The sequence below is a fragment of the Pseudonaja textilis genome, chromosome 1 (assembly GCF_049901715.1).
Source record: "Pseudonaja textilis isolate UNSWEBS1 chromosome 1, rPseTex1.2, whole genome shotgun sequence".
Lineage (NCBI taxonomy): Eukaryota > Metazoa > Chordata > Lepidosauria > Squamata > Elapidae > Pseudonaja > Pseudonaja textilis.
Window position 1 is genome coordinate 50,181,763 of NC_141990.1, and position 288,358 is coordinate 50,470,120.

The 288,358-nt window shown below is 38.2% G+C and overlaps 6 protein-coding genes, 1 long non-coding RNA gene and 1 pseudogene across 17 annotated transcripts; 6 read left to right on the forward strand and 2 right to left on the reverse strand.

Moving 5' to 3' along the window:
- The first annotated feature begins 7,901 nt into the window (after positions 1-7,901).
- On the forward strand, positions 7,902-66,641 carry MARK1 (microtubule affinity regulating kinase 1). Of its 9 annotated transcripts, none has more exons than XM_026695732.2 (18): positions 7,902-8,257; positions 35,033-35,236; positions 35,655-35,708; positions 37,499-37,547; positions 39,146-39,211; positions 39,779-39,849; positions 43,762-43,818; positions 47,038-47,274; positions 47,363-47,482; positions 49,227-49,326; positions 50,071-50,183; positions 53,296-53,470; positions 54,451-54,644; positions 56,173-56,273; positions 58,127-58,288; positions 58,959-59,213; positions 62,074-62,118; positions 64,683-66,641. In XM_026695732.2, exons 1-18 carry the CDS (start codon positions 8,207-8,209, stop codon positions 65,035-65,037), a joined length of 2,409 nt encoding a protein of 802 aa, XP_026551517.1. In that variant the 5' UTR covers positions 7,902-8,206; the 3' UTR covers positions 65,038-66,641. The 9 variants fall into 9 exon arrangements, with proteins under 9 accessions (XP_026551517.1, XP_026551518.1, XP_087789845.1 ...); XM_026695733.2 differs by having other exon boundaries at positions 53,296-53,449; XM_087933719.1 differs by having other exon boundaries at positions 8,089-8,257; positions 58,962-59,213.
- A 4,728-nt stretch (positions 66,642-71,369) lies between these two features.
- Positions 71,370-85,600, forward strand: C1H1orf115 (chromosome 1 C1orf115 homolog). The gene is made up of 2 exons (XM_026695731.2): positions 71,370-71,973; positions 83,614-85,600. Exons 1-2 carry the CDS (start codon positions 71,680-71,682, stop codon positions 83,731-83,733), a joined length of 414 nt encoding a protein of 137 aa, XP_026551516.1. The 5' UTR covers positions 71,370-71,679; the 3' UTR covers positions 83,734-85,600.
- Positions 85,601-94,418: 8,818 nt separating this feature from the next.
- On the reverse strand, positions 94,419-96,382 carry PFN3 (profilin 3). The gene is made up of 2 exons (XM_026695730.2): positions 95,961-96,382; positions 94,419-94,917 (listed from the first exon to the last, which is right to left on the reverse strand). The coding sequence occupies exon 2, from the start codon at positions 94,831-94,833 to the stop codon at positions 94,420-94,422; it is 414 nt and encodes a 137-aa protein (XP_026551515.1). The 5' UTR covers positions 94,834-94,917; positions 95,961-96,382; the 3' UTR covers position 94,419.
- Positions 96,383-101,193: 4,811 nt separating this feature from the next.
- On the forward strand, positions 101,194-112,073 carry MTARC2 (mitochondrial amidoxime reducing component 2). Its single transcript, XM_026695729.2, has 7 exons — positions 101,194-101,570; positions 103,673-103,846; positions 107,248-107,410; positions 108,493-108,633; positions 110,605-110,666; positions 110,748-110,819; positions 111,782-112,073. The coding sequence occupies exons 1-7, from the start codon at positions 101,308-101,310 to the stop codon at positions 111,906-111,908; spliced, it is 1,002 nt and encodes a 333-aa protein (XP_026551514.1). The 5' UTR covers positions 101,194-101,307; the 3' UTR covers positions 111,909-112,073.
- Positions 112,074-117,664: 5,591 nt separating this feature from the next.
- LOC113433254 (mitochondrial amidoxime reducing component 2-like) lies at positions 117,665-139,451 on the forward strand. 2 transcript variants are annotated; one of them, XM_087933794.1, is made up of 7 exons: positions 117,665-118,036; positions 119,918-120,091; positions 122,388-122,550; positions 131,265-131,405; positions 131,917-131,978; positions 132,097-132,168; positions 136,817-139,451. In XM_087933794.1, exons 1-7 carry the CDS (start codon positions 117,765-117,767, stop codon positions 136,941-136,943), a joined length of 1,011 nt encoding a protein of 336 aa, XP_087789920.1. In that variant the 5' UTR covers positions 117,665-117,764; the 3' UTR covers positions 136,944-139,451. The 2 variants fall into 2 exon arrangements, 1 of the variants encoding a protein (XP_087789920.1); XR_015743664.1 differs by lacking the exon at positions 136,817-139,451 and having other exon boundaries at positions 131,265-131,978; positions 132,097-132,123.
- Positions 139,452-155,437: 15,986 nt separating this feature from the next.
- On the reverse strand, positions 155,438-155,556 carry LOC113433452 (5S ribosomal RNA; annotated as a pseudogene).
- Positions 155,557-177,860: 22,304 nt separating this feature from the next.
- HLX (H2.0 like homeobox) lies at positions 177,861-186,946 on the forward strand. Of its 2 annotated transcripts, XM_026695725.2 has the most exons (4): positions 177,861-178,835; positions 180,837-181,016; positions 181,903-182,087; positions 186,033-186,946. In XM_026695725.2, the coding sequence occupies exons 1-4, from the start codon at positions 178,286-178,288 to the stop codon at positions 186,444-186,446; spliced, it is 1,329 nt and encodes a 442-aa protein (XP_026551510.1). In that variant the 5' UTR covers positions 177,861-178,285; the 3' UTR covers positions 186,447-186,946. The 2 variants fall into 2 exon arrangements, with proteins under 2 accessions (XP_026551510.1, XP_026551512.1); XM_026695727.2 differs by lacking the exon at positions 180,837-181,016 and having other exon boundaries at positions 177,875-178,835.
- A 33,676-nt stretch (positions 186,947-220,622) lies between these two features.
- Positions 220,623-261,337, forward strand: LOC148127612 (uncharacterized). The gene is made up of 3 exons (XR_015740972.1): positions 220,623-220,828; positions 254,827-254,900; positions 261,270-261,337. It is a non-coding gene; the product is annotated as an uncharacterized LOC148127612 (long non-coding RNA).
- Positions 261,338-288,358: the final 27,021 nt, after the last annotated feature.

A 288,358-nucleotide genomic window follows, 5' to 3' on the forward strand; every position in this document is an offset into this window, starting at 1 on the left:
GAAATAGACTGGACTTCACCAGATGAACAGTACAGTGTAGGAGATCAAGTATTAGTTGACAAGCTATGCGTCAAATGAGCTGCTGAAATGTGCTTGGAAAATGACAGCTCAAAGTTGGGTGTACAGTATTTACTGCTTTTTGTCTATGAGCAAAATAGAAAAAACATCAACCTCAATTAAGTGAACATAGTTTGAGTTTGGGAACATAGCTTAAGGCACTAGGCTAAAAACTGAATTCTAGTCTCCATTAGGCTCAGAGGCAACTGGATGACTCTGGGTCATTCATTCTCTCTCTCTTTCTGCCATAATTTTAAAAAATCTTGCCAATAAAACTTCAGAGGCTAGTCCAAATAGTTGCCAGGGATCAATACTGACTGAAAGGCACAAAAAGGTGTTTTGAATTTTTCCTTGTTTTTTCCCCTTGTTTGGGGACTATAAATTTGTTATTTTGTTAACTGGATGGTCTCATTCTCCTTTTCTCAGAACCAGTTCTCTCAACTTTATGTAAACTCCATCACTGTTTAAAGCAAATTAATAAAGTTTTTGTTGTTCAACACATATTAGTTCAGTTTCTACTGTTTAAAATTGGCTGTCTTATAGTTAATAGCCCATACTGTTATTTTATGATTAATAAATTTAAATAATGATAATTGAAAATGAAATAATTTATTCTCATATATTCCCAGAGCCCTTTTTTAAAAAGTTGTATAACTGTATTTCTTTGCTCTTTAGATTAACTTTTAAGTTATTTAAATTTTTTAATAATCAATGAGTATATTTTCTTGCCCATGTATTTTTAAAGTTTTAGTGATTTTGCAGTTTCGGCTTAATAGTGTTTGTAGTAAGTGAATTGGCTTTTACCTTTCAGATATTTACTAATAGTTAATTTTCATTGTATATAGAATAGCTTAACTTATTCAATTATTTTGTGCTTCATTGAAATTGTACTCAATTCAATGACCGCAATAAAGATTTAAAAACTCACGGCATATACAACCATTACATGGATTCTGGAAGAATGCAGCGATTGTATACAAAAGTGCTCGTTATAGACAAGCGAAGCACTTGAAAAATGCTGTGGGACCAGATCTCAGACTGCATCACAGACTTTATTGATATTGCCACTTATCTTCTTTCATATGCATTATGTGAATTTGCATAATACATTCAAGAGGTTGTGGGAATAAAAGAATCTTTTCTAGAAAAGAGGCTTGCACAAGGAAATAAGACATGATAACTTTGATGTAGTTGTATTTGATGTATTTATGATAACTGCATCATAAATAATTTAAACAGAAGAACATGATTTTTTAAAACAATTTCAATATTCAGAAATAAAGAAAGGATACATAAAAGAGAAAACAGAAAAAAGGAGAAAAGAAAGCACAAAGAGAAAAAGGACAAAAATATAAGATAGATAAGCAGATATTTTTAAATACCTTGACCACACAGAGCAATACTGATTGGAGGGAGAAAGTAAATCCCAAATCACGTGACTCAATGCATGTAGGCTTTCAGAATTCACTGAGGAGTCAAGAAAGTCAAGATGTGCTTTATCACAAGCACAACCATGTGATAAAAAACATGCTCCCTTTTAATATGCGTTGCAGGATTTGATCATACTGTTGTACTGCCATCTTGACTTTCTTTCTTCACCCTTCCCTATGTAGGGTTTATTTACAAAACAGAAAAATTGCATTTCCAGACTGGGACACAGTGAAATATACTAAGTTCTAATAGTCTAGACACAGAGGTAAACAGGAATAGTAGTATTTGTTAAAGCTTATGAGGAAACTAAGTTTATAGCCTAATAGTTTAAATAATAATTTAAATAATTGTATAATTGTATGGTTCTTGCCTCTCATTATATACATACATACACATATACATATATGCATGTATATAATTGAATCAGTAGACTGGCTCCCTCTAAAAATGTCTTTGCTTAGAGAGTTGCAAATATCATGAGGAATTCTGAAGCATGTAGTTTCAGTTCTTGTCTGTCATACAGAAAATCTCACCATACTGTTATCTATGGAGATACTCAATCATCCAGCTCTTGATTGTCCCAAAGGTACTTTTCAAAAGGCAACTGAACTTTCTTGAGGTTTTCCCCCTTGAAAATGTTTTCCTTTCATCCAAGGAGCTTCTTCAGTTCTGACTGAATGTTGGGAATAGAAAGAATAGCTTGAGATCTCAAAATATTCCTGTCCTAAAAGCAAGCAATGTTATAGAATATGTTTTTTAAAATAGCAGTTGATCCTAACTATATTAAAAAAAAACAGATCCGAACTATATGCTTATTATGAATAGCAGTTTCAAAGTTAAGTCTGGTTTATACATGTTAAACCATAACAGAGATCCAGCATGGTATAAAGTTAAAATGTTCATCTAGGATGGGGAAGTTCAACTACCCTTCTATTCTCAACTGAAGAAGCCTACTAGGTCAGGGGTTGCCAATCTTTCGGACCTTAGCGACCACCAAACTCATAATTTTAAATCCAGGGGGCCACTAATATAAATGGTGGCTTGCTGATGTTGGTGGAGAGAGATCTAACCTCTCTCTCTCCCTCCCCCCCCCCTCACACACACACAGAGGTGGGGTGGGATTCAAATTTCTTAACCAGTTCTGTGGGCATGGTCTAATTTGTGGGTGTGGCTTGGCAGTTGTGTGACTGGCTGGGCATGTCTTGTATGTAAATATTATATTTATATAAATATTGATTTTTTTATAAAAAAAGAGAGCAACTTTTTTACCTAAAATCAGGCAAAGCAGGCAGGCAGATTGAGTTGCTCACAGAATCACAGATTCATTCAGACATCTGTGAGATTGGCTACCTAAGCCTGTCACGTAAAATTTGCTTTCAAGCAAACCCATAAAATTTGCTAGCAAGAAAACTCACAAAATTAACTCACAACATACCATGTATGTAAATATTGAATTTTTTTTTTTATTAAAAAAGAGCAACTTTTACCCAAAATCAGGCAAAGCAGGCAGGCAGATTGAGTTGCTCACAGAATCAGATTCACTTAGAGATGCGTGTTTCTGCCATCGGCTAGCTGAGTCTGCACTGCTTCAGTCTTAAGGAAGATTCAGCTGTTTAAAAACAGAGCCAAAGATCTAAAGATTAGCTAGAAGTCAAGAAATCTAACGATTTCCTGCTTTCTAGCTAATCTCTTGCCTGGTAAGGAGTGAGTGGGTGGGGAGAGAGGGCCCTTGTGTTCCTGTGCAGCCTGGATTAATTGCTCTAGGGGTGACATTTCTCTGCGGACCACCAAAATTTTCTCCTGGAACACCAGTGGGCCGCAGCTCACTTGTTGGTGACCGCTTCACTAGGTGACTATGGGATAGTCAATCTCAGCTCACTTTTCTTGCAGGGGCTTTCACTGTAGGGAAGAAAAGGGAGGAGGTTCTGTGTATGCCATCTTGAACAAATGGCAGGCTATAAACCCGTGATCGCGAACCTATGCCACGCATACCGGAAGTGGCATGCAGAGTCATTTCCCCAGCATGCGAGAGCTCGCCTGGAAGAGCCGCACTGCACATGTGCACGTACGGCCGCTCAACAGCTGATTGTCGGGTATATGGTGCGCATGTGCGGGGGGATCGGGGGTGCACGGGACACACACACACACATGTGCAGAGATATGCAACGTACGCTGGGGGTCACAGGTGTATGCACAGATGGCACACTGAGAGATCATGCATGCATGCACAAATGGATGGCTCATGGGAGTGATTGCATGCATGCGCAGACGCACGCATGTGCAGAGGCATGTGGCGTGATCACACATGCATGCGGAGGTGCATGGCGTGCAGGAGGAATCGCAGGTGCATGACGCATGTGCAGACGAGCAGCACTGCGAGGGGATCACACGCGCAGGCGCAGGGCATGTGGGGGGGCCCAGCATGCATTGCCTTCTGGATGCTGGCACACAAGCGCATGAGCGTGCACGCAATTATCGGCACAAGAGCTGAAAAAGGTTTGCCACCATTGATGTAAACAAACAAATAAAATGATTAAGATTGTATGAACTCAATCTTTAAATCTGCCCTGTGTATTTCAAATCTATGCAATGAAAATTTTGTTTATTACATTGAATTTGTACAAACTTCAGAAAATTGAAAATTGACTAAACCACAACTTGTAAACCTATCAAGTAATCACAAAGCCTTATTAGCTAAGCTTATTCAGTTAGGCAGGGAGATAATGGAGTCCAGCAAATGAGAAGCTGTGACCATGATCATTTCTTATGGACTGTTGCATTCCAATTAAATCTTTTTGCTCTCACATACAGCCCTATTTCCCTTCTTAAGACCAACCTATAATTAGTACTGTACTATTGACATAAAAATGAGCTATTAGGAAAAGAACTGCCTGAATTACTAGAAGTATATTCTAGCATTATGTACAATGATAATCCAAGACAGCATATGGTTACCTCAACATCAAATACAGTTATAAAGCATCAAGTTTTTCCAGGCTTATTGGTGACACTGACAACATTTGTACAGCTCTTAATTTAAGCTGCTTGCTCCTATGGTCACAAATGGAGAAATCCATGTGGTGCTTCTGAAAATCAAAAAATATCAATGGAACTGGGATGACAATAAAGATTTAACCATCTGCACCTGCTTGTTTATATATCTTGTTTATATATTAAGAGTATTTAAAGCTGGTTACATATTTTTTAGAATAGTGCTGTAAACTTAGTTACTGTATATATAATGCAGATGGTACTTGAAGAATCCCATATGGAACTCCTTGATAAAAAGAACAACAAACTGAATTATCATTACTAACACAAATCGTTTTCTACTATTTTAGTTCTGCATAGTTTTCACACAACTAACATCTTGTTTTTCTGTTTTTTCTTCTTATGTCTTCTGCAGGTGCTGAGGAAAGAGGCTTTGATTTGATCTGCAAAAGCTGTGTATCAGTACTGACACCTTGGTGCCCAGAACAGTACTTTTTTCAAAAAAAGCATTTGGGGCACAGAAGACTGAAATTGAATTATTTGCAGCACCTTAGCTTTACCAGAACCTGTTCTTTTTTAAAAATAAAAAATTATTATAATTTTGATACAGAATAAAAACTAACATGAACTAATATTAGGAATGAACAAAGAATGAAAGAAGGAAGAAAAAAGCAAAGATACAAGTGCAGAAATTAAAGAAAAGGAAAAAAAAAGTGAGTCCATTTTTCTTTTACAGTTGAATCTTTCCACTTTTGGGCATATAATAGTTCTGCTGCAGTCATATATAAAAACAAAATTCTGTATTTTTTCCAGTTGCTTATCTATCAGTCCCAAAAGAAAAAAATATTATTTCAATTGTGTTATGTATCTTTAAAATATTCTATATTGTATCAAAATTTCCTGGTTTTTTATATATTTACCAAGCATTATAAATGTCCCTTCTTATTGATTGTATTTCTTGCATTACTTTGAAAAACATTTATACAAAAAGTTATAACTTCAGATGACATGTATCAACATTTTATAAAAATTCTCTTTAAAACTATGATATAGTGTAAAATTCAATCCATTCAATCACATATTCTGCCACTGACTGTATATAACATAAGTTTTTAGCCTATTTTGCCATACTTTCATTTGTTAATCTTTTATCTACTTTTAAATTTTTCTAATAATTATACATACAAAATGCATAGACATGAATATCCTTACCCCATCAGTGTTTGTCTTGTTCCTATTCAACAGTTTCCTTTATAAAATTATAATGTATCAGAGCAAGTCAACCATTTCTGTTTAGTAATCATTTTCTTCTATAAAATGCTTTCTGTGCTGACAGCCACAAAGGCATTTTGGGGCACAGCCTAAGTATTCCATATGCTTAGTGTGGCACATCTAACAATTTTTTTAAAAAAATCTACATTAACTTTTGCTTTATCATACTGTAGATATCTATGCCATCCAATTCTCAAATCATAGCCTTCTAACTCCAAAAGCCTCCTGTTTCTTAACAACTTTTATTCTTTCCATCCAGACCAAACAGCTGCAAAATATAATTTCAAATCAGGTAAGCTCAATTCTCCTTTCTTTTGCATCTTGTGACACCTTATATTCAACTCGAAGATTTTCCCCCTGCTATGCAAATTTAGATATGTCTTTCTGGGATTGTTCAAATGGCATATTCTGTATGTCAAAACTAGCATTGTCTGAAATTAACATTATAGGCAAGAAAAATTAATCCTAATCACATAAATTCTCCCCAAAGATTACAATTTTCTCCCACCAACCCCAGTACTTCTCTGTGATGGCCTTCTCAAAATCTCTGGTTAAGTGCTATACTGCAGGCCACTTCTGCTGACTATCAGCTGCCTGCAATTTGGCAGTTCGAAACTCACCAGGCTCAAGGTTGACTCAGCCTTCCATCCTTCTGAGGTGGGTGAAATGAGGACCCAGATTGTTGGGGACAATATGTAAAACGGCTTAGAGAGGGCTGTAAAGCACTATAAAGAGGTATATAAGTCTAAGTGCTATTGGCATTGCTATATCCTGCATTAGGTAGATTTGACTGCTCCTTCAACAAATAGATTGGGCTTAATTCAAACTTTTAACCCTTACCACCTTTGCTCCAGGTTTACATAAATCAAACTGAAGTTCGCAAGTCTTAAAGTTGCCAAGTTTGGAGACCTCTGACATAAATGCATGTTGAAAATCTTTTCTGTGTACTATCCTCTTTTTTGAAAATAAATTTTATTAATTTTCTATTAATTACAATTCTTACTGCATAATAAACATGTTATCTGGGTATTTAATTTGCTTAACAATATAGATTCCTTTCTTACTCTTCACCCCTTTTTTCTGGAGAATAAGTTCCATGTTTGATAATATTCTATCTTCTTTCTGCTTGATTTTCAATGTAAGTCTATTTATTTCTGCACGATCTAGTATCTTAATTATCTCTTCATCTTGCAGTGTTTCTTCATCTTTCCAATATTGTGTGAAGATAATCGTCGGTGCTGTTAAAACAAGTACTATACCCTTAACTGGCAATTAACATAGGAATTCTTTGCTTATATATACTGTACATCATATTATGGGTATAATGTCTCAACTATTACTTTTGGCATCCCCTTTTGAAGATTGTCACAGCAGTTTTCACTACATTCTTTTACGTCCAGCTCACCTCAACTTTTCCAGCAATTCAACAGTGGAAATTCAATCTGAACTTCTGAAAAGGCAGAATTAAGACTATGCCATTTGGTCTAATTCTGCCTGTTCCTGGTCGCCATTGCAAAACTCTGCTTTAAGTAACTTTTTAATCAAAGCAGACAGAGTCGGGTGCGAGTCTCACAGTCTGGATGCAAAATGTTATCAAAGATCTTTCCCTGCAATGTAATGAGGTAGCCGCCAGGCAAAAGCGTAGAAACTAAAGCGGGGTGAGGGAGGGACTGGTTTTCGCTGGGACCCTTGTTGGACACGAATCTCCCCGTTTCCACCGGCTTGGAAAACATACAGGTCAAACTCCACGTGGGTTTCCCGCGTCGTTCGCGCCCGGAAAATCTCCTCCGTCGGAATTCTACAGCGTGAAGAGAAGGAGGAGGAGCAGCCCGAAAGGGCGGGAGGTGTGGATTTGCGTTCGTGCTCGGCGGGAGGGAGGCTCAGCAATGAATGAAGGCGCGAGCCTCTCCGCAGAGCCGCGCGGCTGAAGCGCCCCTAGCGTTTTCTCCGCACTGCCCGCGACCGGCTGCTTTTTGCGACTCCGCGTCCTTCGCGGGCAGCTCAGCGCCAGCCGTGGTCCCCAGTCGGCTCAGGAAGGAGGGGAACGGGGAGGAGCAGCCGCCGCCGCCGCCGCCGCCGCCGCCGCCGGATGCGGGGAGGGAAGAGCTCCGGCTCTCCTGCGCAGCGCGGCCGGCTACTCACCTGAGCGCGCAGTGGCGGCAGCGGGAGGAGGAGTCGCCGCCGCCGCCGCCGCCGCCGCCGTGATCCCGGCCCAGGGGGCGGCGGCGAGGGCAGCCGACCCAGAAGCCATGGCAGGGACTCCGGGAGTCTAAGAGGGGGCTGCCTTCGCCTCGCTAAAGAGCTCCAGCGGAGAAGCCGCCCCGCAGAGGCCTGCCAGCCCGGAGCGGGAAAGGCGGGCGGGGAGCGTGGCCAGGCCGGTAGGCGGTCGTGGGGCCGGCCCTTCCCAGTCTTGGCCCGGGCCGGCTTTGCAGGGCGGCGCAACCGCACGCGCAAGATGTCCACCCGCACGCCGCTGCCCACCGTCAACGAGCGGGACACGGAGAACGTGAGTGCAGCCGGGGGTTGAGTTTGCGGCCGGGGCTTCCTTCGCGCGGCCAGTCGAGGGGCTCCGAGGGCGAAGCCCCGGCTTTGCTTTCGTGAGGAAACCGAGAGAGGACCGAGGTGTTCTTCGGGGTGACGCCCGGCGCCTCTTTCGTCTCAGGCGAAGGGTCAACACCCCCACTTTCCCCCTCCCCTCCGGGAGGCCTTCTCTGGATCCCCTTCCGCCCCCGACCTCGTACTGCAGCCACGCCTCGGTGGGATGCTTCCCTCCCCTCCCTTCGCCACACCCGGGGCCGGCTTCTTTTCCCCGGGCGACTTTCTGTCCTTCCTTCGTGCTGCGAGACTCCGGTTCCCCCTCCTCCCCCCGCAGTGCAGCCGCTGGGAAATATTTCTGGTGTGTCTAGTTCTGCTGTTGGCCTGCCAGTCTCGATTTACGTGGAAGCTTTCCAGATTATTTGGATAGTCGGTCGTCCATGGGCAAGCAGAAAGGTGGGGAAGGAACGGGCAATCTGGGCAGAAGGTAACCTTGCAGGTAAACTTTCTGCTCGGATCTCTCGATGCCTCTGCTAGTACTGATTACCCACTGGAATGGGCATCCATTTTTTTCCCTTGGGATCCTCTTGGGATCCAGTAGTTATTCTGTGTCTGCCAGCCCGGATCTTCTAGGCCAAGCAGAGATACCTATATTGTGACCTCCAAAAGTAGGGCTGCTCTGTCAATCCATCATCCATAGCAAGGAGTAAGATTCCTCCCACACACACACAATTTTTCTGGGTCTTAGTTTTGTTTTTGTCTTGTGCAGCATTCCTATATAGGTTCATCTAAACAATTACTGTTGGATGCTGCCCTCACATAACAGCCTCAGAAATAAAAAGGAATGGTTAGTTTTCACTGGATGGTTGTTATAGGAACAGTACAATAGGGGAAAACAAGAATGAAAAAGTCTTAATACATGCGAGTATTTTTAAATGGTGGTGTATAAACACAGACACACTCAAGGATGCAAGATGTTAGACTTGGGGTAGCAGAAATATGACTGGAATGCCCATTTCACATTGTTAATAGTGGCTTGACTTAAGGAAGATAAGTTGAATATCTAGGTTGTATAAAATCTGGCATTATATACTGTTTCTGGTAATATGTCAGAATTTATTACAAGTGAGAGGGAAAGGACATTTGAGATGCAATAATGCAGTAAAAGTTGAATCGACCCATAGTTTTACTGTGTTCATATGAAATATGCCATCACTGTTGATGGTGCTTATTTTTCTAAGCAAACATAAGCTCTGTTCATTCTTTTCTGGAATCACTGACAGTATGTTAGGCACCATTTATCAGTTCTGATTTGAATAGTTGCAGTTAGTGGGAAAGTGTGTGGCAGCAATGATGGGAAGGAAAGGAAATGCTGACTGTAAAATTAGCTTTGCTTTCACTGGCTCAGTGTAATTAAAGAATTCAAGACTCAGAATGATGTATGAAGTAATTGTACGAACACCTACCATATCTTATTGCCGATACCTCAATAATTCTGATCTCGTTTGGCTTAGCTAATACTTTCACGTGTAAAGTAAAAACAATAGTTTTTAATGCAGTGTAAGGATCCTGTCCCATTTCCATTATAGGTAAAAGAAGTTATGGCAGGAAAGATGCGTAGATGTTTTTTGTGCATAGAAGTATACATTTATCGTCACTCAGCATAACTAAAAAAAATATTGTTGAAAGGAGTCAATACTTTATATCTGTTCATAATATTCCTCCCAAAAAGTACATAAAATAGCAAAAACTGGCCTTAAATTAACTTTTACACGAAGCAAGAACTATTGTTGCTTACCAACTTGGCTAAAACTATTAAGAGTCTTTCTAATTAATGGTAAGTTTCTTACTTTTGAAAATGTGATGCTTCTGTGCATTGAAACTTGAGGGCATGGTTGCAATGAGAAACAGGTGATAGACTTTAGAAATAAATAAGGTCTCTGAAGTTCCTTCACTGTAGATTGAATAGAGTTAGTGGGTAATTGGATTTGGGTAAGTGCAGGACAAACAAGTCATGAATGTGGTTCTCAGGGTAAAATTGATTAGGGAAAAACATGAATTAGCAACTCTAGAATATTTGAAAAGATTATTTAATTTCTCTAACAAGCTTCAACCAAGGGTATCTGTTTTAGCAACCCTAGCATTTATTGTACACTGTGTATTAGAATTTTTATTTAATTTCCTTATTTGTGGCTAAATTGTTCTAATAAATTAAAATCTGAAGTAAGTATGGTTGCTATTGTTTCTTTTCCCATATATAATTTTCCTAGAGTGAGTCAGCAATTGATAAAATAATTGAAATACTGTAGATAAACAGTTCCTTTTAAAATATTTTTTATTTTAATTTGTAGTCCTTTCTCCGGTTGAATATTCTTATACTCAAGTTTTTACGATTATTATTACACTAAATATTATCCAGAAAGGTATTGATATTTTTAAATAGGATTTCAAAGAATTGATTTCTCTTTGTCTGCACTCACTGCAACCTCTGCAAAGAAAAATGAAGGATAATAGTTTCTCTAGACACAATGCTCTTGGCTATCAGAAACACTTCCAGAGGCAAAATCTATTTAACTTCAAAAGGAATGTGATTTGTAGATAAAGTGCCAACATTCTAGATTTTCAGCCAACCCGTGATTTGAAAGATAGGGGAGAAAATATGTTTTACATTGATTGCTTGTATTTGACATTTTGCATGCTGGATTTTAAAGTTTTGAGTTGATTGTTTTGTTTCTTTTATTCCATGTGTGGATGACAGTCCTTTACTGTTTGGTTGTTCCTCTTATAATAGTTAAAATGAGCTCATTAAATAAAACAATATTTAGTGTTCATATGAATGTTCTTTGGATTCTGGTAGTCTACTCCAAATATTTTATTTCAACATTTATTTTAACAGTAATGCATAGAAATTCTAGGGAGAAAGCTAGAACTTCTGTGTAAGATTTCAATAATAAAAAGATGGCAGGTTTTGTTTTTTTACCTGGGATTACAAAAAGATAGAGGTTGAGAAGGTACAGGAGAGTAATGTGTAGATATAATACAGTACTACTATCACTGTCATATTCCCAAACTGGATAGAGCTAGGATCCATTTTGGGAGACAGTTTAAGGAATTTTAAGGGCTATCGGAGGTGCTTTAAGCAAGGCTTATTGCCCCCTTAAGCCCAAATCAGATTGTCTGAAATATAAAAAAGGCCTTAGATTTTTTGCATGATCATCCAGTTGGCTTCTGGAGACCACAAAAAGAATACTTGATGGGCTGTGCTTTTTATGTGCCTGGCATGGGATATGAGAATGCTTACATTTGACATTTACTCATATTAAATGGAACTTTCATTTGTATTAAATGAACTTGTTAGTTTCACTTTTAAATGTTCAACAACTCTTTGTTGACTTCTGTAGATTGGGCCCATTTTCATATGAGTAGCTTGTATTGTTGCTGTAGGAAATCAAATTTGATTAACTGATTATATAGCCACTTTTTAACTTATATTACATTCTAATTTTAGAATAATAAGGTTTTCTCAGCTTGTAACCCATCTCACTTCCTATGTATGGATGAGAATGTAGATAGAATTCAGACTGTTTTGATAATTTAAAAATTAGTTCCACTGTATCTACTTTTCTGGAAATGGATTTTGTTTTCTGGACTTGGAAGCACCAGAGAAGTTTGCAGGAGGCTCTAGAGATCTAGCCGTTAAGTAAAGTCCATTACCAGAAGTAAAGTCCAAGGTTGATTTCCAAGTTTGTTTCAGATAAAGACTGCCTGAAGTCAGACTCAACTCCTGTTGACTATCTTATTTCCCCTGTAGTTTGCTTGGGAATAGTACAAAAGTCATTCACTGTTGTCTGGTTCAAATGTTTTAAATAGTGAATATCATTTTTGTTAGCTCTTCATAGCCTAAATTTGATGAGTCTTGCTTTCCTTTAAGAAAAATGAGGTAACTCAGTTACTGTGCACAACAATCACCCTATTATAGTTTGGAAATAAGGAATGCGCCATCTGCTATAAAGCACCAGAAATGAAGGTGCCAAACAAGAGTTTTTTTAGAAACTCTAACAGATATAGGATATAGGACCAAGGAATGTTAATGCTTGTCTCACAGTTGATTCGCTTGTCAGATAATATACTATTTCCGGGGGTTTTCTAAACTAATGTACAGATGAAATTACTTTCAAATTAGTAGTCTCATGTTATCAATTATCAACAGGTACATTGAGGGAAAAGATTGATTGAAAATCTAACATTAAAGTGTATGCATGGAAAGATTGCCCGAGAAATCCAGTTAAGAAAAGCAATGACGCAGTCCTAACCATATTGTATTGCAACATCTGACACTACTGGATTCATTGGAGCAGTCTGAGATGATGATGATGATGATGACAATGACCACATAATTATAGTAATTTCTCCACTGAACAATATATGGTTCTGCAGCGTATGCAGGAATCTATTGCATTCCAAGTAGCTCAAGTGATCAGGTGATCTGCAGTATCAAAAATATTTTTTTAATGTACACATACTTTTTAAGGAGAATGTATTTTCCTTTTGATGAAAGCTTCTATATAAAGTTTCATGTGAATTTTTAAAAATATTTTCCCCAAATATGGGTTATAAAAGATTTCTAAAAATCACATCATTTTTTTTAACTTTCAGAACCAGGAGATTGCTTTCCAAGTTGGACATTTAATTACCTATAATAGATATTATGTTAACCATCTCACACATTAAAATACCACAATTTTTCCTCTGTAATTGCCACAACTACCATTGTGTGTCAGGCACAGTTACATGACATTACGCTTTACCAACTGCCTAGTGATGGAGTTGCCTGTCCCAATTACTGTAGTTAAGTGAGGATTACCTGTATACTATTCATAAGTCAGTTCCACTAAGTTTAATGAAACTTCTACCAAGGTCTGTATTCTCAACTTAAATGACTTTTAAAAACATGAAAGAAACAAAAAGTTGGTGAGCTATTAAAATCATGTATACCTCTGACTAGTAGGTATGGATTGTGAATTTACACATTAATTTACAGCAAATCAGTATTCAGTTGTTACTTTTCATATAATAAATAAAGGTATTTCTTATGTCTCTTATTTAATATGGGACACTGAATTAATTTCTCAATAAGAGATGTGTGGATTGTGTGAACCAGTCTCTCTATCACCTAGATGTACAGCTGGAGAAAAAGTGTGATAGGACAACTTCAGAGTCATTGAGAGTTGGGTGGCGTATAGATTTAATAAATTATGGCTGGTTACATAGCCCGATATTTAGACTGGATTTGGCAGTTATCAAGTCCTTCCCAAGGACTCCACCACCACTCTCTTAACATTGTTTGACTCCCCCATTCCCGTTTACAGCCATAATTTATTATACTTGTAGGCAACATTCAAGGCTAGCTCTAATTATGAAGTAGAGGGATTGCCTTAGTGAGTAGTTCAATTTTTGTTTTATTATAAATAAAAAATATTTCATAAATTTGGGAGAGGTGGCTTATGAGCAAACTGTACGTTTTTCGTTGTTTGCTTCATTACATGTAAACCTCAAGCTCTTGAACAGTGGTGGTATTCTACTGGTTCCGGCAGTTTGGGCGAACCAGTAATAAAAAAACAGCTACCAGTATTTCTTTTTTTTCTCTCCTCCCGACAATCAGCTGTGCCGACGATCAGCTGTGCCGGGATCCCCCTCGCTATCTTACTGCTTTGCCCAGGAGGCTTCCCTGAGGCCCAGGAGGCAAAAAACCGGAGCGCGGGGGGTGCTGCTGCTGCTGCAAAAAAAGAAGCCACACCCAACCAGCCACACCCACCTGGCCACGCCCCCAGAACCAGTAGTAAAAATATTTGTATCCCACCCCTGCTCTTAAGGATTGGGATAGAATATGGTAGCAATATCTTGCTATTGTTTGTAACTGCTGAGCTCTGATTCATTGATAAAATAATGTATCTAATAAATAACATTGTGTTATATCCCTTATGACTGCATGATGTCTATGCAACCTTTCAGTTCCTTTTCAGTGATCAGCAAGGTATCTGACCATCTGAATTGATGAATCAATACTGCTGACCACATGTTGAGAAAGAAGACTGAGTTGAACGGTTTACATTTCTGCCTTAAGAATTACTAACTTACCTCTGAATTGAGGCAGCATTGGACATTTTCAGTTAATAGATTTCAGGACACGTTGTATTTTTTAATCAGAAAATATAGATGGTTAGTTGCAGTTTGGCTGAAAATCACAAGAATATTATTTGTTAATTAAGATTGACCTGTATTAATTTCTGCTGTATCATCTGGAGGTAGAAAATTACTTTTTGTGAGGGCAGGGCATGTCTTCCTTAACTCTGTTCTTGGGCTCTTAGGTTTAGACAAAGCAGTAATGGAGAATCACCTATCTTTAGAGCACTATTATAATAACATATGCCATTGGCTCTTTTTATGCTTCTGCAGCAAACATTGCCTAAACTATATTATCTGTTACACCTTGATTATTGTCTTGCTACTGATTATTACTATGTTTCTATTTTTAGTCAATGCTTTTAGCTACAGCAGGTGGTCAGAAACAGGAACTTCAACATACTGTGACTTCTGCAGGGTTAGTAGATGATCAGCTTTAATAGCTTCTTCTTATGCTACCATAATAAAATGTAAAAAGGAGACTGCTACAGTGATGAGATAAAATTTGAGAACCCTTTAGAATTATCCATAATCCTGCAGTACCATGACCTACAATGTGATCAGAGCTTTATCTAAGTTCTATTAATAGATAAAGAGATTCTGGTTAAACAAACAACATGCAATTGTGTCATGTCTTTATTGAACCCATTACCAGGCTACTGAGATCCAACTCAACCTAAAGCAGGATTTTCACTGCATTGTTTAGTAAGATTTACTGAAAAAGCAAATGATAAAGTTCCAGACATCCCAGTGTCTAGAACAGGGGTGGGCAAACTTTTTAGCTGGGGGGCCACATTGACTTTTAAAATTTGACAGATGGACCAGCACAAGATTTTTTGGGAATTGCCCCTCCCACCCTTCTTCTCCTCCTTCCCCTCCCCTCGGAGGCCCCCTGAGTCAGGAGTTGCTATCGCTGGCGCAGCTCCGCGCGGCTCCAGTCCCGCGTTGCCTTGGGAAGGGAACGGCAAAAAGGAAGAGCCGCGGTGGTGCTTTGCAACGGCAGCAGTGGCACCGGGGGCTCAGGCTCAGCGGCTCCTGGTTTTGCCTTTCCCTTCCCAAGGCAACGCAGGACTGGAGCTGCGCGGAGCTGCGCCTGCGGTAGCAACTCCTGACAGCCCCAGCCGGACACCTGAGCGGAGCCCGGGCGGAGGGAAAGCAGTGGGCGTTCCCTGGGCGGCGATCTCGGCCCCACCACCAGGGAAGCGGCTGCCCAGCTCCGTGTTGTGTGTGCGATTTTATGGAGCGTGGCGCGGGGTCTCTTTTGGCCGGCCCCAATTTTTTTTTCAGAGGCGGGCCGTATTAAAATGACCAATGGGCCGGATGTGGCCCGCGGGCTGTAGTTTGCCCACCCCTGGTCTAGAATGCTTTCACTTTAGAACCCAGTTTATTTTTCAGTTTATCAGCAGACAGGTTTTCTCAACTTTTTCTTTTGTTCTTCTTAAGAACCAATGAGATGATTGTTTTCTTCTCAGAGAACTGAATATGTTTATCTGAACTGTTTATCTTTGTTTTCAAAACTATATTCTTAATCTTCATAGGCTTTGCAGAAATGAATGAATCTGCTAGTTACTTTTGCATTATCTATATTGGGGTTCATAAGGGCTTTGCATCAAGGAGGAAACAATTAGTTCACATTCCAGTTTGCCCAGGACTATATGAATGATCCATCAGGCTTGTGGAATAATGCTTTGCCCGCAACTGAGCTGAAAGTGGGGGGTGGTGTTTGTTTGTTTGTATTAATGAAAAATGTCATTGCAGTAAGTGGGAAAGCAAGCTCCCACTCCAAATTCAGTTATAGTCAAATGTGAATTTCAGCAGAGTTGCTTCTATATTAGCAGCATCTTGTGATCTGCTTAGAGCCTTATCATATCGTGCTTATTTTTGCTTTGAGGGTTCTTTTCAGATGCTGTTTGTGGTTTGAACAGCTTTGTAGTTTTATGTCCTTGGCCGTTGAACCCTGTGTTTCGTGGTTAGAATTAGGTTATCTTGTTAAAATGCAGTATTTCATTCTGGCTAAATATGAGAAACCTACTATCCCAGTTTGAGACCTCAAGTTTTCAGTCTGTGGCCTCAATTAGATTAGAGAAATATTCTGCAGGATTGGGAGTATCATGTGGGACCCCCTTTGTTCTCTAAGGATCTAGACAGGTCGCAGTCCCTGAGGAAATGGTGGATTTTGGATTATACCAGCAAACATTCCATAGGAAAATGTTAAGTTACTTGTCTGTAACTTGAACTTTAAATGAGTATAGGATACGCAACAGATAGTTCATGTTTTGGAGTCTGTTTTTAATAAAAGATTGTATGATGTCAAACAAGGAATCAATGTAAGTATAACAGTGAGTTGAAGCAATTCTATAAAGAGAAATACCATCAGCCAAAATACCATCAAACTCAACAGGTATACAAAATACCACTGTTTCTAAAGGAGAAGCTAGCAGTTATCAAGTAAAGTTTCCATACAGGTAGTCCTTGACTTACAAGCATTTGTTTAGTGATGCTCAAAGTTACAACAGCACTGAAAAAAAGTGACTTATGAGTGACATGAATTCTCACACTTATGACCAATACAGTAGCCCCACAGTCACGTGATCAGACTTTGGGTGCTTGGCAACTTCTGACAGGCAAAATCAATGGGGGAAGCCAGATTTGCTTAATAATAAAATACGTGTGTATATAAAATAATAGATACTTAAAACCATGATAAATATTAAAAACATTAAAATCTATAAAAGCTATTCTTGTCCCTTGGCTCCTGTAAAAGACTAAGGTTTCCATCTTTTCTTAGCAATAGGTGTGTCTTCTGACTCTTGTCTGCAACTTGTCATGCTCTGGTTCATTTTCAAAGCTTGGTTCTTGTCATTCAAAGTGCAGAAAATCTGCTTTACACAAATGTATTATAGGGAAGGGAAATAAAACTTTAATGAACCTCATTTTTTAGAGTTGGGTGTTTTTTTCCTTTTTACTTTGTTCCAAAGTGCACTCAGTGTTTCTAGTCAGGGTTTTTTTTCTTTCTTTTTTACATAGCACAATGTGACATTGTTTTGAATCTCGATAAGCTGTTCTTGTAGGTTAGTAGTGCTCGAAATGTCATCAACCATATCTTCAGTGTCAAGAACAAATGGGCTGTATACTCTTTATGTCAGACAATTCAGCATTTTCAAAAGCATGTTTTATATTGGGGGGAAAAAGCAGTTTTATTTTCCTTTGTTTTCTTAGTCCATATTTTCTGCTTTCCTTTCAAAGTGGTCACTTTCTCTGTTACAGTAGACCAATCACTGCTTATGATCTTGTATTGAAATATTCAATTTACTGAGTTCCATAAGCTGTATGACTGAAAAGTATTTTTTTTTTCATTATCTACATACTGTAAATATATATACTCAAAGTGTTATTTGACAGTGGTAACTATTCCATTTCTCCAACATGCCTTTGGGATAATCCACACATATGGATTGATTCTGCCTTTCTGCCCAGAGCCTGAGTCATCAATCTTTGCCACGCCTCTTCCTGTCAGGACAGGAAGCCGCCTAGCCCCAGTCATGACTTAGTCTTGGCCCTATAGAGATGTGGCAAAGGTTGGCTCTAACGATTTCTACAGAAAGCTGCAGTTTAAGTGTGGATTCTCCCAAAAGTTTGCAAACTCCCTAAAAAGAAACAAAACATCGCTAACAGGCAGCAATTGGGTCTTCTGCCTGCTCCATTTTTTCGCAGCCCCCTGAACTACCAATTGGCCCAACAGCCCAGGCAGACAAGGAGGAGCCCTAAAACGATCCCCCACCCCCGGGGGGATGCTGAAGCCACGATTGCCCCCAGGGCAACATTGTGCACCCAGGCTTAACCAGGTAGCTCCAGAGCAGCCACTTTCGCTTTTGTGCTTAACCGTTGATTTTTAGGGCTGGCGGTGGCCATTTTGACCATGTGGCGAATTGTGCAGGCTATCCAGGAGACTGGTAGGGCCGCCACTGCCACAGCCCAGGAAAGGCTTCCAGGGCTTGAATTCCCATCCAGGCAAGAGGATTGGAGGATCAAGAAAGCTCTCCTCCTAGCAAGGCAGCATGGAGCCCACGAGTGCAAAACGATCCAAGCAGAATCCCAGGAAGGCCAGATTTACAAGTAAAGAGGCTGCTAACAAGATAAAGGCAAAGGCTCTTTATTCTAGAAAGCCCACAAGAGCAAAAGAAAAAAGGGAAAAAGCATTGGGAAAGCAATTCTCCAGGGCTCAGAAGCAAGCAGAGAGTATTCCTTCTCCCCCCAGCCAGAGCCTGGCAGTTCCTTCCCTCAGCAGCCATTAGCACAGGAATTGCCTGCAGCTTCCAGGCCTTGGTCACCAGAAGGAGATAGGGAGCAAGGATTTATCCCATCTGCTGAGGAAATCCAAACCCAAAACTTTCTTTTTGATTGCATGATTCCTAGCCCTGCAGATTTACAGGTCAGGGACAGGGCTGGAATACCACTTTTACTCCAACTGCAGCAGGGATGCGCTTAGCAGATAGATTGGCCCCAGAATCATCAGAGGACTTTAAGGCCCCTATTGCTCAGGCCATTTTTCACAGTGTAGCCTCCACCCTGAAGGGGAGGAAACTTTCATCTTTCCCAAGATCTGATCCTCAGCCATTTCAGCCAGTGCAATACCAGGCCTTCATGGGATTCCCTAGACACCAGAGGGACACTTCTCCAGCCCACGCTATCAGAAGCAGGGCATCTGGGATGGAGGAGGAAGTTCAGGGAGAGCAGGGGTTCTCAGAAGATGAGGACCTGTCACCTGATCCAACCCCATTCATGAGGCTGTTTAAATCTCCCCTCCACAAGGCTAGGACCACTGTCCAAATTGATCCTCCACTCACTATACCACCCAACTGTTTCACCTGATACTCAGGCCCAACAGCAGTTTTTTTTTCTGAACCCACAGTTCTCCAACAGGAGATTCCTTGTCACAATTATTTCTGGATGTAGTTCAGAGACAAGGGGTACAGCCAGGATCCTTCCCCACCTCAGGGGGTAATGATCTTTTTTTTTTCATTATGGCTCCTCTCCTTACTGAGTCACTTCAACTTCTGGATGAACCGTTGGCGTTCTTGATCTCTCCCTCTGCGCTATTGGGTGACATAGCAGAGGCCCTTAAGGCAGAGGATAAGAAGGCAGAATAAAATTTCCGCAGGACACACCAGGCCAACGCTTGCATGGTCAAAGCAGCTGCGGCCACCTCCTTTTTCACTAGGACATCCCTTCTCTGGCTCCGCCAATTACAGGCTAGGATTCCCTGAGGAAATCAGAATGCATCAGGACATCAACATATTGGTGGCGGCCACTGAATTTGCAGCAGACTCCTTCCTGCATGCAGCCCGATTTTCCTCCAGGGCTCTGGCCTCCACCATTACCTTGTTGTTTGCTGTGGCTAAGACAGTGGCAAGCAGATGCTAGAACCAAATGGAAAGTGGCCTCAGCTCCCTACATGCGTTCTTCCTTATTTGGAGAGGCCTTAAATCCCTTCCTAGTCGAGAACAAAGATAAGAGGAAGGTATTCTCCTCTCTTAAGAGGAGGGCTGATAGGAGGGCTTCTTCCAAGATCCGCAGGCAGCCGTTTCGTACTTCAGATTCAGGTCAGGAATTCTCGCAATTCCAAAGATCCTACCAGCCCAGATCAGATTGACCCACTGATAGATCAGGATTTCAAGATAGAAACAAAGAGCAGTTTTAACCTAAATGGCCCTTTCATGGCACAGGAGGTCGGTCGTCCCTACCGTTGATCCAAATGACTGCCGGACCCTTCCCCTCATCGATGGCTGGCTGGCCCTATTTGCAGACTGATGAGAAACCATCACATCTGATTCCTGGGTCCTGAAAACAGTGTGATTTGATCTCACCCTGGATTTTCTGTCCATTCCTCCAAGGACTTTTACCTGTTGCCCAACCTCCAAGACCGCTTAAGGAAAGAGCTTATGGACACAGTGGTCCAGCATCTGTTGGACATCCAGGCCATCAAGCCAGTACCGGAGGTCAAGAGGGGGCATGGGTTTTACTCCATTCTATTCGTAGTTCCCAAGTCCTCTGGGGATGGGGTGGAGAGTGATCCTGGATCTCAAAAAGCTCAACACTCATTTAGAGTACAAGAGATCTCTGCAGTCAATCTTGGAAGGCATCGGGGGTGGGGGGGCGATCTAACGTCCATCAGTCTGACGGAGGCTTACCTCCACATTCCTATCTATCTCTCCCATCAGGGGTTTCTCAGGTTCTGTTATGCAGGGGACCATTATCAATACAAGGCCCTACCATTTGGATTGTCATCAGCCCCCAGAACCTTTGCAAAAGTGCTGGCAGCACTGGCCGTGCGCCTCAGAACAATCCCAGTGCATGTCCAATATTGTCTGGATGACATCCTTGTCCAGTCCAGTTCCAGCCAACAAGCCAGGCCAGACCTGAATTACACAATCCGGGTTCTATAGGACCATGGATTTTCCATCAATTTTCAGAAAAGGCAGCTAATACCATTCACCCACCTCCTTCATTTGGGCACGGTGATAGATACCATTCTATGCGAGGTCTATTTATCCTAGGAGCGTCAGGACAGCATCAAGTCCTTGGTCACTCAGATCACAGCGGAGCGAGCAGCTAGCGGTGCTTTCCCAACTTCTGGGGAAATTAATCTTGTGCATAGCCATAGTACCATGGGCCCGATTGCACACCAGACCTCTCCAATGGTTCCTTCTACCATTCCAGAGAGCAGGTACCAGCACCTCCAACATCAGGGTCCTACTACAGTTGGATGTTCTCAGATCCCTCAAATGGTGAGTTTTCCCAGCGATCACCAAGCGGGTCTCTATTCAAGGAACCCAATCGCATAATAGTCACTTCAGATGCGAGCCTGTTAGGATGGGGGACCCATCTACAGTCCCAGCTTGTACAGGGACAATGGTCCTCAGCAGACCTTCAACACAACATAAACTGGTTAGAACTGAGAGCCATTCACTTGGCTCTCAGACACTTTCAAAGCACAGTGATTGTTCAACACGTACTGATCCTAACGGACAATGTAGCAGCCAAAGCACATGTCAATTGCCAGGGAGGGGCCTACTCCAGATCCCTCATGTCCGAAACAGAGCAACTAGGAATCAGGGCAGAAGCTCACCTATTATCAATCAAGGCAGAGCACATATTGGGCATGGCAAATGTACAGGCAGATTACCTGAGCAGAACCAGGGTAGACAACATCTAGTGCCATCTCCACCCAGATCTGTTTCAGGAAATATCTCAGAAATTCAGTCATGCACTCCTTCTTCAAAATATCTGTTAATCTCAAACCACCAACAGTCCACAGATATCCTTCTTGGAACCTATCTACAGTGTTACAAGCTCTTACTTAGGCACTGTTTGAACCTCTTCAATCTGTAAGCCTGCGCTTCTCAAAGTTGCCTTCTTAGTGGCCATCACATCGGCCAGGCGCATATCGGAATTGGCAGTCTTTCAGTCAGGGAAGACCTCTGCACATTCCACAACAACAGGGTTGTCCTGTGGCTCAACTCCTCCTTCATCCCAAAGGTAAACTCTCGTTTCCACAGGGCTCAGGAAGTCATTCTACCTGACTTTTGCTCCGCTCCATCGCATGACAGAGAACACAGATGGCACAAATTGGATTTTCAGGGGGCTCTTTGCAGATGCATCAAATATACATCAACATATCGCAAAACTGAAGCCCTGTTCGTTTCGTTTCAGCCATCTTCTATGACCTAGGCTCTTCCAGCACATGGACGGGTAACAGCCCACTTGACCAGAAGTGCAGCTACCATAGCTGCCTGGGCAACGCAAGCCTCACTTGAGGACATTTGTGGGGCGGCGACGTGGTCCTCCCCATCTCCATTCGTAAGGCACTACAGACTGGACACATACTCCTCAGCAGAGGTGGCCTTCAGTAGAAGAGTGCTACAGCGAGTGCATACAGATGGGAGTGCACAGGACCAGACTTCTTCCTGCCCATAGGGACTGCCAGCTTTGGTATGTCCCATATGTCTGGATTATCCCAAAGGCATGTTGGAGAATAGGCATTGGCTTACCTGAACGCAGTTTCGCAACATGTTTTGGGATAATCCACTCCCTCCTGGTCCTGTGTCCAGGTGGGAGGCAGAGCCAACGCCATAAAAGAAGATCATCAGGTGGCTACGCCTTTGTCATGACTGGGGCTAGGGGGCTTCCTGCTCCAACAGGAAGAGGCGTGGCAAAGATTGATGACTCAGTCTCTGGGCAGAAAGGCTGAATCAACCCATATGTGTGGATTATCCCAAAGCATGCTGAGAAACTGCATTCAAGTGTAAGCCAATGCCTATTCCTTGCTGAATTCATTCCAAGAATTTATATTCATCATGGTTGTAAACCATGGGAGATTTAAAAATTTTGTTTCGCAGTTTGCCAGGCAATGTAAGAACAAGAGCATCCTGTGCAGAATATATAGTTTTATCTATATAGTCTAGATTGTCAACTCACTGTCATTTAAGTTATTTTTTAAAAGCTCTGTTTTTGCCATCAAAGTTCTGTGTTCAGCTTCAAGGTGCCTTTTTAGATCTTTCTAGTTTAGTTATTCATTACTTAGTACTTCACCCCAGATTTCACACTATGGCTTGACAATTCCATGATCAATAAGAAATGTGAAACTTGTCTAAAAAGATTCACTTTGTACTGTTACTTTACCATATTTTGAGGTTATATAAGTCCAAATTGGTTTTTAAAAAGTTAGTGCTATATTCACAACTTAGATTACTCACCTTTTCTGCTTTTTTTACACACAGCAACCAGAGATTTCATACAACACACCCATCGTATCACATAATGACTTAAGTGTACAGCAAGACATAATAATTAAGTGTACAGGGAAACAAACCTATTTATATTGCAGTACAGAATTTTTAGTCAAGGCCACTGTGAGTCAATAAGAAGGGAAGGCCTATAAATGCTGAAAATTTGGAGTTTGCGGAAGAAGAGATGACTCTCAAAGGTAGCAGAAAGGTTGTGTATACTCAAATTCACCTCTTTTTGTTGAAAAACTATGTAGTGCTATTGAGTCAGCTTTCAGCTCATCATGAACCCTGTGCAGAAGGAACTTTCAGTTTATCAACAGGTCTGTGGTGTTCCACCCTAAAAGGCTTAGGAACTCACTTTAAATTCTTGACTCACAAGTGAAAAACCACTGAATTAGACCTAGCAAATCAGATATAAGAGTTGGACATAGTTTTCCAGTATGCCGCCTACTCTTTGGAACATCATTCCTTCTGAGGTTAAAATGTCCCTGTTGTTTTTTTCCTAAGACCTTAAAAGCTTGGAGCCCTCAGCATGGGATAGAGCCCAGCTCTTGGTTGTATGGATAACAGGTTAGATCATGCCTAGCGCTATGTCTTTTTAATGTTATTTTGTTACATATTTTGTGTTTTTATTTGTTTTATTGGAAGTTTTATATATATATTCGTAGATTCGTAGATTTTCATGGGTACAGGTATGCAGGTCTTCGCATGTTCAGGTCTTTTCCCGTGTAAGATTGAGAGTATCTTGGTGACGTTTCGACGAGGTCCCACTCGCCATCTTCAGGCTGATGCTTTCAGCTCCGTGCTTGAGCAAAGCGTGATCTGAGCTGCCGTCTCTCTATGAATATTGGTGGGAACATTGGATGTGTTGTCATTTCTTGATTGGTTGATGGAGTTGATGTTTGCAGATTGGCTGGCTTTTTCGTAAGAACATGTGTGGCTGAGGTATTGGATGTGTGTCTATCAGCCTCCTGTGTTGTCACGACCTGGGTAATGGGCTGTGTGATGACCATCTGAGTTCTGTTGTTTTGACATCCTGGATCTTGTGCTGTAATCTCCTGGGTTGTAATGACCTGGGTCATGGGCTGTGTGATGACCTTCTGAGTTCTATTGTGACATCCTGGGTCTTGTGCTGTAATCTCCTGGGTCGTTGGCCGTGTTGTAACATCCTGAGGTTTTTGTGGTGTAACCTTGTGGAGTTCCGTGATATGATATCCTAAGCTGGTGGCTGTGATGTGATGTTCCGGGTTTTGGTTTGGCTCTGAGTTGGAGGCCTGGCTATGTGTTCAATGGCATGTGTCCGTTTGCTTGGTTTGGGGGTCAGGGTATGTGGCAGCTGGTGATGCAGCCATGGTCTGGTTTCTGGACAGTGGTTGCCTTATGTCTATGGGGTGGGTTTGGGTTTGAGTCTGGTGAGGGAGATTGGTGGTGGCGTCATGTGTTGTTTTGGGTCCGGTGTTGGTTTTCGTGGCTGGGACTTGTTTGTTGATAAGGGCTAGTTTCCAGATGTCTGGTAGGTGGGAGGTATCATCCCATTTATTCATGTTATGGGGGCGTTTCTCTATTTCGATGGCTTCCCTGGAGAAGTTATTTGGCCCCATGGAAAAGAAAACGTAAACAATTTCCTAACACACCTAAACAGCACACACCCCAAAATCAAATTCACCATGGAAATGGAAACAAATAAAAAACTACAATTCCTAGATGTACTAATCTACAAAAAAACAGATGGCACACTAGGACACACCATATACCAGAAGAAAACACACACCAACCGCTACCTCAACACCCAATCCCACCACCACCCAGCACAGATAAACTCCATGGTCAAAACACTAATCGCCAGAACCAAACGCCTGGCAGACAAGACACACATAAAGACTGAACTATGCACCCTGACTAAAGTACTGACAGCCAACGGCTTCCACAAAAGCAAAATCACAGGCCTGATCCACAAAAACACAGAGACATAAGGGAGACCTAGAAAATGAACAGACCTATGGAACAGCTGTCCTGCCCTACATAAGAAGTACTACACACAAAATCAGTAAGATACTACACAGGCATCACATTAAGACTGCCTTCAAAATAGACAGAAAAATAGCAGCCATCCTAAGAAACCCCAAAGATAAAATTGACCTGGAAAACCAAGGCATAAAACCCCTGTGCATCATGCCCTGCTACAAAGCTGAATACCATACATACATACATACATACATACACATATATTTACATATATGCATGTATACATACATACATACACACACACACACATATATATATTTGTTTTCTTAAGTTTTCGCGGGTACTTACATGTATGTTATTCAGCTTTGTTCGGGTATTTTCCCACGTCATTATAGTTGTGCTTTTAACGTTGTAGCAACGTTTCGGCAGAATCTCATCTGCCATCATCAGGCTTCTGTATTGTGTTCGTCTGTGAGTCAGACTTTTACAGTTGTTTCAGTTTTAAATTAGGGGCTAGCCTACTGCTGTGCCAGAATGGTTTTTTCTTCATCCTGATTGGTTGGGAGTCTTGCTCTGTGTTTATTGGTCTTGGAGTTTGCTGTGTTCTGATTGATTGGTGTTTCTAATATCTTCTGTCTGTTTTGTGGCTTTTTTGTGTCTTGATTGGCTGGCAACATTGTGTTCCTGTATTGGAGGCTTTTAGTGCAGCTTGGCTCCGAGTAAATGGACGGCTATCATTTGTTAGGAAGCTAGGTTTCATCTGGGTGCCTGGTTGGGGTGTGTTTGAGCTGGAGGTATCAGGGGGGATCTGTTTGTGCACAGGTGTTTGCATGGCTTGTGGTGTGGAGATTTTTTTGTTTGTGAGTGCAGGCTTCCAAATAATTGACAGTCTGGTGGAATCATCTCTTCTATTCATGCTTTCAGGTCTTTTTTCAATCTCTATGGCTTCTCTGATAATTCTGTGGCTGGGGTTTTCTATAGTGGCTAGGGTTTTGGTGCCATTGAAGTTGATATGTATACACACACACACACACACACACACACACACACACACACACACACATCCATCCATCCCCCACCTCCTTTCCAGCTTATAGTTGTAACATAAAACATAATGTTCTTTATAGAGCTAAAATATTCTGAAGTAATTGTTTGTTGAATGTGTAAGTGCTTCATCAATTATGTAAGTCCATCTATTAAAATCCAGAAGAAAGGATGGTCCTATGTTCTGACTGGAAAGGCTATTATATTCAGTTGTGTGCCATTATCACCCTGTTAGCATGGTATATCAATTTCTAGTGGCTTAGGAGTAGACAGGATGAGTTACAGAGACTTCACTCATTGTTGTGCAGACATATAAAATAATTTTACCCTTTCTTATGAGATAAGAAAATAAAGTAGGGAGGCTTCAAGAATTAGTGCAAGGATTCAAGCTGAAAGATTCAGTTTGGAAATATGAGTACTGGAAACTTGTTTAAAAGTTTGGAAACAAATTTTTCAAATCATTTTGATAGTTTGCTTCAAAAATGATTCGATTTGTGTACTGCATTTTTTAATAGTACTGAAGATGCTCCTGCTTCCTTCCCTTTTTTTTTCAATTTGAAGGAAGTGTATGGGTGACAGTTGCTATTACATATAAAAAATAGTTTGATCAGAGGACATATCTATAAAAAAGTGGAAACTGGTAGAATATCTGCTTCAAAGCCAGATGGTAATATTTGAATATTTGGACAAGAACTGCTTACTTTACTTATTGTCTACCAGTGATGGTGGCGTTGAAAATAACCATGGCGAATCATTTTGTCTTTATGATGGCTTTCTTCAAACAGCTGAATGGAGATGCAAACAGCTGCACTATAGCAGATTCCATAGTGTTGTTGGTAATTTATGAATTTAGCCTGAATAGAAGATTAAGCACCATTCCAGTTCAGCTGCCTTAAAGTCTCTGCACATGAGATAAAATTATTTGTCCTGAGGGGCTGTCTAGAAACTTTGTAGGGTCTACTGTTCCACTAGAATATAAACAGTGAATATTAGTGAATCTATCAGAGTTCTAGAAGGCTCCGGAAAAGTAGTATGTGAAAGAACTGACCTATTGTCCAGCATATGAAACTGAAATATATGCTATCAAAAGCTAATGCTCAGCTATGACAAAAGTTTTATTGTAAAAGGCTTAAATTGTTATCCATTTTTAGTGTGCTACAGTAGTTTAGATTAAATTAAATTCATCGAATTTGTATGTCACCTAACACCCAGTGACTCTGGATCTAAATGTAGCTTATCCTGCCATTCTTGCTAAAAAAAAATCCCAAAGTCATCACTGCCACAACAATAATGTGATCATGCATTCCTAAGGTAGACTTATTTCTAGTTCCAAAGTGCTCACATCCCAGTTTAGGAGGTAGGAACACCAGCTATTTTTATGAAACCTGAGAATTGATGGGAATGCTAATGAAATTAATTTATGAAACAAATTTGGGAAACAAATTAATAGATTGTTAGTTAAATAAAATAGCTTATGGTGGGAATTTGGGAATTTAGACAGTTATAGCAATGTGTGTTTAAGGGAATATTGGTGGTATGTCTTATTGCAGTGCCATTATAGCACTAGAAAACCTCTACTAAACATTTGTAGTTAAAGGCACTATTCTTGTGTATGTGTACGTGAGAGTATGTGTGTGTTTATTATGTATTATATATACACAAATACACAGATTCTTTGACTACAAATGATACTTTGCATGATGTAATACCATTGCTAAATGGAATAACTATATTTTATTTGTCTTTTACAACAGGTGTTCTGTTTCTTTCATTATTCAAAAACTTTAAAGTGTATTCTAATTACAACATATTACATAAATCAGAAGCCAGATTTAATTTGGTTTAATTTTATATTTTTCCCCAGGAAATTATTACCTATATAACCCTTTAAAAAAATCATAGCATTTCCCCCGCAAGCATGGGGTCTCATGGAATTTCTTTGAGATATTCATCATCTAGGTTAATCTTAATTAACATTTCATATACAGGTAGACAGGGGATATCTCCAGAACATAAATGATATCCAATTCAAATTGTTCCTGCGAAAACGAAACTTTTTTTTAATCAAGTTTAAATCTTTCAAAAATTCTATAATAATTAAACCAATCACAAACAAATCTTTCATTTACTAATTCTTTTGTTTTTTTTATCTTAAATCACTCTTCAAACATCTTCAAATGTCAAATATCTCTTATTATGTATTAAGTAATGAATATTTCGTACCAAGTGATGATCTATTGGTTGCAACAAGAATTGACCGATACATTTGTTGCCTGAGCCTAACCATCATCGGCTGAGAAATAGTGAGTGGCTAGAATAGAATACAATAGAATACAATAGAATACAATAGAATACAATAGAATGAAAAAACTGTTCTTGTGTCTAGTTCTGGTGTGCAGTGTGCTCTATAGTGTCATTTTGAGGGAAGGAGTTGAAACAGTTTATGTCTGGGATATGAGGGATCTGTAAATATTTTCACAGCCCTCTTTTTGACTTGTGCAGTATACAGGTCCTCAATTGAAGGCAGGTTGGTAGTAATTGTTTTTTTTTCTGCAATCCTAATTATCCTCTGAAGTCTGTCCCTGTCCTGTTGGGTTGCAGAACCAAAACAGTTAATTATAGAGGTGCAGGTGATAGACTCAGTAATTCCTCTGTAGAACTGTATCAGCAGCCCCTTGGGTAGTTTGAGCTTTCTGAATTGGCGCAGAAAGAACATTCTTTGTTGTGCTTTTTTAGTGACTTTTTGATGTTAGGTGTCCATTTTTGGTCATGTGATATAATAGAATCTAGAAATTTGAAGATCTCTACTGTTGATACTGTGTTGTCTAGTATTGTAAGAAGTGGTAGTATGGGTGGGTTTAAAGTCATTCAATTGGCTTTTATACTTAAGGCAGGAATAGAACGCACTGTCTCTTGGTTTCTAGTCTGGTGTGTTAACCACTAAGACTAACTGGTTCTCAAATTATTGTAATCACTTTTGTTTATGGTCAACATTTGCAAGTGAATGGTTTTAGATTAGGGATTTATTGGATTCCCTAGGATTTTTTTCACTATTTCTAGATGTAGCAGTTTGTGTGTGAAATGTTTCTGTGACTATATTGATGAGAGTATGTGTAGAAGCATCATGCAAATAGGATGAATTGCTTTTTAAGTGTCGTGTAGTCATTATTCATTTCTGCCTTGGAAAGTACTCATGAGCAGCATGCGCATGGAGGAAATATGACACAAGAAGGAAAGGCTGGCATAACTGAATAAGGGTGGGAAGAAACATGCTGGTGTATCTTTAAAGATAAGTGTATTTGCGTATGCTGACTAAAATTCCTTAGTTAGGAAGTTTGTTTGTTTACCAGGCTTTTTACGACATGTTTTCAAAACTGTTCTCTGAAGGCAACATACTAATTAAGACAATAAAACAAAAAATGAATGCAAAGAGTAGCATAATTGGAAGGAAAGTTGAATACTCAGAAACAAATATGCCTTACAAAACCCATACAAAAAATAATTGGGAGCTAACAAGCAGAATATTCTTTATGTATGTCAGTATGCTGCATTTATCTCTTGGTGGGTTTGAGCAAATTTTTTTTTACTTGTAACCCTCTATTAGAATTACCTGCTTGCATAGTGTGAATGCTTTTGATAAACTCTGCATTGTTTGTGCTTATGGCATGAAGGCCAAAATATACTAAACGGTTGAAACCCTTATTTATATTTTTGCTATCTTATTAAATAAGATAATTAGATAATCAAAACCATGATGAATGAGTAAGGTCAATATCTGTGGTCCATCTGGTGGCAATCAGCTTATGGAAGATTATGATTTGAAATTTAAGACGAATAAAAGATACATAACATGAATTAACAAATGAAATGAAAACAAGTAAAAGATACATTGTGTGTTTCTGAAATCAAGAAAAGAAAGGAAAAATACAATATCTGTAGGTCTGCAAAGTTTTTCCATGCATAACACAGGGAAGTGAAATAAGGGTATAATTATGAATGAAAAGGCTAAAAGGCTTGTTAGATAATAAAAATTGAAATCACATGATTTATAATAAAAGCATAGGAAAAGAAGAATCTATTGGTTGCCACTAAATGCATGTTATATTCCAAGGAAAGGTGATAATGGAAAAACAAAGATGCATTTTAGGAAAATGTATTAAATGATCTGAATTAATATGATATATGGGAAAAAGTTGTTCTATTAGATGATATGAGGAATAAATAAACTAGAAATCAAGAATTTTTGACCACTTAGGAAGTTTCTGCCTAGAAAAAGAACTGTTTCAAACACATAGTTTAAGACTATCAATATTTTGTACATGGTGTTGTTTTTTTCTTCTTCTTTGAGTGCTTTTTACCATACGATTTCAATCAAGAGTCATTTCAGGTTCCCAGATAAATGAAGCTCTTTTGTCCCTCTGCTGTGGCTCTCTGTTGGATGATCCCACCACTGGCTGGCCCTGCCCCTCACCCTCCCGTCCCACTCACTCCTCGCCTGCTGAGAAGAGAAGGGAAACAGCAGCAGATGGAGACTTGCTCCATATTCCAGAGTGGGAGCGAAGCGCCTCTCTACTTGCCTCTTTTTCCAGCCCTTGTTGGTGCTGTGCGAACCTTGTACTAAGTTTAAGTGTGCTGCCCGAGGTGCTATAAGAGCAGCAAGCAGCCATGGAGGCGGCAAGAGGAATAAGGGGGACACACTACTTTCTCTCTGCCCCAAGACACTGGCTGGGCCAGCTGTGGCTAATGCCGCTGCTCTCGCTGCCTCCATGGCTGCTCCTTGGTCTTGCAGTGCCTCGTGCAGCGCATTTAAACTTAGCGCGCTTCATAATGGGGGAGACTGTGTCCCCTCCTCCTCCTCCTGGAGCCTGTTGAGGTAATTCCCCATTAGGAGAATGAGCGCATACAGGGAGACGTAGTGAGAGAAGTGTTTTGAATAATACACACACAGCACACAGATACACTGTACAGTTAATGTTGGTTTTTACTTTCAATAAAGGTTTAAGCAAAGTTCAAAACAAGCAGTCCAAAGTCATTCACAGGTAAATCAGTCAGTTTTCAGTCCAAGGATAATCCAATAACAAAGTCCAGTGTCAAAAACAGTTCAGTATCAGACTTACATCAAATCCAAGAATAGCAGTCAATACAGGAACAGCAAAACTCTCCAACAGAAGGAAAAAGGCTCACTCACACTCTCTTCTGAAACTAAGACTAAACAACCCAGGTTTCTTTCTCCATCTTATGGCCGTTTGAGAAACCACACCCAATTACATTTTTGCATTTTCTTAAAGATACAGTTTTAAAATGTATATCCTGGTTTGTATATTTTTAACCCAAATACCTGTTGGGTGACTTACATTCCTAACGGAGCCCATTACGACATGGAGCATTGGCTGTAGGTGGCCCAGCCAGTGTCTTGGAGCAGAGAAAAGTCACTCATCTCCCCAGCAGCTATTCTGACCTACACTTCCCAAGATCATGAAACAGACTCCTTGTCCCGATAAAACCCCTTTTATTTAGATTTAAGGAAATTCCTCTCCAACAGAGTCCTGGCAAACAGACTTTCATGAGATTTCACAACTACTGACCTTTATCAGGCTTGGAGAGTAGCCAGGCTGATACCTTCCAAACACCACGCTGTAACAGCAATTACTTGGCAAGAATCTTCACCCTAATGAAATTGGACTAATTGTCTCCTGCAAACACCACTCCCCTTTCAGTCCTTTTTATTCCGTATGGGAGGGGCTATTCACCATCTACCATCTATTCGCCTTTACTCCCGAGTCGACCCTTGTTCCTTAACTGTTCCCTTCTCCTGGCAGCGTTACACCTGCACACACTGGGAACAGGCTCCAGCTGTTCTTCTGCCCCACTGATCTCCGACTCCAAAGGCAGCTGATAGCTGTCAGACAGCCCTGGCCTCATCTCTGCCTCCTATGCAGAGCACTCATCAGAGCCTTCCCCAGACTCCAGGACTGGCCCATGTTCCTCCCCAACCTCCTTACTGTCCAAGTCTGCTGCCAGCTCTGCTGGCGGGCCACAACAACAGCCAGCACCAGCAAGTGTCAGAAAAAGGCAAGTCGAGCACTTTACTCCTGGAATAAGGAATAAATCTTCATCTGCTGTCGTTGCCCTTCTGAGGGCAGGTGAAAAGTGAGTAGTGGAAGGGGAGGGCAAAGGCAGGGGCAGCCAGTGGTGTGATCATCCAACACGGAGCCACAGGAGAGGGCCCAAAGAGTCGCATGTGGCTCTAGAGCTGCACATTGCTGACCCCCAATTTAGAAGAAGCATGATCAAAAGTAATGAATGAGAATAAAACATTTAGAAGGAAAGGTTAATCCAGTATGAAAATGTTATAAAAGATACATTAATCTCCCAACAAAATGCAAAGAAAATGTATAGAGGGAAAGAGCAGGTGAAAGTAACTGCTTGCAACAGATTGAAAAGGCTTATGCTGCAGAATGCCAGGGATATCTGTATAGCAACATAATGGGAAACACGAAAAAGAATGCTTAATAAAACAATGAAGTAAATGAAGATGTGGATGGAAATGTTTGTTGATTTTCAAAAAGTGACTGATAAAGTAAGTAGCCCTGAATTATAGACTGATTTGCATGAATCTGGAGTGGAAGATTGGTTAAAATTAATAATAAATGGATATTTAGGGAACATTGAGCATGGAGTAAAACAAGTTTGTATGAAATCCCCTTGGCTACTGAAACCGGTCCCTTGTGCCCAAAAGGTTGGGGGCTGCTGCTGTAGAGCAGGGGTCCCCAACCACCGGGCCGCAGACCGCTACCGGTCCGTGGATCATTTGGTACCGGGCCGCAAAGAAAATCAAAATAAAATAAAAATGGCAGCTTTCTTCGCCTTCGGTGAATGCTGCTGGGATCAGGGATCAAGGACACAAATGAAAGAAGGGGAGGGAGGAAGCAACCAAAGCCTGTCCTGCTCTCTGGCTCAGCGGCTTTGGTTTCCTCCCGCCTCATTCCTCTTTCAGTCACTCTCGCTCCTCCACCAGCCCAGGAAGAAACTGCTTCAAAGAAGCCGGCAGGATGGCTTTTCCTGTCGGCGCAGCTCCTCCGAAGCGCCCGTTCACCCCCACCCCGCCGCCCACGGTTCAATCCAGTGCTCCGTTCTGCCTGCCTGCCTTCGTTTCTGGTTGTTTCGGAGCAGCTTTGGCTGAGAATAATAACTATTCGCCTCTTTTACTCGGCCGAAGCTGCTCCGAAACAACCAGAAACGAAGGCAGGCAGGCAGAACGGGGCACTGGATTGAACCGCGGGCAGCGGGGTGGGGGTGAACGGGCGCTTTGGAGGAGCTGCGCCGACAGGAAAAGCCACCCTGCCAGCTTCTTTGAAGCAGTTTCTTCCTGGGCTGGTGGAGGAGCGAGAGAGCGACTGAGAGAGGAACGAGGCAGACACCTGAGGGATAAGGCTGAGGGAGGGAGGGCTGAGAGGCGGGGCTTCTCAGCCATCCTGCAGGGACTTGTCCTGAGCCTCCCTGAACTTGGTGGTTTGCTGGCAGATGTTTTATTACCCGACTAGGTAACAACATCAGATGTTATCTAGTCAGGTAATGAAGCGTCTGCAAGCAAACCACCAAACTTGGAGTCCTCCCCCTCCCCCCTCCTTGAAAAAGTCTCTCCCCCCCACCCACCCCGCCGGTCCTTGAAAAAGTGTTTCTGCGTGAAACTGGTCCCTGGTACAAAAAAGGTTGGGGACCACTGCTGTAGAGCACCATGAAGTGAGTATATAAGTCTAAGTGTTTTTTCTAGTACTAGTGCTATGTTCCATTTTGGTGTGCCAATTTGTGAGTCAAATATTTTATATCAAATATTGCTTCTATGTCATATCAAGAGCAGCCTAATATATAAGAAAACATAATAAATCAGCATTGAACAAATAATGCAAAGATTTTCATTCTCTATGTACTGTATATCCAATACAGGCTGACCTAATAATAACACTAGTTATTTTTGCAGTCATTTTTCCTATGTAGGCAAGAGGAGTTTGAGAGAAGAAGGTAGCACATGACCCTGAGTTTTGTCTTTCCATACAAACGTCCAGGAATAAAATAATAGTTAAAATTTGTTTGCCTTGCTGTACCTACAAATTATCAATACGTTTGTATTATGTGGTAGAATCCAAATGCTTGGATACACATACAACCCCAACACTCAAAAAGGTAGTAATAGCCACCTCCTCTGAATTGAACTAGCCTTCTAAACAAAGTTTGTAGTTTTTCGCATGTCTATAGTGTATTATATTGTCCTATATAGAGTTGAGATATTTTAACTAATAAACAAATTAAGTGGTGAGTTGTGCTGTATTCAATGTAGGTTCAAGATGAAATGAATCTATATCACAAATTACATTTTTTTAAAAAACTTAACCTATAAAAATGCAGAATATTAACAAGATATATAGCATTTGATAAGAAGCCAAATGCATTATTTTCCATCATGGTACACATTTCCATTAAAACTTAAACATTAATATTTAATAAATAATCAGACTATTGTAATAGAAAGTCTAATATCTGTATGTGATTTTCAGTTATTAATCCTTTCCATTATATTTGAATTGAAAATTAGTTCAATTCTGAACTAAAATGTCCAAGTTTCAATTTAATAAAGAAACATATTAAGAAAGGAAAGCATAGCATTTGCTTATTTTTAAAACATTTTTTAGTTTCTTTAATTATTTTAGAAATCATAAATCCTATACAGTTTAAAGTAGTGATTCTTGTTGTTTTTAATCTTGTAGCACACTTCTGCTGATGGATATTCTGAATCTCATATCCAACCTACAAAATCAAGTAGTCGACAGAATATACCCCGTTGCAGAAACTCAATCACCTCTGTAAATGAAGAGCATCCTCACATTGGGAACTATCGCTTATTAAAAACAATAGGAAAAGGAAATTTTGCTAAAGTGAAGCTGGCTAGACATGTTCTTACAGGTAGAGAGGTAAGTTTTTTTAGGCTAGGCTTGATAACTATTATTTTATTTGCAAAATGTGTGTCCAATATTTTCATTGTTCAAAATGAAATCCAGCATATAAAGGTGTTTTGTTTTGTTTTTGGCTGTCTGTAGTTTACATACTTGAACTTTGTTCTTGAGGTGTGGCAGCTTTGTTAGTACCATAAGACATATAACGCCAGCAGCTCTGTGGGCAGATTTTGGTCTATCACTATATTTTTGTAAAACAGTGTATATAAAATTTTAAAGTACAGTGTGGGTGGAAGAGAAAGTATTCTCTTCTTGGCTTACTTATCCCTCTTTTTTCTGATGAGATTTTTAAATTCTAAATTAAAATAAACAATTCTTACATACTGTAAAAAGTTTAACTGGTTGAAGAAGTTATTTTTTGCCTTTTCATCCTTAGGTTGCTGTCAAAATTATAGATAAAACCCAGTTAAATCCTACCAGTCTACAAAAGGTAATGTTTCTGTCATAATACATTAGCATTTTGGATTCAAGAGCCCAACCTCTTATTTTTCTTTCTTTCTTTCTTTTGTTTCTTTGCTCATACAAGATAACTGAAAAACACTGAGAATAGTAGTCTGCTTGAGTTGCTTGTAGTTTACGTTGAGAATGACAGCTACAGTACATCCTGATTTAATATGGGAATAGGTAATAATAACTAGTTGACTTACTGTAGAAGAAGGAGAAGGCAGTGCTGGAGGAGGGAAGTCAAAAGAGGACTCAGCCTAGAATTACTATGTGTCCACAAACACTCCAGTTCCCCTGGAGTTCCATTAACACTTATCTAGCCCCAGTTTACTACTGACTTTTACTTAATTAGAGTCTTGGTTTGAACAATAAATCCTCTGACCTGGAATTTAATACTTGATACTCACCTTCTAAAACTGAACTATTTTGGAGAATTCTTTGTGCTTCTATTGAGTAACTTAACAGGCTGAGCTGATGGTCAAGACATAACTTCAACCTTGTGAGTTGGGTTGGACTGAGCGAATGTAACTGGCCCTAGCTGACTTTTATGGCTAAGGCTGGACTGGAACTCACAGTCTCATACTTTCTAGCCTGGTGCCTAGACCAAAGTGGTTCTCTGATTTTTTAAAAATATAATAAGATATTATTTCAAAAGTGTTTAATGGCATGCTTGCTAAGGTGCATTTGACAAGAAATATAAATGAAAGTTATGCTTTGCTGATGTAGGCTGTGAGTAATATGTGAGAAAAATGTTGATCTGGTGTACAACTTCTCTTAAAATTAAAATACTTCCTTTAAAAATGCAGTTATTATCAGAAATATTATCTTCTCATCCTAGCATTTAGCTAGGCCACTATTCAGTTGGAAGTGAGCTATCAAATCCAAACATAACCATGGCAGGTACTTCTCAAAATGTGGCTTGAAATAGCTTCTGGCTAGTGAGCTGCTATATTGTGCACTGCAACCATTTGGATACACTTGTTTGACAATTTTTGTGAGCAGGTCTGCTATGTCTGGTGATCTTATGAAGAGCAATACAATTTTCATGTTAATTTAGTTTATTTATTTGTCATCTCACAAATCCCTTGCTTTATCTAAATTAACATTTTATTAAACTAGCATAAATAAATGCTTTACCTGGTCCTTGAACTGGTTGAGAGAATATCAGTTTACTTTAAAAAAAAACCTTAAAAAATCAATGTTTCAATTGTTTATTGACACCAAACTGTTTCCATGTTAATTTATGTTTGCACAATATCTGTCTTGCTTTGTTGATTTGATATACTGCTGCTATACTGTTGTATTGAAATGCTTCTGCAAGAGATGATAATTTTGTATAGCCTAAAAAAAGTATTTCTTCGGATCGTTCTCGTGATTTTCTTATTATTGTGTTTTTCATATGAATGGCCAATCTGAAAAACTGATAAGATCAGTTCCTGTTAAACCTCAGATAGTAGCTGAATGTGGAAAGAAATTTTAGAAAGTCATGTACATTTATATTATAACTCAGGCCTGAAAGGATATTGGCAATAAAGCTAAGAGACCATTGAAATCAATTTGAAAAGTTAGAGATCATTAAAGGTAAATCCAATTGATTGCACTGAGAATAATACAACTCATTTAAGAACTTATCCTTTACTTGTATAGATAGATATACAGCTATTGCAGTAGCATGCTAAGTTTTAAAGCAAACTCCTAAATATATATTCTTTTAATATTTATATAATGTATTAAAGTTGTATAAAAATTATTCAGATACATGGGTTTTTTTAACAGTTGTTTCGAGAAGTACGAATAATGAAAATACTGAATCATCCGAATATAGGTAGGAATCTTAGATTTTTCTTCTACATTCAATTTATTTTTTATAAATTATATTGAACTTTGGAAAACCTTTGAAACAAAATAGTTAATACTTTGTTTTGTGAACATCATTATACACAGTTTCTAGATTTTTAATACATATTGCTTTTGGTTTTTAAAGAATTCATGCTTTCCCATATAAAGCAAACAATAATTCTTCTGAAAAATAATTATTCAATTGTAAGTATATAGTAATATGGATGCAGATTGTTTCATTTATTTCTGCACAGGCAGCAAATTTTCTAATTGGTTTTCCAGCTTTGCCATGGCAGAATCATAGTCTAAAAATCCAGTTTTGGAATTCCCTTACATAATCAACCTTTTATGTCATTACATAGTAAAATCTATTCTAGATTATTTCCTTGAAAGAAACTCTACTTTAAAACAAAAAACAGGCACTTTTGTTATATGTATTTGATTCAAATGCTTTTTGCCTTCAAAAATGTCTTCTTGCCAATGTAGTTGGCAAAGTCTTAATATCCAGCATACCAATTTAGAAACAGATAAAGTCTAAAAACCTGGCCCTAGTCTATGCTCTGCCCCTTTTGGCCTTGAAAATTTCTCTCTGCTTAGCAATGAAAAGAAACTGATTACAGTACTGTAATTCAAATTCTCATTGTGAAAACATCTTTAATCAGGATTGTAATTCTGGGCTGATTAGCATCGTAGTTAAAATAAGGCAGTAAGCTGTGTATCAGGAATTCCTGTTTCAAATTTTGCTGCTGTGAATTCACTAGCAATTTTAGGAAGCCATTTTCTCAGATTCAGTTTTCCTCACCCAGCATGGCAAAGATAATACATTCCTATAGTTCATCTTCTGGGATTGCTACAAGGATTACAATGAAATAATGCATGCAATGTGCTATGAATCTTTATAAGCACTATATGCTATTATTTATTATTAATTTATGAAAATGTGATAATAGTTTTATCAAAATAGACTTTAAAGATTTAGTGAAAATTGGTACCACTTCATAATGAAAGTGTGTAACTTTCCCTTTCTGGTTTAGTTTCTCCCATCTTTAAAGACCTACTATGTGATGACAATTCTTCTGGCTGGTGAGGGGTAGAACAATATTGTTGGAGAGACAAGTTATTGTTTCTGAATTGACCAGAGGGCTTGTTTCATACAAGGTACACACATTGTTGCATAGAGAATACGGACTTGCAGCTCCTGCTTTCATCAGAATAAGCAGGTTTCCAGGATGCTAAAATCTTGTCAACTTAAACTCTTCCATCTTCATAGACATGTTGCTAATATATTCTAGGGCATTGTCCTTTTGGTTCTTAACGGTTCTGCTGCCTCCTTTGGGAAATTCTTGTCTTCTTCAGGGGAATCAAAACAGGCACTATTCTAATCCAATCTAATTCTAAGAGAATAGTGAATGGTTTTGATTTCAAGAGCCACATATGTAGAACCAAACTATGATTTCAGCATGCATTTCTTCATATATGTGATGTAGATGAGATACATCAATTTAGAAATGAAGTATTTAGTTTTGTTTTCAAATATTCTTGGTTGCTTATGGTTAGTCAATTTATTACCATTTTATCTTTCAGTTAAACTATTTGAAGTTATTGAAACAGAGAAAACATTATATTTAATAATGGAGTATGCTAGTGGAGGTAAGTTAATGTTCTGTTCTACTTCTAATGTGTGGAATATGTAATGCAGATGTTAGAAAGTGGGGTGGAGAATTGTGAAAAAAATGTTGAATTTATTTCCACCTCATGGGAACCATAGTTGAGCTGGAAGTTAGGATTAGCTGGAAGTTACTATTTTTTTGGCTATTGTTGATGGAGGTTGATTTATGCTTTGTTTCTCTGAAAAACACAAGCTGAGCTACAACCTAGTTTTCAATAGATAATGTAATGAATCCCATTTCAGACTTTAACTGAGGCCTCCTCTGATATCAGATTTTCACAAAAAACTTCATTCCTACTGATATTTAGTTTATGAAGGGGAAGAATACTTCTTACCTTTACCCTTAATTATGATACTAAAATATAATCTGAATACTAATTTTATTTTAATATAGGAAGCAGACACATAGTTTTCTCTATGAATTAATATAAAATGAAAAAAATATTATGTTTTAAAGATAATTTAATTATTTGTAAAATTTCATAAATACAGAAGATATATTTCAGACATTAGTATTATACAGTGTAATAATATTAAATTTATTTTAGGAGAAGTATTTGACTACTTGGTTGCACATGGAAGAATGAAAGAGAAAGAGGCCCGTGCAAAATTTAGGCAGGTATGAACTAAATAAAAACATATATATACTTCCAAATAAAATTAAGTTTGGTTCTTAGTTCTCAAATGGAATTTCAGATAGTAAAACTAATTTTTTTTTTTTTAACAAAATAGAAATTTTGGATCAGCTATCTTTAAAGTAAATATAAATGTGTTGCAGATTTCTTTTTTTTTTTTTAATAAAGTTTTATTTGGGTTTTCATACATACAAAATACAAGTAAAACATCTTTTTTGAAAATAGCATGGTCCCGGGTTGAACTTCTTTATACAGACACAAAACTCAATTTCATGCTCCTTTTTGTATTCTATTCCATATCTTATACTATTCTACATTTTCTATATAGTTTTTCCCCTCTTTTAATTTTCTCAATTTTATTTTGATTATTGCATCTCAATTCAAATCATTATATTTATACTTTTGCCTGTTCTGTTTCAATTTCATATTGTCTGTTCTCATTAAACAAATTTTCTCCTGTAGTTACTAATTGGAGAATGACACCTTTATATCTTTTAATTACATCCATTGAACTCTTATTTAAACTTCAATATATACCTTAAGGTTATGACCTTCAATATATAATACATAATACATAACTTCCAATCGAATTCTGCTTGGCACATTCTTATAATACACCCTATATTCTTAAAAAAAGGTTTATAAATATACGTAATTATAAACCCTCATTCCATTCCAATTCAGTTCTATCATTAATAATCATTAAAATCTTAACATCTTTAACACTTCTTTTCAATTAAATATCATACTTCCTTAAAGAGACATATAATCTCCATAATTAATTTTTCCCTTATTTCTCTTCACATATGTTTTGTAAAACATTGAATATTCATTTTGTTACATTTATTTATTGACAAGCATTCCACTGAATTATGATAGCTTTTATCAAACATTTTAATCATTTTAATCATACATCGTTTCATATTTTCTAAAATTATTTTTGTTTCTAATATAACAATACTATCTTATGTACCTTTGCAGAATCCCTTTTTCCATTAAATTTTCACCCATTATCTCTAAATAGGCGCTGTTTCTCTATATTTTGTTTCTGTCCTTTATAACTTCTTTTCCTTTCTTTCTTCCCTCTCTTCTTCTCCCTCCCCTTTTTAATCACCTTGTCTCTCTACTTCTAATTCTCTCTTCTGCATTTCCCTCTTCTGTTGCTTTCTGATTTTATACTTATTTTTCACTCTATTTTTGGGGGGTTGTTTTTCCCAATTGTTTTTCCCAATTTTCCATTCTCTTTCCCCTCTTTCTTTTTTCCCCCCACCTAAAATTACTTGTTCATTAAAGATGGCTTCTTCTTTGTCGCAATCTTCTTGTTCTGCAGGCATTTCTTGTTGTTTCTCATAATTCCAAATCTCCATTTCTAAAAACTGAAATACGAAGCCAAAAGAACCTCTCCCTTCTTGTGCATCTTCTTTTGTACTTTTTAAGTTCCATTTTCAGTTCTTCTAAAAGTGGAGCCATTTTAAACAGTTTTAAACAACCACCTGATTGATTTTAGTCAATACAATAACCAAAAATCCAGAAATCATCAAGTAATCCAAATAGTCCCAAATTATTTCTTCTTATTTCTTTTTCTACTTTCTCTTCCTGGAGTTTTTGTTGTGATATTTCAGTTAAAATGTATCTTTTAGAAGTCTTGTTGAAATTTTGCTGTAAATTCTTTTTAATTCCAGGCAGTCTCCTCCCTTCCAGATTTTGCCCTTTTATTCTTTTTCTCTCCTGTTTTCAAAAGCTTTTGATTATCTAGAAATCTTTATTATCCCTTTGACTTTTTATTTTCAGCATTAAATGCCTATTAATGTCAAAGTGGATTTTTTCCAATTTCTTGCTTAAGTCTCTTAGCTGTCAGTATAGGAAAAGGAGAAAAAAAAACCCAAATCTTTTCCCTTTTCTCTCCTTCGCAGCTTAAAAATCTTCTTAGGGAACAATGTTATAGGTTTTTTTTAATAGTTTCAATTCCAGGGTACCTTATTTGTTGCTTTTGCTGTTTGACCTGGTCAACCAAAACTTTCTCTTCTTATCTTCCTCCTGCACATTCTTTTCCGGTTGAGTTCTTCTTTGTGGTGGCCATTTCTGACCACCGCTACAACCGCCTTCGGGAAAGGGAGTAATGGCCAGCTGGGGAGGAGAGATGTGGCTCTCCTCAACCCTGCAGGCAGTCTCACGCCTCTTCACCACCTCTACGGGGTGGCTTAGCCCCAAAACCAGCCGGCTTGGGGCGCTCCAGCAGCGAGCCTGAATCGAAGCCTCGCAGAAACGAGGTTTTGGTCTGTCACCGAAGAAGCTCAAACTGGAAGTCCCCAAATGCGTTGCAGATTTCAAAACAATCTAATAAACAAGAAATTAATTTATCTTTTTAAAAAATTGTGCCATTTACTATTATGCTGTGAATCTTGAAAATCTTTGAAAATGAACAGATAATTCTAATTTAATAAATTATATTTATAAAAGAAGTAGAAACAAAAAGGAATGAAAACATGTTTGTTAGCATGCTTACATGCTATGGTATCAGTTCGTTTTTCTACCCTCCGGTCCCCACCCAACATCTGAACCCTAGGGCTAACCCTCTTGAGTGGTAGATCCACTGTTAATGTATTATTGCCATTGACTCTTTCTCAATTTTGTACCCACTACTTTTGTACCCGCTCCTTCCAACCTCAATCTTCTGAGAATGTGTGACTTTTCCATATGGATAAATGGTTCATCCTCAAAAATGCAATAAAAACAAATATTTTATGAAAGATACAGTACACATGGCAGCAGAATGGGGACTTTCTCAAGCAGCCAGTTTGGCACAGGAAAAGTCAAGTCAGGAATGGCTTCTAGGGGTCAGTGAATCTTTGGCAGCTTCCTGCAGTTGGCTCTCCATATGCCTTTCCTCATCAACATTTTAACATAGTTCATAGTGACTTGGTAATTGTATATATGGCTAGCACATAATGTGGATGATATTAAGTGCCAAGCAAGAATGGATGTGGATGCGGATGTAGATCTATTTATGTAGATAACAATAAATAATATTAACATTTGAATGGGAGGAGTATATTTTTGGCCTTTAGTTTTTTGGGGAAATCTACTGCATCTTTAAATCCCTTTGTCCTGACTTGAGGTTGGTTGAAATACTTGCTTAAAATACTGTACTAATTATGGTTGTCTAGTTTTCAGTATATCATGTCACCTTCTTTAGGGAAGCTACAGTTTTACAAAAAGATCATTTTCCTCCTTCAGTGGCAATTCATTGCATTCCTAATATGCTTGAGTCTAGAGCAAAGAAGAGGTCTCAGCCCCTCTGTTGTTTAATTGCATTAAAGTATGAGCATAATGATTGAAATATTAAAATTATAGTTTTAATATTGAAAATATATTAATTGACAAGATTTAAATTTCAAAAACTAATAAGGCATAATAATTTTGGTTAAAGTAATGCATTCCAAAACATGGGAACTAGCGAGAGCTAAGATAATTGAATCTCAATCATTATGATATAAAAAGCCACTGACTGAAACCTCTTCTCTGCCTAGAATTCGTTAACCATGATGGGTATCTGGATGAGGAATCATTGTACTGACCTGCAGCTTCTGTGTTGCCCAAGCCAGCTCTAAGGTTAATGTTAATTGTGATTTGATAAAGCAATCCAATATTAAAAAACCACAATTGCAAAAATTGATCACTGAATGTAACCATTAAATGATTAATAAGTCATTTTTATTTTACCTAACAGCCTCCTATCACAGTTAACATCATATTACAATACATACAGACATATTGTAAACATTATATGAAGTTGCTATTGCAGATTGATTTTAATGCCTTACAACTATACAGATACAATTATTGTTAGGATTGTCTTTATGTGTTATTTTACTAATAAAGTAATTATATTTTAGATTGTGTCTGCTGTACAGTACTGTCATCAAAAGTGCATTGTTCATCGTGATCTCAAGGTATATTAATTTTTTTCTTTAAGAATTGAAACTTTATAGAACAAAATAAATTTGTGAACAACATTTTAGAGATAGATTTAGATTTTCTAAATGGTCTTCATCTTACATCTCTGAGAAGATAATACTTATTATGAATGTATGCTTCTCTACAGAAAAGCATATGTTATATGTAACAGATTCAATGCTAACTTTAAGGAAATGCTTTTTTCCTGTATTTTTTCTGTAATGTGTCCCAACCTTGTCTAGTTTCTCCATGTGAACTTTTGTTATATTAATTTTTATGCCTCCCAAGTCCCTCTTTCACTGTCACTGAAATAGCTTCTTTTAGTTAAAGGTCTTTCTAATGCCTGTTGTTTCTTTAGGTCATTATTTAGTATTATGTGTATGGAAACGCAATCATGTACAACAAAAACACAAAAACATGATCTGACTAAGCTACTATTGTATATTAGTTTAGTTTCAATTTCTCATGTATCTTTTTTACATGCCTTGACTTGAGCAATAACTTGTAGATGTTTCTTGCCATGTTTCCCAGAAAATAAGACCCAGTCTTATATTATTTTGGGCGCCAGAATAAGCAGTAGGGCTTATTTTCAGGGTAAGTCTTATCGCTCCCCCCCCCCCATGTACAGGAGGCCCATTTCTTTCATTTGCTTCTGGCTGCAACGAGGCAGGAGGACATGTAGCACATGTGTGCCGCTACTATGAGGCAGGGGTCAAGCTGCCTCCAGTGCCCCATACCAGCTTACCTCAGGGCTTCGGCAGCCAGGCCACCCCCACCCTGAAACCTGCCTCACCTCACAGCGGTGGCTCCAACAGAACTGCATGTAGCTGCCAGCCCACTTCTTCTATTTGCTCATGGCCGCAACGGAGCAGGAGGCTAAGTGACACGCCGTTGCCATGACCATGATGCTAGGTGGGAGGGTGGAGTTGCTCCACACACCCCACACTGATTTACCTCAGAGCTCCTGTAGCCAGGCAATCAATGTCCAGACATGTGCCTTGCTTTTTGTCCGGGGCACCAGTGAATCACTCGTCCTCCTGCTGCATTGCGTCCATTAGCAGGTAGAAGAAGTAAGCCAGCGGCCAGGTGGAGTCCTGTTGGACATGGCTCCTGGTGCTGCTGCTGTTAGGTAGTCGTCAGGGCATCAATGGCCTAAATGTGGGGGCCCTGAGGGAGCTTGTGTGGGACAGATAGGGGAGCTCCATCCCCCACATCTGCCTTACCTCACCTTGTGTTGGCAGCCCCACAAGCAACCAGACAGAATGGGCGGCGGCTGTGTAAGTAGGGCTTATTTGGGGGGTAGGGATTATATTAGGTACATGTATAAAACATTTTAGAGTTTATTTTTGGTATAGGTTTTATTTTGGGGGGTAGGTCTTATTTTCAGGGAAACACGGTATCAGCAGTATCACAGTCAGAGCTCTGTCCTAGCATATTGCAGCTTATGTGCAACAAAAATTCTGACTCCGACTTATTTAAAGCCTTAGGTCTGTGCTGGCAAACCTATACAACATGTGCTGGAATTGGCATGCAGACCCATCTCTCCAGGCGTGCCAGCCATTGCCCATTGCTCTTCTGGATTCTTGCGCACACATGCGCAATGGCCAGCTGGTCTTTGCACATGCGAGAGCGCCAGAAACTGGAAGAGCAGGTTCCCAGCATACATACGCCAGCCAGCTGGCCTTCATGTGCTCATCCATGTTAGAAACCGGAAAACCAGGTGGCCGGTACGAATGCACACGCTGGTAAGCTAAGCTTCCGGTTTCCGGCACTCCTGCGCATGTGCGCATCAGGGAGCTGCTCTTCCGGTTTTGGGGACATGCGCTCCCATTTCAGCACTCAGTGCTGGAAAGGTTAGCCACCACTGCCTTAGATTAAATGAAAAGTATACAAGTAAAGAGGCACTTGGTAGAGTTGATGGGCAGTAAAATTAATTTTGACAGTTAGCAGTATCATTCTACAGTATTTTGAAAGACAAATATGTGTACTACACACATTGCAAGAATTTAGATGCAAGGTTATATGTCAAAGTTCTTCTTTGAGATGATATTCTTCCTCTGTAGTTTATTCATTTTTCAGAGTAACATTTTATAATATCTGGTAGCTCAGTCTTCTGTCCTTTTGTGTGTATCTTCTTCAAATAATTCTAAAACATTGTTCTCAGATTCATTTCTCCTTAAACTGAAAATAATCTAAAGCCTTTGTACATATCAGCTACAAGCTTCTTTTTACCACTAATCTAAAGGTAGTCCTTGACTTACGACCACAATTTACCAAAATTTCTGTTACTAAGCAAAACATTTGTTAAGTGAATTGTGCCACATTTTATGATTTGTCTTCCCAGTCTTGTCAAGTGAATCACTGCAGTTTTTAAGTTAGTAACATGGTTGTTAAGTGAATCTGGTTTCTCCATTGACTTTGCTTGTAAGACTTGCAGCAATGATTATGTGTGAAAAATGAACATAAATCATTTTTTCCAGTGCCCTTGTAACTTCAAACAGTCACTGAAAAAACTTTAGAAAGCCAAGGACTACCTATATTCTTAGTTTTTAAACAAAAAAAATCTAATAAGTATCATGAACTAATTGAATAATTCAAATAATTAATTTAGAAAATATCACATTAGAAGAGTGCATATTTTTAATAGTAAAAAAAAGCAAACCTTTGGAACTAATAGTTCTTACCTGGTATAAATCTTTAAAAGAAGATTCAGATACATCTGCTTTTGTTATGTGTATATAAGTGTCATTCAATCAGAAATAGGAAGAACAAAAATACTGATCTTTATTTTTGTTTCTAAATACAGCACTATTTTTGTTTATGTTTTTATTCAACTATATGCTGACTCTGTAAACTGTTTAGGGAGTGCTGCAAAGCACTATGAAGCTGTATAGAAGTTTTGCTATTGCTATTTCTCTAGAATCCACAATAATAATTTTGAAAAAGGAAAGGCTATTAAGTGTTACACTTTTCACAAATCTCACTGATGACAATTTGATATAAAGTTGCAATCAAATTGGTAGCTTAGAAATAGAAGAAAAGAGGAAAAACAGCATATAATTGAATTTATTATTTGAAGCGCAGACATTTGACATTCTAAATGTTTTACATTTTCATAGAACACACAGTTCTTTAGATTAAATAGCTGTTCTACTGTTAATGGTATAAAAACATTTTAAATGTACCCATGTATTTGATATTTTTTCCTTTTATAGGCAGAAAACCTTCTTCTTGATGGAGACATGAACATTAAAATTGCAGATTTTGGTTTTAGCAATGAATTTACTGTTGGCAACAAACTGGACACTTTTTGTGGAAGCCCTCCATATGCTGCCCCAGAACTCTTTCAGGGAAAGAAATACGACGGCCCAGAAGTAGATGTTTGGAGTCTTGGAGTCATTCTTTACACTCTTGTCAGTGGATCATTGCCGTTTGACGGTCAGAACCTAAAGGTAGAAATAATATCTAGAATTACTAAAGTCTGGTTTTTGAATTTTTGCTTTAGTATTTGATTTATTTTCTTTGTTTGGCTTTCAAAAGGAATTGCGAGAACGAGTATTGCGTGGAAAGTACCGCATACCATTCTATATGTCCACAGACTGTGAAAATCTACTGAAAAAACTACTTGTGTTGAATCCAATTAAGAGAGGGAGTTTAGAAGTAAGTTCTCTGAATATTTTCTTGTTTATTAACCCAATTCAGTGAAATAAGTTAAACCCAAGGGGGATTTAAAACTGGTCCTATAATTCTTCCTGAGAACCTAAGCTTTTGGCCGAAAAGCCATGTATTAGACTTTTGTATAAGACTTTTGGCCTAAAAGCCATGCCTGGCCTTTAAGTAATATAGGGGAGGTTGTATTCCAAAACATGGATGGAATCAGCATAGTAATTAAATTGGATTTAATTAACTTAAACATAATTACAGCTTGCATTAATTAAATACTTCTAAAATAATTATTCTTTATATCGTTAATAATTTCTTTGACTCACTATAAAATACTATATAATCATCAGACTTAAAATGTTTTGGATAAGTATATTCATCCTGGAGAACAGTTGTCTCTGATAGAATTGTTTAAGTTGTGAAATAGATTTATCAAGAAAGGTCCACTGACTTCTAATGGTCTTGTAAATGAGTAGGATTGCAATATGTTAGCAAATTTGTTAGACAATTTAAAAAAACTTACAGTAAATAACTCAAAAACATTTTACAAAAAATATTAGTTACTAGAATACAGGCACAAGAGAGGATTATTTATTTCTAATTATCAAATACAAAATACTCTGAAATGAATGAATGAAATTAATGAAAACACACTGAAATGAAAAATAAAAGTAGTACATACTGCTCCATCCTTTTATTTATCAAATTTATTGCCTTTTCCAGGATAAATTACATATTTTCAAAACAAATTAAGCTATTGCTTAATATCTTGAAGTTTTCTAATTTTTCAATATAATTTTGGAATTTTAAGAAACTGTATTCTTGGTCCACCAATACATTGTTAATATTTCTGTTACAATTAAAAACTATTTTCAATTCGGAATAGCCTAAACAAGCAGTGGGTTGCAATTATATATTTTGCTAGTTAATTGGGAAATTTAAAAACTGACTAATTTTAAGTAAAACAATGGGCCTGTTTTCCCCAAAGGTGCTTTTTCAAGAGGCAATTTTTGCTTTCTTTGAACGGTGGGGAATGGAAAGATTTATATTCTTTGCAATGAGGTCCTCTGGTTGTTAGCACTCTTTCTGAGAGTCATTGAGCACCTCAATGACTCTCAGGAAGAATGCTAATGACAAAGGACCTCAATGACTCTCAGAGAGAATGCTAAAGACCAGAGCACCTCATTACAAGGAATCATTCCCCACCATTCAATCAGAATTGAAGGAGCTTCTTGAATGAGGAGCGAAACTTCTTCAAGGAAAAACAAAAAAAGTACAGTTGCGTCTTGAAAAAGCACCTTTGGAACAACCATGACCAGGATGACTGAGAATCTTCATAGACAATGAGCCTGTTTAGTTTAGTATAATCCATAGAATCTTACAGTGGCTTTCTAGATTTCAGTATCGGTTCTTTTCCTGCCTATTGAGGAAGTTAATAATTGATCCCAAGTTTTTTTGGATGGAAAGTATTCCTTCATCACTGAGGTTCATATTTTGCTCAGTTTTGTCTGTACATATTATATGACTGACATAATTTTTGAACTGAGTGATTTTCTCTTTTGAACAATTGTTGAAAATAATGCCTTTATCTTTTTAAGTGGATATAGAATTAATCATTTTATTGCTACTTTTAAAGTATATATTTAAATAACATGAATATTGTTTCATTTATGAAGTTTTAATACCTCCCCCTCTAAATAATTCAATATAATTCCATTTTTCAATTATGTTTATTTTCAAGCAAATTATGAAGGACCGATGGATGAATGTTGGTCATGAAGAAGAAGAATTAAAGCCATACACTGAACCTGAACCAGATTTTAATGACACTAAACGAATAGGTAACAGTTTTAATCTAACAATTGATTGCTTTTTAGGTTTTCCAAGTATTACCTACATTCTGTGCTATCTGATTATATATCAGATGTGATTGAAGCTAATTCATGTCTTGCTCGAGTCTCCAGAATACTTTTTTTCACTCCAAATTCTTCATTCTCCACTCACTTATCATAGAAAACATGGTTTGCATTTTCCTTTTTTATTACAGTGGCAGACATATTTGAAATATGATCTTGAATTCAGGGGAGAAATACTTCTGTTCAGCTATACTTTGTTCTAAAAAAGAAATGTAAATTGGCTTTAGCAGCTAGGATCCATGATACAGAGGACATTAAATAATCAGTATCCTTTCATTTTCTTTTCTATCTTTTATAGTTCTTAATTCTATGAAGTTTTAGGTTTAGCAATAACATTTCATAAAACATGGGAGGCATTATGAATTGGCTGTCTGGTTAGATATTTTTTAAAAAGATTTGTGATCTATGAAGTTCTGAAATGTTGCCAGACAACTGAATATAAAGTACAAATACTTTAAATAAATAAAATAGGAAATTATATTGAGGACCTCAGTGACTCTCAGGAAGAGTGCTAATGACAAAGGACCTCAATGACTCTCAGAGAGAGTCTGAGATATTCCCAGAATTATTACTGGTTTGGACAAAAACAGTACATTAGAAAATGCCTTTAGGTTAGCCTAAATATTTCAGATAGTCTTATCAAAAATAAATTCTGTTTTTTCCCCTTAGATATAATGGTCACTATGGGTTTTGCAAGAGATGAAATTCATGACTCCTTAGTAAACCAAAAATATGATGAAGTAATGGCTACATATTTGCTTCTAGGGAGAAAACCACTTGAGGTAATTTACCATTTTTTTAACCTTTATTTTAAATTGTTTTGCATTTCTAATTCGAGGAGATAGAACATGTTATCTAGGTTTGTGCAAACTTTTGAAAGGGGCACTTTGGTAAAATGTTTTAATACAAATAAAGTACCTCCTCTTGACGTATTAAGGGAACTGTCTCACATAGCTGCTTCAAAGGCTGTTCCTGGCCCCGTACATGTCTGGGTATGTGAATACATAGACAAGCATTTTGCTTCATTTTCAGGAAAATGAAGGGTTTGTGCATGTAAATGTGCAGACAGCCAGGGATAGCCTTGGAAGTAGTTACACAAGCCTTTCAAAGGATGTGGTTGCTTGAGTGCTTTGTGTTACCCTAATCTCCCCATAGCATTTACTAACAAGTGAAACAACTCTTTGAAACTCACAGGGTGAGAATTTATACATTAGCCATTTTTAAAAACCTTTGCCTAATCTATGCATGCAGTAGATTTTGGGGGGACAACGACTCTTTGATAAACAGTTGAATGCTTTTGGGGTTTCAATGAAGCACAGTCATTAGGACTTTACATGTTTTTCTTACTTTAATAATTAGTGTAAACTTTTGGACTCTGATCTTGATATCTGATTATCAGAAGCATAAACATGATTGTGATACCTCGAGTTCAGTCTAACACCATTAACATGCTACCATGGTGGGAAAATACTAGAAAGCATTTGCAGAGTTTCATCTTATTTTCTTTCTAAAAAGTAGTGCAAGAAAGGAGTGTGCTTTTCTGCAGTTTCTGAAGGCTACAAAGATTATAATAATAATGGGGTGTGCTTTCATGTAGCCTTCAGAACCTCTTCAAGGTTTTCAGTCTTCAAGCAGTTTCAGAGAATGTTCTTCTACAGTCTCTGAAAACTGTGTGAAAGGACATCCCATCCTTGTGCAATTTTCAGAGGCTCTGGAGGCCATAAGAGAGCACAGCCTTGGGTAAGCAGCTGGGGCTGTCAACAGAAACAGAACACTGCCTGAAGATAAGCAGGTCCTGGGGATCAGGCACATGGTTGGACTGTATTTTTTAAAAAAATGAAAACGTACAGAATTATTTTTCTTTTGTTTGGACAGGGGTGGTGGTGGTGATGATAATGCCAGCCGAGTCAAATTGGGCATTTTCTGAATTTTTGATGTGTCAGCCCCAAAATGGCCTCCATCGTTGTTCTTAAATCTTCCTGTTTGTGTTGAACTGCAGTTTGTACAGTTATGGGAGTAATCCTCCACTTCTTTTGGAGGCTGCCATGCTGTGCTTAACCTGCTTAATATCTGAACATTTCTTGGATTTTACCTGGTTTAGATAAACACTAAGAGTCTTGCGAGCATTTCATTTGTACCCAAATAATAAACTTCTACTCTGTTTGGAAGTTTTCTTCTATAGCGCAAAATGATTAAAAATTAAGGTGTTGGCGTTATTTAATTTCTTAAGGTGTTTTCTAGCACGCACACACACAATCCTTTATGTGAATTGAGAAATAAAAGCAAGATATGCTTTTCTTTGTCACAAGCCAGCAATCTTAGGAAACAAGCTGGCAGAGGCTGGAAGTCTATAAGCTGGATCAGTGGATGCAAGCTTGTGCTTCATAAATCAGGAGCTTGTTTATTAAAGAGTGATCATTCACTACAAGCAAACACCTGTCTTTCTGTGATTGATCTTTGTTTCTTTTTCTCTGTTTTTTGGGGAAAACCATCCTTGGAGTATAATTAGGAATGGAAAAGCTTTAAAGAATGTTATCATCCTTTCTGTAACTGGTGTTTATTTATATACATCATCTTTGTAAACTGCCTGAAATGTGAGACTCTGAATAGTTTACAGCAAGGCAAGAAACAAGAAAATAATAAAAACAGTAACATTAAAACAACCCATATATTAAGGTGACCACCCATAGTCACAGATAATTAGAGGCATTATAACACTAAAATGTTTTAATTGCTTTTTGAAAAACAATTTATACATTTCTTTTTTATTGCATTTTGGAAAAGGTATTAAGAAACAAAAAAGGGGGAAGGGAAAATGCAAAATTGAGGGTGCAGTTGATAAGAGAAAGAGCTACCAAAAAAAGGAACTTTCAACTTCCTTCAGTACAGATACAAACAGAAAACACAGTGACCTTTTGAACTAAATTAAATCATAATGTACAGTGCTTCTAGAATCAATAAACATATCTAGTCATCAAATCCCAAAGCTAAAATTTCATTATTATTTTTTTCATTTCACATAAAAAGTCAAAGAATTGTTTCCAGGTAGCAATGAAGATAAAGTTTTTTTCTCTAATGGAAGTAATCAATTTTGCGATCTTCACCATCCATTCTTTCATTGTGGGTACCTGTGGGTCTTTCCATCGCCTCGCACAAATAAAAATTGCTGTTGTTATCACTTATAAAAACAAAATTCCATGCTCCCTTTTCAATCTGTTTATGCATCAATCCTAGGAGAAAAGCCTCTGGCTTCATTTTTATGTTCGGTGTAAGAATTATTTGAATTAAAATATATACCTGATTCCAATAATTCCTAGCTTTCTACATTTCCACAAAAGTTGATAAAAAGTACCTTCAGATTGTTTACATTTTCAACATTTAACACTACTATATACATCATTGACAATTTATTAGGTGTTAAATGCCAACAATTCATCATCTTGTAAAAATTATTTTTCAAATTATAATCCACTGTAAATTTCAATCCTTTACTTCACCTCTTCTCCGATTGATCCAATATTATATTATAACCAAAGTTTTTTCCCCCATTTAATCATAGCAATTTACACATTCAAATTATTCCTTCCATAACAGAATTTTAAGGGTGATTGAATCCTCTCTAGAGATAAACAAAAGCCTCATTGCCTTCCTTTGCAGTAGCAGGCTCTTGATGCTGCATTTTACTTTTTTTAAAAAAAAAAAAATCTTATTATGGAAAAAAATCTGCAATCTTCTGCCCAAATTAAAGTCATTTGGTAATAAATGTTGTTCTAATGCGACTTTAGAAGTACTCCTTAATTGTACTATTTAAGTTAACTAAACTTAAGAAAGAAATAGCGTAGTTGAGAAAAGAGAGATGATCTTGGTTTCCAAATACGTTTTTTATCCTTACAGTGTGATGGGACTGAGTCTCTATCCAGTACTACCCTGAGTCAAAGATCTCGACCTGGAAGTGACCTCAACAACAGCTCTATGCAATCTCCTGCTCACCTGAAGGTTCAGCGGAGTATATCAGCCAATCAAAAACAGCGTCGGTTCAGTGAACATGGTGGGGATGGCATTCAACCAAGTAAAGTAGTAGAATATAATTTTAAGTTGTGTTCTCTTTCCTGGGGGCTTGGCAACAACACCTTCCTGAACATTGCTTAACACATCATTGTGCTTTTATCATGTGAGCTGTCTGTATAAATATAATTTGGGTTACTGGAGAGATGTAGTTTTCATTTGCATTTCTTTTTATGTCTGTAGCTATTTTAACTCTGAAGAAAGCAAACTGTTCTATGTTCATAATTTCTCCTGGCATGTACTTCTTGTTTGAGCTTTTTTCCACAGATTTTCAATAATACTCAAGCCAGGGGCATTACTAAAGTTTTATCTTTCTTTCTATAAGTGCTTTATAATTGGAATTAACATTTTGGTTGCTGAAATATCCACCTTTTTTCAGCCATGAGTTCTGTAGTGATATGGACTAAAGTTTCACTTTCCTAGTCTTCAGACTTGAATATTATTGAAAATTTCTAAGGGGATCAAAGAGACTTAGGCAATCATTGAGCTAGAAGAGTTCGACAAGGAAGGAAAAAAAATTCCAAAAATAGTTTCTCTTCTGGTTATAGGAAACCATTATTTCTGCCAAAGAAAATGTATCCAAATATTGCCATATTCACTGTTTCTTTATTTTGAATCTGTAAGGTTACTACTTTCTTACAGAAAAAAGTAAGTACTTGTTCACATTTGCAGGAAGATTCCATGTTTAACTTTGTATCTCAGGAGATAGTTTAAACATAAAATTTAACACGTGGTATCAAACTTTGGGTGTGCAAATGTTTTATTTCTCAAACTTACTTGCCATGGGAACTGCAGAAAAGAAAAAAGAATGAAGATGGGTTAAGGATACAAGCATAGGGGCACTTATAAATTTGTGAACCTGTTTGAATTTTTAATATTTCTACATAAATATGTCCTAAAATATTAACTGTTTTTCAGCAAATGTGAATATCAAACTGACTGAAAGTAATACATGATCTTATTGATGTTTTCTTGGTTTCATAGTTGGCCCATCCATCCCTCCTGCTGTCTCATATTCAAAAAGAGCTCAAGCAAACAGTGTAGAGAGTGAATATAAAGAAGAATGGGATAAAGAAATTTCACGAAAATTGAGCAGCACAACAGTTGGGTCCAAAAGTGAGGTGACAGCAAGTCCATTAGTAGGCCCTGAAAGGAAAAAATCAACCGTTGTTCCAAGTGTAAGTGATTTTTTTTATTCACTTGTTCTGTCAGATCTCTGTAGCACATAACAGATCTTCATAATTATTGTTGAGTTTAATATTTTATGTGAATGCTTTGATGGTAACATAAAATTAAGAAAGCAAGACTTCTAAAGCAAGGTAGTAACAATATCCAAGTAACAAAAATAATTGTGTCATTTGGATTATTGAAGGATTTGCAAGTGAAGTTATATTTTGGCATCTCTCAACTAATCCTGAAAAGAAGACCATACCCATGGAAGAAAAGTTCTGATTACCAATTGGAACCTGGTCTTTCATTGTCCTTGTTGCTCAAGATCTCACCTTCACATCCTTCCAATTTACCTTCCAGACAACTCTGCAGACTCCTTTATTTTGAATCAAATAAGCAATGCCTTTATTGCTTTGTATTTGGCAGATAGCATAATTAGAATATGGAAAAAAAACCTATTCATATAGCATAATTTTATACTATCATTTCTTGATATTAAAATACTTGTATTGTGATTTATAGCATCATCAGCCATTGTGGTGGCAATTTAAGCTTACTTGTATTGGAACGACAATAGTGAGATGCTATTTCTTTTCAGAAATACTTACATGTTTTGTTTGTAGTAATGCAGAACAGTTGATAGCTGTAGCAGGATATTGTGTGCTGAAATGCTACAATTATGACTTAGACATATGACTTAGAAGTGAGCAGTCTTTACCTTATGGGCTCCTTGGTGCTCTCTGAGCTTAGTTTTTTTTCCCCAGACATTTCATTATCAAACTAGGCAACGTCATCAATGTTAGAAGAGAATGGGTTTTGTTTTCATTTATATACTAGTGGTTTGCCCTGTCAGTGTTGGTGAGAGTGGACTTTGTGGTTCCTTGATTAGGTTTTGTTTACTGTTAGCTTGTTTTTCTGCATTGGTGGTTCCTTGATTAGGGTATTGTTTATTTCTTGATTGTTGGTCTAGTGTTAATCTAGGTGTTAACATAACATTACAGTTCTCATGCATATCCCCACTAACATAATAGATATGCACTCAGGCCCTTGTACCCAAGGAAAGATATCGAGCCTTTTGGACCTTGTTCAGACCCATTTTTGAATTGGAGAATTACCTCCTCTTCCTCATAACTACCTAAACCCTGGCCACCAGATCAACTGTTTGCTGTGGTTTGCACCATCATTTGTGCTGATGTTGCATTCTACTCTGAATTTAAATTATACCTTATATGTAGAGGCTAATAAAACTGTGAATAGTTATTGAGGCCTATTATTAGGAGATAATTTCAGTAGTTATTGCCAAAGACTATGAGGAATTTATTTCCCTTCAGGACACTGTTCATCATTACTATCACTTTGCATTTGAAATCTTAATAATGAGAGCTTGTTCTTTTTATATAATGCGGAAGCCTTTGATTTCTTAAACAGAAGTAAGAGGGCATTTCTCTTGTCTATGAGCATGATAATGTACTATAAACTTGGGCTTTTTCATCCTACCATTAGTTAAGTGTAAATCTGTGTCCACTTCTCCTCTAGAACAATATGTTTTCTGGAACTAGCATGACACGGAGGAACACCTATGTCTGTGAACGTTCTACAGACCGCTATTCTGCCATTCAGAATGGGAAAGACAACAGGTACCAAACCTCATCTCCCCAGAATCAAAGATCTCCTAATTATTCACTTTCAACTTAATGTGGGATGCTTGGAAACAAATCATTTAAGCAGGTTCTGTAGGAAAATGGAAACTAAGAGAAGCCTAATTAACCTCAAACAGCCTTGTTCTGATGTTACTTCCATTATTCCTGAGCAGAACTAACAGTGGAACTCATTTGGTCTATGAATGTCTATGTATAACTGCTGCTACATGAGCATTATAAATACATAAGCCATACATCAATGATTAACACTGTAACTGTGGGCTGTAATTGCTGTTGGTTCCTTTGTTGTCCTTGCTGAAAGCTGTCAACTGAATGCACAGGTCAGCTTGGAAAATGCCAGCAAAAATTAAATTGCTGCTTTTTCAAAACATTCTCCCCTAACTTAGCTGGAATGCTAAACCTGCAAAGATTATATACACGCTTCTTGTCATTCCTCCGTAGAGGCGTTGTATCCTCCCTTGTTCATTTCTTCTACACATGCATTCCTTAATTATGTTTCTACTAATTGCCTCTATCTCTCTCCTCCACCCTTGAGTGTTCTAAACAGACCAAAGTGCAAAACCTCTTGCTTTTCCTATTTAAAGCTAGTCTAATAGCTCCATGGGATTGACACATTTTTTTCATTTAGTGGCTTGTGGAAATTGCAACTACCAGAAAGAACTTCAAATAAGGAGACAGGGGAAAAAAATAAAATAATGAGAGCAAACACGGCAAGGAAGATAAGTGGGTCCTACACTTTCTGAATGAGCCATGAATTCAGGCAGAGGTATTATAACTTCTTGAAACTGGTGCAATCTTCCTGATTAAATAAAAACTTAATAAAATATTAACCTTTCCTCCTTATACTATGACAATTAACCACACACTCCTTCCTTCAGTCCTAGGAAGGATTATATGTTGGCTTTTGAGAATAGTTAATTTCAAAAGCAAAACAAAACAAAGATTTTTATAGGTGCTATATAGGGCATCCTTCCTCAACTTGGTTCTCTTTCAGAGATTTTGGGTTTACAACTTCCAGAATTACTAACCATCACTGTTAAAATCCTATATTAGCTGGGAATTCTGGATGTTATACAAACTCATCAGGATTGAGCTAGAAGAAAAACATAATTTTCTTAAATACTGAAATTATAAAAACATAGGTAGAAAAAAGATCCCCCTGAATAAACAATTATTTTTGGGTGCTCAGAAATCAGTTGATTACATTTGCAATGAAGTCTAGGTGTGGCTTTTTTCAGAATGACTAACAGTTTAATTTGAAACACTGCTAATAGTTTAGTAATGGTCAGGGTCTGTGAATGACATGATAGACCGAAGCTGTGCCAAAGAGTGCAAAGAATTTATTCTGGTTGATCAAGGAAGTCAACCGTAATTGTTTTTCCTAATTAGACAGCAGATAACATTACTTTGGGTAGGAAATGATTCTCCTTTATTGGTGTACTTTTCTAAATCTGCTAAGTGGATCTTAATTAATATGCTTCTACCTCTCCCATCACCAAATCTAAAAATACTATGTTTTTCCCTTGATAGATAGATAAATGGATGTCACTGGTGAAAAGATTCCTTTCTTTTTTTCTTTTTTTGAGGGGAAGAGAAAGATGAAGGTTACACAGCCATATTTGCTGTAAGGTAGCTGCCTTATTTCTTGAGCCAGTATAAACATTTGCTGCATTTTTTGTTAAAAGCTGGTGTTTATGCTAGGCTTTAACCTTGTTTTTGGGGGAGAAAAAGATACAACCTTTCTTTGGAAATTTTACATGCAACTACTTTGCTAGAGAATACCTTATTTCAAGATACTCCTCTAAACCTCTTCCTCCCTATAATAAAAGCCTAACAGAAATGTCTGCAAGTAGTACTCCTTCTGCTGGCTCCGCGGTCCCCTCTGCCATATCTGCACGACCTCGACATCAGAAGTCAATGTCAGCCTCTGGTCATCCTATAAAAGTTGCACTTCCAACTATCAAAGATGGCACTGAAACTTATCGACCAAGGTATTTCAAAAATGTAGTAATTATTTTCCTGATCAGAAGTCATTATTAAATTATTAGAAATGATGCCATAGGTAACACAGTGTTGCTCCGAAATTTCTGTTGCAAATCTACTTGGGGTTGAAGTGCCTAATATGTCATGTGATGAGGGTGAGATTAGAATGGAAAGTAGTTCATGAAATAAATGTGAAACCAGTTATTGAAGGAAGAATGCAGAATGCTGGAAAATGAAAATCTAAAGGGAGGATAAAAGAAGTAGGGTTTTTTTTCTGTGTGTATTTTTAACATTATAGCACTTTTGCTGCTGGTTTTACCACTGTTTTAATTACAAGCAGTTCTAAGAGACAAAACAAGCCAGGAAATGCTATATTTTAAAGGATACGTAGGAATTTGAATAATTTTCTATTTTCAAATGGACTTCCATGCTTGTGAAACCAATACCTTGTAAATATGACCATGTACTTTTTCAAAAGTATTTCTAAACTTACTTTTTCAGTAAGTGTTGTTTTTAAATAAGCAATCCAGCATAAGCTTTGTAATAAATTGAGAACACATATCAATTTCAGCCTCAGCTTTAGTCCAGGATAAGTTTGAGAGAGGTGCCAATCATAATGTAAGCCTCCCTTGGCTTGCTTCTTTCTCTTGCTTTTCAAACTTTCTTCTCCCTCTCCAGTAGTGCAACTCAGAGAGCTCCTGCTGCTTCCCCATCTGCTCACAGTATAAGCACTACCACTCCAGATAGAACCCGATTTCCTCGGGGGAGTTCAAGCCGAAGCACTTTCCATGGCGAGCAGCTACGGGAGAGGCGCAATGCCACTTACAATGGGCCCCCTGCTTCACCCTCGCACGAAACAGGGACATTTGCTCAAACCAGAAGGGGAACATCAACTGGCATTATAAGCAAGATAACTTCCAAATTTGTCCGCAGGTTAGTAAGAACCACTGTTTTCATTTCCAGATTATTAGAAACTGTGCAATAAGAGGCTAATTACTGTTAAAACTAAGCAGGTTTTATTCAGGTGCTGGTTTTACAACTCCTTAGAAGCCCCATTGAAGCCCAAATGTTCACAAGATTTGGAATGCAATAATTATGATTTTATTGTTGATGCCATTACTAAAGAAACTTGGATATCTTGCATGACATGTAAAGTTTAGTATGGTATTGGCCAATGTTTGTGAAAATGCTAATAGGCATGCTAGCATTTTAGACATTAAAAGCCAATTCTACCACAAGATTCCTACATGGATGTCATTTCAACAACAGGAATTGTGGTGAGCATCTCTGTTTCGGCATGTCCACACTGCATGAATCTGGTATTCATGATTACTTATTTCAAAAATTTTAAATTGATTTTCCAGATTCTTTGTATTTTAAGTAAAATTCTAGACATTGAAAATGTAGCCATCATCTTTGTAAGCCTTATCTCTTATACACAGGACAAAATGCTTTACTGTCTACTGTAAGCACTAGCTAAATGGAATCTTTTCTCCTGAAAAGCAGACAATGTAAATTTAAATTAATGAATGTAGTCACTGTAAAACTTTGTGAGTAGATTTTAAATCCAAAATCAATTATTATCTAATTAAACATTCTGAAAGTTAAAAGTAATTTCACTTTTTATTAATTTGTATTTTTAAAACAAGGTGTCATCTTGAAACACTACTTTCCAAATGCATACATTATGAATCTTGTTTAAATGCCTTAAGTTGTAGAGGGAGTTCTACACTGATTGTTTTTTTGTACCATATATATTCTATTTTTAATACAGCACTTTTCACTTCTGAAATACATTCTTTGATCACTTCAGTATAGAACGTGGTCCATAGCACTTCATGTTTATATTTCATACTTCACATTTAAGCTTCCTGAGGTATCTAGATATTTGTAAAATAGCTTCAAAGTCTTTGTTTGGAATTGTTATGATTGCAATATTTGTTAACCTAGCCTTTTGATTTCTCATGTATAATAGATTGAGAAACACATTTCACTAACAAGTGTTCTTTAGTGTTCAAATGATTGGTGGCATCCGGGGTATCTGTTAGACATAGCATTAGATCACATAGTATATTAATGATTTGATATCATAGAGAATAATTTATCAAAAATGTGCCCTAACTTATATATGGAACTTTCTGCATATATCAAGCATGCAAAGTTTGTAACCTATTAAGCTGAAAGCGATCCAGTGGTTATCTATAGAAGCCCCCTGAATCATGTTAAAAATGGTGCCTGTCAAAATGTAATAATCTACAACCAATAGAAGAGAGCCAAGATAGGCTAACCAAAATTAAACTTCTCATTAATTTGCAAACAAACCAACTGTTTATTGATTTGGATAACTTTGGAACCAATAATCTTGAAGCTATGTATTGTTTTCTGGAAAGTACCAAGCATATGCTACATTTCATTTGATTGGTCACATGCTATGCAACTGTAACACAGACGGGGTTATAAATACAGATAGTCCTTGATTTACAACAGTTCGTGTAGTGACCATTCAAAGTTACAAAAGCATTGAAAAATATGATTTATTATCATTTTTCACGCTTATGACCATTGAGCATCCCCATGGTCATGTGATTTACATTCGGATATTTGACAACTGGTTCATATTTAGGACGGCTGCACTGTCTTGGGTTCTTGTGATCCCCTTTTGCAACTTTCTGACAAGCAAAGTCAATGGGTATTCAGCCATGTTACTAACCTAACAACTGCAGTGATTCACTTAAAAATGTGACAAGGAAAGCCGTAACAAATTTCTCACTTAGCAACATAAATTTTGGGCTCAATTGTTATAAATCGAGGATTACCTGTACTCAGTGATAATATTGATTGAAATAATAATGTGTACATTAACACATTTACATAAATGGGTGCTCTGTTCAGTATAACTGACTCGAGATAAAAATAGTTGAATATAAAATTAAAATTCACAATATATAACAATATAGAAAGTTCCTAAATAGGAGCTATTGAAGCTGGAAGATATACATTTAATATGGAAATTTTCAGATATTAATACCCTAAATTTGCAGGCAAATATATTCCTAATATCATTATCAAATGAACTGCAGTGTTGTGGTATGAAGTCATGACATAGCAAATGTTAGAGGCATAATTAAAAATAATCATTCCTGGGTCTTGAATGCCGTAGTGCTCTAAACAATGCTATGCTTTGTGAGAAATGGGTAGAATAAAACAAGAGCATAGTCAAAACTTTGGCTTATGAATATGTCAGCAGATGGTTATTTTTAGCCATAATGTAAGGCAGTATTTTTTAACCTTGACAATTTTAAAATGTTTAGATGTCAATTTCTAGAATTCCCATGCTGGCTGGGGAATTTTAGGAATTGAAGTCCAGACATCTTAAAGTTGTTAAATTGAGAAACACTGATACAGTGCTTCCCAAAAAATTTTATTACCCAAAACCACTTCTCAGAAAGCCCTTCTTTCAATGTGCCTGTTATGATTGGTAATGAGTTTGTATATCGTTATCCAAAGAAAAAACACCCAATTTGGGGTAATTTACCTAAGTTTGGGAAACTTTGATGTAAGGGATAGGAATGGGAATGAAGGAACTAAAGTTGACCACTCTAGTAAAAATAAATTGGAGTTGCATATGAAAAGCTGCAGCTGTGGAAAAGTTTAATAAAATCTTAGTAAATGATAATTTTATGCTGAATATTTGTTAATCAGTAATTTAAATGTTGTTCTGGATGCAGGTTTTCTTGACTCATTTATTTTTAACCTTCATTTATTAAAATCTTAACATTAACTTTGTTTTGAGGGATCCAAGTGAAGGCGAAACCAGTGGCAGAACTGACACCTCAAGGTGAGGAGCCACTATTAATACTTCACTGCTGGGTCCCTTTGTGCTCAAAATCTCATGATTCTGAAAGCTTTTAAACTAATATGTAAAATGGCAAAATCTCCAAGTAACTTGTATCTTTCAAATATTACATCTGAGTTCAGTTTCTTACTTCTTCTTTAATTCCTATTATTTTAAAAAAAATATTATAAAAGCAGCGATTGTCTGCAGTTTCTTATACAGCAGCTCCTAGTGTGGGCTGCTGAATTCCTTCTAAGGCTTTCCAAGGTCAGTGTGTTGCTCTACATTGTCTTTGCAAGAACAAGCTGAGGGCCTAATCATCTAAATCAATCAGCACTCTGGCCATACTTGCTGCTTTTCTGCAAATACTAAGCAAAATTATTAATGTTCAGCAAGTCACTTTTGGCTTAACACAGGCATATACAGAAACATAATCTGGACCAATATTATTTTTAATCATTAAATGAATATCTTTGAATTAGTTTCCATAGATCCTACTTGGACTTCTAGGTTTGGCCAGGGATGCACAATTGAAGATCCCCAAGGTTGCATGTTACCTCCAAAATCCATGGTAGTTTGGTGTTCAAATGTCATCACATTGTAGAATTGTTAATAAACCATAAAGTAATATTAAATACACAAGGAATAATCATATTAACTATTGATTAACACAGTCACTATAATGGTAATTCATTTTGAATTAAAATAAAGATATTCCATCTGCTCCTTTCGGTAGCCACCATATTTTGGACTGCAATTCCCAAAAGCAAATGTGACTCTTGGCCCCAGAAAGTTGTGCACCCCTGATTTATGCCAAGGGCCACGTAGATATTTATATATAAATAGTCTGTCTACTGTACAGAATGATGATTTGGAAGTGCACCTACACCCCAACCAAATTGCATGCATTAATTTATGTTTCTTGTAGAGTATGAGGCAAGACATGCACACCCTATGTTGCCACCTCAGTTGCACTGCATGTTGAACAGTCTGTGCATGAAATTGCTCTTAGAATTTAAGCAAGCACTCCTTTCTTAGTAACAGTGTGTTTGATTGGAGGTTTTATTAAGAGTTGCTTTTTCACATCAAGGTGTTTGCAAGGCATATGAATGCTGTATACTTCCTAATGCTTCATGGACGGTGGCCCTTGACACATTTAATATATAAACTTTCATGTTGCTAATCTCTGCCTTAAGCTATCAAGATCAGAATTCCTCCTGCTGTGGTCATTAACCCAATGCAGTAAAGTGCATATAAGTGGCAATAACTCTTAGCCACATGGATAAGGATAGAGTTCCTATTTGTATCTGTAAAAATAGTATGAGACAACTGGAATAATTCTAGCTTTAATCCTTGCATGTGCTACAGATTATGCTAACAGTGTTCAGTCTTTCAGGTTGTGCGTGCAGACATATCAGCACCACCAGAGACAAAAAAGCTCTTAACATGATAAACACCATAACTTAATGGAAAAATGCTGTCAAATTCAGTTGATGCCTTGTTTATGCTTAAGCAATACTCAGAAGATAAAAAGATCTTAAGTAACGAACAAGTGCTTCTGCATCCACCCTGGAATCTTCTCTTTCTTTCTTCCGCTCAGATCCTTTGTCAAATCCACTTTCTCTTTTGCTATTTTGTTATGGGGGTGGCTTGTCATGTGCTTGGTGTTGAGGTGAGCTGCTTTCAAAAGGCCAGGAAGCTCCTTTGTTTATCCAAGGCATATTAATCCAGTATCCAGGAGTCTACACAGACATGGTATATTGAGTAACAATTCTGATATTGATTAACAGTTGTGTTTCTTTCATATCCCAATTGACTCCAGAACTTAAAATTCATAAAATATCATGTTTTGGGGGAAGAGTAGGAGCCGCCTAGAGTTTGATATAAGATGGGTGGCTGTATAAATATTTTAAATAAATCAATAAATGTAGTATGTCAATTGATGCCTAAAGTACACTGAATATTGGGGAGATTTTTTTTCCTGTCAATTATCCTACTGAATGCTTAGTTTACAAATGCTTCTGATTTGTTTAGAAGATGCAAAGAACACCATGCTGCTTGTGCTAGTGTTATTTCTGAGTTTTTTTTATAGCACAAAACAATCCCTTGTAGTTGTTGGATGCAGATTTCCCCCTCCTTCCCTCCAAAAGTAATATAACAAGAATTACTTAATTAAGTAGTTGGAGCAAACTATTTGTTTAAGACTTAATTGTCAAAGAGAAAAATGAAAAGCATCCAAAATTATTAATTTTGCTTTTTAGGTCTACATCTTTAAATTGGCAAAATACACTCCCGTAATAAAGAGGTGTACACATAAATTTCTAGAGAACAACAGGGTAGCTGCCTTTTCCTGCTGCTTTTTAAGCATGTTTTTTTTTTCTCTTCTGTTTTGTGTATTTTCAAAGCCCTGTACAGAGTTCAGATGGCCAGTCTAAAGAAGGCTAAATTGGCAACAGCTGAGAAGTCTCCTTTGGAGTTACACTGATATTTTTAGCAACAAGATTGTAATTGAAATGATATTTTGACCCAATCCTTTGTTTGGGTATAAATATTATTTATCTTTTCAGGAGTACTTCTGGGGAACCAAAAGAAAGAGAAAAAGAAGATGGCAAAGATTCCAAGCCACGGTCTTTGAGGTTCACCTGGAGTATGAAAACAACGAGTTCCATGGACCCAAACGATATGATGAGAGAAATTCGAAAAGTATTAGATGCTAACAACTGTGACTACGAGCAAAAAGAAAGATTCCTGCTCTTCTGTGTTCATGGGGATGCGCGACAAGATAGCCTTGTTCAGTGGGAGATGGAAGTATGCAAATTGCCACGCCTTTCACTCAACGGAGTCCGCTTCAAGCGAATATCGGGAACTTCTATTGCCTTTAAAAACATTGCATCCAAAATAGCAAATGAGCTTAAGCTGTAGAGAGAAATAACATTTCTGGGATCAGGGAAGATTCAAGCTTATGTTTTGAATGTACTGGTTATGCCTAATACGATTGGCCTGTGAAACTCCCCATGTAGAGATTGTCCCTATTGCAATAAGGTTATACATAGTTATTCTGAATTGTAAAATTTAATTCTGTATGACCTACATTAAAAAAACAGGTAAGTACATAGAGCATTCTGTTCATTTTATGTTCACAAAGTTGTATAGTAAGAAGGCTTAAATACAGACCTTGTATAGTTGTTTAGACATCAGCACAGAAATATGTTTACTTTGAGTTGAAAATTTCTTCCTAGTCTTTTCTCCTCCTCATTTTTTGTGGTTTTTATAAATCTTACCTCTACCATGCATTTTTTCTTTAAAAAACTCTCCATAGTTTTAAAAAAATGCACAAAAATGGTTTTCAGAAATGTAGCTTAATCAATTTTACTTTGTAACAAACCACATATAAATTCAATAAAAGAAAGTTGGCAGGTAGTCTACACCCTATTACTTCTTTTTCCCCTTTTCACTCTTACCATCCCTTAAGAAATAGTGTTTAGTTCAGACAAAAAAAAATGCAAACATGTTTACAGTGTTGGCACTTAACAGTGAAGAAAATGGGTTTCTGAAACACACTAAGGAATAAAGTAAAATGTTGGATTACGTTTATTTGAAATCTTAAATGTCCTTAGATCCTTGGGTCCAATGATTCACTAGAGTAAAAATATACATCATATCTATATTGTAGTATGAAATACTGTTTGCTACCTTCAGAAGACTACAATTCCCAATTTGTGAAAATATTACCTTCATATTGAGATTTTCATAGCACAAGAATTGTGAAATTACAATTAATGTTAAATGCCACCTCAGGAATTAACTGGTTTTTAGAATAATTCCCCCCAAAGTATACATGGATCTTCATATACTTTTAAGCCTAAATTGTTTATTACATTGTTTGATGTGATTGTATGAATTCTGTTCCCATGTATCTTTGAGTTTTGGATATTTTGCCCACTTTCTTGTATTTATTATAAATCATTACACCTATGAAGTGCAGCTGTATGCAGGCAGTTGCCTAGATAAGAAAACCCCTTCATAATTAGTGATTCAAACTGCAAAACCATTAGAACATGGTACATTTTTAATATTGATTATCTTGTACTGAATTAATCATAGCAGTTGGTTGTGCAATGTTATTTAATGTTGTAATTTCTGTAACTTCAACATATGATCCCATCTGCACACTCCTATAAAGATTAGAAAAATCACCCCAAATTATCACTTTATTTAAAAGCAAAAAGCAAAAAAAATGTGGTAAACTCTGTAACCTGAATTTAGAAGGCTGTAAGTGTAGCTAAATGTGCCATTTGAAAATGGCTTCTGACAGATGGACTTGAGATGCTGTACTGTACTGTGATGTAGCTCTTCTGTAACAGTTCTGCTCAGCAATGAACATGTACTGCCTTAGGAAACAGATGATGTTTTGGCAAGAAAGAACTGTGTTCCTTTTTATCTGGTATTCCTTTAAACTTTTTTTAATGAAAGTCATCCTAATTCACATTCACTGGTGCACTCTATTAAAAACTTACTTGAACAGATCTCCATACTATCAAATATGTCGCCTTATTCTTTATCTAGCAATCTGTACTGGATGTAGTTCACAAAGGAATTGTGAGAAAGGGGAGGGAAGACGTAATGGTTTCATATTTTGCATCAGGAGAAGTTTAGAGATTTGTGAATATCCATCCATCCACTGATTGCAAATCTCCCATGCCACTTCAGTTATATGACGAGACTTGCAGAGTTATCAAAATTTCCTTTTTAATTTCAAAACAGCTATATAAAATTAGCCTGAATGTATTTTTATTTTTAGAAGTAATTCGGTTTTGTAAGTCCAGTTCTTACATTAATTAACTTCCTTTTAAAAGATTTATATAGCACATTTGTATACCATATTATCAAAGTGTACTTAGAAGTTTAACAACAGAAATAAAAAACAATGGTGATTTTTTTCAGTGGTGAAAAATGAATGTGGAATAATCTACATCAGCTTTATGCCTTAGTATGGATGTGTGTATAGGCATTTTTGATCACCAAAGCCACATTCCTTACAATCCATAGCCCCAAATTGTTTTGGCTTGCACATAATGTTAAATTTTAATGTTATTTGGCTGGTTTTAACTTAGTACAATGTGGAAACCCATGCCAGTAGAATAGCTATAGTATACACACCAGAGTGAATGGTTTTTTTCTGTTTGGTGAACCAAAACCAAGTTGTAATATAGTTCTGCCTCAAAACATCTGAAATGTATGTAGGAGATTGTAATTTAATTATAATCAGATGCTTCATTTAGAATCATGTAGAAGTCCTACAAAAAGTTCCCACTGGGTTTAAATGTAGGTGCAAACAATATAGTCTAAATTCTTTATATTTTCAGACCAAAGTTGCTAATAACTGTTCCTGACATGGCTTTCAGGCATTAATGAACATTCAGTGCAAAAAAGAGAGATCCACATAGCCAAACAAAAGATTTGTATGGAGAGATAATGTGGGTTTCAAATAGCCACTAATTCAGTGATTATAAAAGGCTTCATTTTTTAAATTACATTTAACCAGATTTACCTCACTAATTTAGTTTTTGTGACTATGTAAGTTCCACAGAATCTCAGTGTAGCATGCCTTGAGTGCTACAAAATGTTATAAAGCAACTTTTTGAATAATTATAGCTATAAAGCTGAATCAAGACATTTGGCTTAAAGAATTTGCCTGTTTGGGAAAACAAGACCATTGAGCTTTGGATAGATAGAGGTTTAATTGCTTAGAAAATCTTCACAAATTGTTGAAGATTTTATCTTCTAGTTCAGGCTTGTCCAACCCGCGGGCCGCATGCGGCCCAGATCGCCTTGTAATGCGGCCCAGTGCCCACCCCAACCTTTGTGCCAGAGCCAGCGAGGAGGAGGAGGAGAGGCAGGCGCCGCTGCTGCTTCTGCCGCCGCCGCTTCTGCCCCCACCACCGCCACTTCTGCTGCCACCGCTGCTGCTTCTGCCTTCCAGTCCTGCCTCATCCACCCGGGCCATTTGCAGGAGGAAAGGTAGGCGCGAGGCGGGCGAGCTTTCCCCCCTGCAAAATTTGGTCGGAAAGTAAACCGTGATAAACCGTGATAAAAAATAAATAATTTTTAATAAATAATAATAAAAACATCTCACTAACTTCATTTCCATTTAATATGTTAACTATGTTTTCTATGGTTTTTTTGGATATCAGGTATCGTTACTGTTATTTTATTTTATGTGCGGCCCAAACCAAATTTTCATCTTCTAATGTGGCCCAGGGAAGGTGAAAGGTTGGACACCTCTGTTCTAGTTGCTTCGCACATCAGATAAGGCATCAGCAGCCTAGGGTAACCACTCTCATTTTGAGAGACGGGTCTCCTTTCATATGATAAGAATCCTTTTAAATGAATCTCTGCAAATGACAGCTATTATTTTCCGTGAGTAGGCAAGTGAATGTGGAAAATGGACCCTAGGAAAAAATATATTTAAAAAGTTTATGAAATATATAAAGTTCCATTAATTCAGTGACCACTTAGATTTTCTGCTCTCACCCTGGTTATTCAGGTCCTCCACTGATGCACCCATCACCACTGTAATTGAATGCATCCACCTTAGTGCTGGGTAGACATTTTCTTTCTTCCAACCTTATAAATTTGCCAGGGAAGCCTTTGCATAAACCCTTTCAGGGGGAGATGGGCAGATCAAAATGTGACATATGAATAAATAAAAACTTGTCCAAAAATGAGAATTTGAGCCCAATCATTTGCATCTTGAGAAAGATCTCCAGCTTGATTTGTTCAATATGGGTAGTCTTTAACTTACAACCATAAGTGAGCACTAAATTTCCATTGCTAAGTAAGCCAATTGTTAAGTCAGCTTTGCCCTGTTGTATATGATCTTTTTTGCTGCAGCTGTTAAGCGAATCATGCAGTCGTTAAGTGAATCTGACTTCCATTAACTTTGCCCCTGGGCAGTTTGTAAATGGTGGTCATGTGACCCTCAAGACATTCAACTGTTGGAAATGCATGCTGGTTGCCAAGTGCCCAAATTTTGATCATGTGACTGCAGGGATGCTGAAATGTGCAATGGCCATAAGAGTGAAGACCATTTGTAAATGACTTTTCTCAGTGTTGTCATAACTTTGGTCACTAAAATGATAATAAGTCAAGGACTACCAGTACAGGTATCCTGGGTCTCATCAAATGGTACAGAATGAACTTGTAGTTCACCTGCAGATGCCGGATGCCTACTGTTCTTTTAAGCAATTTTAAGTCAAGAGATCAGGTCTGTGTATTTTCATTCAACCTCAGAATATACATAGGTAGACATTTTCTTGCAATGAGCATCAGAAACTGAACTGCTCCTTGTGGCACTTTCTGATGATTGCTTTGGGGTGGGGGGGAATGTGTAATTCTTGATTCTTTTTAGTATTTGGAAATTCTAATGCAGTTGGACATTGAGGCATGAGATAATACTGTACTTGATCTACTGTATTGAATTCCTATAGTAACTGTCTGAAGAAATCAGAAAGTTGCGAATCAACTTCTGCAAGCAGGATATAACTAAAGAAGCAATCATAGCATACAATATAAGATAGAACCCTAAAGCCACGGAAGTTTGTTCGTAGCACAGTGCTACAAATTTCTTATAGATACTGTGCACTGATATATCTCAAACTCTGAATTTTGTTATTGCCGGATGACTATTGGGAATTCAGACAGGCAACATGATTATAAAACAATGTGGTCTGCATGGAAAGCACACTAGAAATTTGAAAAAGAATGGTGGTATTTATTCTAAATCTTTTTTTCTTTTACTCCCCTGAGTTCTTTTATGAGAGCTAAATTAAGCTTGAGTGTTGATTATATGAATTCAATTAACCAGCCTCTTGGTTTGTTTGTTATGTAAATAGAAAGTGGTGGGAATGGCTGCTCAGGCTTCCCTAGCCTGCCTGTTGCATAATAAATAGAATGTGGATTAATTGCAGGTCTAGTTTAGCCATTGTACAATTACTAACCTCCTGTTAAGAGGACCTCCTGTTTCATAAATATACTTTCTTTTCTCTTTCTCTCTGTAATTAACTTAATTTTGTCAGGACAAAATTTGTCAAAATCAAGTCAATCAAGAGCTGTTTACAAAAGGTTATTGACTTGTAAAAGATAATTGGATTTCTTGCTATTTTCAGAAGAGGAGACTTAACAGGAGTAAACCTGGCTGAGAATATTTTAAACCCTTGATTTGAACTGTCATCAAATCCATGTAACATGGACAAATGACTAAAACATGAAAGTCTCAGCACATTCCTCAATATAGAAATTAAATGGTCTTGTTTAGTACTTGGATGACAAGTCACCAAAACAGTAAAAATGTAGGTTAAACTGGACAGGTAAATATGTTGAACAAAAGCAATAAACCATTTTATTGCTTTCACTCAATAAATTTTCCAATAAAGCAAATATCAGGAGCTTATCTGGTACTTAAGAAATCAAACTTAAGAAATTAAAAAAAAAATCAATACTTCCATTTTGCCAGAAAATCAAGAGATTAAAAGTTGCTCATGAGGTTCTTCATATTTTAAATATTAACTGGATTTCATTTCATTTTGATGAGATCAATAAGATTACTTATTAGAGGCAGGAAAATATAGCAAAATATACACGATCTACATGCACCACAGATACTTACAAGAGATAAAACTAATAGCGAAGGGAAATTGCAATGAAATAGCAGTAACTGTGACACTGTATTTCTTGACTTGGCTCCATAGAGCCAAAAAGGACTTCAAAGCAGCAGCTTCTGCAAAATAAGCCGTTAAATATTTCTAAAGCCTCACTGTAAGCCAACCTAATGCTTTGTGAATTGGGGCTTTCATGATCACCTAGGAAGGTTTAGCTGCTGTTCCCAGACATAAGAACTTCACTTCTCTCATTTCTGAACTGCACTGAGAAACTGGCTTCTTTATTTTCAAGTAGGCCTTTATAACTGCAGAAGTGGATTCATAACTTTTAATTACCTAATCTTATTAATTCTAGTTTTACTTGTTCTATTAGAAAGTTGAAACCACCAGATTACATAGTCAAAGGTTCAAAAGGAAGAGGCGGGGGGGGAGTAGGAGGGCAATTGGAACCACAACTCTTCCAATTCCAAAGCAAATTCCTTTAGTATCCGATGAAAAAAGAGGTTTCAGCTACCGGACATTTCTGCCTTTTAAAAAAAAAGGCCCAGCCTTTCCTTCCTGGCCTGATCATACAAATCCCAGCGCTGGATTCCTGCGCACGGTCAGGCGCTGGAAGCCCGGAGGAGCTGCCAAGACTGTGCTGGCTGACAGTGTCAACAGTGCAACGCGAGGCTGGACGTTGAACTCTGGAGAGGTGCTGGCAAAATCCCTGCCCAGGAAGAAGGGCCCTCCTCATTCGCCTCTCCCTGTCTCCTGAGGCGAGACCCGGCAGAGGTCCGCGCTCGCCTGTTGGAGCTCCACCTGTTGTCGGGCTCAGTTGCGAAGGGAACTTCTGCGGCCTGTTTCGGGGGGATACAGGGGAAGGAAGGCTTCGAAAGCGTCCCCGCCTTTCTCCCTCAGCGCGATGCCCGTGGCGGGCTCTCTGAGGGCCAAATTCCGCCGGCGGCGCAACCCCGCGGAGGACAAGGTCTCCATCCTTGCAGAGGAGGAACGGCGGGAAGTGGAAACCCCGACGGCTGCCGAAGGCCAGCCTGAAGAAGAGGAGTTGTCTGGCTGCGCCTCCAAAACAGTGGCCTTTGCCGCCCTCCCGGACAACTACCAGCCTCTCGCTTGGGACGGCGAGCAGCAGCCGCCGCCGCCAAGGAAAACGGAGCGCGCAAGTAAGGCGCGCAAGAGGAGACTTAAGAAATACGGCAAGGTAACACGCGGGACTTCGGGTGCTCGGGGAGCCTTCGCGTTGGCCCTCCCCGCTGGGGCGGATGAACAGGACAGAATAACAGAGTCGGGAGGGACCTTGGAGGTCTTCTAGTCCAACCCCTTGTTCAGGCAGGAAACTATACCATTTCAGACAAACGGTTGTCCAATCTCTTCTTCAAAACTTCCAGTGTTGAAACTTCTGGAGGCAACTTGTTCCATTGATTAATTGTTCTAATTGTCAGGAAATTTCTCCTTAGTTCTAAGTTGCTTCTCTCCTTGATTAGCTTCTAACCATTGCTTTTTGTCCTGCCTTCCGGTGCTTTGGAGAATAAGTTGGCCCCAACTTCTTTGTGGCAGCCTCTTAGATATTGGAACCCTGCTGCCATGTCATCTGATCCAATCTGGAAGTTGTGCCGTGTCAACTCGGCTTCTGGTGTGGGTGGGGGTGTTCGAAACGTTTTCGCTTCTCCGAGGAGCGGAATAAGCAGCGAAACATTTTGAACCTACGAGAAAAGAAGCCCCGTTGCCATGACTCAACTTCCAAACAACTCTACTTGGATGGCTGAGGATCGAGACACTACCCCGAGAAAAAGGGGGATTAAGAGAAAAGGGGGGGTGTAAATAACGAAACTGCAGGTTTTGTAGTGCTTACAGGAGTTGGTTTAGAGACAGATCCTCCCCTTTCCGTTATCAGAGTTTAAAGGCCAAAGTGAATTCAGAGACCAGTTACTTTCCTCTTTCGCGGAATGCAAGGGTTTTACGAGAACTTTCCTATTCCGAGAGCCGCTGGAGGAGAGCGAAGATTTTGGACCATGCACCTTAAGTATCGGAAGAGTGGTCACTAGATGGGTTGGACTGCAGTCCCGACCAATAAGCCCCCTCCACACAACTTCAGATAGGAGGCGAATGAGTGGAGCTTCCCAGGGAGCTGCGACTGAGGCGGTCTTGGACGGGGTGTCCTTTGAAAGAAGCTTTGTGAGGAAGCTCTGTGTGTGTGTGTGTGTGTGTGTGTGTGTGTGTGTGTGTAAGGTGTGGCAGGTCGGAGTTTCTGTTCACTCTCCAAGCGGATGTTCCACAGGGGAGTTCAAGTGAAAGGATTTCCTGCCTTTTGTTTGTTACTTTGTAAAGGAAAAAGACTGTGAAGTTTAAATAGCCTTTGAAAAGTCATCCGATGCTGAAATTTAATGTTTTTCCCCTTTCAGGATTGTTAACTGGCAGCATCTTCCACATTAAGGTGGTCATCTTGTAATGCCACTGAGCCAGCCTCTGCCAATGGCAAACTTACACATACTCCTGGCAGATCTGCAATATATATAATAATGGATAATTTGCTCGGTTGTAGCAAACATTTTAATCTCTGTAGGAAAGAGTGGTCATTGGATGGCTTGGATTGCAGTTGTCATGTCTTGAGTCCTATTTTGGGCACATGCAAAAAGAAAAGGGTGATGGTTCGATCTGGATCAGTACCAACATGGATGAAGGCTTATTCACTTCTAACATTTTTACCCCTTTCCCCTTCCCTGCCTTATGTGTTTGTAGGATGGTAACAAGTGAAATGATGGCTGAGTTTTTTAGAAACTGTTTTAGGGCCATTCTAGAATATAATCTCCATTTCAGAAACAAGGAGAAAAGGTTGTCACTGAATTAAATCCTCAATCCTGTTTACTGCAGTGGACTCTGTAATTTAGAAATTATTGACATTATTATGATCTTCCCATCATAACTACTCCTTCCTTGATTCAGTGAAGGCCACTATATAGAACAGGGGTCCCCAAACTTGGCAACTTTAAGACTTGTGGACTTCAACTCCTAGAATTTTCCAGCCAGCTATGTAACTTTGAACAGTCATTCGGCAGGGCAGTCACTGAGTGAGGTCCACCTGTAAAAGACTTCAGGCCAAAGGAATATAGGGTACCAGAGAGGCACTGCAAGACCTGACTGATCATTTCCTGCTTCTTACCCTCCCACCCAGGAAGGAAAGGCAGATTTCACTGTATCTATCAGTGGCTGCCTTTCTTTCCATTATTCCCCATGCCTTGTCTTCGCTTTCTCAGTAGTTTCCCTACATAGATGCCTTCTATCCCCTCCCCACATTATTTCTTTTGCCACTTATGTGGATTTCTTTTCTCCCCACTCCCATATGTCATATTTATACTGCAGTTTTAAATGATACGATAACAAGGAAAAAGTTGGGGTGGGTTTTTTTTCCTTCCTGTGGGTGCATGGAAGCTTTGTGGAAAGCACAAATTGGCAATCCAGTTTTAGAATAGCTAAGTAGCAACATTATTTGAAAAATAAAGGGAAGGGAAGTTTGGCAGTCCTGTGAGCAGGGGGAGGAAAGCAAAAGAATCAGGCTTCACCTGGGCCAGAAATGGAAAGGATGCCACTGGGGGATATAAGGGTTGAAAGGAGCCTGAGCTTCTGGGATTGAAGATTGTTTATTCACAAAAACTCATTACTGGATCAACTAGAAGATTATAAAATCAAAAGATGGAGACTGCTGACTGGGAGAGGACATAGCAACCTGGTAGCCTCTAGTGACCACTGGAGTATGCCAAGCACGGCCGCTAATCATGGGTGGGGCTCCTATTAGAACAGGACTAAGTGTTGGCTACCATCTGCTCTGAAAGGCTTAAGAAAGGTCAGGTTGGAAAATACACTGCTCAAAATAAATACAGGGAACACTTAAACAACACAATGTAACTCCAAGTCAATCACACTTCTGTGAAATCAAACTGTCCACTTAGGTAGCAACACTGATTGACAATCAATTTCACATGCTGTTATGCAAATGGAATAGACAACAGGTGGAAAGCATAGACAGTTAGCAAGACTTCCCCAATAAAGGAGTGGTTCTGCAGGTGGTGACCACAGACCACTTTTCAGTTCCTATGCTTTCTGGCTGATGGTTTGGTCACTTTTGAATGCTGGTGGTGCTTTCATTCTAGTGGTAGCATGAGACAGAGTCTACAACCCACACAAGTGGCTCAGGTAGTGCAGCTCATCCAGGATGGCACATCAATGCGAGCTGTGGCCTGAAGGTTTGCTATGTCTGTCAGCGTAGTGTCCAGAGCATGGAGGCGCTACCAGGAGACAGGCCAGTACATCAGGAGACGTGGAGGAGGCCGTAGGAGGGCAACAATCCAGCATCAGGACCGCTACCTCTGCTTTTGTGCAAGGAGGGACAGGAGGAGCACTGCCAGAGCCCTGCAAAATGACCTCCAGCGGGCCACAAATGTGTATGTGGCTGCTCAAACAGTCAGAAACAGACTCCATGAGGGTGGTATGAGGGCCCGACATCCACAGGTGGTGGTTGTACTTACAGCCCAACACCGTGCAGAACGTTTGGCATTTGCCAGAGAACACCAAGATTGGCAAATTTGCCACTGGCGCCCTGTGCTCTTCACAGATGAAAGCAGGTTCACACTGAGCACATGTGACAGACGTGACAGGGTCTGGAGACGCCGTGGAGAATGTTCTGCTGCCTGCAACATCCTCCAGCATGACCGTTTTGGCAGTGGGTCAGTAACAGTGTGGGATGGCATTTCTTTAGGAGGCCGCACAGCCCTCCATGTGCTCGCCAGAGGTAGCCTGACTGCCATTAGGTACCGAGATGAGATCCTCAGATCCCTTGTGAGACCATACGCTGGTGCGGTTGGCCCTGGGTTCCTTCTAACGCAAGACAATGCTAGACCCCATGTGGCTGGAGTGTGTCAGGAGTTCCTGCAATACGAAGGCATTGATGCTATGGACTGGCCCGCCCGTTCCCCAGACCTGAATCCAATTGAGCACATCTGGGACATCATGTCTCACTCCATCCAGCAACGCCATGATGCACCACAGACTGTCCAGGAGTTGGGGGATGCTTTAGTCCAGGTGTGGGAGGAGATCCCTCAGGAGACTATCCGCCACCTCATCAGGAGCATGCCCAGGCATTGTACGGAGGTCATACAGGCACGTGGAGGCCACACACACTACTGAGCCTCATTTTGACTTGTTTTAAGGACATTACATCAAAGTTGGATCAGCCTGTAGTGTTTGTTTCCACTTTAATTTTGAGTGCAACTCCAAATCCAGACCTCCATGGGTTGATAAATTTGATTTCCATTGATAATTTTTGTGTGATTTTGTTGTCAGCACATTCAACTATGTAATGAACAAAGTATTTAATAAGAATATTTCATTCATTCAGATCTAGGATGTCTTATTTTTGTGTTCCCTTTATTTTTTTGAGCAGTGTAGTTTTGAATTGAAGCAGCAGAACACTGAGAGCTTATGCACAGAAGACAAATTCCTTGTGTGTCCAATCACACTTGGCCAATAAAGAATTCTATTCTATTCTATTCTATTCTATTCTATTCTATCTATTCTATTCTATATGCCTGCAGAATTCATTTTCAAAAGGCTGTAGGCAGGAAGGGGTGAATGGCTTGCGCAGTATTCTTAACGGGCCAGGCATAAAATGCAGATCTGCCCTGAGAGTGTGCATGACAGAAAATTACCTTTCACGCAGTTACCTTTCACGCAGACAAATGTATTGACGAGAGAGAGGGGAGGGGTGGGGAGAGGGAGAGAGAAAGAGAAGTCTCCACCGATATAATAAAGTGGGCTGTAGCCTATGAAATTTTGTGCCATAATAAATGAAAACCAAAACGTGTCAAGGAATTGTTTACTCCTGCATTAAAATCTTTGCAATTCAGATGCTTTAAAAGACTAGGCATGTGAATAACAGATGTAGATTTAATTAGGAATGGAAGTATTATCAGAAGGTGTTGTAGTCGATATATATGAAAATAAAAATGCATCAGATGCTGATGCATATTATGCTTCAGTGAATGGTAATTATGGAAGAACAGAGGTGAGTGCAGGGAAAATCATGCAACACGGAAGAAAAAAGTAAAATTAGTGAAAATACCTGTAGAATAACCATAGGTAAATCAGGAATGAAAAAGAATTGCAAAATAAATTATTCTTCCAAAAGAATGCAAAGGTAGTAGACCCAAGGAATAGATGTGTACAATCTAAATATGGGAATCTAGATATGGGAACCTAATTTTTCTTTTTGCAGTGAACTACATAAAGTGTCTTGCAGTATAGAGATGGTAAAGTCTAAATAAATATGCGGCTTTATTTATATGAATCTGCATATGAGATGTTTTAGATACTATGTGGAGCCCTGAAACAGAATGAGGATGATCTCTGAACAACAAAGAGCTTGTTATATAGCGTGGGAGTTGGTTGGCATTTTTTTTCTCTTCAAAAGAAACTATTTTGATCAGTGTGAAAGTGAAGTTGATGTTTACCTAGAGATCTAGGGAGGGATGTGTCATTTCTGTATGGAAAAGATTCTAAGCAAATCCATATGACAGCAGATGGTTTTTTTATCTTTCTGTTGCTTTTTTCTTGGCATCTTAATTTTGTCAGTGCTTTGGTTAGCAAAAAAGTGTGCATCTTCCTCCCACAATAGCAGCAAAACAGACAACATTTCTTTTCAGAACAGCTTCTAGATGGCAACTTAGAGAATACATCAGCATTAACTTATTACAGCTTGACACACCATTTCACATGTTATTCCTGCTGTTTATTTAATTTTTCCATTCATATGGTTCCTTGTATCCAAAAAATGTAGGGCAGTTTATTCCTGTCTTGTTATCCCTTACAATCCCTTTAAGGCTTAAGGCAGAGGCCTCCAAACTTGGCAACTTTAAGACTTGTGGACTTCAACTCTCAGAATTCTCCAGCCAGCTAGGCTTGAAGTCAACAAGTCTTAACGTTGCCAAGTTTGGGGACCCCTGGCTTAAGGTCTATAAAACAGGCTGAGAGATAATGAAGGCTTGAGATCGCCCATTTAACTTCTTGGCTGGGGCTAGAAATTTGAGTCTGGATCTAGTGATGATCCTTGTGTAATATAGCAAATATAGCAAATGTTGTTGAAGTCTAATGTCCTTCAGGTCTAATCAGCATAACCAATGGTAAGAAAGGATATGAATTGTGTTCCAACACTACCTAGAAGACCACATGTTTTCCCACCCTGATCATCATCCAGTGAAATAGAAGCAATGAGAGAACAATTTTAAGGCATCTTTGGACAACTTGATATCTTTAAGATAGTTATTCCACTCAGCCTGTCTCAGCTACTATGGCCAAGATTTTGAGGGTTTACAGAGCACTAGGCTGAAAAAGCTCTCATAACAGATATAGGGTTGTCCATGATCACTGCAATTTGTGCAGGACAGTTTTTGATAACTGGGGGCTGCATTAGCATTTTCTGAGAGTTCAGTTGACAAGGCCATGATGGCAAGTGGGTGACCCAGAGTTTTCCAATTTTTTTTTTATTTTCGTTTAGAGAAGCAAGTGTTTCTTTGCCATTCAGTTATATTAAGCTACTACAGATTTCTTGAATTGTTCTTTGAGGAATTGGTCTGCTTCAGACTTCTGCTTCCTATGGATGCATTACTTGGAATGTTCATTTTCTACTTGAAAATCATGCCAGAGCTTGTGATTTCAGAAAGCCCGAGGGCTGCAAAATAAATGGGACTGGGGATTCATGCAACCCTGGGATTGCCCGCTTTGTTGTAGTGATCAGTTAAATTCAATATTTTGACTCACATAGTGGAGATAATAGGCTTGTTGTATGCAGATCATCTGACTTAGCAATTGTAACCACCAAAAGAAAAATTATTTGAGTTCTGTGGTTTTGTATGCTCATGCTCTTGATAAAATATTCATGTCCTGCTTCAAAACTTTTGCTGTACTCTGTATGGAAGTAACCACAAAAGAAAGGCATGCCATTTCTTAGAACACTACTTTGCTCCTTGCTGAGATCAGGGCTTCATTGTTTGGGCTGTGATCAAGTATTTCCTGTGGCACACAATTGCTTCTGAAGCTTCAGTCACTTACTTGAGCTGCTAGACTGAAGAAAGTGACAATTGTGCCTTACATGTGATCAGCTTTTATATCGCTCAATGAAGTCTTAAGATTCCTCTATTTTGAACAGAAGAAAAGATAATGACAAGTTGAAGCATTTGGGGGATATCTCTGCCTATATTTTAGTATTCCTTGAAAGTCAGTTTATCATAGTTGAGTTTGTACAATGGAGAAAACCCACTCATCTTCTCAATTCAACAGATTCACCTTTGTTTACCAATAGCAAGGATCATAGACAGCTTGATCTGCCATATCACAACCATTATTTTAAATTCTCCAAGCTATTGATAGGATATTGGACAGCTGACATATTTGCTACCCAAGTTCCTGCTCTTTTAATCTTTCTATTTGGAGAGGGCAAATACCCTCAACCACTGCTTCCCCCTTTTATCGGTTGTGCGGGTTGAAAACTATCAAGGCAAAAGGGTTTCTAGAAATTCCTTAAAGTATGATCCTGAGACCCCTGGGGGTTCTCCAAGTTCCTATTAGGAGTCTGCCAAATCAAAATTATTTGCCAGCTTATGTTGAAGAATAATATAATTAAATCCCATTGAACAATCATTAGAAGTAGCCGCAGTGAATGCATCATTTTAGGTACAGTGAATAACGATAAATAAAACCCATACAAACAAAAACTCTTTTGGTCCACCATCATTTTTAAAAGTGGAAAAGAATCCTGAGGAAAAAAATAAATAAGAAACACTAGGATATTGTGTTAGGATGGAGGAATGTTAACGGTCATGAAGTAGTTCACACAATACAAGAAGATTAATTAATCTGGAGATGGAGTTAGTTAGCCCGCAAAAGATTGTGTATGATTAAATTTTAACTCCCCTTGGATTAATTAAACAAGTTATTTGTACTGTTTAGAGTTCTGCACAGCATGTTTAGATTCCCCTGACTCCCATGATGTGCAAATGGGACTCCTATTTTAAAGAGGTATGGAGATATTTACATACAGTACTCTAATCCAAAGGCAGGCAAATTTTTGAATGTAAGCTGTACTTAGTATTGTAGACCCACCAATCAGAATCTAGAGAAAGAAATATATTTAGTTTATAATTCATTCTCAGTACAGCGTTTTGTGCTATGTATCAGAATATAATGTTATCCCCTTATCCTTTCTCTTGAATATCTAGTTCGTACTCCTAGCTTTATTAATCACAGCAATATCAGAATGAAGTTGTGTTGTTTCTGTTAGGACCTACAATTGGCACTTAACCAGGAGATTTTCAATAATCTCTGGATATTGTAAAATATTCAAGATATTGCTGAACTACATTAACTAGCTCAATTTGAACAATAATGGGAGTATTGGATAGAATAGCTTTCTATCCCTACTCTAGAAAGAGAGAGGCAAGCAACCCCCTACACAAGCAGGAGATCCTGTACCATTCTGGACAAATGGCTATCCAATCTCTTCTTAAAAACCTGCCGTGATTGAGTACCCACAACTTTTGAAGGTAACCCATTCCATTGGTTAATGGTTCTCTCTGTCGGAACATTCCTTCTTAATTCTAGGTTTGTTCTATAACTGGATCCTACTCAGAAAATTCATTCACCAAAACCATTTATATTACCTATAATCAAGTGCCTCAATTTCCTGCATACATTCTTGTAACAGAGAACAGTCCATAAACTAATAACTAAGTCACAGTAAAGGAGGTGGTTCATGATGATCTTGCAATTACTTGTGGCTGCTTTTTTTGAACCTGACCACCAGGCTGTTTGATCTTGTACCTTTTAGGCTAAAGGCAATGGCTTGGATTCCATTTCAAGTATCTCCTGGATTTCTCCATTGTGTTATTTGCACCATCAACTGGAGCCATCTGATGTATGATTAGATGATTATACTGGAGAAAGTGAGGTGTTTTGTTAATGTTTCAGGTCTTGTGTATTTTCACATCAATCTTACTTTAAAAGAAAGATCCACACTGTTGGATCGCGGGAAAAGAGACTCGAGACCAGTGTGACTTTTCAGCTCTTTATTTAGTTCCTAAAATCCGTCTTAACCAGGGAGCCGCGGCAGCCTCTTTTATTGATGGCTGCTCGCGGCTAGTGGCCAATGATGGCTCTTTGAATCTCCCGCTGTCCCGACGGGCCAATCGTAGGGTCGGGATACTGTCCAATCAGAATGAGGTAATTGGGCCAATCAGTGAGCTGCCCTGGTGGGCCAATCAGATTACAGGATTTCAAGTATGTTAATATAGAACACAGACATTATCTTTTGGGCCTTCTGAATTATAGCTCCCATAATCCCTTGCTGTTGGATTAGCTGATAGGAATCGAAATCTACATGTCAAGGTTATTTTTTTAAAGTAATAATGGCAGTTTTGTCTAAATAAGTTTTGTGTGGTGGAAATTGTACACTTTTACATCTTATATATCAGACCTTTTATATGATATATATTCTGTCATCTCGCTACCTATTGTGTTATTATGGTGTTAAGAAGAAAACCATCTTCTTCTTTCCCCCTTTTTTCTATCATTGCTGCAGTACTTGATATTGTTATGTTGACCCATGACTGTCTTACATTTTTTTAAAAAGGATAAACCTACCTCAATATTTTTCTTCCTTCTTGTTCCTTTACCTTTAAATTCCCCTCCCAGCTTTTCTATTGTTTTTCTCATACATTCTTATCATTCCTGGGTCCTTCCACTACTATCTAACCGAGTAAGATAAAAAGTCAGACACACCTTTACGTAACAGTAAACGTGCTTTCTTTGAATCTTTTCTATTTAAGCATTGCAAGGACTGTTAAATGCCGTACAGGTGATGTCTAGCACTGTCCTTGATTGTTGCCAATATCTCAATTTCCTGACCACTGAAGCCTATCAGGACATTTCCTGTACTATTGTTTTACGATGCCCTCTCTTTTGTTTTATCCTGCTGACCTTAAGGCTTGTCTGTGTACAAGAAAAATATAGAAAGTTTCTATCAAATTGCTGTAAAAGGATTAGCACTATAACAAGGCAAAACAGACATTTTCGTTTTATTAATCTCCCAATTGCAGAAATTAAAAAAAAAGTAAGGGCCAGCACCTTTTGCTCCGTTGGTGTGTACTGCTGATTTTCTTAACACTTCCTTCCTAAAGAAGAATCTCACTATGGCAGTATGCACACCACAAATTGAGCAAGCAATTTTTATGTAGCCTGATGTTACAGGAAAAGCTAGCCTGTTGTTATTGATTGATTTATAGTTCAGTGTTCTGGCAAAGCTCAAAAAACTGTGTCAACCAAGTTAATCATGATAAATATGCTTTTGCAAAGCCATTTATCATTCAGAAGAGGTTGTATCCTAACATTAGCTCCATGTTATTCTATCACCAATGCTTGCCCTTTGTTCCTGAGCCTTATCCACTCCTTTACTCAGACAGCAGAAACAAGGGAGGCAAAGGGTGTGGATTTTCCTTTCTTGGAACTTGCCATGGCTCCTTCCCAGCCATCAGTCCAACAGCAGCAATACTAAGTGTCAGGATGAAAATCAGGGGGTTCCTTCCTTGGCTGGTGGTTAACTTTGTCCCTTGTGCCAGCTTTGGTTCTTCTATTTACCTCTCTCTTTTAAGGAAATTGTTCCATTAAATGCACAATAAAACAACGTGTTAATATTTGCATAGATTAAAAGTAGATGAGTGACAGAATATTTAGCAATTCTTTCTTTTTTTAAGATTCAGAAGGGAAAGATCATTTTGCTCTGTTCAGGTTCTCATCTAACCAGCCTGTAAATTGGTACCGATCACCTTGACTGGAATGGGGAGAGGAAATCCTCACCCCACCTCCCTCCAGCTTTATTAATATAGCAGTGTGATATTTTGGAATGGGGAATCAATGCTTTGCGTGTGTGGCATCTGGATGTGTATATTAAAATAACTTTGTATTGTTGCTTTCCCCCCCTTCCAGCTATTGTTTGGATCAATAGGGTTAGGGGAGGCAAAAGAAGAGGATCAGACTAATGAAAGCATCACAGCAAGCCTCACCACTTTTCCACGTGTCACAATATTGCATGCATAACTAGAGCTTGCAATGTAAGACTATTTCATCATTCTGGCAAAAGCACCAGGATCCTGTGGCTGCATAGCCTTTCAGAACTGCTTCAAAATGTAAACCACCACAATATTCACTTATGAGATTTAGCCCTAGAGCATCGTGCCTATTTTTTTTTGTACTGAAATTTTCTGGGGAAAAGATCAGATGGAAATTGGCATTTGGGTTTTTTTTAATCTGTCTTTCTTTATCCTTTTTTATGGTTTTGTTGATTTACTGCTTGGGTTACATTATTGGTAATTTGCTCTGAAACCATTTGAGTTGAAAAGAAGGCATGGAAGAAAAAGAAAGAAAAATCTTTAAGATTTTTAAAGAAATGAAACACATAACAACGACACTTCATGAGAATGATGAACAATGGCTCAGGCATTTAAAGTCACATTTGGAGCAAGCCAACATGAAAGCAGTTCAAGCTATAACCCTGATTTTATCCTGATGTTAAATACGTTGGCCTAAAGACAATGATTGAATCAAGTTGACACAATTAACTTCTTGGCTAAGTGTCGATCCAACCATATTCTCCCCAACCAGTGGACATTTTAGGAATCTGAGAGAATTGTCCCGACTGAGCTGAACTGGCATCTTTTGTGCTGTAATAATATTTGTTAAACTGTAATATTTTGGGGGGAATTGTTTCCTCATGCTAATAATGTTCTTTCACTACTTTCAGAATGTGGGCAAAGTGTTGCAGAAAGGATGCAGCTATCTGATCCTTGGCCTGCAGGGTTTGGCCAGAGCCTACACTTCACCATTTGGCTTGGCTGTTTCGATGAGTACATCAGTGCGATAGATCTGACTACTTTTTGAGGAGGACAAGGATGACGAAGACAACAATGACATCAACACAACTGAGGAGGACAGCAATTTCTTCTTTGCTTATATATGCTTCATCTTCTGTAAATGCCCCCAAAGGAAGAAGGAGGAAAATGGATCCAGTTTTGCATTTTTTGTAAAAAACATTTAGCTGTTTTTATGATTGTCTAAGTGCTTTAATACCAATCAATTAAAACGAATAAGTAATGCCAAAAGTATAAAACTAATTAACTGGGTCTGATTTAAACATATATAAACCCCCTTGGGATTCAGTCCATTCAAAAAATAATGAAAAAAGGAAAAGATAAAGGATGATAGGAGGGAGAGAAGGCAAAAGGACAGAAGTTAAGGAAACAGAAGAGAAGTAATTGCTTTTTTGACAAGACCACATTGCCATCAAAATGCTGGCCGATGATCTGACATACAAGCACTACAAGCTTCTCCAAAATGTCATGCTAGGAAAGATTGTAATAGCATAGCATCTGTATGTTTAGCCAGAGGAGTATTGTGAGAAGCAGACCAACTGAGAAGAGTTGAAGAAGAATGTGGACTCCAAAAGAGAAACTAATTGCTCCCCCCAAAAATATTAAGAAAGATATGGTTCGTGAATCTTTCATATAGTACCAAATATAGGCTTAAACTCTCCTTATGAAGTACAGAAATTTGCAGTTTCACTGTCTGGAATAAACTGTCACCCATGTATTCTTTTAAAAAATCAAGTAGGGTAGTGAGGAGGAAGACTGAGGAAAGATTGTGTAGCAGAGACTAAGGGAGCAAATCGGGAGAATGGTACTGAAAGATCAGAATGTGGAGTCCTTCAGTGTGTGTCTGGTCTATAGTCCCCTCAACTCTAGCAGTTTCAGAGTCCACATGAATTGAGAAGAGATACTGTAGACTGTGGGTTCGGTTTTCACCATTCAGCAGAGATTCTGGGCAAACTACTTTTTTATAGGGGACATAGACGGGCATTTTTTTTTCTAAAGCAGCTTCTATTCTTATTGCTTTAACGTAGTGGTGAAAGGTATGCTTACCCTTCTAGGCAACTCATGCCTTTATTATTTCTCATTTGTATGTCTGTAAGATGCTCCTCTTGAGAATTCTGGGAGTGGAAGTCCCCTCATCTTAAAGTTGCTAAAGTTGAGAGACGCTAAGCTATTGGAATAGATTGCATTTCTCTAGACCTTCTAGTGATGATATAAGAGACTCAACAGGCCAGCACTGAATCACCAGTCCAAAGTAATTACGCTGTTTGGAAATCTACTTACAGAAGATCTAAGGCATAGTTTCTAAGCGAAGGGGGAGAAAGCTTCTCTCTGTAGAGACTTCAATTCACCCCAAATTTCCAAGGAAATGTCAAATGTATATGCATGCCATGGATAGCTCTGCTTCATTGTTCAAGTTCTGGAGTTGTTGCAGCAGCAGCCAAAATGTCCTGTGTAGGATTTTATGTTGCCTGCCTATATAGGACAGATATTTTTATTACACTATTTCATAAAATCTATCTTTCTGAGATGGTCCAGAAACCAATAATAAGTAATCAGATATACATCTCACTGGAAAAGTATGAATCTGGGCTAACAGCCTGGATGGAATAGTTTTCTCATCTGTGTAGTGGAAAGGTTCCAGTCTTTCTATTCCCAAATGATCTGCTTTGGCTTAAATAACATTCATTTCCATGCTTCTTCTTCTTTTCTTTTTTTTGCTTGCTTCTGCTTTCAGTATATGTTTCAGATTTTATTTTGTATAACTGTTTTAAGGCTGTATTGTGTTTTAGGTTGTTAATAAACATATTAACAAAATTATTTACAAAGAAAAATTAAATACATTTAACCAATTAATTTGAATACATGGCTGTGTTGAATGATGTTAGTCTACTTTCCTTCCCTCTTCCTCATCTTTAGTCAAAAAGATTCCCACAATTATTGATATAAGATCCATAAGAAATGAGGCAGTCTCCCTTCCTCAAGCTTACAATCTCAAGAGTCCCACCCAAAAGAAAGGACAAGAACCAGTACATTTCTGCCATTATCATTCTGTTTCTTAGAATGATCCATTGCAATGGAATATACAGATTCATTCCAAATGTTGCATGGATAATCAAATAATTATCTAGGGATAGTCTGTTCATTTACAGCCATGAAATCCACACATCTCAAGAGGTGTTCTCCATTTCCTGATGGGTGAGGAAAGGAGGAGATGGGCTTGACTTGGAAATATCCCAAATAGATACAAATAGAAAGTGGGGGAATCGGAGTCTCACTTGGGGGGCAGGTAGTGGGATTAGCCTAGAAAGGATAAGAAGGCTGAGAGCCAGATGACCCAACCAAAGGCAGAAGTGATAGGAGGTAACAGATAAAGGATATGGAGAACTGTGTGTGGATAGATTTAGAAGGAATTAATGTTGAATGAAAAGGAGATTAGGTTATATTTTAGAGTTCCAAGGATTGATGAAGGGTATCTTTGAACAGATATCATTAAAGTCATTTAGGTTTTGAAAGCGTTAACCTGGCTGGAGAAAGCAGATTTTAATTGAAAGACTGAACAAGAGGAATCCATGCCTGGGTAACTGTTTTAGCAGACTGATGACATTAATCTTGTATGGCAAAACCATCAGTCTTCTATGGCTGTAATGTTTAGTTTCTCACAGCAGCTTTATAGATGTTGTTCATCAGATGGATGGAGCATAGTTCTGAGAAAGGCATATAACATACAGTATGAACGGAGTGGTGGAGAGAGAGAAAGGCATGGACAATAGCAAGGAGAGGTGAGAGACTTTGAGGTAATCCAGATCAGGAAGCAGATTCCTCAAGCACATTGGAACCAAACTTTATTGAGACAGAATTTTGCGGATCTGATTGAGATTGTCCTCCTTTCTTTATTATACCCCAGTGAATCAGGGAAGAACCAGTTCAAGTCTCTTCCTAATATTTTTCTCAATTTCCAGAGTTTAAGGAATACTTCTGCCTTTTGTTTTTTATAACAGTTTCTGAATATTTCTTTCAAGGCCACTTGCATGACAGAATTATCATGAATAATGATAATTATCCACATTGTTGTTAGGTATTCTTGTTCAAACGATCTGATTAATCCCCATTGCATAATAGGAACCTGTTTAATTTGTGATCAATTGTGTTCTGGGTCGATGCACAAGGTCCTTGTGATATCACACTGCAAAACCTGGCCCTTCATATTTGGATCCTGATGCCAGCCCCAAGTGCATAAGCTACATAGTTTGTATCGCAAGGCATTAATTTGTTATTTGGCCCATTCCCCCTTATGGATGCCTTTGTTTGCTTTATAAATGTTATAGGTTATATATCTGAGAAATAAGACATATTAAAGATACTTTTTTTTTTTCAAAGTAGAAATCAATGTGAAATCTTAAGTTAAACTTAAATGGAACGTGCATGAGATGCAGCTATTTCTATTATGATAACTCAAATTTCTATCCTGCTCTTCAGCACCCTCTACTGTGAAAAATTCAAATTCTATTGGGAATGAGAAAATCTTTTTACAAAATAGTACATAGACTTAAGTTGTTACATCAATAAATGTCTGTACTTTCTAATTCCTTTGGCTATGCAGAGTTTACAAAAAATACACCCCAAACAAAATCAATTAAAATATACATTTTAAAACAGTTTGAAAAATTATATTTTAAGCTTCTTGTTGAAGAGGCTTGCTTTTATGGTAATCAGCAATATTTCCAAAAATAGAGCTCCTACCATGGATTGTTGATATCCTTGCTACTGCCCCTTTTATTATTTAAAAGATAAGGGAAACATAAGTTAACTCATCAAAACCCTCTGGGTTTCTACAAAAACAATTAAAAGCAGAAATGCTTGTCTGGCACAGAGAGTGCTGTTGTGATAAGGTTGTTGTTATTGTTTAATTGAAACTATACCTCCAGAATTGTTTTCCCATCCTCATTTACCAAATTGGTAAAATGGCATAGTCCCCATGTTGGATTAGAGCTTAGGACCACTGTCAAGTCTTCCTCTACCTACCAGTCCCTTCATAGCCATTCGCCTGCCATTTCAGACATCCGACCCTTCCTTCCTTTGTGGTGAGAACTGTGTTTGTCAGTTGGAGTATCTGGATTCCACAGCCTCCTGCTCATGCCCTAACTAAATTAATTTTCCAAGCCCCTTACTCCAAGAGCTTTGCAGCCATGCCATGCTGAGTCCACCTGATAGGAAAGGCTACGAAGAGCATAACAAAATTAGGATAATACATGGTGCAGGCACAGCCAGTGAAGGCCACCTCTAGCTGCACACCATTCCCTCTGTAATTTTGCACAACCGATTATGCTGAGAATGGGTCATACTTGCTAAAATGATTTCCCAAGAACTGCAAGTGAAACCAATTATCTTTGCAGAACTGTTTTCTTTTCCAAGTATTTATTATTAATGGTTCTATTTTTAATTCTATGATTGGCCAATTACTTGCAGAATTGCACTGAGTTCAGCTAAAGTATATGACTCACTGAGCTTTTCCCCTGGAGATGATAAATGGTAGTACAGATATTTTTTTGTCATTTATTTCCATAAAATAAGATTTCTATTGTCCTCTCCCACTGCTTGTTTATAGGGGGGGTGGGGAATAAATTTTTGTTGTCATTTTCTTTAATTTAATTGCACAAGAATCCCTTCTGCCCAAATTCCTTGAAAAACATAGTAAACCTTTTTAAAAATTATACTACTCCTTAGAAGGGAAGGGTATAATTGCTAGGAAATAGTTCTAAGAAGCAAAAGGTTTCAGGAAAAAACCTCCAAGAATGTCCAGTTGCCTTCTAGAAAAACACCTTTGGTTATATATAAATTTTATTGAATTTACAATTAAAAAATAACATAACAACATTACATATGCAACAGAGAGAAAAAAAGAAGAAAGAAAGAAGAGAAAGAGAGAGGAAAAGAAAAAGAAAAAACGCTCGGTCTTGCGACCGAAAAAGGAGAAAAAGAAGTATAAAAGAGAGAAAAAAAAACAAAGAGACGGAAGAAAAAAGAAAATACGTTAAAACCAAACAGATATTCTTTTTGACAGTCTGCAAGATCCAATTCTCCTACCTTACTTTAAATATACACATCTTATTACTATTTATGCTTAAATTACCCATTATTCCTTGAACAGTTTATCTCTGATATAACCAATTATACCACGCATTCCAATTATTATCAAATGCTGAAGACTCTTTATTTTTTAAGAGCTATGGTTAAATTGTCCATTTCTGCGCAGTCACATATTTTCTGAATGACCAATTGATCTGTAGGTAAACAGGATGATTTCCAGCACTGGGCAAATGCTAATCTGGCCGCAGTTAGAATATGAATTATTATATATTTCGTCTTTTTAGGAAAATGTTTATCAGAGATCCCTAGTAGGAAGAACTCTGGTTTGTATTCGATTTGTTCTTTGGTTATCTCCTCCAGCCATTTTCTAATTTTTTGCCAGTATTTCTGGGCTTCTTTACAGGTCCACCACATATGAAAGTAGGTTCCCTCTATGTTTTTACATTTCCAACATTTTGGACTAGAGTTTGTGTTCATTTTCGCTAACCTCGAAGGGGATAAGTGCCATCTATATAACATTTTATACATATTTTCTTTGTACGCCACAGATTTCGTAATCTTAATGATTCTATTCCAGATCTTTTCCCATTCTGTTAATGTAATGCTTCTTCCAATATTCCTACTCCACATTATCATGTTCCCTTTCACTATCTCTTGCTCTAATTCTACCTCCAATAAATATTTATAAAATTTAGAGATATTCTTTTTATTTGATCCTAATAAGATTTTATCTAAGTGTTGTAATTTGCTATAGATTCCAAACTCTTTGATATCTTGTTTGTATCTACTATGGATTTGTATATATAACCACTGATCAATTTTAAATCCCTGTTCCTGTAAGTCCTGTCGAGTTCTTAATTTCCCTAAAGGGTCTAATAAATCTTTATATTTAGTCGCTTTTGTTATATCCAAATTGTTGGGATGAACCATTGCCTCCATTGTTGAAAGCCAAATCGAATTTTTAAATAATGTTTTTTACATATTTTTTTCCAATTAGTTAATAGTGAATCTCTAATAAGATGTCTATGAAAGTACGCCTGTTTAGTTTTCCCCACATCCCATAGAAATGCGTGCCATCCTCTCTGAAGGTCGTGCCCTTCCAAGACTAGAGTTCTTTGTTCCGTAAATTGACCCAGTCTTTTAACCATAATAAGTTGGCTGCCCAATAATATAATTCCCAGTTTGGAAGCGCTAGCCCACCTCTACTTTTTGCATCTTGTAAGGCCTTAATACTGATTCTAGCTTTTTTCCCTTGCCAAATAAATTTAAGAGTTACCTTATTTATATCATCAAAAAAATTTTTTGGTAATTTTATTGGGATTGTCTGGAATAAGTAAAGGAGTTTTGGTAAAATGTTCATTTTGATTGTGGCAATCCTGCCCAGTAGAGAAAGCTGCAACTTATTCCAAGATTCTAGATCTTTCTTAATTTGCTGTAACAGTTTATCATAATTATTCTCTTTGAGTGATTTACTATGTGGTGTTAACCATATGCCTAAATATTTGACCTTTTTTGTTGCCTGTATCCCCATGGTTTTTCTAATTCTTTCCTCTGGTTCTCTGTTAGATTTTTAGTCAGTAATTTCGTCTTATTTCTGTTAATCTTTAATCCTGCTACTGAGCCGTATTGTTCTAGTTCTTTTATTAGATTATGTCCTTTTCCATGGGATCCTCTAGGAAGAAAACCATATCGTCTGCAAAACGCCTGTAATTTATATTCCTCTGCTTTGACCCTAACTCCTTGGATTTCAGAATTTTGTCTTATCCGCGTTAACAATGATTCTAAAGCAAATATAAATAAGAGGGGTGAGAGAGGGCAACCCTGTCTAACGCCCTTTTCAATGCTTAGTGGGCCTGTTTGTTCACCATTAATTAGTATATTGGCTTGTTGGGTATTGTAAATTGTTGTGATAATATTCTTCAATTTAGTGCCCAGATTCATGTTATAGATTTTTTGTATTAAAAAGTGCCAATGTAAGTTATCGAATGCTTTCTCCGCATCTAGAAACATGAGTGTAAATTGTTTCTCTGGATGAGCTTCATAATATTCTAAGACGTCAATAACGGTTCTTAAATTGTTTTTAATTTGGCGGAATGGAAGGAAACCATTTTGGTCTTCATGAATGTATAAATTTAAAACTTGTTTTACTCTATTCGCTATAATTGAGGTAAATAATTTATAATCGGCGTTTAAAAGTGAGATTGGTCTATAATTGTTGATATATCTGGCATCCACATCCTCCTTCGGAATTAACGCAATCAACGCCTCCCTCCATGAGTCTGGCATTTTGGCAGCCAAAAGTACTTCGTTAAACACTTCCAGCATCAGAGGCCCTACTAAATCTATTGTGGCTTTATACAATTCTACTGGAATCCCATCTGGACCAGGGGATTTATTATTACATTGATTTTCCATTGCAGATTTTAACTCAGACCATGTAATATCCTTATTTAGTAATTCTTTGTCTCCTTCCCCTATTGTTTTATCATTCGTATTCTCCAGATAAGTTCTTATTTTATCCTCATTGATTTCTTCTTTTTTATATAATCTTTGAAAATAGTTTAATATAATATCCTTTTTCTTCTCAATCTCATGTTGTGGGATGCCTTTCTCGTCTATTAATTGGTGTATCAATCTCTTTTCTTTTTCTTTTTTAAGTTTATAAGATAGCCATCTTCCTGGTTTATTGGCATGTTCAAAATAATTTTGTTTGGACCTTCTCAAGCTAACTTCTATTTTATCTTGTTCAATTAAATTCAGCTTATGTTTGGCTAGTATTAACTGATTTTGTAGTCCTTGGATCTTAGGGGTTTTTTGTAATTGTATTTCTAAGTCTTGGATTTGTTGTTGTAACACGTTTTGTTGGGTATAAATTCTCTTGTTTCTCATAGCATTATAGGAAATTGTTGTGCCTCTTATAATTGCTTTCACAGTATCCCAAATGTTCTGTTTTGAAGTTGTTTCATTATTATTATCTTTTAGAAAATAGTTTAGCTCCTCTTTCAGTTTAATATACTCTTCTTCGTTTACAATTTGGTTGTTTAGTGTCCATCTTTTTTTATTCGCCTCCTATCTCTCCAAATTAGCTGTATTGGGTTATGATCAGCCCATTCATTCGGTAGGATTTTGATTTCTTTTATTTCATTAGCCAAGTCCAAATCCATCCAAGCCATATCTATTCTGGTCCAAGTCTTATGTGGGTTAGAATAGTATGTAAATTGTTTTCCTTCAAGATTCCGTTCCCTCCATAGATCTTTTAAATTTAGCTCTCTCAACATTTCCTTACATGCCGCAGAAAGTTCCCTTTTCCTTTCTTGTTTTTCCCCATATTACTATGGTCTTTCTGGTAGTCTGCAATGGAGTTAAAATCGCCAATCAAGCAAATGTTTCTTTTTTCAAAGCCTACTATTTTTTGGTGAAGGTGTTTAAAAAATTTCCCTGGTCATCATTTGGGGCATAGATTGCTACAAGTAAAAATGTGATGTGGTTTATCCAAACTTGTATAACCAGAGTTCTTCCTTCGGGATCCGACCAGATTAATTCTGCCTTTACATCTTGTTTTACGTAAATTGCAATTCCTTTTTCTTGTGTTTGTCGGCCGGTGCTGTAAAAGTTTACCTAATTTTGGACAAATTAGATGTCTTTCGTCATTTTTCGAAATATGTGTCTCTTGAAGACATATTATATCTGCGTTATGTTGAATAAGTTTTGAGAATATCCTTTTTCTTTTTGATAATGAATTTAATCCGTTTATATTGATGGAGAGCAACCTTCTTCCCTCCACCATTTATCTACTTCTGCTTAGATTTTTGCCTAGTAATGATTCGGTTCTCTTGTTGTTGTTGTTGTGGGATTTGCTCTTCTCTCCCATGTTGTGGATTATCACTTCCTGAAATTGGAGAAAGTCGTTCCTTTTGGGTTCTGTGATAATATCGGACCTCCTGTGGTCTTGTTTTAGGTTCTTCTTTGGTGGGTTGACTATTCTTATCTGTGAGCTGTTGATGAAAAACTTGGGCCTGTTCTATCGATTCTATTTTGAGTTTCCTCTCTTTCCATGTAATTAACATCCCTTCCGGGATTAACCATTTAAAATGGATTCCTTCTTTATTTAAATCATTAGCTAAAAATTTATAATCTTGTCTTATCATCCTCACTCTCTTTGGAATTTGTTTTAAAATCCTAATTTCTCTGCCTTTATATGATATTGTTTCCTCCCTAGACATTTTCAAAATTAAATCCCTCAGACATCTCCTAGAGAAGCGGATATGAATTTCACTTGGACAGTTGTTACGCCTGGCGTAGCTTGTGCTAACCCTATATACCTTATCAAACTCTTTAATTAGATCATCTTTTTCCTTTCCTAGCCATTCAGCCAATATTTCTGCCATCAAATGTTCCAATTCTTCATTTTTGGCTTCCGCCACATTCTGGAATCTTAAATACGCCATTGCTTTGTCCATCTTGAAAAACACCTTTGGGACAACCCTCTTATTAATGATCTAATTGAAAGACCAAAAGAAGTATCTGCCAAAATGGGTTTGGAGGTTTCCAGTTTGTAATCTGCAGTTTGTTATAATTACATTTTTATTATAATAAACTTCTTGCATAGATTTGCATCAAGCACAAATGCAAGAATCCCTTTAAATTTGCAGTAAGGCAAAGGAAAGGAAAGACAACTAAATTTCACTGGATATTCCATATTGGAATTTCTATAGCAAAAGTATAATCACTTTCTGAACTTCCATGATGGATTGATAATTTGGAGGAATCAATGCCAGCTGCTAAACCAGTTACTTTTTTAAAAAAGGAATTGAAGAAAGTAAATTTCAGGGTTTGAAATAATACGCTTGAATATTCTTAAAGAATATTAAATTAGCATGTTTGAGCTTAAGCAGAAGTTAACAAAATGTTTCATGTACTTTTTTCTTTTTCTTCAAAAAGCAAAATGAAACAAATGCCGAATAGTGATATGATTCAATAGTTGGGTTATAGTATCATACATAAAATGAATCACTGGGGGAGTCAACCATCATAAGTTTTTCAATCAAGTTTCTTAAGTCACTTGTTCCTGGTTCCTGGTTGTGGGCCTATCTCAGACCTTTGAATGAGGCTGGAATGATTCTAATTAAAAAATTGTGGCCAAATATCATGTAAGCTCAAACTAATCTTGAATCCAAGTCTGAATCTGGCTCTTTTGACTCTTCAAGACAAATTCCAGATTCCTTGGTGTTTACTTGGTGTCACTCTTAAGATATGCTGGTTGTATTCATTCCAGTGAGGACTTGTTCAGGCCAAAGTGTTTTTTAAACATTGTGCCAATTAGTGTCCTGCTTAGCAGTTCATGTATTTTATATTTGGGAATCACTTTTATATTTCGGAATCACTCCTTTTATATTTGGGAATCACCTGTATCATCTCTTTGCCTACCCCCCTCCCCTTCAAATTGGAATAGGTGATCCAGAACAAATCCTATCCCAATTCCTAGTTCAAAGAAATAGGCAAGGTGTTCATCAAATGCTTTTATTTCAAGGACCAATACTTTCCCCATGTCCTCCTTTTAGGAGAAAAGTGATTCAGGCAAATCCCTATATCTAGCTGCCTTTTGCCTTCATGCTCGCTATCATATCATGCACCTTCTTATTCAGGGCTCCTCCATGGACCCCCTTTTTGCCCATGAGAAAGATAAGAGCTTTGGAAGATTTCCCAATGCAGATGGACCTACTGTCACCACCTTTGGTTCTGGTGTCCATGACAGCATCTTTCTCTACTAGCAAGTTGTCACGGATTACACTGCACTTTTTTCCAGCAATGGTGATCCCAGTTTGTAGGAAAGATTTTCTATCCTGCCCAGTGATCAGTCCAACTTCCTGAGGAGAAATGGCTGCCAACAGACCTCCTGGTTTAGATGCCCATACAGACTTGTTGTCAGAATGTCCAACAATTGCTACATCTTCAATATTCTTGTCTTTCAGGACTGTGTTGATGTAAGCTTTCCAGTCTCCCATGCTGCTTCAGCTCTTGTGGCTTCTTTAACAAGCACTTCTCCTTTTGGGTCTCAGGATGTGGGATATTTTTTTCCCTGATTAATCCTAAAAACAAAATCTAGATGTATTTTAAAAAATCCACCTGCTTTCCCCAGGATATCCCAGCCATGTGCCTGTAATTTCAAGTGATGTCATTAAACCTTCCAAAATATTTTGGGGCAACAAAATTACTTCCATATTTTTCCTCATAATCAAGTTTTAATTTCTCAAAAACCTCAAATGGGTTGATTTCCCCCTTTTTAAAAAATCAACAGCAAGATGCTCCCCCCAAAGAAAATTTTGCCCCTGCTTACTATAAAAATGTAGTCCTTGAAGGATTCCTTTTTTAAAAAGTACAGCACCCCACCCACTCTTAAAAAACATCTCTGTATCCACAAAGTTATATATACTGTCTTCATCAATCCAGATTGCAAGACAATTTACAGGAATGCAATAGAATTACCCCAAACTGTTTCCTCCACAATTTCCAATAAGGCATAAAATAGCAAGCACAAAGTTAAAATTCAAGCCATTAAAACACTCAATCAGCAATGCCTATAGATAAAAACAGGTGAAAGAGCTGTATTATTATAACGGTGATAATGATGGAGTTAAATTAGAAACATTTTGGATCAAATCCCCACTCAACTATGATATGTGCAGCTTAGGTTGTCTTGCAGGCTTATAAAACTTGAACAGATAAAAAAGTTAGATTCCTAAAAAAAAGTTGAAATGTAGATATCATGAATCAGGGATCCATTCCATTTTTTATGTCTCCCAGAGCCCATTTGGTAACCAGTACAACAGCAGAAAGTATGCTGCTCATATTTTTATTTAGTATTGCCATACTAAAGCCAACATCATAGGTAATATGTCTTGAAGACAGCTGGGAAGTTACCAAAATAAAATTATTTCTGTATAGAAATAGTTGGTGAATCAGCATAGGTACTAAAAGTATTTTCTATGTCACAACCACCACCAGTTGGAGCCCTAAAAATAACTATAAGAGAAAGTCAATTCTGATTCAAAGCTGTGGATCTTTTCATCTGGGGATGTCTCGTGTAGAGAACTAGCTGGTTATTGTCTCCCCAAACAAAGGAAAAACTTACTTGCAATACTTCCAGAGGGAACATTAGCTTGAGGAGTTCCACCAATTTGGATGAAAGGACTTGAAAAAGATGCTTCTTGGAAAGCAGAAACCTCAAATTCCAGCTCAGGAGTCTGGGCTCATGGAGAGCTGGAAATAATCTTCTGGGCACTTGAAATCTCAGGTGTCAAAAAGACAAGCAGAGATCACACCCACATAGCCAGCCAAAGACACTCTGAGCTCACAAGGCAATTATTGTTGTATTTATGCTTCAATTGTTGCTAAGGCCCCCTTTGTGATGTCAGAAGTATCTTCCCTACTGCAGGCAACCCTTTATGACCTCATATCACCAAGGAAAGCAGATGCCTTCTTCCTTCTTTGCAGCTGTCTTGAAAGGAACAAAAGTATTTCTTTTTTGCTTTTCATTTTCCCCGGGATGCATACAGAACTGTAAGGATGTAGAAAGAGGCTTCAGGATTTCAAATGGCTGTCTCAAATCTTGGATGTAATCCTCACAGCCCTTCATAAAATTATTACTGGAGTGTAATTTTTAATGTAGTAGAATAGCTAAGTCATTCAACAAATGGAAATAATCCTACTTATTGAATATACCTGCATTTTACATTTACTGATTTTAATTAGGCAGATTTTGAAATACTTTAATGGAAGCTAATCAAAACTTAATTATAAGACAAATATCATCAATAATGGAAGTTAGGTTATATTTGTTAAAGACTGTAGCTAAATGAGGCAGTTAATTTTCTTAGGTTATTTAAAATCATGCTGCAATTGTGTAAAGTAACATTATGCAACATGAAATTATTCCTATGAATATATATTTTGAAATAAATCCTATTGAAATAAACTGGCTTTAAATATATACTAATCCAAGGATAAATTCCATTAATTGTAAAACAAATAAACAAACATCATTTGTGTGTGCTTGATAAAGGCTCTTCATGACCAAAATAAAATAAAATAAAAAAATAAAATGACATTCAGGAAGGAGGGAAAGCACACACACACACACACATTCATACATAGAGACACAAATACACACCTACATATATATGGTACTTAAAATTGTGTGAATCCTGTGGCACTTACCCCCGACAAGAATAGCAAGAATGTTTAAGAATAAATCTGAAAAATGTTGGAAATGTCATCAGATACCGGGTTCATATTACCATATGTGGTAGACGTGTGCAGAAGCAAAAAGATATTGGACTAAAATTCATACATGGTTGGAAAAAAATGACAAAAAAACATACAGACTTTAAACCAGAGATAGTTTTATTTGGATCTTACCGGAAACATACAGTAGGGAATTGAAACATTAGATTGTAAATGTATTAACAGCAGCTAGAATTGTATTTGCTAAAAATTGGAAAAAATGAGAAAACCAATGCAGAAGGAAGCTATTAAAAAATAATTGAATCTGCCGAAATGAGTAAATTGACATTCAAAATTAGAGAACAAGAAGATGAACAATTTTATAAGATATGGGATTTATTTTATCAATGGTTAAACAAAAAAATATGGTAATGAATATGTTAGAAAATTTTATAATACAAGGATAATAGAATTATACAGAACATAATATAAAATGTACTACTATTGGATGGACTTAGGATGATGTAATGAATTGTTATAATATAAATTAACTTAAAATTTTGAATATTGTGCTGTTCTAGCCAGTCTATGGGAATTGGTTAGTTACTAAGGAATTGTGAGCTGTGCCCTTAAGAAACGTAGTTGAAGGTATCCTGGGAAATGTAGTTTATGTCACATGGCTACATCTGTAATCCTGATTGGTCACTAAAATGACCCTCGAGGGGTCAAGGGAGGTTTTCTCCATTCTTGCCTGCACTCATGGACTTATAACAGCTTTCTTTCTATCGCTACGTGATGGGTTAGGAAAATAACCATTTTTAACCTGCAATGCTGATATACAAAGGATTGGTCATTATAGAAGAGCTTCGTCACAGGTGTGAGTTATGAAGATACCTGATGTACCAATAAATGTACTTCGTTACGGATGTTTTGTGGAATTACCGTGTTTCTTACATAATAAGGCCGGGCCTTATTTTTTTTTGAGCCCCGAAAAAACGGCTAGGCCGTCTTTTCGGGGGTGACTTAATTCCCCCCCTTGCATCCTTGCCACCAGCCGCTCCTAACGGGTGATCATGGCGAAGCGCAGAGAGGTCCCTACTCCCACCTTTGCTGCAGACACCTTTGGCACCCGCCACTGTTGCTTTCCCTTCTGCCCATTCTGCCGCCACGTTTGGAGCTGCTGCTTCCGTGTTTGGAGTGCTGCCACCATTTGGAGCTCCAAACAGCGGCGGTGCTCCAAACACGGCGGCAGCGATCTTTTTATTTTGGTCTGCGCAAAGTTCAGAGCGAGCATGAGAGGGAGACTGCGATGCCTCCATCCGAGATGGCAACCTCACTAGTGGATCACAACGTGGCTGGCTGTCAATATCTACAAGGAATTATCTCCTGGCAGAAACACGAAGCCGGTTGTTAAAGAGCCGAAAGCAGCAAGGGCGCCAGGTGGAAAGGACAGGGTCACGATCACATGGAGATGCCCAAAGCGCGGAGCGCACATAACTAAAGGTGGCGCACGCAGTTGGCTTGGGGACTACAAGGCAGCATCTGCGCCTCTTCCCGGGCGCGTCTCTAGTCTGCTTCCGGAGCTATGGGACACTCTCCATTGCCTACTGGCCCTTCTTCCTTGGGCTCCCTGCCGTGGGGTACACCCACTTCCTCCTGCAAATTATGCCTTGCAACTCTTCTCTCCCTTTCCTCTCGCTCCAAAAAGATTGCCATCGTTTCCCACCGATTCGGGCTTCCAGCCACGTTGTGATCCACTAGTGAGGTTGCCATCTTGGATGGAGGCATCGCAGTCTCCCTCTCTTGCTCGCTCTGAACTTCGCGCGGACCAAAATAAAAAGATCACCTGTCATCATGTTTAGAGCTGCTGTTTCCGCATTTGGAGCTGCCGCCCTGTTTGGAGCACCGCCGTCATGTTTGGAGCACCGCCGTCATGTTTGGAGCTGCCATTTCCGCATTTGGAGCACTGCCGCTGTTTGGAGCTCCAAATGGCGGCGGCACTCCAAACACAGAAGCAGCAGCTCCAAACGTGGCGGCGGAATGGGCAGAAGGGAAAGCAACAGCGGTGGATGCCAAAGGTCTTGGGTTTGCAGCAAAGGTGTTTGGTGGGAGTAGGGAGCTCTCCTTGCTTCGCAATGATCGCCCGTTAGGAGCGGCTGGTGACGAGGAATTGCTGCCCACGGGGCGTTCCTAACGGCAAGTCCCCCCGCCCTTCCCGCTTATTTTGCATGCGTTAAAATAGGTCTAAATTTGGGGGGAGGGGCTTAATTTGATTTTATGCCAAAAAAAAAATGCTGGGCCTTCCTATTGGTGGAGGCCTTATTGTTGGAGAAACACGGTATCTATCTGCATCTGCACAGCCACCAATCCACCTCTGTGCATGAGACAGAGCAGAAAAGTTAAAAAAAGAGGTCATTTTCCTAACCCATCACGTAGGGATAGAAAGAAAGCTGTTATCAGTCCATGAGTGCAGGTAAGAATGGAAACCTCCTTCAACTCGAGGGTCAATTTAGTGGCCAATCAGGATTACAGATGTGGCCACGTGACATGAACTACATTTCCCAGGATACCTTTAACTACATTTACCATGATGCATTCCCTTAAGGGGACAGCTCACAATTCCTTAGTAACTAACCAATTCCCATAGACTGGCTGGGACAGGACAAATATATAAATATGAACATTTGGAACATCATATAAAATGATGGAATAATAGTTTAGCCAAATAAATGATTAGCAATGATAATAATGTATACATATATAATAGATTGATAACATGAGAACTTATACAAACTGTGAGGACTATGGAGAGGATGCACAAGATTTGTAACCCACCGACACACTGTATGTAGATAACTGGAAGATGGTTTTATGTTTTGTGTATGTTTGTCTAAAAATAAAAAAAATAAATAAAAAAAATTCTGTGAATTCTTTGAAATTTTCAATGTTTTTGCATAAATATGAGCTCAACTATGATGATGCAAGTCCTAAAATTGGATAAAAAGAACCTAATTGAGCAAATAAATGATACTTGATCATTTATTCATTGAGGAAAATATTCCCAAACTACCTGTTTGTGGCAAAAGGGTGAATAACTCCTTCATAAATGTCACTGAGCTTCCACAATCTATAAGATCATGTCCCGGAGTTGGCTTGTGCAGCTTCATTGTCCAGAGATTAGAATTAAATTCTGGCTGAAATCCTGTTTTATTTGCACATGCCCAATAAACATTGTGTCTCCTTGCACTTGCTTGTAACTCACAGGAAAACAGTTTGAGAGGCCCTGCTTTAGAATTTAATCTGGTTCATTTTGCCTTCCAGTTAAATGTTAATCTTGTAAATTGATTAACTCAAACATAAAAAGGAGAAAGAGAAGAAATGGGGAGTTTTGTGCTAACCTTTACTGCTGCAGAAATAATATTAAGCAACGCAGCATTGTTGTTCCTTATTACAATACCATCATTTGTGCATGTTTCTTGCAATCAGTTGTTGAGAAAGAATGAATTCTGGGTGGAAGAGGAGTGGTATGTTGGCATACCACCAATATGAGCCACAAAAGACATTAACAATTCAAAAAGCCAGCTTTTTCTTCCTGTTTGTCCAGTATGCTTTAGATTTAGAGTTTTAGACCAGTTGTGGAGAAAATACCTAGATTAATGTCATATATAACATTGTGTTTACATGAGAAAATGCTGACCTGGACTCTGATCTAGGTTGCTTTTACGCTACTTTTGAGATTGTGCACACTGCGCGAACATATCTGATTACCGACCTGAAGGCAGCTAGCTGGAGGATCAAAACCAACCCGTCAAATTTTCATGCAGAATAAAGGCACTGTGAAGGTCATTTCCCTTCACTGAACTCATTAGAAATTCAGCTGTCCATTTGCATTCAACTGTTTTCATTTTAAATTCTAGTGCACAATATTGTGTTTAACGCGGTCCTAGCCTGCCTTCTATTTAAACGACAGGCGTTCTGAGGTTGGCTTTAGGTGCCACATGCCTTAAAATCCCAGATGTGCTCAGGGCCCGGCCAGCCAAGGAGCAACAAAGCCTTTCCCGTTGAAGAGACCCAGCCGTTAAGTTAACCCAGCCTCTCTGCCTGCCCTATAGGCTTCTTCGGCCGACCTCCAGCCCCGCTCTCCGGAGTGTTGAAGAGACGAATAGCTCCGCCTGTCCCAAACAAGCGCCTCTCCAAATCTCCCCCACCCCCAGCTACGGCGCTTTTTTTTTTAAACTTTTTTTTACGGCGTCGCCATGACTGGCTCCCGTTCGTTTTCGCTAATGAAGTTCGGGCTGAGCCCGCTCTCCGCCTCAGCCTCCCTGGCTGTGCTGGTTACGCTGGGAATGGCCGCGGCTTGGTACTGGCGAAGGAGGGACCGTCGAAGGCCGCTGCGGTTGAAGCAGGTGGGCACGGTCTCCGGGCTTTTCATCTACCCGATCAAGTCTTGCAGGGGCGTAGCCGTGCAGCAGGCCGAAGTAACGAAGTTGGGGCTCCGGGACGGAGATCTGCGCGACAGGTAGGGGTGCGGGGTCGGGGTGGGGATGGGGCACGAGGTAAATATGCCAAGAGTTGTCCAAGTCTGCCGTTTTGGCTGGGAAAGGAGCAGCTCTTACTGCCTAATGCAGCATTGTTTCCAGCAGGTTCCTGGCATTACCAATACTTGGTGTAGCTGCTCTGAATTTCGGATCACGTTTTCAGAACTGGCTGCATTAGGCAACACGTGAAGTCGCAACCCCTGGTTTAAAAACCTCGGAGGCTGAATTTTTAGTCAGGCATTAATCCAAAACCATCACGTTTGAAGTGACCCACATATTTTTCTCCTTTTCTTGGTGTGTGTTTGTGCATCAGTTATTGGTTCTTCCAGGCAGGGCTTTGATTTGTTGGGATAAAATTGGCAATTTTAGACAAGCCTTTTTTCTTGGTGACCTCTCTGTATTTTCCTGCCCCTTGTATTTTTTGTTGTATTTACCAGGTAAACAAAAACCAATTAAAACGAATCTTCAAACTTTGTATACTGCGATTTCCTAAAATGGTACATGAATTTTTGCAACACCGCCAAACCACCACCACCACCACCACTCCTGCGCAAATCAAACCAATGATTTCAATGGGGATATGGTTGCTAAGCAAGAAAAAAATGAGATGATTGCATTTTAAGATTGAAGTTTACTATAATGTTTGTGACACTAATCCAAGTTATTACTTTATTTTGGCAAGGCTGAAGCTGGTTTGCATAGGTAAAGTGAGAACATGTTTTGACAGCACTTCCAGCTTGTGTGCACAAGCACCGCTACTTGAAAATAAACCCACTCCGGAGGCCATTATGACTGATTGTTTGAAATGCCTTTCAATTGTTTTAAAAGTGGCTTGGAAGAACTTTAAAAATATGTAATAATATATAATAATACTTGAGAAGTGTGTAAGTGGAAACTAGTTATGTTTAGATATCTCTAAATTACATGTGGCTGAGACATAGTGATCATATCATAAAAACTTTAGATGAAAGAACATTGAATCAGAATTAAAACAGTATTAGAATAATAGATTTACTGTTTCAGTGAATGCTCCTATACTTCAAATTATGAGTGACTTTAAGGGAATTATCCTCAGTTATGTGATGGGAATCTTATGCATAGCTTGCTGTAGACTAATGAATTGTAGAATTTTTGCAGAAAGCAAGGGGTTGGATTTAATACTTAAATGCCCCCTTTTTATGATTCAATTTTGTGTTTTTTATTCTGATAGGGTGAATAGGGATACTCCATAATATACCTTACTGATTTGATAAGGATTAAATTAGGATAGTTCAAGAGCTTCAAACACTGCAGATGCCTATGCATGTATAGATACAGATTTTTTAAAAAATAACATGTAAATGCAGATACAAAAATCAAACTTACTTCTAGAAAGTTGCATTCAAATTTCTTTCCCCTTTTTGATATTAAGCCTCTTGCAATTAACAAAGCAAAGATAATAGAAAAATGTGGGATGTCTTCTAGAAATTCGACCAAGTTTATTGTTTATAATCCAAACAAGGATAGCAATCTAATTTCTTGAATGCTTAATTGCAATGCCAGTTTCTTATGTTTGTCCAAGATTTTCTTCCCCCTTTTCTTACTTACTCAGACACAAATGTTCTGCTAGATGGATTTTCTTCTTTAGCTTCAATTTAGCTTCAATGCATTTCCTGGCCAACAGATACTCTCTGGATAAGCTTCCAAAAGACCTAGTTAAGAGCCTTTTTTCATTTGCTTCTCCCTCAGAACTGTAGAACATGGCTGAAAAGCAACCCATAAGTCATGAGCAGGAAGAACCAGAAGACCTCACTAGGCTGCTAATGCTAGTCCTTAAGAAATGTGCTCTATTCTCACCTATCTAATATGTCTCTGGTGGGAAGCAATTGCATTTACGCTGTTTTTTTACAGAGTCCAGAATAATTTAAAGTTACCTGAGTCCTTAAAGTAGAACTTTTTCTTTCATTCATTGGAAATAGAATCGAAATTAATAAAAGGCAATGCTAAATTACTAGTTTAGTGTTCACATTTTAGCATAAGTTACCCTTTGAAAGGTTGGATTGATTTTCAGCATTTAGAATATTTTGGTATGTTTTTAACTTAGATGTTGGCTTGTGATAAAGGAAGATGGACACATGGTGACTGCTCGACAAGAGCCTCGACTAGTATTGGTCTCTATCACCAATCAAAATGGCTATTTGACCCTGAGTGCTCCAGAAATGAAGGACTGTCGTATTCCAGTCAAATTGTCAACAAAAAATCCAATACGGGATTGCAGGTAGTTTTTCTTTTATGTTTTTTCAATTTCTCAAGCAACAGGGAAAAAGTGACTTATACCGGTAGTTAGAAAAAGCACAAAATTAAAAGTCTTCACAGTTCTGCATTTCTAAACCAGTCTAGTATCCCCATGATTGCTTCTAGAAAATGCTTAAAGAGAGGCTAGTTACACATATCTGGTACCTCAGTAGTTTGACCCTTACATTAGTCTTGGGCTAACTGACTTCAATAAACCAGTTTAGGATCTGTGTCCCTCATGGAGATGCTAACAACTACATTGATTCAAAAGTCAACATAAGCCAAGCTGGAGCCAAGCCACACTAAAAGCCTCCAATACAGGAAACACAATGTTGCCAGCCAATCAAGACAAAAAAAGCCACAAAACAGACAGAAGATATTAGAAACACCAGTCAAGCAGAACACAGCAAACTCCAAGACCAATAAACACAGACCAAGACTCCCAACCGATCAGGATGAAGAAAAAACCATTCTGGCACAGCAGTAGGCTAGCCCCAAATTTAAAACTGAAACAGCTGTGAAAGTCTGACTCACAGATGAACACAATACAGATGAGATTCTGCCGAAACGTTGCTACAACTTTAAAAGCACAATTATAATGACGTGGGAAAATACCCGAAAAATAAATAAATAAATATATATATGGATCTTTGGTTGTTCGGGTTTTCTCCCGCGTAAGATTCGAAGTATCTAGGCAACGCTTTCGATGAAGTCTCATTCAGAATGAGACTTCATCGAAACGTTGCCTAGATACTTCAATCTTACGCGGGAGAAAACCCGAACAACCAAAGATCCACATATAACTCCATGAGAACCTCAGAAAATATATATATATATATATATATATATTTGTTTTCTGAGGTTCTCATGGTATTTGTATGTGGATCTTTGGTTGTTCGGGTTTTCTCCCGCGTAAGATTCAAGTATCTAGGCAACGTTTCAATGAAGTCTCATTCATCATCTTCAGGCTTCTGTCTCCGGCTCTGTGCTTCTCGAAATGTTGCCTAGATACTTCGAATCTTACGCGGGAGAAAACCCGAACAACCAAAGATCCACATATATATATAAAATGTACTATATATATATAATGTACTTCTCAGAGATATTCATAGCTGATAGAAAAGCAACATAGACTAACACAGGGAATCAAATCTTTTAATCAAACTTGTTAATCAAAAGTTTTTTGTCCATTCATAACTTTCTCCACATAATATTTCTATTGCTATAGTGCCTGAGTGAATGTAATTTATCACTGGGGGGCAGGTCACATTATTGCTCCTGCATTTAGTTTTTTACATTTCAGAACCAAGATGGATGAACTTCCCTCTATCAGCAGAACTGCTGTAGATTTTCTGACAGTATTTTTCTTTCTCACTCCACCAACAGTTTATCATATTCAACTTATATTTGAATCTTATAAGGATGTAGTTTCTGCCCCCTTCTCCATGCCCTTCTCCTCATTCATATATACATGCATCAATCATACTAGTAAGAAACATAATTTACTTCCTTAAAGATTGTTCAGAGTATGTTTCTGGTGAGGCATGAGAACCAATGTTTGTGAGGGAATTATGGCTCAAATAAGTAGCTGCAAATGAGGTCTGGACTGCCAAAACTTTATCTGGAAGAATCAGATTTGGAGATTGCCCAAATGTACTTCAGACAGTTGTTTTTTGTGAGTAGACAATAGAAACCATCATTTTTGCAACAGTCTGCAGTTGCTGGAATTGTTGACTTCATCATGCTTTGAGCCATAAATGCAGCCTTTTAGAACTCAAGAGTCTACAAACCTCATCCTTTTCATCACTTTGAAATTTTACCTTTTTCGTTGCTCTTTTAAGATTTAAAAACCTTGGAAATCACAAGCTACTAGTTGCTGTGTGGAATTCTCTTCAATCCATTTAAAAAGAAACAGCATCACATTTTTTCATCTTTGTAAGATCTTTATTTTTCATAATTTGTTTTAAATACAGCAATGAGGTGATTTCAGGAATTGTTTCTATAAAACTTTTATAAATACTAAAAGTTTTATAAATACTCTGTGAAATCAAATTAGACTTTGAAGTTAATTAGTAAGAGCTCCTGCGTGGGAAAATCTGTCTTGTTTACATATGACTTGCACAACAATTGATAGTAGAACACAAGATGGCTAGTTTAAAGAAAATATTTCGTTCATGGCCTGTGAAGTGCTTGGACTTTTTCACTCTTTACTGGAGCCAAAAGTTACAGCAAGATGGACAAAATCCTTCTGGAGATAAACTGAAATGATTTCTAAGGTGGATTTAACAATTACAGTTTAAAGAAATAGAAATACTGGTTTTATAAATGCTACCCTTTTAAACTGGAATATAAGAGATTTACTGGAGTTATTTCATGAAATTACTAATGGACTTGAAAGATGGTAAGAACTTTGAGAGAAGAGGGAAAGTTATTTAAAGAAAATAGAATTTTATTTATGGAACTTAAATTTATTTTGGGGGGAAGAAGGAAAATACATAAACTTTGCTAGCGTTTTTCCACCCCCTCTGGAACTTTTCTGAGTCTTCTGGACGAGAGGGAAAAATGCTGATGGATGCCAGTATTTGAATTAACATTTCCCCTTCCTTCCAAGGATTTTCTGAGCCTTCTGGAGGAGAGGAGAAAACATTGGTCTTCACTTGAGTTTTCATCAGGTTTCAGATCTGTTCCTTGAGTGTGAGGGAGAATTACTGTACTGCCTTTCTGGGGAAACTAGCAGAGGAAATGTAAAGGGCAATTCCTTGATCACAGTAATAAATGAATTAACAAGTGGAATAAATAGATTCCCAATCACTCAAAATGCAGTCATATAAGGGTGGCGGGACTGTTCTGAGACAATCATGCCTATGAATGTTAAATGAAAATTGTTCAATTCTGTCAGCACAGTTCAAAAGAGACAAGAGATAAATTAAAGTAAGTTCAGAGAAAGGCCAACAAAATGGTGAAGAATCTGAGAAGTAAGTTCTTTGAGGATTAGTCTTCAAATACCTGAAAGTTTGACAAATATTTGAAAGTTAGAAGAGAGAGAGTAGACTTATATCTGCTGTTCCAGAATCAATAAATTAAAACAACCAGAATGAGAACCAGTGGGTTAAAACTATAAGGAAAGGAGGCTTCGATTAGACATTAGGAGGAACTTTCTGACTATATGAACTGCCAGCCAATGGAAAGAAGAGTGGCTATTCTTTTGTTAGAGGTCTTCTAATAGAAACTGGGTGGTCATTTTCAGAGAATCTCTAGTGAATCCTGCACTGAGCAGGCAGTTGGACTAATTTACATTTATGGTCACTTTCAACCCTGTGATTCCATTAAATGTAATGGTAGTTCTAGAAGAGATCTTATTAATGCTGTTCACAATTCTTTTAGGCTATTTGGCTTTGATGTTCAAGGCAGAGATTGTGGTGAAGATGCCGCTCAATGGATTACAGCCTACCTAAAGTCAGAACCATACCGCTTGGTTTGCTTTGAACCAAATATGGTTCCAAGGAATTCAAAAGATTTAATGGAACCTTTTCGTCCCACTGATAAGGTGAGCTTTGTGCTTTCAATGGTCAGTGGTACGTCTTGCAGTATAAGTGGATCTGTTTTTCAACCGATATTCTCTTTTATCATGTACTCAAAAACATTTTGAGAGTATTTAACAGTGTATTAGTCATATTCATTTATTTATGGACATGCAAACACAGCTAATCTCCAAACTCTATACAGAATTGGACCTACAGTAGTTAGTACTTGGTGAAAGATCAGCAGGCAGAACCAGGGCAATAGAGAGGACTGCAAAGTCAAAAACATCCTGTAAGAAGGTGATACTAGACTATTTGCATAATGCTGCCAAGAAAAAGGCAATTGAGTTTCACTTAAAGATGTCATTTTTTTTTCTTCTGCATAGGAATGGTGATTGATACTAAAAGACAAATATAGTGGAATAAATGTTTTTTTAAAGTACCACTGTCTGGGAGATCCCTTTGCAAGGAGAGCAGCCTTCGTAATCAGTTTCCAAGTAGTGGCTGGGTGGGTTCTTTGTTGTAAAACCTGAATATATTTGATTATCATGTGACCAGTCTACTTTTTCTTCAGCAAATGGCTGTGATCAGATATTTTAACACATCATTTAATGAGGCTACCAGATATCGCAAATAGTCCTTGGTTAGCAATGGCAATTGGGATTGGAATTACCATTGCTGAACCACAATGTGATATGACTATGCTTCTAAATGATGGGAGTTCTGATTGTCGTTAAGCAAGGACCTCACATGACAGCAATATCTGACTTTCTGCTGCCTTCCCCATTTGATTTAGCTTATGGGAAGCTGTCAGGGAACGTTGGAAATTAGAATCATGTGACCATAGCTCACTGCAACATAATGTTGAGCCACATGCCTGGATCATAGTTCCTGCAGTAGCAGGAACTCCAAGGACTTATCTTAACTATCATTTGTTCAAAGCTATCATAACCTTGAATGATTGTTGAACAAGTAGTTGTTAAACAAGGACGCCCCCTCCCCCTACAGACAGTTATTTTGGGGCGGCTTCTTTTTGTGCTACAGACTATCTCTTTGTATATTGTGTAAACCTTTTGACATTGTTCATTTATGGAATGTACTTCTCTAGATTGCCTATTCTGACTGTAGTCCTATCATGCTCCTCTCTGAAGCTTCTTTGGAAGAGCTTAATTCCAGACTGGAGAAGAAAGTTCAAATACGTAACTTCAGGCCAAGCATTTTGGTCACTGGTTGTGGTCCTAATGAGGAGGTAAGATAGGGCATAACTTTTTAGTTTACATATAGAATAATTTTGCATGTAACTGTTTAATAAAGCATTTTTAAACTTGTACTTCTCACATGAGTCAGCCAGGAAGTTGGCTGGAGGTCTAGAAAATGCAGGTGTCATATTCTTTTTCTTATTTTCCCTGTGGTAGTCATGGGGGGGGTTGTGGGCTTGACACATTCCTAAGGTGGGAGGAGTGGAGATAAAGAGAGATGTTTTGGTTAGGTGATCTTCTTTCCTGTGGGAAATGAGCTGTAGCGCCCCCCGTGGAGATTTATGACATCAAGCAACGTTGAATTACTTCTATTGGAGAATGTGACTTTGGGGGGTTGTTTCTAAATTCTAGTATTATGGGGTAATTCTGGGTTGGGTCAGATCCGGAATTACCATGGACTTTGCCAATTTGATGTTTTCCTAAATAAAAGAAATCTTTTTGAAGATGCACTTTGTTATTTTTCTTTTAACATGGATTTCATTACTTGGAAACCTGACAGCAGGCACTAAATTAGGGAAAAGTTTATATTATTGCCAGTTGTCTTTGCAGTGAAAGGAAGCTTTTATTTCTTTAATATATTCCTAAATTTATTGAAGGGATGAGGTTATCTACTATGGGTAAAAATAATAAAGCTAGCCTTGCTGAATAGAATATTTTTAAAATCATTTTCTTCAACAAAAATTTCTTATGTCAATTATTTCCCCTGGCAAGTGGAAATAATCAATCTGCTCTTTATTTGATCACAATGGATTTCTAGGTTCAAGGTGAAATCAAACCTATATATTAGTATTAAAGCATAAAATGCACAATGTAGCTATGCAGTAAGATGCCTAATTTACTTACACTGAATAATAAACGCCTAAAAAATACACGAAGCATCCCTTTTTTTGGAGAAAACCAAAGAACTTGTGAGGAAAGCTAGAATTCCAGGATTCTAAAGCCTTAGATTAGGTTAAAGGTTAGTTTTTGTAAATAATATTCATTCAAAAAATAATATTGTCATTTTAATATGTAGCAAAAAGGAATATTTGGAGAAATTACCACAGCATTAATGGTGAGATTCCTACATCAACCAGGCACATTCATCATACTGTGTTTTCTTTCACTTATGTATAGACAAATATATAATTTCAAAGTCTGCTTCTTTGCTGGCAGACTTGTAGAAGTCTTCTCATCCGGCATGATTTTTTCTTGGTTCCTCTATTTTCCCAAGGTCCTTCATCAAAAATCACCTCTGGAAAGTTAAGACAGCAGTCCCCAAGCTTTCTGGCTTGGCAGCCTGGCAGGGGAGGGGGAGAGAGGATGGTTCTGTGTGAATGGCAGGCACTCAGTGTGAGCACAAATGGAGCTTTACACGTAAGCCCAAGCGCCTGCCACTCGTGCAAGTGGAGCTGCGCACGTGTACTCACCCATCGCTTGCACAGCGCAGTTTCAAACAGGCCACCGCCCAGTAGTGGGCCACAGCCCAGGGGTCTGGGGAACCCTGGGTTAGGAGACTTCCTGAGAATTGGGGACCTGGTGCAGAGGATTGAAAAAGGTAGGAACTGTCCCCATACTTTCTGCAGGTATGTTCCAAATAAAATTGCCTCAAATAGGTAAGCAAACACCATTTACGAAACAGAATTTCAGGTTGTGTAAGTAGCAAAGCTTGACTAATGTTTTGCAGATAGAAGTGTAAGTAGTTATAATGTATAGTACAAATATTAAGTTACTATCAGGTGTATCACTTTATTTTCAGACTATATATAAAATTCTATAACATTGAATAGTTAAAACTCAAAAGAGGGAACATAATCTGCCTTTCATCTGTGAAATACATCACTTAGAAGTATTATTTATTGGTCTCTTTTATAACATTTACATTCATGTCAGAAAGCTCATGATGCAAAATTCATATGAGCAAGTTGAATTGCCTTGGATTATATAAGAAATAAAATACTCAATCCATTATATTTTTGTAGGACACCTGGAATGATATTGTTATTGGAAGTGCACAAATGAGAGGGGCAGTGGCCTGTCCCAGGTATGCCTTTTTTGTTATTGTATTTCATGGCTGGAAATAATGTAAGGCTGTTGTTACCTCATTCCTCTTTTTTCATTGTAGGTGTATTGTTACAACAGTTGATCCAGATACCGGCATCATAGACAGAAAAGAACCTCTTAATACTTTGAAAAGGTAATAAAATATTTTGGCATCTTCAGTACAATTAATGAAAGGCAGTTTGGTGTAGTTTAGGTATTAGGCTAGAAGCTGGGAGTCTGTGAATTCTAGTCCCATCTTAGCCCCAAAGCAGTTAGGTAATCTTGGTCCAGTTATACACTTTCAGCCCTAGAATGGAGGCAATGGCAAACCAATTCCAAAAAATGTTGCCCCCCCCAAAAAAAAAAAAATCCTGTGGGAATTTCTCCAGGCAGTTGCCAGGAACTAAGACTGATTTGAAGGTGTGCGTGCGCGCACACACACACACACGCACGCACACAAAATGTGCATGATCGTGGTTTTTTTCAAATGTCTTTGCACGTTTGGGAGGGCTAAAATGTTATTGAGAACAGCCTTCCACAAACTGGTACCCTCCAAATGAGAGGAGATTGCAGCTTCCTGGCTGGCAGTTATATTCCCAGTATGCCTGGAGGAAGCAGGTTGGATAAACTGGAACAAATGCAATAGCAAAATTTCCTTGTTTTGCGAATTTTTACTACCTCAGAGTCCATTAATAAAATTAGGCATTTCATGAATGAAGGCGAATATACGTGTCCCAGGATAGGTAGTTCATCTTCAGTGTTTCAGTTGTCTTACTTAGTTTCCCTCTTTAATATTCTTAATCTTAATAATTGAAATAAATATTATTCAATTTAAAAAAATGAAAATATGACTTCAAGTATAGTGCAAGTTTTAAGGATGTATTTTATACTGAGGTCCCAATGAATTCAGTTTAACAATAGTCCAAACAATTATGTTTATGTTTCAGCTTTAATTTTAAGCTTTCAAAATAGTTGTTACTATGTGATTGTGAAATTTTATAACAATTTGGAATTTCAGGCATGTAGGAAACTTATGTTTGTTAGTTTGTTATAATAAAATGTTATCTGATTAACTATTTTGTGAGTAATTCATGACTGTATTATTTTTTCTAATAGTTACCGCTTGTGTGAGCCTTCTGAAAAGCATATATACAAATCAAGCCCTTTGTTTGGATGGTACTTTGGAGTTGATAAAACAGGAACACTTAAGGTTGGAGATCATGTCTACAAGATAATGTGGTGATAGAAATTTCCAAATGGAAATGCATTCTTGACATCTTTTCAATACATTTTTTGAAGCTGTTATCTTTCTAATGAAAATTTTCTATCTTTCATCTAGTAATACTTTCTGTAACATTTTAAATGCAGTTGTATTGGTGATAAATAAATGATTTACTGCTTTCTAGAATTGAGTCAAAAACATACGTTATAGTTCAACTCTTTATAGTAATTAATACATAATGATTATGGAAAGCTTATGAGAGATAAAACAAAGTATGAGCCATCAACGTGATGTGCTGCAAAGAAGAGAAATGCAATTTTAGACTACATCAAGCTGACATATAATTTCCAAATCATGGGATATATAATCAGTCCACTCTTTTTTTTTCTGGCTCAGTGCTGTAAGTGAGCAGCACACTTGAAAGTTTCAGAGAAGTTTAAACAGGTTCAGAGAAGTTTAGTAAAGGTGATCATAGGATGAGAATCTAAGATTTTTGAAGACAGATTGAAGAAGGTGGGTGTGATTTCCTTAAGAAAAGTGGGGAGGGGGATATAATAACCCTATTCGTATACCTGAAAGGATGCCATGTGGAACGAAGATCAAGACTGTTCTCTCTCTTATTAGTGGATTTAATTAAATAGTAACTGATTTAAGATATAGAGGGGCAGGTTTCCATTAAGTGTTGTAAACACATTCCTAGGTGGCTCTACTGTTATTGTTATCTGCTGCCTTCTCTTAACCTTTAATCGTGGTTTTTAGAATTTTCTCAGTAATTATTTTTAATATATTACTGTTTTATAGTTTCATTGTTAATTTTTTTTGTGTGTGAGATGGGTAGCTATATAAATCGATGAAGGAAGGAAGGAAGGAAGGAAGGAAGGAAGGAAGGAAGGAAGGAAGGAAGGAAGGAAGGAAGGAAGGAAGGAAGGAAGGAATCAATACTAGTTTGACAGTGGAACCAGTGAAATGAGAGAGAGTGGGGCTCTCATCTGCTTGATGTGTTCATGCAGAGAGCCATCTGTCAGATTTGGTTTAATTTGGATTCCAGCACCAGGCAAGGATTTGGACTTAATAGCCTTAATGGTTTTTTTTTTAACTAACTCTGTAATTCTAAGTTCCAAATTCATCACTGTCAGTCAATATTTTTATATATCTAACTATCTATCTATCTATCTACTTGGAACTAAATTGCATTGATTTCAATATGATTTTGTTATAATACGATAATGTCAAGTTTGGATCGGCCTCATGTTTCCTAATCCCTTTTATATTATGCACAAAGATAGATAAAATACATATCAATAAGCTTTCTTTACTTTATATCATAATTTGTATGTGATTTATTTCTAAGAGATCAAATTATTAACATTTGTAATATATGCTCTTGCTTATAAGAATATTATCAAGTTGCTGAATGTAAACTTTGCAAGTGATACAGGAATTATTTCTTGATTTTTAAAAATAAAAATGTAAAATGTAAAAGCGTTTTTCCGTGTAATTATTTATCTGAAGTTATTAAAAGAATATATTTGCAAAAGTATTAATAACCCTATTTTGCATAATAATCTGATTTAGGGTGATTACTAAGCTTAAGTTATATGTATCATAGAATTATGGATTTGATACAAGAATGCAGTTACTTTTTAAGGGCGTGTTCTTCCTTAATTCTGCAGTATATATTCTTGATATTACTATTAGCAAAATGTACCATGGAGTTTAAAGGGAAAATCCAGGCTTTTCAAATTATGCTGTCCTATGCTTCCCTAAAATGATAGAGTGATACTTTGTCGTACATGAAACTAATTATTTTATTGAGGTTAGCCACAGCTATAACCTACTCACACAACATCTCCTGAGCTGTTTTAACAAGCCAGGAGGGCATGGATCTAAAGAGCAGGTGGCTGAACCAGTCCCAAGATCCTTGGCCACTTCTCAGGTCCAAGGAGTTCAAATTGTTCATGTCGGTTCCATTCAGCTACATCTTTATTGGTCCTCCCTTTTCCTTTATACATTTGTTTTGTGCTTCATTGCTTATTATTAAATCACCTCAATATATTTCTTTAATACTTTCATCCATTTCGGAACTCAGTCCATATATACTGTATGTAGTAAGTACCCTTTATAACTCTTTTTTTTTTACTACACAAACTGAAATATCCCATTCAATTTTTTATTTCTCCCGTCAAATATTCATTTTTAATATAAGCAGGCAGAAGTGTTCATGCACTGTACATATATTTTCACTTCTTTCAATAAGCATTCCTTCAAACAGACCAAATTATTATCCACTACCTTTTAGCACTTGTTCATCTTAAAATCTGCCTGTCCATTTCCTGCCATAAGCAATCAGAACAGAAATTCATCTATGTGCTCAAGTTGTCATTTATTTATGTATAATTTGCAGTTGTTCACTGTTTTCCTGCCTGAGCAGGGGGTTGAATTAGACCTCCAAGATCCCTTCCAACTCTTGTTATTCTATTCTATTCCCTGCCAAACACAGCTACCTTAAGGGGACCAGCGTCTGTAGGACTTCACTGCTTTTATCGGAATGTCATGACATCACCCAGTATAGCAAACTTGGCCTCTCTAGCACTTGCATGCACTGTTGTGATCCACATGCAAAAGCAATGGGGTTTACATCATGTCACCATGAGATCACTTTCATCATTCTGTCTCTCCATATTCTTCCTGCAGAACTTAACTGCTGCACCTTGGTGTTCGATGTTTTCCATCGTATCATTTATATGTAACATTACATACCAATAATTTGGACTCTCAATCAACAACATGGCATTGTGAATACAAAAGTACACATCCCTTTTTTCCCCTCCTGATTCATGTAGTCTTCTTACCTTCCCAGTTACAATCTATCATATGTGATGATCATTACCAAGTGGGCTATATAGATACTGACCTCTGAACTTGGCAATTTAGCGCAAATTTTTCATCACCATTGGAAAATCACCCATTGGCTTTGGTCAATTGAAACTTTCACACAACCTTTTTAGTGAGATGGGACATCAGCCTTAGTTGTACCCAAGCTGCAGGCATTACTCTATTTATTTATTTATTTGATTTGATTTGTCAATTGCTTATATGATAATAGGTATAAGTATAAACATAGTTCTAGGTTTTCTAGGTCTAGAATTTCAAGTCTGGTGGCATAAGGTATTCTGCAACGAGTAGAGGAGTGTAGAACTCTTCTTGTGAAATATTTCTGGACTTTCTCAGCTGTGTTAATATGAGATACGTAATGTGGGTTCCAGACTGATGAGCTTATTTGAGTATTGCTCTAGCAAATGTTTTGTATGCTCTAGTTAGTAGTGTAATATTACCAGAGGAAAAAGCTACGTAAGATTAGGTTAACAACTCTTAACGCCTTTTTGGCTATGTAGTTACAGTGGGCTCTAGCATTTAGATCATTAGAGATGAGTACTCTAAGATCCCTAACAGAGTTTGGATCATCAACAAGGTCTTGACTATTCAGCCTGTATTTTATTTTCTGATTATTTTTGCCAATATGTAAGACAGAGTATTTATTTGTTGAGATTTGAAGTTGCCATTTGTTTGACCATTCTGATACATAGTTGAGGTCTTTTTGAAGGGTAGCAGTATTGTCGGTGGTGTTGAATAGCTTTACATCATCAGCGAAGAGAACGCAGTTGCTCTTAATATGATCACAGAGGTCATTTATGTAGAGTATGAAGAGAGTTGGTCCTAGAACACTGCCTTGGGGACACCACTGTTGACAGGTACAGAATTTGATAGGACGCTCCCAATTTTGACCATTTGTTGTCTGTGTGACAGGAATGTTTCTATCCAGTTATGCAGTTGTCCAGAGATACCATAAGATTTTAATTTTAGGAGTAGTTTGTCGTGCACCACTGAATCAAAGACTTTACAGAAGTCTATGTAGATTGCATCTATTGCTTTGCCCTGATCAAGTTGTGTAGTCCATATGTTTTTGCAGTGTAAGAGTTGTAGATTACAGGATAGTTTTTTTCTGAAACCAAATTGTTTATTAGAGAGTAGGTTGTTTGTCTCTAAGTGGAGGATAATGGATTGGTTAATAATTGAATCTATGGCTTTACAGGTGCCGCAGCATAAAGAGATTGGTCTGTAATTTTCAACTAGGCTGGGGTCTCCCTTTTTGAAGATAGGAATGACGGTAGCTTGTGACCAAAGTTTTGGCAAGGAGCTGGTCCTGAAAGATTTTTCAAAGATTATGCTTAGAGGTTCGGCTATGGCAGTGGATAGCTTTTTTAAGAAGTAGGCATATATTCCGTCCAGTCCAATTGATAGAGATGGTTTTAGATTGCATGGTGCTTTTTTTTCTCTCCCTGATAAAGGGAAGGAGAATATCAGTTCTGAGACATTGAGGCCAAGTAAACTGTAAGTGCCATAAAACCCCAGTTTTATATCAGATATGCTTGTGTTATTCTATGGAAGACTATCTTGCAAGGCACCTTATTGTTGGCTCATATCTTCCCGACTAGCGTGCTAAGGATTTGATATGTTTTCCAACCTTTGTCCATTTTTAAGATATAATTTTGAATGATTAACTTTTCCTAACATTGTTTTGGAATCTGTGTTCCAGTAATCTGATCTTAAACTAAAGTTACCAAACATCTGACACAAGTAGGATATGTCATCATATTTGTCTTTATGCCCACCACCTGGCAGAGCCTTCACTTTAAAATCTAACATTGTCTGGCTTTTTGAGTATTTTAAATTTTGGACAATAGTAGTCATTCAAAAAAAATTGTGTTGGGCCTAAGTAAATTGTCTACTTTTTCTCTCATCCTTGGACAGACTTGACAGTCGACATTTACATTATTTCTTGATTCCAGCAATCAAGTTCAATCTAGCCTCTTCAAATCTGTGATAACTGTAGTCGGTGGATCACTGTGGAAAATACTGAAAACCACATTGTCATAGATTCTATATTATTGCTAGTATAAATTCTTGAAAATAAATATTTTTTGGGAAATACTAAATTGAAAAATCAGCCTTTTGATGCTGGTAAAGTAATCACACATGCATGTAGGCCATGCCATATATACACACACGTGTGTGTGTGTGTGTGTGTGTGTGTATGTGTATTATACTGTAATTTTTGTCACAGATGCCACAAAAACTATACGCCACCCCATGGTTCTTTTTTTCAAGGATCAATGCATTCCCAGTTTCCTTACTCTTCTGCAAATTTAGTCGCCAGTGACCATCCTTTAATTGTCTGTAGAAATTCTAAGTTATCCAGGTCATGGTCAAAGGTGTTTTTTCAGGAGCCAACTGGACTTCCTTGTTTTTTTCTTTGAAGACGCTTCACTTCTCATCCAGGAAACTTCTTCAGCTCTGAAGGATGGATTCCATTTCCCACTATCTTGTCAGAGCTGAGGAAGCTTCTTGGATAAAAAGTGAAGCGTCTTCAAAGAAAAAAAGAAAAAAACAAGAAAGTCCAGTTGTCTCCTGGAAAAATCCTTTTTTAATGAGCCCAAACCTTTCTTAAAAGACAGCCTACCTACCAGTGTAGTGCTGTCTTGAACAAACTCCTGTGGCTTATTTTGCTTTGTTCACTTGATTTTATCTCTGCCTGGAACCGAGATGACCATCTGCCTAGAAAAGGCAGAGGTTGCAAGGCTGTTTCTGCCCTGAGCTTCTAATGAAGGAGAAGAGCGGTGTAGATATGGTCAAGGAGAAGCTCTTATCATCTAACATAAGGCCTATATGGCTTGGGCAAAGAGCAGAAGTGAGACCCTCCTTTTCCGCTTTTCATCGCCATTGGGAAAAGAAGGAGATTGACGGCCACCCTGGAAGAGTCACCAACGGAGAACCACTCCCAGCGAGCAGGCTCGCTTCTCCCTCGCGGACGCTCCTATGGCTGACTCTGCCGCCCTTTCCCCTTCCTCAGGGCTGCCGCTGCCTCCGCTTCTGCTCGCCTGGATTTGCACCGCCGCCGCCGCTCTCCTCTTCGGGATCGCGGCGGCCTGGCGTTGGCAGCGGAGCCGTCGAAGCAGCCGCCCGCGGCTAAAACTGGTGGGGACGGTGGCTGCTCTCTTCATCTACCCGGTCAAATCCTGCCGGGGGGTGGCTGTGAAGCGAGCCGAGATGACCTCGCTGGGCCTTCGGGGCGAGAAGCTGCGGGATCGGTAAGCTGGCCGCGTAAAAGCGGGCACCTTCGAGGCGCGGACTCCCTTTCCAAAGGGCCGCTTCTTTGGGGCTGGAGTACACCAACCAGTGCACCTCGGAGAGATTGTGGAGATTTTCAGTCATCCAGATCAGGGGTCTTTAATCTTGGCAACTTCAGTCCACAAGTCTTAAAGTTGCCACGGTTGGAGACCCCTGATCCAGATCATAGTTGTCCCAAAGGTGCTTTTTCAAGAGGTCGCTGGACTTTCTGGGTTTTTTTTTCTTTGAAGACGTTTGGCTGCTCATTCAAGAAGCTTCTTCAGCTGAAGCAAACCAGAAAAACCAGAAAGTCCAATTGCCTCTTGGAAAAGCACCTTTGGGATTGTTCTGGATTGCTTGCTTGTTTATCCAAGTTGTGGGGAACGGTGTTGTGTAATCTTTAAGCATTTGTGCGTTTGCAAATCAGTAACACCCACCCATCCCATCCACACTTATCAAGACCTTGGTAAGGGATTGCCACTACTCCAAAGGAGGGAGGGAGGGGATCTAGTTTAAAAAACAAGACAAAAATGAAGTAATGTACTGTATTAGAAAAGTTTCTCACTAGTTTGAGAATATGGAAGGATAGCCTAATGCAGTTTGTTTCAAACCTGTGTAATTTTAGGGGTGGACTTCAACTCCCAGATTCCCAGCCAGAATTTTGAGATATGAGTCCATCCATCTTAAAGTTGGGCAAAATAAAAATAAATATTAGGGCAAAGAAAAGAAAACTGCAGCATTTGGAAGAAATCCTGATTGCTGTTATAAGTATCTTTACAGTACAATTCAAACCTTTCCCTCTTTTACTTTCTTGCCCCTGATTTGTGTGAGGGATGCCTTACTCCTCTTCAGAAGGAATCCCCAATTGCATTGGCTAGTAGGAAATCTACTTTCTTTCAATAGGAAGAGTATCTTGCTTGCCCATTATTTCTCTTAATAATGTTATGCTGCCTTGGTTGTTATGGAAAAGCTAGCTGCAAAACCCAAGAGTGAGAATATATCTTTTATTGTGCTTTTTGTGTATAGAATTACCATAGATTTAATGTAGCAAAAGCATTATTTCAGGATTTTTTCCCAATCCTTTACAAACAGTGACCACTGGAAATATTTGCATTTTCTTCCTTATAGTCAAGTAATATATTTAATAAATATATTTAATATATTTAGTAATAAACCCTCTGTTTCAGGGTCTTCTTCATGGTGCATTTCAGTTTGCATGCACTGGAAAGCACAGTGCATAGGCTGCATATGTCCTGGTTAGACTGATGTGGCTAGCTTTGAATGGAGCAGCATTTTTACCAATTGCATCTCTTTGATTTTTCCCTGGAATATTTCTCTACAGACAGCTTCTACTGTTTCCAGGTTTTTTTTAAACAGATTTTTTTAGCCAACTTTTCCCACCACAGCACATTTGGTGTTGTTTGATTCTGTTGGTGAATAGTAGACAGATACACGAAGAGCCATAGAATTTACAAAATTCCACTCCAACATTCCACTGGATTAGAAAGAATTCATTATATTGAGAACAACATGTTACCAAATCCAACCCAACCCAACTCAACCTTCCTGAGGAGAAAAAAAATGATAAAATTCCCTGAGGCCATGGTCTCTTCTCTTTCTTTTCTACTACAAGTAGTAGTGTATCATTAGCAAGATTTACAATAGATTTATTGTTTTAATTCTTTGTCTAGAGCAGTGTTACTCAACTACAGCAATTTTAGTACATGTGGACTCTCTGAATTCCCCAGTCAGGTCAAGCATACCACTGAGTCTAGTTGGTTTTAAAGGCTGCAGTATATTTCTGTTGCTTATTAGTTTCATATGTAGGTGTTTATAAACAATATATGCTCTTTCTTATGTAGATTTTGGACTGTGATAAAAAAAGATGGACAAATGATATCAGCTAAGAACATTCCTCGCATGATTCTAATTAGTGTATCCTGTGAAGATGACTATTTAATCCTGAATGCCCCAGGAATGAAGACACTGCAAATTCCTCTTGAGCTCCCACAGACAAATTCAATCTGGAATTGCAGGTATTAAAAGTTTTATTTTTTTTTCTTGCTTCCTGATTGACAAGTTTTTCAATTTTATTCTGATAAAATTTTATCTTTTCCATTGATTTCATTCCATATATTTCCCCAGTCACTCAGATTTGTATGGAGCATATCAAGAAAAATGGGAGGGGGAGGGGGAAAATGGAATAACAAAATAAAAAATGCTGGTTGCCCAACAATCATACTGTGGGCCAGAGTTGGTATTCAGCCAGTTCTGTCAGGTTCTGAAGAACTGGTAGTGGAAATTTTGAGTAGTTTGGAGAACCAGTAAATACCTCCTCTGGTTGGCCCCGTCCTCATCTATTCACTGCTTCCCGAGTCCCAGCTGATTGGCTGGGTCTTCTTTTGTTGCCCTGCACAGGGGAACAGAGCTGGAGCAGGTTAGTGGGGTGAGGTGGGGGAGGGAATGGAGATTTTGCAGTATATCCTTCCCCTGGAGTGTGGTGGAAATGGGGATTTTACAGTATCCTTCCCCTGCCACGTCCACCAAGCCACACCACGCCCACCAAGCCATGCCCACAGAACCGGCAGTAAAAATATTTGAATACCACCACTGCTATGGGCTTAAGAGCCTTTTAGGCCTTCTAAATAAAAAGGCAGTCTGTGATAACTGAATTTGGAGACCGGTGGTAGTAACAATACTCCAGAGTGAGGAGACTACAATATTTGGGATGTAGGCTCTAGGAGCTTTTTTTTTTTTTAAATCCCTCTAGAGTCTATCATTTTATTGTAATCTGCTGAATAATAGAGGTACAGTAATCCAGTATTGTGCAGTGGAAAATAGGAGTGGAAGGCAGATTCAGGAGATAAATGTAACCTTTAAACTTATAACCTCTTTCTTCAAAAATAACTCCACACCACCCAAACTCAGAAAAGGCACCAAGTTCCACCTGCTTGCTGACATCATTTTGTCATTACTTCCTCACTGCAGCCCTCATTAATCTCTCAGTTTTTAAAAGTGCATCTTCCTGATAATACTGCAGATTCATAATTTAAAAAAAAAACGCCAACAAGAGTACAAAAGGGAAAAACTCAATATTATATTTCAATACTATACAAAGTAATGCATTACATTTTATATTGAATGTATTTTAGCAAACTATTAAAATTCTGCAATTGTTATGACTAGTAATTTAAATTAATCATTAATAATTTATTAATTTCAATGAATTTTATTCCCTTTTACAATGTATTTGATAAGAGTTCTTCCCTTAACTGATCCACTTCTAAATTCCTGTAGTAAAATGTTTATGAAATGTCCTTTTGTTTTTGCTACTTTTCCAATTTGTATTTTTAATCAAGCATATTAATTTCCACATTCTCCATCTCTCTATATAAAAGCAAAATACCACTCATGCATCATCACAAAATCTTCAGAATTGTAAAGCCTACAAACTTGAATTTTGGAACGTATGTTCCTCTTGGCTCACTAAGAAAGGATTTTTTGAAATAACCATCAGAGCATTGGTATTTCATATATTATTATTAACACGCTCTAATGCTAAGGAGTTCTACTCCCCCTCCCCACCTGAAAAGAAATATTTTCCAAATGCAAAACACAAGCAGAGGAGAGGAGTTTCAGTTTCAGTTTTACTTTCACAGCACCAAGCAGCTTTAGTACAGAACAGTTGAGCCTAGGCTCCTTGCTGTCTCCTTCTTTCTCACACAGCAAATACTGCTTCAGTTTCCAAACAGCCCTCAACTCTCTCACACACTGACAGAACGCTAGCCAGATGAATACTGATGGATGCTGATAGGCAGAGGCAGAATTTCCCCCCCCTTATTTTCCTCCCCCAAAATTAAGCCTGACAACATAGCTTGGTAGCAAAGCACAGGTATCCCAATATTTGGAAGAGTTTGTGTTAGCTTATAAAGTCAACTCACCTTGTTTTCTGTTTCTTAGTGCTATTTATTTTGTATAATAGAAAGATACTCAGAGCTAAAATAATTATTCTATCTCTGATTTTTATTAATACTCATGAATGCATTTTTTTCAGTAAATGTCTTTATGTTTTTACTGGATCATAGTTTGAATGTGGCTTTCTTTCTATCCTTTTTTCCTGTTATTTTAGGTAGCTATTAAATTAAATTATTAAAATTACATTTGTGGAGCAATCTTAAATGTTCATGGATGGTTTGGTAATTAAGCTGCTTTATATGCAAGCAGAATACAGAAAGATGAAGCATGGAAGAACATGAAATACTGGGACAACAATAACTGTATTGAGTGTCTAGCTTCCAAGATATTGCAGAAATGTCTCTTGTGCTCTGTTAGACGATTTGGACTCCAAACTCAAGGCAGGGACTGTGGAGATGAAGCAGCTGAATGGATCACTACTTTCTTGAACAGAGAGCATTATCGGTTGGTCCATTATGAAACAAATATGGTGACAAGAAAGCCATGTGATTTCTTGCCTGCTTTTCTACCAAAAGATGAGGTAAGAATACAATTCCCCTCAAAAATGTATTTTAAATATTTCATTAGTTTTAAACTCCATAACTTTCTGTATCAAAAAAATACTTCTACCTTGTTTCTCTGAAGATAAGACCCACCCCCAAAGCAAGCTCTACCCTGATTTTTTTGGGATGGACCTAATATAAGCCCTACCCAGAAAATAAGCCCAGGGGGATGGGCATGGTCAGCACGAGAGATGGCAAGCGCGTGGAGGCCAACTGTGTCAGGCAGCAGCCGTAGCCTGCCAGCCCCTTGAACAGCGCAAATACCGATAAACCTGAGCATGGAGGCAGTGGGGGGGAGTAGACAGGTTATCCAGAACTGCTGCACTGCTGCCTGACTGATGTGAGGCTCACGGGAGGGTTGTCCGATGGCACCGGCAGCAGACGGAGGCAAGGCATAGAGGATGAGGGAAGAAGGTGATCCCAACACTCGTGTGGGTGCTTGTTCAGCATGGCTGCAGGCAAGCCAAGAGATGGTGAGACAGAGTGGGCAGCACGTTGGGATTGCCTCTGCCTCCACCTGGCTCTGATGTACACTTTTGCCCAGAGGGAGAGAGAGAGGCAGCCCTGTCTGCTTGCAAAGGGGGCACTTTGAAATGGAGCAGATTGCTTCGTTTCCAAGCACCCCACATGTGACCTGTTCTGTCTTCTAATTGGCTGGCTGAATTTAAAGACAGACAGGCAACTCTACAAAGGCTTCCATACAAAGTTCCTTTATTGGAATCACAAGGAATCCTCAAGGTATAACTCACAGTTATGTCGAGATTCATCTTATTGTCCAAATCTTTGCATAGTCGTCTTCATAGTGTAAAAGAATAGTGTTCTTTTCATCCCATAACGAAGGAGCAAGGGGGTAAGGTACCAGCATGCTGCTGGGGTTCAGGCAAGAGTAAAGGAACCTCCCCCAACCCAACCAAGGGTCAATTCAGTGACCAATCAGGATTATACATGTGACCACATGACATGAACTACATTTCCCAGGATGCATTAACTACATTTACCATGAGGCATTCTCTTAAGGGGACAGCTCCCAATTCTAACTTAACTATTTCAATTCCCATTACTTGTATACTGTCTGCACAGCACATGACCAAACACACTTCGCTTGGATGGAGAAATGACAGAGACTGAAAGCTTTTTGGGTTTGCAAAGGAGACTGTTTGAAATGGAGTGATTAGCTCTGTTTCAAAGCATCCCCCTTACAAGCAGACAAAGCTTTGTCTTGCTCTGGGCAAAAAGTGATAAGGCAACTATCCCTGGCCCTGCCCTCTCCATCCCACTGTCTGCTTGCTCGCGGCCTCAATCGGGGCCAAGCTCTCGGCATGCCCAGGCCTCCACCTGCCCTGCAAGGAAGGGAAAGAGCCCACGTAAGGCCAGTAGCAACATGGACAACTGCTTAGCAGCCAGCACGGCACCCATTCCCACCAAGAAATGTCCCGGCAGCAGCTAGGCCAGCAGGCAGGGCCGGGGCATACCGAGAGCTTGGCCCATTGCAGCCTCGGGCAAACAGATACCGGAATGGAAAGGGAAGGGCCAGCAGTAGCTGTGCTTCAACTACAGTGGGCCCTCACGCTCGCTATTTCCTACACTTAAAAAAAAAAACAAGACCTCCCCAAAAATAAGTCCAAGTGCTTATTTTCAAGCCCTAAAAGGAAATAAAACCAAGTCTTACTTTGGGGGAGACACAGTATAGTAGTGGTTGAAATGTTTCCACTCCCCCTTCTCTCCCCTCCCCGCTCCTTCTTCTACAGTAATTCAAGGTTGCTTACATACAAGCTTCTGTGAGAGAGATTAAATTGAGATTGGATGGCTCAAAGTCATCCAATAATTTTCTGAGATTGACTTCATCCACGATCTTCCCAGTCCTATCCTAATCCCTATATTATATGGTATGCTTGGAATTATGCTCCACTGAAATAATTATGATTTGTATTTAGCTAAATTATTGCTGATTATTGCTGAAGATGGCGGCGCCCAACTAGGAAGGTGAAGCTCTCACTCCTGGAGCACTATCTCCCTATAAAGCCACCACCTGAACCAGAAATCACTTTTAAAGCTGCTGCTTGCACCAGTAACCGTGAGTAAACCTGATCCCAAAAACAAGCCCAAAAACGCTGGATTCTGAAGCTGTGGAGCCCAAATAATACTAGCATAGCTCCTGCTAATTGATCCGGAGTCCTCCTCTCCCTCCCCAGAGAAGTGAAGCTCTTCCATCGAGCCTATTAACCACACTGGTGGAGCTCTTGAACTGGATCACTTGGAGCCCAAGGAATGCAAACAACGTACCTTCATTTAAATCCCTCACACAGCTGATAGAAGTATCTTCCACGCCAGACAACGCGTTTCCATTAATTTCCCCCACAGTTTCCCCGGAGCCACATCGGACAGCTGGCAGGGAGAAACAAGGAGGGAGGAGAAAGCCCCGAGGCTCTTAGGAGCCAAAAGTTACCCTGAACGGCAGAGGAAGGCTTCAGTTGTTGAGAGGAGAGAACAGGCTCCTTGACTGACACAAAGAAACCCCTCCATCCGAACTAAAAGGAGAATTGCCTGCATAGCTAAATCAAAATCAGTAAGTCAGCTAAGACAGAAGTGAAAAGAAAGGAAAGATCTTGTAACAGCGTGCTTAGTCTTGGTTAGAAGCACTCAAATTTCTACAGTGGAATTTTCCTCGGAAAGTGGGACTCAAAGGAGGAAAATAACTGTGATTAATGATCTGGAGTGACTGTCAGATTTAGTAAAAAAAAAGGTATTGCAACTAGAAGTAACTTTAAAAGTAAAGGACAGATTGGATTAGTTAACCCAAATCTCTGGACTGTATTATTTTTTTATTTTTTTAGTACTATTCAACTTGAAGAAAACTATTACAAAACAATCTTATTCAGAGACACACTGATTGTAGTTAAAGTGTTTTAATTCAGAGAGTTTTGCTCTCTTTCAAAAACCCAGCGTGCTTTGAACATCCTGTTACAGCCTTTTGTTTACAGAGCAATAACAGCAGCATTCAGAGCAATAAATTCCTCTTACCCAGTCTATCACAGCTGCTAGAAAAACAAACAACCCTTTCCTTAAAGACTCTCAATACTACCTCATTACTTTAATCAAACACCCATTAATTCATTACCTCAAAACTTACAACTTTTCTACCTCATCATCTACATCAATGATTAGATAATCAATTTCTATAAAATATTTTATTAATGGTTTAATTGATTTATTGTATTAATTGATTATTGTGATTAGAGTGTTTAGTGCAAAGAGTGTGATTATTGACTAGTTTTAAAGATCAAGATTCATGTAATTTAATTGATTAGTAAAATCAGTGATTTAGTGAATTTAATTGAACAGTGTGACTAATGATTAGTGTAATTAATTGATTAGTAGTTAGTGTAATTAATTGATTAGGTTGATTGTTGCTTAGGAAATTATCTGACTAGAGAGATTACTGCAATTGATTGATTGGTGTGATATTGGCTATATTGATTACCCAAAATTGTTCCATTAATTAATTCAATCAACGTACTATCTTAACAAACCTACCATGCCAAGAAAAAAATCCAATGCCAAACCACAACCTAAAGAGAATTTAATCCCCAACAATGAACCACAAGACTCCTGCACATGCCTTAAATGCTACAAAACTCTAAAGGATAATGAAAACTCCATCAAATGTTCTCTGTGTAACAAATACGCTCATCATGACTGCTTGGGATTACCCAAGCAATTGATTCAATACCTAAAATCATCCAATGAGTTTCCATTTCTCTGCAATTCATGCAGACCCATACTGGATCTGTTGGAAAGAGTCGATACCATTGAAACACGATTAACATCCCTTGACACCAAAGTAGCATCCCTGGACGCCTTAATAGAAAGATTATCCAACCTCAAAAAAAAGACACAATGCAAAAACCTGAACACCCAATAGCTACAAACCACATCTCTACTCAACAACCACAACCCAATCCACAAAAAAACATAACCCAGACAAATATTGATATCCCAATCCTCATCAGAGAGGCTGTTGAGCGTGAACGGAAACGTCCAAACGCCATCTTATTTGGTCTAGAGGGCATCAATGAAAATGATGACATCACAACTGTCCGAAACATCATCAGTGATTATCAAGCATCAACCATCTCCCCTGATGAAATACTTGACATTTCCCGCATTGGCCGAGAGCTCAAAAACAGTGACGGCTCTGTGACCCCACGCTTCTGCAGGGTCATTTGCAAAAATGAATCAAGCAAACGCAAATTCATTTACACTATAAATTCACTCGCCAAAACCAACACCAACCATAAGAACCTCCGTTGTCGCCCTGACCTAACCATACAGCAACGTGCCCGCTCCCGTGTACTCCGCACTGAACTCAAAAACGTCTCGACAATGGGGAGAAGGACCTGTACATTGACTACCATGCTGACTGTATCAAAAGTAAGTCACACATCCCACAACTCAGCTTTAACCTTCAACCACAACCCTACCTCAACCAATCCACCATCACCCAAGACTAGGCATGCACGCCCCTAACTACCTCAACTCCAACTACTGCTGGCCTTAAATGCAAGCTACTCAATGCAAGAAGCCTTGTAAATAAAATACCTGAATTTTTCCTCCTACTAAATATGGCTAAATTCGACATTATATTTGTCTGTGAAACATGGCTCAATGCATCTCTCCCGACTCCATTACCACAGTAAGAGACTATCATGTTTACCGATCAGATCGTGAAATTCGTAGAGGAGGTGGTGTTGCTATCTTCTACAAAAAGTCCTTACATCTAAAAAATATCCAAGTTACCCAGGAGCTTGCTCTTCCTGAGACCATTATCTGTGAACTGTCCTTAAATATCACAATTCGATTCTTACTATGTTACAGAGCACCTGATTATGACATTGAACATGTAAACAAGCTAAATACACTACTAACATGGGCAGCATCCTGCCCATACCCTTTATCTTTCTTGGTGATTTCAATCTGCCTCATATTGACTGGACCCTAAATGAATGTACAACTGAAACCATACATGCAACCTTTTACAATGCTGTTACAAATCTGGGACTGGAACAGCTAGTATCCAACAACACTAGACTAAACAACTGCCTCGATCTCATCTTCTGCAATAGTTTGAATTTAATTTATGGAATACAAACTAAAGAACCCTTTTCCAGCAGTGACCACAATATGATTGACTTTTGTCTAAACATACGTCCACACAAAAAACACCACAATGATGTGATCCCCAATTATAATTTCAAAAAGGCAACTATGATCTTATAAACAACGATCTCTCATCCCTTGATTGGCAATCTCTATTCAATGGATGCAATACTGTTGAAGACCATTACAACATATTTTTACTTGAAGTCAAAAGAGTCATCAAACTATATGTACCAACAACTACTCCCAAAACAAAACAAAAAAACAGATTGCCCATAACAATAAGGAAACTTCAATCCAAAAGAGATCACTCTGGCGGAAAAACAAATCTGGTCACGTTGCCAATTTCAAAAGCCGATACAAAAATTTATGCCACCAAATAAAGACCGAATGCACCAATTATCATATTAAACAAGAGGAAAACCTTCTAAGCACCAATTCCACCAATGCTTTTTACAATTTTGTAAACAACAAACTAAAAGATTCAAGGTCCATCCCACCCTGATAGGACCTAATGGTAAAGACTGCAATGACGACACCATTAAAGCCAACATCTTTAACACATTTTTTGGCTCAGTATTTGTAAACAGCAATGGATCATGCCCAGCATTTCCTAGCCGAACCACAGATAACTACAGTGATCTAATACATATCGATTTTACAGAAGACAATGTTGAAAAAGCACTACGCAATCTAAAACCATCCTATCTATTGGACCGGATGGAATATGTGCCTATCTCTTAAAAAGTTATCCACTGCCATAGCCGAACCTCTAAGCATAATCTTTGAAAAATCTTTCAGGACCAGTTCCTTGCCTAACCTATGGTCACAAGCCACAGTCATCCCCATCTTCAAAAAGGGAGACCCTTGCCTAGTTGAAAATTACAGACCAATCTCCTTATGCTGCGTCACCTGTAAAGTCATGGAATCAATTATTAACCAATCCATCATCCTCCACTTAGAGACAAACAACCTACTCTCCAATAAACAATTTGGTTTCAGAAAAAAGCTATCCTGTAATCTGCAACTCTTACACTGCAAAAACATATGGACTACACAACTTGATCAGGGCAAAACAATAGATGCAATCTACATAGACTTCTGTAAAGCCTTTGATTCAGTGGTACATGACAAACTACTACTAAAAATAAAATCCTATGGTATCTCTGGACAACTGCATAACTGGATAGAAGCATTCCTGTCAAACAGACAACAAATGGTCAAAATTGGGAGTGTCCTATCAAATTCTGTACCTGTCAATAGTGGTGTCCCCCAAGGCAGTGTTCTAGGACCAACTCTCTTCATACTCTACATAAATGACCTCTGTGATCATATTAAGAGCAACTGCTGTTTTTTCGCTGATGATGTAAAGCTGTTCAATACCACAGACAATACTGCTACCCTTCAAAAGATCTTGACTATGTATCAGAATGGTCAAACAAATGGCAACTTCAAATCTCAACAAATAAATGCTCTGTCTTACATATTGGCAAAAAAATCCGAAAATAAAATACAAGCTGAATAGTCAAGATCTTGTTGATGATCCAAGCTCTGTAAAGGACCTTGGAATACTCACCTCTAATGATCTAAGTGCTAGTGCCCACTGCAACTACATAGCCAAAAGGCATTAAGAGTTGTTAACCTAATCTTACGTAGCTTTTCTCTGGTAATATCACACTACTAACTAGAGCATACAAAACATTTGCTAGACCAATACTCGAATACAGCTCATCAGTCTGGAACCCACATTACGTATCTGATATTAGCACAATTGAGAAAGTCCAGAAATATTTCACAAGAAGAGTTCTCCACTCCTCTACTCGTTGTAGAATACCTTATGCCACCAGACTTGAAATTCTAGAACTAGAAAACCTTGAATTACGCCGTCTTCGGTCTGATTTAAGCATGGTATATAAAATCATACATTGCAATGTCCTACCTGTCAATGAATACTTCAGCTTCAACCATAACAACACAAGAACACACAACAGATACAAACTCAAGGTTAACCGCACCAAGCTTGACTGCAGGAAATACGACTTTAGCAACAGAGTGGTCAATGTCTGGAATACTCTACCCGACTCTGTAGTTTCTTCCCCAAACCCCAAAAACTTTAACCTTAGACTGTCTACTATTGACCTCACCCTTTCCTAAGAGGTCTGTAGGGCGTGCATAAAGCGCACCAACGTGCCTACCGTCCCCTGTCCTATTGTTTCTTTTATTTTTCTTTTATTTTTTTCTTATATGTACTCATTTCATGTATTCATAATTATGTATACACTTTTACTTATTATCTCGTAAACAATTGACAAATAAATAAAATAAAATAAAAATAAATGTATTGGGATTATTACACCTCTTTCTTTATGTATTACAAAACATAAGTATAATCAGAGAAAAACTTATATCTGCAGAATTTATACCCTCTTTGTACTAAAAAAATGTAATCAAGGAAGAGAAATGGAGCCAAGATTGTTCCTCTTCATTGTCCCTGTTTATTGAGACTTCTTAATAAATATTATATATCTTTTAACTATTTTCTTCAGCATATGTAGAAGAACTCGGGAATTAATTCACTGAATTATCATGCATGTTGCTAACAGAATAGATTCTTATATATTTGAGTTTTAATAAGACTTAAGTGATGACTTAAGCACCAAATGTATAAAGTTAAGCCACAGAAATTAAATGATTCATATTATTCTTCCTAATTGGAAGAAAATTTCTTAATATAAAATACTTCATTGAGATTTCATTCTAAAATTGCAAGGTCTGGAGGAAGTGGTCTTATCCTCACATTATTCCATACTAAGCAACAGCCAAAATATAAGCTTTTTAAAAGATATGGTTTTGACTTATTTCATTATGATGGTAAACATGTTTTACTAATTCAGCCAGGAAGATAGTATAGCAAAGGGATTATTTTCATGATGAAGAAGGATTGAAGAATTGATATGAATTGGAACATTGAAAGCAGAAAAAAACCTATTTCACATCCTATTGATTTTAAGCTTCTAATTTTCATTTCTACTTTAAGTACACCTAGCTGATAACCATGATTAGAAAATATCTTTAGTTATTTCCCTTTGCAAGCATTTTTTAAACTTCTAATAATAAATGGGTAATATGTTACTACTAAATAAATACATAAATACATAAATAAATATCACCTCATGAGATTTCATGAAGCAATACTTCATGTGTGTGCAAACTATGATTTATGATTTAGCAATTTATGTGAAACCTATCAGTTAGGATTTCAGTGTTCAACAGTGTTCATAATTAAATATATTATGGCTTAGTGCAATCTATGTATGTTCACAATTAAAATATGAAGTAGATATGTCATGTTTTAATTAAAAGCATTTTATGAAATTAAAGTGTAGTTTTATTAAATTGCAGTAAGTTCTTTGGAATGAAATGGTCACAACTGAAGATTGCATTTTGCATTTTGTCAACCAATGGTGGCACTTTGAGACAAATCCGAATCTTTATGATTATAAATTGTAGACGTTTTTTGTATTTATTTTTAAAGGTTGCCTATGCTGAAGGCAGTCCACTCTTGCTGATTTCTGAAGCTTCCTTGGATGATCTAAATACAAGGTTAGAAAAGAAAGCTTCAATAACTATCTTCCGGCCAAACATTGTTATTAAAGACTGTAGTCCTTACGAAGAAGTAAGTATTATTATTATTTTATTCTATTTATTTGTATCGAGTCTTTATAATTTTTATAAACAAAGCGGTGAACATATCCAACACACTTCCTCCTCCTATTTTATTGACAACAACAGCTCTTTAAAATGGATTGTGTTGAGAGAAAATGACTGCCCCAAAGTCACCCACTGGCTTTCATGGCTAAGGCAGGATTTGAACTCACAGTCTCCAGCTTTCAAGCCCAGTGTAATAACTACTAGCTCAAACTTGTTCTTACAGGTCTATCTTAACTAGGTGTTTGCATTGCTATTTTTCCCCATCTGAGTTCTAATTTATGTTATTGCAGATATGCCTCAAAAGAGTTTTATTGAGATGTTAAACTTAATAGATTTTTAAATATGATCTTGTGAGTATACTGGACTATAAAGAAAACCATGCAGAAATGTTGCTCTTTAACTGACATATGTTATTGGAAAATAGTCAAATAATGCAATTACAAAATATCTAATGGGACTCAATTTCTTTGCTATAGGATTCTTGGGTTGACATATTAATTGGAACTGTTAAGTTGAAAGGAAAAATGTCATGTCCAAGGTAAGAGATTTGAATGATGGTATTTTGATCTCATGTTCCCACACAAAACAAATAATTTCATTTTTAAAGATATTCCTATTGTTAAATGAAATTAAAATGTACCACCATATGTCTGTAGGTGCATTTTCACAGCAGTGGATCCAGATACTGGGACCATGGGTGAAAAGGAAGTCCTAAAAGCCCTGAAAAGGTAGCAGATAATGTTTATGAATGCTCCTTCTTATAAATGTTTGGATGTCTCTGTACCAGTTCACAATGTTACTCAGCATGAAGTAGTAATTTACAAACAGAAACCAGCACCACATATATGATAAGGAACGTTCTTGCTGTTTTAACATCTTCAAATACTTTAGCACTTTAAGCTCTCTTTCCAATAAATCTTTTGTAGCTCACACATACAATGTTAGGCAGACAGATCCACATGGTATACATTTAAATCAGTAAATTTGTCAAGATCCAAGTTTTCATAAGTAAATTAAATTAGTTTCTTCAAAGCAATTCCCCATTTATTATAATTTGAAATACTTTATTCTATTAATTAACTGAAACCACTGGAACTTTTTTCTTCATTTCCTTTACTACCGTAGTTCCTTGTCTTCTTCTCTTGATGATTTTGAAGAGCTTCTGCATCTATTAGACTTATAATTCTGAGCAGGCAATTAAAGCTCCAATATTTCTAATAATTTATGCAAAACTGTAAATCCAGTTTTACTTAGAGAAACTAAGTAACTGCTTCCTCTGTGCAATGTCTCTAGCTTAATTCCATTTTATATGGCTGTGACACTTCTTCTTCTTCTTCTTTTTCTTCAGCGTTTGTCTCGCGCTCTGGCGAGGTCCGCTAATGTCCTTAAGTACTGCTTCCACACCTCTCTGTCTACCACGTATGTCGGGTCTGCCTTCGCGATCTCTAGATCGGCCTTGATCGTGTCCATCCAGCGTTGCTTAGGTCTACCACGCGGTCTCGCTCCTCCGACAATCACCTTCATTGCAGATTTGATGATGGATTCTTCCTTGGCGCGGCTCACGTGGCCGAACCATCGTAGCCGGGACTGCCTCATGACCGTGGGGATGGGCACGACGTTGAACCGTCTACGCACTTCTTCGTGCCTGACGCGGTCGAGTAGGGTGAGGCCTACCGACCATCGGAGCATTCGCATCTCCATTATCTGGAGTCTGCTTTCGACTTCTTTGGTCGTCGGCCAGCACTCTGCGCTGTATATGGCCACGGGGCGCACCACAGAGTTATAGATTTTCGCCTTCAGGCGCACCGGCATCTTCTTGTCACAGAGGACGCCCATGACGGACTTCCATTTGCCGCACGCTGCGTTGATCCTGGCTGCCACCTCAGTTTGTAGTAGGCCTTCTTCCCCAAGAGTAGTTCCCAGGTACTTGAAGGTGGAGACGCGCGGTAGCTCCTGCCCGTTCACGTGGATGGAGCCTGTCAATTCATTGTCAGTGGTTAGGTATTCGGACTTCTTTAAATTCAGCCGGAGCCCGAACTGCTCGAGGCGGTCGTGCCACTGTTGGACTAGGTGCTCGAGTTCAGCCTTGCACAGGTTGGCCAGGAACACATCATCGGCGTAGAGCAGCGTCCATGGGGCGGGCGTGTACAGGTCGTGTGTAATTGTGTCCATCACCAGAATGAACAGCAGTGGTGAGAGAGCAGAGCCCTGGTGTACGCCGACGGTGATATTAAACTCCTCTGATGTCCCAGCTGCCGCTTTTACACGGCTTTTGTGACATCTGTATAGGAGTTGGACCCATTGTACGAGCAGCTCAGGCACGCCGTGATCTCGCAGTGCATACCAGATGAGATCGTGCGGGACTCGGTCGAAGGCCTTTTCCAAGTCCAGGAAGGCGGTGTGGAGCGGGATTTTCTTCTCTCTGTGAGCCTCCATCAGCATCCGCACACCGAAGATGGCGTCGGTGGTGCCGCAGTTCTTGATGAAACCGGCCTGGTTGACGCTGATGTCGACGATGTCCCGAATGCGCTTATCAAGGACGCGTTCGAAGATCTTCATAGTGTGTGACAGTAACCTGACCGGTCTGTAGTTGGAGCAGTCCGCTGGGCTGCCCTTTCCCTTCCAGATCGGAACAGTGGTACTGCGGTACCAGTCGTGTGGCACTTTTCCCGTGGAGACGATGTTGTTGAACAGCTCGCACAGCCACAATGCCGAGCCCGGTAGTGCCTTTTTCCAGAAGTCGGCAGGGATGTCGTCTGGTCCTGTTGCCTTACCGTTTTTCATGGCCTTGATGGCGTCGGTGACCTCACTGGCATAAATGCCTGAGACTGGGCCTTCAACTGGGTCACCTCGCGGGGTTCGTGGGTGTGGGAACTCCTCGGTGGAGATCTTCTCGAAGTATTGCCGCCACCTCTCGGCAGCGTCTCTGGGGTTGACGATCAAATTTCCCCTTTCGTCGTTGATCCCATGAAACTGGTCAATGTCCAGGGTCTTCCTGTGTCTACTTTTGGCTAGGCAGTAGATCTCATTCTCGCCTTCTCGCGTGTTCAGCTTCTCGTAGATGTCATCGTAGTGAGAGCTTCTGGCTGTCGCTACTGCTTTCTTGGCTGCCTTTTTGGCCGCCTTGTATTCGCAGAGCTTCTCGCTGGTCTTGTCCTGGAGAAAGGCCTTGTAGAGCCGTTTCTTCAGGTGTACGGCATCTTGTACTTCCGGTGTCCAGAGCCATGTATCTCGTTCGATGCGTCTCCGTCCTGGCTTGGTGCAACCAAGCTGTTGGCAGCCGGCAGTGTGAACAGTGTTCTTCAGCATGGACCACGCTTCCTGTGGCCCGTCGACCATCTGCAGGAACTGCTCCGGTTTGATGAGGGGTCCCGCCATCTTCTTCTGGTTCCACCACTTGATTCGTGGCTGGTCTGCATTCCTTTTGTCAATCTTGGTCTTGGGCTTGCTGATCCTGATCTTCGCCATCAGCGGCCTGTGCTGACTGCTCGATTCGTACGGGTACACCTTGGCGTTGAGCACGTTTTTAGCGGCTCTTCGTCGTACGATAATGTAGTTGATCTGTGTGTGGTGGCTCCCGTTTCTGCTATGGTAGGTGAGGAGTTGAGATTCTCGCCTAATGAAGCAGGTATTCGTGATGGTCATATCATGGGAGTCGGCAAAGTCCAGGATCCTCAGGCCATTTTCATTCGTATCGCCTGTGCCGTGCCCACCGTGGCACTGGTGTCCGTTTTTGTCCCGCCCTACATGACCATTCAGGTCGCCAGAGATGATGATGTCATCTTCGTGTGGGATCTGCCTGAGTTGGATGTCGAGCAGTTCCCAGAAGGTATCCTTCTCCTCCTCGTGACATCCGGTCTGAGGGGCGTAGGCGGACAAGATGTGTAGGCGCTGCCTCTCGGTCGCTACGACGATTATCATCAGCCGTTCTGTGAGGCGCTTAACTTCTGCGACGGAACTTTGCCAGCTTGGACTGACAACCACAGCTACACCGCCGCGGTTTTCCTTACAGCTGGTGTATATGATCTTGTAACCGTCTATAGTCGTAGCCTTGTTGCCCTTCCAGCGAGTTTCCTGGAGGCAGCAGATGTCCAGCTTCCTGTCCCGCATGGCCCTGACGATCTCGGTCGAGCGTCCAGTCAGCGAATCCACGTTCCAGGTGGCCACCTTGAGCGTCTGGCAGTCCTCTGTTCCCCGCTTGCATTTTTTCACACGGATCGGGTAGTCTCCGTGCGCATCGGACCCGGACGCAGCCGCCATAGCTTTCTCACACGGTGCAGGTGCGCCGTGCTTTCCGCGTGGACCATTTCGTTGATTTTTGGCGCAGGCCAATGGTCTCCTGCGCTCGTCGGTTCCCCCGAATGCGGTAGCATTGGATGTGTGTTTTGTAGTGGGCGTTTCCACCATGTTGATGCGGCATTTAAGTACTCCAGCCGGCCTGTCGCGTGGGCCTGTCGTCGGAGGGTCTGCTCTCAGTTACGGTCAGCGTTTGACGGCTTCGCGCATCCAGGGGGCTGTGACACTAATGCCTCTATAAACCAGGGGTCACCAACCTTTTGGACCTCAGGGACCACCAAAGTCATAATTTTAAATCCCAAGGACCAGAGACCCTGGGAAAATCCCAAAAAAAGTGCAGGAAAATTCCCCACCCCATTTTCCTACCAATGGATCATTCTTTATTTGGGATCGCAGAATACCATCTCCAGCTCCATTCTGAGGGGGAGAGACAGAGAGAGACTTTTGGCTTCATGCAAGGAAAGCAGAAGTCTTTATTTCTCTTCCCCCAAACACCACCAGAAATGAGTCTTTGTGAGACTTGTTACACTGGCGCAGCTTCTTGGAGCAGGATGCCTTGCAGGGTCCCAAAGACTCATTTCTGGTGGAGTTTGGGGAAGAGAAAGAAAGTCTTTTGCTGCTTTCCTTACATGCAGCCAAAAGCAGAAAAAAGAAGTGGCCAGGTGAGGCACGTGGGACACGTGGGACAAGCTCCCCACCTCTGCCCTTTCCCACCTCCCCTCACTACCTTGTGTTGTTCACAATGCAAGCAATGCAAGCCTTGTTTTCCCACGGGCCATGTGGGCGGCACAGCCTTGTGTTCCCATGCAGCCTAGACTAATTGCTTTGGGGGTGATATTTCTCTGAGGACCACCAAAATTTTTTGGCGACCAATGCTATAAACCATGACAATACGTTGCTTGAAAACATTCCATTCTAATAGACGATTGTGCTATCATAATCACTGTTGATAAATATCCATTATCTCCAATGCTGCAAATTTGAAGTTCACTATTCGTCTATATCCCGGAATGTATAGGATCTATTTTATTCCAAAATAATTTCTAATTCTGTTTTTCCATTTCTTTACTTTATTTTCAGTTATCGCAAGTGTAATCCTTCTGAAGAACATGACTATAAGTCTAATCCTCCTTTTGGATGGCTATATGGAGTTGACGAAACGGGAATATTTGAAGTAGGGGATCCTGTGTACAAGATAATCTCATGATGGGAGGCACCTGTGCAGTGGAGTGTAATTTCTCTGTATATTGATCATGTACTCATTTTTTAAGATCATTTTTTTCCTTCTTTCTTAATTGGGTACTTATCCATTGTAGGCAGTTGCATGTAGTCATTAAGGGTCATCACCAGTTTGTTGGCAAATCATCACTGTCGTCATGACTGAGAATCTACCTCAACACATCATCATCACAATTCAAACATTCAGTTATGTCCCTTTACTGCTTCAAGCAAAATTTGAATGAAGGGCAAACTGCATGAATAACAAATAAGAGAACATTTTTCAGTCAGTATTCTTAATGAAATACAGGTATGTCTGTGCCTTACTGATTGAAGAATATTGAAGTTGGGATAGTGAAAATAAAATATTCCATATTAGAATACAGTGCTATTTTTAAAAACATGGATGAAATGGATGTATATCTATTTCTGGGATATTCTTGGGTTTATTTATTTCCCAAAAATAAGGATATGATATAAGGATATGATTAAAAATATGTGGCATTTTATTGTACAGATAGCCCTCGAGTTATAAAGGTAATGGAGCCTGCCCATTCCATTCATAATGTGAGGAATCGTGGGAGTGAATCTCATACCGTGAACAGGATCACTCCCTCTTTTCACCCACACATTCGCTAATCAAGCGTGAAACTCATTGAAGTATTTCAGGGAGGTGAAGGCCATGGGGGCCTACTGATGGAACAGGCAATCTGCCTAAGACCACCCAAGACCTCCCCAATCCTCTGAAATACTTAATTCTCCCCAAATTGCTTCCCTCTCCCAACCTGCCACGCTGAGTCACTTACCTTATGAAGATCTAGCAAGCAGTTTCCTCTCTAGCCTCTCAGCTGCACATGTCCCTCTGTAGTTCTGTTTGGGCCTCTGCAGGCCTCGTCTGGTAGATTGTTGGCCAAAATGGAGCTTCTGAGGGGCAAATCTGGTCCTCTGACTCTCAGTTTGGCCCTCCATAGGCCTCACCAAATCAATTGCAGGCCAAAATGGAGTCTCTGCCTCCCGGAAGCTCCATCTTGGCTTGCAGTGGACTGGGGGAGACTCACAGAGGGCAGAATGGAACTTCTGAGGGGCAGATCCACCCCTTAGAAGCTCCATTTGGCCAACAACATGCAGGACAAATGTTGCAGAGCCTCTGCAATTGTTCGTAAGGGCAAACAACTGTCAAGATTTGTTGTTTCGGGCTTTGTTCATAAATGCTAGAGGGCACTTATCGCATAAGTTCGAATGTTCGCTAAGGGAATGCTTGTAACCCAGGGATTACCTGTGTAGCCAAGACAAATGAAAATCCTCTTCAGCATTCTTGCATCGCTTATTGCTAAATGACTAATGACTGACCATTTGTAAAAACAAGCCTACAGATTTTGAGCTGTCTAAAATTAACATCTGTAAATTTGAAAAGAAAACTGGAGGAATTTCCATACATCTGAAATGATTTATGTCTGCTTTTTTAACAATCTCTAAAACCTGGCATTTTAACAGGTATGTGCAGACTTTATATACCCATTGTACTTCCATGTTAGCATGATTAAACTTGTAGTTATCCCTATAAGCCACCTTGAGTCGCCATGTGCAAATAGGTGCCAATATAAATTTTCTAATAAATAAATATGGGAATTTTACAAACAGTGCTATTAGATCAAGCTTTATTGGATTTCATTTTTAAAGGTATATTTTGTTCCAGAAAGATTAAAAAAAACTAAAGCTAGTCATTGAACAATAATAAATTAACTGGTTAATTTCTGTAAATTAACTACTAATTGATTAAAAAGGTGGCCATGGAGATATTTCACATTTATAAAATCCTTCAGCAATGCTTCATGTATAATTATGCAAAGACATTTTATATTTCAGAAGTGAAGATAATCTTTGTGAATGCAATAAATAAATAAATAAATTCTAGGCACTTTTACTGTGGGTAACTCAAGCTCATGTTTGTTAAACATTTGTCCATTAAGAAATGTACAAGATTTTGCTACCTCCCCAAATGTGAAGCCCTCAGAGTTGGTCCTGTGTGCTTTCCTAAAGGTATCAGTGTTAGGATGAAATGCATCTAACTCAAACATTGTAGCATCAGTTGGGAAGCTGCCTTTGGTGCTTGAATCAAGAAAGATGTCTTAACTTCCTTCTAAATGGATCTTGTAAAGACAGTTCTGGTGAGAATTCAGCAGTCACAGAACAAGGGCAGATTTCTAGCAACCAGTACCAAAAGCCTTTAGATGAACGCTATCCTTCACAGAAAAAGAAAAATAGAAAAAAAATGATTTCTGATTTTCTTTGATGCAGATATAAGTAAAAATATTTAATTTATGACTTATTAATTTATGGAAAATTCTAGTTTTGGTTTGTTAAAAACGTATTGACAATTGCAAATAAAATTCATTTATACAGAGTGGTAATATTGCCACCTTGTGGTGAATTATGTAAATAAGCATCTTTAAAATATTGAAATACAGCATTCTAATGTTCAATTAATAGAAATGGAATAGAAGTGAATGAATAGAAATATAAGCAAGCACAGGAGCACTGGGCTGGGTGGGAAGGAAGATGGGAGGTGCTGCTGATGCATTTTGTTAAATTGTGGTCCATAACCATGTGGAAACATAGTACACCTCAATATCTTAATTGCTGCCAGGAGGTTTAGTTGCATTAAGTCTTTAAGAAGCTTTAAGAATAAGAAACCATTTACAAATATTATGTTATTGTGCAAGCATGGATACTTCTAGGGATCTATATGTCCATATCATGAGCAGTTGTAGGCAAACCTGCCTTTTTGTATAACAACTTCTTACTTGTTCAAGAGTCTCTGTGGAAGTGCAGTTAAAGCCAGGCACCTGGTTTTCATGTGCCCTGCAGGCTTTGGGTGCTTGAGATGTCCTTGTGACTTTATAGGCACTCCTTTCTCCAGATGTTGCTGTGGTTGATCATATTTCTGCAGAATATTCCTTTGCGACTTCAGGTACATGCTGACAAGTATTGACCCAAATAATATTGACCCCAGATAGAAAAGAACCATTGGAAATTCTAAAAAGTGAAATGACATTTTTTTAAACCACGGTGATGCCAAAAACGGTGTGAATCTATGTGATGCTGCATCAGAAAGTAAGATTACAGTTCTTTGCATGCTTACTTAAATGTATAAGCTTTACGCATCTGTGGCTGAAGTTTCTGCAGTAACCGTTCTTCTCTGAGAACTGCTAGACGTGATTTTGTTTAGCTATGCAATTTGATTACTTCTTGGTCTTAGCTGGTTAGCAGCAGGATAAAATGCGTTATAATCGAGCCTGCAAAGTGAAGTAGTAGCCTTGGTAGATAGGACATTATTTGGTTGAGGGTTTGGACACAGTAAAAGGGCAGTTAGAATGCTAATGTTTCCCAGAAAGTATCTATACCAGATAAACTCAGGAAGGGATCTTATTCTTCGGAAGTAGCAGAATACTCGTTTAGGATGACATCTGTTTCAGAGTTTATGTTGGATTGTTCCTGCTTGTGGTCTAACTGAGGGCAGGATTCTCCAAAGTGGTCAGTACCAACCACCAAGGGTTGATGTAGCTATTTATTGTCATCATTGGTATTCATGGTACTATTAGTTAAAGAAATATTTATTAAATTATTTTCATGTAGGAAGTATTTGAGGGTTAAAGAACAAGCTGAAACTTTATGAAGGGAGTCTATGCACTGAAGAGTTTTGATGACTTCTGATCTAGGCTGGACAAGGAATAATGGATGGAAACTGAACAAGGAGAGATTTAACCTGGAAATAAGGAGAAACTTTCTGACAGTGAGAACAATCAACCAATGGAACAGCTTGCCCTCGGAAGTTGTGGGAACGTCATCACTTGAGACTTTCAAGAAGAGATTGGACTGCCAGTTGTCAGAAATGGTGTAGGGTCTCCCGCTTGGGCGGGGGGTTGGACTAGATGACCTACAAGGCCCCTTCTAACTCTGATGATCTGTTATCTGTAACATTTGTGGTTTGACTGCTATGCATTACATGGAGCTATTGTAGATTGTGAAATCACTAAAATTCAGCACTTACAAAATTTCACTTAATATTTAATATATTTTAACTGTCAAGATATTTATCTGTGGAGGACTAGGAAGACTGCATGTGCATTCAAAGAAACCCAAATAGATGGCAAAAGCTGTATTGGTTCTTGTGTGACCTTGAAAAGCTTACTCGCGTCTTCTATCAAATCAATAGTGTTGATGTATTGTGTTCAATATTGTTGATGTATTATTTCTCTAAGATACTCAGGGCCTTTCCTCAGTACTCAGTTCAATGGATATCTGCCCATCCTTGAGTCAGTAATGGAACCATTCTGGTACTCTAACTTTGCTGTCCCAGTTCCAATCTTTCTGCTTTTTTTTTTTTTTCTTTTAGTGTCTGCTGCAAGTCACTGCATTGTCCTGATTTGTAAGTGCACTATTATTCCTTATGGATCAGGTGATGTGTTTTCTCTTCTGCCTTTGTTGCCGTCCCTTTTCAGCATGTCATCATCAAGGGGGGAAACACCTGTCAGTCAAGCTCTGGGGCAGGAATGGCAAAGGATGGTTGGTTTGCCCTTTTTCCCATGTTTCATTTGGGCGTCTCTGAAATGTCAATAAGGTAACGAAGAAATCACATGGGAAGAACCTAAGGGAGAAATACTTAGGAATGGAGGGAAGCAGACTTGCCATAATTATGCAACTAGCTGGATACTGTCAAACTTAATCAGAAAATAAGTCTCTTGTTTGAAAGAGAGAGAGCTGGAACATGATAAAAACTGACAAGTGTAAAAGAAACTGGCAAATAAACACATACACACCTTATTATTTTCCAAACTTTTCAATGAGTTCAAGCAGGACTGCTGCATCTAAAGAAAAACACACATTTCAGAGTTCTTGTAAAGCAGAAAAGTACAAAAACGCCCCTTGATTTTCTCAAATCGAATAGCAGCACTCTAATTATTTTCAAATGTTGTTAAAAGGAGTAATATTTATACAGCCAATGTTCTCCAACTAAAAAGTGGGACCTTGCGGTCTTCTTCCTTACCTTTTAGAACTTGTAAGAGAAGCCGGTTTTGAAAATTGGGCATAGATATTGTGGGCAGATCTGAAAGACGCTCAAGAAGCTGAATCCTAATAAAGAAGGTTGTGAGAGAAATTGTTGTGTCAAAGCTGGGAAGCTACCAGAACGGAGGGGGGTGAGCTTTAAAAAATGATTTTCTTATGTTGAGCTGACAGCAGCACATTATGTCTTCAGGGTATGAAGGATCTTTATTGCTTGGAGATGCATTATTTTGGAGAGGTAGTCAATTGACCTGTTATGGGATGGAATCAAAGGTATTAGATAGCACAGGCATGTTGGACAACCACTAGATGGCAGCAAAGAGATACAGAAAGCTATGCTGTAATATTTTGCTGCTATCTAGTGACTGCTGGTTGTTGTTGTTTTTTGCCATCTGCCCATCCTTTTTGGAAGAGCTAATTTGGTGTATAGATTGTCTTTCCTTTCCAATTGCCTTGTTTAGCAACTATTCAAAGTTACAACAAAGGAAACCTCCCCCCCCCAGCTCTGATTGCAGCATCCCATGGTCATGTGATCATCATTTCCATGCTTCCTAACTGGCATACGCAAAATTAATGCAGAATGTTGAAGTCAAATTGCAAGTTGCGGTCATGTGATGTCTTGCTTAACAATCATGGTGACTTGCTTAATGATTGAATGAAAGTGACATAAGTTCATTGTGATCATACTATTTTATGCTTGGCAAGCGCAGTACTTAGTGATGAAGTTGCTGGTCCCAATTGTGCTTGTTAAGGGAGGGCTACCTGGTTAAAGGTGTTGGATTAGAAACCAGGAGTCCATGAGTTTTAATCCTGTCTTAAGCATGAACTGGGTGACTTTGAGCCAGTTGCCCCCCCCACTCTCTCAGCCTAGGAAAGCAGTGGCAATTTTCACTTCAGAAAAATGTTGCCAAGAAAACAATATGGACTTGTTTCTGTAATAATCCAGACATCAGGATTAACTTGAAGGACCATATCAACAACAACAAATAAATGTTTCTTTATAATCTAAGCAAATGCTTGTTCTGATTATGGATAACAGAACTTTTGCTTGAATAACCAACTTGTAGGCTTGTTTCATTGTAAAGTTCAGGGGCTGCTGCTATGCCTGAAGCTGCTTTTGCTGGATTTACTTACAACTTATTACTTACAACATTGCCAAGTGATGAACAGCATTCTTAGTAGAGTGGAATATCAGTAGCCCTTTTCAGCATAATAATAGGAAAGTAAACAAGTTCCCATCTCTGATTAAAAATAACTATGTAGGCATTAATTTATTACATGTCCATATTTCTCTACAGTAGGGCTTAAGAATCAGCAAATCTTATCAATTAATTCAGTAAACGTTTGTGTATGTTTTAAGATCTATGTTTCTTCTGGTGGTTTAATCTAATAAACAATGTAAAAGAATATATTAAATATAATAGTTGTAACAGCAAGTGGTAGCTTTGTTTATTCCACTGCAAGTTAATTTACTCTTCTTTTCACCAACTCAAGAAGGCAATGTTATCAGAGATTTGGTAATATACAGGTCTATTTAGTTTTATTAGTTACTTAATCAACATTTTTAAAATGCTGTTAAGCTACTAATAACTCTTTGACTGCTTGACAAGTCTAATGATAACACAGAAGATCCCACAAGCTCCCTTCCTGTCATCTGTTCTCTAACATTAGAGCATCCATCCTCATTTTGTGTAATAAAGTTTGAGGATCTTAACACAGCAGAGTCAATGTCTAGGTTTTTACAGAGCCTTTAAGCCATTATAAATATAACTAAGAGTAAACTTTTCAGGGGGGCACCATAAATTTGGGTGGAGGAAAGTCTTCCATAATCATCCCAATACCTCTTCTGGCAAATGCAGAGGGCTTTCTATGCCTGTGTGGGAAGAGTATAGCACGACAGGATAGTAAATCTCAGCTGGGTAAATGGTTAAAAGAAAATAATTCTTCTACCACTCTCTTTCCAAGATGTCCAAATAGCAAAAAATATTTCTACCCCTACAACCTCATCACTTATTTGACAACAGTGTTGTTGCCATGAAAATAAATTAAAATTTAGCCAAGATAATTTAAGAGCATTTTTAAAGTTTTCTGCTCTAATTCTAGCCACCCAGGAGAGTCAAATGAGACACTACTTTTAAAAAGAATTTGATTTTAGCTTAGCATGTTATATGAATCTAGCCATTTTTATGTATAATTCTTGGTACATGGTTTAGTATATTTGTAAATTCAGGCAGATGTGACATATACAAAAATACTGTAGTTAAACAAACTATTGATACTTTTCTCAGTCTCAATAATGTTTACTAGCTCTAATCTCTTTGGATCAATGTAGAACTAACTTGAAATCTGTGAACTCAGTTTTTTATTATTTTCCATTTGATATTTAAAGCAATATTGAGCCGGTTGACTATTTTTTAAAATGTGTGCATGGAACAGTCATGTGAATTTACAGTATTGTGGAACACACACCTGTGAGTGCTCGATTGTTTGGAGAATGTTAACATATAGATTCTGTATAAATTATTTCAGAACATAATTTGGCTTCGTTTTAATTTTATAATAGAATACTTTATATTTTGATGTTACACAAGTTGTATTGTATTAGAATTTCTTAGTACAGTATGAAAATGCAAAGTTGATTTTCAAGACAGCTGAAAGTAATTGGAAAAGGCTACAGAAAGGACTAACTTATTTACTGTACCAAAGGGCTACAAGTTATATCTTAATCCATTCAGAAATATGCTGTATATATTTTGATAGCTTATGTTTACATATTCAGAATATATTTTGAAATCAATATCATTGAAGGCATTATCCGTTAGATGAAACAGCTGCATTTCCAATATGTATCTTAGTGCAGTAATAGGCCACCTGCATTACACGACACTTGCAGTTCCCCTTCCAGTCATAATAGTTAAATATTAAGCATATTTCCCTATCCTTTTGAATTGGGAAACGTATGGGAAGTGTCAGGGGTGGGCTTCAAAAAAATTTAGCAACAGATTCTCTGCCTGGTTGCTGGATGGCCATGGTGGGCATGGCCTAGTTGGCCACCTTCATCACCAGGAGAGGGCCATTTTTGTCCTCCCCGGGCTCCAGAGGCTTTCCTTGAGCCTCCGGGAGGGCGAAAACGGCCTCCCAGGGCTCCGGAGGCTCTCTGGAAGCTGGAAACAGGCCCATTTCTGGTCTTCCCAAACTTCCGGGAGGCCTGTTTTTCACCCTCCCCGAGCCTCCGTGCGCACCCTGCACTTACCTTCATCCAAAATGGGCCGCATGGGGACTCCTTGGAGGGGCGGGGCAGGGTGGGCAAGGCCAGCCAGGAGTGGGATTTGGGGATTCTCCAAACTGCACGGAATCATAGCTAGGGGCTCTCACGAACCCCCAGCAGCCCACCCCTGGGAAGTGTACCTTAAATCCTCAAATAAGCACCTCATTATTTTAAAAAAATGTAAAAACACATTTAAAAAAAAAGAAAGCCATGTATTTCCAACCATGGTTCCAACACTTTTGCAGCCCTTAGCCTCCTAAACTATGAACCTCATGGTTCTCCAAAGTGTGTGCCGACTCTTATCCAATGGCAATTAAGTGTTTGAAAAGTGTAAGATAGGAAAGACATTTTGTAGCATCATTCAAAATCTAGCTGCAAAATGTCCAATCTGATAACTATATGTGAAGTTGCTTTTCCTTTGTGCCCTTAACTTTAGATGTTGCATACACTCACAATTTGTGAGACGGGATAAGAAAATTGGAGCATCATTCAGTCCCTTCCTTTCTTGCATCTTGCACTGGTATCTCATTTGAAATGTTAGATTGAATAAAACTGTCATATTAGCCTCTGAACTCATGCTCTGAGAGCTTCCTATGACAGCCTCTGGGATCTTCTTTCTTGCCTTGAGCTCTGGTTAGCATCATTTAAGAAAGCTTTTGGTAAACAACAGACTAATTGATCGTTTAGCTTTCACATAGCTACCGCCATGCTATACTCACATCTGTGTACCATTTCTGTCATCCTTATGCCATAACACTGGAGAAATGATGGCTGTTTCTTGCAGATTCTTCTGTGGGCTCGGTTGCCAAGACCAAAGCTGTAATGGTTTGTTATTATGACCTTTTGTTATTCCATTAGTGCTCAATTGCTTGGAAAAAAAAAAAGTGGTGTGCGCATACTTTAGGAAAGTTTTCACCCTTTCCACTGACCTGACATCACAGTTTATATTACAAAATGTATTAATGACAAAGTCGTGTTTTCATGTCAGGAGGACCAACTTTAACAGCTATAATCTGCCCTTAGTCATCATAAATATAAATGTATTGGTAAAACAGATCTTGTTAATGTAGCCAAGATAAATGCTAGGCTATATTTCAAACCAAGTGAAGCACACAACGTTTGGGTCTGTATGCTTATGTGTTTGTGTGCGAGAGAATGTTTGAGTCAGCTGAAGCACATTGTTGTCAGAAGGCTGTTAATATGACCTCCCTCCTCTTCACCCTGTATTGCTTGTTTTTCTTTTCCTTTTCCTGGAACAGTAATTACCTCCTTTATAGTTGTTAAAGAAGAATACAAATATGTTGTAATGCAGTTAGGGTTTTCACTGGATCACTAGTTCTAGCCCAAAGTGCAGAACATTCAGCAATACAGATAGACCTTCTAAATGAATTCCTCATTGGATAAATTATTGGCAATTCTTTATTATTAGTTGGAGTCAAACTAATTTAGTTCCCACAATTTTGGTTTTGGTCTGTTAGTATCCCTGAATTAAAAGTAAGAATTCTCTTGAATCAGATTTGGTCCTGGGGACTTCATGGAAACAATATGGTTTTTCATTGGACTTTAAGTAAACAGAGCTAAAATTAATTTACAACAACACAAATTGTTATATCTCACCTCAACTTTCTTTTCCTGCAAAGCATCCTCACTTCCATTACACTCATGCATAGTTTCATATATGTATCTGGGTACAACACTTGCTCTTTAAATGTCTTACCTGTCTTTGAGATTCACCTCAACTCCATTTAAGTTTGACTTTTTCAGTCTCTTCTTTCTTCTTGATCCACTCATTCTTCCTTTATATGTTGGTTCTGCTGAAACATAATTAATTCTTTCTATATTATTAAATCGAACATAATACACTTCTTTATGCTGGTTACTGTACTCACTTTTCTTTCTATTTACGTTCACTAAACCTTCATTCCCCTTGTTTTATCATGCACATTCCTTAAGTACCCCGTTCCCATTGCATTCAACTTACTTTTATATTTCGCCTAACAAACTAACTCTCACTTCCTTATAATAAAGAAGGTACAATTACAATTATACAGAACCATTTTTCCTTCCTTCGACAAGTGTACATTTTTATAACAGACCGCATGCCACCCCCTGTCTTTCTGCAGTATTTGCACATCTTAAAATTTCTCCACTTCTCATCTTTAGTAAACATTCTGCCAAAGTACAAATTAATGTATTTGCTTTAGGTTTTTGCCAGTTAAATATAGACTACAATTTTTCACTCCACTTTCCTTGTCAAATATAGCTTACATTGACCTGTGATACATTATACATTGATACATTAATTTTCAGATCTGTGCTTTATTATATCATCTTTCACTGCAAATGATTTGGGTTTTCAGCCAACAGCACGTCATATTCAGCCATATTGCTCTTCAGCTAACATTTCCCTGATATCAACCCTCAAATATTTTATACAGATTTATCCATAAGTATATGAAATCAAGTGGACAATACATATCCTTGTCTTACTCCCTTTTGCAATTCCATTTCTTCTCACATTTTATACCATCATATACCATGCTAATTGCATTCAGTAGCCAACTTTCAACTTCATAATTCAAACCTATTTTTATCATAGGCTCTTTTAAAACAAACATACAATAAATCATCTTTCTCACATTTCTATATTTCTCAGTGATCTGCTGAAGAACTGAAATCTTATCCACAGAGTAGTCCTTCCCTGGCATAAAGCTCTGTTGTGTTTCTCATATTTTGCATAATGTACTCCTTTAATCAGAAATGTGCCATGTACCTTCTCAAGCAATTAAGTTTCCTGTAGTTTCACTGAGTTTTTCTTTATTTAGGAGAACAATAATGCTATCCCTTGAATCCTGAATTCAAGATAGATTTTATAAAATAAAGAGGCCTTAACAGTTTTTCAGTTATCCCACCTATTCCCACTGACTTTCCTTTCATCATTTTTTAATAACACTAACATTTATTTAAATTCTTCTCTTTGACACATTGCTATTAGCCCTGGACAATTTCATAACCTACTTCTTCCATATTCCCCAATTTAAGTTTCAGGCCAAATCAACTGATCACTTTGATTCCTCTTAATTTTATTCAAAATGTTGCACAAATTTCCCCAAAACTGGTATGAGATTCTTCCATTTTTATACTCATTAGTGTATAACATGAAACTATCACCAACCCACAACCACCTGATTAAATTGATTATGTACTATCAAGTCAGTGTCAATTCTTAGCAGCCATATAAACATTCTCCATCATATGACTATCTAGATGTCATAATTCATATGTTCTGACATACAATATATTTTAGTCTTTTCTTTTATAATCAAACCTACATTTATCCTTCTATACAACAGGTCTATTTTTCTTCTTCTTTTCATTAGCTAATTTATTCTCATCTTCTACCATTTACTCCTTTTAATCCAAAGCTATAGTATTCTATACACCATGGTCATCACTAAATAGGCTCATGATATTGTTTACTATTACCCATTACGACTTTGATCAAGCAAGGCCAAATTTTCACACAATCCTATTTAGTAAGATAGAAACGCTGTACACTAGTTTACCAGCTTCAGTCATATTGTGCCACTTGCAGCATTCAATGCTAATGTCAGTTGTAACAATAACCTTATACATCAGATGTATATACATGCACTAAATTTGGGTGTGGTAAAAATGTTGACCATTGTCTCGGGATTATTACAGCTACGGAGGAAGCCATCACAAGGACCTGGTTTCAAGAGGTTTCCTCAATGTAGAAGAGAATGTACAAATTACCCATTAGTAAGCCTAGAAGACTCTGAGATTGGCTCAAGAGTCAACAGAGCGTAAGGCTGTAGCAAATAAAAGAAAATTTTACATTTATTTATTCACTGAGAATGACAAAGGATATTTTTAGAGGTTTAGTTTTTAGACCTTAATCCTTTTGGAAAACAATATGCCTCTCAGGAATCTTGGAAGTAAAATAATGGGACTCTGTGTTATTTAACTGCTCTATTATTTAACTACAGTTACTTAAGTCCCTGGAGGGAAGGATGTAATAAATCTTTAAGTATTTGTTCTGGTTTATGGCTGAAGGGAAACTGTATAACTCTAAATCAGCTGTTGTAAATATTTGCAATGGCATATTTTCCTAAAGGGGAGTGGGGTCTTGGGTGTTGGTATAATGTTTGCGTAGCTGGGCTTCCAGGACCCAGGACCATTTAACATTTGCACCAACTTGTCACTTGATATTTGCAAGGTGGTGGCTGGGCACAGATTTGTGTGGTAGGAACAGTAGGCAGTCTCCATATATTACCAACAGAAGATATGCATAAGGCAGGATTGTAAGACAGCAACTAGATCAAGTTGGAATCTGAAACAAAATGCTGAGGAACATATTGGTCACATTCAATCAGCGGGCAATGGTAGTTCTTGTCCAGTTGCTATGACAATTAGAGGTTGTCCAGAAAGAAGAGTGTATATGTTGTGTGCACAATGCTTCTGAAGGCATCTGCTGATCAAATAGAGAGAGCCTTTATGTGGAACTTTCCTTTTGCATTTATATTGTCTGAGGAGCTGAGGAAGATTGTTTAGGAAAGAATGCAACAAGAGAAATTTTCTTACTTTTGGTGGTGGGTTTTGGGGTACAATATAATCACCCCAGGCTCTCCTTTTTACCACTTGACCTTGCTAGCATGTTTTCTATTCCCATTTCTTTGTGTGCATCTGTAGAGAAATGTTGATTATGGGCTGTGCTCTCTACACCAAAATTTAATAGAGTAACAGCGCTGAAAGGGACCTTGGAGGTTGTCTAGTCCAAACTCTTGCTCAAGCAGGAAACCCTGTAACATTTTGGAGTGTCCTATTGTCCAATCTCTTCTTAAAACCTCCACTTTTGGAGCAGCCACAACTTCTGCGGGCATCTTTCCACTGTTTAGTTGTTCTCACTGTCTGGAAATTTCTCCTTAGTTCTAGATTTGTTCTCTTCTTGATTAGTATCCATTTGTTGCTCCTTGTTCTGCAGTATTGCACTTATTTCAGGATTTTGCTTTTATATCCCAAATACATACTGATAACTTGTGGGAGGGAAGATCTGAATAGGGAAAAGGAGCTAATTTAACCAAATGACTGAAGCTGTTACTACTGAAAGCTTGACAGCATGATGTGAGAAGGGGCAAGATAATCCTTGCTGCTTCCATGGTGGTTTTTAACACTTTTGCCTATTTAGCTAACCTTTTCTCTACTGAAGTCACTCATCTATAAATGCAAAGGAGAATAAATGGGAGGAAACCTCAATTTCACCCCAATTTCTCTTTTAGTTTCCACTTTAATTTAAACGGAATTAAATTCAATTAAATCACACACATTCAACTCCAACATAGCAATAGCCTATGTAGCTCATACATGAGAGAATGAACCATTGAAGTCAATGGGATTCACAGTGTTGCATAGGCTTAAGCATCGATTCTGATTTCTCTTTCTCTGTGCAAGTACATATTTATACTTAACGTCTGTTAAAGAAACCAATTTGTGTGTGAGAGAATGATTTGGATATGTAGATACAAATATAGGATTAATTCATCTTACAAATGAAGTGTCTTATATTACAGGCAAATAATTTTAACCAATAGTCATTAATTGAATTAATAATGTTTTTGTCTTGTCCTGTCCTATTTTAGACTGTGCCTTGTTTAAGTGATGCACATATACTTACAATGGTTGAACAACTATTGGGCAAACGTATTTTTTTGGATTGCTTCCAGTAGGAACTGGCAATTAGCTGAGAAGGAAGAAAGTTTGGGCAGGATACAGGGTTACTGTATATATTTATAACCCCTTAGTTTTTTTTAAATGGCACAAATATTTTTGTTGCTAAGTATTTTAAAAGCCTATTTGAATTACAGTGTATTTCCCTTGTTTAGTTGCAGAGGGCAGCCGAGCTTTACATAATCTGCTGACATCAGGCAGAAATAATGTCTGCAGATGCTGCTTTTTGTAAAAATTCAGATGCAGGTTCCAGGTCTTCTTTCCAAGACAGTTCAATAGGACAAGACTATTTTAAGGTTCTAAAACTGAGTCTCAAAGTGAAATCACATTTCTTGCTGAGCAGATTTTGTAGGGAAAATGTTTAGCAATATTGGTTGACTCCTCTTATTTATTTCTCAACCTCAGCAACATTGGGGTGGGCTCCAATTCCCTAACCAGCGTGAATTCTGGTAGTTGAAGTGCATTCATCTTAAAATTTCTGACATTGAGAAACACTGCTCTAGTTCATTCACTGAAATCAGGATTTAAACAGGTCTGGTGCAAAACACTGGTCATCAAGCTAGAGTTCCCTATATGTCTTGTGCCACCTGATGTTTCAAAGCCCAGATACGATAAATTGGCTTGGAATCCTACAGCAGAAGAGGACAAGACATTTTTTTCACACTCCATATGAATCTGTTGGTTGCTCTTTGTAGCACTTCAAGCTTTTCTCTAAGATTGGAATGGGTGCCATTTGAAATAAGAAGTTCACCTTGAGCACTGCATTCAGTGTTGCAGTATTGCAATATGCTTGTAGTCCCAGGCAAGTAAGTTTTGTTTTTCCACCTTTCAAGATCCTATTTTATTCTTTCCATATAATCCCAAAAAATTTTTTTCAGACATAAACACGTTAGCTTTGGCAGGTGTTTGGAGGCTAAAAATCCCCAAAGAAGGGATTATATGTTCTTTTCAGCAAGACATCATATATATTCAAGAATTGATATGTGTTGGGTTTCTAAGGGTCTTTTAGCATCTATCAGGGATAAAGATTCTCCAGTGACAGATGAAGATCATTATCCAATTTTAATATCATGGTTTCAAGGAGAAAAATTGCTTTTCAAATGTAGACTGAATGAATAGCTATTAATCCATGAAAAAGTATTACAGTACTCTACAAAAATTTAAGGAAGAACTAAAATGTTTTTTTTTACATATAAATGCAATTCAGGGATGTCAGACAACTAGATTAGGGACAAGTAAAATTTATATAAAAGAAATTATAATGATTACAAAAATCAGGAAAAATGGATTGAAACCACAATTGTAAGAAAAGAAGAAAAGTAATAAAGCTAATCCAAATGACAGATATTGAAAGAACTAAAGAAACAACTATTATTAGAAATAAAAGAGCTTTAAAATTATGTCAAACCAAATCATCTTGAGAATGCAAATAAGTCAGGGAAACATCTGGTATATCAAATCAGGAAAGACAAGGATAAGAAAAAAATTAAAGTGTGGGTGGAAAGTTGTGTGTGTGTGTGTGTGTGTGTGTGTGTGTGTGTGTATATATGGATCTTTGGTTGTTCGGTTTTTCTCACGTAAGATTCGAGTATCTAGGCAACGCTGATGAAGTTCATTCATCATCTTCAGGCTTTGTCTCGGCTCTGTGCTTCAGAGTGATGTGAGATTGCAGCTGCTTCTTCCTTTAACTGCTAGTGGGGTGGGACTTGATTGGGTGGAGGCTTGGCTGTGTTCTGATTGGGTGTGTGTTCTCATTGGTAGGGGTTGAACACAGCCAAACCCCTACCAATGAGAACACACCCCACCCAATCAGAACACAGCCAAGCCCCCACCCAATCAAGTCCCACCCCCACTAGCAGTTAAAAGGAAGAAGCAGCTGCAATCTCACATCACTCTGAGAAGCACAGAGCCGGAGACAGAAGCCTGAAGATGATGAATGAGACTTCATCGAAACGTTGCCTAGATACTTCGAATCTTACTTTTCATAAGTTTTATTTTATTTAATATCAGGCAAGGGTGCCTGCTGTGTCCCTTTATTATTCATAACTGCTTTAGAAGTCTTGGCAGACAGATAAATAACTGGGATCAAACTTCAAGGTAGGGAATATAAAATGAAATGAAATGCAGATGATGCAGTACTAATTATGCAACCAAACAGCCCTAGAAGGCAGTTAATGAAAGTAATCAAAGATTATATCCCATTCTTTGGTTACAAAATTAATGGAAGATGGAAAAATGATAACAAGATGCTTAGCTTCTAAAGAAGATTTTGTGCAAAAGGGAGTGGCTATTAGGTAGCAAAACAAAACAAAACAAAACACAAAACCCCAGTCAAATATTCTGGACTTTATTTGAGAGGATGTAACAAAGAACATATTTCAAAACAATGATAATAAGTCATGGAAAGAAATAAGTAATTGGTAATTTGATATTGGCTATAGAATCATAGCATGGGCAACACATAGTTGACTATGGTTGATATCCAGAAAGTCCAGAGGGTCAGCATTGGGAGACCATCAAGGACTAACAAACTTATAGGATAGGTGGAAAGTCAGAAAAACTTTTAGGAAGCTATTTCCCAAACGCTGCCGAGAAAATCACATGCATTTATCTCCATGTAATCACTGAATTGTTATTGATTCTGGAGAATCTTACTTTACAAGATACTGAATTCTATGTTCTCTAGAGCAGGGGTCGGCAACCTTTTGGACCTCAGGGACCACCAAACTTATAATTTTAAATCCCGCAGACCACTAATATGAATTTTTACTGACAGTGGCTTGCTGACGTTGGCAGTAAAGTCAATCCCATATTCCAGAGCTGCAGTAATCGCAGGACTGGCCCTTTGGTCATCCCGGAGCAGCTGCTCCTCCACCCAGGTGCACCGGCCTGCCATGGACTGGAGGAGCTGCTCCAGGATGACCAAAGGGCCAGTCCTGCGATTACTGCAGCTCTGGAATATGGGACCGACTTTCCCACCAATTTCAGCAAGCCACTCGGGGTGGGCTTCCCATTCCCGCTGTTGGTCTTACTTTCCAGTTCCAGCTCACGTGGATCTACTCAAGGTTTGTGCTCGGCCGAAGGGTGGGGGCCAGTGGGTGGGTGGGCCATATGGGTGGTGCAGTCTTGTGTTCCCACGCAGCCTGGATTAATTGCTTTGGGGGTTGCTTTGGGGGGGGACATTTCTCTGTGGACCAAAATTTTCTCACGGACTATCAGTGGTCCCTGGCCCACTGGTTAGTTACCACTGCTCTAGAGCTACTAGATTTGAGTTGCAAAAATGTGGATGATCAATAGATGGCCATGGCGAAATACAGAAGGCATCCATTCCTTGCTGCTATCTAGAGTTCATACAAACATTTGAGGTACCCTGGTAGTCCTAGCTTCTGGTAACTTTCATGTTATACTTAAAAGAATAAGGATGTATGAATCCAATTTGCTGAGACTCATATCGGAGAAATATTTATTTAATGGCCAATTTCAGAGAAAAATCTGCAGAATATCTAAAAAGGAGTTTACCATCTTCTAAATCAGCAATTCCTTAAGTAGCTATTCATTTCATTTTAATATGAGAAATAAAGGCTCTAGGACCTTTTGGAAGAAAAACAAGTTGTCTAATCCTTCTCCAGTCTGCAGTTTGCATGAGACTCTATTTTCATGGAAATTATGCAATTTTGTAGATTCATATCCATAGATGTGGTAAAAAAGTCAAGATACTGGATATAACTATAAGATGCAAGCTCTGCCCAGGGCTGGGATTCAAATTTTGTAGCAACTGTTTCTGTGGGTGTGGATAGTTGGGCGTGGCCATGTGACTGGGTGGGTGTGGCTTCTTTTTTTGAAGCACCCCCCATTTATTGGGCCTTCTGGGCCTCAGGGAAGCCTCCTGGGGGGGCATGTTTGAAGGAAAAACATGGAGCATGGGGGGCTGGGGGAGCTGCGCCCCCCTCCATTTTTTGCCTCCTGGGCGAAGCAGTAAGTGAGGGGAATCCCAGCATAGCTGATCATAGGAACAGCTGATCGTCGGGAGGAGGAAAAAAAAAGAAATACCTTAAGGAGTGGGCAGGGAAGAACGCTGTCAGCGATGTCGGGCATGCGCGCAATGTTGCACACTGGGAGGGGAGGGGAGGGAGGAGAGGGGTGGGGCCAGCCAGGGGCACAATTTGCCGGTTCTCCGAACTGCACAGAATCATAACAACCAGTTCTATAGAAATGGTCTGAACTGGTAGAATCCCACCCCTGGCTCTGCCTATTTTTAATATATAGGTAGTTGGTGCATCACTACCTGGCAAATCTTTTAACTCATAGCCATACAACCTGAAGCCCCAGATCTTTGAATCATTAACTAACAGAGTTGGAAGGGACCTTGGAGTTCATCTAATCCAACCCCCTGCTCGAGCAAAAGCCTACAGCACCCGGTATTCCCAAGCAGTCTTCCATCCAAGTACTAACCAGGCCTGACCCTGCTTAGCTTCTGAAATCAGATGATATCGGGCATTTTCAGGCTAGTATGGCCATAGATAGTGTTTCCACAGGCAAAAAAAAGAGCTTTGGCGACAGTCTTTCAAGAGCTCCAGAATTTACCAAATGCTAAACTGAAGGTGAGACAGAGGAATAGTCTAGGGAGCATATTCCTCAACTTACAACAGTTTGTTTAGTGACTGTTCAAAGTTACAATGGCATTGAAAAATGTGACTTATGAACGTTTTTCACAGGTACAATCTTTGCAGCATCCTCATGATCACGTGATCAAAATTCAGTGGTTTGGCCACTGTCTCATATTTATGACCATTGCAGACTCCCGGGCAATGAGATCGCCTTTTGCAACCTTCTGACAAGCAAAGTCAATGGGAAAGCCAGATTCACTTAACAATTGTGTCACTAATTTAACAACTGTACCAATTCACTTAAGAATTGTAGCAAGAAAGATACTAAAATGGAACAAAATTCACTTACCAAATGTCTCATTGAACAACAGAAATGTTGGGCTCAATTGAGGTCGTGAGGGCTACTAGTATTTAATTTTAATTAAATGTAAATGTATTACAAATGAAGTTTTTGTTTTTGCCTGACTTACCCATAGCTTTTTCAAATGAGGCCTCCAAGAGCACTTTCACTTTTTCCCCACTTTCCCACTTCAGTTTACTGAACTTCAGTGCCAGTAATTCCCAACCAGCTATGTTGATGGTGTGAATAACACCGTAATTATTCTTCTATTCTACTTCACCTCCAAAATGCCACCTTGTTGGCATTGATGAAATCAGTTTCATCACAAAAAATCAAATCAGTCATATGTTTTTCTGTGGTTCCATTCTCATAGGATGCCTGTTAAAGGTCTGTTGCTAAAAGTGACAGAAATACGTTTGATTTAATGGCCAAAAATGACTAAAAGGCAAAATAAGTATGATACGTATTGATTCTTCTAAGAATTGTCTGTAAATTGATTGCTATATATGCTTAACATATATGAACTTAACAGTTCTATGTTATAATTTATCAATGATTGCTTTTATTAATGCCCAATTATTTAAAAATAACCAGATATATTTAAACAATAACCTAAGTTTATAACAGAAAATCAGTAAATTGCCTTACAATCTCTTCTTCCAAAATTCTAATAATTGAGAAACAATAACCTTTTAATTAGTCACATAAACTTAATAATGAGTTGGAAAGATTCCCTGTAATCTTACTTACATTGAAGAAGTCAAAGGAATTGCTATTCAGCAAAGTCAGTCTGTCTAGCTAGCTAATCTCTGTGAGGACAAGGCCAACACAATAGCTCTATCTTGTTTATCTCATTGTACTTTTCCTCCGTGCTTAGCCATCTGGCAGCCAAAATGTCATTTGCAAAGAAAATAAAGTCTCCTTACTATCGCTTGTCTTTTATGTGTTTAGAAGAAGAATCCTGCTGGCTTTGTGAAAAATAAATGGGAGGAAGTTCCTCAGTGCTGGCCTCTCCTAACCTGCTGTCCTTCATGTGTGTTAGGATAACTTCTTGAATTCCCAACCAACATGCTGGGAAGTTTAAGAAGTGGAGTTGCAACACAGGGGCCCAAATGAAGATAGTCACTTCCGAAACAAACATTTGGGAATTAATTATATCTTTAGTAAAATGGTTTCTTTCAATTTTAGAACTGGTTAAAAACTCATTTGGTCATAGCAAAGAGTGTTACTGATTTTGTTGGGAATTCCAGTCCCACTACCCAGTGGTGGAATTCAAAATATTTTACTACTGGCTATGTGGTTGTGTGCTTTGCGTGTGTGCAGAGTGTTCTAAAACAGGCAATTTTGTTAGGAATATAAGTCACCTAACAGGTATTTGGGTTAGAAATATATAAACCAGGATAAATATTTTAGTACTATATCTTTAAGAGATTGCAAAAACTGCAATTGGGTGTGGTTTTTCATACGGCCATAAGATGGAGCCAGAAACCTGGATTGTTTTAGTCTTAGTCTCAGAAGTGTGTCTGAGTGAGTCTCTCTGTTTCCTTCTGTTGGAAAGTATTGCCGTTCCTCCATTTTTCCTAATTGACTGATATTTTCTGGATTTAATGTAAGTCTGTTACTGAACTGTTTTTTGACACTGGACTTTGATATTTGGATTATCCCTGGATTGAAAACTGACTGATTTACTTGTGAATGACTTTGGATTGCTTATTTTGGACTTTGCTTAAACCTTTCTGGAAGTAAAAACCTACGTTTACTGTACAGTGTATCTGTGTACTGTGTGTGTATTATTCAAACACTTCTCTCAAATATGTCTCCCTGTATGCACTCATTCTCCTAACTGGGAATTACCTCAACAAATTTTAAGCATGAAAATTTACCTTACCATCAGCGCTGGTGAGTAAAACAACTGTGGCAATTCGCTCTGCCATGCCTATCAGCTGAACTACAAAGGAAATATAGGACAGGAAAGGGTGTGAGTGGGTGGGCGGGGCCAAGTGCTGACTGGTGTTACCAAATTGCTAGAACCGGTGTGAACCGGCAGCATACCACCACTGCCACCATCTCTGGGGAGAGGGCAAGTGCCAGACTGGGGAAGATTGCTGGATTAATCTTAAGAGTGTAAGCTAAGATACCCAAAACAATAAAGAACATGATTTGGAATATATATTGCCGTTTTTCAGAAACATAATTTTAAAGACTGAAATAACAGCATATCTTCTACATCTAATTCCGTGTGCCATGTACATCAGTTATTTCCATATTTAGCCAACATCCCATAAAGGTTTACCCAGTTTAGTAATATCCTTCACTTGAAGATAATTTATGTCCATCAAAAATAGATCATCTCAAAAGTAGGCTTTGCTCTTTTTAAAACAAAAAAGTTATATTGCCATCATGATTATGCAGCACAGTATTTAAGTGAAGGCTTGTATGGAATCATTCTTTACTATGTTCATTCTTAATGATGATGACTGTTATAAGAGAACTATAACTGTTCATCATGCACAGGACTCCTATTTTGATTTCTAAATGTTGCTTTAAATCTTGGTATGTTTATGATTTCACTGGAAAATTTTGACTGCTTAAAAAAAACCTTAGTAGTGGATTAATTGTTGTTCTCTGAGGGAATTAACATTTTTTGGAACCATGTCAGCATTCCAAGTCAGAACTGAAATTCTGTCTACTTGGAATGATTGAAGGACATATTATGTACATTATGGGCTGAACCTCAGCCTCCTATAACCTAACACATGGAGGGCAGCAGAAAACTGATTTAGGAAGTTGCATATTTGATCGACTAGGATGCTCATGAACGAATGCTTTTGAGATCATGAGATATTACTATACACCACTTATGCAGACTCCCTTTTACCTAAGAAGCCTAAAATCATGTTTGTAGACATTGTTTATATGACTCTATCCTACAACAACTGGAAGAGGCAGCTTAGGTTCAAAGAGCAACCTAACCTGGGTCTTTCTAAGATCTGAGACATTCTGGAACAGAAAGCTTGATGCTATTTATTCCCTGCCCCCACTGCATTTAATTTCACCTCCTGCCCCTTAATTATGCTATGTTAATTGAAACCCACTAAATGAGAAACTGTAGAGAAATTCCAAATATTTGGGATTATTACCTTCAGAAATTCCAATTAGTTTCATTGCTAATGAATGAAATCTTCCTTTCCAGAATTTATTTCAAATACTGAGCAGACGTTCTATGGAGCTTGAATGTCTTTGGATAATGGGTCAATTACTTTGTCTCATAAAAAAGAGTTCTATCTTCAGCCCTTGGAAGAAAGAATTGCTCTTCATCATCATTTTACCCAGGAGACTCTCACCTTTCAGATAGGTTGGACTTTAAGAAATATTGAACTGTTTGTTGAGGTATTCCCCATTAGGAGAATGAGCGCACTCAGTGAAACATAGTGAGAGTGGTGATGAATAACACACAACCAGCACACAGTTACACTGAATAGTAAAATGTAAGTTTTATTTCCAGTAAATGGGTAAACAAAGTCCAACGAACAGTCCAAATCATACAAGGTTAAAGCAGTTAGTATTCAAAACAATCAGGCCAGGGATAATCCAAAAATGAAGTCCTTTTCTTTACTAGTATACAAAGAGCTCATTTGTTGTCCCGTTTAAAGTCAGCTAACTTTTTGGCATCGTCCTCATCATTTTGTGCCAGGTGAGCTGAAGTTCATCCCTCTGACAGCATAGTAATACCTGAATTTGTCTGACAAGTGAAATAGTGCCGTGCTGGGGTTCTAGAAGACAATTCTTATGATTCTCAAAATTAAGGAAGATATAACTCCCTTCTCCCAGACACCTGCCACATGTGGACTGCTCCATATTATTGTCAACTGCTCCATATTATCTTCATGCTCAGCATGAAAGAAAAATAGTGCCTCTGATTATCTCTCTCCTTTTGCAATCACAGTCCTGAGGCATGCTTTAAATGTGGGGAAAGCCAAGAGATTAGGCATTTTCTGTCCCAGATCCTTTCTGTTTTTTATTAATATTTGCTATAAAATATCATTTATAGAATGAAACCATACCATGTGAGTCCAAAATAGATCTTTGGGGAGTTGTCAAGGCTGAGAAAGTGCTTATTCCCACCATTGCTCCACTCCAAATATTCTACAAGAACTACCATCTGGAAGAGAAGACAAATGTCATTGCATTGCATTGAAAGGGAACATTTAAAAATCCAATGTAGAGCCTGTGACATTCCTCCTCTGAATATTAGTAGCTCCTGAAAAAACAATGATAAATTATGTATGTCAAAAGTAGCACAGATGGCTTTTTTTATTCAATGAACCCTCCCCCAGTTAGATCTTTGAATGTTTGGACAAATTTTCTTAACTCTCTGTTATATTCTTAGTTCTGTACTTTACTTCAGACTCTTTCACTGACTTCTTTTACTAGCTGTTGCCCATCAGGTAACTCTGATAAAGGGAGATCTTGTAGAGAAATTGATTAATGAAAGCTCCTTGCACTAAACGAATAGTTTAGATAACACAGCATCATCCATACAAAGAGCCTTGGTGTATGAGATTAAATATCCATCTAGCATCCTATTTCCATCAGTGAATAGGCAGAAGTCTACAATCTATCATCCCAAAGATGTTTTTTCAAGAGACAACTGGACTTTCTGGGTTTTCTTTGAAGACATTTTGCTTCTTGTCCATTCAGCCTCTTGAAAAAGCATATTTGGGACAACTATGACCTGTCCTCAAGGGTGGCAAACCAAAGGCATTGTTAGACTATCTTCGCTGGTAAGAAACAGTTGCAACTGACCATAAAATGTCCCATCCCAATTTTTATATTTTATCTAGGAATAAATCCCCCTGCATGCAATGGTATGTATTTTTAGGATGCATGAGAAGGACTGATGCCTTTTGACTAAAGTTGACCAAGGGCTAAGGTTAAAGTTAGCAGCATTAATGGAACAATCAGCTGGATTCTACTTGTATTCCAATTTTTGATCCAGTGATCTAAAAGATGACAATGATACACCTGGAATAGGATAGCATGCTTATTCATTTGGAAGTAAATACTCTTTCATTTAAAAAAAATCCAAATTATAAATAATTTAAGGTGGAAAAAAATGGTCAAGAACTGACACATCTGGAAAGTGAGATGGTTAATTGGAAAAGTAGCCATCAACCCTCCCCTCCTTTTTTTTTTACCTCTGTTAAATAGATTTTGTTGATTTCAGTGGGTTTGCTTTCCAAAAATGTGCAAAGCTGGTCTGAACAGAAATGGCAGGAGAGTGTGGGGGGATCCCCTATTTGTCCACTCTATTAATACTGCTCTCTAACATCCAAGCAAAATACAAAAAATGTTTTGCTATTTTTCCCCTTTAAAACCTAGTAGGAGCCAGTTTTGGCTTGATTCAGAAGAGAACGAGAACTTTCCAGAATGAGAATGCCATTGCTATGATGGCCTTCTGCTAGCTATTAAAATAATTCCTGAGAAGGTGGCTCTCCAGACCAAGATCGAATGATCTCCAAAACTGATGCTTTGTTTGAGGGAAGAGACTGTCAAGGCAACACAGCTGAACAGTACACAATTCAGCTCAGTGACATTTGCAATAAGCTTTTAAATCCAAAAGCTGTGAGAAACATGTCCTCAGATATGAGTTACGCAGCAGAGTTTTTATTATTTCCCTCTTGCCAAAGACAATAATTACATTCCCCACCCCCCTCTTTTCAAAATAAACACCACACTGGAATGTGCTGCAGCAAATGGTCAGGGCTTTATTATATTTCATGTTGCTTTCTAAACAATTTTCAACCCTGCTGGCACTCTGTCAAACAGAAGGCAACCAACAATAGCAAAATCCCATTAAAGCTGAGAAAGTTCCTTCCTGAGGTGAACATGGCCAGAAATAGCAACCTTGGCTTAGCCTCTCTATTTGGCACAAGGGACTAATAATGCATGTCCTGTTAATGGAAATTATCTCATTTCATCCCAAGTGCAGCTCGAGAGAAAGGCTGGGCTGACGCACAAACAATCAATATAAGAGCATTCTTCTCAAAACAATAGATGCTTGGTGGGATTGTGGAGAACAGAGTCACCCTGCAGAACAAACAGAAAGTATAAAAATAGGCTTCCACCACACAAGCAAAACAGACTGTTTTTCCTTCAATGGGAAGAATGGGTTTTGATTTGGCTGCTTGGCAAACTTCATCAGATGTACAAAATAAGGACGTCAAGAATGGGGGGAGATCCAAACCAGAGCTCTGATTTTCATCTAAAAGCCTAAAACTACCAATAATCCTTCGCATGGGACTCTTCCACATCCATCATTGCGGTTACCACTGGTCAGGCACAATCATTTTCAACCAAGAATTAATATGTCACGACAGATTGAAAAGAACTTAAGATGCCTGCGTGGGCTGAAAGAAGGATTAAATAAAGCGAATGTTTTAAGCACATTAAAAGAACTCAACCATCCCATAGTATATCCCATCCCACTCCATCTCAAAGCATATTTGAAGTAAGGCTAAAAAAATGGCAGTGGAAGGCTGAATTAACGAAGACCACCAATTGACTTTTCTCCTCATTCCTGGAAGCCTTTGTGAGATTCGCTCTAGAAATTCTTGTGGCAATTCTCCAAATAAAAGCAAGTACAGCTGTGAAAACTACAGAATGTGGTGGTTACAACAGCAATCCTCTACATGTACTTATTTATTAAGTTGACCAGCAGATACATATAAAATCTTAAGAAAGTGTTGCGGGTGCTTTGGCAAAATGGCTACTATTGCTGTAAAACTCCAATGACCACTAGAAGGCAACAAAGAGCTAGAGAAACTGAATCCAATTCTGGTCATCCTAACTATGCGAGACTTGCTTACTCTCAGAATAGCTGCCATGGTAAGGGAGGTCATGGGGTATATTCATTTTGTGGTTGCCATTGTTTGTGGTTGTTTGTTACAACTTCCCTCTCTATGTGCAATAAATAATTTTGGGAATATTTAAGAAGACTTTTTTCTGAAAGAAATAATTTTATCCCAGGAATTTTGTTTAAGAACTGGAACTTTTCAGGACCACATGAAATGCATCTCAGGGCACCTTAGGAATTAGCCCTTATAGCACCTTTGAGAAATTCTGAAAAACTGATGATGTGCCAAATGACTGGAGGACAAGTGCATCAAGGGTCTCTCCTGAGTTCTCTATACTTCCAATATTTTCATTAGTAATATGAATGAAAAAAAATGGGGGGAATATTTATCATATTTGCACATAGTACAATTTGGGGTGAGATAGCTAATAGCCTAGAACCCCTAGTTGGAAAAATGGCCTGGAAATAACCGAATAAATTCAATAGAAACACATCAAGTGTGTTATTTCCCTTAAGAAACAAAGATCGATTACATAGGTATAGGATGAGGAACATCTGACTTAGTAAGAGTCCGTGTGAAAATGATCTTGGAACTGAACATTAGCCCTTTGTTGACTGCAGGGAAGGCAAGTGCATTTTTTGGCTCATCAACAGATGCATAATTTTTAAAATACTGGAAGCAATAATTCAATTCCAGTCTGTATTAGCTGGGTCCACCCACCTTAAGCACTGTGTCCAGTATGGACATTAACCATAAGAAGGATTCAGACAAATTACAACAGTTTCAGGGAAGGACAAGAGAAATTAAGCCTTGTGGACAGATGGAAAGCAAGAGGTGCAAAATAGGTAATGTAACTTACAAAACCATCACTCTGCGCCACATGGAAATGGGTTAGGGAGATTTCAGACTGAAAGACTAGTTACTTTTCCCCCTGGATGTATGCCATCCCTTACCAGCAACCTGACAATATCTCAAAGTCTTCTGATGTCTATAAAAAGATCCTAATCTATTTTTTTATTCATGTAGGGTGCCTATTTGGGTTTCTGTGCTAATCTTATTTCCAGACATGATGGAAACACCCTCTGTAGTTTCTCTTCTGTGAAAAGAAAATATCAGAAAATATCTGTCTTCTAATCAAAGATCTCAGAAGATCTTTAACTAAGGGAAATGAGGGATATATCTATTCTCTGCCCTTCTTTCCAACTCTGGCTTCTGTTTCACATGGTATGGCATGCTGCAATGTATCCACTGGGCCAGCAGATGACACCAGAATATACTTCTTCCAGCATAGGACTTTTCTTTAAGGGCTAGTTGTGAATATGTGAATGCTCAAGCACTATGATCTTTTTAGTTTAGGAAATCTGAAAAGGAGAAATAAGATAGATTTGTATCGGGCAGGCAGAATTTATTCCATACTTGACTTTTGGCATACCTGATAGAACACATGGACAGTAATGGCAGGAGAAATGAGGAACACAGTGTGTTGAATTAATTCCATTTATTGAATGCCTTTATTAAATGAATGGCCCCGAATATGATGACAGTTTTATATAGGGATGAGATTGGGGATGGAAAAATCAATCAATCAAGATCTACAAGTGGATTATTTCTGGGTAGTAAATCAGCAAGGTTTCTGCTGTTCTATTGTCTAAGAATTCAGATGAATTTGAAATGCACAGAAAAACACTCATAGAGTGGAAAACCAGAAGCAGATATTTTTCAGTGGTGAAAATATCCTGCACTTACAAATAGTTCGGCTAAGCTTCTATTTATACACCAAGCAGAGGCAGCAAGGGATGTGCCTTTAAATCATCCTGCTCCAGTAGGGTTTTCCTTGAATTCAGCTGTGATAAAATAAATCAGGATTGAGCCTTCCAGGGAAAACACATCATACAGATATTCTTTTTAGCCACGTTGTCACCAGAAATCTCAGCGATGGCTCTGTTCACAGGGTATTATTTGAAAGAATGTTGAGTAATGGAGCAGGCACAGCACCAAATTATTTTCTCTCCCCCCTCCCCATAGAGGCCTTAAAGTTTTTGAACAGTGGGAAATAATTACATAGCACCCTCCCCCTCACCAGAAACTGCACTGTATGCTGTAATTTCTCTGATTTTATTCTTAGATTTCCTAAAGGACTGAAGTAGCTCAGTAAGCAGTTACCATAATTCATAAATGGAAGCAAAGAGCAAAAAGTTAAATTATTCTCGTCAACTACCACCCTGATAAAAATTTCATTGAATCTTCTTATAAACTTCCTTGTTGTCCTAATGGAAAATTCCTTTAACTGCCAGGCGTGGTAGTTATCTGATTTCTCTTCTCCAAAAGACCCCACTGCTTTATCCCACAAACGCTATTCCACACTTGCTAACATAATTGAAAAGATGCCATTTCTTCAGCTCAGATTCAGCCAGTACCTTAAGCCTGTTGTTGGTTAGAGTTTAGGTAAAAGACAAAGATGGTAGCCATGTCAAGTTAAAGCCATGTCAAATAGGGTGTGTCTGAAAGCTTGAATAAAATATACCGTGGATTAACAATGTGATTGTGTACATTCCCACTATGTTTTTCCTCCCTAAACCATATGACAGGGCAAAGAAAAATCTAATTTTAATCAGCAGCAAAGAGCAATAATTCAAAAGCCATCATCTTAAACTTGTTACTTGTTCAAACTATATTTAAATTTGGTGATTGATCTCATATTAAGCCTGCTTGAAACCAAGGGTATGTGTGTTTAGTTATTTAGTGTTAATTTCTCCAACTTTCATGATTTCATTCTATGCATGTTTTCTCAGAACTCATTGATTCTTATGAATATGTACAAAAGTTAAAATCTTGAAGCTCCGGTAGTAAACAAGGAAGAAAATGGACAATAGACAGAATTATTGTAAGAAATTCAGTCAACCATTAGAAGCTAATCAAGAGATAGAGAAAACCCTCTGTGCTGTGTCTAGTGGCTATGTTGCTTGCACCACTCAGATCCTGCAGCCCTGGCCAACAGGCATATAAGACCTACACAATGCATTAAAACATACTTTGCTTAAGCTTGGCTTGTTAAATAGTTTCCTTAGGTCAACGCAACATACTAAGCCATAGACTGAGATTGACAAAGCATAGAAGGTAAAAACCGACCATGTGTACTCAACAACACACTAAGCCAACACACTAATGTCTTACTCAAATAACTAAACTTTTTGGATTCATGCAAATTATAAACTTGGGCTGATTTTTTTTTATGATGCACTATGCCTTAATAAAGCTGACTGGGATCTGGTTCAACTTTTCACTGTGCTGCTAGCTTGAGTTAGTGCCATGTGTGAATACAGACTATGGGACTCCAGATCTTTGCTCAGTCTAACCTTCCCCATGGGAGATTTTAGCCAGAGAACAGATGATGTATTTTGCCTTGATACATTTAGAAGGCAAGCAGAGTAGAAAAAAAATAAAATACTATGGGACAATGTCTTGGACATTCAGTTTCCTTTCAACCCATTATAAGCCCATGCTAAGTATCAGGCTACACTCTGGCTTTTCTCCTGTAGTGTGAGGAAAGATGGCAAGGCCAAGTTAACCACAAGAACTTAACCAAAGACCGACTGGGTAGCTTTCTTGATGTTTCACTGAGGCTTGTGCAATGAAGATGAAAGTGAACAAGGATGATCGCAACCAAGTTTATTCTATCCACATGGTATAGCATGGGCTGCATCCATCCACTTCAAAGAAGTGTTTTAAAACAGCAGTCAAACTAAACAATAATCAGACCAAAAAAAAGAGGAACAGCATGGTCCTTGATGCAAGAATTCAGCTTAATAACACTGGAAACAGGAAATGGCCCTGGTATTATCAGAACAAAAGTATTTAACATCCTCCAGAGATTTGTGGGATTGAGCTAGATGGACCCATTCCCAGTACATGGAGCTGTACTTCTGGGCCTACCGCTTTCAAAAAGCCTTCTGCTGATTTTTGGCACAATTGGCTTCTGGAGCCGTGCTAGAGGTTGCTAATCCTGTTCTCAGGATTTGTGCCTGATGAATAAGAGCTCAAAAGTTGCTTTCTCTGTTGCCCCTTAATGAATCTTCCTACAAATAAAAATTAGCAACTTGGCCCTGAGTTCTTGCTCAAACTACCCTTGCTGCCAGATAAACTGTCCCTTCCCCATGAGAATCAATGTTTATGAATGTTAATTGTTTCCTTCTTCAAGAAAATTCAGACCCCAAAATGCAGTGGATTGAATGGCCTTCGTACTGTGACTCCCTACCAGGCTTATTATTTATTTAGCATGAGAAAAGATTGGGCAAATAATTCATACAAACATGCCCAATCTGTTGCTTTTCAACAGGAAGACTAAATCTCCCATTATGCCCATTAGCAGTCTGTGTGAACTGAAAATAATAGACAATGTAGTCTACCATACTATATAAAACTATCCCTTGGACTTCTCTTTTTCTCTCTGATTTGTACCATCTTCCTCTGCAAGGCAAAAGCCATTTCCTCATGAGTGATTTATAGCATTTTATATTGTCATCTAACCATGTCAGTGCTGATAAAACAGTTAAGAAAGACAGCTTTCATATCACCACACCAACATCTGGGTGATATTTTAAGGCAGCCATGTGGAAATGGTCTAAAGGAAGTGGGCTTCTAAAGCCATTTCCTTGTGAGTGATTTAGGATATCACCTTACCATCCATGCTATTTTCCACCACTGAATTAAAAGGCTACCTGCCCTCTTGAGTTAGCAGGAAGTTTGATGCTCCCATTGCTCTGTCTCATCAGAATAGTGGAAGCTTTACTAGGTTTCATCCTGAGATATCCAAAATGTTAGATGGAGAATCTGAAATATGGGGCTGAATTTCCTATGTTCCCGAAAATGATTTGGATTGTGTTAAGTCTCTAATTGAAGGGAGGACCTTACAGTTTAGACTGGTAACGTAATTGTATAACATAAATTATATGACCCATTTCTTTAAAACATAAGAGATTCAGCTTCTATCTTGCTTATAATGACTGAACACTAAAAAGCAGGAAGGAAGATGAAGCTCTATATGTCTTCCTTAACTACAGTGCAGCTCTTCCTATGGTAATAGTTTGGCAAATGGGGAGTAAGGATTTGAGTTCTGGCCATTTTCACAGCTTCCCCACCTTTTGCTAATGCTCCCTTGACTGAGAGAAACCCAGTTACATGCAAGACTTTTCCCATCTATACTGAATGCTCTCCACTTATTTTTAAGTCTGCAGAGAGCAATCACATCATGCGATTCTCAATTGTCAATACTTATCCTACCTCTATGCCTGCTGCTAATAATAACTTGACTTCAAGACAATACTAAAAGTACAATGTCTGGACTGCAATAATCCAAATGACCATTATATGGTAGCAAACAGCTACAGTACATATTATTTAGTACTAATCTGCAGGTACAGAGAGCAGTTTTATAGCCTTCTATTGCAGGGGTGTCAAACTCAGAGCCCCTGGGCCGGATGCCTCACTTGCTGGACCTGCCCCCACCTGGTTTAGCAAAGGGGGAAAAAGTCCTGATACATCATGTGACACCACCAATACGAGTTTGATGCCCCTGTTCTATTCTACTAACCACTTTTTGGTGGTTAAGTCGATGCCACCAGGCTACAAATCAGGAGACTGGGTGTTCTTATCCTGTTTAGGCTCAAAGTCACCTATGTAACCTTGGTCCAGTTATTCTTTTTCAACTCTAGGAAGGAGGCAATGATAAACCACTTCTGAAAAACTTTGCCAAGAAAAGTGCAGGAATTAATCCAAGCAGTCATCAGGAAACAAAAATTGACTCCAAGGCACAATCAATTGATTAAGTGGTTTCCTTATTTGCACCTATTTATGACCCAGATAAGCCTTGATAATAGACTGTACAGCCATTCTTATTCTCAGTCTATGAGTAATGACAGACTTAAATCGCTCTTAAAGGTAACTGTAGTAAAGCCATGGTTTTCCCCTTGAGTTGTCCTTGGACAGTGTATATGTCCTCAAAGGGAAGTTCCAACTGGTTTGGACTGGGAAAAGTGATAATAAAGAGGTTAGCAATTGAGAAAGCAATTTTCATGCTGGGATAGTTTTGTGTTGATTCTGCAATGGCTGAACAGCATCTCTTTTGGAGGGAGAAAAGGTTTTTAAGATAATACCATCTAACATCACTTGCAAAGTGTGTAAAACCTATTACACTTCTCACTTATACCAACTCAATCGAAAGCAATAGTATCCATAGCAAATGATTCCAAAATGGCATATGCAAAGCCATCATTAAAATGACCCAATTCTGTTACAAACATTCAAATTGTTGTATTTGTGTGATAATGTGATATGTTTTCACTTGCTTCCCTCAATCCTCCTGCAGATGCCTAGGTGTCCACAGATAAAGCAAGCAGAGGTATAGGTAGGAAATAACAAAATGTGTGTGATAATAATAATGTTTCATGATTTCAGACTTGTCTCATATGCAAGTTTGCAAATGTCAGGCAGAATTTGCATGATGACAACAGCATGTGCACATCTTTTACTGTTTGCTGCACACATGCCTTTTGAACAATTACTGGGGCTGCCATATTTGAGCTGTCAAAATCCAGATGACCACCAGATGGGAGAAAATAGTATTTATTCTCAAATGAAAAGATCAGTGCAGCACATGAAGGCTGGAGACTGTAGACTTTTGGTATTATTAGTACTGAAGAATGAACCTCCCCTGAAAACAGTAGAAAGATTCACATATACTGTAATTATGCAGAGAAGTATTTATTTCTAACCCTATTATATGCTATTATATTACCTTAAGCTTCACTTTACTGCTCAGACATGCAAGGCAACTCGCAGTAAAATCTAAGCATGAAAGAAAGTTAAACTACCTATTACCTATTATCTAAAGATATCATCCTTTAAACGAATCCTCTGAACCCACAGAAGGACACAGTAAGAAAGAAAATACAACGGATAAAACGATATTAAAGACAGACGTATAAACTACAGCGCCAAATAGAGCCTCTGATGGCTACATTAGCGGGAATTTTGTCTGAGGAAGCCAGCTGCGTTTGAGAAGCAACCATTTTTGCTCCAAAAGCTATTTGGAGACATTCGGGCTTTCTTTCTGTCTCTTTCCCCGCCATGATCTACCCCGAAAGAGACTAATAATCACCCTGCGATCCTTTTTCCCAGCTGCCACTCTGCAGGTAGACTTAGACTACCGCTTCCATCATCCTCAGCCTCTTTTCCTTGTAGAAAAGGAATCGGGTGTTGGCCATGGCTTACAACTGCCTTCCTCTCGTTCGTGCACCTTCTTCTCCGTTTCCCGCCTTAGCGGCTCCCCGCAGAAAATCACGGCTCCTCCGCGCCTTTCTGCGAAACTTCGGGACAGTCAGATTACAAAGGGCAATCGGACCCGGAGATTCGGTTCGCCGTGGCGGCAGTGAATGAGCTCCCCCACGCCTTTATTTTCGCAGCTCTAAGACGCTGTGACGGATTTGCGTCAACCTCGCGGTTTGCCTTGCGAGATAAAAGTTGCACAAATATTGGAAAGGGAAATGTAAGGACTCGCAAGAAAAGTCCTCTCCCCGACTTTTTCTCTCGCTCTCAGTCTCTCCGGAAGAAAGAAGGATTTCTGCTGGTTCTAAATTCTTCAAGCGCTTCTATTTTGGGCGCCAATGTGGCAGGCGCATCCGCTCATTTAAGCCGCCTCGGAGCCGATTGAAAACAGGAGATGACCCGAGCCTTCCTGCCCTGACCGGCTTCTTCGCGTCAGGCGGGGCCGAGGCGCTCCTACTTCGGAGCGCAGCGGAGTTTCCTAGGCTCGTAGCTGTCGGGGGCTTCGGGGGCCTGGAAGGAGGCAGCGTTTTTTTCTCCCACTCTCGGGTGTGTGTGTGTGTGATTCGCCATTGTAATTCTCTCTCTCTCTTTGCTGTCTCTGCCGCGCAGGAATCCGGCGCGCGGGGAATCCTCCATCCTGAAATACTGGAGGGCGCGGGGCGAAGTCGGCTTTAGTCACTTTTATTATTAGAAGGGAAAATTTTGATCCAAGAGACTATTTAATAAATTGGATCGTATTTTGAATGGCATCTCTTCCAGCCGTGGCCTTTCGTTCTTTAAACCAAGCAAATGCATAAACACCTTGTTCTTGGAAGCCGCTGGAGAACAGGGTCCGCTTTTTGGAAACATACTGGCTCCCCAAAACCCCAGCTGCTTCTGACAAAGAACGTTAGAATATAACTAAAGCCCCCGGAAGAAGCTATTGGCGTGACTGGGCTTTCCCGCTTGTTCACTAACCAGTTGGGGTAGTCAAAAAGGTTAAGATGGCGGCCACGAAGCTTTGATCGGAATTCCGCCTGTCTCCCCCCGCCCCCGCGTATAAATGGGGCCTTTCATTTAGTCTGGTTGAAGTATTTCTATTATTTATGGAAGTTGTCAATGCGTTTTTGGATTTTACCCTACTCAGGAGGTTATTAGGAATAGAGCAGGCTATAAATATTGAGAAGGATAGGGAAGGAAAATTGGAACCCTATGGTTAGGCAATGTTTTAAATCCCAGGCTATGCCAGCTGCCAGCAGTTCCAGTCTCATGGCTCAAGGTTGACTCAGCCTTCCATCTTTCCGAGGTTGGTAAAATGAGGACCCAGATTGTTGTGGGCAATATGCTGACCCTGTAAACGGCTTAGAGAGGGCTGTAAAGTACTGTGAAGCGGTATATAAGTCTAAGTGCTATTGCTATTCTTGAACATTTATGCTGCATAACTCCTTGGCCTAATTGCTTCACATTCATTAGATGACCTAATTTGTTGGAAGCTAGTCCACTTTCACATGTCAGATTGGCTGAGATGGTATTACAGTAGAACATTTGGTGCTGTTTCAGTCTTGATGGATGACTGTCTAACCCTGATTTAATCTAGGGAAGATGTTACCTGGACTTCACCTACCAGCCATGATCTCTTCCTCAACCTTTCCCTGCTCTCAGACAATTCTTATCTCCGGTTGGCTGGGGATAGAGGAAATATCGTTCATCAACTTTTATTTATCAAATTTATATGGCCAACCATTTCACCAAAGACTACTCTGATGCATAAAAATAGATAAAACAGCCAATATAAAAACAAGAGATAAAAATATTAAAAAACACAGTAATAAATATCATAAAACAAAAATATATACCATTGATGAAGAAAGGATAAAAATCCTCCTCTTCAGCAATAGAGCCTTCTAGACAAGTCTTGGGGTTCCCTGGGAGCCCCAGTCCTAATAGCCAGATTTTGAGGGCCTTTCAGATTATCATATCCTAACATTTTTAGACCTCCTAACTTGATAAGAGCTGTATGAATGTCTCTAAGATTTGATTAAGTAAACACACGTGCACGTACATACAACAAAAATAGATGTTTCCCCAGTGTGCTTTAGGAGCTAGGAGAACGTAGAGGAATCTCTGAGATCTGAGCGCCAGATGCTGGAAGACTTTGTGGCCTGCTTGTGAACTTCCTAGACATTAATGTTCTGGACTGTTATAAGAAACAAAACCTCCCAAAGGAGATGGGCCTTCAGGCTTATACAAAAGGGTAATCAATATATATGAATGAGAACTGAGAGGTGAAATTTTCTGAACTGTCTTACAGTCACCACCTACCAGGCCGGTCTACTGCAGTGATGTGATTGAAGGGGAGAAAACTGCAAGGAAGATATTAAATGCAGTAGTGATGCCTCATGGTTTTGCTGAAGGGAAATGTAACTCTCGTGCCAAAAAAGCAAACAAGTCAACATCAAAAGCAAATTGTTTCTTCCCTTCTCTGCTAAATGCCAAAATCTGATCAGGCAATTTGCTTCTCCACTACAGTCATTCATGTCATAACAATTACAGTCTTGATTCACAACCACAAAACCACCAATTGCATTTATTTATTACATTTCTACTCCGCCCTTTCCTTCAATTTACTCAAGCAAAGCGGCAGTTTCTCCTCTTTTTTAAGTGCTGAGTACCACGCCTAGGAATGGGTTTTAAGTGTGTCTGAAGCAGAAATAGCAGAAAAGTGATTGGGATCTATTTAAAAGCTGGATGCTTGGCAGGAATTTTCGCTTCCATAGGACAACTAAATGGCTTTTGAACAATTCAGATTGCTGAAAGAGAATTCTCAGGAGAAAAGCAGGGGAAAGTTTTTATGTTCACACCAACAATACATTTCTGTATTCAACATATGCTCAGTGGCACACTATTACTTAATGTTTAGAATATATTCTGCCTTAGCTAGAATTTTTGCATCTGGCATCTGTTAGTGCACTTAAAAAAGATTTTTGGGGGGAGAGCTGTCATACAAGACCTCCAGTTGTAGTGTGGCTACTTCTCATCTGGAGATTTAGAGCGATTTAATTTCAAGGTGATGCATACTGTACTATTTACTTGGATAGTGAATGAAATTTGAAGACCAGAAAACTTTCCAACAGGGGAAAGGAAATCTCCATGTCCTTCATATGTGCGTATGTGGTACTTCTAAGAAAAATGATAAGACTTCTCCTCAGTCAGATGCAGAGGCCGAACAATTTTAGATATTAAAAAGAAAGTTTAGTGGGACAAACAAAGCTATTGGATATCTAGGAACAAGCACAACTGAATTCAGTGGCAATATACTTACAGAATATAGTTGCCTTAGACTGTCTGTGAGATCCAACTAAACAAGTTTTTACTTTTATCAGTGGGCAGTCGAGATTTTTCAAAATGATCCCAACTTGATCGCTGTTGTTTATCTTCATCTGAGGACTAGAGAAACACTCTTGATGCACATGAAAGTTTTATTTAACTGAAATGACAGCAGACGGAAGCAACTTTCATAAATTTGCTATGAAAATTAATGAAAATTGAGATATGTATGCTTCTAAAGCTTGTGGTAGCAAATTCCCAAAGTTTAATTATGCACCACATGAGAAAGAGAAAATATCTCCTATCATATAATGTTGAAGAAAAACCTTTCAATTGGGCAAATGTTGTTGCTTTCTTCCTCTAGTCTGGAGAAGAGAGGTGGATTTCAGTAATGCAATAATTGTAAGCTGTAAGAATCCACCTAGATATGTATTTTTTTAAAAAACTGTGTATCTACTGATTGTTTCACCTCACAAAGAATTGCCTGGGTAACAATCCCTTGCTGTCCCTTAAGGCATGAGGCCCATCCTTAGGTCTAACTCTTTATTGTAACTTATTTGGGAGAGGACTTCCTATGGGTTATTTTTGGATATCCTTAAACATGTAAATGCTGAGCTGATCCAGAGTCTTTCTCCCCCACCCACTTCTTTCTTTCTGATGGCCCCTTATCCAGAAATGCTCCAGCTTCCCTTCCCGCTCCTCATAGTGCAAGCTGGGCAGTTGCAAATCACTTTCCCTGACAAGAAAATGGTCTTAAAAACCATTCAAAGGGAAAAACAGTGGCCGAGGAGTGAAGGATCTGTTCTGGCTAGTGGAGAGGAGACAAGGGAGTAGTTTTGTCTGGCAAAGTAAAATGTGGAATCTGTTTTGAAAAAAAGGAGAAGCAATCCTACTTTTTCAGAGGGCATTTAATTTCGCCTGTTTGGGTGGCGGACTCCTTCTAGACAAAACAATAGTATCAGTCCACACCAAGGAGATTAATTGCTGCTTTAAGTAATTAAGCAGGTACCCACTTGACTTTCTATGTCATTTCCCTTGCCATTTGGAACTTGACATCTCAAAAGTCACTCTTTGCTTAGACAGATGCTCCTGCTAGCTTTGCTTCTCTGAGAATGATGCTGCCCATTTGGGAAAAGAGCTGTGAAGGAGAAGGTAGGGCAAGCCTGGCAGTGCACAGTTGGACATATAGTACTGGCCTGTTCAGAAAATTGGTGGGTAGCTCCTGTCACCCAGGAACCTCAAAAAGCTGTTTTTTTTTTTAAAAAAAAGGTAACTGTTATACTTCTGTGAATGTAATTATAAATAAAATCCATCTGTTGCTTATAGGGTCATAGTCTGCTTTGAAAACATTGTTTTGAAATCATTGCAGAAAAAGCCGCATTTGTTGAATTTGCCCTTAAAATGAAAGCTTCAGCTAGACATTTTTCTGTCCACTTGGACCAGAAGGAAATATCCCTGGCTTCATGGCCATTTACTTTCCCAATAAATAGAGCTGGCCCTTAATAACTGCTCAAACTCTTCCTATGCCTTTTTGAAAGTGAGGCTGGTTAATTCAGCAAGGGATGTCTTTCAGAGACCGAGAAAAACATCATAATGGATGTTGATAAATCATTTTCTTTATTATGTTTATGTCCAAACTTGGGAAGATGGATTTTTGCTTTTTCTTTCTCCTGGAACAAGTTTTCTTTTTAGCATGTTCCCTCTGCCAGTGTCAGTTAGCTCTTTGGAAAAAAGGCAGAAGTCACAACAGCAATCCTTTCCCTTTGCCATCAAATTTATTGAACAGAGATGTCCAAAATCTCGAGAAGTTGAGCTAAATGGGCTGGAAAGAGATTTTTGATTAGTCAATGGTGGAAATAAATCCCTGCCATTCATCTTTTCAGAAAAAGTGAATGTATATTATACAATAATTATTCTGGAATCTAAAGTTTCACCCAATATTTGTATGACCGCATTCAGAGATTTATCCAGTTTATAACACGTGCCAATATGAAAATAACAAGTTGATTTTTATGTTGTTGCAAGGATGGCTGAGGCAGGGTTTTTTCCTCTAGTAATTGCTGCAAAGTGGAAAATGAAATAAGATTGATGGCTTCCTGCCCATAATTCTGGACAGAACATTAGGCATACTTGTGAAAAGAGTTTAATTGCATGGAAGACTGATCTACATATCTTTCCTCTGAAATGTTCTTTACTGAATGAATTCAATGGGTTGTTCCCCGTGAAGATTTGTGTCCGTGCAGTTGCTAGCCTTAAGCGATTTGTAAGTTTAGGGATTTTATAGCAATCTCACCACTATCAAATTGACAATAATTTTAAGAGTAGGATTTTTTTTCAGGTCTGAACATTCGTTGTAGATTTTTTGAAAGGGTTGGTTTCATTCTGACTTGGGAATCCCCTGGAGAAGCCCACTCCACTAACCAACCATCAAATTCTCTTTATGTAAAATTCATTAGGATTGGAGGGGCTGATAAAGATTGCAAAACAAAGCACAAGCATTTGGCTAATTGTGGGAAGGTATTTAAATCTCTTTGCTGTTCTTTAAAAAAAAAAGCCTTGGAGATAGGAATAGTTCGATATTAGGAACACAGAATGTTTGGACTTTTTAAAAATGCCTAATGACCGGGCAGGGTTTGCTTTATGCTTTTTATTCTATATGCTGAATAGAAAATATTTTATTTGAGTAAACATCATTTATTTCCACCTGGTCTTTAGGGCATTTATTTGAAATTAACAAGCAGAAGTAGCATGTTCATATTCAGAAATATGAATTGGATATCTGGTGATGACGCCATTGCCATACTCACGTACACGTTTTATGTATAATTACATGGACTGTATATGTTTACTTCTCTTCTGTCAGTTCTCATCATATGCCAAATAAATAATATTTACAAAAGATAAATGTGGGAAAAGGCAAAAGTTGCAAACATTTCTGTCTCCAATGTCCAAGCATTCAGTTCTGGACTGTAAGATTTCAACCTGATTTTTAAAATTAACGTATAACAAAAATGATTTTATGATTAACATAAATTCAGCACTGACTCCAGTTTAGAGAAGTGCCCTGTTTTCATAATATTTCTGTCTCTGTAGCCAATCCTGTCTCTGTATGAGGCAATATTCCTGTTTGATGGTAATCAGAACTCAAAATCTTTTAAAGAAGAAATAATAGGTTTTGTAGGGATAAAAAAAGATCTAAAACTCAAAGGCAATAATTTAGACTAACTGTACAAAATTGTGCAATATTTGTGTTGTAGAAAATATTAATGGGAGGAGGAGAGCAGTCTTATATTGCTGGAGATTGAATTGGCATTAAGAAAGGCATGTTTCTTTTGAAGATCAGCACTGATTACTTTTCTGTTCCAAGGGTTCAGATTAAGGGTGGATAACCATCTAACCTATAAATGTGATTGCTCTGAGCTTCATTATAAGATATCAAACTCTTCTGGACCACATGGGATTTATTTCTAGTTTTTCTTCCTGATTTTTATCACTGTTCCCTAGTATTTGTTTCTGTGACTGGATCGGATTCCCAAGATCTCCTTTCACTTCCAGAAGTCCAGATCCAGGGGATTTAATTGTGCTATCTTTGTAGGTTCAGGCCTTGTTGCCATCCACTCACACATTTCGAAATAAAACAATCGGATTGTGTTGTTTGCACCGGCCTACTGGAATTGCCTTTCGAAACAGCCTAGCCACAGATCCAAGGAGCTCGCTGCGGTGCACTTTATCCATTGAAATAGCAACTCGATCCTTCAGCAACCCACGGAAATTTCGGGCACTAGTCAGTCCCAGCCTATACCCAAAGAACGAAAGGAGCTGCGTACGAAAGATCCATCCTCCCCACACCCCAGATCCTCCATATTCAGGAATGGAGGGGAATGACACCGCCTCATTTTTTTAAACACTCCTACTCGGTTAGAAAGGACTTGGTAATTCATTTGGAATTCTTTGCATCGGCCGCGAGGGCTCCTGCTCTCCTTCTCGAGAAGGCTCCGAAGAGAAGCCTCAAGCTGCCTTTGGCGCTGCCTCGCTCTGGTTCTGAAGCTCAAATGGGACGGATCGTGAAGAATAAAGAGGGCTACATGCTCCGAATCGGGCATAGTTATACCACTTCTTTGGGCAAAGAGGACCGGCAAGATCAATTAGTAAGAATCCCGCAGTTTCGAGGGAGACCCAGTTCAGGGAACGGAGAGCCCCGAAACGCGGATTTTCGCAGGGTCGAGAACCGTCACACACTGGAGGGCATGGCGGAGGCGTGGCTTGCTGCTCCCCTTCCTTCCTTCCTTCCTTCCTTGGCCATCCCTCTGCTGCTCTGATTGGCCGCTCCCTGTCCAATCAAATCTCAGAAGAAACTTTTTCTTTTTTTCTCTCCGAGGTAAAGAAAAAAAAAAGAGAGTCCGGGAAGCTGATTTTGCTGAAGGGTCGCGGGCGGGTGGATACTTTTCATTTTCCCCCCTTTTCCTTTTTCTGGGGTTTGTGTGTGTGTGTGTGTGTGTTTGTGTTTGGATGTGGGTGCGCGCGCGAGGTTGTTTTTTTGTGGGGGGTGTTGTTATTTTGTTTGTCGCGCCTGGCTTTCGCAGCGCGTGGCTTGAGCTCTGCGTGGCCTCGTTTCGCCTCCAACGATGCGGCCAGCAGGCCAAGAGACATTTCGGCGTTGAGCTCTCCAGGCTGACCAGAGAAAAGGGGGCAGTTTACTTCTCACTGGTTTGCTGACTGGCGACGGGTCGGTGGGAGCACACAGTTACTGGGTCTGTGGGTCCATCTGGCCGATTAAAAGAAGCTGAGACAAGAGCGGGTGGCCGCCGGATCGGCAGGATGTACACTGCCGGACTCGCCCCGTTTTATGCTTCCAACTTCAGTCTGTGGTCGGCGGCATATTGTGCCCCGGCCGGCCCCGGCGCTGGCGGCTGTTTCTCCTTGGATCCCTCGGGGCTCAAGAAACCGTCTTTCTGCATCGCGGACATCTTACACGCTGCCGCAGGAGGAGAAGCCTCTGTGGACGGCCTGTCCGGAGGAACCGCGGCTAATCTGGCCTCCCATTTAGGTGGAATCCATGCCCATGCCCAGTACCGCGGCGCCGCTTCCCCGCTCAGACCAACCCCCATGGTGGCTCCGGACACTTCAGTCGCCTTCGCCACTAGGCTGTCACCTCTCTCGGCTACCTACCACAACTCTCATCCTCAGCACCAGCGCTCTCCCACAGGGGGCTCCGGCGGGGCTGCACGAACCCCGGGCGGAGGGCAAAGCCGCCAGACCCACCCTGGCTCTGCAGCCGCTCCCTCTAGCAAAGACTTGAAATTTGGGATTGATCGCATTTTGTCTGCCGAGTTCGACCCGAAACTGAAGGAGAGCAACACTCTGAGAGGTTAGCTTTTTTTTTTTGCTTTCTCCTCCCTTCTGGAGAACTGAAATTGTTTTCTTAAACTGTATGTGCAACAGGACGTGTGTGTGTGTGTGTGTGTGTGTGTGTGTGTGTGTGTGTGTGTTATGGACAGAGAAGCAGCGCCTCTTAGAATTTGAGCATAATAGTCTCCGGTTCTTGCAGGGTCTTTTCACAAGTCCTTTAGAATAGATGGTCCCTACCGTCTCTTTATTTGAAGGGGGCTATATATGTAACCTTCCCAGTTCAACTGGGAGGTCAACCCCATGTGGTCCTGCTGTGAGGTTGCGGACCCTTGCTTACAGCCTGCAGAAAGGGTGGGTTGAAGTGGGGAAAAGAGTTTACAGAAGGACCCGTTTTGGTCATCTTCAGTTATTAATGCCCACACTTTTACATTAGCTCAAAAAGATTGCGGGTGGGTGGGAAATCTGACTATAATCAAGTGTAACTTCAAAATCAGCCCTTTCCAGAACTGGGGGAAGGAACTTAACTGCTGCGGCTGGGATATTTCTGTTGTTGCTCAATGGAACAAACAGTTGAGCAATTGGATTGCTTAAAAATTCAGAAATCTTTGGAAGAAATTCAGGCCAGAGTTTCCTTCCAGAATGTATTTACTTGGAAGTAAGTCTCATTGATTTGGACTGGACGTTGCAGTTCTAAACTAATTGAGTGGCTTTTCTCTAGGGTCACATAGTATCTGAATTGTCGGTACACGTAGACCTGTTTTTTGACTCCCAAAATTGGGAATAAGTCCCCCTTGAGGTAAATGGGCTTTCTTTCTGAGTAAGCATTTGTAGCTTTGCACTGCCTATCTGTGAATGGATTAATTTGGGTGTTGGAGATAGGAGAACCAATCTGTCTTCATGAGCAAAGTCACCCCATTATTGCTTATGATGAGAATATTTATGACCCAAAGGAAAATGATCTCTGATTGCACTTAATGTTAAATATCTTTGTGGATTATGAGAAATGCAAACTGCCCAAGAAAGTTTTATGTCCCAGGAGATAAGGAGGCAGACAGGAGAGCTGCGATTTAATTGTAAGATCACATCAAATCTGGAAAAAAAAAAAACACCAAAAAACCCTGAGTTTGAATTTTTGAGTTGGTGGCCTAAGCTCCCACATGGTGAAAACTGGTTTCTTTGGATTGAAGCCCACTGGCCCAATCCGTAGTTAAACATCCATGGGCTTTTTAACCTGTCAGGTAAATCAATCTGTTGGTCCCTTTGCAACCAAATTTAGAGAGGTTCAGTTAAAGAATGTGCTGAATCAAGCAAGGGAGAATGGTCTATAAAGGTCTGTCACAAATGTGAATTGCCCTTTTACTTTAAGTGTAGCTACTTCACATTTGTAAAAAAAAAAAAAAAAAACTAAGAAAAGCAGTTAGGTTCTTTGTAGAAATATCTTATTTTGGCTGCCCTGCCTGAAATAATGCAGGATTTGAGCCCTTCAGTCTTCCTTTGTTTTTCCACTTCCCTCCACCTATCCTTGGAGTGGGAAAGATTACCCCAATCAGATCAACAGCACTGCAGTACAAATGGCTATATTAAATGGGAAATGTAACTAGGGAGAAAATGCTCTTATAGCCACCCTTATCTGCCTGACATGTGGCATCTAAGGCTGAAAGAGGCACCCAAGAGGTTTCTGGAGAAGTTCTTCCTTGGTTTGGGCCTAACCTGTCACCAGAGAGGTGATTTCAGCTTGTCTTGAATGGAACTGGATTTGATTTTAGAGTTCAATTTTGGCCTTGGATGAGGAGCACATGATGTGAGCCTCAGAATGGCATTTGTGCATAGAGGAGTTTGTCAGTTTCAGGTCTGTTGGGGGTCTCCAAACTTTCAAAGGTGGCCTTGGAGTCTCCCCACTTCCCTATAGGCCACCAGGGCTTGCCACCAATGGGCTGTGGCCGAGGTATGTAGAGAGGGTTGGGACCTGCACCATTCTGCTAGTCTTGTAACAGAGCTCTCCTTGTTCCTGTGCCCACAGATCTGACCTCTTTATTAACCGCCAGCCGCCCAAGCGGGGTTCATGTCCCCACATTACAGCCTCCGTCCGGCCAGTTCTTCACGTCTCTAGAACCCATTAACGAGACTTCTGGGGTCCTGGGACCCTTAAACACAACCCCAAGGAATTCCGTTCAGCACCAGTTTCAAGACACTTTTCCAGGTATAAAAACTCATTCTGAACATGGATCAATCCCTCTCTGCCACTCTCAAAGTGAGAGTGAACCTGGTTACCTTCCGATTTTCCCATCATCCCTAGACAATATGGCAATTTTTGCTGGTTAAAATTTAGTCCCTTTGGAAAGCACCCAACTGAGGAAAGTAGATTGATTTTTTTTTCAGGGGTTGCTTTCTTGCTCACTTTTACTCTTGAAATAAGGATCATTGAAATAAACCTATGGAAGGCTCAGCGCTTGCAATTAGGATTCCTCAGCACCGGATCCTAAGCTCGTTATTTGTTTCAGCAGTGCTTACTTCCACGCAAATGGATCCTGGTTATGGATGGCCCCTTTGACAAGCAAAAAGACTCCCAACCTTAATCTTAGGTGTGAAAAAGCAGCTAATTAAAGACTGTTTCTTTGCTCCTGACTTAACTGACATCCTCTCGGGGCTATAATTTTGGAAGGCTGGGATTGTTAACGTGGCCAAGAAATTTAGCAACATCTGGAAGATCGAGGGTAAAGGCGCTGACTTTCAAGGAGAATCAGAGCCAAGGAATCCTTAGAGAGGCGTTAAATAGACTAGCGATCCAGCAGCATAAGACAGTCCAAAGAAAGAAGGAATTGTTGGGGCGGGCCGCGTTATTTCAGGCGCAGCAGCGGCAGCAGCACAGGGTTCTTTTGCAACCACTGAAAGACAAGATTAGTGATCCTTGACTACAGGAACAGAACTATTCTTAGCAGCCGGCTTCTACTGGAGAGTTTCTTGGAAAGTTAGCCCCCTTGGACGTACTTTCCCTGCAAGCGGGGCAGCGGGGATTCGACTTTTATCCACTCATGATCAGCTCCTTAAATGCCTGTCTCTTCCTCTTTTTTTGTTCAACCTTCCAGGTCCGTATGCGGTGCTTACGAAAGACACGCTGCCTCAGACCTACAAACGGAAACGCTCGTGGTCCCGGGCAGTTTTTTCTAATCTCCAAAGAAAAGGGTTGGAGAAACGCTTTGAAATCCAGAAATATGTTACCAAACCGGATAGAAAACAATTGGCCGCCATGTTAGGGCTCACAGATGCTCAAGTAAGGATTTTTTTTTCCTACTAAAAAAAAACCCCTTTTGACTAATTTATCTGTAGCCACAAACCCGACTGAGAAATTTAGCTGTGATTCTGCTTGGACGTCTATTATAAATCTCATCCTTCCACAGGCTGTTATTTGTTAAAGTTTAAATGCTAATTATTTAAAGCAAAGAAAATCTGTCACCTTAGCAAAGAAATAAAACCCACATGCTCCTATATTTAACACATAGCAAATAGTCTTGCCCACTTCACCTTTCATGAACAACACCCACACCATAAGTGCTGTGTGGTATCCCAATTTCTTACTCACTGGACAAACGTTTCCAGAGGAGGAACTCTGAATCCCATACAGTGGTTCTACAGTAACATATTACTGAAAGTGTTTTTATTCCTCGCTTATTCCAAAATAATTTCTGCTGGTTTCAACATTTCAACAGCCTCACTACCATAGCATTATTATAGTTGGGGTGGCAGAATACATGGAGCTGGGCAGCTAAATCATCAGGGCACATCTGCACAGCACAGCAAGTCATAAACAAAAATAATAAATTTAATTCAGTGTAGCGGGTTAATGGTGTTGTGCAACTGCAGCCCTTAAGATTTTGCCTGATTTGGTTAAGATTCATGGCTGAATTCAGTCACCAGTCCTTGAATTCAGGAAATTGGATGTGAAATGGACTTCTTACATACCTGTTAACAACCTCCTTCATATTTATCCATCTTCAGAGAAGATGAAATGCTGTCTCCCAAATTTGTCATGTAACATATCTGCACACCCTTACTGAACAGAGTGTATGTTTGCGCAACAGTCACACCAGTTACAAATCAAGCAACTATTAGCCAACATGTTAAGCCTAATTTTAACCTTGCTTAGATTTTGTGGGTCTGGAAGTGTATACATGATGGAATGTTGCATAACCTAACTATTTTATGGTTCAGTGTATTGGGGAACAAAAATAAAGATCAATTAAATAAGCTGTTAAACTCGGTAGATCTTGTTTGCAGAAGGTGGTTTAAGTGGACAGTGTTTTATGTGTGGGAGAGGCGCCTGCAGGGCAGAAAAGAACAACTTAACCACCCTTCCCCCACCAACCTCTGGGTGCAACATAAGCAATTTGTTTCTACATGTCTTCGTCCTGAGTAAGACAAGGCAGTAAATAACACGTCTAGCAGGACCATAAATTAGGTCCGAGATTGATCTGTCATTACAGCCGAAGTGTTTATTTTGGCTGCTAGGAAGTGCCAGCAAGAAAGAAGGGACAACTGGCTGAGAAGAAACCAAAAATAGGGACAACTGCCATTGACTCCAGCCTAATCCTGTGGAACTTAGTCCGCAGTTTAGTCCTGAGCTTCATATTTTTTTCTTCTATTGATATAATAGGAGAAATTGGACAAATGCAAGTCTCCCCCCATCCCCCCGAGTTTTCCATCATGCTGGGTGAGAAGGGATCTCTGTTTTCTTCCCGTTCATTCACAAATGCCCATTCAGGCTGAGTGTGGGTTGAAGTTTATAAGCCGAGAAGTCTGTTTTTTAAGGAAGGAAAATTTCCGGGCACTTTCTGTAACTAAAGTGTAAACTGTAGGAAAATGCCAATACTATTCTCCTAGCAGCCCTGTGGATTCAAAAGACATTGTTCAAAAAAAAAGGTGATTCTTATTACCACATATAAGCCTTGATTTATCATCCAGATTCATTCATATCACAGACACGAGAAATCTGTGGATGTATAATAATGGCTGGCTGAACTACATTTCCCAGCAATTCCAGCCAGGCTAGTCAATGGTGGTGGATATTGGAGGTTCCTATAAAGAAAAAGTGGGATGGGGTAGACAGTAGAATAATATTTAATGAAATAATATAATCATAGAAAATATTCTATGTTTTTACTTATTTTAATATCTTTTCTTTGGACAGACACACAGACATATTGTACTTTATTTGTAAAAAAATATCTCTGGGAAAGCAGACATATTCTTAACTTTCCTGAACTCACTTGAATTATTTAATTGTGCAATGCTACAAATGGCTTCTGAGAAGTAATTTCCACTGAGTTAACTGGATGTTCTCCATGGTAAATAGATACTGCCTTAACCTTTCTTTGAAAACCAAGTTGACAACTTTAACCAGATCCCTCCATTTGTTTTAGAATCAGTGTTAAGATTAGTTACCAAGCTACATATGCTATCAAGATGGGCCCTCTTGGAATCATTATCAATGATAACTTTTTTATATTAACAAAACAAAATAAAAATGTAGTGATGGAAGTGCCAGGAAAATTATAAAAGCAGATCCAATATCAATGTTATTTTGTTTTAAAATGTTTAAATGTTTTTTTAAATGTAGGTATAAATGTGATAAATTGTCAGATTACATATACTTGATCCTCCTGTTGGAAGTGGAAAGGAACTTCAGTCGCTGAAGTAAAATCAGGCTGAGGCACATTCCTTGCTAGTTTCCAGAATTTAAAAAGCTGGGCTATTTGGTTAACATTCCAGCCTCAATCACCTGTAGACCACCCAGATTTTAACAAGAAAAATGGAATGGAGAACTAAGAAACGAAAAGAGACTTTGTAATTTTAATATCTAAAATGCAGAATTGTACAAATTAAAGAATGTATGTAATTTTGTTGTAGCTGGAGAGCAGAGAAAGACCCAGTTCTTCTGTCTCTGCATATCTCTCTAAGCCTATAGCAACTCAGTTTTGTTAAGAAAATCTAAACTAGTGACTTTGCCTGCAAATATTTCTGCAGAAAAAGGCTGGGCTCACTCTTGGAAACAGCAGGATTAAGAATTTGTGAAGTACTTAGATGGGAAGGAAAAACTAGGGAGTTCAGCAATTTCATTCCCCCATTGATACATTATTATTATTATTTTTGAAAATCCAAGGCATTTTCCTTTTCCTCTCTTATGCCTTTTTTGTCCACTAATGTCACCGACCTTGATAATGCCAGTACAAGGAAAGGCAAAACAATGAATTAGCACTCCAGATTCAGCTTTACCCAATTCCCTTTATTAGCTTGCATGAAAAGGGACTGGGAGAGGGGGCATGTGCCCAACTTTAAATCCTGAATTAAACTTTGGAACCCATCTCCTTTGTGAGGTCTGAACAATTATGTTGCTAATGTTTTAAGAGGACCAAGGAAAGTGAGCCCAACCTCCAGATTTTATCAGGAAGAAAAAGAGGCAGAGAGGAATGGATGCATTCTGCTCAGGTAGCATGAACACTTGAAGTAGTTGTTGTGCTTTCAGCTAGTCTTGACTTCTGACAGCTACCTGAGCACATCCCTGCAGGGTTTTTTTTTGGCAAGATTGTGGGAAGTGCTTTGCCACTGTCTCTTTCCTAGACTGAGAGGGAGCTCAAGATCACCCAACTCTCCTTGTTCTAGCCTGGTGCCTTAACCACTAATCAAATTTACTGAACCCTAGGGTAAGACTCCCCAAATGCCCAGCAATTGTGAACTGCTTCTCTCCCTACCAAAAGCACCTCCACCCTAGGCAGCACCTTCCATCCCTGAGGTGATATAAAGCCCAACAATGGTTGGAAAACGGCCCTAAATTTTCATTTGAAAACACAATCCTTCCCGAATTACTGTATTGTGCACTTATTTCTATATCCAGGAAGAACTAGAATATTTCACTCTTAGAAAAAAAAGTTATCCCAGACCAGGGAGGGGAACTATTACAAAATGGAGCAAATGCCTGTCTAGCCCGGGTTAATTTTGAGCCTCTCCTTTCTTCTTTGTCTCTCCTCTCCCCAAGCCTTTGCTTTGTCAATCTTTTTGTTATCACATTGGTGTATTTATTCTCGTTGTGTTCCTTTGTCATAGTTTACTTGTGTTCCGTTTACACGCCCTTTCATTTTTCTTCCTTTTCATTATTGTATGCCGCCTAGAGTGGCCTCAGGGCGAGATTAATTAATCAATACATAAATAAATGTGCCCACAGGTGAAAGTCTGGTTCCAGAACCGGCGCATGAAGTGGCGACATTCCAAAGAGGCGCAGGCGCAGAAAGACAAAGAGAAAGAGCCGGCCGAAAAGGTGGCTGCAGCCGGAGCGGCTCTCGGGCCTGGGCCAACGGGTGAAGGTGAGCTTGAGCGGAGCCCGAGCCACTCGGAAGGCGAGAGCGACAGCAGCGAGGCAGAATCCCTGGATCTGGAGCTCGGTAGCGACGCGGAACGGACTGAGGCCGGAGGGACCCCCGATCAGGCCATGCAGCGGCACATGTCGGAGGTGCACCCACCCGCCGGTTCAGAGACCGCAGCTCACCCCGAGCCGCCACCTGCTCTCCCGGGCCTGGAGAAAGGCCGAGAGCCTCTGCGGTGCCCCGAGCCTTCGTTTTGCCTGCGGGACTCTCCGTGATGGCCTCCCTTCGGCTCCAGCTCCGAGGGCCCAGCCTGACAAGCCTCTTGGATGCGGGATAGTAACTCCTAGTGTGGGCGGAGCGCTCCTGAATGGGTTCCGGGGGGAATTGACTTTGAACAGCGGGTGGAGCTGGGCTGCCTTCGGAATTGGGGCCCTGTCCCTATATGGAGTGTGCGGGGGCGGGGGCGGCTCCCCAAAAGACACGGGGCGGCCCAGAGGTGATCCTGCAGGCCTCCAGACGGCGCGCCCTGAACGGGTCCACTCAGGTAGGCAGGGAGGGAAGTTGGGCGCCTTCCCAGCAAAAAGTCCCCCGGCCACGAAGACTTCTGGTTGGAGGAGCTTAGCAAAGGCCAAGGAGGAGGTGGAGGGAGGTTGGCTTTTGCAGCCTTCGATTCTCCTCAGGCTCCCTCACCCTGGCAAATGGTTGCTTTTGCCGAATGACTTGGAGGAAGTTGGAGAAAAGTGGATTGTAAATAAAGAGTTTCTTAACATTTTAACGGGTATTTTTATTCATGGCAAAAGTAGGCTAGTTGCCTTAATGGTCTGACAGCTGAGTTGCTGATTCTAACTTACCTGCCTCACCTGAGCATGGATTCCCCACCTCCCCAAATCTCCAATGTCTGTGTCCCCCAATAGGATGGTGTGTAATAAATACTTTGAAGAAAGGTAGGCAAAGTTTGTTCCAAATTTTTCCTGAATGAAAACCGAAGTTGTAGTATAGGAAAGCAACCCTTTCAGGGATTTTAAATTTCCCTATTTATTGAAAAGCAAGGATTTCATATCAGGCTCTGCATTTAATTGCTGTAGTTACAGTGAATGACTTGGTGATAAGCAAATGGCACTTAAAAATCCACTAAATAAAATTTGGAGCTAAAGGTAGAATGCCAACACATAGAGGAAAATGCAGATTAATTTAATGGAGGTGAACATGCGGATGTGGTTTCCAAGCAATTTAATAGCTGCATCCCTTGTATATTCATTTTAACAGTCTGTATCTCCATGAAATTTATTTCTAAATGCATAGGGTTGGGTTCCACCTACTTTGGTATACTTTGGAAAGAACATCTTCATAATTATATCATTTGGTTAAAGATTCAGGCATGCTCATGTTTCTTACTTTAAATTTGCTTTGAATAGGGGAAAAATTAATTTCAAAATAGTCATAGCCAAAAGAAAAGAAAAAGGCAGTTCCCCTCCACAAGTAATTTATGCTCTCCATTGTTGGGTTCTTCAGAAAAGTCAGTCTGAAACTGGAAATTAAGATACAAATGCAATTCCAATCCCAATTATTTGAAACTTAGTTGGTAATAAAGCAACAAAGCATAAAGTTCCTTCCTCTCCAAGCATTTTGCTCCTTCTGCACATTCATCTGAAAAGGAAAGAAACAGCATTGCAAACAGTGAAATTGTGTATTTAGGAATAAATTGGGTCTGGGGAATAAGAGATAGGACAAAACTGACTCTTTTTAATTCATCCTCCACTATTTCACTAGCAGCATCCAATTTAATGAGGCAGCTGAATTTGAGAATAATATTAAGAGTTTTGCTACATTTTAAAAATGAATAGATTCATTACAGATTGAACTCTCATCTAAGATTTTAAAAAAACTAATGTAGAACAACAATAATAGTAAACATCAGGGTAAAGAGAAGTAAAAAGTGCCAGAAAGTAAATATGGTTTTCTTTCACTGGCAGTAGTAGTTGCTAGATGGTTGTACAGACTTTTTTTTTCATTAATGAAGATAATATTTAGCTGTGTTCAAGCCTCAGGAAACAAAGTTAATCTTTGATGGAATACAGCTCAGCCTTTCATGTTGAAATGGGGGAATAAAATGAAGGGATAGATATATGTACAACAAAGGATATTTTTACAATAAGAGAAGGGAATGTACACACTAATATTGCTACCTATGATATATTTACAATCTGTATATAATCTGCTATGTTGATTTTATTTCCACTTTTGCCAATAGTTCTAGCAGATGTAGAAACCAGACTGAATATTATGAAAGAAAATGTATGAATGACCTTTTCAAGTCACTGGAAATAAGATGATCTCTCCATTGGAAATTTTTCCACAGGATCGCCACCGCCCCGCCCCCCCAAAACATACATGCATACCCATATACACAAATTGTAGCCTTTGGGAAGTATGCAGGGGCCATTAAAGGTGTCGGCAGGACGCAAGCAATTCCTGATCCAGAGGTTTTGTATCCATGCTATAGAGCAAAAGTTGAAATCAGGGATCCCAGGAATCCTGGGATCTATAAACTAGCAACAGTTAAATCTTGTGGGACTTAATCTGGAATTTGAACCTTTGATTTTTCTTTTAAACCAAAACCCTTTTCCTGACATTCTTGTAAGAATTATATTACACCACTGTAATTTATCTAAATTTGTCTTGGATCATAATGTTCTTTTGAAATCTCAGCTATGCTACTTAGACAGCCCAAATGACTCATACTATTTATACAACCAAATCACAGAATTGTTTTATTAAGCAGTTTAGGATCCACCTCTGCTTCACCATTTCACATATACAGTATATGATGTATAAATTAAGGTTTTTTTGCAGCCACACTACAAGTCACATGTTTTGTCGCTGCTATATTGCTGCTGAGATCATAGTTATTCCTGAGAATTGCAAAACATGAAGGATATAGGAGCATTTTCAGAAAAAATAGGCAAAAGGTAATTTCTATTAAGGGTGCAAGGTTTAATAATCCATCCCCAACTGAAATTCAAAATGAGATGAATATTTTATGATTTATCCCCACTTAGTATCAAAAGGTATGTTGTCATTCAATATGGACATTCCTATTCTAAAATGGACAATGAAAAGAACTAATGTGATGAATGACAAATCAACAAATTCTTCTCATTGAATTATCTGTTATTGATCACAGTTCAATTTATTTTCCTTGAATTTGTTTACAGAGGGGATTATCTATCCTCCACCAGCATAGTAAGTGTATAATATATAGAAGGCCATATGTTCCTGCTCCTTTAATCCAGTCCAAAGGGAACAGTTTGCTTTCTTGCTAGATATAGTCTTAATTGCCTACTTATTATCTTGCCTCAGGCCAGGTATAGAAAGGATGGAAATTCTACTCTGTAATCAGTTGGAGCTTATCAGTAGGTGCTCAGGATCACGTTTCAAGCCCTCTTGAGTATGAGCATCCTAAAGTAAATTGGATTTACTGAATTTACTTTGTAAAGTCAGGATCACTATGAATCAGGCAATAGTTTCCCATCTAATTCCATGTACTTTGAACAGAAATGGATCTCTATGTGTATAATAATGCACAAAAGTGTAATAATAGAAAGTAGAATTCTTATTCCTACTACTACTGTTGACCATCTTCCATACAAGCCGTATTGGTGGGAAAGAGCAACAAGGATAGAAATAGGATGGGAAGAAAAAAAACCTGTAAAACTTTAATGGAGTTCTTGATAACAAATTTAAAGAAATAATATATGAAGCAATCAATCATTCCCAGCTGCATAGTTGCTGAAACATGGAATCATTTCCCATATTAGATGTAATTTCAGTGTCTTGGCACCTTTCTTACTAGTTGGGATTGATGGCAACAGAAGGCATACAAAGCTTGTGATCTTATACCATGTTCTGCCACATTTGCTTCTGCATAATTAATGCTGATAAGTTTCTGTGATTGGGTTTCAGTCCTATACCCTTATTTGCTCAGAGTAAAACCCCCTGAATGGGATTTACTTGTCTTTTTTGTGATTTATGACTGAATTTCTACATAAAGTTTAACCCTGATCCCAAAGCAATGAAAGACAATTACTATACCAGGTGACTTTCTTTTGCCAACAGAATAAGTCATATTGTGATTTAATAGGATGCACGGCAAGCTTAACAATATTCTAAAGCTATTCACATCTCGGTTTAATCCAGTGTCTTGTGTTGGGGGAATCAACCAAAGTGGGATAGCAAAAGCAAAAGTACTAATTTACAAGAGTTATTATATGCAAATAAGTCTTATGGAAAACACATATTTTTCTTTTGTTTCTGCATGGTGACATTTCAGCCTGTGAGGATATCCCAGTGGTAGTCATCTGGAGCAGGGGTCTCCAACCTTGGGAACTTTAAGACTTGTGGGCTTCAACTCCCAAAGCTGGCTGAGGAATTCTGGGAGTTAAAGTCCACAAGTCTTAAAATTGCTAAGGTTGGAGACCCCTGATCTGGAGGGCATTTTTTCCCCACCCATTTTCTTGGGATTGCATATTGGAAGCATTTTCATGGAGATTTAGTTTTCAGTTTCTGTTTAAAATCAGGATACTTAAAGTTATAGGACCAGCTTATGCATGTAATTATATGGGAAGCTGGAACCAGACTCCCTGGGATTCTAATGCCTGCATATATGCAGCCCACTTAACCTATGACTGAACCAATCATTTCTTGTTTGAGTTTGTACAATAAAGATTGAATGACAAACTGAACAAGCATGCTGAGTTCTCACAATAAGCTAAGCCCCACCCCCACCCCAAATTAATGCTGAAACATTAGGTTTAACATAAAAGACCCTTCTGTTATGTAGAACTCTTCCTTTGAAAAAGGCTGATCCTGACTACTCTCCCTGGCTAAGGTACCAAGACTTGCATCTCAGGGCTCCTTTCTGGACATATGTAGAGAGAGGTTCCACCAAAGTTTTGGGGTCTTGCTTCAGGATACCTAGTCTGGGTTCTCATTTCACTGGAAATATGTACCTCTTGCTTGCCATACAGCATAATATCTATATTTAGAAGGGTCATGTATGCCCCTTTGATTTAAGTGGGGTTTGTAAGTTAAGAACCCAGATGAAAGTAACTGGAAATGAGGCATATTGTCCTTGATTGGACAGTTGCTTAGTTTGTTTTAGCTGGTGTTACAAGTTGGGCTTCACTGAGGCCTAAACTCCTTTTCAAACACACAAATCTCACCAAAACGCTCCCTAGCATCTAGTTTAGGAGTACTGAATTAGATGCTAGGGAATTAGATGCTAGAAAGAAGGGCAGAAATCAGTAGGGATTTATCTTTAGGTAACATGTCCATTTGAAAGGTCAGCACTTGGAACTAAAAAACAACAATGCAAATTAAATACAGTTGCAAATATACGCAATGTTGGTTTAGCTGCCCCATTTTTTATGCCTGGAAGAGAAGACTGAAATAAGTAGCTTGAAAGAGGTCTTATTGGGAGTTAATTTATCTAAATAAATGGTGTATTTAAATGATAATTTGTTACAGGGGAAAGTTACATTTAGGACTGGTTTCCAGCCATTCAGGAATGTCTACTTTGTAGACCTGTTCGGAGGTATTCCCCTGTTGTCATTTCCTATCCCATAAGAGAGCAGCCTTAAATTTAAAGCGGTTTTCCTCCCCAGAGAAATACTACAGGCAGGAGTTATATTGTAAAATCCACTGAGTCCTAGAATAGACTTGGCCTAACTTACTTCAATTTTTTTAAAAAAAAATATTACTGCATTTCAACTCGAGGTAAACTACAAGGCAATGAGCTGGATTTACTCCACATGCAAGAATAGTAGCTCAAGCTTTTCATTTGGGCTGGATTCAATACACCTCTTGGACTTATTGATGTCAGCATCTGAAAACATGTTATGAGGACACTTCTCTGTAAGGCAGGAGCTGAATGGATCCCTAGTCCATAGCCTAAGCGGATTCATTTGATATATAACAAAATGCTATTTAAAAGCTTTTAGTCAGGCTAGAGTAATAGCTCCATAAAGAGTACAGTTTTTAACAGACATATAATAAAAACCTAAGCATGTTACTTGGCAAACATTAAATTCAAGATAATGCATTGGATGGAAATCTAAATTAAAAAATGTGCTTACTACAGGGAGTAAATCTCATTATTCACAGGGCAACTTACTTTCCATAAATTTGTTTAAGATTAGGACTGAAGTTTTATGTTTTCCTGATCATATCCCATTATCTCCAGCAGCATGTCCTAATCCATCTGGTTTAAATCAATTTGAAGCCAGCTAAGCATGTTTGCATAATCCCATTAGAACCAATGGGACAGCTACATATGATGTGTGTTAATGACGCAGCCATTAAATGCAAGAGCTTTTGGTGCATTTCTTCTGCTAGAAAAGGATGGGAGGAATTCAGCAGATGAGATTGTCCCCGCTTTCTGTTTTTTTATAAATTCACTTGTCAGTCTTCAAGGTACACCAGGGCTCTCTCTTATGTAGAGAACCATAAAACGATGTATTTGGTTTCTATCGGAGAAACGGCAACTTCCTGGATTAGAGCTCTTTAAAACACCAACGGCACCATATTATGTCAGTTGACTAAAAATAAGTTTTCCCGAAGTAGATTGCAAAAGGCTATTCTAAGATAAAGGCGTAAGATTGCCCTAGACCAGAGGTCTCCAGACTTGGCAACTTGAAGACTTGTGGACTTCAACTCCCAGAATTGAATTAAATGGGAGTTGAAGTCCAGAAGTCTTCAAGTTGCTAAGTTTGGGGACCGCTGCCCTAGACAGTGTGTAACTCCTATTTTCTCAAAACCACTTGAGTTGGGGAGGCACCACGATTCTTTAAGAATGTCAAAGAAATAGTTCCAAACCTCCTTCCAGTTCCGTGTATTGTCTTCCTAATATATATCGATCTGTAGTAGATTATTATTATTCCAAATGCTCGGTCTTGGGACCTAAAAATTGAAAAGCCTTTCTAAGTAGTTTTCCCCTGAACGGTATTTTGATACAAGCGACTCCCACCCCGTTTCTCGGAAATATCCGAACATTAAATGCGATTTACTCCGTTGCAAGTAACTTAAGACAGCGACCACCAGGTTTAAACAAAGACGCCCGCCACCTCCCCAATACAGTTCTCATTAAGCGGTGTCTGAAAAACGAGTACGTGGAGCCTTTTTCCGCTTTAAGGAATTTCACTGCGAGGACAATTTAGCCGCTACGCTCGTGGGAAAGGCAGAATTCAGCAGCTTTTTTGCTCAGCTGGCACCGTTGACACTTTTTTTTGTTTTGTTTTGCAAGCTGGGGAGGGAAATCACTGCACGTGTTGGGCCTTTCTAGCGGGCGGTGTCAACCTGGCGGCGGAGGCTGCAGAGTGGCACGTCGGAAGCGAAACAAGGCGGTCCTGGGAAGGGGCCTCGGCTCGAAGTGCGGAGCTGGCGCCGCAATCCCTGCAAGGAAAGTGGCGCTCCGTTTAGCCCAGACCAAAGACTGGGCCGTTTTCCGAGAAGGCTCGCGTGGAGGCTTTGAGCAGAAAAACCAACGGTTATAGAAGTTAACTTGGAAGGAACAGGATCTGGAGCCACCTCGGGGGATTCTGAAAAGCGAGGTCGCGCTGCTGTTACTTTCCCAAATCAAGCGTCAGTAAAGCCATCCAACTCACGGAATAACCCTTTGCAACCTATTCCAGAAATTGTTTACCCCACCCCCCATTTCCATTTTGCGTCTCCGGAGCTGTTAGTTAAAAGGGCTGTACAGAGCTTCCAAGTGCTTTGAACTTGCATCGAAGATCATCATTCAAGGTTTCTCCACCCCAAATCCGCGTTTCTCAATCTCAGCAACTTCAACAACAATCTCGGCTGGGGATTTCTGGGTATTGGAGTCTGCATATTTTACAGTTGCTGAGATTAATGAACATTACTCTAAACAGCCTCCCCCCGCCCCCACACCCGCCAGCTTTCCATCGTGTCAGCTTGAAATAAAAGCAGGACCGCTTTAAGAGTTGCACTGACTGTAGTGAGTCAATTCCTAAAAGCAACCCCACATCTTGAGCCTGATGAAGATCTATCACCTCGAGTCCAGCCAAGTCCATTTAAGGCGGGGGAAGGAGGAGACAAAGTCTTCCTTCTTTCACTGAATCCTAACTTAATGCATTTTTTTCCATTGTCTTTGTGCTTTTGTTTCATGTCCCAGTAAACAAGATCCCACAGACAAGCGTCAAAATATGCATTAGAAAGACAGGATAGTATCCTGAATGCAAAGTAGGAAATATGTTTATTTAGGAACCTTGTCTTTATACTGGATTAGCCTCAGTGCTCCCCTACTGGAAAGGTCCATCTCTCACTAATGTAAGTTTGATATAAGCTGCCCAGTCGCTGGCTGAAATGGGTGGTTATAGAAATTAAACAAATATACCCACCCACCACCCAAATGATTGCTAAAGCCTATAAACTGTCCGAGACGGAAATTGTTCCAAGCACCCAGCACAATAAATATTCAAGAGGACACCACAACTCTAGATTCATTAATTCAGTAGAAAACAAAAAAAAAAGCTCAATGCAAAATCCATGAGGCCGGTTGAGCTGTGGGAGAGTCTCCAGCTCCAAACCCCCAGTGAGGTTTTCTGTCAAGACTGGACTAGAATGTGGGCTTCCTTGTTTCTAGTCCCAGAAACAAGACACTGTATCTTGCTACTAGGTCTATATAATGGGGCCCACAAAATTCAATATGTCTTCAACTAAGTGGGTCATCTAGCACATGTTTATATAGCATCTGGACACACTTGCACTTTACTCTCTGCAGAGTTACTTGGAAGGAAACTCCAATGGTTGGATAGAATCCAGCTGAAATCCTGCATGTTTCTTGAGTTGGGGAGGGCCAAGAGGTCAATTCTGAAGCAAGCAATCCATTAAAAAAAAAACATGTACGAGATCCTTTGGTGGATAGAATCTATTTCTCAGACATCCTGCTGTAATTCTCCTTTGATGAATAAGATTGTCATCCCTTGTCCCAAGAGAATCTGAAGGAGACCATCTTGAACTGCATCCATTTGCAGACTGTTTCTGGGATGAAAAAAAAACCTCACTCTTGGGAACGAGACCATAATTAGGTGGGTTGGAGGTTAGAGATTTTCCCCCCACCTTAATGCCTCTTCCAAAATGAAGTCCTGCTTGCAGTGCTGAGCGTGACTATTCTACAGAAGGTGCTCACTCTTGACTTACAAAATTAGAAAGGGGAAGGGACTGTTTCCTCCACCCAAATTGCTTGTGATAAAGCAGCATTTGTGACGTTTTTGCCAACCAAAGTTCCTCTTGAAATCAGAGCCCTGTTCTTTCAGGTGCAGGATTTCTTAAAATACTTGAACAAGTTCCCCGGGTATGTATAGGTTTGATTAAAAACATGTTCCGTGCTTTCCAAGACATCAGCCTTGCTGCACCCTGCTTCTCAGCAGAATTGCATAGGAACCTCCTTGAATCTGCCAACGAGTTTTAAGTCTGTAGTCGCCAAGCTTTCTGAAAAGAGTTTTAATTTTGATTTGTCTGGCTTGAGATGAAAACCATAGGCGTGCTGCACTGAGATCAAGGAGATGTTTTGCTTCCAAGTAAATTGATCAACAGTCACAAAGGTAGGTTGTGTATGTGTTTTTTTTTTTAAGTTCTCAGATTCCTGGCAGAGTAAGCAGTTTTAAAACAGTTGGAGGATGGATTGTGAAAGCTGAGCTTTGCCTCTTTCTTCAACTCTGCGCTTTCTGAGCAGAGAAATTGACCAAGAAGCCACGTGGCAGTTAACCAGCTTTCTACAAGGCTGATGTTAGTGAGGATTCTACAGATGTAGTTGAGACTTCTCTTCAGCTCATATGGGAGAGAACCAAGCTTGTTTCCTGGCTAAGGCAGGCATTCTGCTGAAGAGATGGGACTACTCCCAAAGCAGGCGTTCACTTCCTTTGATAAAGGCAGAGGCCACCCCCCTCTGCTTAAAACTGATGGAACTGTCTTCCCTGCCACCTTCATTTTTTTATTGCTTTGATTTTGTTTTTGTAAACTACCAGGGTCACATATATAGAATAATGGAGGTTTGAATGTTGGATTCAATTTTGGATACAGATAACAGCTTACCTTTGTGACCTTTTATTACTGGCTGTGGTCACACGGTGTATTAAGCTGTGGTTTGTTGAACCACAATGTACTGAACAAACTACAATTGTCTGAATTCACAAAGCACACTTGCCACCACAGCATTTGGCTTGGCTTGTTGTGTGAGTCCAAGTGAGTTATCTTGGGTTATGCCACTTGATTGCTTTCAAAGGTGCACTAAAGCAGGGGTCCCCAAATTTGGCAACTTTAAGCTATGCTGGCTGAGGAATTCTGGGAATTGAAGTCCACAAGTCTTAAAGTTGCCAAGTTTGGAGACTTCTGTACTAAAGTTTAAAGGCTTAAACTGATTACCAAGTTAACATATTCTCTTACCAGTTGATTCAATACACTATAATACGCTTAATGAAAACCAATGTCCTTATTTGAGTTGTAGTGCAAATGCATCTCCAGGAGTTTATCTGACTTGGTTGTTTGGAGTGATCCCAGCCTTCCTATCTACTTTAGTTAGCAGCAAGTGGGGAATCTCCCCCCGCCCCACAGTTGTTCCCACAACACAGTAAACTAAACTTCAATCACATTATGGTCTAGTGTGAGAAGTGAAAATCAGTTTCCAGGTTTGTGTATTCAGTTGAATGCCCCAATAAGGCTTTAGAAGCTCCAATAAAACATAGTAAACTATAGTAAAAGGAGGGAAATCTCAAATGAAGAGTTCAAAGCTATTTTGGGTTTAGCAATAGGGTGCTACATAGCCAATGTAGTCAACAAATACATTCTCTATAGCCTTGCCTTTGGGACAAGTTAGAATGACATCAGAAGAGATATAGCTGGACCAGTGGTGGGATTCAATTTTTTTACTACTGGTTCTGTGGGGATGGCTTTGTGGGTGTGGCAGGGGAAGGATACTGCAAAATCCCATTCCCTCCCCACTCCACTAACCTGCTTTCCAGCTCTGTTCTCCTGTGCAGGGCAACAAAAGAAGACCCAGCCGATCAACTAGGACTCGGGAGGCAGAGAATAGATGGGGTCAGGGCCAGTCAGAGGTGGTATTGGCTGTTCTCTGAACTACTCAAAATTTCCACTACTGGTTCTTCAGAACTGGTCAGAACTTGCTGAATACCACCTCTGAGTTGGATCTTACTGAATGTTCTAAGCAGACAGCGACCTCAGCGCCACTAGGATTTTGTTCACACATGGCACCAACCACAATCATTTAACCTATTAATCCTCAATGTGCTGGGTCTACAAATATGCTTGCACTTGGTTTTTCACAAGACATTAAGGCCAAACAAATCACATAAAGGGTTAGAATGAAGTGTAAATCTAGGCGTGTGACTGTACAAACACCTATAAGTGACAGACACTTCTCTCTCATTTGTAGCCTAGATATTTCAAATGTAAAAACAGGAGTTTGTTTTTAAGTTTGACTCTGTCCCCCATATTGTTTCTGCCCCAGAGTCGATTGGTCTCTTGGATATTGGATGAACGTTCCTAGTTGGATCAACTTGCCAACTCTCCTTTAAACAATACGCGCAAGAGCTAAAATCAGTTTTTGCTTGATCTTGTCTCAATTTGCAGGAAAAAATGGTACTCTCCATCCATAACTCACCTTCTAGGTTTCTAGCCTCTCGGGTGAAAGAGAGGTGACATGCCTTCCTAGGGCACCGCTCGCACAATCTGATTGGCTACTGAGGTTCCGGTGTAACTCCTCCTCCAAGCGATGGTTCCAGGGCTCCCTCGTTCCACAGCGTCCCATTGCGGGGGAAGCCCGAGCAAGTCCTCGGGAACATCTGGACGTGCGCCCGGAAGTCCATCATCCAGCGAGGTTAATCTTAATTCTAGGCTTGACTTGCGCTGTGCCGCTCTGTTCTCTTGCTTAAGGAGCCACGCTCCGTGATGATGTTCCCCCTTCGAACTCCAGTCGAAGGCCCCTCGGCCTTCACAAACTGTCGCTGAACAGTTCAGCAATATCCCAAAGGTTACAAATTCATGTTTTGTTCAACACAGGGAAGAAACTCTTCCTTAGCAGACTTCCCTGACTAACACACATTTTCCAGCAACAGCCATCCCACCTGCCTCCTTTCCAGGATTGCTGCAAAAGTCAATTCCGAAGTTCATTTGCCGCGTTTTGAGATGGATGAGAGACAAAAGCAAAGCATAACTGTTGGATTTCCTACTCCCCGTGAGGGTCAACGCTTGTTACTAGCCTGTCTAGTTGCCTTGGGCAAAACCTTAATTTTTCTTTTGCACTAACAGAGAAGGCATATTTTCCTTAATTCATTGGGAGAGACCGCCTTGTCCGGCAAAAGATTCCAACTTTAATTTTTTTTTTCAAGATCTCTTACATTCTATGAAACTGGGGGGCCACCCTGTTTTGGCGTGGCCCACAAACTCTTCTTTAGTTTGTAAATGTTTGATTTGCATAAACGACACCACCAAGGGCAGGTTGAACAAACCTCATTTTAAACAAACTTCTGCTTTGCGTACTGTGTGCACATCCCAACCATTGTGTACTGATTCGAAATCCTGAGCTAGCACGACTCACGATCTGCATTCCAATAAAGCAACTATTCAGCGCAGCCTGCCTTCTGACAAAGCAATTTTTTTAAAGCCTTTCCCAACCACTTCAGCTGGCAATAGGAACAGGAATTGTAGTGCGTCAAACCCGGGGAAGACTCTGAGTAGTCTGAGTAAGGAATTCATAAAGAAAAACAAGTAGGGGGTGGAGATACCTTTGTTTTCCCAGGTCATCGCTTCAAACAGCGCTTCTATGAATGTTTAATTTGAAAGACAGGGTGTAACATATTTAATTAAATGGTTTAAATACTATACTACTGTGTAACTATATTTGTAGTTAAAATTCAATTAAGCTACTTAGTTAAATGCAAGCGTTTCCAGCTTTTATTCCCACCCTTCCTCGAGGCCCCAAATAGAAGGCAGGCTTTTACTTTCCGAGCTGCGCTTTCCCTTCGATCGCAGATCTTCCGCGAGAAAACAGTATAGTTTGTCGCCGCTGCGCCGCCGCTCCCCTTTTGGCCAGGCACATCTTCTTGCCCTGGGAGCGAAGAGAAAGGGAGGGAAGGGCGAGAGGCCATTAAAAGCGGGGTTGCGCGGATTATTGAGGGGTGTGTGTGTGGTTCGCTGGGAGGTCGGATGAGATTCCGGCTCCAGACCTCGCCCAGCTGTGATGCGGGCCACCTGGCCGAAACCGGAGAGCCGTTAATGGGTTTAGCCTTTTGCTAATTGGGGGCTCCGGAGCAGTCGGTACTTTCAGGAAGGGAAGCGATTTCCAGCTTTGTAAGGAAATCTCTAAGGCGAGAGATTACCCGCCAGCCAGGGATGGAGGGGCGGAAAGGGGCAACAAGCTTTCTCCTGGGGTTGGGAAGGCAGATGTAGGCAGCCGCTGCATTTCTTTGAGCGCCGATTCTCTTTACCATAGCAAAAGCCCCAGGCGGTGTTTTCCCTCCGCTTCATTTCAAACTTTGTCACGATAAAACTTTCCCCTGGTTTCACCAGTACTTGATCTAGGCTTGCTTTCTTAAGTAGGTATTCTTTTAGCCAAAACCCGAGGTGACTGCAGTTGCACCTCACAACCGCACAAGCCTGCCCAGGCAATATTTGGTTTCTTTGCCTGCCTTTGTGTTGCTGCCTTGATTTCATTCCCAAGCTGTGAAGAAGAAGGGCTTAGGCTCCCCTTGGTTATCCCGGAATTAAAATAGTACTCCTCCCCCCCTCAACCAAAAAACAAATTTGCCCCATCTTACCTTGAGATAAATTCCACTGAATGCACATTTTATGGGGAAAGAAAAAGCCAAGGTTTGCTTGATTTGTGGTTTATGTCTAACCATACCCAACTTCTCACCCAGGGATGTTTCCAGGCCTCTTTCTGACCTGGGAGCTGATGAAGAATTGCATAATTAACTGGAGAGAGCTTTACAGATCACTACTGGCTAGGGTATCACCAAGCCTTGACACTAAATATTCAGAACACAGAAAACCTGAAGGGAAATATCACCTGAGAAGAAATGCCCCTAAAGCATCATATCTTTTCTGCCAGCAATCCTGTTGCTCAACATTCTTAGTTTTTCTTGAGAATAAGGAATACATTCTCAAGGTGCAGGTCTAATGTGCTCACACTTTTAGCATTTACTTAGTTTATTCACTAGTTCTAACAATACAGTCGATGTCTACCTCTCCATGTACCTATGTTAAAACAAAAAGCACAAACCCATTTGATTAAAAATAACAAGTACAACAAAATGCAGATCCCCTTCCCACATATAGTCTTCATACTGTTATGTGATAGAAAAATAATTGCAACAAATTTAAAACTTAAAGCTGCAATGTTGATAGGTTACTGTAGGATACTATTTATATCTACTCCAAGAATAAGTGTCACTCTGCTTGAGGAGGATTATTCTCTGGTAAATAGTTATAGGGTTGTAACATTAAATCATCTAGATTAACTATACAAATTTGTGCAATTGAAAACACCTCATCCACTTTAGTTGGGCAGTTTAATGGCCACTTAATAGTGAATGGCATCTTTTTTTAAAAAAAAAAAGTCTCATTCTCCTTTCTAACCCAAGCTTCATCACCACTCCTTTTATATCCATATGCAAATTTAATTGACAGAGGCTAATAAATTTTATAAGAATAAGCCCTCAATAAACCAATGGGACTTAAAATCTGAGGATTTATAATAGAATATTGAATATTGTGGGAATTACTTGTGAGTAAATGTGCTAAAATTATACTGAAAGATTGAAAATAAGTTCCACTGAATTCAGTGGTATTTAGAATTCAGTAAAAATAATAAAATGAATGGAGGCATTGCAAGTGTATGATTACATAGCATGTATCTCATATTTTGGGGGTGTAGACTGCAATCTGTTGATTTGCAAGGTAGTCTCCACTTTAGCATGCTAGATTACATAGAGTGCTCCAGTTTGGGCAGCTAAAATTGGACTTTGCTTGTGCCTGCAAAGAAGAAATGCTTCATGGAAGCCATTTGAAATTATAATTGATAGCTTAGTCTACACTTACTCTTTCTTACTCAAAAGTATGTTTTGATTGACCAAGTCTTATTGATCAAAATACTATGGGAGGTGGAGAATTTTAGCCCATCTGGTAATGTTAATGGTCTATGGAAGATTGCAACTTGGAATGAAGGGATACAAATTGATGAAGTAGAAGAAATAAAGAACAATAAACTAGGAATTGATATTATCTAGATTATTCTGAATCCATATGAGAGTGATATTTAAGTAGGCAGAGAAAATACAGAATGATTTTGATAGAAATAAAAAGGAATTTTGGAAGTGGATGAAAAGGGCTAAGAAAGGAACATGCAGCAGCATGAATGGAATAAAAATCAAAGTGATGAAATAATTTGGGAGAAACTAGTAAGATGAAATAGTAAAAGGAGCATTTTAGAGATTTTTATTAGTCATATGTCAAAGAGCAGAAATAAAAACAAATGTTATAAACATTACTGTCCAAGAAATAATTATGAAGAGGAAGTCATAAATACTCTTAGAATGTTGAAAAATGGTAGAGCAAGCAGGATAAACAACCTTATTGTAGAAATGTTAAAATGTGGAAGTAATTTGCTTATGTGGTTGTGTCTCCATAGGAATGAATGTATGAAGTGTATGTGTGAAGACAGCATATGTGCCTGAAGATGAGAAAAATGCTATTACTACAAAGCATATCAAGGGAAAAATATTATGAGTAGATGTAAACAGTACAAGGTGGGGAGTGTGTTAGAATTCTGATCTAAAGGTTACAAAAAGTTATAATAAGCAATATTTAAAAGTACCTTGCAGCTTTACCAGTTAGAGGGCATGCAAATCAGGTTTTACTCTTCAGCAGATCATTGAGAAATATATGAATGTGAAAAAAATATATTTTACATTTATTGATTTAGAGAAATTATATCATAAACTGAATAGAGTTGAATTATGGAATGTTTTGTGTGAATATGGAGTTGAAAATTCCTTACTGAATGCAATAAGAAAGGGATAAAACAACTGTGAGAACAAATGGATGGTTTAGTGATGTTAGATCTTAAGCAGGAAAATAAGGATGTATATTTAATGCATCCATGCATACATATACAGGATGTGATGATGTTTGCAATGGTGAATGGTATCTATATCTATAGATGGTTTTATTTTCTGAGAATCTAAATAATCTTTATTGATTGTTAAGACTATGGTGCAATAAGGAATGAAGACTTGAATATCAGTATATGAAAGATTAATGAAGTTGTATAAAATTTGTTCTTTAAATCCTTGTATTTATTTGGATGTGTTTTTAGAAGTCATACTGATAACTAGCTGCTTTATTTTGGATGGAAAGATATGGGGAGATATCATGAGTGGTGTTAGTTAATAATGTGCTTATCCCAAAAGATAAAAGCATGATGGGCTCATATGTATGTATATAAACTGAATAAATAGTATGTTTAGTGGAGCCTATGAAATTTATATCAGTGTGGTGTAAACCAAGTTGTTGGACAGTCACTTTTAATCAATGACAGTTAGCCTTTGGGCCACACTCTCTGAGCCCAGCCTACCTCACAGTTATAAGAATAAAATTAAGGGAGATTACTCTTTATGTTGCCTTGAGTTCATGAAAAAAAAAGACATGGAAATAATAATGATCTGTTAATCTTGAGCCATTTTTATACATTTTATACATTTTCCATTCATGTGAACCTCCAATACTGTTAACAATATGCTTCTTCAGAACAAATGCCAGAGAGTTACGAGCAAGAAGTTGTTTCTGAATTCACGTCCTGCTTAGGCTTTTCTTTGACCTCTGGCTAGCTCTGTGGGAGAGGAATGCTGGACTAGGCAGGCCTTTAGCTTGATCCAGCAAGACTGTTCTTACATTCTGGTGCTGTCAATTGATGCTGTTTATGTTTTGTGCAACATCAAGAAAGTATTCAATAAATGACCAAAATCTATTTTCCCACTAATGAGTAACAAGGAGAGAAAACTATAGAGAGAATCATAAAACCAACTCCTCTCTATTTATGATGATTGAATTCCATTGATCCATGCAAAATTCATTAATTCCAGATAAGGTAAATAGCTTGTGTGTTGAGGAATCAAGCAAGATATTGAGCTTCAACTATGTTGGACAACACTTTTTCTTTTAAGAATAATTAATAAGACTATGTCCAGATGGTCAAAATAACTATGAATGCTCGAGAATGGATTATCTCTCTTTATAGCAGCCTATTTAACTATTACTGAAAAATAGAGTTAATCACATTTTTTCATTGCCCTAACTTTTTTGGTACTTATTATAACTATAATCCACACAACCAACACCTCCTGTCCTGCCCCTCTGGCCTCAATATACAGCAACCATCTTCTTCCTTTAATTCTCCATGCATTTATTCCCTCTCAAGAACTTAGAAATGCTAGGCCAAGAGAAGGCCATGGCAAGAGAAAGACTGAATTATAGGGGGCAGAAATACATGTTTCCTTTAGTTTAATGAACTGTTCATAATCACTTGAATGACTACAGCTGTCTCATTCCTTGCTATGCCTTTTGTATTGTCCTGGTAATACTAGTATTTACATGGTCACTTGTCTATCTGCATATACATTTGATACAGGCCAAGAGTAAAATCTAGCATTAAAAATTAATACTATTAAGTAGAATTCAAAACCTGAGCCATTTAGAATAAAAAAAAACATCAATTGCTGAGACTAATTTATCTTTCATTCTCTTTGAATCCAAGCCACTTGAATGTTTGGGCAGAGGGGAACCAGCTTTGGGTCTTTTGTGCCTTTAACTCAGTACTGGGTTGTTATCACTGAATAAAAAGAATATTACGGAGATTAATCTTATTCTGGTTTCCTGTAATTTATTCTTACCCTCTTCTTAATTCCAGAAATAACGTGGTCTGTAGTTTCATGGCCATTCACAAAGCAAAGAGAACAATCTAGAATAGAAACTCCATGGGTCTAAGAGAAGCTTCTAAATTCAAAACCAGGTTTTATTTTTCAGGATGGTTCCTGATGTTCACTTGAATTGAATTGCATTACCTTGGCTGCTTATTTCATTGATGAAATCTAGAAATTGAAACCTTGAAACCAATCAGAATCCTTTCACAAGAATTCAGATTTGTTTAATTGTTTATCATATTTATATGGCTACCCATTGAGTGACATTCTGCAGATGTCTGGAATAATAAGGCAGGAAGTATTGATGGATAAAGATGGAGTATTTGATTCAAGTAGTATGTGCACTGAAAGGGAAGAAGCAGGAACCTACTGAGTAATTCTTCTAAAAGATTTAAACAAGGTTGAATCTGAAGGATTAAATGAAATTAAATTGGACTTGACTCCTGATCACTGTATATATAAATGATTGCCACTTTGCTCTATCTCCAGAAATAATTTCTAGGTTTTCCAAGAACATTCTAGAAAACTCTTGGATGTTCTCTACTGATTTCTCTTTCATTTCTTCCAATTATATCTCTCTCAGTTTTACCAAGCATATTTTTTCTAATCCATTATCTGCTGCTGTTATGAGTCCAAAGTATGAGAATTTATCCTTATTGATCATTATTTCCAAAGAGCCCCCAGCCTTTTATTTGATCCAGGTATGTTTGACTGATTCTTTTTACAATCCATGATAGATCTAGCAACCATCTCCAAATTCAAAATTATTTATACTCTTTCTCTCATTGTTCTTCAGTATCCAGTTTTCATACCATACACTACATCTGAAAATGTAATATTTAACTATTTGTTGTTGTCACTTAAATGTTATTCTTCAATAATCTTGTCTAAGTTTGTGATTGCTGTGCTTTTTAGGATTAATCTCACAGATCACTTCCATAAACAGGCTAGGGAATTTTCATAGAGGAAAGCAGAGTGAAGAGAGATTTATGGAAGAAAGGCATTTAGGATCTTGGAATAGAACTTAGCAAAATAATTATTCTTTTTTGGCTTGTAAAAGATTACCTAAGCAAGCCATTAGAGCTGCTCTTTCTCCCAAAACATAATTTTATTGAATCGAAGAATCCAAATTGAGAAGATTATAATCTAGGACACTGGTTTTTCTCAAAACTGAGCTCATGTTTCTCTGAACAAACTACTTTCTTCATTAGTCTTAAGAAGGCTCAATTTCAAATTAACTTTCTTGTTACAGAAATCTGGCTAATTTCAGGTTTTCTCCCTTCTATCCCTTCCTCAAATTCCTGGATCAGGTTGCTTTTCCGAACAATTCTCTCTGCTGTTGTGACACCTGAGCTTACTGACTCTTTTTTCCAATGGCATTGGGCCTAAGTACTGGAATGGTGACAGATTTTGGTAGAATTCCAAATGTGACTCATGTATATCCTTAGTGTATTCCCTCAATTTAAGGCAAGGGCAGAGAGTCACTACAGATTTAAATGTAGAATTTTAAATGATTAAAAATTGGATATATTTGAACATGTACAAAGTGTTTCAAGTCTCTGAGCATGCCCATGGTGGTCATGACTCATAAGAGTTCAGAACTGTAAGAAGGCTGGAGAACAGTTAAACTCCCTATTGAGTATCTCATGCTGCACTTTACAAAATGATTGTACAAAGTTGTGGTCCTCGGATCACACATTTAATTAAACAATTTCTAAACCAAATAAGGCATTCTAAGGCACTACAAAATGTCAACATATTCAGATTTTTTTAAAAAATGGGCAGGAAACCAGGGCAATTGTTATTAAAATCTTAGTTGGATATTATAGCAGAGTTTGCACTACCAAAGCAGTATCATATTTAATCTACAAATCAAGAGAGCCAGTTTGCTCTAGTGGTTAAGGCATCAGGCTAAGAACTGAGTTCTAGTCCTTTTTTCAAGCACAAAGCAAGCTGATGACTCACTTTCTCTCAGCCTTGAAAGAGGGAATGGCAAGCTACTAATGAAACCTTACCAAGAGAACTGCAGGGCCTGCCCAGGCAATCACCTGGTTTGAAGGAAACCAAACCAAAACAAACAAAAACACCACACACAAACAAAGCACACATACCGGATAATTCTATGTAAATAGGCTCTGTTAAACCTCCAGCATATGTTAGCGTGGAAGAAGAAAAAGGAAACAACAAAGAAAATATCTTAAAGAGAGGCCTTTCCCTAGTCTGAACAACTTTCTTTGGTTCTTTTACTAATCCTGGGGTAGATAACTCCTCCTGGAGTAAAGATACTACTTTGATTTGCTACTCAAGTAGTATGTACTGGGATGATTTTACTATTTTCATATCCATTCATATTTTCCTATAGTAAAATATTCATATTTTACAATATGAACATTCCACCCCGCACCCCACCCCCACATTAGCTGCGTCCAAACCCGACACAGAGAAAGTGAGAAAAGAAGGAAAGAGCGCTGTCTCAGCCGGCGAATCCGCTTTGCACCGGCCCTGCGGAGACCTCAGCGCCGTGATGGATAGCGGGCCAAGGGGACGGCTTCGCAGGGCCCGGCCTCGCCCCGCCTTTCCTCCCAGTCAGTCCGCGCAGGAATGCGGACGGCCCGGCCGTCGGGGCGCGGGGCAACGCGCAGCCAGAATTTATCGTCTGTGTATCTTTGCTGGCTCCAGATGATCCCGGCGCGGGTAATGGATGGGCCTCCTCGGCGAAGGCGGGTGGTAGCTCGCCCGGCCAGCCGGCCTTGTATGGGGCTGGCGGATTCCCGTCACACCCTAATCCGCCTGTAGGCCGTAAATGTCCCTGTTCGGATGGGGCGCAAGGGCTCTAACAATTCTTGGAGAAGGCAACGAGAGCGAGCAGGAGAAGGTCCTGCTTTGCCCTTAGAGGCAGCCGCCGTTAAGGCGTTAAAGGGTGATTGCGGTGAATTTTTTCGAGTAAAAGGTTAACGAGGGGAATCACAAAATAAATCGTCGTACTAATAGAGATAGCAATAATGGTAGTTATTAATGGTAGGGATTATAGTCCTGTTCCCCTCCCCCTCCATAAAGTCCGAAATAATTCTTGGCTGAACCCAAACGGCTCACACGATATCCCGACTCCTAAAGTGCTTCGCTTGGCTTTGGGTTAGCAGGTTGGGCGAAGCAGTCTCCGAGGCTAGGCCCGAAGGCCAGGGCGTGGCGCGAAGGGATTCCAGAGTCTGCTTCCGAGGACGGGCCAAGCGGCCGCATCCCCGCAGCCCGACCGACTCTCCTGAACGCGAGGGACGGTTCCCCCACTCGCCCGAGGTCCTTGTGGAAAAACAAGACATCCCTCCTCTCTCGAGGCAGTTTTCACCGAGCCTGACCGGGTCCCCATCTCTTTTCCTCCAGCCACAGCTCAGATTAATGTTAGGGCGGTGTTGTTTTTTTTGCCAGGCCTGGAAGATGGCGATAGCGGCGGTGCGACCGACGCCCTGTCTGGTTTTTATGTGGATTAGACGCGAGGGGGGCCATAACAAACGGGCAGAGCGTCAAATCGCAGGCACCCTCTTAGCTTTTTTGCCTTGCGGACACTCCCCAGTCCCCAGCTGCGAAATGTATAAAACGATTCCTCCGACCTTGCTGGTCTGCATTCGGGTAGATGGAATGTCCGAATTCCTTGACCTGCAAGCCTCATTTCTGAAGACACTATCCTCACGCGTACCGGACTGCCCAAGTATTAAGTTCTTTTTAGGTTTTCCTATCGGGCCGAAATTTGCAGGTTTAGCCGAAGCTGCTCGGGGTGCTCTATTTCACCCCCCACCCCCACCCCCACAGCGCAATGACGGATTTTAAAGGAGGAAAAACTTCACTATGTTTTTCGCAGTTATTTCGATGAGTCGCTCATCATCATCATCATGGTTCGTCGCAGAGCCAGCCAGATGTTGGTATTTTTGTCCGTCTAATGGACAATAAAATTTCATGCGCATTTCCAGCCGCTATTATGTCGGCTTCAGTATCAACACCTTTTATAGTAAGCCCTCTTGATACTTACTCAAATCGGTCGTTTCTTTTCTAGTTTAAGTATTTTCCTTTGAGAAATAAAAATCGAATCATTAAAACCAGTGGATAAAATAAAGCTCATTGGGACAGTGACATTAATAACAGAAGATGGAATAGTGTGTAATTTGTGTGTTGAGGATGGGAATTTTACAACTTTAGGAAAGAATTGCAGGGCCAGCTTTAGGCTGGGATAGTATCACTTGCAGCTGACGATTTCTTCTTTGTTCGGTTCATCTGTTAGTGGAAGAGCTATAATCCTTGACAGCCTCATATCAGGAAGAGGACTTTTCAGATTAACCAGTTTCATTAAAAGGTATAAGTTTTCATTTTGCTTCGTTTTCTGTTAGTTGTGAAGGATCCTACGATACTCTTGGTTTTTCCTTTTTTGGCTCCATAGAAAATCCAGGCACTTAAAAGGTGGCACAACTCGGAGAATACATATAAGGGAAGGCTTTAGAATTGAATCGGGGTGCTAGATGTTGACATATAAACTGCCCAAGACAGATTGCGTGAAACTCTTGTCATCATTGTGATGTTTCAAGATTTGAAATACGAGGGTTCAAAGAGAGGCAAACCCTCTTGGATATAAAGTGTTGTTTCCTCAGATTCAAAATCAGCCGCCCTTGCCAAGCCTTAAAACTTGATTTATGTATGATGTAAGTCACTGGATATCAGCGTAGCGAAGGATGAATAAATTCAAGATTAAGGAAACTGTAAACCTACATCCTCTTTATTTCACCTTTTCCCAGCCTAACGCTCTTCAGATGGGCTCCCTGGGGATTATGGGAGAAGGACTGAGTCGTCGGGGGTGGGGTGGAGATAGAGGAGGAGGTACCAGGTCGCAGAAGCTTGGCCCTTTTGCAAAGTGCTGCGCCTTCCTCTTCGGAGAATGGCTTTGCCCTTATGTAAGTGAGACGGAGCAGCTGTGCCCACCCCTGCCTATGCTTTGCTGCAGCGGCAGTAAAAATCTTCAGGGCGGTGGAGTGGCCAATCACAAATAAAGCTCCACTCACTGGCAAAATATCTAAACATTGCAAGGAATTCAGGAACTGGTAGTTTTCAAAAATGTACTGCTTCTGAAACTGGAAGACCTTTTCAGATATCTTGGCTAATAGCCCGGTATGGACTTCATTTTATGAATTTGTCTTTCGACTCCATCAGTCTGAATGATCAGCACCATATTCCACAGCAATTAACCCCTCCTCATCTTCAGTAGGTGTTGTGTCACTTCTTGTGGCCTGAACCCAACATAGATAATTTTCTTCATCCACTCCCTGCCCAGTTTTCTGTTGTTTGATTTTATATTCTCCAAGGGTCTTTTAGTAATGTCTCTTTTATCGTTTTAATAATACACTCATATGTCTTAGTTTATCCTGTATGCCATCCCCAACATAGTTACTTTTCATAAGGTTTGCATATTTGGGTTGCAAAATTCCAGACAACCAGTAGATGGCATCCAAGAGTTTTTGATAGTGTCATCTAGTAGTCAGGAATATTGTGGCCCAGATCTAGTAATAGCAATAGCACTTAGACTTATATACCGCTTTATAGCCCTCTCAAAGCAGTTTACAGAGTCAGCATACTGGCCCCAACAATTTGGGTCCTCATTTTACCCACCTCGGAAGGATGGAAGGCTGAGTCAACCTGGAGCCTGGTGGGATTTGAACTGCCAAATTGTAGGCAGCTGGCTGCAGAAGTAGCTTGCAGTACTGCCCTCTAACCACTGTGCCACAGAGGCTCCTATAATAATCCTTGGCTTTTACTTTCAATTCTTAATTTCTTTAACAGATGGGAAAATGTTACTATTGTTTATTTAATTTTTTAGAAGTGCTAATTCAAACATGACAGTTTTTATAATCCCTAATTCACTATCTTTGTATGCAATTGATTTCTTAATGAAATTAAGAAATTTATAATCCCTAATTCACTATCTTTGTATGCAAAGGGATACACATAGCTTGAAAATTGTATGTGATCATTCTTGATCTGTTCCACAACCAGTCCTATCCCTGGCTATATCTCTGCCCTTAAAACTAAGCTCTTCTGCCAAGTTGTCCCAATAATGTAGTTAATTTGATTTCTGTGTGCTGCACCTTTGCTCTGTAGTATCCATCTCCACTCACCTGCATTCTGTTTGCCTGCAGCACCCTCCACACCTCATGGCACCCTTTACATCCATTCACACTTCTTCACACCCTCTCATATCCACCTGCACTCAGTAGGCCCTCCCCGTAGCACCTACTGACTAGCAACACATGTGCATCTGCCTGTGGCACCCACTTGTCTGTAGTACCTGTACATTTTCCTGCATGCTGTAGCCTTTCCACTTCTTTCTGCTTAACAACCCATACAATACATGTTACAATGGCAATTGGGATTGGTGGGATGTCCACTGCTGCTGATAGTGTTATATGATGTTCCACATTACAATTACATTGCTTAGTGACAAAATTCTGGTCCCAATTGCCATTGTAATCTGAGAACGGCCTGCATAGGGATGAGGATCTTGCAGATATTTCTGGATTGTGACTCCTAGTATCCTTCATTATTACATCACGCTGAATAAATAAGTATTGATTGATTGATTGATTGATTGATTGATTGACTGTATATGAGAAGCATGTCACTGATAAAGTGAGTCATCATGAGGTAGTCATCCTTATTTAAATAATAGTTGAAATCATTTGCGTGTTGAGGATACCATATTTAGGGAAAGGGTTTCTTGATTCTATAGATAAAATGTGATATTGCACTGCTATTCAGTGCTATGGTTGCATATAAAAATCACAAGTTTACTCAAAAGTGACCATTAAGATAAATTTGCTCTCTAATAAATAAAAATAAAGTTGCAACAGCACTTGATAACATCTATTGGGACATGTCAGATGCAATTTACTTAAATCCCATTAATTTCAATGGGACTTAAACAAGATTTGCAGTCTTCTATATTATTTCAGACTCAAATATTAGAAGGGCTGCAACATTTCTCATTAATTTGAAGAGAGACAGCTTTTTTTTTTTTTAAGTTTCTTACCAGTACTCAATTCCTATTCAGAAAACACATTAGGGACTATTATATAGTCACTCCAGGCTATAAATTAATCAAAGATTTATGCCTCAATCAGGGAGAAAAAAAAATCCCATGGTTATTAAAGTTTGTTATGCCCTGGTCTGTGGGAAAAATAATTTCTTTGATTGATTTCCCCCTAAAGACTCCGGGAAGGTCTCTCTCCTCTGTTATGAATAGTCTGATCTTTCCTGTCTTCCGGATTTGGGGGAGGGGACGGGAAGAGGAAGATCTCTCGAGAAATACATTTTCCATCTTGAATCTCACTTTGCAGCTTTTCTGTACTAATCCTGGAAAAATCCTTCAAGAAAAGCAAATCTAAGAATGATGGAACTACCTCTGTGTCTATAATATTATATTTTAAAAAGAAGTTGAGAAGAAAACTTTATATGGTATGGGAATAAATTGAATATAAAGAATGATTAAACAAAGAATTGATGGCTTTTGCTACATATATTTTGATAGGTCAATAGCAGGTTATAAACACAGCATCATGATGTCCCTATTTCCAATGGGCCATATGATTACATCCATATTCCTGAATATCCTTCAGTTTCTGAATATTCATGAGTTGGTTAATATTTTATTTAATACCCTGCCTTTCTTCCTGAGCTCAAGTTAGCATATGTTATCCTCCTTTCCTCCAATTTTATCTTTATAATAATAACTGTGAGGTTTGTTGGATGATAACAAATATTTGAAAGAAATGCAAATTTTTTTGTAGTTTGAACCTGGACGTCTCTTATTCTAGTCTAGGACTCTAATTATTATATTACACTGGTTTAGTAAGGAAAACAAGTTTCATTAGCAGGTGTTTATATTACTATAAGCACTCCTGACAAATCCTGGAAACTGGTTTGCTACTGAGTATGCTCCAACTTCCACTTTACATCATTTAGTACTATGTGCAAAAGACCTTTTGAAATCTCTTGGTCTGTTTGTGGACAAATAAATTATCTGGCAGAGGAACACTACTTCATCACATTTCTCTAAGGGAGGAATAATTCTTCATTCCCCCTTCCCAGGTTTGAAATTATTCTTTTCCCACGGAATGGCAAAAATCTCAGAAATTTGCTCAGAAAATACATTTTTGGATCTGCTTCTAAGGTTCACAGTTGTACTTCTTTGGGTGTTGTTGAGGCAAGAATGAAGAAGTTTATTTCATCTTCACCTTGTATCATTTATGGACCTGATGTATTCTTCCTTTTGTATAAACAACACCAGATTCATTCATTTTTTCCCACTCTGGGACATGTGGAAGATGTACATAATCTAAACACAGCAGATGGCAGCACTTAGCTGACATTGAAAAGGCTAGCCACAGCTAGACTTGGTTAGTACTTGAATGGGAGACCACCAGGATGTCCAGGATTGTAGACAATATTGGGAAATAAAAAGATAGTATTGGGGGGAAAAGCAAAGTAAAGCTACTTCCATATTCTTGGCAAGGAAACAGCAGCTGGTATCTTGGGTAGTCACTAGAATTTAAGGTTGATTTAAAACCTTTACCCCTTTTAGTCTGGGTATATCTGGAAGACAGAAGGCTGGGGAAAACTGCGTTGGATTATCTTGCCTACAAAAACAAAATGAAAATACATACTAGCCACTTTTAAGGTGGGTGCAGAAGTCATAAAAATATTGGAGTCCCATTTTAGACAATGTGATGATTTTATAAGCAAATACTCAAAAGATTTATCTGCCTAATGCTTGTGGAGATGTTTGTGCATCATCCTTTGTTTGCCCCAGAACAAGGCATTCTGCATTCTGGAGCACTTGCCTGCAATACCCTCCCCATCAGACAACCTCCCAATCTTTTAAAACAAAGCTCATTTTTGACAGTTTTCCAGTAATGGCCTCATGGCAGTCTGTGCACCGTGGAGATTAATTCAGAATGGAAGGAGAATGTAAAGATAGAGAGAATTTAGTCCTGGAGAATGAATTTTCACTTGTTCAACTGAGTATGTAATAGTTAATAAAAACCCGCATCTCTATATCACAGTGTTGAATTATGTATAAGGTAATCCAACAGAGCACAGCAGAGAAATACTCTTTCACTGGTTCATTTCTTTAACCTAGCCAGTGTGGTATAGCCATCAGAAAAAAGAACAAATCAGTCTATAGAACTAAGTCTCATAATGTAGGAAAGAAGTGTTTACTAACTGCTTCTTTGTTAGAAACTTTTCCTGAAATATTTAGCTGTAGTTTTAATACTGTTCCTTGTGTTCATTTCTTTGATAATTTATTTTACACCAACCCCTCTGTACTGGTTTGTAGCATTCTCCTATCTCCGCACTTGAGGCTCCAGTGTATTCTCTTCCAAAGTGGATAGAACAATGTTTATTGGATATTCAGGATACCTTTTGGTGCCCTTACCACTGTAGAATACAATCTGTGAGTCTGAACGCTTCAGCTTTGGGGTGATTTCCCTGTAAACTGCAGAGACTGTAGCCATATTAATAAAACTATTTGTTTCAACCCATTGCATAAGCTTTTGCTCAGGATATTCCTTAATATTCCAAATAGTTTTGTAATCTTGAGATTAACCTAGATGGACATAATTGTCTAAATGTTCTTGAGACTTCATAATGTCTGTGGAGGAATTTTATTGAACCCTGATGGATACTGAGATAGTGCATTGTGTTGACTTGATGAATCACAAGCTGTTAAGATTTGATGTAAGGAACTCATGAAAAGTATTTGGGAAAAATATGAAGCATTTTTAATACAGATCTAATGCTTATGGGTTCAGTAATTGGAAAGTGCAGATCTCAAGAACAAGTAAAACAGTATTTTGCTACCACTTATCCAACAGATCCAGAGAACCAACAATTAATTAATTATAGGAAACTGGAAATGGGGATGGTGGACTGAGTCAAAATAAATTGATAGTTAGTACTGTTGGTAAACAGCATTGGCAGATTCCTTCTCTATGCAAGCAGAGAGTTTCAGGAGCCAGGCTTTTGGTTGGCATCTTAAAAAGATAGTAAAACATGATCCTAGGCTTTCAATTCTCTCTCATTTGTATATTTTTAATAAAAACATGTATGTTATAATCCTTCTTCCATTATTTAGACATAATCACTTAGAAATATAGTGGGATATAGTTGTGGGTAGATTTTATGGAACCGCACTGAAATTTAAGGCATGCTTATTTTAAGGGGAAAGTTTAACACATCCAGCCAGTTTTCCTATATAGTAAAATACACACAGAGAACCACATGGCACTTGCATCTTAATTCATAGAATAACAGAGTTGTAAGGGATCTTGGAGGTCATTCCAATGTAAGACTTTTACAGGGCACAGATATTTCAATAACAGGACCTTTCTTTCTGAAAGTGCATATGGACCTGAACGTTTCTACATACTTGTGGTTCTTAGCTAAACCTTGATCCATATATGGGAATCTTCTCTTATGTGTAACTTAAGCACTTTGCGTGTGGACCTATGTTCCTGACTGGCTCTCAGTTCCCTCTGCTCCTATGATAATTTTCATCAAAAGAATAATGAGGATCCCATTAAGTCAGCCAGATAACATGTGGAGATTGGAGCCTTGGATTCTGCTTTCCCTGTTTGTCTTTCAGTATATGTTAAGTTCTAAGTCTGGAAAAAAGTTGATGGGACTTGAATTTCATGACCTTTCCTGTTTAGATTCTGGAAGCTTTAGAAGAGATTCTCTTATTACTAGGAACACGCGTGAAGATACGTTCTCTGATTTCTCATTGATCGTTACTTTTTGCAATAATAGATCCAGCATAGGACAAAGGAATTTCTTCATTGAGGGAAAATATTTCTGCTTATTTCAGTGTTCTCCTATTCAAAAGTCCTCCCCCTCCTCCCCCTTTTACCCTGCTTGATTTGTCTTTGCTTGCACTATTGTTGCACTCTAGATTGATGGTTTCCACATTTCCCCCCCACAATGACTCCCAAATGCTTTTCCTGACCAGCATGCTTACTAGCTGTTCTATTTAACACATTATACTTAGGTCAATTTTGTACCAGGCAAGTTATTTTACATTTGCTTACATCAAAGGAAATTTACCATATGTGGAACCATTCAAGTTAAGGATGTAGATCTTCTTGAACTGCATTATTTTAACCCTTTTCTGCATCTAATTTTAATGTTGGATTACAAATAGTGGTGTTTGTATTCAATGGATGTACCAGATGTTAGGGACAAGCACCTCTGCCCATTGTATTCATATTTAATATTGCTCACTGGGCATCCTGGGAGGTGAAATTAAGTCAGTAAAAAAATTAAAAAGTCTGTTGAAAGTGGAAGATAACCTAATTATTTGAAAGAAACAAAAATCAATGAAGTGACAGATTGGAGAGTTGTGTTTTGGGCATAGAATTCTACTCCTTTAAAAAATACCGGTAAGTAAGCTAATCTGGAGTTAACTTTTTTATTCTCCACTTCTGTCAATTTCTGTATTGTTATGTAGAAGTAAAATACATGACTTTAATGAGGCTAGCTCTGAGATAATTGATTATGGGATTGTTGACTAAGAATGTAAGGAGACTCAGGATATTATTGACAATATTCTCTTTTTTCTTCTCATTGGGGAATAAAGAAAGAGATGGAAGGATATTTGGATATTCAACTCTAAAAATAAAAATCCAAAACTCTTGAAAAAACCCTTGTCTTGATCTAATGAAAGACTCATTGTCCACTGTTCTGTTCTCAACAAGGTACCTATTAGAGATATACAAACAGTAAATATTTATGGTAGTATTCTTGGCTTGTTTTCCCCAGTCTTTTTTCCTCTGTTGTTTTTTGAGGATCTGTTGAAATGTTGCTATCCAGGTAATGACCAAGCTTGATGGAAATGGGACAGTTTGTAGTTCAGGAATATAGATTGGGAAAATCCGATGTTAGACAACTGTGGTATAATTTTTATTTATTTATTTATTTTATTTATTAGCAAACTATTTCTCTGTGATACAATCCAAAGTAGCAAATGGAATATCTCTTTCTTTTTGATGGAAGCTAATGTTTAGCTTTGACTGACTTGACAAGCTTCATTCTTCTATCTGCTCATGGAAGCTGATAGGAAGGAAATAGGACCTTGTTTTGCATAGACGAACTCAAATAAATGAAGTATATTTTGTTGTGTGATCCTTATTCATGTTTATTTCCTCCTGGTTGTCCATTTGCTCTTGATTCTTAAAGACTGGAGAACTTGCAAATAGAGGAGTGTGGTTTCTCAAAAGCTTTGCTACTTGGCTATGTTGGAGACCTGCAGACAAAGTATAGGTGGTGCTCAACTTACAACCATTCTTTTACTGGCCTTTCAAAGTTATAACAGCACTGAAAAAGTGACCAATGGCCATTTTTCACACTTATGTCCATTGCAGAATTCCCACAGTCACATGAATAAAATTTGGATGATTGGCAACTGACTTATATTTATGATGGTTGCAGTGACATGTGATCTCTTTTTGAGACCTTCTGACAAGCACAGTCAACGGGGAAGCCAGATTCGCTTAACAGCCGTGTTACTGACTTAACAACCGCAGTGATTCATTTAACAAGAGTGGCAAGAAAGGTGGTAAAAGGAGGCAAAATTCACTTAACAAATGTTTCGCTTAGCAACAAATTTTGGGCTCAATTGTGATCGTAAGTTGAGGACTACCTGTAAATGATTTCACAATTCTTTTTATTTATTTAATTTATGTGCCACCCACCTCACCATCACGTGACTCTATTTGGGAAGAGAAAATTAAGGGGAAGCATGATAGCTAACTTTGAATGCTTTGAAGGGGCTCTCATGAAGAAGATGGAAAATACTTGTTCCAGAAGGATTCACCATTCAGTTTACAGAATTTAATTTAATTATTAGGAGAATGTTTCTAATGATAAGACCTATTTCATACTGGAGCAGTTTGTCTTAGAAAAGGTTGGAGTTTTTAAACTCTATTTTTTACCGTTTCCTAAATCAGTGTAATGTTTTACTCCATTGTTTTTTTTGTCAACTGAAGTCAGTGTTTTGGTAATTGGAAATGTAGGAAGAAAAATAAATATTAAAGTAACTCCTGCCATTATATATTAACTATTTTTGCTGCATAGAATGAGAAATATCAAATCCTGTGACTGTTATTCTGACAACTGCTGTCCATTCACCCCCTTTTAAAAGCTGTTCCCCATCTAAGCACACTGATGAAAGATTATACGAATAAACTTTTTTAAGTAAAAAGAAGAAGTATTTGGAGTTAGTTTGTCCCTTCCCTTCCTTCCCTCCCTCCCTCCTTCCCTTCCCTTGCCCAAATAAAAGATAATCTGGAAATTGTTTTCCACTCAAGCTAGTAATAAAAAGTTCAACATGCAGTTCTTAAAACAGTTCAAATTGTTAAGATTACATTGTTTGACAGTCTTCCATTAATCTGAAGACTACAGTAATTTCAGCAAGAGGCCTTATCATATTTTACAAAGGTCAACTGGATCACCTCTAAGCTCATGATTAAGTTAAACAAGCTGATTCCGATGTGTAAGTTTGGGGAGTTTATGAGAGGCTCTGCTGCTGCAGAGACACCCATAAATCCTACTTTCACACAAGATGTCAAACTCCTTTGGGAATTTTACTCCCATTCAGGGCAATTCCCCTAGAAATATAAGAAATATTAAATTAAATCAAACTTATATAAGATTTCTTCTGAAAAGAACAAAGCCATGTTTCTTGGGAAGGGATGGATTTACAAAACTGTAGTGCTTGCTTGATACAATAAACCAAATTTATAGCAGTGTGTGTGAACAACTAATTCCTTAAAGTTAAAACCTACATATGTTATCAACTCTTTGTTTTAAGTTTGGTATGTTACAGCTTTGGCAGATGCTTACAGGCATCTGAAGAACCCACTCAGTGCTGTCTTAAACAGTGTATTCTTATAAATGACTAAACTGTGTAGATATCTGAATGTCCTTTAAAGAGGTTTCAATAAAGTGCTTAAATTATAGGCTATTATTCTCATGTCTATGACATAATGAGTCTATAGGGTGTAAATAGAAACACCTTTACAACGGTAATTGCAGCTACTCTTAGCAGTGTTCCAGATAAACGGTGCTAAATTTTTACAGAGTAAAAGTCTTCCTACGCCAAGACGATATCTGTATTTTTACTGGCGCAACATTATCCTAAGGCGTGCCCTTTCTCACTGATATATTTCAGTCCTTCCTATGGGACAATTCAGGGTTAATTATTTTTACTTCTGGGCACCTCTCCAGAGCAGTTTGGTTCAACTCCAGCTAGGATGAGCAGACATGTGACCTGATACTTGGCTGGAAGTGATCTGAATTCTTCAGCCATCCCAAGTGAGAGCTGACCTTTGTCTCAGGCCATGTCTAGAAGGCCTAATGTTAAGAGATATTCAGCTCTTTTCCAGCTAAGGACAAAAACATATAAGAACTATCTGGCTTGATCAGCTCGAACACTCTGTATTGCTTTTGTGAGAAAAACACACATTGGTGAGAATGATTCATGTAGAACACTGCTTTAAATCTAATCTTTTACTGGAATTTATTAGCTGTCTTAGGGGACAAAAAGTTAAAATATAATTAAAAAAAACCCAAAGACAACAAACCCTGTGAAGCAGCATGATTGTGATGAAATATGGATGCATGGAAAGATGTAGTGCTTTTAACTGAAGCATGCAATGAGAAATACCCAAAGGAATCATAATGCAAAAAGAAATGAAAATTTCTTCTCTGGATGTATTGGCAATGATTATAATGGATAATTACAGATCTGAAAGTGTGACAGGAAATTGGCATTATACAGTATCTGCATCACAGTTCATTGCCTGATCATATCTGCTCCTAAATCTGTTCCTAAATCTACAGCAAATATGTTGATTTCTGAACTTCAAATAACCCTTCTCAAAGTTATTTATCTGGCTGCTATAATGGGAAAGACTTACAGCTAGTCCTTTTATTTGGTATAGCTCCTAAGATTGTTATGGACTGGATAATTATTAGTTCCTTTGAAGAAGAATTAGAATTTTATGTGTAGAGCACAGATGTCCATACAATGCTTTGATTTTCGACATTTGGACCAAAAGTATTGTTGCCCACACAGCCAAATAGCACCAGACATGAGCCACAAACTGAAGAGAAGCATCAGTGAATATGGGATCACTCCAAAGTCTATAAAAATAGAAGATTAAATCTTCAAAATCCTAAAAAAAGAAAAGAAAGAAAATTGCTCCACAATGACCATAATTAGTAGCTGCTTGAGAGCAGCAACGGAGAAGATTTGTGTCTACGCCTATAAGGTTCCCGACTGCATCTGCTTAGCAATGGTGGACAACAGGGTTTTACTAATATTCCTTAAGCTACCTGCCTTGGGCTCATAGAACATCTAAACATAAAGAATAAAAACTAAAAATTTCCATGTGTTTTGTAGAGTTGTGGAGGAAAGAATGGAGTAGTTGGCAGACTGGCAACAAACCATGTTGCAGTCCCTCTTTGAGGTTCCACTTCTTTCTATGAAACATCCTTTCAAGAAATCATAGGGCTTTGTTCTATCTCCTTTTCCAATCCATTTTTCTTTTTGGGTGGTGGTGGTAGTTACATGTTTCTTTTACTGTTAGGCCTGGGATTTGTCCAAAACGGAGTGGAAAGACCACCAAGTAGTCTCATCAGCAGAGCCCTAATTGTAGTCATTTATTATAGTCACTTATCTGATAACAGGTCTGTTATCTATGATAGCTTTACAGGGCTCAAATCTACCAGGCTTTTGCACCAGTGTGTAAACATGGTACCTTGGGGGCAAAGTGTCTGTTACTTACTGTCAACACTTTGCTGTTGGAGAAAGGCTGAACACAGCTTATATGGAGTAACTATGAGTTTAATAAGCTCCAGTGAAAGCTGCAGCATAAACAAGGCATCAGGAGCATTTGCCTTGTTAGGCCTCTTCAGCAAATTCAGGTAACTGAGAAGTTCAAAGAACATGGGATTAGAGTTTATCATGGGGACTTTATGCAATAGCAGGGCCTGTTAAATCTTTCACTGAGCAATGAGGGTTTGATGAATTAAAATGTCTGGGAGGGAAGCTCAGCTGAAGCTTCAGCAGAAAATTAAATGTGCCAATATTTCTGCACAAAAAAGTCTGCTACCAACATTAAAGTCATAATTATACAAGGGAAGGCAATCTTATGGTAGTTAAGTTATATTAAATTTCTTTGGGGAAGTTACAATGTAAAATGGGCAATGATAACTCACATAGAGTTGCCTCAGCCAGCATTTCCTGTTCTTTTTCTGTTTTTTTTAAGGGGGTTTCCTATGCAGAAATATTGGCTTGTTTAATTTTCTTCTGAAGCTTCAGCTGAGCTCCTCTCCAACCATTATGGCTGATCACTCTCACTACTTTTTCTTTTCTTAAAAAAAAAAACCCACCTACATTGCGCCTACAGTTGATAACTGTGATCAGAGGAGACTCAAAAGAGCCATTAAGAAAAACGTGTAGCATTCATTCAGTACCGACCCCTTGCTCTGACATGACCAACAGATGGGAAGCGTAGTTGATGATGGCCCTGAATCCTATGGGGCAGAAGGTGAGTGTAATGGTGCCATATAAATCAACTTACTTGTTCAGTCCCATCCCTTTGTAGGCAAACACGGTGCATAGCAGTCTGCAAACTGTGGTTTGGCAATAATGACATTTTTCCTAACTTATATTTTGGAAATATAAGGAATGTGATTTCATTGCAGAAGAAATGCTTTTTTATGGGAAGACAATGGGAATGTTAACAACAAAAAGTAATTGTATATTTATGGGATCTGAAAAGCAATTTTAATTCAAATGAAGATGTTTGTGTAAGAATCCTTCCTTTGTTTAAATAATCATGCTCACAAATGAAATAACTCCCAGAAATCTGCCAGTCTACATCAAGAGATCAATATTGTGAAGAATAAACAAATGAATATTGCAAATTACAATAAATGGCCCATTTGCTGCTCAAAAACTTATTTTGCAAATTAAGTTTAAGAGCAAATTAAGTTTAAGAGCAAATTAAGTTTAAGAGCAAATTAAGTTCAAGAGCAATCCTATTTCCATCTGGAGCCATTTTACAGTGTAGATTTGCTGTATTCATTTTCAAACTGAAGAATGAAAGGGGGAAGGGGGAAAAACAACATTCATTTTAAAGCTCAGGAAGTAATTTGGTTCCAAAATATTGCCATGACTGACAATTGTATTGGAACATGTTTTAACAACTGTGGATCTTTCAGTAACAGCTTTAGAAACTTTTCCCCAAACCCAAAGGTTGTACAGAAGGCTCTTTTGATACATTACAATCCAATATGCAGACTCACTGAAACATTCCAGCCAAACTGTGAAAAGTGAAATCTTACTCATAGTTCATGAATGAAATCTGACATCTTTGTTGTGAGAAACAGATCTAACTAATCCAGTCATCCCTGCTATTGGTCTTGAACTCATCTCCTTGCAATAACATTACTGCAGAAAAAGTCTGGAAGAGTTTACCTCTATCTCATTTTGTCCTTTTTCCTTCTCTGAGTGACTACAGGAAAAACATTCCAAAGAGTACCCCCAAAACCCCATTTTTGTATGAGATCTCTATGTCTTCATCTTTATCTCAAGGCAGATCTGTATTTCCAGTTCACCTCAGTGCAGGAAATTTTAGAGAGCAGGAATGGATGATGTCACCAGTGGTGGGACTCAATTTTTTTACTACCAGTTCTGTGGGCATGGCTTGGTGGGTGTGGCAGAGGAAGGATACTGTAAAATCTCCAGTCAGAGGTGGTATTTGCCGGTTCTCCAAACTACTCTGAATTTCAGCTACCGGTTCTCCAGAACTGGTCAGAACCTGCTGGATACCACCTCTGGATGTCCCCCAGCTGAACCCAACCCAGCAGATAATGCAATCTCTGGCCATGTTTTTTGAGTTCTTCTCAAAGAACTCAATTGTCTTGCTCTGGCTTGAGTTGTATTGTATGGTTCACATGCTGTGTTTCAGTTCTTTGACTCCTCCGTGTCTACTGTTGCTTGCAATGCAACCCCGCTCCCTTCTGGTCACTGGTCTGCCCTCCATTGCCATTGATTCTTTTAAAGTTCATTGATGTAACAGTGCAACTATGGACCAGGATTTTTTTGGGGGCGGGGGGGGGATGACTAGATGAAATTGACAAGAGTTCTTCTGCTTTTCTTTTCTTGCTCTAGTGACAGGAAAAATGAAAGTTCCTTCATTCTTCTTTTTCCAGTCTAGGAAGGGTAAAGAAGTAGGGAATCCATTAATTATTGGCAGTAATAAACTTGACCCAGACAGGTCATCAAGTCATTATACTGGCCAAAGTGAAGGAAAGGGATGAAATTTGGAAAGGAATTTCCAGTTAGTTAATCCTCAGGAGGCACCCAAATGAAGGGTGTACTGTAAAGCAGGGGTCGCCAACCTTTTGAACCTCAGGGACCACCAAACTCATAATTTTAAATCCCATGGACCACCAATATGAATTTTGACTGACGGTGGCTTGCTGACGTTGGTGGGAAAGTCAGTTCCATATTCCAGAGCTGCAGTAGTCACAGGTACAGTAGTTCTGTGACTACTGCAGCTCTGGAATATGAGACCGATTTTCCCACCAACATCAGCAAGCTACCCCAGAGCGGATTTCCCTTCCCTGCCATTGGTCTTTCTTTCCAGTCCCAGCTTGCATGGCTCTACTCAAGGTAAGGTTTGCGCTTGGCTGAACGGTGGGGGCCAGTGGGTGGGCGTGCCATGTGGGCAGCGCAGCTTTGTGTTCCTGCACAGCCTGGATTAATTGCTGTGGGGGAGATATTTCTTTGCGGATCACCAAAATTTCCTCACAGACCACCAGTGGTCCCCAGCCCACCAGTTGGCAACCACTGCTGTAAAGCATACAAGTCCCAGAAGGGACAGTTTAATTCTTGGGTTAGTGATCTGGACAATAGAGTTGACTGTGAAATTAATCCAGACCCCTATTTTTGCACTATTTGGGACTAAAGTGACTCCCCCCTTAGTTTCAGAGGTCATTATTTGGGGTAGGGTATTGGAATAACATACTAAGTCCTTCCATTGTGTGGAGATCTGCAAGCTGCTTTAAAACAGGGGTCTCCAACCTTGGCAACTTTAAGACTTGTGGACTTTAATTCCCAGAATTCTTCAGCCAGCTTTGCTGTCTGTGACACATATTGATTTCTTAGAAACTTTAAATGTTTTAAGACTTTCTGTACACTTTAGTGAAGTAAATGTTATGAAGGCATCTTCACAATTTCATGATTACTTCAGAATGAAAAGATGCATTATGAATTACTATGGGTTTTCTGCAAATACCTTATTCTTAAAGCTTGGAAGTCCTCTATGCTAATTTTGAGGAGTAACTGATGTGAAGCACATATAGTTATTTGAAACTCTTAGTGACAAATGTAGCACTTTAATTAAAAAAAACATTACCTTGAAGAGCCCTTAAATGTTTTCATAGACTGTCATCTTAACGGCTGATACAATATATTAATTGGCTTGTTAGCTGTTGGCCTATCAAAGTCCCATTACTTTATTAATGTAATTGCCAATTGTACTTTATATTCAAGAGCTGAAAATTTATAGTCTGTAAATATAATAGGTAAAGATTCCCAAGAAGGAACATATGTACTTTCATAATTTCTGAATCACTATATTCCTTAGTCTTAAACAGTAAGACATTCATTGTTTAAACAAGGGTTCCTATATGTAATAGCAGCTGTAATAATCTGTTTATATTAGAACCATTAAAAACATCACTGTATAAATAAGATTGTTTTATGTAATCTTTCTAAAATTTGCTTTTAATTTTATATGAAAGAGAAAATATAATAAAATGAGTGATACTATAATAGTTGTTCATATTGTAATGCTATTATACTGTCAGAATAGTAACTATCACAGTAACTGTTACACTGTTATGGTTGGTGGCACAGTCTGCCAGATATTTAGACTAGATTGGCATTTTTGTCTATCTACTGAGTCATTCCCAAGAACCTGGGATAGGCAGACATATTGTTTAATAATAATAAAAGTATAATTGCAGGATGTAAGCTGTTCCAAGTAAAGCTCGTTTGCAATTGATTCATGGTGATTTTGTCAACGCCATTGGTATTCAAGTGGTGCTCCAGATATTTTGGAATTGCACCCAAAATGCCTATTACTGTTGGTACTGACTTTCCTTTCCTTTACTGCAATCATTTCACTTCTGTTTGGAAACCTTTACATTTTGTGATTTTCTCCTGTTCTTTATTTTCTAGTCTGCTGTCTTCGGGTATTGCAGTGTCCACTATCCAGATCTTTTTCTGTCTGTGAGCTTTCTATGGCATCTGATTGGTAACTGTATGAAGCAGTGTTGAACTTTTCAATTTGTCAGAACCAACACTGTTTTTATTATTGCACAGGGTAAATTTCCTATTACTTATTCCCTTTTCTGTCCAGCATCTGTTTGCTTGCTGTCTAGTCTCCCTATTTGCTAGCATCCTTTCCTGTCTATTTTTTTCACAATGCCCTCTGGGATAGATTGTGTTGAGAGAGAGAGACTTAATTGGCCCCATTGGGTCTCCCTGGCTGAGTTGAACCTGTGTTTCTATGATTCTAATCCAACACCTTAACACTGATTCATTAAACAGAAGAGAGTTTTTTTTAAAGCTTATTAGATCTCCATTAAAATAAAACAATGCCATGCAAATAAAAAGAAGTACTTCATACAACTACCTAGAGATTGAATTCATTGCTGTAAGAAATCATGCTATCTATGGACTTTAAAGAAACTTAAATACATATTTTGAAATGCCACTCATTGTTAATTGGAGTGGAACTTGAAGGTAAGCCTAAGAAATCTGAAAACTCAAGTTCTATACACATGTTTGTGAGAGCACCCACCTGCAGCACCTTGAAATAATCTTAGCATCTCCTCTGAAGAAAAGGCCTTTAAGCAAAGGCTGTATAAATAGTGTCAAAGGGAAACACACCCAGAACTCTCTGGGAGATCACAATAAACACTTTTGATATTTTGCAGATGGACTCATCATCTGTGAATTGTACAATAAAATTTTATGAAGCTTTTAGACATCCAGCTGGTTGTATTCATTGGGAGCTGGGTTCCTTAACTTCCCCGTAACAATCTCTTACATTGCTTCATATTCCTTTCCTAAGCACCCTATTCTATTTTTTTCTTATGACAGGCTACTCATCTCCAAATACAACATGTCACTTTCCAGAACACTATCAGGTGTTTCAGAGGGTGCCTCCCAGATGTATTCTTATCAGTTTTCCGATGTTAAAGGCCATAATACTATAAGCTAGATCTGAAACCATGCCAACTAATATTTATTCTTAAGTAACATCACCATAAGTCTTCCCAAGTCTTCTCACAAGTTTCAACAGGGATCATTTATTATGTAGCTACATTGGTTGAAATTGACACTTTTTAAATAAATCCAGTAGACCTAGGTTGGTGGAGTATTTTATGAAAATGACCCATTTTTTTTAAATAAAATGGATTTTGCACATGTTGGATTTGATTCTGAAACTTGATGAGACTCAACAATTTGATTGCATCATCTTTGAATCAAATGTCCAGACCAAATTTTTCTATAATCCTAATAAGAATTTTTTAAAAGTATGTTTTAAGCTCTAGAGGCCAATCTCAACTTCTACAGTAAATTAATGACTTGATTATTGCTACATTAAACTTCAAGTCAAATAAAAACATTTAGCATCAACAAAAAAAGTTAGGCAAACTTTGCTGAAGAGAGAGAGCCAAAGATGAAAATCTTCAGCCAGGCGAGAACGTTTTGCGTGGTGATTTATTGAGCATGGATTTTGTATAGTTCTCAAAACTAAATTTGTGTTTTTTAAAATAGTGAATTGAATGTTTGTAGAGCATTCTGCCCCACCTCCCAGCCTTACAATTTTCTGCATGTTACTTTTATTTTGCTTGGCGGTGGTTGTATTTATGCTACTTATTTATTTTTTATTTATATAGTTGTTCAATTTGGATAATCACTCATCTCAAACTAGTGTTTAATGTCTTTGTTTTGATGATCTGCCTTTATATTCTTGATATTGTCATTCTTAGGCTCCATTCTCCTAAGAGGATGGAGAAAAGGAAATACAAAATAAATTGATAGCTAAACAAATAAAGATTTGTTTGAGGCACAGGAGTGAATGAAAGATATAAATAATCTTTATTAGAATAATATTCACATCTTGGTATATTATGAGAGGAGTATAGCTGAAACAGCACAGAAATGCCAGCTCAGCAGCCTGTTAGCTGCATATTAATTTATTCTAGTTAGTCAAAGCACTATTTTCAAATTGGCCATGGTTTACCATCATTGGCTTAGGCTGGGATTATATTGCTTCCTGTGCCCTTGATATGTTATTATAGATCATCTGAAGGAACTTGGAATTCCCAGCTGATCTACCTAAGAATTTTGGTATTTTTTCCAATGGATGGAGAAAGGTTTCAATGAATGGTAGGATTTTATATTTTCAAAAGTGGGGCCCAGGTATTATTCATTTCTTTATTATAATAGTTGGGGATTAATTGTTCCAGACTTAAATGCAAGCCCCTGCTTTATCTATTCTCTTCTTCTTTGCTTGTTGTTTACTACCATGCACAACAAAAAATTCTCAGAAGCTCAAAGGTTTGCATACATTTTTTTTACCTTCATTTTGCTTAATATTTAACAAGGTAATATGGATTTTGCAAGTTTCCTGTTTCTGCTTTAACACTTCCATCTTTCGCTCTTGGAAAATATGTCTGAGGCTGAGCGCAATTTGTATCCAAGGTTGCAGAACCATTGCAAAAAGATTTCTCATTGATCAGAAATGAGAAAATAACTTTAACTGAAGAAAGAGTCTACATTGGCCAAGTTCTTTTCACTTGTGGATCTCCTGTTAAAGTAATTTAGCACATTAATGCAAGTGAGAAGTCTAATGACATGTATCAAACAGGAAATTGATTCTGGTTTCTAACTTCCTCTGAATATTGAAGCTGCCAATAATAAAAGACTGCAGGGCAAAGTTGACTGACTGTAGCAGTAAAGGTGAAGCAATATCTGTCCATTTGCCTGGAATAGTATAGGGCCTCCTGCTTAAGCAGGTGGTTGGACTAGAAGAATTCCAAGGTCCCTTTCAACTCTGTTATTCTGAATTATGTAACATTGTCCGCTGACAAAGAGAAGTCTATCATCCAATCTCTTACTGATAAAAAACACCGTCTTCTTCAGTGAGACTAAATGAGCCAAACAATATTTTATATTAGTATTATTATGCATAGTTCTCCCCCTTGCAGACAAAATTTAAAATGTTACGGCAGAGGTGAAGGGCAGGAGGACTGAGACATGCATATCCCATTACATTTAATAGGGAGGGGAAAAAGGAAGGATATATGAGACCCAGCATTTCCAGTGGATTATGACATATATTTATCAGATTTTTTTATCCTGCCTTTATTGTTTTATAAATAATGCAAGGCAACACATACACCTGATACTTCCTCCTCCTCCCATTTTCCCCACAACAACTCTGTGAGTTGGGTTGGGCAGAGAGAGTGATTGGTGTAGTCACCCAGCTGGCTTTCATGCCTTACAGATGTCTGGGGCAAAATGAAGACGGGTGTCCATTTATATCAGGATGCAAGTACACACATACATACAAATACACACACACACATACTGCCTTTCCACTAAGAATGTAAAGTGTTAGCTAAAAAGATACTCCTTTGGTCTTTTTAGCTGCCAGAAAAAGGGAGTGGGGAAAAACAAGGCATTCTTGAAATGCCTAGATAAGCACCTCGGTAGCCTAAAGTTGTCTGAGCATAAGAAAATTATTGGAGAGCATGATGGATAACTCTTAGAGACAGATGTGTCCCATTGGAGAACAACATGGCATCAACATGGCAATTTCTAATAAACCAATTTACTTTTTCTGAGATGTGGTTAAAGACTTTTGATTTGAATGAGGGTGGATTTGTTGGAGCCCTGACATCAAGAAGGCTTAAATGGGGAATCCTTCATCTGTACAACAACAATCCTGCAAAGTAGGTTTATCTAAGAGCCAGTGACTAACCCAAAGCTAGCTATTAAATTCTATGGCTCTTTTATTCCCAATCTAGCACTTTAATCGCTGTATCATCACAGGCCTACTTGAAGACCAACAACTTGGAATCTCCAAATTTCATAGAAAGATGGGTTTTGAAAATATGGAATATATTGCAAAGAAGAAATCAAACCTGGGAATATGATCTTTTTTGGTACTTAGTATTTCACTCAAGGGCCTGTTTGGAGGTTCTCCAAAGCTGAAGTCTGAGAATTTGGCAGGGATAATGGCTAGGCTCACAGCCAATTCTTTTAAAGCTCAGAGGTGTCTATTGGGGACTTTAAGTTCTGTTGTTATAATCTTACTTTATTTATTTTAACTGTAAACTATGTTAAATGATGAGCTGCTTAGAGAGTCCTTCTGAGGACAGAGGGTAAGCAGAGACATAAATTTGTTGTTGTTTGCTTACAGTGCACATTTCTGGGCAAGGATAAATAATGAATTCAGTAATATCCTCTGCAGCTAATTTTAAATATTGCACACTTTTGAAGGGTCCTTGGTGCTCTCTGAGCCTCGTTATTTTCTTGCAGGCTTCATTACCCAAACTAGGCAACAGCATCAATGCTAGTTCATTGCACACTTTTATGAGCACAACTTGCAAAAACGGAATAGCTGCCTGCATGTACTGTAAGACAAGACCCACAGATGCAACAATTTCCACTTCTTAAAGAAGAAGCAATATTATGAATAAGGAAAAGGTAATTAATTCAGATTAACTCAAGCATGACATGGGTCCGATCAATATCTTGCAGGCTGATCTGTCTCAGGATGCTGTTGAGAGAAGAAAAGAATCATAATTACTTCCTTCAAGAACTTGAAAATATCTTTTTTTCTTCTGTTCAATCATGTCCAATTTATTTATTTATTTATTTATTTATTTATTTATTTATTTATTTATTTATTTATTTAGTCAAGAGCTTACAATATAACAGAAACAAGAAAAAAACGTAAGTTTAAATACAAGAAATAGGAACTAATAATTGGGGACAATAGGACAGGGACGGTAGGCATGATTGTGCGCTTATGCACGCCCTTTACAGACCTCTCAGGAATGGGGTGAGGTCAATAGAGGTTAGTTTGAGGGTAAAGGAGTGGGGGTTTGAGCAGGTGACAACAGAATCAGGTAGTGAGTTCCAGATATAGATCACTCTGTTGCAGAACTCGTACTTCCTGCAATCAAGCTTGCAATGGTTTACATTTAGTTTATATCTGTTCTGTGCTCTTGTGTTGTTGTTAAAGCTGAAATATTCATTAACTGGTAAGATGTAACATATGATGTTATGTACTATGCTTAAGTCTAATCTTGGACGATGTAGTGCAAGGTTATCTAAGCTTAGAATCTCAAGTCTGGTGCTGTAGGGTATTCTGTTGCGAACAGAGGAATGTAGTACTCTTCTGGTAATATACTTCTGGACTCACTCAATTTTGTTTATGTCTGATATACAATGCAGATTCTAGACAGCAGAGCTGAATTCAAGTATTGGTCTAGCAAAGGTTTTGATTGCCCTGGTTTGCAAATCAGTATTACCAGAGGAGAAGCTTCATAAAATTAAATTTACAACTTTTAAAGCCTTTTTGGCAATACTGTTGCAGTGAGCTTTGGTGTTTAGATCATTCAATATCAGAACTCCAAGATCCTTGACAAAGTGTGGGTAATCAACAAGATCATGTCCACCTAGCTTGTATTTGGGATATAGATTTTTTTTTTTTTTACCAATGTTGTAGGACAGACCACTTATTGGTAGAGATTTGGAGTTGCCAACAGTTAGACCAGTCAAACACATTATCAAGGTCTTTTTGAAGGATGGTAGTGTTGAATAGTTTTACATCATCAGCAAAGAGGACACAGTTGCTAATAAGGTGATCACAAAGGTCATTAATATATAGTATAAAGAATGTGGGTCCTAGAACGCTCCCTTGTAGGATGCTGCTGAAAACTGGTGCAGGGTTTGATAGGGTGTTTCCTATTTTTATTGTTTGTTGCCTATTTGACAGGAAGGCAGTAATCCACTTGTGAAGGGATCCAGAAATGCCATAAGAATTTAATTTTAATAGTAGTTTGTCATGTACCACTGAATTAAATGCTTTGCAGAAGTCAATGTAAATTACATCTGTTGATTTACCCTGGTCAAGAAGTGTAGTCCATATGTTTTTGCAGTGTAGAAGTTGCAAATTGCAGGACAATTTTTTTCTGAAACCAAATTGTTTATTGGACAGTAAGTTGTTTGACTCTAGGTAGAAGCTAATGCATTGATTAAGAATTAATTCCATCACTTTGCACGTGATGCAACACAATGGCCTGTAGTTTTCAACCAGGCAGGGGTCACCTTTTTTGAAAATAGGGATGACAGTTGCTAAAGACCATAGGTTTGGTAAGGAGCTGGTTCTGAATGATAACTCATATATTATGCTTAGTGGTTCAGCTATGGTAGTGGAGAGCTTTTTTAAGAAGAATGCACATAAGCCATCAGGGCCAATAAATAAAGATGGTTTAAGTTGGCGTATTACATTTTCTACGTTATCTTCAGTTCTTGTAGATCGTTGTAGTTTGTTGTCGTACGATTAGGAAATGTGGGGCATAAGCCATTACTGCTAATAAAGACTGAACGTGTTGAAGAGGTTTGCCTTAACGGCTTCATTGCTATAGACATTAGGACCTTTTAGGGGTGGGATGGTTTTTGAGTCTTTAAGTTTGGTGTTTACAAAGTTATAGAAGGCATGGGTGGATTTTGTGTGTAGAAGATTTTCCTCTTGTTTGCAGTGATAATAGGTACATTCTGCCTTTATCTGTCAGCATAAGGTGTTGTAATGGTTTTTAAAGTTAGCTACATATTTAGTTTTGTTTTTACGCCATAACATTTTTTTTTTATATTGAAGTTTTCTTATTATTTGGGGTAAATTGTTTTTTTTTTTTTGTTTATGGGGTTACTAATGGAACATATAGTTTAATGACTCTTTCAAGTTCAAGCAAGAAGACATTATAATGTTTTTCTGTAGCGTTACAGCCAGAGAACAGAATGTGCCAATCAAGAGATAATAAGTCGACCGCTAAGAGTTCATAATTGGCTTTTTTAAAATTATATTTTGGAGATCCATCATTGTAATCCTCTTTGAAAGGGTGTAAATTTAGACAAAAGTCAATCATGCTGTGGTCACTGTTTGAAAAAGGTTTCTGTATTTGTAGGCCATAAATTGAGTTTGAGCTGTTGCAGAAGATGAGGTCGAGACAGTTGTTTAGTCTGGTGTTGTTATATACTAATTGATCCAGTCCCAGTGTGGTAACTGCATTGTACAGGATTGTATGATGGGTTCAGATGTGCATTCATTTAGTGTCCAATTTATAAGAGGTAAGTTGAGGTCACCAAGAAAAATGAGAGGGTGTGGGCAGGAGGCAGCCCATGCCAGTAGTGAAGTTAGCTTGTTTGCATGAATTATATCATAGTCAGGGGCTCAATAGCAAAGTAAGAAGCGGATTGAGGTGTTTAAGGACAGTTCACAGATGATGGTCTCAGGAAGAGCAAGCTCTTGTATAATTTGGATCTTTTTTAGATTTAGAGACTTTTTATAGAATATAGCAACTCCACCACCTCTACGCATTTCGCGATCTGACCGAAAAACTTGAAATTCTCTTGTAGTGGTAATGGAGTCTGGGAAAGATGCATTTAACCCCGTCTCACAGACAAATATAATGTCAAATGTGGCTGAGCTTAGAAGGATGAGGAATTCATGCATTTTATTTGTAAGGCTTCTTGCATTGAGTAGTTTACATTTAAGATATGAAGTAATGGGTCTGGAGGACATAAGGGGCGTGTATCCCTAACATTGGGTGTTTGTGTGATGGATATTGTGACGTGGGTTGAGGCTCTTGCTTTTGATACAGTCAGCACGGGAATCAATGTATAGATTTGTATTACCTAATTCATGTAATCTTTTGAGCTTAGAACGTAGCTCCCGGGATTGTACACATTGCTGTAAGGTTTGATCAGGGCGAGAATGAAGGTTCTTATGGTTGTTGTTGCTCTTTGCTAGTGAATTCCCTGCAGTTTACTTCGCAAGGTTTTTCAAAAGTGATTTGCCATTGCCTCCATCTGAGAGGTGAGAGAAATGACTGGCCCAAGATCACCCAGCTGGCCAGGAAGAGCATTTAATTCGGTTGTCTCACTTATTTCAAGATTTATAAATTCATCCCTCTCTCGCCCAACCACTCTCATTCCTCATTTGCTCTGAGGAATTTGAACAGTTTATCTCCTGTCCAAGCAGCATCACAGAAAACACTCTGTGAATAGCCTCTGCTTATCACCACTTTTACATGGCTTCTCTAAGCAAATGTTTAGCCCTACTTGACTCAGAATGAGTGCTGTATTGATTATTAGCTTGAGAGAAACATCTGGTTTTCATTATAAATAGTAGCAGACCAAAAAGGGGGTGTAGTACTGGGCAATGCAGTCACTTAATAGTCATTAGGGATATATGTGTGTGTGTTGTGTATCCTGTAATTATTGAAAGCAGAACATATATGGATCTGCAGATCTGATTCCAGAAAGAAGAAAACCTTGTATCTGCTTCGTATATTTATTTACTCAGTAATAATTGGTCTTCTGAAATATTGTTTGTCAGAGATCTTAGAGATTTTGGATTATGGCAAGAACTTTTTTCTGGAAATCTCAGAAAACTTCAGGAAAGCTCATAGTCAAGATGGCCTCCTTAATTTTTTGCAAGCAACAAAGATCACTGACTATGGATCATATTTCTCCACCTGATGCTCTCCTTTTCCATTTGAATTATATGCCAGACACATCTGGAGGATGCTGAGGTATGGAAGGTTACCATGAAGTATAAACTTCACATTTTGCCTTTGGCCATTCATAAAATTTTGGCTGCATTATTATGTGCAACCATAGCAGAAATAACTAGTGTGAAGTTCATAGGTAACAGGGCCTTACTTACTGAATTATCTATGTAACATGACATTTTAAGAAATTATTTTAATAAATATTAAATAGGAAGTTTTAAAAATAAGCAGTATTTATACTTCATTATCTACATTTCTAGAATGTTCATGTTCTCTAAAGAAAACTTTCCAGATGGTTCTCCAGTCTAATTTTTAGGAATCTACTTTACACAAAAGGATGCTCATGTAACAAGTGGACATTTGGATTACATGGCTGGTTGTTTATTCTATTTCTTGAACTCCTGAACATCTATGCAAGGAGCAAGTCCATGTATTAGCAGTTGCACATGTGTAGTTTTCCATGCAACTAAGTTCCCAGCATGAACAAGACCTCTAGTCATATTGTAATTGAATAGCTCCCCTTCAGATACATGCTAAAACATGCACACTGAAGTTTACATCAGAGGCAGATCCTTATGTGATTAGTCCTTCAATTAAGATGAGGGGAAAATATGCATTACATAAGCTGCTGCAGGAGAAAATATACAACTTTCTTGACTTATATCTGAAGCCGAGGATATGGCTATAAGCTGCCAAAGCTGCCACAGTCAGTTCTCATCTTGGCAAAAACCAGTAGGCCAAAGGTGTACAATAAACAGAAATGAAAACTGGAATTCAATGTAGATACCCTTCTCTTATTACAAGGTGAAATACAAGCACTGCCACACATGACTTTGCACCACTTTAGGATCAGAACCAACAGCAATATCCGTGTTCAACGACTAAATTGATTTCTTTCCAGCCTAACTGCAGTGTAGTCAAAACTTTTAAGTCCCAGTTTCCAGCTGAAACAGAGCTCTGTGAAATTTGGAAACTGACGTCTTCCCATTGGTTGTCTGCAATTTCTCTCAGAATTGTTAATGGAATTTTTAGTCTTATTCCTTTGTTCCCAATAATTATATTCAGTCTTTCAGTTGGAAAGTCCTATGACTTATAACATATACACGCAAAGTGGTGCTGCTAAATACCTACTTTGGTGCCCTTCATGCTTCCAGCACCATGTAACTTTCTCCCTTTATTATTTATTATTTTCCACCTTTATTATTTTCACAAATAACTCAGGGTGGCAGACATATCCAACATCTGTTCCTTCTCCGGTTTTAAGTGGTGATGATGATATGATAAAAATGCACAGAAAAATAAGTTGCTGCAAACCAGAGCACCATCCAGCTCTGAGCCATATGTGAGTCCCAAAGGTAAAGAGCATTCTGGGGACCAATTTGACCCCTGTTAAATAGCTCTTTTTTGATTGGCCATAGTCACCATGAAAGTCATTTTGTGCCTTCTGTGTCATCCCACCTTTCTTGCTGATCAGCCTCCCCCTACAACATAGCTGATCCTATTAGCTTTCCAGAAGGCCATGAACTCTTGGTTATTCCCCCAAGCAATGGAGCTAGGGTGCTAGTAAAGCTCTGATGTGAGTGCAAGTGAATCTTTTGTAGGTGAGATATCTTAGGGCCTCAATTTGCTACTTTTTCATTCTATGGATTATGATTTTATTTTCATTTTATCTACTTTACTTTTTATTCAACACCTAGACTACCTTTGGTAGAAGGACAACCTCATTATTATACTACATAGATAAGCAAGCATTTCATTACAACCAACATCCCAATTATCAACGTATTCTCATTCAAAGGAGGCTAGACTCCATATGACCAGTAATAAGATTTATACAAATAAACTACTCAAAGCCACAGGGCCAGTAGCACTTACATCACTAACTAATGACAGGAACCAAAGCATGTCTGCCTTTAGCTCCTCTAGTTTATTTTGAGCAAGAAGGGGCAGGACTGCTCCCTTTTGACTTATGGCCAGACCAGACCAGACCAGATTCCACATTTCCATAATGATGTTGATTTTTATGGAATTTGTGTGTTTTTATCTTGACTTGTGGAGGTTGTTTGTGATTAGAACAGCTTATAACTGCAGAAAAACAAATAGATAATATTCTTCCTGGGAGGCAGGGGATGTAAACTTTAAGTAGCTTTTCTACTACTCAGTGATGATTTTCAGAAAGTGCTCCTTCAGTTCTGTCTTCCCAGCTCAACTTCCAGAGATCTAGACTCTGAATCGTTGGTTATGTTTATTTGTTTTATCCATATTGAATCAAATGTTCTCACTTCTTCAAAGTCTTCTCATGTATCTCTTGTTTTGGTGTTTTAACTATTTCCTTTATCACAATTGTAGTTAACATTAACCTAGCTGTCTCTCTCTTACTGCTAAAAATAGACATGGCATTGCCAAGAAATAGATTACCATGGGTCAGACATTTACATTTCACTGTTCAGACATTTCAGTAGCTGAAATAAATGTACCAAGTAAAGTCATATTCATTTGTTAGATGGAAGGAGGGAGGGAAAAGTATTTAGATGTGCTGTTTAAAAGTACAGTACAATATCCAAGGTTTGGGATGGAACAAGTTCTTTGCATCCCTCTTCAAACAAACAGATGATATTAATGAATTGCTGCTCTGGCCTGAATAAAAGAGGCTTCATTCAGTTGCCGTAGTATCAGCTATTCTGGATGAACCAAATTGTTGTTTAGCCACATGTAGAGCCAACTTCTACATGCTGTTTAACCACAGGCTTGAGCCAACTAATGAGGCAGCACAAGGCAGTTTTACCAAACTGGTCAAAGGCATTTATCTTCCTCCTCAAAAACAACTGCCCTAGATCTGCCCTTCAAGCCAAAGCCTTCAAACTGGGGGTTCAGTGCTGTTTATTGCTCTCGCTGTGTGGGGCCTGGATAGACAAACAAGAACAGGCGAAGACAATCCTCATTGACAGGAGAAGTTGTGAACATTCCAGGCCTCCATTTTAATAGCATGAACCTTTGCTCTTGTCAACACAAGCAACCTAATAACGTTGGAGAGCTACACAAGGAATGATAGTTGGAGGGAGGGTTAGTCCTCTATCTAAACGGGTGAAGGGGTTTATCTCTTAACAGCCTAAAACATACTGAGGGCTAGATAAAGAGTTGGAGTGACACTTGTAAGGGATAAATTCAGGAAAGACCAGTTGGATCTTGGATAAATGAGGTTCGAAAACAGACTTCAGTTGCTATATCAGTGTTTTCATTTCTCCATTTTTGCCAGCATTCATTTTCCAAAGCTTCTTTCTCTTTCTTATTTACAAAATGAAATAGTTCTGAAGGATGGCATTTATCAAGCCTAAATAGCCTCTTTTAGTTGAGGTAAAAATTTACAACAAAATAATATCATGAAGCAAAAGAAGGGAAAGATTCAAAATCAAACTGATTTTTCAACTTGGAGTAAAACCACTTTAGCACCATATTTTCATACAACCAGAGTACTATGCTGGATCAGCTGCATAGCACGGCCAGTAGTACAGTTTTTTCTGGAGATTTTATGAAGAATGACTAAGAAGATACCCCGTAGTCTTTCTGCTGTCAAATATTATTGATCAGGATGAGAGAGGACTTGGTTGCCTTCCACTTTCATTTTATTTATTTAATTGTAACAACAGCAATTGTCTAGTTCTGATCAGGATCACTATCCTCATAATGGATGGAGCTTAATATTTTACACAGGACTTACAGAGATGCAATGGATTAATTTTTTAATGTAATTTTTGTTATTTGAAAAAAACCTCTTTGGAGCTCTTTTTTTGAAAAAATCTTTGTATGTATGTGCACACCATTTACATCACGGGTTTGGGGAAAATAATAGATATTCCCACTCTATGTGTGTAGGCACCAACCCAGATTGGGCTATTGTTTTTTTTTCAAAGCAGGAAAAAGGTCCAAACAATATGGCTAGTTGTTAAGGACATAAACCATGTGATAACTCAATTTTGTATATTTTAAGTATAAAGGAATTTTAATCAACTGTGGATGATCTTGAAAATGCTAAGCAAGATCAGACAGACTAGTGGAAAACCATGAAAGAATACTGGGGCTGATGACTAGGCTGGAAATACCCCCGCCCTTACACACAAAAGGCAATGGGAAACTACTTCTACACTATTTCCAAGCAAAGAAGTAGAGTCACATGAATTGAGCTTAATTAAAGAGAAATTTTATTTTTTTGTTTTTGTATCATTGTCATTAAATTGTGATACTTTATTCTTCATGATTTTGAAATTCTTAACTGAATAAAGAATGGTATAAATGTTTTGAATAAGATAAAAAATAGCTATAAAATTAATTATGTAAATAATTTGGAATGTGGAAATTTGCAGAGGGTTCTAAAAATGGAATTAAACCAATGTATGATCACACAACCTAAAGGAAAGGACAAATAAGCCCAAGACACATGGAACAATAGATCAAAAAGCAAAAGTAAATAAAATTTCTTTTATTGAGATTGGCTATAATAATAGAACATTACAAGTTGTACTTCATCCTATTACTTCAATGAATTAGGGAGGTGTCTGTGTGATTTTCTTCTGAATATTTTCTATTTTCTTACTTACAATTTGTATTATTCCTTGTTGTTCTGCCAGTGGAGCTTGCATATCTCTGTTAAGTCACCTTCCTTACTCTCTGTGCCTGCCACCCAGGCCATGAAATCAGACAAAACTTCTCATTAATATTATCCCAGCTTCCATATATCACAGATTCATAGTTGCTTAAATCAGGGGTTTCTAACCTTGGCAACTTTAAAACTTGTGGACTTCAACTCCCAGAGTTGAAGTCCACAAGTCTTAAAGTTGCCAAGGTTGGAGACCCTGGCTTAAAAGAAGGGTTGGCAATAATTGTCTGCACCTGATAGCGCTCTGGAATACACCAAATGGTATTGGTACAGACAAAAACAAATAAAGAAATAAAAAGAGTAAAAGAAAGAGTTTCATGAATTGCCTTATTGGAGAAGCAGTAGTAAAATTGAACTTGCATATCTCTGTTAAGGTCACCTGTCTTACTCTCATTGTTGACAGAACCAGCAACATGCAGCTGGAAGAATCAGGCTTTTCTTTCCCAGCTGAATTGACCAGAGCAACAATTCTTTTTAAAAAGAAATATCTAAATATTTTTCAAAAGACTTGCTAAGTATATGTTTAAAAACAGAGCTAATGCTAAAGCCATGTATTTAAAGTGTTCACACACTACCTAGTCAGGCATCCTTGTCAGTGACATGTGTGATGATCAGCAGAGGTGGTATTAAGCAGGTTCTGACCAGTTCTGGAGAACTGGTAGTGGAAATTTTGAGTCGTTTGGAGAACCGGCAAATACCACCTCTGATTGGAGATTTTACAGTATCCTTCCCCTGCCACACTCACTAAGCCATGCCTACAGAACCGGTAGTAAAAAAATTTGAATCCCACCCCCGATGACCAGGTGTCTGTCTTCCTAGCATCTTAAGTGGATGGCCAAACAGGATAGGTCCCAGTGACCAGATAGTAGGGAATGTGCCTACAACAGTCTAAAGTGACCATAGCTATATTATCACCAATGCCATCAATAAGATATTGTGGGCTATTCATAGTGGAAGTCTGTTTGGCGATTTTAGGTGAAGGAAGAAGGGAGAAAAAACTTCTTTAGAACAGCTACTAAATACAAATTTAGTACAATGGTCTGATGATGAGATGAAGGTAACATCATGAAGATATGTTCTTCAAAAATATTAGCAAGATATTTTCACAGGATTTGAACCACCAGGAATGAAATGGGATCAAATCTACAGATCCTGTTCTGACCTGCTCAATATAATTTTTTAAAATCCCATCTAATTTCTACTTCTGCTGCTGTTGGATGCACATGTTGCTTCTTCTATCTGGCAAGAATAATAGGAACACAGGTAAAAAGCGGAGTCTCTTTTTCTGAGAACTGGGATGTTACTATATTTGTATTCTAGGCTCAGAGACATGAAAGTCAGGGGTGGGATTCAATTTTTTTCAACTGGTTCTGTGGGTGTGGCTTAGGTGGTGGGTGTGGTTTGGTGGTCATGTGACTAGGTGGGTGTGACCAACTCAATATCACTCACATCGAGGCACGCATCTCCTAGCCTAGCCTCTCATGACTATGGGGATGCTGCAACAGCTGTATGTGTGAAAAAGGGTCATATGTTACTTTTTTCAGTGCCATTGTAACTTTGAATGGTCACTCCACACAAGCAAAGTACCAGCCAAGGAGGGGAAAAAAACTCCAGAGAAGTCTAGTCCTGCAAGGAATGTAATAAGGGTTAACGGAGAGGCAGTTTCTGTAAGCAACACCAGAATGTTTCCTTCCTGCCTTCCTTACAGGATTAGGCCAGTAATTTCTTCTAACAACTGGTTCTCTGAACTGCTTGGAATGTTAACAACCGTTTCTAGCGAATAGATGCGAACTGGTAGAATCCCACCCTGATGAAAGTACTGAAGAATCCCAGGAACCTGCTAATCTGAGCACTGGAACTTATTACAAGTAAATTGACTTCCTGATTCAACCTATCACATTCTCTGTGCTGAAGGAGATAGATTTGAAAACAAGTTTCTAGCAGTCAAGTCATAGCAAGACAAAATCAATTATCTTGAATGGCCCAGCTTGCCATACCAACACATTTCACTTTACATAATATTTTTTTTATTAAAATAGCTCAGGAATAGCTCAGGAATCTTAAAAACCAGGCAATAAACACAAATGATTACTCAACTTTTTTTCTTTAAATAATTCAAGCATATGCCCAAAGAGCCCCAGAGAGTAAAGAAACTATTCATCATATTGTAAATATGTCTGAAATATTGACTAATTTGTTGAATACACTGCTACCTAATAATTAACTGAGATACCTACAGAAAGCAATGCTTAAATTTAAATGTTTATACCTCAGATCAACCAATCTGACATGAATTATTAAAATATCTTTGCCAATAAGCTTTGAGTGTTTTGATTCCATCAGATTATACCATCAGACCATAAGAATCACATAAACCACAGCATTACCATCCTTTCAGAGAGGCATCTGAGGGAAAAAAGAGGCTAAAATTATTTTTACAGTCACAGAAATTGCTGGAATTATGCTTAGAGCCAATTTAGTGAAGGAATAAGATGATATTTTTCAAAACTGACATATATATTTGGCAGATATGAGAACCCCTGTGGCCAAATAGTTTGAAAACTGACTCCATTATTTAGTTATCTGGATTATTTGACTCCTTTCTGAAAATATAGGTAGACTATAAAGAAAATTTGGTATCACTCACAAACGGGGGGGAATTGGTTATTTGGAAGAATTTCCTATGCATTTAAAAAAAGTAGGAAGGGTAGCATACAGCTAGTCCTTGACTTGCAACCACAATTGAGCCCAAAATATATGTTGTTAAGCAAGACAGTTGTTAAGTGAGTTTTGCCCCATTTCACAACCTTTCTTAAGGTTAAGTGAATCCCTGCAGCTTTCAAGCTAGTAACATGGTTGTTAATTGAATCTGGCTTTTCAATTGACTTTGCTTATTAGAAGATCACAAAAGCAGATTGCATGACCCAAGGACACTGCAACCATCATATGAACCAGTTGCCAAGCACCTGAATTTTGATCACGTGACCATAGGGATTCTATAATGATTGTAAGTGTGAAAAATGGTTGTAGGTCACTTTTTTCAGTACCATTATAAACTTCATTCACTAAATGAATGATTGTAAGACAAAGACTATCTGTACAGGCCACATAAAGCTTATAGCTCTCACTTTTTCTCTATTTTTGAAGCTCCCAGAGCCCTACAAAATAATGCTGTTCAAAATAGCTGGCAAGTTGTCAAATCACAACAAGCAACTTTTTAATTTCAGCACACATTTTACTCTAGTGGACTTAGAGCATCTATTTTATTGTAGGCTCCTTACCTAATTCGTAAGAGGCTAAATATTCATCAAATTCTTCCTGTCTTCATCCTAGTAGGGAATACTAATACGGGCACTAGATCTATCTTGTCAGAACAGCATATATTTTCCAAGCAGACCTAAGGGGTGGACCTATTCTTCTAGCCTTTGGGGCTGTATCTCAGTGTTTTCCTCTAAAAAAAATTAGAGGATCAACAAGAAAAAAGTAAAGAGAAAAAGAATAACTTTTACCTTTGTTAGACATCAACCAAAGTACATTTACTGATGGTTCTTGAAACAAAATATTATTAATAAAATGTTCTTAGAATGAAAATATTCTTAAGAATAAAAATATAGGAAAGAGTTTGATCATTTTCATTTCCAGGAGAATGAGGAAAGAGCAACTAAACTGGCAACGGGTGGCATCATAGAGAGCTTGGAGAAATAACCTTGTTCAGACAGTTGCCAAACTTAAGTTAGAACAGTGCCTGTACAGATTCCTGCCCCCCCCATGCAAAATATCTAAATTGTTTTAATTGTCTGTTGTGAAATATGCATGCTAAATAAATTATGCCTTTTTCTTAGATTTCAAGGTTTACTGAATACAAACAACCACCCTTCCAACATGTTTATTTAAAATCAATACAAACAACTATCCTTCCAACATATTTATTGAGAACATTTAAATAGCCACCCAACTCACAGTGACTCCAGATGGCTTACAGAAATAAAACTCCAGTACAAAACCCAGTAACCTCCTAACCCCTGTGGAGATAACAATCAAACTAACCACTTTATGGGCTCCATATCACCCTGGAGTCCCTAGGCCCATTGGCAAAACCATGTCTTCAGAGAGTTTTGGAAAGTGTGTCAAAATGGAGGGCGATTTTATAATCCTATGGAGTATTACTATATTAAAGGACAGTTACTCTTACTTAAGTACTGTACATACAGTTTCTTTAATGAATATGTATTCATTTATATTTATATATATTAATTGAATATGGACCCACATTTATAGGCCACTGTGATATAGGGGTTAGGGTATTGGACTGGCAGCACAGGGCCCCAATTTCTAGTCCAGAAACTCACTGGATGAAAATTGCTCTCAGGCCAGGCTACCTCACAGAGTATGGTAATTAGGAAAAGGAGTTCTACATATGGTGCCTTCAGCTACTGAATGAAAGTAGGGTATACATCTTGAATATAAAATGAAGTAAAATAATAAAACATTCTAATCAAACTTCAGGGGACAAATGTTGATGCCTGTGAGCAGGATTTTAATTGGCTCTATTAACTAATGAATTCTTTCTAGTCTTCATGATCTTGACGCTGTTTATTTTTGCTGGAATGGTTAAGAAAGGAATTTGTCCTAACAGCAATTGGGTTACTGGGAAAAATAAAGATTGATGGTTGAGGAGTCAAAGCAACAGTCTGATAACTAGTGCAGTTTGTGTTCAAGTGTTGTTTCTGTCTAAAATACCCTTTCCCCTTTTAATGGTTTAGCTCTGTTTTTCCAACTCAGACATGGTATATCATAATTCACATCCCCTTACAGTATATACTAATGTTTCACAATCTAAAGAAAAATTCATACATAGAACAGAAACATTCAATATTATTATAGTAGTCCGCATCTGAAACCATTTATAGACTTTATGCATTTACATTCCTTAACTTCCATTTATTAGACAATCTTGTGTCCTTTGCTTAATCCAGATGGATTGTACAAAGAAATTTGTATTCGTCTCGACTTCTTCCAGATAATATGTTAACTGTTAATAATAAACTATTATATATCAGAATGGCCAGGATAAGTTTTTAGAGACTTGCCCACTTCTTAATTTGCTGATGATATTTTATGGGATAAAATTTGTATCAGAACACAACCTACATGTGGAACTAATAATGGTCCTAACTACATCACTGAAATGAAGAATTTGAATCCCATGTGTTTTCAGCTCCTCCAGCAGTTGTTTGTAGTGGCTAAGTTTTTCCATGTATTACTCAAAGAGGTTTAGTAAATGTTGCTTCTGTTTAACACCTCAGTGTCAGCCAGCAGAACTGGGGCAACTAAAATCTTAGATAGATTCCGAGACTGAAAGTGAACATGGGAGCTGCCTATCATCCCCTCCTTCATGTTATCTTGCATTTGTGGCAAATTTATGCCACAGGGAATTAAAACTTAACACTTCCTAATATGAAGTCATTCACAATCTTCTCTTATTCTGCAACAAAGGCAACCACTCCCCACCCTACCCCCAGTATCTTGGTTCCAATCTTGGGCTACTCGTGTAAGTAATTCTAGCCTCCTTCCAGGGACAGAAAAAGAACATTTTTGGTGAAAGATAGAAAGGCAAGCATTTTAAAAGTAAGGTATATCTGGACCTGCTGTCTTTGTGTTATGTATAGAAGGAAGGAAGCTATATAACCCCAAATTTGTGCTTGCTGGATTATTGGAATGTACTTGACAGTCATGAGATGATGCTCCTGGATCTCCTTAATATGAAAAACAAGGGATTCATGAAAGAGGTGGTGGTGGGGAGATTTTTGAACTTCTGTATAAGTAGAGCCAGAGTAGTTCAGTAGGGAAAGCTCAACAAGGACAGGAGGTAGGTCTCTTACTCAAAGAAGAAGTCACGAAGACTTGCCCACCTTTGCCTCCTTTATCCTATTGCAGGGTAGTATGATTTCTGTGGAAGATTTTGATAGGTTCTCTTGTTCTGAGGCAACTTCCAGATTCTCTCAAACTTTTGCATCATTCCTCTATAGCTCAGCCGTGTTGGATCTCTCTGAAACTGCTGTAAGGTGTAGTCCTAGGCATCTGGAGGGCAGTAGATTAGAGAAGTCTGGCCAAGAAATGGACTTGTCAGGCAGGAGAGATTGCAATATGTGGAGGACATATGAGAGAATAACTGGAAATCCTTTCCTAGGTGAGTCCAAGGAACTGAAGGCCTTAGGAAACAAACAAACAAAAAAGATAGATTACCACATTGTGTCTAATATGGTTTCCCCTTTTCTACCTGTTATCCTCTGCCTTTTCAATGCTGGCTCTTGGGAAGGTGGGATTGGGAAAATGGAGTAGAAATATATAATTTGCACACATTGCACTATGCATGGTTCATTATATTACACTGTTCTTCAATATCTTTTTCAAAATATCTTTTTCAGGTAATAATCCTATTAAAGTGAGGGAAGAAAACTGAGAAGGAATATCTGTCTTCTCCTTATCACATGATTGCATATGAAAATAATGCCAAATGGAACTTTTAAAATTACTGAGTTGGGAGATATAAAATTTGCTAATAGATAGGTTTGTTTAGCTCTCTCCACAATGTTTTATGGGAGCCCTCATGTATTGCTTGAGGGCTTACATTTTCTCCAGTTCCCCAAAACCAATAAAGCTTTTCAGAACAGATTCCTCAGGATATTTACTAAGAAGTAAATCCTTTTGTGGCTATGAATCTTACTCTCTAATAAGGGGGTTTAGCCTTAAAGGTTCAAGTAAATTAAAACTTGGTTTGTACTAGCCGATTATTTGATTTTTTGTAATTTATTTATTTTTGTTTTTTATTTTTCATTGCATTTTGTGTGCATTTACAAATGTTAAGTCTTTCTGATTCCTGATGCCCACTTGAACCCTGAGAATTGCACAATGGTCCTTTATCTCTGGAAGAGACCTAGTTGGTAAAGGCTGTTCAAGTCAAAACTTGCCTTGATAGGGCATTTATTTTTTCACTTTCTCGATTAAATCAGAAGATCTGACATTATAACTTTTAGAAACACCTTTTCACAATATCAATTAAAGTTTTGCTGCATAATAAAATGTCCATCAAATATATTAATTTGTATGTATGTGTGTGTGTGTGTGTGTATATGTATACATATTTATAAAAAAAAATCCCCTAAAAAGCAATGGTTCCTTCGCTGAGACCAGGTGATGATCCCTTTAAGCGGACAATATTGCTTACTGGAGTGGAGTCTGGAGAACATAGCTTGTTAGACAGCCATGCTTTATGGCCTTCTAATGAACTCCAACTTGTAGAGCAACTCCCTAAAATTGTCTCTTTTTAAGATTAATTTGCCTTTTTCTCCCCTCTAGGAAGACTTGTTGTTGATAGGGAGTGTTCAGTGCTGAATGAGTAAAAAGTACTAATGCATGTTCTTTTGGAGAAAGAGATAACCCTTGTGTAAACATGTTATGATACTTTAAGAAACAAAACAAAGCAAAAAAAACCCCCGGTGCTTTCTGATATAAATGTAATTTTCAAGGCATAGGTATGTGACACTCTTCCTATTTATGCAGGCAGTAAGATCATGGGCAATTAAAAAAGTGATTGTAATAATAAAGTGAGAGTAGGACCCCAAATTTCTCATGATCCAAGCTATTTTAGTTTGCATGGACAACTGACATAGACTATTTCTGCTAAAGGAGCAAGTTAATTCGACAAAGACACAGATTTAACCTAAGTATTCAAAAAGTAAAGTTATATTAGCTACTACTACTCAGCCTAACGTATCTCAAGAGATTTGTGATGTTATTACAAATGTAATAGCATTTGTGACTGGTATTAACCTCTGAGCCAAACAGAATTGGTAAGATTAGAAAGTGACTTGGAAAAGGCCTACAAACACATTTTTATACATGGTTTTAATCATAGATAGGCATATATTTTGTAATCATTTTATCCTAATCTAAAAAGTATACAGTAATTATAGACACTGGAAATCACTGACTGAAATTGTGGTTATGGCTGTCTCACTTTGGGGCAGGAGCAATTATAGATATATTCAATATGAAAATATTATAGATATTTCAAATCTATAATTTTTATAGTTTTTAAATCTTTCTAATTTTAAATTATGGAAAAATATAAGCAATCTACTTTTTGAATCATAGAGACAAGATGGGTCCAAATAGTTAACTCACAGCCTTGATTTTATTGAAAACTTGTATGTGTGACAGAGCCACCATGGATTATTCACAGCAAATACTATTTAGGGTCAACCCAATAGTCCTATGTATGTATTGTGAACTCTACTTAAGATATGTTGGCCTATTGATACCTAAAAATTAAAGAAATAGATAAATAAAGGGAATATTTGCATTACTGCAGAGAAAGGCCTAGTGTGCGTGTTTGTCTCACTGCGTATAGAGCACTATTCAAAATAAGACAAATTCCTTGTGTGTCCGATCACATTTGGCCAATAAAGAATTCTATTCTATTCTATATGGCATTATTGAGATTTTCCAGTTCATTGCTAGCAAAATGCCAGAGGAGAAGATCATGCAAAGGGCAAAACCCAGCCTCGTAATTATATAAAATATTGTGATATTTTCTGTCTAATAAGTAGAAGTTTCGTAACTCCCCTGATTAAACAGATTATCCTTCTTCACAAAGTCAGTGTGATTTATGCTGAAAGTGATTTGGACATACTTTCCTGCCGCTATAGAGATTTCATAATTCCTAGTATATGTCTGGAAAATCTCCCGACGTCCTGCGTCTAAAGCAAATTAATGTCTTCCAGAATGACCTAGGGAATTAATGAGGTTTTCCCTCTCAGTTCTGCCGATGCAGGTCAAGTAAATCATTTTCTGGCCCTTAGTCCATTTCTAACCCCCCTCCACTGCCTCTGTCTTTCTGACTCCATGTACAACGATAACAAAGTTGCAGATGCCTTTGAAATACGGCATCACTGACACTCTCCCTCCATCTGTTGGGACATATTTTAGACTCTTCTCTGCCTGCTGTAAACTCTGCCTTTAATGGAGTCAGTAATTGCTGATAAATGGGGTATCCATGAAGTCAGTGTACTGTAGCTTTCTCCATTCTTTTCTGCTGATGTGTGTTATTTAAATCTGCCTCCCATTTGTTAAAATGAAATCTATTTCATTCCACTGCTAACTTTTTTGGCGGGTGGGGGGCTTTAAACTTTGAATTTTTAATGCAGGGTAAAATGAAAGAAAGGAGGAAAGAGCATCATTTGCCAATAAACAAATTATCTACAATTCCCCATGTGACACTTCCTGAATAAAGAAAATGTGAAGCATCCTGAAGGCATGCTCACTCATTTCCTGTATTATTCTTATGCATACAGTTAAAAAAATCCCATCATAAATACTTTATCACAACTGTAACATTTTTGGACTATTTCAGATGAGCTATCCAAAAATACATTCTGCTTCCAATTTGGTAGAGAAGTAAAACTAGCCCACATTTTAGAGCCATTTTGTTTTCTAAGTTATACAATATGATTTCCTATGTTTTGATTAACTCTTCTGCATTCCCTATTGTACCTGAAGTAATTCTCTCTCTCTCTCTCTCTCTTATGATCTCAAAGTCCCTTTTACTCAATAAGTCTCATACTGATTTACAAGGAATTAAGATAGGGGTTGGCACAGGAGTTAGTTTTGGATTTTTGAGTATTATTAAACTTATAAATAAAGTCAGTTGATTTTCTTTGTTCAGACAAGAGGATTCTGTGTCATTACTGTATTCTTTAAATTAAAATTGGTGTTTGATTGCAATTCCCCATGTGACACTTCCTGAATTTGTTCTAACCAAGTCTTGCTTCTTGATACATTTGAGATGGAGAGATTATTAAATAACTCTTATCTTTGTGAATAGACCAGAATAATAAAAGATGACTCATTCTTTTATCTTCCATTAGTAATGGAAACAAACAAACAAACACATGAGCTACTCTGATGGTTTGGAAATGACATAAAGGGATTTTTCTCTGTATCAAGTTATATGCTATCCATGCCTTCTTACATTAGTGGAAAGCAATATTGGCATGAAATGTCCTCATTGCTGATTCATATCCTGCCTTTTTTATTTGTTCTCCTAGTCACTGGTAATTTCTCTGCTAGTGATTTATAGGCCGCAGCCAGATGGCTATATTATTTTGCAGTCCACCAGGCTTTAACAGTTGAGCCCTATGCTACCTTAGCAATGAAGCTAGTGAGGGATGCTGTTCTTATAGTTTTAATGAAGACATAATTAAGAAAAGCAATTGGTGGATACCGTGGATTCATTTCTCTTCCCCTATTATCATCTATTAGTGGGAAACCATTTAGGATGAGGCTAGGATTGGGGAGGAAGCAAATTTTGGCTGATGGGTAGACTTATGGGTTTAAGGCCATCCTCCCTGTACTCTATGATAGAAAGCATGGTTCTTCAAATCTGGTAATTTTAAGATGTGTGAACATCTCCCCAAACTCCTCAACTAGTATGACATGCCAAATTTGAAAAACATGAACTAAAGGATGGGAAAGCTTGTTATTCACTCAAAAAAATTACCAACAGAAGCTAGTTCCAAGGTGCTTTTTCAAGAGACAATAGACTTTCTGGTTTTTGTTTGAAGACGTTTTGCTTCTCATCCAAGAAGCTTCTTCAGCTCTGAGGTGAAGAACCTTCTTGGATGAGAAGCAGATCATCTTCAAAGAAAAACCAGAAAGTCGAAAAAGCACCTTTAAGATAACCATGACCTGGATGATTGAGAATCTCCATAGACAGAAGCTAGTGTGTGTGTAAGCATGCTGAAATATAAAGAAATATCATATCTCCACATGTACTCCCACTATTTATTAACTTTGTTGGGGAACTTCTTTGTTTTTGCTTATTTCTTTCCCTCCCTATATTTGAACTTCTGCATTTTTGCAAACCATCACTCCAATGGCAAATTTATCTACCATGTGGGTGTGAGTGTGGAATTCTAGAAATATATGCGTTTTCCCCCAGTGTGGAATGTCAGTGAGGTCATTTTTGTCACTCTCTAATGACCCACCAATACTAGTGGATAACATTTTTTGTTCCCAGTTAGTCAGCTGGAGTTTGCATATGGTCTGGTCTCTATGTTTTGAGGCCAGCAGAAATAAAGATAAAACATTCTTCTATTCAAATGCTTTCTCACTCATTGGATGGTAGAAACCCTAATAAAGTTGAACTGATGTTTTTTAACTTCTTCATCAATTATCTTAACATGGGATAAACAGTGAGCTGGTGATGTTTGTAGATAATATTCAACTGCTCAGGCTGAGGAAAACTAAAGTGACTATGAAGAGCTTCAAGAAGATTTGTTTAAATTTGGTGGATGGTCAATTAAATGGCAAATGGAATGGAATTTCAGTAAGCATAAAGTGATGTATAATGTGACAAAGAAACAAGTTCATGTATACATTGATGCGATCGGAGGGAAAGAAATCTTGAAGTCATAGTGGAAAGCTTAATTTTGACTCAATGTGCAGCAGCGATGAAAAAGAAACATTCTATATTTGGGAACATTAGGAAAGAATCACAACATAAGAAAAGCAACAAAAGCAACAACATGTTAACTTTACAGTGCCCTAATAAAGAACTTTGACAAGAGCGGAAAAAAAAGTACAGAAGATATATTTAGGTGACTCAATCATCTTCCTTATTAAAAAGGCTAGGATGCTTCAGATTCTTTAGCTTAGGGTAAAAAGTGATGGGGAACCGGATTTTGTAGAAACAGGCTACTACTTTGGCATTGGAGAAGACTCCTCAGAATACAATGGCTAGCCTAGAAAACAAAGGATAATTGAACAAATCAACCCTGAGTTCTCACTTGAGGCACAAATGATCAGCTTAAATTATTCTAATTTGGACACATTATGCAAAAGGCTAGCTGTCTAGAGAAGGTTGCAACTGGTCAAGGTAGAAGGAAACAAATGAAAAGGATGACCAGCAGGAAGGTCTTAATGGTGATGATGCATGGTTGGAAAACCTGAAAGATCTGGTTTAAGAAGAGAGCCACCTGGAGAAAATCTATCTTTGTGGTCCCTTTGTGGCTTTGACCGCAATTTGATGTCATATAGTCAATTGGTTAATCAATGAGGAGATGACTGAGATGCATAAAATAATGCATGGTATCAAGATAGTGGATGGGATGATTATCTTCCTTTTCTATAATACTAGAACCTGAGACCTGGGAGGAGCCAAGATGCAAGGTGGGTGGATATTTGGATCATGTAGAAGAAAGTATTTCACACAACACAAAATTAATTATGGAATTTATTACCACAAAATATGGTGATAGCCAATAACTTGGACAGTTTTAAAAGGGCCTAGATACATTTACATCATGAGAAACATTGTTACTTCTAGGTTCAAATATTAATTGTAGAAGAAAAATGGTTGGAAAGGAACACTCAGCTTGATCCATAGGTATTCTCTGTCTATCATTTGGAATGCCACATCCCGTGGCTTCTACCCTGCTGCCATTTTGTAAATCTTTGAAGATCTGGACCCTTTGCCGGAGAGTCTAGAGTTGAATTAGCCCATCGCTGTGATTTTTAAGCATGAATGTTATATGGATTTGGTTAGAATATTCTCAAGTGCTATTATGCTGCTTTTACCTTGTCTTTTTTGTGGGTTTTTTTTGTTTCTGTTGATTTTTAATCATATGATTACTGCTCAGTACCCATTTGGTAACATGGTCAGCTATATTAATCAATATAATAGACAGAAATGGAGATTGCCTCATGATGTATATTTTGTAATTTACCCTCCTCCGCAAATGCCTGTATGCAACACTTCAGTTCTGCAATTTTTCCCAGCAATACACAAACCCAGCATAGAACACAAATAGTCAGCCAGACACTTGGAGTGGAGGCTTTAAAAATGCAATAAAATAAGGAGGAAATAATATCTCACTTTCCTGATCTTTACTGCAGACTTTATCAAGTCTCCCTATATTTTTTACTATGTAAAATTTGTAATGAAAATACACGAAGAGAATAAGGCAGGATATGTCCTTCATAAAAACACAAGCAAAATAAAAATATTGCATTCCTGTAAGACCAAGTTACTGCAACAATTTGTATATAAATATATAAATAAATAAAATATATAAAAATAAATAAATAAAATCCATTTATATAAATAAGTAAACAAACAAACAAATAAATAAATAAACAAGAAAGTCTGATGTGCTGTAGTGATTAAAATGTTGAAAGAAACCAGGAAACTATAAGTTCCATGCCTCTGTTAGGCATGAAAACCAACTGGGTGACTTTGGGCCATTCTCTCACAGCTCAATTCACCGCACAGGATTGTTATTGAGGGAAAAATGAAGGAAGGATATGACATATGTTCACTACCTTGAACATAAAAATATGAAAATGTAATTGAATGAATAAATAAACAATTGTTATTTTTGTTAAAAAAATTCAAATACAGGGTTAACCAATTATAGTTGATGGTTTATACCCCGAGACAGAACCATTTTTTTTTACTGGGAATTTTAGGCTTGGGGGATGTTAAATAGTGAAGTACAAAGCCTCAGTACATCTTAAAAAATAAATTAGCACCTGTAAAGTTCCCCAAGGTGTGATAGGAAGAGGTAAGAAAGCAGGTGTTATCTCTAGAGGCTCCCCTCCTTCTGAACAGCTAGACATCTGAGGCAAGAGTTGATCTCATTCTCTTGTCCTGCTGAGAAGCTCATAAAAACTAGATTATTTCAGAAGGCCTTTAGACATGAGTGCTTAAGTGTCCCCAATGCCATGAATGTTATATTCATTGTAATGAATTAGCCAAAATTTTATGTTGCATTGCTTTTATTTTATATTATTGTATTTGATTGCTATTATTGTACTAGCTGTGCAATGCTTAGAGTTACTATGATTAAAACACTAAATAAATACATGCATAAATAATCCACCAATTAACAAAATCTTATGATATAGGTAGGATGAAAGACAGTGACTGACCCTGAATCACCCAATGAACTTTGTAATTAAACACAGAAGTAAACTTGGGGCTGTCATCTGTCAGGCTCTTGGGCCTTATTTATTCAAGCTTCCTTTAAACCACCTTTATTTTTCACCAGTAATGCCTGGTCTTTCTATAGTTTTTTTAAAATTGTTACTGCTATGGGCCTTCAATAACTTTGGAACTAGAATGGAGAGAAAGGAAATCCAGTTCTCCGAAAGGCCTAAAAACATCTTTTGATGAAGAATCACATATGGCTGGATTTTTCATTTTCCAATTGCTCTGGGTGACTTGCCTTCTTGAAACTGTGGAAGAAGTATTTTAGGGACAATAACGTTTCTCATCCCCCAAAAATGAAAAATTCAGTTTCTGATTTTCAACTCTCACATTGTGGATCTTTAGAGTGTAAGTGGTCTCAGAAAAGGGGCTTGGGGGCTACATGCATCTAAACCTAATGGAAACAGGATACAAATCATTGCACTGTAATATTAGGTGTTATTTAGGAAATGCTATAAAACATAACATGGATCTAATATAATATATTCATCTTGCATCTCTTATGAAGTCCTAAAAATTCACACAGAATTCTCATAAAGAGATACGAAGCAAGACAGAACCACATATCCCAATATTAGCTCCTGATTCCTCATCAAAATTGCTCAACCCTGGTTCAAACACTGTAAAACTCTCTATGCACTAAGAAACAGTGCTGTGAGGAAGTAACATATGACCAAGCATAGCAGTGCTGACAAGCAATGATATATGTGAACAGAGTGTTCCATTTTTTACCTGCTGTGTTAGGAAATGGCATATATCCAGGTGGACAAAACTTGATTAGACATTTTTCCTCCACAACTGTATCCATGGGGAGACATCATGGGGAAGGGTTCAAAATATCTGAACCAGGCCATATAACTGGCAGTTAAGTGTGTGAACAGATTTCTTGAATAGCATTGTATATGAGGTGTCAGAGAAAGAGGCGTAAGAACTATTGGTCACTTCCTGAGTATGTCTATTAATTAGGCTAGTCCAGTATTTTCTACTCAAACAAATGAAGAGCTTTCCAGTGAGGAAGGTTTTTATTAGAATAAACCAAGGCATATCTCAAGATACCTGTGCTAAAGTGTTAATTTAAGTTTAAATATAACTTTTTTTAACTTTTTTATTTTAACCAAATAAGTTGGCTAAAATGAAAAATGACATTTCTTGCTGATATGCTTATTGTATCTGCCATAAAATGCTATGAAATTTGGGGTTCTTTTGGTTGATAACAAAGTATGGTATGTAATGAGTAAGAGTTGTAAACCTGCTGTCAAAGTAAAGAAGCCATGACCAAATAATTTTCCATTACTACAAAGCCATGAATAGTTGTTAATGGAAGGTATAATTGCCTCTATTTCAGTCTGCTGCTTTTTGTTTGGGTTAATTGGCCAAGGAGTGATCCACATTCATTTGTTATATCATAATCATGACAAAGACCGTGAATCATATTATCCTTGTCTGTTCCTCCATGTGATGATATATGTTGATATACAAACCAGAGAGGAAGAGTAAAAAAGCTGGACAGCAATGCAAAGAAAAAAAGCCATTCTAATGAATGTAAGTGTTGCCAGTTTCCTGCATGCACAAAGTTTCCAATATTATGGTTTATTCATGGGTGTTAAGTCAGGCTTCTTCACTGAAACCCTTCAGATAAGCTATATGTCAATCCCCATGCAGTTGAAGATGATTAAAACCCAACATATCTGGAAGGCTTCTCTGGAAGGTTGAATTAGACTGTTATGAATGCACATGGTATTGTATACATACCCACTGGAGGGAAGCAGGTATCTGTTGCAACATGTGTCCTGGAATAAGGGACAGAATGTTTAACATAACCGTAAATCATCATTTCACATAGAGGTTAAAATATCAGTTCCAATGTATAGTTTTGAAAGACAGACAAATGCAATATTATGTATACAATGAATGAATATTTCAGTTCTGAATCCGAGTGCTTCAATTTAACACTTCCACGTGCTTGAGTTATATTTATTTTCTCCACATTGGCAACTCAGAGCATCATTTCTCTTTTTGAAGCCATCTTGGCATGGGCTTGGCCGGCCTGTGAAAGCCACTGAAGCCGTACATGTGGAGACTTCATCTTCAGTTGCCTAATGGATTCCGAAGACAGCCTGAATATTCATCATTTCTCTTTTTATGAGTGCCTGGACAATTGGACTCCAATGTTAAACACTGTTGTAAATTACGGAAAAGCACTGAGCAAAGACCAATTTATCTGCTTTTCAAGACTCCCCCTCTTTTGCCCCTTTTTCGCAATGCTGAAGTGCCTATAATCTTTGTGAATACGAGGCATTGTTTCAGCTCCACTGAGGCAGAATTGTTTGTGCATCCCTAAAGACTGTGCTATGTCTGAACTGAGACTGCTCATATTAAACAAATGTGCACTTACCATACGTCTCCGGAACTCCCTTCCTGAAAAAGTTAGCACTGACCTTCTTGGAGCTAATGCTAAACACATGCAGGATTCTATGCTCTTTGATAGGGAAATATAATTATTAGCTCCATATTAGGAAACATAACGTTCTTTTCACCATTTTCAGTTTTATATTGGCCACTCTGAAAGAACCTTGTGGGATCCACAGGTATTTCCTGACATTAAAGGTAATGACATATTGTGTTCATATGAGAAATCCACACATGTTCAGTTTTTATGATATTTCAATTTGTCTAAATTTGCCAACTTGCAGATTTATTAGCCTAGCAGCTGATGACAAGAACTGGATTGGAAAGAGAAAAATATTCTCAGTAATAATATGGCCGCAACAGATCAAAATATTTCAAATATATTTTTACACTGAAAATCATTACTACCCACTCCAAATATGGAAATATCCTTTTTGTTTGTTCATCACTGTAACAGTCCTGAGATCTATTTGGTATATTGTTGAGAATATACTTGTGCTTTGAACCAAATAATTCTTTCTGTCCCATTTTTCAACTAGAAGATATTCAAACTGGCTTTCAGAATGACTGAGCAATACAGTACTTCTAGAAGCACATCAAGAAAGAACAAGAGGTAATAATACTAATAAACTCACAGTGAAGCATTATTTTGATTTGGTTGTGGGGCTTGCATGCTCCAAGGAGAATGACAGTTAAGCCAGAGCTTCATACTGGACAGGTTTCAACAAAAGAATGAAAAGTGCCAAATGAAAAATGCCCCTCCCATAAATAATATGGTGAGATATAATTTACAGAAATCCATACTGGATTGGAACTCCAATCATGGCCAGAGATGGTATTCAGTAGGTTTTGACCAGTTCTGGAGAACTGGTTGTGGAAATTTTGAGTAGTTTGGAGAACTGGCAAATGCCACCTCTGACGGGCCCTGCCCCCATCTATTCTCTGACTCCCGAGTCCAGCTGATTGGCTGGGTCTGCTTTTGTTACCTTGCACAGGAGAACAGAGCTGGAAAGCAGGTTAGTGGGCTAGGGAGGGAATGGGGATTTTGCAGTAACCTTCCCCCAGGAGTGGGATGGGAATGCAAATTTTACAGTATCCTTCCCCTGTCAAGCCCACCAAGCCACGCCCACAGAACATGTAGTAAATTCTTTTGAGTCTCACCACTGATCATGGCCCAGGTCAATAAAGACCATGGTACAGATTGGAGTTCCTGGACATTTATGTATGTATGTATGTATGTATGTATGTATGTATGTATGTATGTATGTATGTATTTAGTCAAGCGATTATAAGATAACAGGTATAAGTATAAACATAGTATGAACATAGATAACAGGTATAAGTATAAACATAGAAATGGATACATATAAGAAAAATAAAAAGAAACAATAGGACAGGGATGGTAGGCATGTTGGTGCACTTATGCATGCCCCCTACAGATCTCTTAGGAAAGGGTGAGGTCAATAGTAGACAGTCTAAGGTTAAAGTTTTGGGGATTTGGGGAAGAAACTACAGAGTCAGCTAGAGCAGCAGTCGCCAACAGGTGGGCCGCAGCCCACTGGTGGGCCCTGAGAAAATTTTGGTGGGCCACAGAGAATCTCACCCCAGAGCAGCCCCCCAAAGCAATTAATCCAGGCTGCACAGAAACACAAAGCTGCTCAGCCCACAGGGCCCACGGGAAGCCTCCCTGCTCACTCACTCCTTACCTGGCAAACTTGTCTGCTAAGTTGCTATTTTTCCTTTTTTCGACCATCATCTGTTCTGTTGTGCTGGGATTAGCTGTGCTGGATTAGCTAGGAAGCAGGAAATGGTTGGATTTCTTGCTTTCTAGCTAAGCACAGCTGAACCTCCCTTAGGACTGAAGGTTTGCTTGCAAACAAATTCAGTGCAGACTCACAGCAAGCAAATTTGAGAGACTGAGCTAGCTGATGGCAAATAGATAGATGATTCAATGATTCTGTGAGCAACTCAATCTGCCTGCTTTGCTTGATTTTTGATAAAAGTTGTTTTTTTAATAAAAAAATCAATATTTACATACATGGTGTGTTGTGAGTTAATTTTGTGAGTTTTCTTGCTAGCAAATTTTATGTGACAGACTGAGCTAGCCAATGGCAGATAGATAGATTTCTGAATGAATCTGTGATTCTGTGAGCAACTCAATCTGCCTGCCTGCTTTGCCTGATTTTGGTAAAAGTTGCTCTTTTTTTATAAAAAATTCAATATTTATATAAATATTTATAATATTTACATACAAGCCATGCCCAGCCAGTCACATGACCACCAAGCCACACCCACAAATTAGGCCACTCACACAGAACCAGTTAGTGGTCCCTGGGATCTAAAATTATGAGTTTGATGGTCCCTGAGGTCCAACAGGTTGGCGACCCCTGAGCTAGACTATTCCAGACATTCACCACTCTGTTGCTGAAGTTAAGATAACAAGTGGGCAAATTTAGGATTGTTGGCTGAGCAACCAGGACCAGCAGCTACTGGCCTTCTGAAAAAGAAGTGTCACAAATATATGAAGACTGGAAAAAAAAACATTTGTTATTGCAAATCAAATCCAACAAGAAGATAATATCTGAAAAGAATGCACAAGTTCTAGAAAGAACATCTAGAATCAGAAAAAAAAAAAACCAGAGGCCAGCAGATCAACTTAATTTACAGTATGCAATAAAGTATGTATTTTGAAGCAGAATTCAAGAGAACTGCAAAGGACTATCTAGGGGAAAAAATAAAACCCACCCACCAAAGCCTTTCCAGAAATAGCTCAGACTATAAGGGCAAATCTGGGGAAGGCGGTAGTAGTAGTAGAAGAAACCAGCATAGTTACGTAATCATTCTCATTCTCAAAGGAGGAACTTTCTCCTCTGTCTTCTCCTCCAAAAAACCCCAAAGCACTCCAACTTTAAAAAAGCAAGAGGAATTGAAACAAAAAATAACATCTAGAACAGCACAAAAACAACACAATAAGGCTGTCTGCACTGAAGCTTGCCCCAAAGAAAGAGCTAGTGCAAGTTTTAAAATATGCTAATACTATAATATTAAATATAAGCACCAACTCACTGCAAGAAACAAACCAATTAAAGTGCAGCATGACTGCAGTTATCACTGAATATCTTGGATGCAAAATCAACGAACAAGGTCCGTGCGTCACCAAAGCTGCCCAGAGTCATCTTGTAGCTGCCCAGAGTCACCCTGTAGGGGAGATGGGTGGCATAAAAATTCAATAAATAATAATTATAAAATGGAAGATCAGATTGGAAAATAATTTCAGCATGCCAAAATCAGATGCAAGCAAGCTAGAACAGATGAAAGAGAAGCTGAAGAACAAGTAGATGAGAGTACCTGATCAAAAAAAATGTCATCTAGAATAAAAGAAGATTAAGTAAGCACTGGAAATAATAAAGCAGCAAATAATAGCTATAGCCAATAAGATCAGCAGATAATGAGGCTCAACTACCAAAAAAGTTTCAACCAATCCATCAATGGAGAGACTGTAATGAACCAGTCAACATCTGACAAAGAATAAATAGTGTGGATTTGAGTGCAACTATGACACAACCCCACCCCAAAACAACAAAAACACAGCTTGCATAAAGGAGGCAGATGGGGGAAAAAAGCTAAAATGAAAGAACCCAAAATAATAGCAGAAGTGGTGGAGAAAGATCAAGAATTCTTCAGCACCAGGTGATGATGAACTGCATGGTTTTTGGTTGAAACATCTGAATGGTCTACACCCATTCATTGCCAAGCAATTTAATAATATATTTCTTCAGGTGAAATTTAAGGATAATAAACACCTGGCTATTTAATAATAAAAAGTTCAACAAAAGGGGAAGTTCCAGCAATTGTGGGCCAATTACCTGCTTACCAACAAGTTTCAAATAGCTAACTAGTGTTGTAGTTGATACTACTGAACAGCCTCTAGATTATAACAAGTTCTTTCCAACTGAGCAAAGTTGCAAATAAAATGACTATGGCAAAAGGAAAGCAAGTACCAATAGTAATAGGTGTTTTGGGTGCAGCACCAAGACAACTGGAGCATCACTTGAATATCACTGGCATTGATAAAATCATCATTGCATAATCAGCCTTAAGAATAAGTGTTTAAAATTGCCAAAAGCAATCTAAACATCTGGCTGACTGACCAATTATAATAATAATTTTACAACATCTCTATATTCTGATGTTTTCAGTAATCCGGAATTCAAAAATCATCTACCAAGTCAGTCACTACTAACACCATCCTCATCAGGTTGAAGTTTGTTTGCTTTGACTATTTATCCAAATGGAGGTGTTCTTTTTGGAACTCACCTCAGTCTCTTTTTTGATTTTACCACCATTCTCCTTTAGAAAATTTAGCCAGCTCTCAATGTTTATCCCAACTCTGTATCATATTATATATCAGTATGGAGCATTGGACTTGGAGGGGAAAAGGAAGGTTTTAGTCTATTCCTAGGCACCAAATTCATTGGTGATTTCTGGCCAAACATTTGGCTTTCAAATCCATCTCAAAGGTTTCTTGTGGGGAACAGTAAAATTGGAGGGGAATGCTATATATGCCCTCTTGAACTCCTGACAAACAAACAAATCTAAAAGCACTAGACCCCATAAAGATTCTGATAGAAAACTCATTTTACATATTTTAAGATTGTGGAGATAGCTCATTTATTCCTGCTTTTTCTATTTGTTAAAATAAATTACTAGTCAATGAAAGTATTGTCCATCTGCCCAGCAGCTTCTGGGGAGGAACTTTGACAAAAACATTTTGAAAGTCCAGGAAATTTTGTATCTTTACACCATGAACCTAAAAAATGTTTAAAATATTAGTGAGACAAGATTTAACTCTATTTGTTGTTCTTTGCCAATTCTCTTTCTTCTGCATATTTGATTTTCTTTTATAAAATGATTTAGATTAATGTACATAAAACATAAAAAATAGTAAATGCTCTAACCTTTTCTAAATACTCCTTTTTTAAACATTAGATTAAAAACATTTTTCAGTCTTTGGAGACTTTGATTTGAGAGAGAAGTTGCATATTTTGTTCAAAATTTTACTTTTGCTTTCTTTAAGAAGCTTTGGATAGATACTTTCTGGAGAAGAATGATTTGTTTATTTTTAATGTGTCACTTAAGACTATTTTTTACTTACAACAGAGAAAGAACTTAAACTCTGTGAGTTAAATTATTAGCAGAGAGTAATTCTGAGAGAAAACCAGGAATTCCTGTTTCTTAGAACTGGTTTCCTAGGATGCTGAAAGCATCCACTCTGATTTTGAAACACCATTTGACCAATTTTTTAGTCCAGGGCACAGAAACAGGTGGTTGGTCCATCAATAGATTGCTTTGCTTAAAAAAAAAACTTCTGAATTCAACACTCCAAATTAATCTCCAGTTGTTGGTAATTGAGTCCTGGATGGGAATCCCATAAATGACTTCATTGGCTTCATTCAGTCAGCTATTTTTTGTGTTGTGTTGTAAAATAGGATATTACTCAACCTTCCTTCTTGCAGTAGGTAAAGGTAATTGGTAAACATTCAGCAGTGTTTTGTTTTCTATTAGTTTTTATCTTTCCTCCCTCCCTCCCTCCCTCCCTCCCTCCCTTCCTTCCTTCCTCCCTCCCTTCCTTCCTTCCTTCCTTCCTTTCTCCCTCCCTCCCTCCCTCCCTCGCTCCCTTCCTGTTGTGATAAGGATATTTCTCATTTTGATTTTACTTATCCATGCTGGTAATTCCTGATTTTGCAATTCTTTAAAAAATGTTCTTTTAAATTGACCAATTTGACATCCCAAGGGAAATATTAATGCTTTTTTATGAAAATATTTTATTTCCAGGTTAAAATGAGCTTTTAAAAACCCTCATTGGTTTTGAATTAAACATGGAAAATTTCTATAAAAGTTTTATGGGCCCTTTAAATAAGTTCCATGAAGATTAAGATTGCCATGGATATTTTAGATATATTATTTCCTTACAAGAAATAGTGTAGAATTATTTCTGAATGTCCTGATTAGTATTTCTAGTAAGACATATGCTGCATTGCTAAAACTTTGATAATTTAGGTAATAGAGAATTCTTATTCTTAAAATAACTTTAATTGGCTATCAAAAAAACACCCATAATTTATTTAATGTCTTTTTTCCAAGAAAATATATTGTTGGTTCAGCTTCTTCTTCTTAAACTTCACCATATTTTATATGCTTTGGCCTTTACCTATTGTCGGAAAATATATGATGCAGTGTGATTTAGTATATGTATTAGTATAATTAAGTATACAGAAATGGATTTGTTTGCTGGGTGACGAATGAAGGAAACATCATTGTTTTAAATGTAAACTATGCAGCTACACAGTGATCATTAATGTTAGTAAAATACATATTATTCTTTTGTTAAGAATAATACACAGCAAATGCACAAGAGTTGTCCACTGGATTGTGGCTTAATGTAATTCCTTAAATTCCTTTGTACTTTCTCTGCATTTTACTTTCCCCCCTATTTTTATTACAAGATTGGCTGTGTGGTATTTCAGAGTTGGGCAACTGGTTATAATATTTAAAAAAAAATAATAAAAAATATAGGACACTTTTTTCTGAATAAATTCAAATGGTAAAAAATTGTTAGGTCCATAGGAGAATTAAAAGATTCTTCATTCTAATAAGAGTTAGTTCAGAGAATTGCTTTTCTTTTTTTCTGTTTTCATTAGGACTGGGCGTGTGTAGGGGTATCTGTGGGATAGGGTAAAAAACTCAAGCTAGTGGTTCACTCAAGGTGGCATTTCAACCATACAGTTGTGGCCATTATCTGATCTTTTTTTTGTATTCACTCTATAGGCATTAGTTCACAAGCAAACAGGTTTTTGCCACCTGTTTTGTCTTTCAATATAATCATGAATGTATCTTTTATAGAGGTGAGTGAATTCATCAATATTTTTACAATTCTTCATTTTTCTCTCTTTTCTCTTTCTCCCTTTTTCTCTTTCCTTAGGTTTACATGCTATCTGCATGAACAATTTCAAGTACATCACACAATCAAAGGAAATTCTTAAATAATGCATAAATACATAAAAGAAAGAAAACTGAAAACTGAAAATTGTCTAATTGAACTTCTTCACCACACTGTTCAGAAGAAAACTATCCTTGCCAGTTTTAAAGGGATGGGAGATCCTAGCCTTTTATCTCAACCTAAAATTTATTTTGTTAGTTTTCCCCACCAGTTTATTTAAAATAAAGGCCTGCCTAAAAACAATTTACATTTCTTCTAATATAAATTATATGTGAATGTTTTCTTAACCCATAGATTTTATGCTGAGATTCCCTGGGCGGCCATATAATGGTTTAAATCAACAAATACATACTGTGTGATGTTTGTGAACAATTCTTACAGTAACGTATGCATTTTAGAAATATTTTTCTTGCCTATCTTTATTTTGTTTAGCAATTTTTACAAGAGGGCTGTATTTTTATTTATCACAATTACTTATACGCTGTCTATTCAAAGCTTCAGTAGTAGGCTTAAATCTACGACTTTCAAAAATATTTATAAAAATATAACATTTGTGATCTTTAGAAACCTATTATTAGGTTTCCTAATTCAGGAAAAATTTATTTTTAGCTTATTTAATGCTCTCTCCACTGCTGTCCTGAAAGGGAAATATAGGAAAACACCATAGGAAACCCAATAATGCCCCACAGAAACCACAGCTCATGTTCTTCTGTCCTGCCTGTTCTACTGGGTCATTTGCCAACAACTGGTTACTGGTGAGCATTTATTCTTCCTACCAATGGCTTATTTAGTGGGTTGTGAAGGGGTTCTGTTTTCATACTGACATCCAGGTAACACCCTGGCAAAGAGACTAAGCTTCTATATGTGCTACTGGATAAAAATAAGGTTATGATTTGTAGAATCTTTCAACACATATTGGGAGTTCGTGAATTGTAACTGAGCATTGATATCACATTGTAGTTGAAAGGTTCCTGCCTGATTCTAATAAACAGAAATGGTTACAAATATTTTTTTCTGATGTACTAGCTGTAATTGCATAATTTTATTTGAGAAAAACTTGGTAATTCAAAATGAGGCAGGATATCTATTGTTCTTGGCTGAAGTTTATTATTATTTTTAAATGATCATTTAAACTCAGGTTTTACTTGTTGCAATAGACAAATCATATTTTCAAATCTTTGTTAACAAGAAGCTCACTCTTTAAACAGAGGTGAGTGTTTTACAACTGAAATTTCTGGAGCAATGATGCTTGCATGCTCTCTCTATTAATTTTCCTTTGTCTTCTGAGACATTCCTGAGGCCCTTTATAAAATAAACTCTCCTATGATCTAGTACAAGCAGGGAAACTGGGAAGCAGCAAGCAAGCTCTAGCTTGGTATCTCTTAAGGACCATCCCGATGACTGTAATTGCTGCCATGTTATGAAAACCTTTTTTTTGAAAGGCGCCAGAGTTCCAAATAAAGCATAGCATGGCTTTGATATAATAAATATTAGTATCACTGTTTAAAAATGTTGTGACCCGTCTGCTTGATTCTGAGAAAGACGTTTTCCAGCATGACTGCTTCTTTTTCCTTTTATTTGCAAACATTCTACTACCACAGCTAAAGAAGGGGGAAATCCTTAAGACAGGTTTGGTTTAAAGGATTTCCAAATAAAGTCAGCCTCTGGTCAGTGAACTTCGAAGTGAAAATAGACCAAATCCTTGGCAGATTTCTGAAAAAGTCATTTAAGCAGATACCCTCTTCCCCCTCTTTTGTTAGGAAGCTTTAGTTCTGGAAATCTAGAAATATTAAAGTAAAGATCATGTACTTCTGAAAACTAGGGTAGAGTGTGAAGCAGAGAGAGGACTAATGACTGTTTCTCTGAATATAGATGAACAAAGTCTTTAACAGGCAGAATGACGACATGGAGTGTAGTGGGTGATTATGTAAATGAGTGCAATGGTGACTCATGAAACTTCATAGGTTTTGGGGGGAAGTTTAAGGTTACCAGATTTGAAGGTAAAACATCATATGGCTACTAGATGCTATTCTGCACCTCTTTGTTACTATCTGGTGTGATCTAAAGTTTTGCAGCCCAGATGTGGTAGTTTTAAGAGGTTTCCAAGAAGAATCTCTGTTTTTTCAACTAAAATGACAAAAAACCATTTTATAATTTTCAGGAACTGCAATATCAAATTTTAGCAGTACACATAGAGGAAGCCATTAAATCAGGGTCAAGGATGATTAAATCACCCATCCTGCTTGAGATGATTTTTGCAAAGACATGATTTTTGCAAATAATAGAGAGTATTATGCAATAGTTTAATAGCAAACAGCAAATAATGAAAGAGCGCCTTGACACCCATAGCTTTATATTTGTCTCATTTTCTCTGAAATAGTGAACTACCAGATCATCTGAACTGAAAATTAGAATTATTACTTTCTTCCCTTTTGGCAGCATTCTTACCTTGCTTGTCTTTCAGGAGCTAAAAACAGCCTCTCTCATAATGCAAACTTGTCATATAGTTGAGGTTAAGAAATAGAGACATGTTTTAACAGCAATGAGGATTATTTTCGCACAATATTGGAAAAATGAAGAAACACTGCAAGACGAAGAGATAATTATGAAGATATTAGATTGTGCAGAAATGAATAGACTTACACTGAAAATAAAACAGAAAGAAGATATAGAATATTATCAAACACGGAACTTATTGTACCACTGTTTGGAAAAAAAAAGGAGTGGAGAGTAAGAATGGAATCTGTATTGTTAAGCAAATTAAATACCCAGACAACCTGATGTTTATTAAGCTCTAACAAATCTAATCAATAGAAAATTAATAAAATTTATTAAAAAAAGAAAAGAAATTCGTGACTGGCACAAAGTAAGCTGAGTAGGCCTTGGAATCTGGGTTCTCTCTTCTTCAACTCACTAATATTCTCTCTTCAACTCACTAACGCTCTCCAGTCATCACTGGATTTAAATGATTTAGTATTCTCAGAAGGAATTATGGGAATCAATATTTGTGAAGCACTGGGGAATTTTAATCAGAACTTCATACTTTTGAAGCTACTAGTCTGTTCTAAATATTGTAACTTAAAATGAAGAAGTAAATCCCATTGGACCATGACACAATTGACTTCTGAGGAAAGATGTTAAAATTATGCTGTAGAACCCCCCAAATTTAAATAGCTAGAGCACTTCAGTTTGCACTGAAACATAACCCAGGTTCTACTGAATTTGGTGGGATTTAAGCTGGCATCTGCTGCATGGAGACATATCTTATACTGGAAATGCAGACATACCATTGATAAGTGGCAATGTCCAGATGGGCAAAAAAGGACACTCACATGGTATGTTCAGCTGTTTCTCTTAAATCATATTTTTAGGTTAAAACAGAACTTCATCCCTCTTCTGGGGCTGCTCTTGGTCTCGCAAGGCTACATTCCTGGAACTGTTCCAATATTAAGATTGAAGGGAGTTTACACTAAGGGGAAAAATCTTTTTGGATTGGAGAATTAGAAAAGCTGGGGGAAAAATCCACATCAACCGAAAAAGAGAGAGTATTCTGAAGCTACAATTTGAGTTCAGGGGATCTTCCTGCTTTCACTTCCTAAAGGAGATGTTTGAAATGAAATGGAATTATATAAAGGAGAATTTGAGAGCTGTGGTAACCCAAATATGGTGGCATTGGATTGGGGGAGTTTCTTTATTTGGTCACTAACTTGTATCAATAGGCTTACATAGAGCAAATCTGTATATAATCTAGGAACGCTTATAGTTTTCTAATCCTTTTAAGAAACAGGGGAATGGGAAAATGGCCTCCCCAGTTTTATTAGACAAAAAGGTTTTGTGTGTAAATAGTCTGGGTATTTTCTTGAGTAGTCTTTAGGAATGCTTTGTGAATGAGAGAACTGACTATCTTAGCTCTTTGGAATGAAAATTGGATAGCAGAGGTTGTATGACTCCTGTGATACAGGATACACGTCCTAGCACCTGCAAATTCATCAGATCATATGGAAAGCTTTTGTATCTTTTTCCATGTTGGAGAAGGATGCATCAAGAAAGGGACACATCCATTTCTCCTGAGGCCACTTTTTCTCAAATACTGCAAATAAATCTAGTATCTAGATGGCTATTTTTAATGTGGAAATATCATTATGAAGTTCTTAATTTTGCACGAGTAGTTTACTGTTATCTTTCTCTTCTCTGATAAGTTCCAGATACACTATAAATACAGTCCTACAGTTAGAAAGCTGTGGATTTTTTTTATCAGCCTAGCAGGAGATTCAAATACTGTGATGGAGCAAACCAAACATTAGAGATGGACCTGGGAGACCTGAGCTGAAGCGGTGGCTCATCTATGAAGCTCTGGAAATAGTGGATCATCCTATGCTAGCATATAGTACAGCTTGCTACTGATGAACCATCTAGTTCAAATTTATTCTTTTTGAAGACAGGATGCATGCCCATGCGCAAGTGCACACACAGAGATATGTCTTGCAACCAACAGTTGCAGAAATAATAGGGTGATGACATGGAGGTGTTAACCTAGAATGTTTAATCCCCCCCCCCAGCTAAATTATGCCTCCTTTGCTTTTTCTTCTTCGCTTATCTTTGGGATACTAACAAAAAGAAAGCTATTGAGAAAAATAAAAACTATAGAGAACTGAAATTATGCTTTTCCCAGCAAAGTAGTTCTGTAGTTTTCAGAACTATATAGTTCCTGACTTATGAGCAACTTCTTGTAGGTAAAAAAAAAAGAATTCCAGTCTTCAAGAGTTACCAAGCCCACCCATACATAATTTTCCTGTCCAAGAAAATCAGATTTGGGGGCAGGGGCAGGATGTAGCCTGAAAAACAAAAACTTCCTATAAAGAGGCTGCTTAATAAGTCCAGGCAGCCAAAATATATGAACTTATTGGTGTTTCTCCCACAGACTTGTTGGGCTTGGCAAGAAGGTTTGTAACTGGTCAAGCTTTTAAAACAGCCCACACATTAAATGACAATTGGAGGTATATAAAGCCATTGAAAGTTATCAAGGCATGCCTTCTAAAAAAAGGTATATTTTCTTGTGATTTGCCCTTTCTTATCACCTGTGAATCTTCACAGTTTATTAAATTGAATTTCCAGACTACAGCTAAAACAACCATTCCACCAAACTTTGAGGGTGAAAAGCTATTCAGAAAGTACTCATACGAATAAGAGTAAACACAAACACATATTGTTCTCCCAATTTTCTATGAAATATGAAAACCACACCCTGAAAAATTGAATCACAACACACAATACCTTGTTAAAAGATCATTGTGTTCATGATACCCTATTATTTTTCTCCTTCTTTTAGCTAGGCATACTGGGGTTACAAATATCTGGATGAGTTCTGGATATCATGAAACAGATATAAGAAATGTCTTAGCTCATGGTCATCACCTTATGGGCATATGGATTTTTGCACTCCAGATGTGAGTGTTCTGTCTTTTTACCCAGACACAGAAATAATTGCTTGAGTTGGGATCAAGAATAATTTTGTTGCCTTTGTGGATTCTTTAAAATTAATGCTGAATGTAAACAATAGATTCCAGCAGACTGCTTGACTAAATCCATTGCCAAAAACATTGTGGTGATAAAGGGGCCTAGGCCAGGGGAAAAGAAAGAAATTATAAATCAAGCAAAACTCTAACTGCACACACATTAAAATTAATGAAGTATTTTAAAACTAAAGGAGCCAGCCACCCATGTGAGCTACTTAAAGCATTAAACATGAGACCTGTGAGTGTAATTTTAAGCAAATTCTTCATTCTTGCATTGCGTGAATAAAGCCTGAAAGCGGGCCAGAAGCATTCAGTGCATCACACTTTTAATTATTGAATGCTAGGGAATACATAGCAGAGTAAAGTGGAATGAAAATGGCTTCATTTGCAAGCAAGAGTACTAAATCAGAAAACTCGTGATCTTCTGCAATGAACAATTTTTGTTATCTCAACAGAACATCTCTCATAGGTAATGTAAACTAGGTTGATGTGTTATTCAAAGTTATTTGAGGATTGAGTGCCAGTTAAACACTCCTGTTTCAAAATGGATTGATGTCAGCCCAAAGTGAATATGCCAAAGGGGGGTGGGGGGAATGTTATCGGCTCCTACCAAAAGAGACTATGTTCTTATTTATTAGTTGAATTCCTTAGCAAGTGTCAGAATTAATATCACAAAAATGATATATATCCAGTGTGGAACAAAACCTCCGCCATATAAAGTAACACATCAAGCCTTATGTGCTGATGAGATATAAAGTGCCATAAAATACTTCATAAATGCCATTTAGTATTTATGTTGTGAGAGTGTTTGCATCTGATTCAAACTTAATTAAGATTGTGAAATGTAGCCTGATCCTCCCATTAGGATGGTTGAGTCAGATCCAGGAATAACAAGATTGCCTGATGGCTAAAGAACTATTCTAGGGACAGACAGATTCACTTTCCCACTCAGGAATGTTGGCAAGAATTCCCAACCCTACCGACAAGTATTGCCATATATTGATGGTAATGATATTAGTACAACTCCAGGAGGTAGAATCATTTGCTTTATAGTGGCTGGAACAATTTGCACTTGGTGGGCGCTGCTTCCTAAAAAAGTTGTATTGACTGGGGACTGCATATTAAAGATCCAAAGATGGCACTTTTTAGCCTTGATGAACTTGGAATTCTGGGACTATCAGGGGAGGGGAGGATGTCATGGAACTTAATAAATTGCATTGGATAATTTCATTTTTTGCTCTGAATATAAATGATTCCAGAAGCTTTGTTCCATGACTAAATAGTTTGTGAAACATGTGAGTACTCCAGCAAAGAAGAAACAATTAGGGTAGCCTTAGAAAAGAGGCCAAGTTTATTTTCTACATCATAATATTTTCAGAAAGTTAAAACTGCAGTCCTTGTTTTGTATTTTTAATTCATGCTGGCCACACAGATAAGAGAAGAGCTGTGGTGGTGCAGTGGTTAGAATGCAGTATTGCAGGCTAATTCTGCTGACTGCCAGTAGTTCGATTCTCACCAGCTCAAGGTTGACTCAGCCTTCCATCCTTCCTATGTCAGTAAAATGAGGACACAGGTTGTTGGGGGTAATATGCTGATTCTGTAAACCACTTAGAGAGGGCTATAAAGCACTGTGAAGCATTATATAAGTCTATTGCTATTGCTAAGGGCATACAACCAAAATGGGAAGTAGGCATATTTTCAGCCTTACACTGATATAATCAGCAATGCAACTGAATTAGATGGATGCAGATCTAATGCCTTTAGAATGGGGATTATTTTAACTGATATCCCTCCATAATATCTGCTTTCCCCCCAACTGTGTTTTAGAACCTGGGTAAAGAGTTGCACAGGAAAAAAGCAACAGAGAGAGAGAGAGAGAGAGAGACAAAGACTGAGACTGCTGCCCATATGTAACTCCTAACAGATATTATGCTGATCCTATAAAAATAAAAGCATGCATTGCAGATTGCTAAAAATGGAAAATGAACATTTATTTAGAAATCAGTCTTGTTTTGATTTTTATTAATTTTGATTTTCCTTCCTTCCTTCCTTCCTTCCTTCCTTCCTTCCTTCCTTCCTTCCTTCCTTCCTTCCTTCCTTCCTTCCTTCCTTCCTTCCTCCCTCCCTCCCTCCCTCCCTCCCTTCCTTCCTCTTTTATTTTATTTTATTTTCTTTCCTTTCTTTTGGTGTCCCTCTCTTTCTCTCTTTCTCTTTCTTTGTTTATTTCTCTTTTTCATGGTTTCTGTTGTTGGTATATTTTGGACCTACCTAGTATGTGAGAAGAGAAATTAAGAATAGTTGTTTACCTTAAAAAAATCTATAAATAGCTGCAATAGTTCTAGAAATATTACAAGCTCCCTGCTTCCTTCAAAAAAAAAATTGCATGGGAGTTCCGGCCATTTTTGTTATCATCCTATGGTTTCAGCACTTCCCCCTATCTTTGGGGAAAATAATCGTATTAAATAGTATTACAATTAGTAATAGTATTTCTTCTCACAAAAAAAAACTTTTCTAAGAAAGAAAAGACAGAATCGTTACATGGCATCTTTTGGCTGGTAACTTTCAAGAATCTCCTCCATCTAGTTACAGGAGTCTCTAACCTTGGCAACATGTGGGAGTTGAAGTCTGGCAGGCTTAAAGTTGTCAAAGTTGGAGACCCCTGATCTAGAACAACCTGTAAGACATTGCAGAGTTTGCCTGAAAGGCTTTCTAAACCACACATGTACAGGCTCTCAGATAACTTATCAACAAACATATTGACCAGCCTACGAGCTTGTAAGGAGCTGGATCAATCAAGTGACCAGCCAATGATGGCACTGACTATCTCCTCATCTGGTGATCTTCACATGACCTGACCAATGATCCAAGATAAAAGTGGAGGGAAACTGAAACAGGACACTTCAATTGAAGTCCCACTGAAGATGTTGCTTCTTCTGACAATGAAACATTTGGAGATAAACAGCAAGCTCGGAGAACAAATGACTGCCAACAACTTGCCTGTGTATGTATCAGAACTTAGACTTGTCAAGATGTGCAATAGCCAAGACTAAATGAGATTGAAACTTGCACACGAACATGTTAAGACACACTGCTATGATATCAACAATTCCCATGTTTAATGCTAAGATCCTTTTCACCTGAGGCAGATACTCCATGCTTGTCATATCCTCTTCTAAGAGTGAATCCTTAGGATAAGATGAAAGATCACCCAATTCAAGTAAGTCCTCCATTATTTCAGAATGAATAGGTCAAAATAAGTCTCTAGTAGCTCAGGTTCCTCTGCCCAAGACTTTCCTCATTGCAGCCACAAAGCCCATTCGAACAATAGCACTGCTGGCTTGCGTATCAGAAGACAGATGCTACTGTGCTTGCTTGCAAGGGAGAGCATATTGGAAGTGAAGGTCTACCCAAGAGTAATCCAGCATGCCTGGCTGAATTTGCATCCAAATAAAACTTTTTGAATAGTAGCATGATTAAGGCATTATAACACAGTCATAGAATTGGCTTTTTAGCCTTAATGAACATTAGCTGATAAGAATAGGATAGCTATAGCCTCCAATATAAATCTATGCTACTTAACCTGCTTGAGTAGCACAGCCTGGAAATAATATATATTTATTGTCTGTAAACCCGTATATGCTAATATTTATTTTTTTTGAAGTCTGAATAATATGATACATTGTTTGAATTCTGACTGTCATTCTCCTATATTCATTATCTGGGATTTAGCCTAAAGCTCAAATGGGTTTGACTTTTGTCTTCTGGGCTGATTTAGTGGCTACATTTTGATCTTTCTGTGTCTTTCTCAGGCTGTGAGTAGCCCTTTGGAAATTAGACCTTGGACTATATAACAATGCTTTGCCACTCCCACCCTCTCCCCCAACCTAGTATAAGGCAACCATGGACTTGTTTTGAGATTCCAAACATTATGGAAAAAATTAGTACATCTTTAGACCTCCAACTGTGTATAAATTTTGCTTTGCCTAGCTCATGGTCAGAATAATTCAGACTGTTCTCAGAATTGGTTTGTAACCATTTGACAATTATAAAGTCATCAGAATAACAGAATCTGTTGTATATTGTGTTATACAAAGTAGAAATTCAATCCTTTTTTCAAAAAATCAGAAGTTGAGAACAATTTATAGCTTCTGATTATTACCAAATAAGCCAAATTTCATGTTCATTGGCTAAGGCAAACAATTAAAAGACTTCATCAAATGCATTTCCTAAGTTGAGCTAACAAGAGAAACTGGCAAAAATGTTACAAGAATTCTATCTTGACCATGACATACACATATTTAAAATTATCCTTGAGATAATTTTAAACTACTTTAAATTCTCATTGAAGTAGTTTAAGCTGTTTTGTTTATTAATTCAGTAACAATATATTCATCTATTTATTAATAGTTATTAAATAAATTAATTTATTAATATTATTAACAATATTAATGATTAATTAATATGTATTAAAATAAATACAAAATAAAAACACCATATAAACTAGCCAGCAGCAGCAATTCAAAGTTTAAAGCAATATAAAGTTTAATTGCAATATACAGTAATTAAGAACTGATTACACAGCCTATAGAAGTAGAAAGGTTTTTCATTGGTTCCAAAATGAAATTGCTAATGTGGGTTCCTGTCAAGCCTCCCTAGGGGAGGGAATTCCATAATTCCACCTATCTTCAGTATCTTCATCACCATTATTACTAGTTTTCAACTCTATCTTGACACTTGCCTCTGAGTCTTTCTTCATCCCAATATTATCGATCCTAGAGTAATATCCTCATATACAAAGAAGTAAAATAAACCTGATACCCAAAGATCCCATTTGGTATACTTTTAAGATTGTTTTCATCCCATACAAATCTTGTTTCAAGACAAGGGATAATGTCAGATGTTGAAATACTCATAGCTTTGAAATAATTTTAATGTTTTTTTAAACATTGGGCAGATTTAGGATGGTGGTCTTGGCCGAGTCCACCTTTTTGAAAGTGTTCCAGGATGTGGTGAACCATGAATCTCAACATATGTTGAAGTATTCAAACGATTCATGGCCCATGCCAAAATTCAATTGAAAACTCAACTTGCTGTAACTATGCAATGTAGAAACAAAAAATAGCTATGTGAATTGGCTTTGAATCCAAGTAGTTTGGCCTGACTGCACCATGGTTCATGGATGCAGAGGTTAACAATCATACTGATGAGTGAATGAGGAATCCTAAGATTGGATTGAAAATATATATTACTTTGGTTTAGTTTTGTGATATGTCAGTTATATCATTGCAATTTTTAACAATTCCTGTTCAGACATCCTGAGCTTCTGGATCTTAATCAGACTTTCTACATTATTTCAGTACTTTTTAGTTCATGGTTCAATGTTAATGCAAAAGACACCTAGAACACTTTACTCCTTACAACCTTCTCTGTTTACAGTTGTTTATAACAAAATCCTGAGGGATGGTATTATTCGTATTATTATTTCATGCTTTATATCAAGAATATTTCCCCATAATGTGAATGTTCAGCAATGGAGAAATACTACTCAGTGATCTTGGGAGTACATGCAAGTTATTTTGGTCCATGGATCTATTTTTTTGCCAAGAAATTGCAAATATGAATAATAAAAAATAATTTCTCAAGTGTTTGCAGCAGGCTGGTTTCTTATCTCCTCTTATAAAAACATAAGTGTTGGCCAATGAAGCCAGACTGTCTTTTCTGAGTGCCAAAATATTTAACAGGGATTTATTAATATTAGGGGTAAAAGCAGTCTTGCTAAAAGCAAAAGAACAAAAAAAGAAAGGAGATGATACTGTTTTTTTCCTTCTTTTAATAACTGTTTCAGTAGCACAATGCTTTAAAAACAAGGCATATTGCCCTGTTGTAATATGGTTTTAAGACATGATTTGGATGGAAAATTTAAGTAAGATTAATGCAATTTATTATCCAACAGGATATTACTACAAGCCATGCTGCTTGGCTGAATTTTTGAATTTCAATCTAATATTTCAAATGAGAATTCCAGATGGGTATCTTGTTCCCCTCACAAGGGTGATATTAAGTTTGTGAAACAGAAGAGGTGAAACTAGTTTTAGCACTTGATTAATCATTTAAATTACTTTGCTCCTCTTTGAACTTATTGCCTTTTGTTTATCAAGTCACTCCACTAAAACCCCAGCCAATCAAAAATACAGGCAAGATGCCAGATTATTAATATATTCAATGAATGATTCAGGTCACCTTGAAGTAGGAGTCACAAATGAATTTATAGCAGCATTGAAAAGACAGAGTCATTCTTGTATACTGCTTAATAAAAGCACTTTAGCTAATATTGTTATTATTTTTAATTTATGAATGGAATAATGAACACAGCTGGTTATGTAGGCATACATGCAAATATCTGATTAAAATTAGACTATATAATGAACTGATTCATTTGCTCCAGAAATGAATAAATATATAATTAGTTTGAAAAATAATAATAGGAAACTGCTTCTCATGACATGCTCAGTGCCTCTATTGTTTTTTGTTTTATTAAGGAAGGTTTTACTAATTTCCATCCTATCCTCAAAGTCCAGAAAAATCTGACCCCCATCAACAGCATATTTTTTTGAGGGCTCCCTTAAGATGAAAGTAATTATTTATTTAGTTTGTTGCTGCCTTAAAATAACAGGCAAGGGATTAAGGTGGAATATGATTATATTTTGATCTGGGTAAATGTAATTTAGTGATCAACCCACAATATTAAGTTGTTTCTCAATTTGCTAGGAGTTCAAATAGTAAACACATCTTAACTAAACCGTCTCACTGATATCTTGCATGAAAGAGAATGAATGTGAGGAAAATGAACAAGTATGTACACTTTCTTTACAAGAAAGTTGGGATATATTGGTAAATGCAATGGAAATATTTTCATTGAATGAGAGTGGTCAGCTGATAAGCCTCATGAGTCTAGTATGGGCTATATTGTAAAGAAGTTGGTTCTAGAAGTAGATATAAATATTTTTTCTGCAAGAACTAGCAAGTAGGATTAAAATCTTTCCTTACTTAGGGCCTACACATAAAGTTTTTTTTAAAAAAAAAATGTAAATCAAAAATAAGTAACCAATCATGAAACCATCTAGTTGTCTCTTCTGAATATTATGACTTCAGGAAATTGATTACAATTTCTTCTCAAATTCTATCAGGATAAACCATAAGTATCTGACATAAATTTAAATTCCAGACCTTCTAGCTAACCTCAAGCTCATAAATGAATTCCTAAAAGCTGACTTGTGCCAGAAGATCCAACTCTGTAAAAAACCACTTGGCAGAAGCCATTCATTTCAGTGACATGAACTGCTCTATTTAGCTCTCATTCAAACCTTGAAAGAAAGGCCAGATATCCATAAACAAGGACTTTCTTGAATATCCAGGTCTTTGGTTAACTGATGGATACAAATAGAGAGTTTATATGTGGAATCTGGAAGAAAAAGTAATGGAAAATAATATCAAGGTCTTTCCTTTCTAGCTGTTAAGAAAGATGGACCATATATCCATGACTTTGGAGTATATGCCCAGAGATACAGTAAAGTTTATTCAATTTTGAATTTGATACAGTAAACTCTGGGTTTGGAATGCAAAAGAAATGTTCATTACAATGCCATATCATATTTCAGTTCCAAAAACTTTGCTTAATTTAATTGTGAGCCACATTCTTAATTTCTAAATTCTGTGGTTATAGTACTTCTTGGAAACTAAATTGCTCCTCCTGCTCCTCCAACAAAAATCTTCTTAGCAAGTAGAAGAGGGCCACAGGAATTATGGCAGCAAAGTACTGAACATGTTTGAACACTCCACTTGCTTGAATAAGATTTCACTATTATCTTCAAGTTTTAGTTTACTGAATTGGTATCAGATCCTAACAAAGAGTAGTTATTCCAATGCTTTTCTTCTCTGGAAAGAATTGTTCATAGTTTTCTGGACTTCTAGACAAAAGCTCTAAATTGTTTCAAAAATTATTCAATATATTATTGATATGAGGGTGAGTTTCACTCTTGCAGTATGTAATATTATGGAGCATGGTATTCCCTGATGTGATGGATGTGAAGGTTATTGTTTTTTTGTTATGGTTGGTTGCACAGTCAGCCAGATGTTTAGACTGGATTTGGCATTTTGCATGCTGGTTCCTAGTTCTTTGGAGCAGATTTAAATGAGTGTTGGGAAGTTTCCATCATCTTTCAAGGGAGGAATACAAAAGCCTTGCATTAGTGCCAACAACCAAGTTGAATAAAGACATCTGTAATACAGGTTGTGATACTAGAGCACCAAGTAGGATTTCCTGCAGATGTATAAGTAGGAGAAATTAATTTTGTGATTATTCTCTGTTGCACTTATGCAACTGCATTGGTGGGCTCGCCTGAGATTTATAAGTCTCTCCCAACCCTTTGTCCAAAACCAATCTGAAAAAAGGCACAAAAAGATAATGCATTATCAAAGAAACTTCAGGATGATCTGATCATTTTGCCACACATAATGGTCCTGTGTAGTTAATAAGGCCATAACTTTGTGGGGGAAAAAAAATACTTTCTTTGATATTAATACATTTCCTTTTCTGATTGTAGAGCTTGCTTGATATTTTAATGTGAAGTCATTCCTTGTGTAAATATGGTTACTGAAGTACTGGTGAACAAATATCTTTCATTTTTTTGCATTAGTAAATATCCAAGAAATAAATTGCTTCTGTAGTAGTAGAATGATCATCATTATGATCCAATATCTCTCCTAATTAGAATTTATTAAGTTTAAAATCCTCTAAAATCTGTCAGCAGTTGAAAGAAGCCAAAACCACTATTGTGGTCAAATATTTTGTTGGCCGCTGAATATATTCCATTTAGACTAGCTGCTGCCTCAGTAATAGTTGTAATCCAAATGAATTTTTTGAGAATGAAAAATACTATTAAGACATGTTTTCTAATCTGATTCAGCATTTGGACACAATTATATAAAATATCTGCGTGGGTGCAGAACCGCACAGAAAACTTCTGTGTGGCCCCATAGCTTGGCCTGATTGGGAGTGAATCCCATCTCTACTGCTGGCCAAACCTTCAAGGGGTCCCTTACTTAGGAAAAAGGAACTAGAGTATGGTCTATCTTATATTTCCTTGTCTGCTGTGTTACTTTCTGACCCTTACTTTTATGAAGTCTCTTAATTCTGTGAATGATATCTTTAGGCATTCAAGCACTGGGGAAAAGAGACTTATGCTTACCTTATTAAACGTATGAAGTAGTTGTAAAACTTATTTTACATAAAAATTGCCAGAGTCTGCATGCAATAGCCTTGGTTCCAGTTTTTGTGAATTCCTAATAATCAACACTGCCTGGTCTGGCTAAGTGGCCAGGTTATATCCCTAAGTTACAGCATTATTCCAAGCAATGCTGTGTGTGTGAAAACCCAAGCTGTATGGAGTGACCCTATATAGATAGTCCTCAACTTATCTAAATAACTCCTTTTAGAGGAAGGGTGTCAAATTCAAGGCCTGGGGGCCAGATCCGGCCCACAGGGTGCTTAGATCTGGCCTGCGGGCTGCCCTGGAAACAGCAAAGGACCAGCCCGTGGTGCCTCAGCCAGTGAAGACAGAGCTTGAGAGGGCTCCGCACAGCCCTCCCAAGTTCCATTTTTGCTGGCAGAGGGTTGCAGGAGGCGGTCACAACCAAAAATGGAGTTCAGGAGCCCATTTTCACAGGCAGAGCACTTGGGCCACCACAGGCACCCCTCCTACATAAGTGATATCATGCTGGCCATGTCCACCCTGGCCATGCCCACCCTGAGGTCAAACACAACCCTGATGCGGCCCTCAATGAAATTGAGTTTGACACCCCTGTTTTAGAGGATATGCCTTTATGACCCTGTATCTCATATGCCTCAGCTTATTGTGGAGACTACAAAATAAATATTTTTAATTTTCCAGTTTCAAAATCTGTCTTCTCTCAACACAAACCTTGAGATTGAAATTAGCCTTATTCATAATTGACCTTTTACAAGCTGGCTTCTTAGATTAGAGAAAAGACATTATACATAATAATTGGTGACTAGAAACCTTTTATGGATTTTTTGCATAAAAAAAACCCCAATTTGTGATTTATGGGTTTGATGGCTAGACAAGATAGATTATAAAAAGATGAGTAATATGATGTAAATTTAGAGAGAGGATTAAAACATATTGGTACTTCTAATTGCTGTGAAGAATATCAGAAGCCACTTTTTAATATTGTTTTTCTTTCTTTTCTATTTCTCTTCATCTTTTTTCACTTTTTTCTTTTTCTTTTATTACTTTTTGTTGTATGTTATACAGTATTAGTTAGTGTTAGTTTTTATCTTGTTTAACGTTTTTAAAAAAATTATTAAAAATTAAATACATTGACTGGTTGATGCTGCTCAGTGGTGGGATTCAATTTTTTTTACTACCCATTCTGTGAGCGTGGCTTGGTGGGAGTGGCAGGGGAAGGATACTGTAAAATCTCCAGTCAGAGGTGGTATTGGCTGCTTCTCCAAACTATTCAAAATTTCTGCTACTGGTTCCCCAGAACTGGTCAGAACCTGCTGAATACCACTTCTGATGCTGCTGCTTACACCACCACACCCTTCCTCTATTCACTCCTCTTCTTGGTTATTTTGACCTTGGTGACAGAGAAAGCAGGCACTGGTTTCTGCAAAAGCCATCTTCAAAGCACAGTTCAGGCATTACATAGTCATTTTATATACAGGCAGTTCTTGACTTACAACACTTGGTTTAGTGACTGCTCAAAGTTCCAGCTGCATGGAAGAATATGACTTATGACTATTTTTCCCAGTTACAACCTTGGAGCATCCCCATGATCAGGTGATCAAAATTCAGATGCTTGGCAACTGGTTCATATTTATGACCTTTGCTGTGTCCCAAGATCATGTGATCACCTTTATCAGCCGTGGTGGCGCAGTGGTTAGAATGCAGTAGTGCAGGCTATTTCTGCTGCCTGCTGGTTGCCTACAATTTGGCAGATCGAATCTCACCAGGCTCAAGGTTGACTCAGCCTTTCATTCTTCCGAGGTTGGTAAAATAAGGACCCAGATTGTTGGGGGCAGTATGCTGACTCTGTAAACCGCTTTGAGACTAAAGCACTGTGTAGCAGTATATAAATCTAAGTACTGTTGCTATTTTGTGATCTCACTTAACAACAAAAGTTAGGGGCTCAACTGTGGTGGTAAGTCGAGGTCCTCCTATACATTGGTATACAATAGTAGCTTTCCCAAATATGTCTGTTAGTAAACACATATCCAGTAGTTTTTTTTGAAGACTGGCATACATACCTGTAAATAAAAAAGCTAGCTATTTAGAAAATTGAAAATAGCACTTTCTTGGCTTTCATCAGAGGACAACAATGCATGTAATTGGGTAGATAGATAGATAGAATTCTTTATTGGCCACGTGTGATTGGACACACAAGGAATTTGTCTTGGTGCAAATACTCTCCTCAGTATACATAAAAGAAAAGATACGTTCGTCAAGAGTCAAGAATCATAAGGTACAACACTTAAGGATAGTCATAGGGTACAATAAGCAATCAAATCATACTAGGAGACAGTCAATATAAATCATAAGGATACAAGTGACAAAGTTACAGTCATACAGTCACAAGTGGGAGGGAAGGGGTGATAAGGAGTGATGAGAAGATTAACAGTAATAGTAGTGCAGACTTTGTAATAGTTGGACAGTGTTGAGGGAATTATTTGTTTAGCAGAGTGATGGCATTTGGGAAAAAACTTTTTCTTGTGTCTAGTGCTCTATAGCGTCATTTTGAGGTAAGGAGTTGAAACAGTTTATGTCCAGGATGTGAGGGGTCTGTAAATATTTTCACAGCCCTCTTTTTGACTCATGCAGTATACAGGTCCATGACTGAAGGCAGGTTGGTAGTAATTGGTTTTTCTGCAGTCCTAATTATCTTCTGAAGTCTGTGTCTGTCCTGTTGGGTTGCAGAACCAAACCAGAAAGTTATAGAGGTGCAGATGATAAGACTCAATAATTCCTCTGTAGAACTGTATCAGCATCTCCTTGGGCAGTTTGAGCTTTCTGAGTTGGCGCAGAAAGAACATTCTTTGTTATGCTTTTTTGATGATGTTTTTGATGTTAGGTGTCCATTTTAGGTCATGTGATATAATGGGACCTAGAAATTTGAAGGTCTCTACTGTTGATACTGTGTTGTCTGGTATTGTAAGAGGTGGTAGTATGGGAGGGTTTCTTCTAAAGTGTACCACCATTTCTATGGTTTTGAATGTGTTCAGTTCTAGATTGTTCTGGTTATACCACAAGGCAAATTATACAACCTCCTGTCTGTATGCAGATTCGTTGTTGTCTCAAATGAGACCAATCACTGTTGTGTCATCTGCAAACTTCAGTATTTTAACAGATGGATCGTTTGAGATGCAGTCAGTGGTATATAGGGAGAAGAGAAGTGGAGAAAGCACACAGCCTTGGGTGACAACACTATCTATAAATCTCATAGGAGAATGTGAAAATGTGTTAATGGAAAATAAATTCCTGCTAACTGCAGGATGTTAATTACTTATAATACCAAATAGGGTCTTAAACATCTCCATGTTGATTCATGACCAGTCTTTATTTAAGCTGTTATTTAGTTTGCATGTGGAGTTGCTTAAAACACACCTGTTCCTGTTCTAGAGCATAGATATGTCTGCTGGCCAGTGTTGTATGTGACAAAATTAGTTTGGGGATTTTTTTGAGGGGCAGTTAAATAATAGCAAGTGGCTTGTGGTTAGCTTAAAGGGATGTGAGAAGGAAAGCAGAAACAGTCTTATACTTTTGCTTACAAAATAAATTATCACCCTAACACTGAAAAAAATATTGCAAAATGGGAGAAGGAATTAGAAGAGATGACAAAGCCCCTATTGATCGTCCCATCACCTTGGAATTTAAAAACTGTGAATGTGACAGCTCATCCTATGAATTGGATTAGAGTTTGGGGAGCTGTCATTCAGCACAACTAGGTTGCACCAATTTGCATACAGCTTATCTAGACTATTTGTAAAGAAAATTCAAACATAGTGGATAATGTCTGCTATTAAATGAATGCAAAGGAATCTCATTGCTAAAATCAAGTCTATTGTTTGCTTGTTTGGCATTTAACATTCAATCTTTTTCAGGTGATATGGACTGAAATAAAGTCCAAAAGTAGACTGGTTTTGTCTTCTTTTATTTATGTATTCAAGTTCTCTGCTTTAAAACATATGAGACTCGGACACAAGTACACCAAAATAACATTGTGAAAATTCAGTGAGACAAGATAAAACATACAGGCACAACATAAGTTAGAAAATGTAGAGTGGGTAGCATAACAATTACTTAATGGAAGGGTGGAGATTTGTTTTTTAAGGATGTGTGGGTTCATTGCATTTTTTTGTATTGTCCCTAGAGGAAACACTAATTAGCTCATTATGTTTTCTATGTGTTCTCAGTATGTTGAGGTTGCAAGAAGTGAATATTAATGCAAATCAGCTTTGAACTGCTTTGGAACACACTGTAATATGTCTTCTCTGCCACTTTGTCTTACTCTATTTATAGTCTTTATTCAATATTAACTCCATTCTGAAAAATGTATCTTTCATAAGATAAAATATATAACCAATTCAGCAGTAATGCATTATCCCACTTTCACATTGGGATGCAAATATATATTTATGTGATGTACTGCTGTTAATTTTATTTGTTTTACTTTGGTTTTGAATTCCAAAGCATATAGAGACAAGCAACATCTACATACCATTTAAAAAAGACAATCAAAAAAAGAAACAAAAAGACCAAAACTCCTGTTCATTAGCAATCAACACCCAGATGGACAGAGATTAACACCAAGTTTAAAACTATACCAACAATAAGAAGTAAACAGTTAACAGTAAATAACAACTTAATCAAGGAACCATTCCCACTAGTATATAAAATGAAAACAAATTCCACTTCCTTTTAGATGACGTTATCTAGTTTGGTAATGAAACATTTCCAAGAAAACAACCAAACACAAAGTACATCAAGGGCCTCACAAGAGGAGATGTAATAGTTCTGCTGGGACAAGTGCTTACAGTTTTCATGGGAAGGTTTTGCAGAAGTGATTTGCTGCTACCTGCTTTCTAGAGCTGAGCGAAAGTGACTGGTCCAAGCTGACTTGATGTCTGACCAAGGCAGGAGTAGAACTCACACTCTTATTTCTAACTTGATGCCTTAATCATTACATCAAACTGATTCCTAAAGTGACTTTAGCAAATTTGTAAACCTTGTAAGGGATTTATCTCAATAAAATAACATAACCAAAATAGCAGCAATATTGAAATAAAAGCAATGGTTAACTACATTTTATATTTATACTAGAATCTGTGGGGCTTATAACACATGCCTAATTTAAACTCCATTGATTTCCACAAATTTTTCCAAAGCATGATCAAAAATTATAAAAATGATTCAAAACCTTGCTTTGCATGTTTTTGCCACTACAATAGAAAGGAAGTATTAAGGAAAAATAGCAATAACAATAGCAATAACACATAGACCTATATACCACCCCATTGTACTTTACATAGTGCTCTCTGAGCAGATTACAATGTCAGCATATTGCCCCCAATAATCTGGGTCCCCATTTTACTGACCTTGGAAGGATGTAAGGCTGAGTCAATCTTGAGTCAGTCAGGATCGAACTGCTGGCTGTCAACAGGTTTAGCCTGCGGTATTGCATTCTGTCACTGTGCCATCCTGTATGTAAGTTGTTAATTTCTTTGTGAGTAAATAATTGGAAGCAGTTCCAGATATAGAAGTTGGCGGATTTGAATAATCTGTACAGAATTGTATTGGAACAACAATAGGCTACCAAAACAAGCAATTTTATTATAGTTCTACTTTTGGCAAACTATCTATCTATCTATCTATCTATCTATCTATCTATCTATCTATCTATCTATCTATCTATCTATCATCTATAAATCAGTTGTCAAACTTTTATTAGTTTACCACAGGCTTTCAAATATGAAATCTCAGATGTTTAAAAGTTTTTAAAAAAATATATTTAATTTGCTGCCATGATGCTGATCTCTTAAATTTAATAGTCCTTTTAGGAAAAGAAAATATAGGTCGATCATGATGATTGTTTATTGTCTAATTTTATTTTGTTTTCTCAAAGCAAAACAGTTTACATTGCAATTCTATATATTCCTTCTTCAAAGAAATCCCTACTGATAAAATAGAAATTACTCTACATCCAGGGGTGGGATTCTACAGGTTCGCACCTATTCGCTAGAACCAGTTGTTAACATTCTAAGCAGTTCGGAGAACCGGTTGTTAGAAGAAATTACTGGCCTAATCCTATAAGGAAGGCAGGAAGGAGACATTCTGGTGTTGCTTACAGAAACTGCCTCTTCGTTAACTCTTATTACATTCTTGGCAGGACTAGACTTCCTATCTCAGGAACTTCTCTGGAGTTTTTTTTCCCTCCTTTGCTAGTACTTTGCTTGTGTGGAGTGACCATTCAAAGTTACAGTGGCACTGAAAAATGTGACTTATGACCCTTTTTCACACTTACGACTCTTGCAGCATCCCCACAGTCACGAGAGGCCAGGCGAGGAGATGTGTGCCTCGATGTGATGATATTGAGTTGGCCACACCCACCCAGTCACATTACCACCAAACCACGCCCACCAACTAAGTCACATGCACAAGACCAGTTGTTAAAAAAATTTGAATCTCACCCCTGTCTACATCTTTAGTTTCATAACATTGTGTTTTGACAATGACATTGCAGAATGATAAGAATTATTTGAATTCTTCAAATCATGTGAATTGACAAGAAAGAAAGAAAATATCCTCCAAGCATGTTTCTGAGTTTTCTCTCTACAAATGTATTCAGGAAGGGTGTCTTCTTAGTCTCTTAATATTAATGTCATATGTGGTAGCATTATTGGAACTAATAAAGTTTTTTCCCCTCTCCATGATCTCGGGAGAACTGTCTATTCATGGTTCCTGTTTTAATTTATGTTCCTTTGAGAGAACATCTGCCACTTTTGGTTCTCTACTATTTAACTCTACACTTCCTTGTTATTTTTGCCACACATGTAATATCCATTGATGTTGCAGACAGAGTACATTTTGAAAGATTTTCTCCTTCAGTTCAACTGCCATTATTTTTCATTAGGTGCAGCAGCTTATTTTTACTAGAGCCATCCTAGTAGGACAATCCTATGCATGTACACTTAAGGGCTTATGTGTCCACACTGTTTTGAAGTAAACTTCATTGAATTTACTGGCATTTTTTTGGATTCAGAAAACCCAACCCAATCAAAAGCATTTTTATGCCCCTTAATAGGGAGTTAAGCAAATGTTTTTGTTTAAGAGGGAGTTAACCAAAACAAACCAAAATATACCCCTTCCCTGGCTTTTTAAAAGAAAACCAATATACAATATAACATATTTATACAAATATATTTAATATTTTGAGCGTCAATAATTTCCAGGACCTTTTCACTTGAGTGCTAAAAGTGTGTTGGCTATTATCTGACTTCTCTACTGTATAACAGGCTCAGAAATTATAGTCCGACAATAAGACTGACTGTAGGATTTTGCTGTATGTGATTATTCAGGATCTTTTCATTCTAGGTAATAGATTGGGAACAAGTTTTTGGGACATTTCCAAACCACCTCTTCTTTCATTCCTGGTAGACCCTACACCATATCAAAGAAAAGGAAAGATATAAAGACAACTTCAAAATAACAGTAGTCTAATGCCTTGCATGCTGGTTTCTCTAGCACTGAGGAGAAGGAAGAAACAGACAACATTCTTGTCAGTGTCATCCCAACTTACCTGCCTGTGCTACTGAATGGAAGCTGCAAAGCCACCAATCAAGCATTTCACTTACAAGACCTGAAACTCTGGAGCTGGAGGAGGGTTGAGCTAAGAGATCCCTCTAATGGGGAAGTAGAGCCACAGCATTTTAAACTCTACAAAGCAGACTGTTTGTGTAGCAATTGTAACTTCATGCAGCTATGCCAGAAATATATGAGCCAAACCGCTATAGTTATGCTGATGCTGGAGGTACACAAACACACACATGGAAGTGCCAGGGGTTAATTCAGAAGTTTTCAGAGCTCCTCTATCTGCAGTACTTTAGTTTGTAATGTCAAGAGTTGAATATGTGGATTTCAAACAGTGGTGGCACAGTATTGCAGGATAACTCTGCCCACAGCCAGAAGTTCGATCCTAACTGGCTCAAAGTTGGTTGATTGATCCTTCCAAGATTGGTAAAATGAGGATCCATATTGTTGCGGGCAATATGCTGACACTGTAAACCGCTCAGAGAGAGCTGTAAAGCACTATGGAGCAGTAACTCTAAGTGCTATGTCTAGTGTTATTTCTTGTACAAGCAAGACATACTGTAATATATGACTAAAATATTAAGCAAAATAAAGGAATTAATTTTTTTTATCATAATAGAAATGAATTGCCACAGAGAACTTCTTGTATAAAAGCTCAAGTAAATTTTAAAAGGCTTTCTAATGGGAAAGTATGAGGATTTTTATTCAGAGTATCCCTGCCAATTTACTGTTTCTGTACATAAACATTGTACATAAAAAGTATCATTTACAAAATTACATAGGTCTGTCTTCAAATATGCAATGTGAAATCAATATCTAAAGGCAGTTAACATATTACTTTTTTATAAAACGTGTGTCTGGGCCCACCATGATTCTGCACAAACAATCAGAGACTTTTGGATAGACACCAAATCAAAACATCAACAGAAGGGAGATGTGGAAAACTGATTCATGCCCTCAGATTCAACAGAGTAAGCATGCAGTAGCTAAACTATAAATAATACCACACTGGAGATTTATAAGACATTAGCACAGGAAGACAGTTTGATCCTCGTTAAAAAGTGCATTTTGATGGAGGAAACCATAACTAAGTGCATAATATGAGAGCTTTGCTGAAAGTTGAATTCAAATCTTGAGTGAATTAAATTGCAAGGTAACCAGTTATTTTAAAAAATTGGACACAATCCTTTCAGTATGGATACTATATATTTTCTTTTATATATATTATATATATATATATATATATATTATATATATTCTAATAAAAAGAGTTTAATCAGCAACAGTATTTGGTGGGTTGTGCTTTTTTTAAATTCACCTGCAAAGCATTTAGAGAAGAAAGAGTTTTACTATAAGAATATCCTGCGTTTAGGACTTCCCTCTGCTCTGGTTTGCCATGTTTATAAATCAAAATTATGTGTCCAAAGGGGAAAAGGGAAGTAAAACTATTTCCAACTGAAAAAAAGGCAAATGATTCATTTCAGTTCAAATGATAATTGAAAATACAGGGAGGAAGAAATGATTCCTGTTATTTTTTGTTTGTAATATCTGCTTTGTTAAAAGCAACCCTATCAAGATCTACTTTTTAAAAAAGGTCATATTGCCACTATAAATCTTTTCTTTCTGGCAAAGAATATAGACTGAACTTTTTTTGCTTCCCAGCATTTCATCATTTTTAGATGAAAATAATGACTGACTACAATACATCAAGCTGCTCAAATGTCAGTGATAGAGAAAAAAGAGGCCAATTTCCAGAAAAACTAGCAACCTACGTCTTAATTAACTTTAGGACTGCCACAGCCTTGCTGAGAAAGCTGGAAATCTTATGACCACCTTTTTCCTATTGAATGCAATCGCATCTGAATACCTTAATTTCTGTGAATGACAGAAAGAGGATCAGTTCTGACAACTTGAAAACCCCAAAGAGCCCCTATCTGTGAAACACATCTTTCTCTCCCCACATTCCTTTCTGCTTCAGCCATCAGCTTTTATTTCAGAGCAGAGTCCCTAGACAGGCTCTCTTATGGGCCAAATTATGGTGCCATGGAATTTATTAGAGAGAGCTTTCCATTGAGATGAATAGCATAATCATTTGGTTCCGGATGTTAAAAAGCCATCATTCAGATATAAAGTGACAGCAAATGAATCCATTTAGGATCAGAGCTCTAAGGGCATGGAAAAACGCATCTATCTGGGATTGCTTAGATGTTTCACAGCATGTCAGTTCCTTACAACACAGCGTTGTTCTTTCAATGCCTTCCAAGATTGTCTAAGGGGTCAGCAAAGGGTTCCTTAATTATGGGATTGATAAAATAGACATAATATTTCAAAACAAATGCAACTCTACACATGATAGCTTTGAATGTATACCAGACATGTTTTAAGGCTGTATCTAAAAAAATGGAAAATGGGGAATGCAGAAATACATGCTTGTCAGGATCCTAAAATCTCACCAGATGTCAGTTTTGGGGATTTTTCTCCTGTAAACTAGTACTGGAATATAAAAGAAAGATGGATATATGGTCTTTCCTTTTACTTACATGATGACTGGATATTTTTAGCTCAAGTAGTATAGAAAAACATGCCTCTTTGCTTAGCTCTGGGTTCAGTTTTATGATGTAAATTATAGTCTTGTTTTCTCTGAATTATCCATTTATATCTTTTATGTGTAGTTTAGAAACTGCATCTCCCAGTGGCTTCAAATGGAAAGCTCTTATAGCTACCAATCAAAAGATATTAAGTGACTGTTCATTTGCTTTTGCTTTTTCTCATCTGGGACATTGTAAAAGAGCAATTAAGTGTGTCACCTGAAAGCATTCTCATTCTGTGAAGAGAGAAAGACAAGGGACTGCACTATTAAAATTTACAGCATGGCTGTTAGCAGAAAAGAGAACAAATTGGTATCATTACTGCCCATTATTTTTTAAATATAAATAAGCAGTCTAGTTATGTTACAAGAATTGGAAGTAAATGCTGAAGTCACTTCAGTGATAGCATGACCCATACCAACTCTGATAGGTTCCAATTTTCATTGCATTGATACTATAGCAGTGAATATCTGCATAGAGCTAACAATTTTATTAGATATGTCTAAGGTCCTTTCCAACCTTAGGTTTTATTCTCTGATATATAGCTGAGAACCATGGAGAATATTTATCTATGTGGTCACTAAGAGTTGAGAATGACTTGATGGCACATAATCATACAGTTGGCAAATAACCAATGATTTCATGGGTAAATAATGAGAGAAGATGCATTCATTCAGAATGTGGCACAAAGATGTAAACTGAGAATGAAAATAGCTCAGCTGGGTCCATTTACCAACAGTAGCAATTTTCATATTTCACATTTGTTGGGTTCCCATGTAATGCTATCATTTGTTTAACCAGGGATTAAATTCGTAAACATTAGTGTGAATAACTATAAAAAGGCACAAAAGAACTGGGCTCAACATGTAAATAACTGAATGTTTGCCAGTTTAATAGCTGTCTTTATGGTTCTACAATATGTTCCATTTCCAAGATTTTTGCCACTCACTTATGAACTACCCCAGGTTAATTGTTTAGCAAGCTGCTAAAATGACTGTTCTGCCAATGAATTCATAATCATTCTTCACCACCAGCCTGTGAGAATTTGCTTCCAGGCTGCTGTAGTTCTTTCTTACACATTCTGTTTTTCTCTCCTTCTCTTCCCTTCTAGGCAATTATTTCATAAAAAAATACTAACAACAAACATATTTTCAGAATTCCAAATCGTCCCACCAGCCTACCTGTTGAAGACTTCTATACTAGCCTAAGTTTCTATCAATTGAGCCAAGATAATATTCAGAAAAGAATAACTTTTATCAAATTTATTTGTGAAAGAGAAGTTTAAGTAAATAGATTAATCATTTTCAAAGTGTGGTTCCCAGCAATCACTTGACTCAGTGGTAAGGCAACTATTAAAATAAGTTCATATTTATTACTTATATACTCATCAAATACATGAAAACTTTTGAGAAGTTGTTTTGCCATAAGTGGATAGAGCATCTGTATGAAGAACTCAAAAGCAGGAAGACTATGATATAGTCAAAAAAGGAAAACAGCAACATCCAAAATTAAAAAAAATATATTGATTTGATGAATTACAGGAAATAGGAGATTTGAAAAGAAGTTGTTCACTACTTTTCTTTCCAAATCCCCAGATACTTTGTAATGAGTTGGTGATAGGATACTTCACTAGTAATGACACTGAACCCAAGTGGAATTTGGGCACACTAGAGTCTTTAATGGGTGCATTCTGGGAGGAAAGAGAAGTAAAAAATGTTGTTGTTGTTGTTGTTATTATTATTATTATTATTAATTACACATGAAACTTAGTCAACTGAATATTTAAAAATGTATCACAAATACCAGTGACTGGTGCTGATGGTTGATACGGGTTGCTGCCAGTAGGTATCAACCTAGGTATCAACCAAGTATGTTCTTAAAACATACAATGTTCTGAGTAGCACAGTTTTTTGCAGTTCCGCTGGTGTTATTGTAGGAAGCTGTAATTTCTTGATGTATTTTGTAAAATTCTTGGACATGGTACCAAGTGCCCTGATAACAATGGGTATCACTGTTACATGTTTCATCCATAACTGTGTAGTTTCGATGGCCGGGTTGCGATATTTCTTGATTTTTTTCCA

Bases quoted from the DNA above. Each gene is read 5' to 3' on its own strand.
- MARK1 (XM_026695732.2), top strand. From the start codon at position 8,207: ATGTCCACCCGCACGCCGCTGCCCACCGTCAACGAGCGGGACACGGAG. The intron at 39,850-43,761 runs GTATGAACTAAA...ATTATATTTTAG, and splicing joins CCCGTGCAAAATTTAGGCAG to ATTGTGTCTGCTGTACAGTA. The intron at 59,214-62,073 runs GTTAGTAAGAAC...CTTTGTTTTGAG, and splicing joins ACTTCCAAATTTGTCCGCAG to GGATCCAAGTGAAGGCGAAA.
- C1H1orf115 (XM_026695731.2), top strand. From the start codon at position 71,680: ATGCCCGTGGCGGGCTCTCTGAGGGCCAAATTCCGCCGGCGGCGCAAC. The intron at 71,974-83,613 runs GTAACACGCGGG...CACTACTTTCAG, and splicing joins GACTTAAGAAATACGGCAAG to AATGTGGGCAAAGTGTTGCA.
- PFN3 (XM_026695730.2), bottom strand. From the start codon at position 94,833: ATGGGAGACTGGAAAGCTTACATCAACACAGTCCTGAAAGACAAGAAT.
- MTARC2 (XM_026695729.2), top strand. From the start codon at position 101,308: ATGACTGGCTCCCGTTCGTTTTCGCTAATGAAGTTCGGGCTGAGCCCG. The intron at 101,571-103,672 runs GTAGGGGTGCGG...TTTTTAACTTAG, and splicing joins GACGGAGATCTGCGCGACAG to ATGTTGGCTTGTGATAAAGG. The intron at 110,667-110,747 runs GTATGCCTTTTT...TTTTCATTGTAG, and splicing joins GGGGCAGTGGCCTGTCCCAG to GTGTATTGTTACAACAGTTG.
- LOC113433254 (XM_087933794.1), top strand. From the start codon at position 117,765: ATGGCTGACTCTGCCGCCCTTTCCCCTTCCTCAGGGCTGCCGCTGCCT. The intron at 122,551-131,264 runs GTAAGAATACAA...TTATTTTTAAAG, and splicing joins CTTTTCTACCAAAAGATGAG to GTTGCCTATGCTGAAGGCAG. The intron at 131,979-132,096 runs GTAAGAGATTTG...ATATGTCTGTAG, and splicing joins GGAAAAATGTCATGTCCAAG to GTGCATTTTCACAGCAGTGG.
- HLX (XM_026695725.2), top strand. From the start codon at position 178,286: ATGTACACTGCCGGACTCGCCCCGTTTTATGCTTCCAACTTCAGTCTG. The intron at 178,836-180,836 runs GTTAGCTTTTTT...CTGTGCCCACAG, and splicing joins GGAGAGCAACACTCTGAGAG to ATCTGACCTCTTTATTAACC. The intron at 182,088-186,032 runs GTAAGGATTTTT...ATGTGCCCACAG, and splicing joins TAGGGCTCACAGATGCTCAA to GTGAAAGTCTGGTTCCAGAA.